This window comes from Antennarius striatus, chromosome 22 (assembly GCF_040054535.1).
Source record: "Antennarius striatus isolate MH-2024 chromosome 22, ASM4005453v1, whole genome shotgun sequence".
Classification (NCBI taxonomy): Eukaryota; Metazoa; Chordata; class Actinopteri; order Lophiiformes; family Antennariidae; genus Antennarius; species Antennarius striatus.
In genome coordinates this window covers 7,802,082-8,047,354 of record NC_090797.1, presented here as the reverse complement: position 1 = coordinate 8,047,354, position 245,273 = coordinate 7,802,082, and the positions used below count along the sequence as shown (strand labels likewise).

The following is a 245,273-nucleotide window of genomic DNA, read 5'->3' as shown; positions in this document are numbered from 1 at the left end:
CCAAAATAGTAGTGAGTGAGTACAAAAAGGCTGAAAAATTCCCAATCCTGGCAGTCGTATCTTTCCTTTCAATCCTTTCCAGCTTCTGATGGATGGAAGCCTTATTTCAGCCCCATGAAGTCATCAGTGTCGTGTGTTGCCCCGATGTGCATGACGAGTTTGGCCAAAACTTGGCTTCGCTCCAGCTGCTAGGCCGCTGTAGGAGGGACGAAGAAACTTAAGGGGGGGGAAAGGAAAGAGTCTACGACATCATCTCTCCAAGCCTTTTAAGGAGCTCTCCAGTGGAGGGCTAAGAGTGCTGGCCCATTTTCCCATCAGAGCTTCCCAGCCTTGTCTCCTCTCCCCCTGGGAGTTTGGAACACAGAATGACCGAGCACAGATTGAAAGACATACCAGGAAACACAATATGGATATAAAATACTCTAAAAACACAAGAAAATTCTCAAAAAGATTTAATATATACACCACGGCAGTCAACCAAGCTATAAAGAAAACACAGGACGCTGGCATAAGTGGACAATTGTTAGTCGTATATTTATTAGAGTAATAGACCCAGGTTCTACGATGTATTTTCGTTTTCAAGGTCATGATTAATCATCTTCTGAACATTTTAATGTGTGCAGGCACAGGGAGAGAACAGAGGGGATGCTAGTAACTGGCTGCAATCATATTCATCATTGTATTCCCAGATGTTGTCAAGAGCCGGAGCACCTCGTTCCACATCCCATCAGATAGAAATTCCGGAGAGGCGGGGGGAGAAACAAGAAAAATGAAAGAAGGCTTTTGCCATAGTGGTGACCTTCTCTATCACTTGAGATGTCAGCCAGACCCCACATAGCCCCGTTTTCACCCATTGCCACTGCCTCGTATGTGGACCCCAGCCAGAATCAACCCACGCATATGCACAGCCACACAAGAGAAAGTGTCAGATAGAGAGAAATAAGCAGCGGTAGAGCAAGAGGAGATGGAACAAGAGGAGGAGGGTGATGGAGCAGATCGTGTGGGCGAGCTGAGTGAGTGAGTGTGATTGATCGAGGGGAAGTACCGGCGCATGTGTGACAGCGCACACAAACGGTCGAATGAGAGGCTGTTAAGTTGGCAAATTTGGCGATGCTCCGCTGCCAGATCCGTTACACGGATTCGATGTTTCAAGTGCAGCTTTGAGACCCTTAACCTGCTCTAGAAACAATAAGGCCCAAAGAAATACACAATGGAATCATTTTGTTTTGTTGAACCCAATCCAAAGGTAGATTAATACTCAGTTCAAAGCAGGAGAAGCTGAAGTTAATATCCTGAACTCTGGTCATTTACAATCTTAAAAGCGGACATCTAATAAAGTCACTTTGTTCAAGCATCAGATATTTAAATTTTATTTTGCAAGCTCTCAATTGCTGGTCAGATGGGGTACATCATTTAATTTTAAATACAAAACAGATTTTCTTCGATAAAGTGATGCTATTATTCATATTTTAAAAGGTTTTGGATTGTTCTGAGAGAAATTTCCATGATTATATTAAAAAATAATCTAAATTCAGATGTGTTTACGGCTCATTTACGTGTTGTATTGTCAAAAAAAATTTTTGTATTTCATTGACTATTATAAATAAAAACCAAGTGTGGATAAAGAATAAGTCTTGCAGAGAAAAGTTCATGCTGAAAGACATTTTTTACCAATAATAAACATGATGACAAACAGAACAGCAGATAAGCGCAGGTATTATTCTTACTAATAACTCCAACAATGGTGCAGTTGCATTCTGGGAGTAGAGACAATTTGTCTGCTGTATTATTGAGCCCCTTCTGCATTATCCTGTGGCCCCGACTCCAAGGCCACATGGAAGTTGACAGGCCATGGGACAGCTGCAAGGCCCATTGCTATGTGGTAAATGCGTGCTGAAATAGCCAAATTAATGGAAAGGGCTCAAGTCCAAACCAGGGTTCAATACCCGGCTAAATTTTAGTGCTATGAGCTGTCATCCACTCAGACAGACATCAATATTTACTGCTGCCATGGCGCAGGCAAGACAGGAAGGGGTGGCAACAACATTTGGTACCTCTCACTTCCAGGGGTGACTTGATGGCAGGTTGAAGAAATCCCTTTTATGTGGCCCTCCTCCTTGGGAAGCTTTTTATTCAGAAAGGAGGTGGAAAGTAATACCGGGAGGAAATTAAGGTATAATGCTGAAATAATCATGTTTTTGTCCCCCTGAAAACTACACACATGCATCTGTCCGAATTCAAGATTCTTATGTTTTACTTTACTCTTTAAGACCGAAATCTGACTGGTCTGAATTGTACAGGTCTATCAGAAGGAATATTTTCCTTATATTCCCCACATTCATTTAAAAAAACTGTGAGTTTCAGATTGCTATTTAAGGATCCTCGCACAAGGATATAAAAGGTAAGACCTGTTGCCTTGAATCATATTTCTCCTGACTTGCAGATTCATGGGCCTCACAGCTGCTTCTCAGGGAAGACACTTCTCTGCCTCATGAGCCCAAATGAGTGTTCACCCGTTCCCATGGTGACTGTACTTCTGTATACCTCACAAAACCTTTTGCACCCCTCTCAGCCTCTCCGCCTACCGGGTTTAGCAGATCTTCTTCTTCTGCTCAGGGTAACTTCAATTACTGGCAACACTTTTTCAACCAACGCAAGGCCTATTATGGTCAAATGAGACTCTATGGCCGGCCAGGAACAGCATCTCCTCCCCTGTAAATCTGCGAGCGTTGTGTCATGCTCAGGGTGCTGTGACAAGACAAGGTCGAGGGGTCGAGCCTCCAGGTGATGTGTTTCCATAAGGCTGTGGAGAGGAACTGCACATATATGGTGTGTTCTTTATTTATTGCAGGCTCTTTTACTGGATGACTGCAGACTCTCTTTCTGTAGGCTCTGCACCTCTTCTACAGCGCTGAAACTTGTCATCTCCTTTAAAAAAAAGTGGGATTTAGGAGTCTTCTCCTTTCACAACATTCTGATTTTATTTGCTGCATGTCAAAAGCATGAGCTGTAGAATAACATTTTCCTGTTTCAATTCCCAGAAGCTGAAAATACAACAATTTACAGAATTTATCTGAGAGGATTTGTCTTTAAATGGCCAAGAGATCTGGACAATGTGAGGTGAACTTGACAACTAGCAACACAAAAGGATTGTGTGCCCCAGCGGGTGGCCGAACAGAGGTAATCAGGGACAATTCAGCAGCCTAAACATGTTTCCTATGCAGACAGTAACAGGGTGACCCTCACGACCCATAAAACAAACTCAGGTTTATCTGAAGGCATGTCCGCCCAGGATCCCCACACAGCGCTTCCTCCGTCTGCTTGACTCTCTTGTGGATATTGGCAACCTCGGTCTTTAGCTACAGCCGGCGCATTTATCTGTTGGCTAATAAACTCCTCAGGCTTGTCACGCATAAAGTGAAAGGGGAAGAACAAAAAAAAGAGTGTTGTACTGAAAACACCACACCGGGCCCTGGAATAAGTCTTTCATATTGCGACTCTTCAATGGAGTAGGCTTCATTTCTCACTTTAAGAGGTGCAGGGAAAACGTCCAAACACCAACTGTCTGTCTGTGTTTGTTTTCGGCTCAGACTTTTTCTAATTCTTCTGTTCCAAAGCTGCATTTAAAAATATTTTTAGATCAAAGGGGAATAAAATGGTCAAGTGGAAAAACAAAAGAGCTAACTTGTAGTGACAAACCGACACAGCATTAACAGTCAAAACAAAGCCTGGCAGAGCTTATTAGTATCTTTCTTTAATATTGTCTATCAGCTTGTTGCTTTCGTTTAAGACTCACTGGTTTCCATCAACCTTACACGCATGGAAAGTTGCTCTGTACTTGCCAAGATCTAATAACTTAGATCTGGAAACACAAGACTACTTTTCCTGACTTGACAGCTATTTAGTTTTGTTTTTTTCATACACATTTCAAGATATTGTCTCATATATCCAAAAATAGGATTATCTTGCTGCATGGTAGCATGTCTAACTTGTATTCAGTGTTACTGTACAATAATGTATATATCTTAGCTATTATTACAATTTTTAGTGGTTCAGTTGAAACAAATTTTAGGAGAAAAATCAGACTCTTTCCAGACATATAATAATTCTGTTACTTAGCTAAAGAGACATATAAATGTCCCTCAGGAACCAGTGGAAACAGAAGCAGAGCGACAAGAAGACTGAATATTTATTGGCTGCAGGCAGAAAAAAGAAACCAAATGCTGGATTTTTGTCCATATGCTGTATAGTTATCCATTACGTTGCAAACATGTTCACTATAATAACTTTATGAGGTGATGACATCTCAAAGTTGTCTTCAATACGGCTTGTTTGACTGCTGGGAAACATGCTGACATGAAACATGTTCTCCCTGTGTCTGCATCTCTTTGGTATTCCAACTTCCTCCCACAGTTCAAAAATATGCACAATCTCCTTGTGATGAACTGGAAGCCTCTCCAGGTAACACCTTAACTCACGTTCGATATCATCTGGATTTTGCCCCTTTCAAACGGCCCAAACCTGAATTTAAAGCATTGGAGGAAAGCCTTATATTTGTCATCTAACATAAAATTTTAAATCTGTGCTCTCAAACAAATGAAGCTCTATGCAAACTGCTGTGTTTGAATTTTAGAGTCTGAGATGCATTTAAGGCAAAACTGAAATAAGCAAAAATGATTATCAATGTAGTTCCATAGCCAACCCAGAGGGAAGTATGTTTTCCCTCTGACAATAAAAATAAGCCAGGTTCCTCTTCATTCGTGGTCGACACTATAAACACCAGTCCTGCGGTAGTAAATGTCAGGCATAGGTAGGTACTGCACATCGCACACATGACTCATGCTACTGTATACAAATTCCCAAGATGCTATCTATCGTCAGTCTTTCTCTGACCCAAGAATTGTTTATCTGCTTCCCTCCTTTAAGGGTAAGAAGGTGCCTTAAAGCTAACCCTTTTCTCTCATCTTTTCTACTGCTGGATGTCTGTCCTTGAGATTCTTGATGATTGTTTCTACTAAGTTTCGAGAGGAGAAGAAGGAGAAGAAGGAGAAGAAGGAGAAGAAGGAGAAGGAGACTGGCACAAGTTCAACCCTTGCTGAGCCAATCACCTGAAAGACAGCTTGTTACTGCAAATTTCACATCCGGGCTGAATCTTGAGATAACAGAGAGGAGACTGTTTGACACTAATTCCCCTCAACTGATTCTAGTTTGGTCATGTCTTATACTGGCCAAAGCTGTGATCTCACCAAAGACTAGCTCTTTTGACCATGGTGATTTGATGTTGCAGACAGTTCCCTTTTTCTCCTTTTCCCATGTCTTGTCCAATTCCCATATCCTGACCCTTTACCCCCTCAACCTTAAACAGTGTTGAGCTGCATAATCTCTGTGGTGTGGTTCACCTCAAAACTAAAACTAATGAATCCAAACTCAAATGAGACTGTGTGTTTGGATGTAAATTGTCATCTTGCAATGTTTGGGAAATTAATAGTCAGCAATGATCTCAACCATACAGAATGTGGACGATGACACAATCTTATCCCCAGCTGTGATAGCAACGTTTCACTTAAAATCGTGTTGTCACGCAAATAAACACACGGGGGCGCTGTTGGGTAGAGAATAAGAAAACTGAATTAATTTCGGAGTACGTACAAACTCAAATTAACAAGGAAATTTGGTGTTGTCTTTACACATCATACTGTATGGGGATCAATAATGAATATTTTCCGACTTTAAGGATTTAATTATTTATAGGTTTGACTACATATCTACAAATATCTTCATCTCATGATCTTTATTGACATTGTTTATGGTTGATATGGTGGATCTTGCCACAACTCTTGAAAGTATTTATGGAAAGAGGCAAAGACGTCACTTTCTTTTACTGCAGTGCCCCAGCTTCTTCTGGTTTTTGTTGTTTAGACAGTTACTTTACCTCCCATGATAACGCAATTTATCTTTGCAGTTAGTCTATAAATTAGACACAAACCCTTTCCCCCCACATGACATTTACCTTAAGCATGAGTTTTATGATTTACTTTGACAGGTTCTTTTCCTGTCGTAAAAGTGAGAGTCCCATCTAACATCACGTCTGTAAGACCAAAATAGCCATTTAACCATTGTATTTAAGGTGAAAACGAAGATTTGATGTGGAGTAAATCAATTTAGAAAATGTTGTCCATTCCGTTCCTTTGAAACACGGTCAGTATAAAAAAATAATTGAGAAGCGTCGAAAGGTGCACCCTGAACTCATCATCTGTACCTTTTATTGCCTAAAACGTTCTTGTTGTTTTCACAGGTATTTCTATAATTTAAAAAAATATCTAATTTCAAAATGTTTAACATTGCCCAAAACGTAATGTTACTATATTTTACTGCTAGAAATTAGTATCCCAATACCACATAAATTTGACTTCTTTCCAAAGTTTCTATTGTAGTTAAATTATTCTAAAAACTAATATTGTAGTGTATATTTAATAACATACAGTACTTCCAATGGCGATAAAACGACGGTAACTGTCGCAAATGTTATCGCAAAGTACGTCGGAACTGTCGTGATGTAGCCCCTGATCGTCGGCTGGAGAAACCCTGTCGTCCTCTCCGTACGGCACCCTAGCAGAAGACGGTATGTAATTCAACCCTATCCGCTAAAACAATGATTATTATAGTTATTTATTAGTTTATAAAGTAACTGATGCTCCCTGTGTGTTTCAGAAAGATGCCAGCTAAAGGCCCTTTGCAATCTGTCCAGGTGTTTGGACGTAAAGTGAGTAAAATATTGAAATTAATCCACGTGCGGTGCTGTAACTTCCCCGCTTTGCTAACACACGTTAGCCAAACAGCTCGCGTCAAATGGTGGCGTTGTCGCATTTGTATTTCAATATGTCAAGCAAATCAAACTGTTATTTGTGTCAACGACCCAATTAAAATGTACGTAAAGTCCACTTCGTCGTGAAAGATTGCCAAACGGTAAAGTATTGGTTTCCGAGTAGCCACTTACCCGGTTTGCTGTATCTTAGCTTCACTTGCTAGCCTAGTGGCTAGCGGTCGTGTGGCTTCTTTGAGTTGGTAGAGGATGATAACAAGCTATTTTTTGCCCATATACAGTATTTTCTCAAATACGCATAGGAGTTCGTTCCTTCCTTATCACAGTTCGCAAGACAATTTCCAATCCTTAAGCAGTAGGTTGTTGACATGGCCGAGCAATAACTGGTGTCAGTAATATACTGTATGTCTGAATGGATTATTGGCTTTCTTATAAGATTGCCATTAATGGTTTATACTTTAACAGAAATGGATTGTGATTAAACTTCTTTTAATTCTTGCTAACAGTTTCTTATGTTTCTGTTGTAGAAAACTGCCACCGCAGTTGCCCACTGCAAGAGGGGTAATGGCCTGATCAAGGTGAATGGCAGACCCCTGGAGATGGTGGAGCCTGCCACCCTCCAGTACAAGGTGAGTCTTCCTGTGAAAGGTGGTTTGAATCACTGTGCAAATGTCCCAGTACAGTGCCACCATCAGTGATGGAATGAACTGGGTAGCATGTGTAATCACTGCAATTCATATTTTAACATCACACACTTAAAGACAAAGTGTAGTTCAAGGACCTGTTTTAAAAACTAGGTAAGGTGGAGGATACTCAGGCTTGTTGAGATGTGTATTCTTTTTTATTGTCAGGTTTGTTGCATCAAGTGCTGATTAGTCTTGCTTTGTATAACTATCATCTTCAACAGAGGCACGAGAATATAGAAGCGGTTTTAGTTTTTATACTTCAGAATAAGTTTGCAGCTGTAAAAATATCAAATACGGTGCGCCCTCGCGCATTCCCACATCAACGCTCGCAACTTCACCTCATTGCAGATTTTTGGTAAGCAGTCACGTGACACCGTACACACGTTGTATTGGCTGATGGCATCCGGACGTGTGCTACGTTCTGTGAGTGTCTGACTTATGTGAGACACAAAAGTGCTTTAAACAGTCAATAAGAGTGTGGGGAAAAGTGATACAGATCGAAGGTGGTTTAATATCAGTATGGGGAGGGTTCCTAAACGTTTAAATTACCATAAGTGATAAGATAAATAGTTCATAGCTCTGTCGCGGAATTAGCCACATGTGGTTCCTGGAAGGCATTAACCACGAGGAACAAGGGTGCACTGTATATCCAAAATTTCCATACCCAATTTTAATACTAGTAGGGCGTTAGTAATTTGCGACGACATACGTCAGGATTCTGTAACACACATTAAAACCTGCAGATATCTGGTCACCATGATTGTTTGTAGTGATGATTTGGCAAGTGATTGACATCACTTTGCTCTGTTCTTAGCTCCTAGAGCCAGTGCTGTTGCTGGGCAAGGAGCGTTTCGCTGGAGTTGACATCAGAGTCAGAGTGAAGGGTGGTGGACATGTTGCACAGATCTACGGTAAGCATTACATACTCAGTAATGAGTGTGTTGCTCTACATTTGCCTGTTAGCTGTCATTGTGTCCGAGCATTTTTTCAATTGAAATTTGAATTTTCATGTCTACCAGCTATCCGCCAGGCCATCTCCAAAGCTCTAGTTGCCTACTACCAGAAGTGTGAGTATTAAATTTTGTTTGGTTCTCAAGTTGTCAATTATGAGTTAGAGTTTATGAAAGTGTTCATACAAAAGTTCCAGTCAAATGCACTTTGGAACTGTGACATGCTGTTAATTTTTTTTAAAGTGTATATTGATTTCCATAAGAAAATTATTTAATGTTTTTGTTTTTCCTAATTAGTTATGCATGTCTGAGGTTAAGGTCCGAAGATGGCTTGACATCAGTAAAATAAAGGCATGAATTAACATTATTCTGGAAACATTACAAGGTGTAGGCACGTTAATTAGATCAGCTCCTCTTAAACCATCAGATTTTTATGTGCCATGTTGGGGATTTCAGCTGTTTTCCAACTTTGAGTGTTGATGGTTGTGGATGGTCAAAATTGTATTAACTGCCAGTCCTGTGATTGCTCAATAGCACTACCTAAAATGCAAAAGTTACAAACATGCATGAGCTGTCTTTAACCCTCGGACAACACTTTAAAAAGAATGAGATGATCTCATCTGATGTTTTATCCATCTACCTACAACTGTAGTGATGGTGTCCCAAAGCACAACTCGTAACTCACTTTTTTTTTCATGTGCAGAAAAAAAATATGGACTGAGCGATTGTTTGTATCTGAAAAGAACTTGGATGAGTCGCTTGTATATCTGTGTACTACTGTAGTCATTTCTCAGTCTGGTGATTTGTTTCAGCTTAGCTTGAACAAAGGACAAAATCAAGTAATTTTTCCTCTGCCATGAAAGAACAGAGGAGGGGGATAGAAGAATGGGTTCCATCCATCACATTTTATTCCTGGAGTACAGTTAGAAAAGCTGTTCGTTATTTTATATAGCCCCGCTAAGAGTTTATTGGGTTGTCCTTGTCTGACCATATGCTGATCTGGACATCTTTTCATAAGAGATATCGACCACATCTCATAAACCACAGGACAAAATCTCAGGGAAATTTTATGCATGTTCTGCAAGAACCTTATCACTGTGTGTTCTGTTTGATTATATTTCCCTTTCAGACATTTGTGATTCAGTCACTAATATCTAATATCTGTTTTCATGGGTCAACTTGGGCCCAGTCTGAGGGTAATTTTTTTGCTGAATTGTACGTACTGTTAAAAATGTCAAAAATATCCGGGCTATAGAAACACTTCTACAGTTGTATAACAAAACAAACTGCAGATTACTGAGTCATGTTAAATGTTATTTTCATGTTGCAGATGTGGATGAGGCTTCCAAGAAAGAGATCAAGGACATCCTGATCCAGTACGACAGAACCCTGCTGGTTGCCGATCCTCGTCGCTGCGAGTCCAAGAAGTTCGGTGGACCTGGAGCTCGTGCCCGCTACCAAAAGTCCTACCGTTGATCCCCCTGTACATTTTCATAATAAATTGGAGGAACAAAAAAATACAAGTGCTGTTCTTTTATTTGTGAAGCTATAGAAGTGACATCACATCTTTTCATAGTGTGTACCTGAAATCACACGACTCTGGAAGTATAATAGACTTGAAATTCTTGGCTCCATAGCATAGCATCCGATCTAGAGTTTGACCTTTTCACCTCTGAAGGGAGACAGGGCAGCCCCAGACATGGCACTTCATATGAGAGGCTCAGTTATTGGTAATTCAACTCATGATGGCATCTCAGTGAGCAAAAACTGCATAATATAGGCAATAGCTGAGTTGAATTAAGTAATTTTATTTTTTCTAATTTTTTTATGCCTGAAATGTTGGAAGGTTGAGTTAACATTTTCTTGCCAGCAGAGGGAGCCAGAAGACAGCTACGAATAACTGAAGAATCATCCTAACAGCAGCAGCCATTTAGAAGTTGGCCTGCTGCCATTTCCCAAGTCTACAGATCAAGAACTGTATGATTAATGAATATATTAGACATTCTTTGACTCAGCACTGTTAACCTTTCTGTCAAAGCACCTTAAGGCGAGCCACATAAACCCTACTCGAATAAATAATTTGTAATGTCTACAAATGTTATCCAAGGCTCACCCTCTAATATCTCTGTGAAAGATGAGAAGCACAAGTGGTGCCATTGTTCCAGGCTTATGTCGGTATTAAAAATCTCATATTGTAACCTGCTGGCTCTGCTGCCACCTTTCTTATGTTGAGTTCTTTTTCGCTCAGCCACCTCCAGGTGGGTAAAAGCAAATAAAACTTGCTGCCAGAATTTCATTTTTAGCGATTGGTGACTTAAATACGTTTTTTCTGGCCTTTCCATGGGTAATATACACTTCACCTCTTAACACAAAAACAGCTTATCTCCCTAAGCTTCTGGACTGTGGTGATTTATATTTTTACATGAAATTGCAGCATCTTTTTTTTTTTTTTTTACCATGTTTTGCTTATCGCATGTTACTGCGGGTACTCCACCACAACACCAGCAGTATAATGAGGTGAGCTAAGCTGAGCTGAGGACCAGATGTTGTTGGCCTTTATGTAGGCAGCCAGCAAGCAGCCGTTCCCGCTCAGTGAACTCCTGGGAGGGGATCAGGCCTGTGTACAGCCCTCCAATAATCAACACAGCAGGGAAGCCCGCTCCCCACTGCTGCTGTTGTTTACTGCTGTTTATTTTATGCCCTTGTCTACCACCTCACCTCCAAAGGCTGTGACGCTACGCCGGGTGGAGATGGATGTTTTCACTGGAGAGGAATAAGGGCTGACAATAGAGATGAAACCACTGTGCAAAATGCGGGAAGCAAAACGAGCAACAAGCGGTCCAAATTGATGTTTGTGCCCGTATTTCTGAAAGACATGCCTAAAGTGTCTGTCACTGAGGCAGAATTCCATTTTACAGTCCCTGAGATGACATGGTGATGCATGTCTCAACCCCTTTACCTGAAAATACTGGAATTCTAAGTTTCATTTCAACTATTGAAGCACATTACCCTCAGACCAATAACAGGGAGACCTGCCTGCAGTCAAATTAGGTAGTAACAAATGTCTTATTACTATTTAAAAAGTCACTTAATATATACAGATTAGTTGCCAGTTTGTTTGTTTTTTGTTGTCAGGTTCTGAAGAAATCTGATGTTTGTCCAGCTTGACTCTGACTTAAATGTTTTAGCCCTAAAGTCCATGAGGAAGACATCTCTTAATGACCTCTGATCTAAAAAAGGGTCAGAGGTCCATTTTTTTTCATTCATACACCTGAAGACCCTAAAGATCAAATATCATTTAACATACTGTACCTTCATCCAGATTCTGGATTGTCAGGGTCTGGGAGGTCGATTGTCATTCCTCTGGTTCCATGACGTGTTTTTAGACACACTACTGTGGAATGGTGAACATTCACGACCCTTGTAACTCATTCGGTGGGCTGGCCAACCCCCATCATGCCAACAGCATGATCCCATCATGTAGACATTTTTGCACATCATTGTTTCCACGGATTCATGCAGTTTATTAGGAGTGGGTTCTTTGAACAAGGGAATGGTCATTTGGGAAAAAGCCATTGCTGCCTTCGGGGTGACCCTTAACAAAGTCTCTCCCCTCTCAGAAAGCCTGATTGGTGGCGTTGTCAGCTCATCTGGACTTGTGTTGAAAAGTCACTGTTGGGTGTGGATGTATTTAGTCTCTCTTAACCTTAAGTTTCTTTTACTGCTGTAAAACAAACTTTTAGTTGAAAACGTATGTGCATTCTGTCCTGCTATAACAACTTTGACTCAAGTTGTGACAGTATAGTCATCTTCAGATGGGTCACGGGGAGCCGGAGCCTATCTCGGCAGCATAGGGCGTGAGGCGGGGGACACTCCTGGCTCAACGCCAGCGCACCGCGGAGCCACACACAAAGACACACAACCATGCACACACACTCATTCCTACGGGCAATTTGGAACGGCCAATCAACCTGAAGCGCATGCTTTTGGAGGTGGGAGGAAGCCAGAGAACCCGGAGACACGAGCAGAGCATGCAGTCGGGACGCGACACAGAGCGGGACTCAAACCCGGGTCCGCCATGTTGTGAGGTGACAGCGGTAACCACTGCGCCACCGTGCCGCCCTGTGACAGTATATTATATATGTAACAGTATAGTATAGTATATATGTGACAGTAAATTTGTCTTTAAAAAAACCCTCAATACTGATCCATTGATCCATCAAGTGTGACCAGCCTTGGTGTTTTGGGAAAGATAAAAAAATAAATAAATAAAACAGACAAGAAGACCTAGCCTCCTATATGGATGTGCAATAAATTTCAAAATAGAGAGAAATGTGAATGTTGCAGTTTAAATTCTTTGAGGGTTGAGACATTGACAATGTTTGGTGATAGTTAGACAGGAATTAAACGCTTATTATCATGCACAGAAATAATGAATTAATGATACGGAACTACATCCAACTCAACAGTATTTATTTATGATTTGATTTTATGACTAAGTCCAGCGAGATCATCTAAAAGCGGTTTAATATGCTTTATAATGGCTCCGTAAAACATGCATAAAGGTTGAAATAGAAGAACGTAATAGCAGCTACTAGTTTATTTTTAAGACACATGAGAATTAACTGTAAAAAAAGAGAGTCCCTTTGATGCGTCGTGTGGTTTGATTTCATATGACGAATTTCGAATATCGTATGTAACCCATAAAAGGACATGTTGGCACCTGCGTTTGTTTCCCTCCCCCTTAACAAGCTGCTTCTTTCATTCTGTCTTCATGTGTATCTGCTTTTCTGGTGATTAAAAAAAAAATCATGGTAAATTAAACAAATTCTAGTCAAAACAGAAAGGTGTTTGAGAGAGATGATAGATAGATAGATAGATAGATAGATAGATAGATAGATAGATAGATAGATAGATAGATAGATAGATAGATAGATAGATAGATAGATAGATAGATAGATAGATAGATAGATAGATAGATAGATAGATAGATAGATAGATAGATAGATAGATAGATAGATAGATAGATAGATAGATAGGCAAACCGACCAACCGACCGACAGACATATATATAGATAGATGCTTTCCCAAGGGGAAATGAATCCGTTCATTAAGTGTACAGCATTTATTCCTTTGTGGCAGAGTGTCCACCAGCACACACACACACACACACACACACACACACACACACACACACACACACACACACACACACACACACACACCAAACCTAGCACCTGTCTTTCCTCCGTTAACACCTCTGCCTCTCAAATCACACAAACACTGAGGTGTTGGGCCAGGATGCATTTTGTCATCATTTGCACATCATCCAACACCCCCAACCCACCCCCCATGCTTCCATATGAGTGCATGCTCCGCACTTAAAAGCATAGAAATAAACACTCAAAGTGAGCTTCAAGCATGACCCAGAGCACATTTCAGCCGTCTTTCTGCAGGAGCATAAAGAGGGAGGCATATTTATTAACACGTATTGACCACTGCTCTCCTGCTTGTCCCTGCAGCAGTTGGCTCCTCGTCAAGCCTCATTGCCCTGAATGAGTAAACAACAATTGGTTGAGGGTGCCAGTGGCGGAGGATAAGGGGACAGTAGCAGACTGCAACAAATGTTAGCTTTTACTGCAGAGGAAATGTAGTCAGCCAAGCGACGCGCCGCTGTTTGGACCGAGAGTGATAATGAGGGGCTAGCTGCTTATCTGTTGTATTGTCCTTGAGGGGAAGCTATCACTATGACAGTATGTGGAGGAGGATGAAGAGGAGGAGGACTATCTCTGTTATGTGTAGAGATTCTTGTCTGCTGTGCTACTATGATTGAGTGATTAGTTTTAATACCAGGAGAATTTTATTTATAATTAAGCCAAGGTTTTTCCATGTTTTTTGCACAATGTCGAACTAATTCCTGTTTGATCATTTAAGATATAAAAAAAATTGAATTCATTTAGTCTAACTGTATAGTGTAATTTTGGGTTTTTCACTATTAATAAGACAAAATAAGCAATTTGAGTCATCGCTGCAGCCTGACTCTCAAAGGAATACTTTTAGGAAAATACCACCGGTGATACATGTGTAGATGTTAGCTGAGATTGGCATCAAGATTGGAAAAGACAGTTACTATATCCAGGACCCTGAAGTCTCTGATGAGTAATAGTCTGGCACATAATCCATGTAAAACAGTGAGTTGTTATTTAATGTCAATTTTTGAATAAGTGAACAAAGTGAGAAATAAAGAATGTCTTTAAAAATGCTGAAAGGTGAGGTTCTCCAGTCATTTTATCATGCTTTCCCTGTTTTCTCTGTGCTGCACTAAAACATCTCCAGCTACATATTTAATGTGTAAACAAGAAAATATTGTCAAACTTCTCATCTGTTTCTTTGCAGCCATGAAGCATATTTCTTGACCTTGAAAAACAACTAAAGGAAGTCAAGTCAGGAAATATATGACCAAAGAAGAAATAAATGCAAAAAATAAAGAAACTCTTGCTACCATTTGAAAGAGTATGTAAAAAGGTTTTGAATTTTGATTCATGAACCCAGTTATGAAAATAACTTTTCACTGTTCCTAAACAAAGCTCTGGCTCTGCACGACTCTTTTCTAACACCTAAAGCGATGTTGTTGAAATCAGAGAAGAGATGTTTAAAATAATGAGTAAAGGTTCAAAGTACAATTCTTATCATTTCTATTGACAGAGCACAGAGACTTTAAGATGCTCTCCTTCACCCTCAAGTGTTTCAGACAGCGAAGAACAAGCGCTCCTACTGTATACTGACATGTGTTTGTATGCATAAGGCAGCTTGTTCCAGGCAGCAGCTTAGAACGCTGTTCTCTGTGGTCTTTAGTATAACAGATAAAGCAGATGTCGAATTTGTCGGAGAGGATTGTTGGAGTCATGTAGGATAATACCCGCCGGGAACATTTCCTGACTCTCCTTTCCTTGCAGGATAATTTGCGGACAAGAAAAAGCAAATATATTGTTTTGCTTTTTATGGTTTCATTAAGTCTTTTATTTTTCCCCTCCATTCTTGCGAATTACTGCTTTGTGCAAATAGTTGTGTTTCTGTGAAAAAAGCTTTTATTACCAGCATTTACTGGTTGTGTGAAAGGACAACCAACTCAAATGTACAGCCGCCCGGATGTTTGAAATAAACATTTCAGATGTCTTTCACGAACGCCGATGACAACTTTCAGTCAGGTCTCTTTTCTTTATTCCACAATCCCACGCTCCACTCCGTTTCACACCAGCCTTTTCCCTTAAAGTATCCTTTGTTGCCGTTGAGGGTTGGGTGAGAATATGGAGCTGATGATGGATTCATTTGGTCTGTTTCTCTCTCTGCACAGAGAGGCCTCACTCGCTCTCCCCTCAGCCTGTTTTTGGTCTGAAAGCAGCCAGAAAAGGACTCCCTCTTACTGACCCACTGTGTTAGTCACACTCTACGTGGCCAGCATTGACTCATTCCTTGTGCATTTAGCCTGGACTTGAACTAAAGAGAAATTAGTCCCAGTGCGCTCGCATTGCAGAAATCCTGATCTCCCGTTAAAATCTAACCTTCCCTTTGCCTCTGCATGTTCAATCTCTCTTTTCCATCCTCCATCTTTTGGAGGTGGTGGCGTGGCACTGGACATGGAGGCCGAGCCGAGTCATGCAAGCCCAGCATGACCAGGCTCTCAAGGGTTTCCCCCTGAGAGCCTGGCTCTTACGCCCGAGCAAAATCGGAAGGTCATAGGCTACCTCACACACCCTCCAACCTTTAACCCCGAGCTCTTGGCTGCTCACTACTCTGATTCCCTGCAACAACCTGCAGAGGACCTGCATTGATCCCCCTCTTCAGGGGTCAGCCCAGCCAGCCAGGATCTATTTTAGTGAAAACACAGTTCGTGCAGGAGAACCTTACCTCCTGTGCAGCAGGGGTGATCAGATTATTGGGGCTCTGATTGCAGATGACTTTGAAGTGGTGAGGTTATCTTTCACTTGTGCCACATTTGTTGTTGTTTCTTTTAACATCATATTGAAAGGAAGAATCTGGATTGGTCAGTTTACAGATGAAGAGATAAAAATCTTTGCAACATTATTATCTGTGTGGACATTAACTACTATGGTGTTCCATTGGAAATGCTTATTAAAAGCTATATTTAGAAATAATTAATCACTAGTATTATATACACTTCATGCGAAAGGCAGCCTTTAATTATGTAGTATGATTACGTAAATGTAATGGAAGAGATTGACTCGCAGGTGATTATAATTTTCATTAAGGACAAGGTTTGCTGTGGTTTATTGAATTTGGTTTGATTTGATTCTTAAATATTAATCTAAAAAAGGTTGTGTGTGTGTGTGTGTGTGTGTCTGTGTGTGTGTTTTTGTGTGTGTATGTGTGTGTGAGCCAGAGAATGAATTCATAAAGGTTCAGTGAGGAAGGGTCGAAACATTCCTGACTTTGGTGATCCCTACATGAAGGAAAAAAAATAGATGAATTTGTCTCTTAGTGGAAGCTTCTTTCACACAGCCTGTTGAAATTGAGTTGGTCTCTCCCTCGTGATTTAAATGCAAAGAGCGATGGAATGGCATCGATATTCTACTTGGCAGGAGCATTTTACCTGACAAATGGCAGGAGCATTTTACCTGACAAATGGCAGGAGCATTTTACTGGAAAACATCTAGAAATGAACTTTGTCAAATAGGTGTTGTATGAAATTACTTGAATGTTCTTTAAATAGATGTAAAATGCCAACTCGGTTTCTAACTAAGACAAGATTATTATATTTTTGAGATCTACTCATAATGACTCTTAAGTTGCAAAGACATTTCACATCATTCCGTTGCACCATGTCATTTTTAACACTCGGTTATGTGCCTGGAGTCAACATCAGGAACAGACAACAGGTGAATTTTATTGGTGATGCTCTCATCATTTCAGGGGCCGAGTTGGCGAATCTCCCAAAAACCTGTTGTGCTCCTTTGAGGGATTTGACACCCTAGTCAGCTTCGTAAAGCACTGTGGAGTTCATGAGCTGGTTGAGTCGGAGCTGTCAGTAAGTGGTGTGAGGGATGTTACTGAAACAGAAGAGTGAGAATTGATTGCCCTCTGACTGCTGCCAAACTTTCCTCGGTGTACCATCCCGTCTTGAGCATACGAGCATGTCGAGCTCTTTTCTTGGCGTCTTTTTTGGCTGCTGATAGTCAACTATGATCTCATGAGGGTAAAGATATACAAGAGGAGAGTTTACATACTCCCACAATGACGTTATGTGGTTTTATCCCAATGATATCACCCAGATAGGGAAATAAAAAGTGAAAAAATAATTCAGAATTTAGATTTGAGTCTATTTTCCTGAAGTTTTTCCCAAAGTCAAATCTTTCTTTCCTTGAACTTCCAGCGAGTCACACGCCAAATTTGAAGAAACACGCAAATGATTCTCACGATAAGCAAATTATACACAGACAGATAGAGATTCACGGCACCTTAGTAAGACGTGTGTTGTAATACGTCCTATTTCCACTATGGAGATACGGGGACATGGGCAATTAAACGGAATAAAAGCTGTTGAAAAGAGCAGGATATTGCCAGCGTCAGACGACTTGACACCCATGTGTTCTTGTTTCGAGGAAGAGAGGGGGCAAGCGTGACAGAGCAGGAGGCCCAGGACGAAACCCCCCCACCCCCGCCTGACTGTCAGTGTTCAGTCACTTGGCGAGTGGGGAGAAGGAGGAGGAGGTGGTAAATGTAATGGAAGAGGGTAGTGTTAATATTAACTGCAATTCCAGACCACTTTTTCTCTCTTTTTTTCGTCTCTCCATTCCACAACTCTCCAGTCAGCGGAGAGCTCTAAACCCTAACACCCTATCCTACCACTACACACACACACACACACACACACATACACACACACACACACACACACACACACACACACACACACACACACACACAAACACACACAAAAATATACGCATGCACACATTCCAAAAAGAAAGGGATGGGAGCGTGACAATTGGGAAACAACGGCTGTTAGTTACAGAAAATGCATTACGGGCATGATCCTGAGCAGCCGAGCGAAGGAGAGGAAGTGATGGGATTATGTTGGGCTTGGACAAGGAGAGCGCAGGGCCATTTTCCTCCCCTCTCTGTAGTAAAGTGTCCAGATTTACAAGGCCTCCTGGGACACGAGTACCCCATCCTCGTCCCGTCAAATTTCGACAGCCCCTGATTTAAAAATAATCCTAAATCAGCACATGACAGTTGTCAGCAGGGCAGTAGGAGGTCAGAGGGGCCATCGACTGAGGAAAGAAGGGGAATCGCTTAAGGTGAGTGAATTCGTCAGATAAGAGATAAACCTCATGTGCACCGGATATTTCTATCAGACTCCTTAATTGTTGCAAGGTGGCCTGCAATTGACTGCAATACATCGCTTTGTGATCATGTCCCAGAGGAGGCTTCCCTTTAAAGTCACAATTTCTAAGCAATTGAGCTTTTAGATACAAGTTGCCTCTTCACGTGAGTGTCACTTACGCGAGTAAATGTCACGTTACTAAAGCTAGATGTATAATATCAATCAATCAACCTTTATTTACTATGAGACTGTAATAGTAAATCTTCTATGATGTGAAGTCAAAGCTCCAGATTTCTCTACATGTAAAAGTTTAACCAAAGACAAGCTGGAGGCCAGGAACTTGCTGCCCTTATCACCTGTGCCATCCTGTGTGCTGAAATGCCAAAACAGGACAGGACTTCTGAAGATGTGGACTGGTTTGGTGGCGTCAATTTCTTTGGAAACAGAATTGTAAATATGCTGGATACTTTTGATTGTGGAAGTTGCATATCGTGTACAAGAGCCTGCAAAGGCCGACCAAAATGTGTGACATGATTCGCTTGATCAAGCTACAGCGTACACCCCTGTACCCTGCAAGCTCAATGGGTGCGACTTTAAACCCCTTTCTAAATTGGGCTCAAAATTGGGCTCAAATTGTACATTCTATCTTCTACTACAAGCTGTACTTCCAAACTAAATTGGTTTAGATATTTTTTAATTGGTAACAACTTGCTGCATCATCTGTACCACTGTGCTTCCTGCACCACTGCACGGTAACGGCTCCAAACTCCCAGACCAGCAGTACCAGCAGATATAATCCATAGGAACAGCTAAATAAGACAGATTAAAAATAATAATTAGCCATTAAAAGGGTCAGAAGCCAGAAAGTTTGGGAGCTAGCACTTTAAAACTTCCCCCATCAAGCTGCATTTAGGCCCCAGGCTAACACTGCCTTGCCTCCACATCTGACAGAGAGAACATATTTCTCCCTGAAGCCCTCATAGCAGTAAATAATAGCATTTCACTATCTCCCTTCTCTCTTTTTTCAGCTACTGCTCCATTGATGTATGTTTTTTTCACTACAGCAGCATCACCTTAAACTGGATGCGCTCCGGCTGGCCGCCAGCTTCTCCTGTGATCACCGCAGGCCTCGGAAGACCACTTCAACAGAAACAGGAAGCAGTTCATAGCACAGGTCACGACCCTTCTCATTGAGCCCCATGAGTCAAACAGGGCCCACCACGGCGAAACACAGGAAAGTTCCGGTCCCATCAACAAGGTGTGGAAGGATATTCAGATGGGAGGAGGGTAAGGGAGACTTTACTCTCTTCCCCTTGACTCTCTCTCCATGCACATCTGTATACGTCTGTATGTGTGTGTGTGTGTGTGAGGCAGAGGGAGAGAGGTGCACATCTGTCAAGCAATACCCATGTAACATCATTACACACAAGGCCCAGAGCAGCACACCTAAACACAACTACAGCTGCATCTAGTCCAAAGATGGTTCCACAGGAGGAACCTACTGTGTGAGCTGATGTACATAAATTGAACAGTCTTTGGTCCCTTTGGGTTTCTGATCTAAAGCTCTGGACATCAAACAGTCTGTAACTAAAGACATGCATGCAGGTGTGATGTAAAACAGCCTTCCCCAAAATGTTGTCAGAATCCACTGCTATCTAATAGTGCAGTTAATCTGTTCTAGTATTTTTTATATCATCAAAGTACGACTTTTTTCAATCAAAAAACTTTATTGGAGCAACAAGATGACTTTTCGTATTTCCTTTGATGTGGTCCGAATACTCCGTCACACCCATTTGACTTGTTTAGATGTAATGAGTTTAATAGGAACTACCGGTAATTATTTGTAACGTGAGTTAATGTGAGTTAATGTGATGCCATGTTACGTGTGTGACGGCAGGTAATATGAAGTCCCACCTTAAACATGTTTACTCCCGAGTGGCAGGAGTACATGTGTCTGGGCTTGTCTGGAGGTTGAGAAAAAAACAAAATCACACTAGAAAGATGACAGGTTGTGCCCTGAAGAAAAATGCGTTACAGGTTATAGGTTACGCCACAGAATAAGCTAATTAGCTGCAGTAACATGAATGGAAATTTACACTGCTTTCCCACAAAATAAGTAGCTTGCTGAGTTGATGCTTTTGTGCCAAAGCTCAGGCTATTTGGCCAAAGCATGAAGATGATGTCATGAGAGCCCCGTTAATGTTCATGTTAGCCCACATCTGATATTTCACTTTAATGGAGGGGTGTTAATAGTGGAGGGAAAGCAGTAGGCTATGGGAGAGAGAAAGGAGAAATCATTTGGCTGAATGGGGAAGAGTTGCTCTGCCTCCGTCCAAGTAAATCCCACAGGCCTTTAGGTTTCCTCCTCAATCAGCCTCCAGTATTTCAGCTTCTTGGAGAATCGTCTCCCTCTCTGACTCTGATTAATTCAGCCTACACACACATCTTCTCTTGCAGGCTTCATAGTGTTGCGGATAAAAAAGCAGAATCTGTTGTTGTCTATTATCGAGTATATATTGATTAACTACTACATCAATATGTTGTGTAATTATCTATATAAATGTGTAATTTCCCAGAAAATCACTTGTAGATACAACCAATTTGCCATAACAAATGATTTTACCAGAGGAAAGATTCCTAATTTGTATACAGTGTGTGTCACACATGCATCATAATGATAACCTGTACTAGACTGATGAATAATGCAAGACAGGCATCGATCAGTTCTGAACAACAAAATAACACAGAAAAAATTATCATTTACTTTTGCTGAAACAAGGCTAAGCTCATCCCCCGCTTGCAAGGTAGCAGCCTTAAACTCTCTCCCCAGTTAGAAGTTATCTTCGCTTTATTTCCTTAACTTCATTCACACCTATCCATTAACACAGTCATCAATTTATCGTTTCCTTTGTTTGTATCTCAGAGGTGGAATAAACATGAATCCTCTTTCTACCACTCCTCTATAGGGAACAATCTCGCTCCTAACGGATTGTGTGAGTGGGACTTTGTGGAGACTGTGGAGATCTCTTGTTTTGTTTTTTTTTGGGTGGGGGGGTGGAGTAGTCACTCCTGAGAATTTATCAAGACTCTGCGGTGGCATCGGCCATCTTTTATTTAGTGGTCTAAGGGGGCAGTAGTATCTGAACTGCTGACAGGAAGAGAATGAAGAGGTTGTTCACCAATGTCCCCTTGACCCAGTGGAGGTGGAGGGTGAAAAGAGACGACTAGGCTATCATTCCTGATGGAGTAAATGGCCCACTCCATGCAGGACACTGACAGGACTGGGCGGCTCCTTCAGACTACCCCACTACCAGTGTGTGCAGGAGATATAGCATCAGCACCTCCTTCCTGCTTCTGTCAGACTTTACCATTGACACTGTTCTCTCCTGACTGCACATAATAAGGGAGACAATTCATTGCTGCCCTGCAGCGAATTGTGGTTTAGTGTCTCACTCAAGGACACATATAGGGAGAACACGCTCTGATTAGCGGGCAACCTCACCTAAATGATTCACTCAAGGCAGAGTGGATTTAACTTTTTCAGACAAGATAACTTCTAATATTTAGTTTGGATTTGTGATATGCAGATATATGATGTTTTGATCTGTTAAATTTATAATCTATAGTCTATATTTATTATTGTTCTTCAGTCACCATGTAGCAAGAACATATTTTCGTTTTTCTGACACTTCAAGTGCTACAATTCATAAACAGTTTAAGTCTTATTTATGTATAAGAATATCATTTTAAACACATGGTCTTGATTCTACTCTCGCTAAATTTATCTCTTGGCAATTCTGGCATTTGTCCTCCTACCAGCTGTTTTCTCTCCTGAGGTAAATCTCTATAAATCAATGGAAGTTAATCTGCTGAGAAGATTGTGTGCTCGCGGTGACTATGGGGGTACTCCATCTCCATTGGTTACAGAGCATCCATCAAGTCCTCAATGAAGGCTCAACAGTGCAGTGACATCCCCATCCCCTCTAACCCCATCACCCCAACCCACCCTGAAACTCTTCTTTCCACAGCTTCATATTCGTCTCCAGATAATTAGGCTCTAAAGATCAATTTATTCCAAAGAAATAAAACGCAACAGTTTAAGGAAATGTATTTTATCAGTTTTTATCTGGTGTTCAGCTTCAGATCCCATAGGTATTTATTCTTTATTATAATATCCTTTTCCTTTGAATGTGAAACACTTCCTCCTAGGCTGTCTCAAGGGCAGCAGTGCCTCGATGCAATTGAAAGGTGATCTGATTGCCCCGCCATTCATCATGTAACTTTAACTCTTGGGGGACAGTGAAGCACAGTGAAGACTTCTTTGCAGTGATATAATGCTGGGGCTGCGTGGTGCAAATCATCTTCATACTCATTGCAGGGGATATAGATTTTGAAATTCCATGCATTCTATCCAGAAGTGTCTCAGTGGAAATACCCACCTTGGCACAATGGTTTCAGTAACGCACGCACACATACACTATATAAGCACACAAAGAGCAATGAATTACTTTAACAGAAAAGCCTCACATTATATGTGAGTCAAGCCAGAAGAGGTAAAGGGAGAAACTGTGACGTTTGTGGTGATCAAAGAAAATTTGAGGCATTTGATGAATACAAGAAGAAGCAAAATAAGAGAGCGTAGGAATACAGAAGAGTGAGACCCTACTGTAGATTTGGTGTTTGAACCTTGGATGACCCTGCTGTGTTTATCCAGGTTGTCCTCAAGCTCCTCCCTTTCTACCCGCCATGCCAGACCTCCTTCTGAATCTCTGACCATCTCCCAAGTGAAGACCTTTGTTGACAAGAAAAATATTACCGAAACTAGATGACAAATGCTGAAATAATACACTAACGCTTTAACAATCAGCTTCTATTAAGTGATGTTAGAATCTCAAAGGTTAACACGTTTTCATCAAGTAAATAAAACTTCCTGCAAGAGCTTAATCAGTAAAGTTTCAGTGTGAAGAAGCTGCTAATTGTACACATACACCAGGGAGTTATGCTGTTGCTTGTGTCTGTGTAGCTGTTGATTCTTGCACGCACTATAATTAAGTGAGTGATTTTTACAAAACTTGAATGGGGAAATGGAAAATAAAAGACGTAAGATCCAATTATTTCTTTCAATATCCAAAAATTGGCTTTTTTGACTTTTTTTTTCACTGAAGCTAAAAAAAAAAAATGATTCGGTAATATAGTAATGTTAGATTTTTAGTTCTAAAAATATATTAATTACACAAAACATATTGCTTTTATGTTTAAACTTTTTTAAAAGAAAGCCATCAAGGAATCACAAACAGCAGGACATTGTGAGAACTTGAATGGGAAAATGAATCAGACACGCTACAACTGTATACAAGTTTATGTTTCGTTGGTGCAGGAGTGATTGCATGAATGGTTATTACTATTGATCTGAAGTAGTTAGCCTTTGGGTCTCTGGTCACCAATCAACAGGTTGGTGATTCAATCCCCTGCAATCTATTTGGCCTTTATGTGTGAATGGTTGAATGATTGCTTGTATTGTAAAGTGCTTTGGATGGTAAATTGTAATAAAAAAGGTCACAAGTACATTATGTTTTTACAATGACAGTTTCATTCTTTTATTGCGAGCTAAATATAGGAAATGTATGTTGAAATAAATATTATATTGTATTGTAAATATACAACGATATACTGTAAATATGCAGTAATTGACTGATTGAACTGTGAACATTATCAAATTGTAAATTTATGACAATGCAGTCATGAAGTGTAGGGGTATATATTTTATTAAAGTAGTTTAAAATAATTCAAACAATACATAAGGAAACTTTAAAAAAAGTAGTCAATTAAAAACTCAGCTGCCGTGTGGAGGGATCTTTGGTCTCTGGAGATGGTAGTTGAAAGGCCAGCAGAGACCACACGGGGAGAGAGAATCAAGGAAAACTTGTTCAGCAAACATAACCAATAGCCGTTGACGTCACCTTTCATCTATCTCCGATAGAGACAGAGACAACATCTCTAGAGGCATATGGGTCAGCTGAATAAACTGTTTCACAGGACTTAATATAGTCAATAATGATTAATCATGGTGCTAATCGGCCTCTGCTGAAGACAGAGATGTGCATTCCTTCACTAAGTGCTGTTAAGAATGGGTCATGTAGGTCAGTCTCGGACACTGGTGAGATCTGTCCACAGAAAAGCAGGGTGGAACCACTGGTCAAAGATGACTCCATTTCCTCCTTTTGTTCATCATCCCGTCTGTCTTTATTCCACTCGAGAAGCATGAAGTAAGAACCCAAAACTCAAACATCGCCCCGAGAAGCAACTCCTCACTCACAAAGAATGTGCAAATGAGTGTGAGCGTCTCATTTTCAAGCATTCTTATAAGAATGCTTGAAATCCTCCAAAGGGGTGAACACACAGATGAGGCAGGCTTGATTTTCAGCCAGCAGCGGAACTGGGCCGGTGGGAAACTGAAATAATGTATAATAGCAGTTTAAAGTTACAGTTTGTGTTTTGATAATTTGAATGGGAGCCAGAGGGTGGTTTAGTTTCTAATGGGATGGAGCCATTCTCTGTGATGGGCTCCGGTATGGTGATTAGCTGGGGGCTTACAGATGAACCCCAGGCAGCTCAAGGTTTCAGCTCCCCTCTGGCGTAAACTGTGGGTGGCAAGGAGATAAAACACAAGGCAGACCCGGTGTTGTTTATGCTGCCTGTTTGTGGCCCATGCAGGGGCGTGTGTGCAGCCCTTATGTCTCTCCATTGTAACACAGGGATGCTAAAACCTCCTACACAAAGAATGAGGTGTAATAACACAATTTCTATTTTGACAACACTTGTAGCTGAATTGTCCAGTTTCTGAAAAATAAAGCACAATCCAATGGAAAGAGACAAAAAAACTCAATCTGAATATTTCAATATTGAAATTATGTAACTAAAAACTTTCTGATTCTCCACCTGGTGCGACATTAGACGTGAGTTTTCTCTCGTGGAGGTCCATGATTAAGTATGGGGGGTCCTGCTCCACCTGTCCCTCTGCTTGGAGCAACCACTCACATTCACCAGAGAGGTGGTCCCACGTGGCCCCATCCACGTGGGACCACCCTATCATCCACCCTATCAATGCTAAACAGTGTGAAACGACACATTAACTAGCGGCCTGTCCAAATGTCAACCGGGACAAGCGCTTGCTTTAAAAAAGGACCACCACACATCCAGTAATCTAGCTGTGTGGTCTCTACGTAAAAATATGTTGTCAGATTTTTTTGCTGGTTTGTTGGTGTAACCTGTGTTACACTGTGTGCTGAATAACATCTGAATTATTGCCTGGTGATTCTTGGAGAGTAAAACCCATTACAAACCGAGATTGGTGAAAATTGTTGTTTCTTTTTCGTTTTCTGGATTGATGCTCATTTCTGCTAAAATCATTCAGATTCAGTTGGAAATGGAAACATTCATACCAGATTGGTAGTTATTATTTTACTCACTTTTTTGCAGGAATTGAGAAATGTAAGAAATGAAACTTGAACACAGGTTCAATTACTCTGCACACCCTGGCCATAATATTCTCCTATTTCCCTGTCATTCACATTTCTCAGTCATGACCTAACTCTCGCTTAGCTCTCGCGGCATCTTTCAGCAGACTCATCAACCGCCACTACCACCAGTGCCTGGACTGCAAGAGGGGTTATTTGTTGCTGCTGCTAAAAGTGGGGGCTCATTAATATCTTACCCAGAGACACTTCAATGTGCAACTAGAGCAGCGCCACAATAGATGGAATTACTCAACAATATATTCACTTTTAAATTAGCTCCACCTCGACCAGCTACAGCAGTGAAATTTGACTTCCACATTAATTAATGCCTTCAGTGGACTCTGACAGAATAACATTATTAACTCTCTAGTTGAGTGTTTCCCTTCGAGGACACTGAGATCTGCTGTTGGATCATTGGATGTTCCCAGAAGCAATCCAAATAATTCATGCGTGCAACTTAATTATGGCCCCAAACTACAGAACACACTAGATATCAGCGAAGCAGTTTGCTAATTATTTTTTTAAAGATACTTAAAAAATGTCTCACTTTAGCACTTGACTAACATTGTGAATGCAGTCTTGAAACTTCTTTTGCCCCTGACCTCACACTTCTACAATTCTGCACTACTTTAATGTGTTTTATAATTTTATAAATTCTCCTGTTTTGTTTTGATTTTTACTGATTGAACAATTTTACAGGACATCTTATTTTACATGGATTATTACATTTGATCCTTGTTATTTCTATATCTCATTGTTGCAAAGCACCTTAAGCAGGGTTACTTCCACAAAATGAAATGAACATTATTATAAACTAACATTAGTATGCGACAAGTGATTTTTATAATTGATAGCTCTTTTTCTATCACTGCAGTCTACTGAAGAAAAATTTGAATTTATGTTACCTTTGTGCAGAAAGTGACATAACTTATTCCTCCATTGGAAATGCATTCATTTTGATATTTATAATAAACACACAGACAGATCTATACCTGGGCATCTGCAGCTCTGCAAGTTCAATACTGCAGGGGATTGATATCGCAATATCTTTGTGGTATTGTGCAACCCAAGCCCTCACTACTGTTCCACACATAAATCTCTCAGACCGTGACTAACTTGGCGGTAACAGGAGCTAGGGCCCGGCGATCCCCACGGACCCTAGCCTCCATGTCAGTGTTTTAGACTGCTTGGCTCGAAGGACCAATCCCAGAACCTCCTTGGGGCCCCGGAGACCCACTGAAACCTAACAGTGAGGTCAGCTCTGGGCTCCTATCTCACAGAAAGGATTACACTCCCACAAACACACAAGCAAAACGCTGAGACTGCTCTTGGATTAAGTCATTAAGGGTAACCACCCCCTAGAATCTCAACCGGGGACTTCCTCTGGAAGAAGATATTTTCTTCTCAAAGCAATTGACTTTTTATCTCTCAGTCAATCCAGCAGGCATGCCTTGGCTTTTATTTGGATGGACGGTTATTTTACTACAGCAGATTAAGACTCATTATTCGCACCTTTCTCTGCAAACAAAAAACATCGTTAAATGACTTCCTGTTTATATCCCACCATACAACATTGAAATAAAATAGCTGTAAAGTGCCGAATGATGCTTCTCTATCAATAATATTACACCCATTTGACCATTGCCCTACGTGCACCTGCAGTACTATTGCATGCACACAGTGAAACTCTATCTCCAATAACTTCCACATCAGTAACACTAGATTTTTTATTGCATCAAACAGGTGGTGATGACCTTCAGATCCGGTGGCATGCACAACACACAGCTTGGTGTAAAATTGTTTGCGCCTGCATGTACGTGGACTCATGCTTGTGTGGCACCTCAGCAGGACAGTTGATCCTCATTTGTCAGTTCTTTCCTGCGGCACGTGAACAAAGAAAATGCTTTCAGCAATATTGTGATACCAAAATAACATGCTTTCCATGCCGGCAGCATTGCACATCCCATCCTCGGGCTTAACTGGCAAGAGTATACACACATACACACACACATACATAATCATCAATTGTCAATTACCCTCTCCTGTGTTTGGACAGTAATGCTAGTCCAGAGGGTTGTGGGTGAGGAGAGCAACCTGTTGAGAATAATTCACACGAATGTCAAAAGTGGGAATCTCAGGATTTTCTTACATTTTGTGGGCCACACACGTTTGTGTTCACACAGCCTTCAGCTCATTGGTTAACATAGAAGGGATCAATTGTAACTCAAATTTAATTTATAGCTTTCAGACAATAATACATTTTATATTGAGAAGGTTATTTTACATGAGCCTAAACAACTGAAAACATAAATCCTGGGAACAACTGCTATGCATTACCGATTTTTAAAAATTATACATACATACTAAATTCTGTGTTGTGGGACTCTGAAAACTGTGATTTTTCTTTAAAGGAACATTTGCATTACAATTCACACACAAATTTGAATTTTATTAAGACCAAAAGAGTCCATATAAAATTTGACTTAAAGTTCAGCATTTTCATGTTCGGAACTAACTGTTGTGGGAAAAAAAGCCTTCTTTTTTTTTTTTTTTTTTACCTAATTCAAAATAAGTAAGATGAACAAATGATGTTCCAATTACAATAAACAGATCATCGTTAAATAGTACTGCAAAGTACTTTGACTGTGTCATTTATCATCCACCTTCATCATATCTGAATTGCATGTAAACAATCCAATCTGGACTGGATTGTTTGCATGTCGCAATATTTAATCTTTTTGATGAGCAGTGTTGTAACACTGTAATTAAAATTAGGCCTTCTTCTAACGAGAGTGTGTGATTATTTTAATTAGTGGATCCATGTTTACTTTTCCAATGTCATAAACTAAAGCTGGTGTGTTTCAAACCTGAGACTATATTTAAGCTTATACCTGATAAATGTCAAAAACCATCAGTTTATCAAAATGTATTAGTGCATCAATTTAGCAACTAGGATGACACTGTGTTACACTCCGGAAAAAGGGGGGATTACAATCACCAACGAGCGATGCCGTTTTCTTAATCCAGGTGTATATTTTATTAATTTTTCATCCGTCGACACGATGCTCGCCAACTTCTTCGTCCATCTTATTTCTCCGCTCGTTGGCGGATAAATACAACATCAGCCAAGACTGAATCTCATTCTTTTCCAAATATTAGAGGATGGATACAACATAAGCTGAGACCTGGTCTCTTTCTTGTTTGCAGAGCAAAGGCGTAGGTCCTGTATTCTAGTGACTTTTGCATTTCTTTTCATACTTCATCATTGTTAACGTAACTTATATATACCGCAATTAATTACGCACCGTAAGAGTATGCCTGTCTTTTAGTTGATTAAAAAAACAAAAAACATCAGGACGCCACTGCTAGGTGGTGGAGGGTTACAACCTCAGCCAAGAGCACATTTTGTCATTATTTATTGGTCTCAGGGCTTTTTTTTTACCAGGTTGGAACTTTATATTAATCATTTTACTTATTTTAAATGGAGAAAATTTATTTTGAGTAGTTGAGCGGTAAACTCGTTACTACTGTCTACACACACACACGCGCACACGCACGCACGCACGCACGCACGCACGCACGCACGCACGCACGCACGCACGCACGCACGCACGCACACACACACACACACACACACTCACACACACACATACACACAGGGTAATAAATAGTTGTCCCTCTCTCCCAAAGTCATTTTTAGAAACCAATCCAATCAAATCAATCAACTGCAAAGAGAACCTACAGACAACATATTAGAGAAACTGAACTGAGTCCATGTTTAATGACTTTGCCTGTGGATGATACGCGTCAGGAGGATGGTTCACATCAGGAACATTTGTGAATCAACAGGATAACACATGGGTTTTGGGTAACAAAGGCTCCTCATGATGACTGAGCCAGACATGGCTGCATTCTTTACCCACACTGGCTTTATGGCTATCATGTTATTGCCTACGTACAGGCAAAGCCTCAGTATATTTGCTGTCTGTTATTTTAATGATAGACCCCATATAACCAATTATACAGCGCAGCAGTGGCCCTCCTCCCACTAGTCAACACTGACATTCATCAATATCCTATTAGTTTCTCTTGGAGCCAACCACTTCATTCCCCCCCCTCAAAAAATCCTTTTGTTGTTGTTATTTAAGAGTCCAATTTTCATTGTAAGAAAACACGCTTTGTTCTAGGCTCAGAGTCTTCAAGAAAAACTAATATTAGTGGATTATTGTCACCAACGTTGCCATGGCTACAGTCACAGTTGCTGATGATTGGATTCATTCTGTGTTATCGCAGGCTGCATCCCCGACTCCCAGAGGCAGTGATATTAATGATAGCGACAATCTGCTGTATCATTTACAGGCTGCGACGTCAAAGAAACATTGAAAGCTCTTCTTGAAAAATATCGCTCGTCTTTAGATTCCGATCTCTGAGCAATAAAACCGGCTTCTTAGAAGCATCAGTAATGATGCTCGCCTTTTCAGGCACTTCAAAATTACACGAACCTGAGCTGTAGTGGAACACAGACGGCCAGACTAGGGTCAACAGGGTCGGTTTCTGACCTCACTAGCCAGACGACAAGTCTCCTATCTTCTGCTGCGGGGTCAAGGCCAGTGCCCTCCTCAAGATCTGATCAGTGACTGTATCTGGTGACACCAAACACATACACACTGAGTGGCAAATAGGCCAACGTTATTTATCATTCACTTGCATGGGGACAGGGTCAATCAGGAGGGAACTTTGGATCACCATTGGCTGTCAGGTGGCAAGCTGCAGTTTGCCTGTTCGCTGTGGTTGTTCCAACAGCAACCCGTTGAAACAATGCTGAAAAATGGTATGTAAGCAGCTGTTAAAATCTGCTGGCTTGTTGATGGTACTTCCACTTCTCTCAATAGTAAACGTGAAGTTCTTTGCATCCATTTGCAGGAGCAACCCTTTAAGCCAGTCAATCAATACCAGTCCATTTGCTGGGGCTATTGACATTGTCTAACCAGTGTGCAACACTCTCAACATACCTCATAATGTAGCACTCTGAGGTCATAGAGAGTTAGCTGGCAAACAGGCGAGTTAGCGAGCTCTTTCCCTTGCTAATTGATGCACTTCAGCCGCTCGGCCTTTGAACTGAATCCCTGGGTCGTCTATTCGAGAAAAGGCAGATGCCATCAGCGTTGCCTCCCCTTTTGCCTTTGAAACCCAAGCCAGACGTCTAACCCGCAGCTCAGGGCACGAGTGAGGAGAGCCGTCTGTTAGCTTAGACCCAGAGACAGTCACTCCAGGCATTGCTTGAGTCTGGTCTGTGAGTTGGAAGGAGCCAGGCCAAAGAGATTAGCTTTGTTTTCAGTTGGAGATGCTATCATAATAGCAGCGACTATGTTGTCTGCCCATGTCAGTCTCAGAGGTTGGTTGGCCAAAGTTAGGGAGCCATGAAGGCAAAACATTCGCCCTGACTGGCATTGTTCCTGCCAAGTGCAGGAAGGCACTGAGGATTTCTATACATATATACATTTAGGCTTTTGTTCCCCCAATAACACAAGACAATAACACAAAAGCAGTTCCTTTACATTTCCTAACATAATGTTGGGCACATAAACTCCCACAGTGTGTTACTGTGGGAACAGTGTGCTGTATTGTCCTGGAATGGCTAAGATTTATGTGTTTGAATTCAAAAACATTATGCATGGAATTCTCCCACCTCCTGCAAGCTGAGAGAGAAATGCTCCTTGTCAGCTTTTCTCAAGATAACTCCTATGTGGTGCGGGTATGGAAGTGGAACGTCCACTTCCACATTATTGTCGTATTATCTCTTTTATGCTCATAATGTAAGGCAGCAGTTTAAGAAATAATATTGTGAAGACATGGGGGGTTATCTTGAATGAGTGTGAAGAGAAATAGAAGCACAAGAGACATTTTATTACTGACTGCTGATGGCAAAACAATCTCCTGAAAATACAAGATTTTACAGGATGACCTGTACTCTTGCTATGGAATATTATATCTATTATATAATATATATACTATATAAATATTATATTATTTATCTGAGATTAATATATAATTATTTACACCCGCCGGTTATTAAAAAAACAGCTAATTACTTAAGAGAGGAGAAATAATTAATGAAATTAAATTATTATTATTATTATTATTATTTTTACATCCAATGAGTGTTGGAGGAAGTAACGGGACGTAACACATTTGTTTTGTCTGCAAGATATGTCAAAAAGTTTTTTTTCTTTTTTTTTAATTTAAATTGTATCTTATGGTGACTCCAAATAACTGCTGATAAAATTTTATTTGGATCCATATTTTTTTTTATATACTGTATTGATCCCCTAGGGGAAATTAATAGCACAACCCAGTGTTAGTGTTGTGTCCTCAATGAAAATGAATCCCAGATCACCAGTTTGGCATGCAGATCTGAGTAAAGTAACATCACCATAGCAACATCACCATAGCTTGTTCTTTGCCCTGGGTCTAGTGAAAAGAAAGTACGTTTACCAGGAGGGTTCTGGCTAAAGTCTTATTTATTTAAAAAAAAAAAAAAAGTCCATTTCAGAAATAAACCAACGTCTCTTTAAAATGATGAGTTTTTAGAAGAAATTCTGGAGCGAGAACATGAAAAAAAAAAATTAAATGTTTGCTTATCTCACTTTGAGAATGCCAGCATGAGTAATACACCCTAGCAGGTACTATAAACACACTTATCTGTCACACATTGTGTTGTTTTGACAAGATTATTAGTTCCTAGACAGGTCAGAGTGAATTATTAAAAACTTTGCTTGAATAGTTTATGCAACTGTCTTATGAGTGACAGTTCTGTTCTTTCTACAACCTGAGAAAAAGTGAAAACAACAGTGAGGAGCCTGCAGTCAATATTTTGACACAAAATCCATAATTTTATTGAGATATAAGCCTTCATTTTATCATCCACCAGCCTCTTTTTGCAGTATGAGTTGGTGGGCAGGAGACCCTGAAGGTCGAAGGGTCCTGATCCCAGGTGAGGCATTGTCATCGGGCCCATGACCAGGGTACTTAACCCTTGATAGGCTAATTCATATCCCAGGTGTGGAGCCGGGTTATATACGGTGTGTCTGTCACGGTGATCAGAGTTTCCTCTAAAACAGTGCAATGAGTGTGTCTGAGGCAGGAGATCCAGTTAAGTAAGGGGTGGGGTGGGGGGGGGTGTGATGTGGGGTGGAGAGAAAGATGAGGTCCTACAGTTCACGTCCATTATCAGTTCTCTTTGTGACCCTTATGTCAGCACTGGTCTGAACCAGATCCCTCTTATAACACTTGGTGGAAAGAGAAAAGTCACATGGACACCAATCCTGCAGGAATTTTTTGTTTTGTTTGTTTTTGATACCGTTTAGAAATTTGAAGTGAGTGAAACAGAATACAGTGAAATCAGCCCCCCAAACAAAGTGGGGTATGATAAATCACATTGTTGCAGTCAATTACATAGAGGCTGCCTTAGTAGTAGTATTTCTAAAGTAAATCTGTGTAATTCAACCTAGTGATTATTTCACACAAAGTATTTTTGTCTTGATATAATTCATTTATGTAATTTAAATAATGTTCATGGACTTTTAAGCATCCTCTTTGCTTTTGTCAGACTTAATATTTCTTTTCATGAGATAAAAAACGTAACAAAGGAAGCATTTGGTAACCCCCCAAAAATCAGCACAATCAGGAGAAAATACTCCATGAATCTCTTTTTAAAAGTAATTACAATCAGTACAGTTAGCAGGACTCAGAAACACAGTGTGTTCTTATCTGTTTTCCACCTCCTAAAGCTCCTCATCAATCGTTCACTCAAGAAAATAAATGGTTGAAGCACTAGAAGAATTACTATCTTTCCCTGCTGACATCATGTCCTATTTTAATGCTGTAGAATTGAGGAGCTGCCAAAGTATTTTTATTCCTCATTAATTTATAAACTACCCAATAGCATGTTACACAGCAGGATAAAGATATCAGTTCTTCCTAGTCTTTATCAAGTCTAGTTGTTAGTTTTTATTAAATTATAAAAGCACATCAGATTTCTTAAGTTTTATTAATAGAAGTCTTGGTGAGCACATGAAGCACATCATTAAGAAATGGTTGTGCAGGGCATCTGCCTTCCCTTTCCTTCATGATAATTTAGATAATGTTACTAGCTTTCATATCATATTTAAAGTTATTTTTACAGAACAGTTGTTGTTGCAGAATAAAAAACACTAAGTATTATTGATTGTTGAACTGCAGAAGTACTGGTTACTGGAAATTGTTCCACCTGGACAGGGCAAAGCTGTCTGTTTTCTCCCATCTTACTTTGTGCTAATTTCACGATTGCTTCATACAGTAGTTAGGCTGCAGATATGAGGGTGGTATTAATCTTATTTAACAACTCTTCTAAAAGTATCTAAAAAAGAAAATCCTAAATTTTAACCTATTATGATTTTTAGATTTTAGCACATAAATTAGCATCCGACATCCTCTGGTGTAATTAGTACTGCTATGAGGTTTTCAATATTTATTATCAGAGCTAAGAGCCATCGACTCGAGTATCTTTGAATTCTAGATGGATTTACACTTTACCGAGGCCAAATCCTCCAGTATGACTTTCTACCCTGACTATCCCATGATTCTCCCTGACAGCTGAACCGTCAACCCCTTGACACCGACGGGAATTTATGGTTCGGTTCACGATGCACAGTAGACCTGGGAAGAGAAGACACGATTGTGGCACAGCAGGGACACAACTCCATTCATCTCCAGAGTGTACCTTTTATTTCCGCTCAGTGATCGAGGACAACCGGGGTCTGACACCAGGTTGAAATTGAAATCTATTATATTTAAGCCATTTAAAAGCAACAGTTCACCAAATAGATTTTTAATCACAGCTAAGACATTCTCATTTGTCATTTCTTTCCGTTTCTTGTTTATTTTTTAGAGTTTTTTTGTTTAGGTTTTTATGACAAATGTGGGATGCAAATGTATCTTAACTGGCAAAATACTAGCAACAATTGACACTTCTAAACACACCCACACACATGCACATACACACCAAAACACACATCCCACTCTCGATTATTTTACGAGCAAACATATGTGTTTAATATATGCAGTAATACACCCACACAGGTTGTCTGGTGTAACAACTGTTTAAGCTGCACTATGCAAATATACACTCTGAAAATGAAATTTATTTTTGGTGTCCTGCAACACGAACGGCAAGGAAACACCTTTGGGAGGGAAAAATCTTGTCTTTGGCATTACTAACAAGCAGAAGCAGAAAAAAAAGGCACATTTTGACATACTTGGGAATAATTTGATGACTTTAAATAGGGACATCCAGGGCAGGAGTGTATAAGATTTGGATCATTTATGTTGCGTCATTTGGCAGCTAACATACATTTCATACCACAGGAAAACTTGTGACTAACCAGTCAGCAACATTTGATTAAAAAATCGTCAAATCCATGAAATGAGGTGTCAAAATTGTGAATAAAATTTGCGGTGTTCAATCTCTCAAACCACGGGTTACTTGTCCATTGAAGGTGTCGCTACCCTCAGGTGTCAAATGCCTCCTACACCATAAAAATGGATGCTCCATGCTTTACCAGACCTGTGTAGCCATATGTTTTTGAGCCTCTAAAGCACATTTCTCAAACTCCAGGCCCGGGGGCCAAATGTGGCCCGCCATATAATTTTATGTGCCCCGCGATAGCATAAAAGGTCAGAGTGTCTAAAAATAAATACGTCAAAAGAATCTATTTTCCAAACAGAAGACATCCAATGATAAACCAGTGTGGAGCAAATTGCTATTTTTTTCTACAGTTGTTCAAAATAGAATTTCATCATAGTATGGTCTAGCCAGATAAAATTAGGCCATCAATAAATAAGTTATTCATGAATCAATCTTTATTTTTGAGACTCACAATTGACTCATTCACTTTCTCAAAAGAAAACATGCTCATTTCACTGCTTCAGGTTTGTTGAGTTTTTTTGATGCGATTATGATTATTTTATTTGATGTTCTAAATGTTCAAAAACTGAGCCAAAATAATATTATTGTGAGTAATGTTAAGTAATATTACTTTGATAAACCTTTGTACTACATCAACACAAGGTAAAAAGTGGTGAAACCTTCAAAATTAAAACAAAGACATCAAACCTTCTCTGAACATTAACCTCTTTTACTTGCAAATTATAATAGTGCTGTGAATTAAATACAATTTATCCAAACAGTAATAAATAAAAATGAGAGGTATTTGTACTTTACCAAAGTACATACTGTTGTAGTCTATACTAAACACACCCACATCCCAGAGGCAAATATTGGACATTCTACTTCATTATATGAATACTTTTGTTGTTTACAGTGTTCACACCATTCCCTTTACAACATGTCTACCTTTGAAAGATCTTGTGTTCCTTTCTGTGTTGGGAAAATTGTGACTTCTTCATTTAAATCAAAATCTAAAATAAATCTAATCAAAAAACTGTTGTTGTTGTTGTTGTTATTGTTGTTGTTGTTGTTATTGACTTTGAATAGATTCAGGACAGAGAAGCTGCAGATGTGCTGATGTCATAGAATATGATGAGTTACTGTTGACTATGCCACACATCACATCTAAAGGAAAAACCCCAGTTCAGCCTGAAATATATACTGTATAGCAGAAGTCATATGAATAAAGACAAATCAGGGACTTTTTTAACATCACCATCATCAGCAACGGCAATTGTTAATATAGCAATATGTTTGTTCTTATTAAAACCACATTTTAAAAGTATTTTTGAATAAATATAAACAACAAGATAAAATACAAAGTCAAGTATTCATTCATTTTCTCTAACCGCTTCATCCGCTTGTGTTGGTCATGGGAAGCTGGAGCCTATCCCAGCTGACTAAGGGCGTGAGGTGGGGCAAACTCCGGGCGAGACGCCAGTGCACCGCGGAGCCACACAGAGACAGAAAGCCACGCACACACACACACTCAGACCTCCCAAATAAAAGATAAATACAACTCAAATCTACTTTTGGTTAAAATTGCAAATAAACCACAAGGGTGATATAAAAACAACTCATAGAATAGCAGTTAACAGTGTTAATTTTGGATTTTACCTTCATGTCACACGTGGTGCTCATACAGTCATTATAATTCTACAATAATGGGAGTTTAGGAGGTATGAATACTGTTTTTCGCTCGAGTGCTCCTCACAACATTCTGTGTAATATCACATGATTGACACATAAAACACATATTTATTCAACTGCATGTCACTTATGTGGCTCAGAGGCAACATGTTGCAGCTAATAGTATTTGAGAGACCCTGACAAATGATGAAAGGCACCCGTGACTCTCAGCCTTACACAACATTGTAACAGAAGCTGGGAGTGAGGGGGCAGGGACATGAATGGGGCAAAAGTAAAACCCCACTACAACTGCATCATACAAAAATAGGAATCCTTTGCATTCCTGTGAAGTTTCCAATCGTAGACCTTTCAAGGTTGCGGTAAAAAAAAAAAATGCCACAGGCTATATACGACCTCCTCACGGGCTTTTATCTCTTTTATGAATCTGAGCTCAGTGAGCCATGTTTCTATTTATAACATGCATTTCTCAACACTGTTTTGACTCTGCACATTCCAGTCTATCTATATTGGGATTTTCAACGAGTTACAATCAGCCATATCATTACCACTGGATCGACAGACACAACACATCAGAAATGTGTAAAGGATTATGTGGCTTCAGGCATGATTGATATTATGCTCTCTCTGTGTGTTCAAAAACTTTTTGAGCTTAAAATTCAAAAAACAAAACAAAACATCACATAGAGTTCTGATATCTGTAAATTCCTTAAATGACTGATTTAACAAGGTGATGTTGGAATTTTCAAAGCAAATTTGTCAAAAAAGGATGAAAAAAACAATTTATCAGAAATTTTGTGTTACCGGATTGTAAAAAATGCATTCATTTTATGTCATCTAGAGCAACTTGAAGTCATGTTTAGGCAGCGTATCGATGTGTCAGGTCAACATGACGCTGACGTAACATTACCTTTTAATGGATATCCTGTTGATTAACAGTTCAGCAGTTCAATTTGTGAATATATTTGTTTCCCCGGTGAATGTTAAGGATGTAAAGGTCATAGTTGTCTTCTGGCTCCGTTTTAGTCTCCACCAACTTCTCTTCATCTGTGACATAATCCATATTCATGAGCTAGTTGCTAGTTCCTGCAAGTAGCTTTTGCACAAACACAGATAGAGTCTGAGGGATTACATGAGATCTTGAAATCTGCTTTTTTTTTTTCCTTGACTGCGTGCAAAGTGGCTAACATACTAATAAGAAAAGTTCCAACAGTGCAGGAACAGTGACTGAAAATGTAGCTGTCAGACCTACAACTCAGTCACAGCTGCCACCCAGGTCATCCTGGACACTTGTAAGTCTACATATGTTCCTGCCTTGTACTCATGTTGAGTACAATGTGTCTAGATGTGTTATGGATTATAAACTACAGTACTTTCTTAAAAAGATACATATCCATAATGCTCCAGATAAAAGACTATAAACATTTATGAAAACAAACTTGGTGACCTGATGAAGTATATAAATTCTACGCCTACTGCTGCAGATTTTTCATTAATAAATCTATTAATTACAAATTATAAAACTATTATAAATTGTTTCTCATATGAAACTGACACTGAAACTGTTGTTTTCTCAGTGGCTGCCTGAGAAATATTTCTGTGTTGCCATTTTGTCAGGATGCAGATATTTAAAGCACCTGTCGTGAAACCTGAGGTGACATTTCAATCGCTTGTAGAGGTCTTAATGTTCGTGCGTTTCCTCTACAAAGTCATAAGGTTCGAAAAAAAAAAAAAAAAGATGCTTGATGCAGTGTGACAGCCAAAGCAATGGATAGAGTTTCACATTCTATATTTAAGCCTGGTGACTTGTGTCCCTGCTGCACTGTTTAAATGCCAGAGTCCTACTGTCAAAACAGAGAGAGGGGCGCAACAATATGATGGACCTTTTTGAGACCAATCCTTATCTTTTCAATGATTTGCGCTATTTGGAAGAGGGGAATCATGGACCACTGCAGCACTTGGACATGGCGGGGGTGTCTCCTCTGTACAACGGCAATGACAGCCCGCTGTCTCCGGGCCAGGATAATATTCCGTCCGAAACCGGGGGGGAAAGCAGCGGGGAAGAGCACGTCCTTGCGCCACCGGGGCTTCGTGCGCACTGCGAGGGTCAGTGCCTCATGTGGGCATGCAAAATCTGCAAGAGAAAATCGGCGCCCACGGACAGACGCAAGGCCGCAACGCTCAGGGAGAGAAGGAGGCTCAAAAAGATCAACGAGGCCTTCGACGCGCTGAAGAGGAAGACCGTGGCCAACCCCAACCAGAGGCTCCCCAAGGTGGAGATTTTACGCAGCGCCATCAGCTACATTGAGCGACTACAGGACCTGCTGCAGACTCTGGACGAGCAGGAGAACGCGCAAAACGCGTCATCACATAAGTTTAACAACAGAGAACACAATGTAAGGCAGCACTGGATCATCACATGTACATAAGGAGACTTTCAGCTTGTTTGAGGCATTCAGATTTCCCTTTTAGGTTCTTATACTATGGACTGTATCACGGCCATACCCATAAAATCACAGCTTGAGAATCTGTGGCGCTTTCAATTACTTTTTGATGTGTTTACTGACTTGTTTGTAGTCCGTTTCAACATGGTATTTTATTCAACTTACGGTTGTAATGATAATTGTTAAATAACCACATGATCCTCCAATTCTTATTCATTTTCATAATTTTATTTGAACTTTTACACAACCGTCTGAAAATGTTAAGCTTACTTCTGGTTTATCATAGAAGTGTTTGCATTTATTTTTCAGTAAAGACTTTGTCTGGGTGTTTCTACAGGTGGCCAGTCACAATGAGTACCAGTGGAAAAAGGCTCCAGAAACCTGGTTGGCCTCTGCTGACCATTCCGCCACAACATTGATAAACCAGAGGGAAGGTATGAGTAAATAATAAATAAAATCATACATAAAGGAATTCTTAGATAAATAAATGAAAGTAATTTTCCTTTTTGTTCCAGGAACAAGTGAGTCTTCTGCATCTTCCAGTCTCCTGCGTCTGTCATCCATAGTGAACAGCATCACCAATGATGAGAAAATCACCTTCCGGGAGGACGAGTCAGAAAACTGAAATGTAAATCTGTGACCTTGATGTGACACAATTTTAATATATAGAAATTTCCATTATTTATCTATTAATTATTTCCACTCGATTCAGCCATTCTGACTTCTGTTTGTTTATGTAGCCTTCACTTGCACAGCAGAAGCAACAAATTTGTACATATTTTATAATAATGTGCTGTAAAGATTTTATTTATTTTATATTCAGAAGCACATAAACTCTTTAAGAAAATAAGTATTTGTACATAACTGACCAAGAAAATAAACTGATTCTTTTGCAATATCCTAAACCAAAGTATTCCTCTATCTTTAAGGACATGCCATAAAAGTATGAGAAGCAGATCATATATAATTGTGGACAGAAATATCAAAAATGACAATTGTCTCAAAAATATATTTTAACAGACACAAAGGAGGGATTAAATGTTGTCTGCAAATCCATCCCTGTATGTCTGAGTTTTATCTAAAAAAAACCGTGCCCACCACTAGTTCAAAATCTACCAGTTCCTCCACCGTTCACGGTTATTAGAAGTCCATAAAATCTGGCCCGGAATAGTTGTTGCCAGGCTGGCTCTCTTTGCTCCAACTGGTCTCCAGCAGGACTGATCCCAAAACAGTAACTTGAGTCCTTCTGTGAACACAGCGTGCCTCCCTTCTCCCTCCCAATCATATATTAGGGACATGGAAACTTAGGCAGGAGGCCTGAGCGAAAAGCCCATCGGGATAATGAAGCAAAAAGAGGTCTTAATTCATCATCACCTGCTATTAAAATCCCTGCTGTGATGCGGGGGAGTCCCCTGAGGCTTGTTCGCTGTGTATTAACGCGAGGTGAGGATGTTTGTTGGTGATGTCGGGTGTGCTGGTCTCCCTCAGATCTCTGCGGATGACACAATGCCCTGCTTGCCCTTTGCGACTCTGACTCATCTCTCAGGCCTGCAGACACACAACAAACACACGTGTGTGTGTCCGTGTAACGTGTCACACATGTTACAGGCTTATCAAAAGCTGGAGACAGAGGTGATACAAAGCTACAGTGTTTCAAAGATGTAAACGAAAGAGGAAAATGTGAAAGAATGGAAGAATGTGTACTTAAATTCTAGAGTGGCAAACAAATTTGAAGTACATTAAGTTCTTTGAATACTATTTCTTTTTTAAATTATTTCTTTCCCACCAAACCTTTTCTAATCCATGAGGAAAAACTAAAAAGTTCAAACCTTTCTCTATAACAGCTTTTTGGTGTTGAGTGACTGGTTGAAGATGCTGGGAAAGTCAACTGAACGGTTCAGAGGGCTTTTTGTGACAGCCATTAAAACATTTAAGTAACATCTAAGTAACACACGACACTAATGGATCACTTTTTGAATATGGTGGCTAATGAGGCTCTTGTGCAGCATTGCTATCTCCTTAGAGTGTGTATTACTGTATAATAATATTGTTACCACACTTGCAATTTCTGTATCCTCTGCAAGCTTTCTGACTTGTATCTGGCTCTTTATTTCTTTTTTCTAATTCTGCTCATCATCCTGTCGACTGGCACGTCATGTACCAGGACACCAGATCAAATGTACCTGTAGTTTTATACGGGTAAAAAAAAAAAAAAGAGCTTGTTCCATCCTCGAGCTGAAAAACATGAAGTGACCTTTTAGCTCTTTTTATCAGAGCTATACCAAATATCCTGTTTTCTGCAGGAACCGGACAGAAACACGATATCCCCGAACAGTAATCTGATTTTAATAGGCTCCTGCCAACTCCCGCCAACTCCCCCTCTCTGTGGTACTTCACTACATTTTGAGGCTCTGTGGGTATCGGTTAATTTAATGCCTGTTAGGTAATGACTTCACCAAGAAAAAAAACAGGGCTTGAAATCATTTGGCTCACTGTGGGCCTTAACATGCACATTGTGTAAATTGAAAACATTAATATAAGAACTCAATAAGAACTGTATTTTCTGTAAATACTCAATATCCAGCTGTGTTTTGTCCCCAGGTCTATTTTATCCATGCACTCCCCACAAAGAAGCAGAGCCCCTTGCTCTTTTCAAACTTAACAGGGTTTTCGGTGTTACTGATGACACCATATAATTCTCATTTGGCTGTGAAGGCAGTGTTTTAAAAGTCAGAGCCGATGAAAGGCGAGCTGAGAGGGGATAAGTCTGGAGTCTGAATGCTCTGATTTATCCAGACTTTCCTTGAATATCATGCAAGAAAAAGGAATTCACTTGCAGTGGGGCTGGCGGTGCACCTCTTTCTGCTCCCTGCCAAACAAATGGCGTTGCCACTCAAAATGTTTGGGGTTTTTTTTTTGCCTCTCTAATTCTTGTGGGAAATGTAAAACAGACTTGGGAGAGAAGACCCTATGAGTTTTTGAAAACAATGTGTTTTTTTTCTTTCTGTTTCTTATCCTTATTTTTTAAATTCACTCACTAACAGCATTTTGTATGTAAAATATGGGTTTCAGAAGGGTATCAATTTCTGCAGAGATAAGTGACATACTGCCTCAGGGTTGTTGCTTTGCGCCAAACGCGCCGCATTTTAAGTCAAAGGACGAAGCCGTTCAGAAGAAATAGGGTTTTCAGACGTGAGGAAGGAGGACATAAAAGATCAACCCCTGCCCTTCACTTAACTCTGTCTGTGACCCTTGAGAACAACAAAACAGCAAACTCAAAATTCCCAAGAGAGCGGCAGAGCGCACAGATCTCACGGCATCGCTCTGCGCGCAATGACAGCGCCACTTCAGCTGCAGTGCGTTCCCATCGGCGACATGAGCCGCACCAGTCTAACTCCGACCTCCATTAGCCATCGATTGATAGCAGGTTTTCTCGTTGTCGCCCTTGTTCTCAACCCCATCGGGCTTTGATCTTCTCAGCAGCTACAAGCGCAGTCGAGCCGATGTCTTCTTCAGCTGTGCCTAATCCAAACTCCACCGGCAATTCAGAGGCAGCAGGTACTGGTGTTTGTTTAGGTGCGCACAGCTCCCAGGGAAAGAGGGGGTCGCCAAACGTTTTGGCACATTGTGAGAAATATCGGTTTTGTATCCTTGTGAGCTGTCATCACCCAAACTCATCAGGAGTCGAACTCTAAAAGCCCTTTTAGTCTGAAAATCTGTCTTCTGGTGGAATCATATGCGGAATTTTTTCTCCCAATTTGAAAGAAAATGCCTGAAACATCTGAGATCATTTAGACTGTAGAAACGTTCATTCAACTTTTTTTAATGTCATACTTTCGTCATATTAAAAGTCATGCTGAAATTTCTGCTCTCTATCAACTTTGCATTACTTATAAGCCTCTAAAACCTTCCTTTATAACAACCATTTCACCATAATAGTTCCACGGCAGCCATCTGTTGTGTTGAATTGAAGTACTGGACTTGTGTCAGTACCTTTTAATGGTTAAAATTTGGTGCAAAGGATTGTGTTAATTGTGTAATTACTGTTTTAATGAGGTTTGCCAAACTGGAATCACCTCGTTCACAGCACTTTCAGTGACGGGCAGTAGGTGTTTAGAGAGAAGCTTACCGCTGTAATGCGAATTCACAAGGCTTGAAATGTTACACCTTCCCTTGCAGCTGGGCTGCATCTGCAACGCTGTTGTCTCCACCGTAAAAATTGGCCCGCATACCCCAACAAGTGATCCCCCTCTTTTTCTGCACAGTTTGACCAAACAAAACACATTCTCTTTAGTATTTATGTCTTCATAACTAACGTCACGCTCATCGTCAGCGAGGACCTGATGCCCAGAGGTCTGCCACAGATAAATCAACCAAAATGAACCACTTTTAAACCTTTGAAAAACAGGTCATGGGGTTGGTTTAAAGCTGCAAACGTTCACCTCACAACCGAAACATTCCCAAGCATTGTATCATCGTGGCCTTGGAGGAGAAAGGCCTTTGGAAGGAAACAGTGGTGATGAGTTGGAAAACACCAGTAAGTACAGATGTGGGAAACTCTGCAGGGTACTGGGGGGTGAGAGGTAGTGAGTTGGGATTGGGCAGGGTGGGAGTTAAGCTAACCCCAGTCTGCCTTCTGGCTGGACCAATGGGCCATGGTAATTAGATCTGGCCAATGTGGGCCTTAGGCTCTGTCCTGGGGGCATATAAGGGGGGCCCAGGCCAACAGACCCCTCATATCACTCAGAGGTCTTCTCTGTCACCCCACTTCTCTGCCCTCCTCTCTGGTCTCTACGCCCATCTCTCCATCCATTCAGGCCTGTTTCTTCAACAAACCATGGATGTCTTCTCCACGTCCCAGGTCTACTATGACAGAGCATGTGCTTCTTCTCCAGACAGCCTAGAGTTTGGCACCGGCATGGAACTCGCCGGCTCCGATGAAGATGAGCATGTCAGGGTCCCGGGAGCCCCTCACCAGCCGGGACACTGCCTCCAATGGGCCTGCAAGGCCTGCAAACGCAAGTCCAACTTTGTGGATCGCAGGAGGGCCGCCACCATGCGTGAGCGCCGGCGACTGAAGAAGGTGAATCATGCTTTTGAAGCCTTGAGGCGCTGCACCTCGGCTAACCCCAGTCAACGTCTGCCAAAGGTGGAGATCCTTCGCAATGCCATCCAGTACATTGAAAGCCTGCAGGACCTGCTACGAGAACAGGTGGAAAACTACTACGGCCTACCTGGAGAGAGCAGCTCAGAGCCTGGGAGCCCCCTGTCCAGCTGCTCTGACGGCATGGTAAGAGCTCTGAGCTACATATTTTACACATCTGGTTGTGTATAGCATGGCGGGAAAATCATAGCTTGACATAAAAAACCCAAACCCAACGCAGGACTTCCCCTTGCAGAAGCTTGACCTGAAAGGACCTTTGTATCTCCAATCGTACATTCAAGCTACATGACAAAATGAAGGACATCCTTTTAAAATTAAGGCTGGGTTTTCAATTTAGAATCAATCAAATTAGACCTGGAGTTCAATGCTTCTCTCTGCAAAACATGCTCTTTGATATGTACAGTATATCTATTCTTGTCTTACAAGTATATCTACATTTCTTTACAAGTCAGGATGATTAGTTATTCTTGACAACAGGTTGAAGGTGACAGTGTGTCAGTCAATATAAAAAAAAAACTTATAATGCTGGATGGAGAATTGACTTTCCCACCACCGGACACTTTATAGCCCTAATAAACCAAACTAAATCCACCTCACTGAAGTCTGGCAAGACAAACTGGGCGCTTTTCTGCATTCCATCCTGACTGCATGTTCTGCACCGCTGCCAGGATTTTCTGCAGATTTACTTGGAGAAAGTGTCATCTTGCACAAACTGGTGTTGCTTCCACTGATACAATCGATTTGCCACGCTCCGAGCCGGGAATAGGAAGGGAGTGCAGGCTGCCACTTTGGCTTTAAGGTGGATGTGAAATAAAGAAGCCCATAACTTTGGAATTCAGGATTTATTAGTCTGTCCAGAAAATCAGGAAGGGCATTGCCTGTGTCTGCTTCCTCTTAGTGTATCTATATATTTGTGCAAACAAAACACATCGCTGGCTGTTTTATTTGAGAATTCAAGGGTAAATTTGTCTTGTCTTTCCTTTGCAGGCTGACAGCAACAGTCCAGTGTGGCAACAGCTGAATGCAAACTACAGCAATAGCTATTCATATGGGAAAAATGGTAAGGTCTTCAGACATGAGCAGCATTTGTACTATCTTGTGTGTTTTATCGTGTCCCCTGGAATCCTGTATTGTTTGGATTTAAATAAGAACATATAACTGAATTTCTTTTTTGTAGTTCAAAATGAAATGTTTACCCTCTTACTCTGTTCAGGGAGTCTGGGTGATAAGACAGCTGGAGCCTCCAGTCTGGAATGCCTCTCCAGCATCGTGGACCGCCTGTCCTCAGCGGAGTCCAACTGTGGACCGGCGACTCTGAGAGACACGACCACCTTCTCCCCTGGCAGCTCCGACTCGCAGCCCTGCACGCCAGAGAGCCCTGGGTCCAGGCCCGTCTACCATGTCCTGTGAAGGAGGCGCTGATGTGGATGGATTGACACAAACGGGTGCCCTCCAGCTGCACTTGCATCAAGAGATAAGAACTAGCTCTAACTCTGAAGGAGACTCGGCTGTTCCTGAGGACCTGTGGCAAGCAGCTTTTGTATTGTATATGAGATTGTAAATATTGTAAATGCCCATTTATTCTATACATACTAATATACCCAATGAAACATATTTAATTATGGTGGTTATTATCATGTTGCTTTATTCCAACAGGAAGTTGTATTTAAGCAGTTTTAATTTCTTCCTTTCTATGTTGTTATGAAATTAAATTTCTCAGTTTTGTATGAAAGTTTGAGATTCTTGCATTTATTTCTTCAGGAACTCAATCTCATCATCATTCCTTAAGAGAGGTAATAGTAAACTATTACCGTAGGGTAGTTCTGTTCTAAACATGCAGATTCCATAAACATTTAATAGAAACATGAAAATTACACCTAAAGCTGTACCTCACATTTTTAGTCAGTTTTACAAGGTGGCTTTTTTTTTAATGGAATCAAACATTCAGAGAAACGTTATCCAACTAAAAAAGTGGATGATGTCATTTTGACACTGATTAGTCATCGTATGGGAAGTTTCTGCAGAGACAAAATACTGTACTTACAAAGACAAAATACTTTTAATACTGCAGCTAAGTGAATTAATTCAAGTGGCAGCATATTGTGCGATTTGCATGATGATGAACTCAATAAAGGTGGTTTTATCACAATAAGCTGGGAAGGTTTTTATTATGCGTCAGAACTGTCTAAACTGTCTCCAGCTAACAAGGTGCAGAGATCAGCATTAGAAAGTGATAGATGCCAGCTGATGCCGTTCATCATGTGACACTGCTGAGATCTCAGGGGGTAAACTGCTGCTGATAGGACATATGAGAAGACTGAACGAGCCCCCTTACTAGCACCCCCGTCAAATGGTTTATACACAAAAATATAAAGACTAAATAAGAGCACATTTAAATTTAAAAAATGGACACATTTTTTGACCAGGTTTTATGATCCCTTTGTGCTGTTGATGTGCCGGGGAGTGTGTTTAGTGTCCGTGGGTACCTCTTGGTTCCTTCCAAGTGTTAGTCATCACCAACACCATTGATTACACTGTCAACACCACAGAGGGGAACAAATGGCCTCTTATTGTGCATATTCTGTGACCTTGGAGAAACGGATTGAAATGAAGTTTTCTTCTCACAAATAAATCCAAATGATCTCCTTTTTGGATATTTTTTCTTTCTACCTCACTTATGGGACTCTCTTTATGATGGCACAGTATCATCAATTCTTTAGTCAAGTTTATAGGAACATTAAAGTCATCTAATTCTTTTGTGCAAACGTGAGTTTTTAAATTCGTCATTAATTACCTTACAGAATTATGCAGTCCTATGTAATTAAATTACTGATTGCTGTGAGAGCCTGATAAAATGCCTGAGTGTTTTTTTAAAAACATTTTTGTCATTTAATCTTTTATTGCAATGTGTAAAAAACATTTTATTGCCATTTTACTGTTGAGCTGGAGTCTAACCATTTAATTACCGTTGGTTTGCTGAAATATATATAATAGCAAGTAGAGTTCAATTTGAACACAACACTGTTGCACAAGTCAAAGGAGCGAAAAATTAAAAAAATTAAAAAATGAAGCTTTAAAAACTTATTTTTGACTGAATCAAGATGGTATAGTGTGAATGTTTTCAGGTGTAGTCTTACAGCACATACCACACACAAAGGGAGGCTGACATTTGGGTCTAGACTAGAAAAGCTAGTGTGAAAATAAAGATCTGGTGACGTCTGGTTCAAGTAACAACTTAACTCCGCTGTTCCTCAGCCTCAGCAGGCACCACAGAATATAAGGATACAGCAAACAATCCAGTAATGAACATGTGTCCAAGAATGTAGTCAGGAGTGGTAAGAACATGTGTTACGGATGCTGGGATGGGTGAGAGATCATCCTTACTCCTGCCTGTTAGGAACTCAGCTGCTACCTGCATAGAAGAGTCGCAGTGGTCCAAACAGGAAGTGATGAGATCATGAGTGAATAGAGTAATCGTAATAACAATGTATAGTGATATAAGTAAAGCTAATGCAATAAAGTTAAAATTAAGTCAAAATATGTATGTGACAGAGTAAAAAGTAGATATTTCTGAAGGGTTTTTTAGTTTCTTTTGGTATGTTAACATTGGTGCAAAATTATTTTAAATGGCAAAATTACTCTAATTTCCATTATTACTGGGTGGATTAAAACGTAACAATTTTTCAAAGGAAGTCATATTGTGACTGAAAAATATGGAGTGGAGTAAAACATGTTATCACATAAAGTCACATCAAATCAAAATACAAAACCGTTTTCATGATAATCAGTTGTTCATGTGCTCATATGTATTGGCCTTTGATTTGTTGCGATGGCTTCCTTAAAACCTTCGTTGTTCTTCTCTCTTTCAGCCCCTCCCTCCATCCGGCTGTCTGTTTATTGGGTTCAGGTCAGTGCTGCAACAGACCTTTAATTCATCATGAATAATGATAAAACCGTCCATTAGACAAATGAGCAGGAGTTACGCCTGCACGCATCAGCATTTTTGCATGATTAGTCTTAATCATTCTTGACGCCAACACCTCTCTAACAATATTTGCTTGTTTGCCATTATCAGAAATCTATTGCCATGGGTTAATCTGACCAAATTACAATTAAATCAGTATAATGATGCTCTGCAAAATTTGAGGCTTTAGTGTCATTTGCATGTCACTGGTTAACTTGAAGTTGCCTGTAGGCTCCATCTCTGTGAGGTCTCTCATATGGAAATAATAACAATAGAAATATAAAACCTTTAAATAATGTACCAAATTTCAGCACCATATTTGGTACAAGAAAAAACGCATGATGTATGTTGAGTTAATAATTAGACTGTGTCAGATGTTAAAATATTAACACATATTGAAATCACGCCGACGTTTTCTTGCTCTGTTTGAGGGCAGCTTTCTGTTTGATGCGACCCACAATGCACCCAAATGATGATGCATTAGCTTTCTTGTGGGAACAAAGAGCACCAATAGCTTTGATTGATGCTTTCAAAGGCAGAGTTAAAATGTGTTCTCTTATGCTGTCCCAAATTATCTGATTCCCAATATTTGTCCATTTCAGCTTACTGTACTAACAATATGCTTCAGTTATTACAGAAAAACACCATATTTTTTTCTTTTATTCACATCCATCTATCAACAGCACATCCTCTATGATAAAACACTCCCTATAGGTAAGTACCTGCAGTTCCATAGTGGCTCTTTCTCTCTGTAACGGTGCACCTTCTATTTCACCAACCTCTGTGTACAACACTCCAAATGTCAGCCATGCCCTTTTCCATGGCCGTGTTGTGGTGGTGATTCATGAAGCGCTCATTCACTCAGCCCTGAGTGTGAAACACAAAACACACACTGCAAGCTCACATCAAGGATGTCGAGCATGACATCAAGGGAAATGGAAGGAAGAGACAGAAATGGTTGATCTGATTTTCATTCACTCGTTATTTGCATTTTAGTCTGAACACTATTAATAAATGGTTTCATGGTTCAAAGACAAGCACAGTCATTGCGGTACTACTCGCTCAGACCACAGGGGGGAAGTGTTTCTGGTATATTTAGTGGTTAAATTTTAATGGTCACAAAAATGAGTAGGTTTTTAAACCCAGGGAACTATTTACAGTCTATTTTCAATAATCCTGTTTAAACATTTACTCATATTTGAGATGAATACTCATCTCATGATTAATGTTTAACTAGAGTGTTTAAGGAAATAAATCTGCCATTTGACAAAAATGATATTGTTCCACTGCCTTACATAGAAAAGATGCGGTAGCATCTTAACGTTTTACAGGACTCCAAAAAACACATTATTTATGCACTCTTAAGGTGTTGTTTTTCCACCTGGGTGTATTTGTTCACACAAAAGAACAAAAGCAGCACACCCATAAATAGCGCTAAAAGCTGCCTGACACCTCCTCAGGTTCAACACATTATCCTTTGCATGAGTACAATGTGTGATAGCTGATCATGTTGAAGCATCAATTTAAAATCTAAGAACTGTAAAGTTTCTCTGTGTTTACAATTCACTTGCATGTAGCTGAAGAATCCACTTGTCTGGAACACTATGACACTTTAAAGCATTCTATTCCTATATTCTGGTTGATGTACTGTACAGTCATATTGGTTGTGTGAACAGTTTATTTCTGTACATAAGGGCAGATGTGTAAGTGTTTACTTTACACCTTCCATATATGTAGTGTTAATTGGAACGACAGCGAAGAGTGTGAATATTATTTAATCACCAGAAATATAAGTCTGTTTGCATCACTGAACCTTTTGCCATGACCAAACACTAATGTGATCCTGAAGGTGTGACATTCAAGGTCTCTGCGATCCTTATTGGTCACAGGCGAGAGATTTGTCACCTGCACTGATGTCACCTACATTCTTGAGTCCTCTCACCTCATGCGTTTGTCATTTGCTGTGGATTTGAGATGGAGCTCTAAAAGAGATTTCATTGCACCATGTGTGATACACTGGCGGTGAAAAAGAGCCTCTCTTTTTTGCTTCTTCTTATTGTTCGTTTGAGTATAATACCTCCCGATTACAGGAGTCCCTTTATTAGATTCTGCTTATTGTATCAAGATCCCTGTCTTTGGGCTAAACCAGGACGGGCCTTCAGAGGAACATTTTGGTACATTAGGTTTAATTACTTCAGCTTCAGCAGCTGCACTAAAGCAATCACTGACAAGCTGTAAAATCAGTAACTTCTGTATCTTCAGTGGTTCTCCATTTATGATATATGCCACTATATTTTTCCCAGTGCTGTAATTATTAAGGTGTCTTGGTGTTAAATCAATGGGCTGTGGTGATTATGTAATCTCTCTGAAAGATTTATCAATTTGATTGCAGTTTGGATTCTACCATTAAAACCCTCACAAGCAATATCTAAAGGGATGATTCCAGTGTCCTTAAGATGCAGCATATTTAAATTTGACTCCTAATGTGTCCTTAAATAAATAGATTAAATAAAATTCTCCATCAGTTCCTTTCTTCCACAGAGGACATACACAGAACCCAATGACGTCTGGCCACAGACATTATCAGGGACTTGTCTTGCAGGACAAACACATTTTCACTCTGTTGCCGTCTGAAAGATGTTATAGGTCTATTGAGACACACTCTTCCACCATTTTGAACAATACTGTGCCATCAAAGAACTGAATTCAGTCATTAGTCAATGCAGCAGTATCTTATTGGAAGCAACAGTTCATGAGTCAGTGCAATAACATCCAGGGAATGAGCAATACTATCTTGACTAAGTGTGATAATAAAATAGAAATACTGCCTTCATGTTACTGATTAGACAATTTTTATGTAGATAATTTTAAAATATGTGTAGATCAATCTTTGGTAGCTCATTTTATTCCTATAAATAAGATGTGCTAACATCTGTTTGTTGTGTAATGACAGATATTTTATTCTAAATTTATTCTAACCTGTCTTTAATTTTTTGTCTAGAAATAAAAGACAGACTAATGTCATGGTGTCTATATATCTCTATTTACTTAACTCTTGTGTTGTTTACCTTTATTATTGCTCGCAACTCCCTGGCAATAAAAGTCCTTCCCTGTCATGGCAGTCGCTTCATTTTGTTTGGTATACTGTGCATTCCAACCTTCATTTGGTCCTTCATGGGACAAACCCTTTTTTAAAAAACAAAAATCGGTAGTTCTTCTGTCTCTTCCTATTAATTATTCATTAGACTGCTACGGCAATTCATAAGATATACACCAAATTCATTGATTTTATTACCACTTAATTTTCTTAACTGTTTTTCCACATGCAGTCATTGAACTATGCAGCTGAATAACTTCATCTTGAAAACTGGTCACCATGTCAACCATCTGCTCTACATACCACATCGTGTCGATGTTAGAAACATAGTTAATAAAACCATGCTGATCTTTTATCATTGTCACTTGTAGCGAGTTGATGAACGTGCATTTGACCTTTCTGCAGACATACTACACAAAGACCATTGTGTTGTTCTAGCCTTTTCATTTCAAAATCTAAACAGTATTTTTGCCACTAGATCTCTTTGGAGGTGGGAGGAAGCAGGAGAACCCAGAGAGAATCCATGCAGACACGGGGAGAGCATGTGAACTCCGCACAGAGTGGGACTCGAACCCGGAAGCGCCATGTTGTGAGGCGACAGCGCTACCCACTGCGCCACCGTGCCGCCCTTATCTTTTTCTTTATTCACTTGGACAGTTTGAGCCTTGATTGATGGAGTTATGTGGATTTCTTACCTGACAAATTAAAAGCATTTATGTTGTAACAGAGCAACAAGCAAACATTTTTTTCTGTTCAACTGTATGTTTGTAACATTAAAGAGTAGTTATATTTATTTTACATTACATCGAGTTGCATTTAGTTACATTTATACGTTACATCTGGCTCTTTGAGGACGGGTATTTTGAAGCAACCCTCGGTGAAAATGAGTTTGACACCCCTGATCTAAATACTGATGACATGGACAGGTAATGTGGGATATGAATGAGGGGTCAACGAGGCGTTCACTGTACACAAGCACATAGATTTATTTATACAAATATAGTATAACAATTGCATATCAACATTATTTTTTTTAAAACTCTTTTTAGGTAGGACCATCGACTTCAAAAATGTAATTTAATTACGAAAGTCACCTGTGACTTTGAGATACAAAAATGGATTGGTCGTATCAAGAGGTGCCATATCTTCTACAAAACTTAAGCACAGAGGGCTCCTCATGCTAAAGGCTCATCATTAAGGGACCTCGTGCTGACAGTTTATGCAGAAAAAAAATGGCAGCATGGTCTCTAACGCATGAAGACATTTGCTCTGCTGTCCTTTATATTTAACGTAGATCGGGAAACATTAAAGATGGAAATGATATAATCCCTTTCTTTCAAATACTCAGCAACATTTTCCCTTAACATGCAGCTGGATGTTTGGATGGTCTCTCCTCCTGGGGAAGAAGAAATCCTCTAGCACAGAGGAATCAATACTTTTTGGATTCTTTTGAGATAAACAGAAGAAGAAATAGCAAAAGCAGTACAGCCTGCACAGTTGAACAACAACAACAAAAAAGAGTGCAGAAAAAATGACAAAGTACAGAAAACAAAGATTTATAAGGACGACATCTCTTGGGAGGGCAGTGCAAACAAAATCCAACAATGAAGCACTTAGCACCAAAGATGGTGATGACAGACACGTAAACCTCTATAGCTGTGCTACTAGTTTGGTCGAGTGTAAAAGGCAGGTTTCCTTCACAAGAATTGGGATAAATGAAAAACAGCAATAAAAAGAACAGATCTACATTAACTAGTATACTATTCTTATACAGAAAACAATTAAAATAAATAATCTTAAAAAGTATAGATAATATTTAAAAGGAACCATAAACTTTATGTTAAATCTCTGACCTCTAAAACTATAAAATAGACATAACTCTAATATATTTTGATTTAATTCACACTCTATTCAAAATTGTTGACATTCTCTTTGCTTCCTCGGGGTCGATTGGTTATAATTTCTATTTTTCCAAAGACTTACAAATAAATCTCTGTTTGGATGGCTTACAAAGTCTACTAATAAATCAGTTACTGCACGTTAAATCTTCTTGTCATGTGTAAATCTCTTTAATGCATCAACGATAGATTTAGGGGGAAAAAAGCTGCCTTACTGTGTATTAAGACCTAGTTTTCTTTATGGTAATTTACATTTGCATCCTTATCACAAACTCTTCCTATTTGTATGTTTCTGGTCATGAATTTACTGGTGAAATGTAAAAACGGACCGATGTGTGTTATTGCTAAACCTACAAGATATAAAATCTTTCCTGCTACAATAGAAGTTAAAAAAGAGTTCACAATTATTCAAAACAGGACACAAAAAAGAAACGGATGATCCACACAAGCACCAGTTGAGGAATCAATAGAAACACCACTGTACACATGATACCGATGGCAGAATGGCAGTGAAGCCATGGTGCAAAGGATGTTGGTAAGCAATCAGAAGTGAGACGACTGTAAACGAAACAACACAAGGAGATCCAGTAAGAGTCACAACCGGGTTAGAAGGGATACAAATTAAAATGGATAAACTGAGTGCTCTCCTCATCCTTGTTTTACGAAGCACCGATTTCAGAACAAACATCTCCCTCTCTCTCTCTGCTTTTGCTCGATAATCGTTGGTACACTAGTCAGGAGAGAGTAAACAAAAGATCCTTCGACTTGTTGGTTTCCTCCCCGGGGGAGAGATTCCTTTGGGATCCTCAACGCAAACAGATGGTCTTTGAGATCCACGTTTTTTTTATCGCTCTCCTTCACTCTTTCTTCTTCTTTTGGAACAACCTGCAGATCATAAAAAAGAAGAAACAGACTGAGAGCAACTCCTCAGAGCTTGCCGACAGGCTGATGTCTTTTTTTAATGTCTTAAAGCTTTTAAATGTGCCTATAAGGCTGTCGACACTTCTGATTTTAAGGCTACCCAGAAGTCAAAGCAAATACAGGAAGCCTGCTAATGTATCCCTTCAATAAAAATATAAGTCAACAACATCAAGCTCTCTCCAACAGTAAGACACTAATCTAACAAACAGGTTCATCAATGTCTTTGATTGATCCATCAATTTAACGTTCTTATCTCTGATTTGCGGAAAAACCTGTCAGTGTAGTTTGTGGTTGACTTAATTTGCTACCCAACATTTTGGGTGGCAAATTTGGACTTTTATTTTGACAGGCACAAGCCATGTTTCTTACATTTTCTTTGAGCTGCCAGGATATTTTCATAGGTAAAACTACGCTTAAGGGATTTCATAATGTACCACTCATTTTCTGATCTAATTTGAGAAAACCCACTCTTGTAATGTAGCGTAGGATTTGTGATAGGTCATATGATTCAGAGTTTAGTCACGCCTGACTCATTTTTGTTAGTAATGATGAGTCTAAAAATAAATTTCAAGATATATAACCCTAGTGGCTGTATCCTTGTTCAATTGATCCATTACTATATCATACATTACTTGTCATTATATACTTTATGTTAGTGGTCTCTTGGCACTCCCATTTTTTGTGTCTGTGTGCAAATAAACTATTTCACTCAAGTGTAAAGCGAATGAATTTGACACTTCAACAGTTTTGAGCAAATATTTGACAAATTTTCTTGCCTAAATCAAGAGTCTGCTGTGGTGCAGAGACAATGGTGGCTGGAGTGGAGCCGATAGTGAAAGCTCAATTCATTAGTTATGCAGAATTATACTTATTTTAATAATGCAGCCAGTCATGTTGTGGTGGTGTGAGGTGGATGGGGAGGTGGTGACATTAACATGAATACCAGACAAACCAGTGGCTTATGCTGCATTCTCGTCTGCTCCTGCGTGTCACTCGGTCGGCAGCCTCTTGGCCACCAAACCGAATCTCTGTGGGCAGCATACCGGCATTGATAAAACACGAGCCCCCGCTCAGAGCCTCCATCTGCCGCTCCACCACAACATACTGTTACAAAATCCTATGTCGACGCTGCACCGTGTAAGTGAATGACAGGTGATGTGTTTGGGGGATTTAGAGGCAAAAAAGTTCGTCAACATGTCCCTCTCCAGTATGTCAGGGAGCTAAGACGTTTGCACCTTAATATGATTTAGCTAGTCTGATTAGTGTAAAAGTTAGAGTCTGCCTTACAGTAACTGGTGATTTTAGACTGAAAATAGTGTCAAAAAAGAACATATGTGTACTCTCCATCCAGGCTGAGCTTTCAAGCACCACCGTTGCGTCTACTTACCTGCAAAGCATGAGCCACAGATGTAATTGGTTTAAGCCTGAATAATTTACAGCTAGAAAAACAGAAGGGCTTGCACAATACAGCAGACGTGTTAATGTTTGCACAGTGTTTACCGGCAGCTACATTTGCAGATGCATCACAGATGTATGAGGCTTTTAAATGCCTGCTGTCTGCACATAAGAAGAAAAAAAAAAAGTGCACAGCGAAGCAGTACATGGAGAATAAAACCGAAAAGGAGCGCTAAGCCGCCTACCACTTCATCTATGCCCATCTAGGGGTTCTTTGCTGTGTGCAAAGTGCAATCCTTTTACCATTTCAGCTACACCCAAGAAACAGTTTTATACCAATGAGTAATAATCAAATAAAGCAAACCAGATAACATAAAATGAGTGAAAACAAAAAAAATACAATTTTATCCAACATAAAATGTTTTTTTTTACATTAAAACACAACTTTAAAAGCAGAAAACATTCAAAATAGTAGATGTTGTTATATATTGATAAATAACCCTAGTTAGCCCCGTTCAGGCTGATCAGTCCACAGTGAGGCTACATGATGTGTCCCAGGCCAATAAAATGTGTGACTGGCTAGTGCTTCACCTTTTGCCCCTGGTGCCCCCCCCCCCCGCACCCTTAAAGCAATGAAGCGCCTCACCTACGACATGTGGTTCTGCTGAGAGGTCATGTTCTGCTGTTGCTGCTGCTGCATGAGGAGCTGCTGCTGCTGACGCCGCCGGGCCGTGCGGAGCTTCTCAAAGCGAGCCTCCATCTCCTCCAGCACTTTGGGGGTGTAGCGAACAACCAGCTTCACGCTGTCCTTGGCTGCCTTCAGAAGCTCCACCGCTTTCTCATGGTGCTCGCCTTCTACGCTCTGCAGATAAAGAGAGTCGGATGACTTAAAGGAAGCTGATTTGAGTGCACTTTTTAAAAATAGCACCTACGCTGATTCCTTCATTTTTAATGCCCTGTGACATAACATGAAAATGAGCAGCTTTACAGTCGGCTTTATTCAAGTTTCTCCAGTGGATGTTAAAACTTTTCTACTCCTCACTCAAGTGAAAGTCTTTGACCTTAATATCTCCTGACTGTTCACTCACATATAGAACTAGAAATCTAACACTTCTTCCTCCAGTCCACAGGCGCAGCCTTTCTGTCCATGTGCCGCTTCAAAAAATGGAAGGCTGGTCAGACCTACCACACCGTTAACAGACAGGAGCTGATCCCCTCTCTTTAGGCCGCCTTGTCTCTCAGCTACCCCTCCAGGAATGATGCGGGAGATGTAGATAGGTGAGTTCTGCTCCTTGCCGCCCATCACGTTGAAGCCGAGCCCTTCTTCAGTCTTCGGTAGCTCCACCACCCGTGGGTGGGAGTGACCTTCGCTGGCTGCAAAGGCCGCAACTGTAGCCTGGAGGAGGAGTGAGATTGGACTTCATGAAAGAACACAATAATTATATTACTTGCTATGTACTAAGAACTCCAAAACACAAACTTAAACATCACAGGTTTGAGCTAAATGGGAAGCATTTCAGCAAAAAAAGGAGCAGAGCTTTATATGGTTGATTTCAACCCTGAGTAATGACTCTCTGGCTTCACATTAGCCGTCTCCATCTTTCAGATAAAGTGATAGAACAGGACCATGTATGTAGATCTAAATTTCATTCATTCATCCTCTTAAAGACAAAAACAATCGTAATTATCTTGTATGTAGCCACTTATCCCACACAGGTCACGAGTTATGGGGTGAGAGGCAGGGTACACCCCAGAAAAGACGCCATCTCATCGCAGGACCACATGAAAGACAGACAACTATTCTCACTCACGCTCACGACTCTGGACAAATTTATGAAGGTGGGAGGAAGCCTTCAGCTGGAGAGAATACAATTTTTCTCAAAAGGTTTATGGGAATTATGTAACATACAGGGCATCATGAAAAACACGACAAAGTTTAAACAAAATGTTATGGTGGAAGTTGGTTTTGCCACTTAGTTTGATTATTACAGGTGGAGGGGGCTGTAAAAGTGATTATTAAGGTGGACGGCCATAACAAAGCATTGGGAATTAGCCACTGTTGGGGATTTAGACTCCACATGAGAAGTTCTATGGCTCTGTAAGCACGAGGATTAACACATCTAAGTTCACGGTGCAGGAACAGACAGACAACTTTCACCCTCTGTAATTCTACCAGCTGGCGGATGTTGTTTGCTGGCTTTGGGCTTTCTTTGAACCCAGGCCAAGTTCCTTGTTCCTTGAACATTCAGAACAAAGCATCCAGGAACTGAATCTGGGAGAACTAATGGCAGATGAACACAGAAAGAGAGACTCTGTTCCCACTTTATCCACAGATGCATTGCCACAGGTGTCTTTCTGTCAAGTTGGAATCATCCATGAAACGTGAGAAAGATTGCAAGAGAAGAGGATAAGAGAGAGAGGAGGAGGGGATGTTCTGGCAGAAGCATTTGCAGATGTGAATCCAAACTTCCCAGAAGCAACAGAGAGGTATCCTGGTACTTTCAGGTCTTTGATGCTCCCCCCAGGCAGCATCCCCATCTCAGCTCTCTCCTCCATCATCCATATGCATCTTCATATTCAAATCCATTCATGTCTTCTCTCCCACTGTCGGTTTTAATCTACTTATTGACGTCTTCTAACATCCTCTCTCCCTCCCCTTTTCTGACTTCTTCTCTTCTTCCGCTCCACCCACCTTACATGCCCCATTGTGTAGATAAAAGACAACTCCTCAACATGCACAACATCGCCTCCCAGGCCAGACTCCATATTGACCTTCACAACTCTACCGGCTCTCTGTTAACAAAAACAATCTGGCAGATGGCTTCTCGAGTATAAGAGGCATTTGGAATGAAAAAGCAGCTTCCCAAGGATATTTATTTGGTAACTACACTGAAGAGTGGAAGAAAGATTTAATATCAGGCTTCATCATCAATGTTCATTATTTATAGTCCCAGTCTTCATTAAGATCAGTAAAATGGTCTTGAATCAGGAATAAAAACCTGAATTGATTTAATTACTGAAGCCATTGACGCTGAATCAAATGATTCAGGTGAAACAGAAAGCTCAGCTGTCAGGAGATATGCAGCTTCTCTAAATGAAATACTCGAGGCAGATGAAGTGTCTCTATGCTTCACATACTTCATTACCGTGCAGCCATTCACAGACACTTTATTCCATGTTTTCTTCCAACACACTCCATATGATGTATCCTGATTGAATGCAATTGGCTCTGTGACCTGACGGTGTGTCATTATCACCATTGCTCCAAATATAGAGCATCCCCACTGCTAAGCCATTAGCGTGTTTATTGTCCAGTAAATGGCAATTTCAATGCTGATATATGAGCAGTAATTTTTCAAAAGTTTGGGGCAAAGAAGGAAAAGTAGCAAAGAGTTTTAAAGCTGCTTAAATCCATTCTTTGTTGCTGCTCCAGGATTAAAAGAAAGACAGAAAAGCTTCTCTTCTTTCCAGCTTAACCGTTACGGATTCCTTGTAGAGTGAAAATGTTCTAAATTAGTTAGTAAGACTTAATTTTTCAGATATGGCAATGTTGCCCACCTAATGTGACAAATGTTGCAAATGCAGTAAAAAAATAATCGGATGGCGACATTTTCCGATTGCAAGAAAACATTTCTTAAAGAAAGCGTGTCATTCTTTGCTTTTTTGCAAAAGTGCAAAATTAGAATATTATCTGTGCCTGAAGTATACAATAGAATAGAGTTCCCTCTACTGTTATTACACCGGGATACAATCAGATTGGAGACTGTTTCCTTCCGGTGTCTGACGGTAGACCAGTAGGTGATAATTTACATTTACTAGCTATCTGCTAGCCTGGCTCTGTTCATTATCCAACAAGGTGATTAATTTGGCTTAATTAGGATGAAATATCTAGCCTGGTTCCCTTAAAACATCTTCTTGGAACTCTAAGCCTCAAATTACCATTTTTCTGCAGACTATCAAGCTTGTGATTTAAAAAGGAAAAGGAAAACTCTTGAAAGCAAGTTCCAGTGTCTATTAATTCCCTTCTATACACTCTGTTGTACACAAGGCCATGCTCAATAAAGGAGCCAAGTAAAGGTGAAAGATCTGATCAATTCAAGGCTAGCACAGTTTGTGCATACAAAAACAACTACACATACCTCTGAGGTTTTGTCATCCATTTCTATTCCCATCCTCCACTTACTCTGTGTGACATCCTGGAGAGGAGTGGACCCAGCTGTACCGTGTACCACAGAAGGAAAGGAAGGTACTCTCACCTCCTCTTCTCATCTCTTCTCATTCTCACCCTCCACACAAAATTATACAAACCAGCTCTATTCATTTTCTATCACAAAAGCTTATCTCTCTTCAGGCAAGGTGCTATTGAAAAGTCCTGTTCAACTGACCGGTGTAAGCTCATCTAGACTTTATGCATATTTTCATTTATTCCATTCATACTAGATCAGGTAATAGTCTCAGCTCTGATTTCATCCTTCACCTGTAACACAGATGTTTTCTAAACCACAAAGCAACAAAAACACCTGAGTTAATATTGTAAAGCTGAGTACAATTAGGACGAGCTTTTTCTATGACCAACATTTCCATGTATTGCAGCAATGAACAGATACTAGCTGTTATTGAAAAATCTACTAGAAGCAGAAAAAAGGAATTAACACTCAATGTCTACAAGATACAACTTGATTGGTTCGAAAGCAAAATGAAGGAAGCAACTTGATGTCATTCAGCCTTGTTGAAAGCAAATCAGAAACGCTATAATCATTAAACTTTTAAAGACAAATTCTTCATCAGTGTTGATAGCAAAATTAAAAAAAAAATTCTTACTGGAGCAAAACAGATTAAAGATAAAAACCTAGTGGCTACTAATCTGATTATTGTTATGATTTTGTGGAAGCAAAGAAAGATTTACATCTTAAATAGAAGACGTTTAGTAACTGAAGATTGTTGTAAGAAAGATGAAGACCTGGGAATTCTAGTGGGTCTCTATGGAGAGGGGTATTAAAGTATTAAACTTTAAGCACATTATGTAATATGCTGCCAGGCAGACTCTGATTTTCTGAGTTTCTTATGAGCAGTGATTCCACTTTTTTTTTTTAAGCTGTGGAATTTCCCTCAAGCATATTACCTGCTAACCTGAAGAAAATACCCTATGGACCGAAGCTGAGTTTAGAATCTGTTAAGCCTAAATACACAAGTTTCACAAATGCTTCAAGAACTAATAAGTGCTCCTGAATCAGTGCTGTGACCATATCAGATCTATGACTGCAGGTATACCTCCGCTTACTTCGCTGATTGGTTCAAGGAGACAACCTGACTTGTCTCCAGGCTGAACCAAAAATAACCATTTATAGTTCTGTTCTGTACTCTATTTATGACTGCACTTCAATAATGTTTGGATGATACAAATCTATTTTAAGCTTATAAATACACTTTATTTTTTAATATAGGAAAGAAAAAGTCGCCATCTCATCTTTAGCCACATTGTAGGTTACGGGGGTTGCTACAGACTAATAGTATTTGTTTTTGTTCTTATTTATTGTACACTAACAGGAAATTATGTACTTTTAACAGTTTACTAATGATTTTATGACATATATTTATGGCAGACAGATGTACGTCTTCCTCTGTTGCAGGTCGTGAGGTTGCTGGAGCCTATCTTAGCGGACCTGGGGTGAAACACAGGGTACACTCCGAGTTTCACGCTGGAACACCGCAAAGCCAAACGATAGACAGATTGGCTAATTCACCCCAAGGGCATGTTTATGGAGGTGGGAGAAAGTTGGAGAGAACCCACACAGACACAGGGAGAACACACAAACTCCGGACAGAACGGTAACCTGGAACCATCTTGCTGTGCCGTGACAGCGCTACCCACTGCGCTGTCTTGCTGCCTTGCTTTATACTGTAAGTCACTTTTATTTGTACAGCATATTCTTTGATTTATTTGGTGGTGAGAATAATTTAGAGACCCAAAGAGAAATGGGGACAAACCAGAAAATTCTCAGGTCTTCAGGTGGATCTGAACCTAACCCTCTTACACTTCTTATCACTTGCTCTCAGCTGGAATAGCCTGTAACCCGTGACCTGGATTCAGATAAGCGGCTGAAGAAGAGAAGATTACAATCATCTTGTCTTCAATGTTCTCATTAGTAACTAATATACAGAATCAGAATCAGAATCCTTCATTAATAAAGATCAGATCTGAAGCAGATCTTACCTTCGCTGTGGCCCTCGCCTGGTACTCTGGACAGCCATTCACTGTTATTGTTTCATGCATGTACTGGTAAACCTGTGTGAATGAAGAGCGACAAATATGTCATGGCCATGGTCAAATGATGCTGTTCCTTCATTGCTGGCTGTAAGGAAAAAAAAAACCTGCTTTATATGCTTGTTATAATTAAAGCTTCCAGACACATGCAGACAATATGTAGATACAAATGCACTTGCAGGTGTTTTGTTACATTCATAAAGACCTTGTAATTCAAAATCCCTTTTACGTGGGCAGACAGCAGTAAATCTGGTGAGAGGATGTCTCTCAGAGAAGACAGGCGAGTGTTCAAATAACTATATTAAGGGTGTTTTAGGTAAGGTGTGAGGTTACCCAGCCTTGAAGATTATATGTCAGGCTTTGCATAATTTAGTTCTGCATTTCTGCAGCACTTTGGGGTACATAAATGTCTTAGCAAATAAAAACCTTTATTCTTATCTTAGGACATTGTCCTAATCAACTCAGTAAATGTATTTTATCTTACCTAGAGAAAGCCAACTACAATTGCAAAATCAATGTTTTAATCAAGACTTAGCCATGCATGCATCAGTGTTCAGAGCATCTCGAGGACTGCCTGTATTTAGCCAATAAATTTCACTTGTCACTTAAAAGCTAGGTTACTGGATAAAAAAAAGAATGATCATTCAGTTTGAGCTCTAATGAGTCATTAATTGTGTTCATATGCTGTACAAGTTTGAGATGATCATTCACAGTCAAAAGTTTGATATACTGTAGCTGGGAGACCTCAATTGGAAGAAAAATGTTGGTTGATGAGAAGCACAACATACATTACAATTTGATTTTACATGAAATGCTGAGCGTATTAAATGGCTTTTTTTTTTTTTTTTGTTAAGTAAAATTGCCGGCACATATTTTCAAAAGTGACATTACAATTGTATTCTTTTCCAGTAAGTATGCTACACTGCTATAGTGTACAATTTAAAACAACCCTACACTGTTGAAATTCTGTTCATTACTATACAAGTAAATACAAATAATGTACACTACATTGTAGTACACTAACAAATATATGTGATCCAAGACACAGCATTCGTTTTTCCCACAGGTTAAGATTATTGTTAAGATCTCTTTATAGGCTAACATTCATGACAGCTCTAAAACAGTTAGAGTTTGAGTAGCCTTTCATAAAAAATCTTCTTCACTGTCATTTTCAGAGAGACTAGAAGTAGTGCTTCCATTATTAATATTATTACTTTTCAAAATTCTTAAACTTGGGCAATTCTGTAGTGTCTAGTTTCCTGATAAAGATAAGATAGATTTTCCTTGAATGCAATTGAATAATATTTTTCTGTAATAACAAAAATCTCAGGAATAATTCTAAACCTAGGAAATAGTATGTGATTCCTGGACTTTAAAAACAGGACATAAAAACCTCAGAATATGCAATCCTACTCTTGCAGAGCCCTGACAAGGTGCCAAGATATGAGCTGCTGTAATTCCAGTTGGGTGAAATCAGAACTTTCTCACTTATTTGCTGACGCACACAGGACCAATACGGACAACTGACCTTTCCAGTTAATATGAATCTTTTAATGATAATTTACAACTGAACTCTTTCAGAGCACAAGACAAAAGTCGACAAAGCCGGAGGAAGATTTATGGTTAATGTAGGTGTGCTGTGACATAAAAGTAGACATAAAAGTCCTCTAGAATGTAGCCATAGCACATCCCCAACAGAACAGACTCCGGTGCCATTTTGAGGTTTTATATCCCCACTATTGTACTATTATATCCCATTTAATGAACAGTGTAATACGAGGATGGAGATGCCAGTTGAGTGCAACTCACAGTACAAAGTACAAGAACTGCTCGTTCTGCTTCTGTACTTTATCTAGTCGTAATTGAGTAAATGAAAAATCTAACTGCATACTGTATATATCTCTGTAACATATATCAGACTAGATGACATATTAAGATGTTCAGAAATGAATTTTAATTAATGTGTCTGCATGTGATGTCTGTCGTCACAGCAAAGCAGCTTGCCTGGAGGCGAACATGCCTCAACGCTTTGGTGTACTAAGCCAGCACGTTGCTAAGGCTACAACGTCTTTGAATCATCAAAAGCCTCTCAATACACAAGGTACAAACCATGAGATAATTGCATGTAGACATCCCAGAAAAGAGAATGTATGTCCTTGAGAATCTCTTGTCTTGTTAACTTTAGAGTCTCAAAGATGAAATGAGTGCTCCTATTTTATAATGCATCAGTTTCTTTCTAGATGTATGGTGGTGGTGATTCTGAATAGTGGAGTCTGCAGTTGACACACAAACTCAACTCACAAATGACACCTTTTTCCAAGGATTTATTCCACCTTTGCACGAATTGAGGCTGAAAATGACATGAAAGGTTTTCCTTGCCTCTTAATGCCGAGTGTCAAACTTTCTCCCTGTCAGTCTTCTACACTGCAATTGCCAATTGCACCTATTATTCTACATTTAACGGTCTCTCTATCTCAATCCTTAAGACCTAGAATCTACTGGCTACATCTATCTGTTGAAGTAAGCTTTCAGGCCCTAAAAATTGGTACCTTTTTGAGTATATGCTCAATAATCTTTTCAGGTCCTTTTCCAAGTACTATACACTCATATGTGATGGTATTTAGTACCTAGTCGTTCCTAGGGAGCACAGCGGTGAGTTAAATAACAGATTTTCTAATGCTTCATCAGAGATCAATTTAATTTTGTTTTCTTATATCTGAAGTCTTTACTAACAACATTTGTGGCAACAGAGGGAGCTGCCTACTGCAGATTATCTAATATACTGTATTGTTGCAGACGTAACTCTTTGGAATGTATGAACCTGATGCCAATGCCTCATCGCAAAAAAGAAATAAAAACAGAAATGAAAAACAAGTAGCCCTAGCTAATTTTTCATACAGTGTGTAATACAGCATGATCTCTTTCATATCATGCCATGGCAATTGGCAATGATGCAACAACTTGGTGTTGTGATGGTTTATGCTGAGAAAACGAAGAAGCAGAAGGAATAAGGTAAATCTGCCGGGAGAGACTCAAGGGTGATGCTTTACCTTCCAGTTGTAGTATTTATTAATAGAGATATGCTTGATCACTTCAGCCTTAAGGCATTAAATATTTATTTTTGCCAAAGTATGCCTTTCATAGCCTATCCTGATCCCCATAGGGGAGAATTCATGCAGTCATCCACATTATAAAATGTTTAATAGGAAGTCTTGGAAGAGTCCCAGACCCAACATCCCTTACGGTTGGGTATAGCTCATTGTGAGCAACATTTTCACAAGCCTCTAGTCAATTTTATGTAGATATCAAGAGCCAGATACTGATATCTATTGCAGGTTTAAAACAATCTCAATTATAATACTTTTTAATGTACTGAACAGATCTAATCAAATGTACTACAAGAAAATGCAGGTTTATTCCTCTGCATTTTTAACCCGAGTGCAGTGCCCTGAATAACAACGCCATGACATGGAACTAATTGCTCCATGCTCTCAAATGTCAGTCTGCTCTTGTTGTGATTGTACTTTGCTCTAAAAAAAACTGTTTGGCCTGCAGGCTTCCTCTCAGTTCCCCTTCTGCTCTTCTTTATGTCATCACTGTTGTCAAGTGCTTCTCACTCTTATGAGCATTTAAACTGCAGTTCCCCACACTTGGAAGGGCACTTGTTTCAGAAGATTGGACTGAAATTCACTCAATGACCAGGAATAAAAGCATTGTTCAACTATTTCAACCTTACAGATTTTGGCCGCTTTTAACCTCCGTAAATTCAAACATCACAAATATCAAATTACCTTTAATTTAAATCTCCTTTAAAATGCATATTTTCAATTTAATTTTAATTTACCCAGCACTTTAATCACATGTCTTCGTCAATACATTAATACATTAACCCTAACCACATGATTAACCCACAGCACACTGCAAAACACAAAATGCACAAAATTTCTAAATGCTCACTGGCTCCTTCTCCCTTCTTTGAAACAAGGTTTAATTCTACAGTTTCTTCTTCCCACATCCAGACAATGCAACCATTCCTTCCCACAGCTCCCTCCTCACCGTTTTCTGTGTGAGTGTTTCCAGCTCCACTGAATGTCCGATCACCTCCACCTGTTGCACTCAATCTCCAGCCTTCTAGCTGGGAAACACACCCAGATCTGATACACCCAGGCAGAGGGGGCACGGCCTGCAGCACAGCGCAACAACCGTCCAACCCTGACACACCTTTAAACCACTCTTCTACTTCTGTTCTTATAGCCTGATTCAACACAGTGGATTATGGTGAAACAAACACACTACTTGTGGTGCGGTGCCACCTATTGTCCACCATAAAACTGGAAAATAGTGAGATGTCTTGAACCGTGGGTCAAAGTGACTTGACAACGATGCTTCCAACCATGGCTTCTTTCTTCCTTTCTTGAGTCAGAGATATTAAGACGATGGAGAGGGATGACATGTTATTTCAGGAAGCCAGCACAGAACTTAACAACGTACTTCTCCATGCTAATGCTACACAGAGGAAAAATATTGAGCTTGGATGCACCGACTTCCTGCACCTTCCATCCTTTAACTTAATGTGATGTGGGAGGCAGAGGCACCGAGATTGAATCAACACAAATCCTCTGCCCTCGCTTGCTTTTCCTTCTATAAATAAACCCGGTGAATTATAATGATTGAAAATCTCTGCTGAAGTGGAAAACTGCAGTGCTAAAGCTGATGAATCTCTACTTTCTGCATGCATTTTGCACTTCCTGTTTTAGTCAAGTGCGACTGTCCAACCCAATGTGCTGCAAATTCCCACTTTCCATCATTTCCAGCTGGTTAGCTATCCCAGTCATTTCAGCATGTGTCCTTCTTTTCCCATTTGAAAAGTTGATTGACCCTGACAACTCATTCAGGCTGATGCAGTGAGACCAACACACAGACCCAAAGCCCCTCCCTCCTCTGTCATTGACGTACGTGGCAGGGAAAGACAAGCCGCTCATCACACTCTCTCTAGTTGTCATTTAGTCCAGCACTGCTGATTAGACACTTTTCTCTGCTGCCATTCTTCATCCAGACAGACATCCTCAACAAGGCTGATTCATGCTTGGTAAAGTCAGCCCAAGTGGCTGTAGAGTACGATATCAGTTTAGGAAGTGGACTACACTTTACACTATACAGACAAGATTATTATGTCCATCATGCTAGAGCAGCAGACTGTGAAATGAAGTGCATCACATATTTGTGGAAGAGGGAATCAAAACACAAATTAACACAAAGCCTGGAATTGAGAAAAAGGTCATCTGCAATAATGAAATGTCACAGTGTGTGTGTGAGATCGAAATTAACATCAGGCGGATTGGAGAGGTTAACCTGTTTAATGGTTGTTTTACCACTGATGGATGACATACAGGGAAGAGAAAAGAGTGCGGTCGTAATAAATTAGACTTTGACTTTATAGCCAAGCTTGAAAAAACAAGAGGGAAAACTGTTCTACCACTTCTCCCAATTGAAAATTAAATAATTTTTTCAGACTGATGGACACATTTGTTTCTTTTCCAGATGGCTAAAGCATCCATATCAATGTGAAGTAAAATTTGAAGACTGGCATTCTATCCATCATTTTGTGTTGGAACCTTGAAAGTTGTGATTTTGAGTTTCTTTAAACAGATGAATGTTATTAATGTTGAAATCTGTTAACTTGATACTCAAGCACCTAAATAAACCTGAAGTGGAACTACTGGATTCCAAATAACACTGAATTCCAGATATCCCATCCCATTGCAGCACTAATCAGGTCCTCGTGGGAGATCTTGAGCCATTTTCCGTTCAAATGACTATGAAATCTCTCCAGTGAGTTCTGGGTCAGTTAGACGTGCCCGAAAAAAACCTCAAAAGGGGTTGGCCAAGGGTTATCCCCAACAGACGCCCAAACCACCACCTCTGTTGACCTCTTTGATGTGAAGGAGCAGCAGCTCTACTCTGATCTCCGGTTGGATTTCTGAGCTACTCACCCTATCTGTGAGGCTGAGCCCAGCCACCCAACCGAAGAAACTCATTTTCTCTTTGCAACCAGGAACTTAACACTATAGGTGAGGACTAGAACGTACACTGACTGGAAGATGGAGAGCTCTGCCTCTCGGCTCTGCCTCCTCTTCACAAACAATAATCTCATATGATGCCATTCTCGCTGATGACACTTCACTTTCCCATCAGTCATGAACAAGCCCCTGAAATACTTTTAACTCCTTTGCTTGAAGCATCCACTCATCTCCTACTCACAGGGACCAGTCCATGAAGTTCCAACGGAAAACCATGTAAATTTCAGTGAATGGGCTGAAAAAAACACACAATCCGATTTTTCATGGTGAAAACAATTCTTTCTTTTTTAAGACTTGATGTAAGTGAAATCTATGCTTGCGAATTCTCTCTTGAAATAACAAGACAGAAAATTCAAAAAGACTCTTGTAAATCAGGCCATTAAATCCAGTCTTTCTGTGGCTTTACCACTGAGAATACCTGTCTGATCTCGCTTTTTCTGTGCACCAGCATTGAGAACTGTGATATTCCAGCAACAGCTCCTTTGATTTTCTGCATAATAACAATGATAATTTACAGTATGTAATAGCCGGCACCTGTGCTCCAGCTGGCTCAGCACCACAGAGAGAAGCTATTGTATCATTGTCTCTCCCAAACCTGTAATTGACTTTAACCATAGTCCGCCTGCAGCACAACAAACCCAGAGCATCTCTGATGGTTTCCCTGGCGACTGTGTTTACGCTGCTCTTTCTGGGTGAAGTGGTCTGCATCTTTCATTTTGGCAGAGGGTAGCTGCTGCTGCTGAGGCCCTTTTAGGAGTTTTTTGAAGATCATTGTCATCTTACTTTAGTGACTGGCACTGAAATTGGTCAGCTTGTCTCCAAACATGCAGTTTGTGTCAGGCTGTGCCAAGCTTCCCTGTGGAGACAGAGCTGGACCCAGTCACCGGAGAAGACCAGTGCTTTCTTCCTCTGTCATGTCTCGATTGTAGTCTTTTTATTAATATATATGTTGTCAGAAAAGTTTATATATATATGTATATATAAAAAATAGCAATATATATATATATATATATATATATATATATATATATATATATATATATATATATATATATATATATATATATATATATATATATATAACAGCAATATATATATATACACTGCATATACATATATATACACACACACACACACACACATATATACACATATACACATATACACATACACACATACACACACACACACACACACACACATATATATTTTTATATATATATATATATATATATATATATATATATATATATATATATATATATAAACACACACACACACACTGCATTTAATGGTAATTTTGTGCTCTAAAGCAGTGAAACATAATTCATTACCCATTTAATTTACGACAAGATTCCCTCTATATAATAAAGTTGAGCTTCTCCACAACATGCTGATCAAATTGCATTAATTCCTGGGAAATCCTTAAGTTCGCTCTTTTAAACTAGCAAAAGTGACATCATTATGGCAACATCTGTTCCTCTACTCTTCAGACATACTTCATTTAACATTTATATGGATGTCGCTGGAAAACGCTTCACTGTATCAAAACACTGAATATATGAGATTTGTGCTTATCAGGATGTGTAGTGGTGTCATGTAGACTGAATACTCTTGTTTGTTTTGTCCCTGTCCTCCTGATGAATGGTGTTAAGATGATGGATCAGTGGGTGGCTGCATGCGTCTGTGAAAGCATAATCACAAGAGCACAAAAACGAGACAAACTCATGTTTATGAGTCATACTTTATGACATCCATAAAGGATCTGTAATTAAACCACTTTCTAATAGTATTTTGATTAATTAGAATTCAGCATAACACGCTTGTCCTTATGAAATTCTCATTGGGATTCTGACCATATGAAATCAGGCCCATCACCTTATTGTAATGAAAAGAATTTAAGCAATGTAATTGTGTCTACTTTATAGAAGTACGCTGATCCTAAACTTAATTCTCACTTATTTAGTTATCCATGCACTGAAAGCTAGCTTTATATTATTGCATATTTTTTTCAGCTGTTAATGTCCATAGTAGCAGCCCAACCACATATCCAAAACAAGAAATATTTTTCTAGAGGAAGGGTAAATTTATGAGTTGTGAAGCTCATTTCTCTGCAGAAGGGAGTCGAAGTGTCAAAGGAGGGCAAGTCATGACTGCGAAAGTCACCAAAGTATGTTGACTTTAGTCAAAAAGAAAAACAAAAACATGGACTATGTTCACAAAACTGACTGGCAAAGATGCCACAGCAGCAAAAATAAGATTTTGTGTGGCTGAGAAAGTACTCCAGTTTCAGACAAAATGCATGGATTGTTCTGTATCATTATGTACTAATTATTATGTTATTTTAACCTACACCAATAATAATACATTACAAAATGGCAATCACGTAAACAGATTCTACACATTTTTAAAGTCCTCCATTTACAACTGGCCCTCAAGAGGTGAAACAAAACCTTGTGATGGAGCCTTGAATTAAATGACAGCTCTAAATTAAATGTTTTAGATAAGGGTTGTCATATTTTCTGTGTAGCCAAAGACTTGTGCCTCTGAGTTTTGTGATTCAGCTCCTGCAGCAATGTGGCAACAGTCCAATAATAATAACACCCTCTAATTGTTTCATTATGCTGCAGTCTTTTTTGATCGATCTCAAATTACAGTAACATAAAGCATTGTATCAGATTTTTAATGACAACCAGTTGCATCAGATAATCAAGAGGGATGGGACAACAACATGTCATAGAAAGAATAAGTATTACCCCCTCCCCCCAAAAAAAAGGTGAACGGTATATATGGTCAATTTTAAAATTCCCTTTTCACTATTTTAGGCAAAAGACTGTACTTCGAGTTTGAGAGATGTTGAAGATAAAACAGGATTGCAGAAGAACAGACGGACAGAGTGACTATAAACCCCATCATTTTATGGTTGGAGTATATTAAATCTTCACTCTGAAGTAATCCATCAATAAAGGAGGTATTTCTATTCTAGTATCTATCGGTGCTAAGGGAGAATGGCTGGGCTTGTGGTACCTGCTGTCAGATATAATGTAATGTTCAATAACTTCCATGTAGTCTGAAAGCCACCTGAAATTAAAGTGTTGTAAATCTTAGAGTTTGATTTCATTGCAACAAACATGCATGTTGCATGTTCAGACTAAAATGCAGTTACTGTTGGCCAGTACTTTCAAAACAGAAATGGTTTTTTTTTTAAGTTGGAATGGACAATATAACCATTCATTTGTGTCAGTAGGATCAGCCACACAAAGCGCAAAGATTGATTACAGGAGGCTGCAGAAAGCGTGAAAACATGAGAAAAGGCTCTGTACAAAAGACTTTGGATTGAAGGAATGAAAAGGCATGAGTCACGTGTGTTCAAGGATCAGCGGTTCTCTCCCTTGACAGTGACTCACCTCTCTGATGGCTGTGCAGAACTCGCTCTGAAGGACTTTTTTCAGGGACTGGAGCTTGTGACCGGGAACGTCGCCCGATTCCTGCAGTTTCTCCAGCAGCTCGATAGCCCTGGCAACATCTGGCAGAAAGACGGAGGGGAAGTAGGTCTGAGTTCAATGTCCCATTCAATTACATTTACGGCAGCATTATTATCAATGTGCAGGATCATGCAAATATGCATATTCTAGGCCAACCTAGTCAAGAAAAATCATCCATGGATGGTTTGCCCTTGCTCAAGGAATTGGGGACAGAGAGAGAATAGGTGAGATAGTCACCTGCAGGCACAAAGTATTGACACGGAACCATGAGGCCCATTTTAGAACCTTAGTTCTCCTCTCATAATTAGCTTGAGCAGAATGAGTCCCAGAGCTTGACTGATTAATTTCTTGCCCTCTGAAACTGGCAGACCAAATAAAGATACATAACAGAAGAAGGGGAACGTGGCTTGGTGCTTGATCAGTGGACTTGGATTGTTGGGCCAATAACATGTTTTATTCAGCTCGTCTGTTGAAAGATCTGTGACCATACAAAGAGAATTGGAACATACAAAGTGGAGGGATAGAGTTTGCACGTAATAATTAGTACTGGAAATATGACTTTTCATAATAATCAGTCTTGATTGATTTAATAGTATCTAATTATGTTTATTTTATCCAGCACTTTATCATTTTGTCAATAGTGAGACAGCCAATCACAAGTATCCAGATAGAAAGAGAAAGCAAATTGTTCATTTTGTAAGAAAAACATATTAAAAAATAAAACACCATGAATAATTCTCCTCTACAAATGGAATAAATATGTTTATCTCTTGATTTTTTGTCACTTGTTGAATGTGTGGTAACCTGAAAACGGATTACTGATATATCCCCATATTCTGACAAAGCAATTTTTTTCAGCAAACAATTGCTAACTTAGTAACAATAGTATGCATTTTAAGATGTTGTGTTTCTGTCAGCCTGATGAATGTATGCAGAATAATTCATTTACTCTAAGACCCATGGGAAAATATCTGGCTCTTTAGCTTAGTTTTTTGTCTTTGCTGAAAACAATTGCCTGCAGTGTTAGAAATTGTTGAGTGCAGAGCCAAAATGTTAATGGTTGAGAAACAAAAATATGTACTGAGCTGAAGGAAACTGAAATGCTCCATAAAGCTACAAGAAAATGCAGGGAAGTCTCTACTGATATTACAAATAAATGTTTGCTGCAATGTTATTGTAAAATTATTGAACAACCTTAGTTCTCTGAAGGTGCCAACGGTTTAAATTTGTCACGCAGCGAAAGCATCTCTCCTTTAAGACCTTCCAGAGCTTTAATCATGCTTGGTTGCGTTGATCAATACAGAACAGGCACATACATTTTCTAGATTACTGTACATGTGTTCTACATCGACCACCCATCCCTGTGCACCATCTGTGTGCAAGAAAAATAGGATAGAGAACTAGAAATTGCTCGTTTTCCCCTACTGAATTTAAAAAAGAATCACAAATGGTGCTGAAACTAGTCCAAAATGAAAAAGTTAAAATCATGTGCCAAGCAAAACAGTTCCAACTTCTCTGTTATTTTTTTGTTTTATGTTACTATAGTTTGACATTTTTTTCTTGTTGTTTCCACTGTTGGTGAGTTTGGAGCATAGGTCAAGGCATTCATAGGCTTGATCTTGTGGGAGATTAAAAAGAAAATATTTGGTGGCTGCAGCGCCTATAACAGTTCATCCAAAGGCCCTTATGCTCTCAGCTAAGTCAATGAGCTGGATTAATCTGTTTTACAAGTACTGCTGCAACCCCACCCCCATCCCCCCCCCACCTGGTCACAGTCACTAACAGTCATGGCTCGTCATACAAACATCTGTGGCCTGAGCATGTCGGAGCTAAGCTGCTTGAATAATTGTATCTATTGTAGTCATGCTTCACATCATCACCAGTCATCAGCCCTCACGACCTTGCAAAGTCGAGAACCTACCAATTTCTATGGTCTGTTGTGTTTATTGCCACAGAATAGGCAAACCTCTCTGGCTAATAAGCACAACTGCAGGATAATGAGCTGCCTCTCTGTTATCAGGCTGACTCCTGCTACCAGCGGCTCTGTGAGAAGCTAACATTAATACCATTATATAAACTGAGACTGTAGTTATCGACACACTTTTTCTATAAACAAAACAAAAGTTCTGTTATTGACTGATAATTTTAGGTTATCTTATTATTCAAGCGCTCTTTGATATCTTTGTCTTCCCTCTTCAGTTAGATATCTCTTCTCATTGTGTTGCAGAATCATTTTTATTGCACTACATCTTTACAATGGGAGGAATATTCTTCCTGCTCTTACCATTTGAAAATCAAGTTTGTGTTTTCACAATGGAAAACACAAACTTTGTGTGGAAGCATGACAAAGCATACTCATAAACATACACAGTGAAAATGAAGTCTGGGAATATACGACAACTGAGACACCAGACATAGACTCTTTTCAGGTCGTTTGCAGACCTGTGGGAGACAAGAAGTAATCTCAAGTTCCAACTGTGTGAATTTAGTTGAAGGCCATAAAAAGGAAATGTGTGACATGAAGATTTTTTTTTTTTTGCATTTCACCTTTATGCTACTTATAGAAACAATGAACATGCCTCACAGAAATCCAATCGCTGCTTCTATTGGGAGCACTGTGTAATAAAGCACTGAGGATTATATTGATCAGCATGAAATTGCAGCCACATTTCACATCGGGACCAGTTACAACCACAGAACTTGTCTGTGGGGGCTGTATTGGCTGACTAAAGCTGGAAACAGTGCGAGTCTTCAGGGTAATGCTAATGATACGCTATTGATGCAACCCTTCAGAGTCTTCAGCAAAAATACGTTTATTCTGGACTACTGGGCCTGCCAGTCATTCTACTTCCTGTCCAGTGAGCAGCTTTCCTCAGTGCATTGCGTCACTTCTTGATCCCTAAACTTGCTTGTCTTTTTTTAAAAATTTGAATTCCTTCTAAATCCAAAGTTAGTGTCTTTCACTTCTTGCACAACAAGTAATTCACTATACAAAGAATTTGAGAAATTCAGTATGAGTCTTGATAACTGTTTAAAGGGGTCATTAACTCTGACAGGAGCAGACAAAGCAGCTGGGATTTTAATGTTTTCAGCTGACTGATTAGTGGGAAGTGAGAATCTAGTGATTCATAATGCTATTTCTGAAAGGCAGAAGATAAAGATTCATCTTCTATAAATAAAGAGCATCCTCATCTTTACCTGTTAACTACAAATAGAAAACAAAATGATTAAGGAGATGCACAGGGATGTCTTAGCTTTTCATAACTTCAAATCAGGGCTTTGAACCAGAATTTTTGTCTAATGGTTTGTTCCAAACAGAAACAATATTATAACGTTTCTGGTTTTACATTCCACCCAAGAATTGACGTTCCTGAACCGGTTGGAACAAAACATATAGTAAATATAGATAGGTGGGTAGCTTTAGTTTACATACTGTAGTAATGCCCCAGCAGTAAAGAGTACAACAGCATTCAAAGCTTCAAAACTTCTAAATTTCAAAGTATCAATGTTGCAAAGTTTCAGAGCAGGGTCCAGAAAACTCTGCATTGAGTGAATGACAGGAAGTGAAACATGAGGTCAGATATTTATTCCAAGAACAAAAAAACCCCCCGTTATTACAGTAATCCGTTACTATTATTTTGAATAATCGATTCTGTTCAGAACTGAAAACAATATGAAGCTTTTGGTTTTGTTTTCGTTCCTGGTGAAATACAAAAAGTTTCTGGTTTTCGTTCCATGAACTGGTTCAAAGCTTTGCTTCAAATAGTACTTTCTTAAAAGCTTTACTAAGCGCTTCCATGTACACTGACTTTCCTCATACTCTGGCAGATATTCAACATTTGCTGTTCTATTTTGTTTTAAAATTATCCCAAAAGCAGAACAGAAGTAGCTAATGATATATTTTTACGAGCTTAATGGTATTGATTTTTGAAAGTAAAAATGGTAAGACTCCCCAAAAGTATGACTTTATATACAGCTCCTCGCACATTGCAATTGCATATTAACAATATATCTAACTGTCTGTTGAGTGATCTAGATAGATACACAGATATACTTTATTTATCCCAAAATGGGAAATTTTATATAAATTTTCCCCTTTTTTATCTTTGCCGTCTTTAGATGTCCTCCTTTCTTAGACAGTACTGGTAGTTTATTGATTATCGTGACGATAATCAAGAAACTACCGGTACTGTCAATAATGATTGAATTCAAATGCTATAATGATTTGTTTAATTGACACAACATAGCTTCTCAGCAATTACACATTCAAACTCGGAACTGTGAAATAAAAACAAGTGTATCTCTGTGAAATTGAAATAAATGTGTCTTGATTCAAAATAGATTGGTGTCATCATTAGACCTTAACAATGAACGTTATTAAATATGAACATTCCAAAATGCTGTGATGGCTGACGGCCAGCTGCAGAACCTGCTGGTACAACGCCAAGGCGTTTTGCTTATGGCTCACAAACACTGATATTTCCCCCATTCAATACAGGTAACTTATGTTGAGGTGGGGGGGATATCACCAGTGATTAACTTCTTTACTTCTCTTGAACTTTTCAAGGCACTAAAGGCCCCGAAACCCAGCCTGGTTGGTCCAGTAAATAAGAGTAGATGAGAACTTCCTCCGCCTGGAGAGGAGCAAAGGGCCCTGCACACTAAAGGTGCTGAAATGTGACAGTGCAACCCTAACAGTCTATCAATGCTCACCATGGATAAATACCTCCATTGTAATCACAATCAACACAGGTGACGACATCACAAGTGGCCATAAGGCTAAACTGGATACTGTTACCTACTACAACAGAACCAAGGTTGGAGTAGATGCGCTTGATCAAATGGCGAGGAAATACTCAGTGAAATTATCCAAATTATATACAAATAATGTCCGAGCAGTCAAAATGACTGCCTTGGGAGTTGAAGTGTTAAATAAAAGTGCTATATATAAATTAGTTTATTTTCATAGTTTCATGGGAGAAAATTGAAAAGAGGAAATAGCTGACTCTTTCAGTACTAATTGGTTTGCATGTGTGTTTGGCAGCTGGGTTTTGCCTGCTGTGTGGTGCTTGGAAGATAGTTAAATAAGTTCCTTTCAAAAAACAACACTATTAAAGCAGTGAGAGTGAACCCACTGCATAAAGCTATAGATGTGACAGCTAAACAATAAGGTGGTAAGGTTTAAAACCTGCTTTCAAGTTCAGTGGCGCAGAGTGAAGCTGCAGAAAAGAAGCCACCTCAACTACTTCCATATGAAATATTAATCCACATGAAGTTTTAAGAGATGACATTCTGCTTCGTGTTTTCCTTTCTTTTTTTAATATCAAGGTGAACAGGTAGAGTTCTCCTCTCTATCTGAATATCAATAACACGGGATCTGAATAGCCTGTAATGAGACGTTGTATTTCCAAGCAGCAAGGGCGTCTGTGTAGGAGGTTTATGAGCATGTCTTTCTCATTAAACAAAGGTCAAGGGCCATCTGGGAAATATTTCTTTCTCACATGCTCATTAGCACCATTTTCTCTTATCCACATCAAAGATTTTGTAGGTGATTGGAAGCCGGCTTTAAAGATCAAATATAGCAGACCATTTTTGTGATGCTTTTATCTTGCTGATCAGAAGTGACAATTGCCCATTTCCTGATGCAAGCCTTCCCTGTCTCAAACCAGGGGGTGATTTTAAATTCAAGCAGCCTTCCATAAATGAACTGCACAGTTCAAATTTAATTAAATGATACTCGCGACCCCTTTCAACATATGTCACGTCCTCTGCAGCTTCATCCCAACCTAATAGCACATGGCTGCGAAAGAAGTGGTTACAAGGCAATGTGATTGCAGGTGTCCACCAAAGATGAGTCGTAATGAAATAGTTCTGGTTCACACTGAGAAGCCCAGAGGTAATGAAATGTTTTCTGGTGCTGTACCGGCAATTTTTTTTTTCCCTTAGTGCTTCCATATCTAATCTTGCACAGAAAATAAGTCAGTGAAGATTTTCTGCTTCACCATTCTTTGTATTCTTCATACTGACGTGCACATGATTGCTGAGTTATTTCAAGCACATAATATAGTGGCAGAAAATGTGAGTGTGTTTTTTGTCTATAACATAGAGATATCGAACGGATTTAAGCAAAAGCACGCCTTCAGTGTACCATGTTATCGCTGTTCTGCATGCCTGATGCTGAAGTAGGACATCAAATGAGCTGTGTGAATGATGTGATGGATGTGAGAACCCAAGGGAAGACGCATCAAAGACTGACTGTATTCCATGACAAAGCAGCTGGAAGGACTGCAGGGCGTCATGGTTACGTCAAATCAACGGCAGATGATTCCTAAATCAGATAGCGGAATGACATAATCCGTTACCTAACGCTGGAGCAGTGAGACAGAGACACAAGAGCACCTTGTTTGACCCTGTGGACCATAGTGACCTCAACATAGCACTGCTGAGAGTTTACACTCATCTCATGCCATTCCTTCAACTGGAAGAAATGAGCAAAACAGTCTGACAGAACAAATAAAGCACAGTCGAAAATGACCCCTAGTGTGTGTTCAACAGCTACATGTTGTGGATGTTATATGCATAGTCAGTCTATGAATAACATCAGCTAGAGGGAATGCAGAAAATGTGATCTCATCCATGATTTACCAACTCTGCTGTGCAATAGCATTTAAAAAGAGACTTAAAATATGTGATAAACAAAAATAATTTTAAGTCATGTATTCAATATTCAAGGTAGCCGAACAAAACAGAAAAAAAAACTTCACCAAATATAGAAATGCTTCATTATTCTGACAGCTATAGCCGCTGGTTACCTTTTAATTCAGCAGATCCAGATGTCTGCAACATCTGTACAAGTTTTTGCATATGCCTCATTGAAAACTAACCACTCAACCTCCAAGTTGACAAGTCTGCCAAATATAGCATATCTGTGAAGCAGACAGACTGTATGGAATTAGGTCATACTCACTGTGTAGTTGGACAGATTACTCACCAAAGGGGGAAAAAAAATCAGGGATCTGATTTGTTCTGATGTTTCTAAATGAGGATATTTTTCAAAAGAATGCTGATGCAAAAACATGGGGCCACTCCTTCCTATATTACAGAAAAAACTTATGTAAAAAAAGGTTGAGCAAGTCAGAATGACTTGTTTGCAGCCTAAATCAAACTATCTTCACAGTGTTTTGCACTGCAGCCATATTAGACAAGTAATGGCAGAGATCCTATTGGGAGTAAATTTCCTTCTGCTATGCTTAGTATGACATACATATCCTCATTAGAGATAACAAGTGATTACTCTAAATTAGTTAAGTTTACCACAAGTTTTTTAATTATCAAACAGTCTAGACTTTTCTACATCCTGTATCCATAACACAGTCACAACTGATAATTGCATCATTACAGAATCTCACAAAAACAATTTTAAAAAGTAGCATTACATTCCTTAATAAGCCTGTTTCTTTTCCAAATACTCAACAGATTTTACTGCTGACTCTTTGCTCCACTTTTATGCTCTCATACCATCAGTTCAAAGGTTTGTGCTTGAAACAGAATTAGAATACTAGTAAATGGACTGTTACTGCACTTTCTTTTTCAAATCAAAACGCAAAATGTGGGAAGTCTTTCAGGTTCTTTTTAAGTAATACTGTGTTTGCTGCTACTGCAACTAAAGTGGGCACTAGGGGGTGGAAAATCTGGTCTTTAAATTCAAGGAATTTGGTCAATAAATATACAATAAAATGTTTTTGATAATATGAAAACATTTTCAAAATGCGATTTTACACAATAAGTGCATTATATTTATTTATCAGTACACATATTGCACTTTAAAATATTACACTTCGAGTGCACTGTTGTTTATACATAGCTGGGAGTGCTATTTTGGAAAAATATTTCCTTGATGGGATGTCATATCTGGGGTCCAGCTTTTTAATGAGCTGTTTGAAGCCAGCTTTCTTCACCGTTTGGATTGGTACCATATCTTTCACCAAACAAATGGTGGCTACTTCGGTCATTTCTTTCCAGTGTGTGCTTTTGTTGTCACAGGGAGTAGATCTTGTCAAATATGTGGCAATGTCGTGTTGAACTATTGTGATTTATTTTATGTTGCGGTTAGCATTTGCCACCAAGCACGCAAACTTTTACATGGATCAATTTATTGTTGCTATCACCTCGCCCTACTGTTGAGAGGACTTAAACTGGTTGCATTCCAAACAGAGTGCTTGAGTTCTCATGTCCAGAATATGACCTCACTTTCAAGCAACATTCCTATGGCAATGGGATCAAACAAACAAACAAACAAAAAAAATGAGTAGGGGGAAAATTCAGGAGGAACGTGCTTCAAGAACTTATTTAAAAAGATTACAACACGGTTTCCGCACAACAGTTGAATGAACCTAAGATGAAACTACGTGTTTTATAATGTGTGTTCAATCAAAGGGAAGTACAGTGCGCCCTTGTTCTTTGCGGTTAATGTGTTCCAGGAACCATACGCGATTAACGAATTCCAGCAACAAACTATTTATGTTATTATTTACTGTAATTTAAACATTTATGACCCTCCATATACTGATATTAAACCACCTTCTATCTGTTTTACCTTTTCCTACACTCTTATCAACCGTTTAAAGCAGTTTTGTGTCTCATGTAAGTCACAGACTCACTTAACACAGCGCACTTCCGGATGCCAGCCAATAGAATGCCTGTACGGTATCATGTGACTACCTACCAAAAATCCACGATGAGGTGAGGTCGCGGGCGTTAATGCGCACTGTAGATGAAAAATTAAAGCAATCTATAATAAAGGACATGCACATGAATATAATACATCTGAATATGTTGCAATTAGTGAGCTCTTCTGAGCAAACATTCTGACCTAAAATTTTTGCAGCCAACACAAGAATTTATGAGGATAAAAAGAAACACAATAGTAGTTGATACCTCAAACAGCAAGAGCTGGTTCTTAAATGAACTCATTATTTCAGCAACAAGGTGAAATATTTTGGCGAGAAAAATACACCTCTAATCGACTAACGCTGCAAACCAGAATATAATGCAACTATAGCAAAGTACTGAGCTTGGTTCTTTTACTGGCGGTTGAAAGAGTTTCTTGACCAATTAAATTCAGAATAGACAATAGAGGGTGAGTTGATGCAAGAGAGAAAAGCATTCTTTGAAGGAATTAGAAGCCATATATCGATTATAATGGAAGATTTTTACTTTTTGTTTTGCAAGTATTTATATATCTTGGAAAAGGTCACATGTAGTTCTCTCCTGCTATGACTGGCTTTAGCAACCATGATAATCATGAACCATGATTGTCTGTTTGGCACTCAGGAAACTCATTTTCCCGAGCTCGTCTAACGTGAGGCTGGAGCTATAAAGGTCATCCTCATCATTTGCTGATTACAGAAAGGCACAGGGCTGAACAAAGCCACACTGACAAGTAATGAAGGCTTCAGCGCTCGACAGGGCTCTACAACATTATTGTGGAATGGATGTGTTCTCACTGGGCACTACTCCAGTTTTTTGGCATAATTAGTCAATTTTGAAGTGTCAGAGCAGAGTGTTATTCATGTTCAGCGCTTGGAAGTGTCATTTTGACAAAACAGCACTGAGGTAAATAAACAAGTTCATATTCCAAGGCTGAGCTTGACGCATTTTCAATGAATTCTCTAAAACCTGATGATCCTCTGGTTTTCATTATTGATTAATTGACTTCCCACCTTAACAGATGGCAGAAAAAACTAAAATGATCTTTTGTCTGACTCCTCATGTTGCGCATGTTCGAGTAAAATGCCTTGAAAAGGCTTTACCATCTGCCACCGCCGCTTTGACCTGGGTGTCATTGGCACCTTTGGCTATTCTGCTGCAAATTCCCAGCATAAACTGAAATGAATTTATGAATGAGAAATCTGGGGTGAAAGGCTTTTAAAAAACAAGTCCTGTCTCCATGCCAAGAGAATTAGCTCTAATTTGCCCTACTGTGATGACACCCACCCCAAAGCAAGACAAATAAATTACTCCTTGAGGGCTAATGGCTCCTGCAGGAGCCTGAGGTGAAAGAAGAGATCTGGAAAAATTGTGCTTATTGCCTCCTTCATCCTCTCAAATTAGCAGACAGCATCCCTCTATGACGAGTACCTTAAGAACCTTTATTTCTGTAATATACAGACTACGATTGAGATATAACCAACTCTGACTGATGCCGACCTGTCAGTGGTGTGTTAATCCTTCAAAATCGGTAGTGTGACTAGGAGCATGTGATCGGACTAAAGTCTGGCCAATTCAGTGAACCTGCTATGAACTCTCTGTGGAAAACAAGAATGGGAGCAGTGGAGTGCTGCAGTTATTGTTAAACTAACAAACGTTGCCACAAAGTGAAGAAAATCAGAAGGAGTAAACATGTTTCACGTATTTAGGTGATGTTTAACAACCTTACAGGGAGGAATGCAATGAAACCTCAACATCTGTAGACCAGATTGCAGTTGTGCAAAAACTTTTCTAAGGGCTGGAGTGGAGGAAAGTCTGACTGCACCCATTATCATTTTGCTACAGCAGAAAAAAAAAAAGTTTTGCCTTATTTGCATTCATTAAAACAACCATCGTAGACAGTGCAAAACCAAGGATGCAACAAGGGGGAACTTGTGTTTTTGCTGCATCAGTATGTGGTGAGGTGAGCCCAAATGTTAAAAAGGATAACAGATATTTTATTTTGGGTTTCACTGTCATTGTTTAGATTCATATTAGGCTTATTTGCTATGTCAGAGGCTGTTGCTTACTGAAACAGGGAGAATTCAGAAGATAATATTTTCACTGATTCTGTCTTGTCCTCTTGTCTCTTTCCCTGTCATTATCACAACAAGCCCACTAAATTAAGTTTCTCTACATCTGAACATTAACATAAATGTTTGGGACACTTCAACATAGGGAAAGTCATTTTTAGACATTTCAATGCATAAACATTACCTGGTAAATGGAAATGCAGGCAGGCAGGCATTTCCATTTAGCTCGAACTAATGAAGTAAATGGAACGGAGCTAAAATGAGTTCAATTGGTTTTCATCATCAAACCAGCGGAACTCATTTTGAACACGTTTCTAACTTCTTTGCCCAACTGAATTCACACACCGGCGGTGGCCTCTGCTCCGAAGACTTCATATCAAAAAGCATCTCATCTCAGGGTCACGCTGAGTTGAATTCCAGCTCCTCAGTGAAAGCAGGCCGGTTTGAATGAATCACTCAGGAGCCCATTGTTCTTGAAAGGATGCTGTTGCTGGCTTAACACAGTCATTTCCTCTGACAACAACAGGAAAGCCAGTGACGTCACATCCATTCATCCTGCTATGACCCACTGAGCCAAGTGGAAGCTCTGCAAATGAACATCAGTGTTGCCCCCCCCCACCTCACGTTTATTTGACATACGCAGCGAAGTCAGCAGCTAAAGCCTGACCCCCCCCCCCCCCACACACACACACACACACCCTCGATCATTCACAATCAGAGCATGTTCTTCAAAGTGGCAGCGGTTGAAGAAAGAGTGACCATGGTGCTCCCTCTCCATCCCTGTGTCAAACTATCATTAATATCACACGTGCCTTTACAGCTGCCGACTGCTGACTGGCCCCATTCACGCTTCAGCATGTGAATTTGAACCCCCCCCCTTCATACAGACTGAGGTTACGTCTGAGTCACCAGCCCAGTAAATAGCGAAGATCAGATAAGGCTAAACATTTTACCAAAATGGAAAACAGGCTCCAGTGTTTACAAGCCTGTTTATTAATATAGCTATAAGCCCACGGACAAGTGTCTGTTTGTCTGGTGCAATCTTATAGACTCATGTCATTAACTATGCACTGCACAGCACTTCTGCAGCCGGCAGATTGTTTATCGGTAAAGAATGGTCAGAAACACTGGACTTTAACACAGAGTAAATTGCAGTGGAGAACAGGAACTGAACACTTAACACCTTATTCTGTAGAAAACGTTTCAGTTGTGGCTCATTACCACAAAACAAGAAATGTCTGATGGATTCCTGCATGACGTCTGCACCCACTAAATAAAGTGTATTTATAGTCACCTCCTGTTGATTGGAAGGCACAGAGGAGCTGATGCTAGGTTTGCATGGCACAGAGGAACAGCTCAGTGTCTCCTGACTCAATATCTCACTGCATCCATTTCCTATGCAAGGCTTGTGCAATAGCATTACATATCACTAGGGATACGTATTTGATCTGAAAGCAATACTGGGCCACGAAAGAATATGGATTTAGAGTGAGTGTGTGCTTCCAATAATACACTGTTCCACAAAAATATATGAAATGTTATCAAAAGACATTTTCTTCAATGTCTTATTTTTCCTCAGGGTAGAGATTGTTTCCTATCAAGGACATAAATTAAACAAGCAGACAACTTTTCATCCAAGAGGCATTACCTGCTTGTCAATGAGGGCTGTGGAGACGCAAATGTGTGTTTAAGTCACGTGGCCTGCAATTCAACGCTATTTCAGCTCCTGGTAAACACACATTAGTAAAGTAGGGTGCATGATGTCGTCACAAAACATCATAAGACTTTAATTACAATTTGTTGACATCAGTGTTTCCACAACTCCAAAAAGACAACTGTAATCTGCTCACAGTGAGGACCGACCTGCCCGGACAGCACCTGCACAATTCTGATTCAAAAGTTTTCTCCTCACCAATGAAGTAGATTTCCATATCGGATTTCTGTTTGCAAATGAATTGATGAAAAACGGAGCTGTAATAGTAATAAATAAATACCGATGAGGTTACATAATATATAGGAATAAACGTTACGGACCGTAAACGATGTGAGGATGTCGAAGATGATGTAGCCATGAAGGGATAAAAAAATCAACAGCGCTCCATCCGTCTGGAGACGCACGCACAGAACGGATCGGCTTTTTTTTTTGGGAACATTTATTTTTAGCGCTCAGCGTATTGCATTGGAATTACGAGCAGCGAAGAGAACCGATGGGGGTAGGGGGGTAGGGGGGGGATCGGAACAAACACCTGGATCCAACCTGGGTTGCCAGTTCCATGGCGAAGTTTTCAAACAGAGAAGCCTGAAATTATAAAGGAAGAAATTGCGAAGCTCCGTGCGCCTTACCTCGATCCAGAGAGAGCGGTTGGACCACTGTCGCCATGACTGCTGTTTACTAGAGACTGGAGAGACTACGGGAGCTGCAGCATCACAGAGTGGGAGAGAGAGGGAGGGAGAGGGAGAGAGAGAGAGAGAGAGAGAGATGAGGGGGTGGGGGTGTTGGGAGTGGTAGGGAGGGGGATTAATTTACCTCCATCCTCCTGTTTTATCACCTGGCATTGATTGAACAGGAACGAACACCCCCCCGATTGGCTCTTTATCCAATGATTCACACATTAACTGAATATATTGTAATCAATTAATTCAAATGGTGCTGATGACACTGTGCCAGGGGTTGGGGACATAATTAGGATATAAATAGCCAAAAGTATATGGACATCCAGAGAAGATCAGGCGTTGTATCCATGTGTTCACCTGCTCCAATCCCAGGAGCCTTTCAGGGCTGCTTCTCTTCTGGTTTCAGCCCCCACCCTGTAAGATTTAATGCTTGATTTAATGCTTTTAAATTGAAATTAATTATTGGATACACGCCTTTTATGAGTCTGTTCCAGAGTATAATGAGTACTCCACTTCCATATGCCCGACCCAAGAGAACCCATCCAGTAGTCTGTGTGATTGTGTTAACAGATTAACAAAGGAAACAAAACCTGTTCAGCAGAGCTAACCAAGTCACTGTAGATGTTACCTTGTGAACAAAAGCACTGCAAAACTGTAGGTTCTGAGTGCTAAATTGTTTCCTTCAAGTTTTGAGTACACGATCCAAAATAACATTGTAATGGGTGGGACTAAAACTGGGATTTAGGCCAAAACACTGCACTAAAATGGGAAACCATGACGTCCACATTAGTGGACGGCCATATATGATCTATAAACCATTACTCAATAAATAAACGCGTCCGTCAGTGATCAGGCAGTCTTTCTGCACATGTTTCTGCACAAACAGGCTGAATTTCTGACTTGTGCAGAGTGTGTAGTTCTGGCTGCATACGTAAATGCTTAGCTGTGTACGATCCACTCATCCATTACACTTCAGAGATCAGCTGATTGCAACCATTGCCATTAAGCTTCATTGTGAAGCACTGAGCCATGCTGCCTGTTAGCTCCTCTCTTGACTGCACGCGTTGCATGATGCCTGATAAGGACTGAATGATTGCAGTCAGTGAACCTTTGTTGAAGGGCTTAAGGATTAATCCTCATTTTTACGAGAGTCAAACCACTGACTCTCCACATTTGTTGTAGATCTGCTGCCTAATGTTTCCTGCAGCATGGCTCATACATGGCCAGTCATTACAATTGACATAAACAGTGCTCAACCAAAACTAGCAGCAAATCCCTAGTTTGGGGGGAGGGGTGCGGTGTCAGCATGATGTCAGATGTTGCTCATGATATCACTGTGACAGATGCAGGCTGTAAACAGGAATGCATCATGAATAATAGTGATATTCAGACATTCAGACCAAAAATCTGGCAAATATGTCTCCTTTTAGCCTAAATGCATTTGGAAAGCACTTATCTCACTTCTGACCTCACTTTGCTTTAAATCTACTGCTACGGAAAAACATTTAAAAATGCTAATTTGATGAATTTTAATTTCCTCATTTTTTGAAGCATTTCAGGCAAAATTTTATTATCTACTTTATTTTTGATTGAAACTGTTTCCAAGTCTAATCGCAGAGCCCATATGTTCTGGTGAATTCCAGCTACCCACGGTCCCACCCAGCTGCATGCAGATGCAAACTGGTGGTAAGTGGTGGGCTGGAAGGAAGGATAGCAAGGGTGAGGGCTTAGAGAGCCCACAGAAAGAGGGCACAGGCAGATTACAGACTCTCATCTATATGGGCTGCAATACAGTTCTGCTTTTTTAAGAGGTGGGATTACTCTGCAGTGCTCTTAAAGCTCGTAAGCAGTGAGGGAATTGATTTCTCCCACAGAAGGAAATGCAAGAGGCGGTGTAAACAGAACAAACAGAGACAGCTGGATTTGTTTTAAATTAATACTCATCGCATTTGTTAGTGTTTAAGTCAAAGCCAGGAATCCCTATCAATATATAAAATAGATTTAAAAAGCACTGTTCTCGGTTGGAAATTTCACATTCTTGGAAAATGACATGCAAGCAAAAAAACCCCAAAACGATACCAGTCACAATCAAAGACAGAAGTTGCTTAGTTTAGGTTGCAGGAAGAGTAGAAAGTCATAAAAACAGCTAGCCTAGCATTATTCTAAACTAAAACTGGCTCGTGAGCACTTTTGAAACTCACTAAACAACCATGATATTACTTGTTTTTTCCAATCATGCTAAAATAAACCATCAAGGCTTTTTATGATGCTTGTTTTGGAACCAGTGATTCATAGAGTCTTTAAAACATGTAATACATTGGATTTCTCCCAGTGTACTATGCAGTCAATGCTCTGTGCTGAATCTGTACCTGAGGAGAGCAGAATACAGCCACTAGATGAACTCACATGTTCAGATGAAAATGGATCACCTACTTATTGAAAAGCAATGTTGAGTAATGCATTTTGACAACCAATGGCTATAATCCCTGTGCAGCATTAACTTTGATCTACTGACATGTCACACAGGATGAAAAAAGATGAAACCACATCTACAAAAACAGAAAAAAAGAAAAGAAAATGCATTTATGTAATGGTGTGTTGTGGTTTGATGTGGCCGCATGCTTTCCCACAGCTGCCCTCTTGTTTATTACCCAGCGCCATCAAACAGCTGCTGCACATAATGACTAGATCACCATGTAAACATTTTAGAGGTTTGCAGGATATGTCTTTAAGCAGTGTTATTGACAGGGCAAGATGACAAAAAAAATATATGAGAGAAGTAGTTTCCTGATCACAGCCTCTTATTTCACAAGCGCTGCACTTTGCTTTAGGGATTTGATGTAAATTTAATCCAATGTTGGGATTAAATATCTTTCTTAAGGCTCAGGGGTGAAGCTGCAATATTGATTTTCACATATCGTGCTTCAGCTGTGGCATTTTAACCTTGAGAACAAGTATTTTTTTCTTCTAACTATTAGACTGCTGACGCCCCCTTCAGGGAAACTGCTTCCACTCACGTTGTCAACTGGAAATGAGACACAACATGTAAGCATGCAGTCTCCACATTGACACATCTCCTGAGAGATCTCATCTCATTTCATTGGACGACTGCTGTGCTGTCATTATTTTTTACAGCATGAAATAGACATTTTATTGATGTGCTGCTGCTGTTTATTTGGCATTTTAGTTACTCAGAGGCTGACATCAAGACATATTAAGGTATCTATTGAACTACATATCCGAACCATGAAAAAGCTTATATCATTCTTGTATCTATCAGCTTCTTTTTATCTTTATCTCCTGCTTTTATTGGCATCAAATGAGGGAATAATCAGGGATGAAAACTGCTTCGACCCACACTTACATCAGCAATGTACTTTATGAAATGATATGATCTCCAGTGATGTGTTCCCTTTTAGGCAATTCAAAAAGCAAATTCACCCCACTGAATTAATCTGCGATGACGGATCGGTTATTAAACTGAGAAAAATGTTGACTGAAATCATTCTCGTGCTCCCTCTGCCGAATCCAAATTGTTAAATTGTTTCCTTCAAACTAATTTAATTAAAAATCCATTTTTAGATGCTCTGTGAGAAGATGAAAAACCAACACTCTGAGATTAATCATTTGTAGATAAACTCCGGTAATTTGGCTCCAACTGTTTCTGAGGAGTGAATTCAGCTTCCAAAGATCCAGACTCATCACAACCAATCAGAGGCGAGGGTAAGATGGAGCAGCTGTAATGAGCTATCTTGGACCTCCGTTAAGGTCTGATTGGCCTTTTCAAGCAGCCATTAGTTAATGATGTCTATGTTCTTGTCTCGTGCCAGGGGGGGTGCAACAATGATTCTGCCAATAGTGTCTCCCTTGTAATGAGAGTTATGGTATCGTCAGTGGGGGCATTAATTTAACCCATTTTGGGTGGGCAAATTAGTGCACGAGAGTGCTGGAAGGCATCACTCACAGTTTGATTACAGTTGCACTTGACCGCGGCTAGAATTATTTGCTGAAATGTCCTGAAATTCAAGTTTATTTTGTCATACAAGTTTCTCCTTTATTGTTTGGTTTTTACGTAAGCATTTGAACTCATCAAGTGGAACCAGTATGTATGTATCACATCCAGGAGGCTAAGGAGGAATCACGTGAGAATAATTCTTTATTCTAGACGTTACAGGATCCTCCTCAGTCATGTTTGATAAGCAGTAGGAGTCATGAGGACACCATAATACAAAATTTAACACAAAATTTGAGCAAATTATATTGCTAAATGTTACTTGAGTGTCTGCTGTCAGGATTCCTGGTATGACAAACTTTAAAAACCCCTGACTTTTACGCTCCAGTGAGTAAACTATCATCAGTGGAAAACTGAGGAGCAGATAGCAACCTGACGGAGCTGAACCAAGCTATGTCAGAAATATTCTCAGAATAAAAAAAAAAAGCCCCCTCAGAGCATTCCCAGAACACTTTAAGATAGGTATTTGTATTCCTAACAGGAGATGGGATATTTACTCCAGGAGGATTCTGAAAATTTAATGCGGTGTCTGGTAAACAAAGATTTGTGATGGAGAGAAGCTTCAAGAAAGATTTGTATTTTATGTGATAAAATACAGGCCATGGGCATAATTTATTCTTTAAAAAAAACATCCTGAGGAGTGTCTTGGGTTTGGAATTTTGATACAACGAGTTGTGCAGCCTCCCCAGATGAAAGTTTTAACAATGTATTTGCTTATTATCTTTTAATGGTCTTTTATTAACAATTGTATTCGTGTTATGTAATAGTGTTTCCTCACAGTTCCTCCTGCGCCAAGATTACATTGCTGGAGGGACTGAAGGAATTCTGTTGGAGGCTCCTCTCCCTTAACGTGGCCCCAGATGACGTCGGCTGAAGCATACTAACACCAGTGGGCCCTTCTGCAGAAAAAAAAGTCAGGAAGAAAGAGGCGCCAGTTAAGGTTTCAAATCTAAACAACAATGCAAACAATGCACATCCGAATTAAATATATTCTGCGCCCGTTTCGCTCCTGGTTGCTCCAGCGCAGATTGAGGACAGTTTCGGCCGCGCAACAACAACAACAACGTCCAGGAAGAGCTGCAGGAACTCAGGCATTCGCAGACGCAAAGACGCGTTCCACCCCGCTGAGCTACAGAAACTATGCGTCCGCCGCGGCGTACGGCCGAGCCTTCGCCGGGGCGAGGGACAACCCCGAGAAGTTCTGGGGTGAGGTGGGAGAGAACATACACTGGTTCCAACCGTGGAATAAAACTCTGCACGTTCAGGATCCAGTTTTCCCAAACTGGTAGGTGTTTAAAAAGTTTAGATTCTGGACTGTTTCCAAATGTTTGAAACATATTTAGTGCATTGCGTAAAAGGTATCACGTGCTTTGGAAACGTATATTTGGCCACAACGCACAAGTCTCCGTTGTGAATAGACAAGATGTTGTCCCCAATTCCTTGAAATCCTTGAAAGTTTGTGGAAGAAATATGAAATATGAGAGTTTTTATTTACCAAACAACTTTCAGAAAACCAACCCGCCACCTCAGCAGCCCCGTTTCCCCATTCCTGCATGTGATCACCTGGTAGATGACTTCTGGACCATAAACGTGGTGCTTCTCTTTACTGTATACATGCAACACCTTCCCACAAAATTGTCATTGTGATCCCTCTAGCAGTTTCTGTGTGATTGACTTAAACAGTCCCCAAAGCCCTGCTATAGAAAGCAGTTCATTCACCTCCCACCCATCTGGACCCACTGCAAAATAAATTTAACCCCCCCACCCCTTCACACAAATTCAATTCACACAAATTTGCATAGCCTTCCTGCAAAGTTTCATTCAGATTCATCAAGCAGTTTGGGTGAAATGCAGAGAGACAAATCCAAATAAAAACGTAACCCCAATGGAAACGGGTTAGGTGCACAGAACGCTCTTGAAAGAACATTATGTGCACCTTCCTGAGGTGGTTTTGAAAGCAAACATTATTAAAACACACATCACACATTGAGCTAAGAGTGACATGCATGTTTATTTGCTTGTTTTTGTTTGTTTTTATATTTCTATAATAGATGCGTGACTTTTACTGACGTCTAACTTTAAAGTAGGACCAAGAGCATGAAGGACACAGTTGCCCTTAGGATCAGCAGCGCCTACATTGTTGGTACTATATGGTTGACCTGCTTGCTGCTTTTCATCCATATGTGCAGCATCAGAGTTGAACCTATCACAAGTACATTAATTGTTTGCACAATATATTTAAAAGATCCTGTATTGAGATTTTTAAGTGCTAGAAGACCCTTTGATTGTGAAAGATTTTAGATTTTGAGGCAGATCCAGGCAATTTTTTTTTGGGCAAATTTGTCCACAAACTTTTTTGCCTGGATTGGATTTAAGTAATTTCTGTTTCTTTTTAGCCAAAACTGAAAGAATCCAACCAGCAAAAAAACAACAACAACTCATTCAGAACAGGATGTAGGCTCTACTATGTTTTTCTCTCTCAGGTTTGTTGGTGGGAAGACAAACATGTGTTACAACGCCGTGGACAGACATGTGGAAAGTGGCCGTGGAGAGCAGCCTGCCATCATTTACGACAGCCCGGTGACTGGAACTAAACAACTCATCACGTTCAGGGAACTTCAGTACCAGGTGAGTGTTACTGTCGCAGGCTGAAGTCACAGCTCTCAACCGAATAATGATCTGGATCAGTCAACTGATTACAGCAGGATTTGGACTGTGAGGCTGTGTGGTAAAAATGATTTGTTAAACGTGCCACCAACTTCTGAAATTATCATTTGTTAGTGCTGCCATGAGAGTGAAAATATTTTCCATCCTTTTGCTGGGACCTGAAAGATATGTAATTGGAAAAATTGGAAACCATTAAATGCTTTATTCGGATGCGTCAGTTCATTCGTGGCTCGAATACAGATACTGCACTAATAATGAGGTCTAAATGAAAACTATTTTACTTTGAAAGCAAAAAAGAAAAATTTCAATAACGTTTATTTCTTAAAATTTTCATTCGAATGTCAGTTTTCACCAATTTTCTTCACATATACTTTAAAAACTTATGAACAAAGTATATTTTTACTGCCAGGTTTATATAAAATATCTAAATAAATATATTAACATTTTTCAGAGTGCCTTCTTGGCCATCATGATGATGTTGTTACATTTTCTGTATCTTGCTCCAGGTGTCCAGGTTAGCAGGCGTCTTGGTAAAGAATGGGGTGAGGAAAGGAGATCTGGTGGTCATCTACATGCCCATGGTGCCTCAGGCCATGTTCACCATGTTGGCTTGTGCCCGAATCGGCGCCCCACACAGCCTCATCTTTGGTGGCTTCGCCTCTAAAGAGCTCTCTGTCCGCATCAACCACGCCAAGGTTAGAAAGTCTCTTGCTCACCTCATGTCTTCTTTTTTTTTCTTGAGTTACAAAAACACAATCGCATTTATTAATTCGACATCACTCTTTAGCGCCTGTGCCTGTCATTCAAAGCTAATTTGCTGACTTTTTATTCACTTACATGAGGCAGGGTTAAAATAGCAATAATAATAACCAATTGTCATGCACGTGAAAAGCTGAGAGCAAAAGTTGCCTGAGGCGTCTCTGTTTTTGCTAAGCCTACAATGAATCATTCACAATGGAAAGCACTTGGATTGCATTTTCTTTTCACAGTCATACAGTGATGAATGGATGAATGATATTGACTGCATTTTATAGACAAACATTGAATGTTATTTTGAACAGGGAGGACATTTTTTAATAAAGTATCCTCTGTTGAGTGACATTCATTAATTATTGAGTTTTGCTAACAGCTGTTTGCTAAACGCAATTCTAAGTTGAAATAATTCAATTACTTTGGTGAAGTATCAACAAAGATTGACTCAAACATTTTCATGGAAACGGATCACAATTTGCAGTCACGCAAGTGAACAACCTGTTTAGTGGATTTGGTAACACCTCGTGAGCCAACCACCACTGAGCTTGTCCAATGTAGTGTCCACCGTCTTCAAAGCTGAGGCATTCAAATCCATATTAATTAAAGCTTTTGACATCCTAATTTAACATGACACAACACCACTGTCACATTCAAATAGCTAATAATATACGTAGTGTCTATAGGTGCAGAAAAACAAGCATGATAGCCACTATAATCGAAATCTTTAAAGCTATAAAATTTATCGTAATTTTCAAATCTGTTTAATAAAACGTAATCCCAATCTCTCTGTCTCTCAGCCCAAACTCATGGTGACAGCTTCATTTGGTATCGAGCCGGGCAGAAAGGTTGAATACATCCCTCTAGTGGAGAAGGCCTTGGAGCTGAGCTCTCACAGGCCCTCAAAAGTCCTCATCTACAACCGGCCCCACATGGTAAGAAACCAAAGGCGTCACACTGTGGGTCAGTTTATATATCTGAAATGTGACAATCATGTCATCACTGTAATGTTGATGAACAAAAAACATTTCCTTGAAGTTAAGAGACAAAGTTATACCAACTTTTAGTTTATTACCTAGAATTTGTCAAAAATCTGCCATCGGAGATATCACATTAGGAATCCTGCCATTGAATCAAAACATGCATAACTGCTTGAAGTAGATAAGGAAGAGTAAAAACGTGTGAAGCATGTTTGCCCACCGGCAGGAGGTAGTGGCACGGCTCCATCTTTTAGGCAGGTTTAGTTGTGTCTAATGAGCGCACCGCACAGAAATATTTATTGATGTGGTGACAGGATTTTAGTCCAACAAAACAGAACCATTCTGACAATTGATTCCACAGCACTGCAAACATGCATCAGCATGATTTGTTTAATCTGGTTTGGATGCTATGCACCAGTCACTAACTGGTCTGATGATTTAAGAGATCGTTGTTTGGAAATATATGCGGTGACTATGACGCTGTTGTCAGAGATCTCAGTGAAATTGCTGACATTGAAATTGACCAGAAGCTCCTAAAATCCCGTGAAGCACCACCTCAAGGCTTGCATGGATCATCTGTTACCGCATTTGCTAAGTAAAAGGTTGCGGTTCTTCAAATGTGGCCTCGACTTGAAAGTAATACAGGGATGCAATTTTGAAACGTGGATTATTGTGATTTTGTGCGGTATTTAAAGGTGCCTCATTCTTGAGTACTGTAGTGTAGAATAAAGAATGTAATAGTCATAAACTTTCTTTATAATCTTGGGACGATAAAAAACATACAAACTATTGAATAAATTCACAAATTGGAGTTGGATGAGATGGATGCCCTGAAATCACCTCACCTACAAGAAATACTAGCTGTAAACAGAGGTGTCTTGTGAATAGAAATGATTTCCTTCAGGTTCATGTATTTATTTGACTTGCAGTGGTACCATATTGATTCATAACTCACATGGACACTTAAAGACAAATAACAAACTCCTTTTCTGGCAGGTTCATCAAAATCTTTACTTGCTCCTGATTTATCTGTGTTGTAGGATAAAGTGTCATTGAATCCGGAGTTGAGTCTCGACTGGGAGGAAGAGATGGCCACAGCTCAACCACACGATTGTGTTCCTGTTCCCTCCAACCATCCTCTTTATGTCCTCTATACGTCTGGGACCACAGGAACACCAAAGGTACCGACATTACAGTGGTACCTACAGATCACACAAATGGATACCCGATTCCCAGAGTCATAGAAGTTAAACAAACCAGTGGTGTCAGCAGACGAGTTAATGATTTTACCGTTTGTGGGAAAATACATGGTTCTGTATGAATCCACTGTTCTCTGTGAGCCATTCGCTCTTTGATTCTACATCACAATCCGGGCCCAGTCTATGCGCCGCCAATGCCGAGGAATAAATAAGAGAGTTTTCACTGCGGGAGGTCGGAGCTCATGCAGAAAGAACTGCCTGCAGGCAGTTTTAAAATGGAAAAATCTCAGCTCCTTTCAAATTATTTTGCTTTTGACCAACAGTTGATGTAAGATATCAACCTGCTGTGTCGTGCTTTGGTGTAATTGTGTTGTTATTCCAAACTTGTTTTTTTTCCTGCCGGTAGCTGTGACTTTCTCTGCTATCGCTGTTTGGAGACCATAACCGTGTAATTGTTGACATGAGGTGCAGCATTAACTCAAGAGTAACCCTATTAGGTAATTTGAAGCAGAATTGATCCTCTTCCATGCAGCAGGGCGACTGCATTCAGATTGATATTAAAGCCCTGCTTCTGCCCTCAGCACAATGCCTGTCACCAGTCTGATGTTTTCCTTATCTCGTCCCCCAGGGTGTAGTGCGAGACACTGCAGGCTACGCTGTGATGCTGAAATGGACCATGTCAAATATTTATGGACTCAGTCCCGGAGATGTAAGGCAATAGTGCATCATTTTCTCCCTTTTATTCATGCTGAAGAACAAAGAGCATACAATCAACAAAGATAAATTGTTCTGCACTGGTAGTATTCTATTTTGATATTTCTCTATTTATTCTCTATATTATTTCATTTGCAGAGTCTTTGCTTTCAAATATCACTTGATTAGTAGCTGTTATTTAGATGTTCTACACACACACACACACACACACACACACACACACACACACACACACACACACACACACACACACACACACACACACACACACACACACACACACACACACACACACACACATATATATGAGTATTTCATGTCTTTCAACCGGTTGTAGGTTTGGTGGGCAGCCTCAGACCTGGGCTGGGTGGTGGGTCATTCATATATCTGCTACGCTCCTCTGCTTCATGGTAACAGCACAATTCTCTATGAGGTACGTCCAAGTCAGTCAACTTTAATATCTGAAACTAACTGCAGTCGCATTACAAGCACTATCGAATGTCATGTGAATTGAACAACTTGTAACCTTGTCTGGTGTTAAGGTCAGTTTGTCCTCTGTTGCCTCTGCAAACCACCCCTCCCATATCTATTTAGTGGCTCAGATGAAGATGTCATTCGCCCTGTTGACTCTCGACTCCACCGACTTCAGCTTTTTTCTTTTCTAGTCTTTTGCACCATTTCATTTAAGGGTTTTAATTAAAGTACGAAAGGACAAATTGACAAAGTGTTTGCAGCACAACTGTAGCACTAAGCACTTGAAAAGATGAGAAGGTTAAATGAAAAAAAAAACAACTTTTAATAAAAATATTTTCTGCTTGAATGTGTGTTTTCAACAGCCTCTTGATGATAATGCTTTAAATTATTGCAGGTAATTTACCTTTGAGAGTCAGCTACCCACTGGCTTTGCACTCTGCTGATTGTGTTGAGCTTCAACACCATCTCTAGGCCAGTTCTGTGTGCCTGATCCTCATGCATCTTACAGTGTTTGGTTTGTGTTGAGGGACACTCATTGCATCTGATTTTCTTTCACCTGTTAGCAGCAGAACTGCCTCAGCAACAACTTAATTTGTCTTCACTCAATCAGTGTTGTACTCTGGCCACGTTAGTTGTCTCTCGTTGCTGTTATTCTAGCGAGTTCAGGCGAAATGCTGCCAATATTTGCTCCCATCTCTGCCCAATGCAGAGATGCAAATATTTATCAAGGGCCAAAATGACAGCAGGAGCTTGTCGACCGCTGTTTAATATTCTCATTCATCTGAGCTTGTTTCCTCACTGGAGGGACGGCCTGGTTCAAAATCAGAAACTGTATGGAAATTGTTAGAAGTACTTGCCTGCAGGCATCTGCATCTTTTATTCTACAAATAGAATAATATTTTCCAATCTATGGATTCCTGGGTTCATTTATCTGTCCTCTCCTGCTCTATGAATAATCATGGTTTGAAAGTTGGAGTGGCTCTTTGCTGCGGAACCTCGTAAGAATGTTGATTTGATGTTTATGAGCCTCTACATAATCCTATGTATCTGCTGTTTGTCCTGTGATTGGTTGTACTATTTGCTTACAGGGTAAGCCTGTGGGGACCCCAGACGCGGGGGCCTTCTTCCGTGTAATGTCTGAAAACGGCGTCTCTTCCATGTTCACGGCACCCACTGCCATCCGCGCCATTCGCCAGCAGGACCCCCATGCTGAATGTGGAACAAAGTACCCTCTGTCCAGGTAGATGCTTGGCACAGCTAGAGCAATCCTAAAATCATGACTAAACAAATAGAAATTTCTAATAATTTAAGATATATATTAGATTTTTTTGTGGTATTAAATTCTAAAATCTCTAGTTAGTAATAGGTCACTAAGTCAGCTTCTTTGAGGCCGATTTCTTTTTGATTGTTTTGACCTTCTTTGCAGAACATAGACAAGAGAGTCCAAGGAGCGCAAACGTTTGAGGGGAGGGGGGATTATCCTATGTTATGATAGACATTTACTCGACATACATCTAAATGTTACCTTTAGATGTATGCATTTAAGTCATGTTATACAACATGATTTAAACTTCCCAATCTGACAATGTTAAAGAATTATTATTTAATAAAAAGTACCATATCCAGGTCCTGATCAACACCAGAATGTAATCACCTGTAGGATTTGCTACAGGCAATAATTAAATTCAAATTTGTCTATTAGTATTTACGTAAGATACAGAAACTGAAGCAATCGATAAGACCTTTTTGGCAGAGGTGAGAGGCACTTGGAAATGTTTGGAAATGTTGTCACGGGCCTTGTAAACTTCTGATAGCATGATTGATGTTAGAATGGTCGACAGTCTTGCCCTAATGCTAATTAAAAAAGGCTTCACGCAATTTTGTTAGGCTTATCAATCTCTCAGATTAATTAAAAGTTTAATGAAGCACGGCTAGGTGAATCATGTGAAAATGTCTTGAGAGGTAAAAAAAAAGTAAATCAGGCCATAGTCGCTGGCCGGGAGGCTGAAAGGCATTTTATCAGTTAACCTCTCATGACTTAAGACTGTAATCCATGGAGTGATAAATATAAAAAAGGAATTTAATGCAACACCACAAAGGCTACATGTCCATGCCTTATCCTTTTGCTGTAGGTGGCAGGAGTTTTAAAATTTTAAGAAGTGTTAAAGCATCTCTCGGTTGAAACTCTTTAGCACAGCTGGCCCGGGCTGTCGTTCGTCTCCGGCCATCTGTTGACGTGGAGCCCATCTCCTCCCGTTAGTGCTCGTGAGTCGGTACCCAGAGCTCCTCGCTAGGGTGATAATCAAGATGGATGACAAGCAACGGCTGGTGGCTGGCGCCCACCTGTATTAAATCATACAGCATGAACTTATTTCTTATTTGCCTAGCCGCTGTGTCCCCCTTCAGGTCGTCTGCAGAGCGCTGCTGACACAATCTGTAGCGATAGAAGTTTACCTCAGAGAATCACGTAATTGCTGAAATTATCACAGTTGTTAATTATTTGTTGCAGTGCAGGAACCCCAACTCATGTTGTGGTGTCAATTCGGAGCTTTCATTCTGCCCAGTACTCTGAAAATACCTCTAAGCACACAATCATAAAGCAATTCTGAGAGTGGCTGACCTCTGGCCTCAGTGAATCATTCAGTAACTCCACTGCTGTGTGCTGAATTTGTCCATCTTGGGTTCTTTGCTATGCTGAATGCATGCAGCCTTTTTTAAAATGCTCGGCTGCAGGACAAAAGTTTTTTTTTTTTTTTTGGACAATATCTATGCTTCAACTATTAGTGTCGTTTATCATTCCAATTTCAACTCTGTCATAATAATTTTGCTAATTAAAGTGACTTGCTGTCCCTGTGCACACTTCCTTGTTCTTAATGTGTCTTTCCCCTTGAGGGAGGGAGGAAGGTGAGAGATTCAGCGCTGGAGAAAACATGTCGTGCTGAGGCAGGCAGCAATATAAAGGATGCAAACATAGATGTATTCTAACTGAGAGGCAGTTCAATATCTGGCTTGTGATTTACTTTATTTCAGTGTTGCAACAGGAGGCTTCATGCCAATAAAACATGGCATTTTGATGTTTAATATTCACATGGAATTTAAATGAATGATTTACTTAGTGCACCAGGCAGTTAATGATGATTTATGTGTCAGTTCTCACCTCTCTTGAATTTGCTGTGTGAATCTCAGAAATATATGGAATCTGCTCAGTCTATCAAAAGTGATGTAAATTAGGCTTGATGCCCCTATTTTATAAGATTTTCCTAATATAAAGTTTTAGATTAGTTTGGTTTAGTTTTTTTGAAAGAAAACATATGAAAGCCGTGACTGCAGTAGTCATATTCACTGTGTCACTTATGGATCTAATTATACTGAGAATGAGTTATTCTACTTTCTGCTGGTACCCAGATTAAATATTCATCAAATCACATGCTTTGAGACAATATTGGCAAACGGATCCACTTCCTATGGATCTGTGAATTTTGACATTTCTTATAAAGTTTGGAATGAATCATGTGTCAATATTGATAGTGCTGGTTCTAATTAAAAGAGTAATGATTGAAATAATAAAATCTTTTGGAAAACTCAGTTAGGTTAATGCCATGCACATAATTTCATGCTACAGAGGCATTGAACGATAAATTGATATTGCTCAAATACTGCAGCTTATCACCGCTGTCAGACTTTTACTCCCTCCACACTCGCCGCTCGGCTATAATTGCCCTGGACCCCAATGTGCTTGAGCCATATTACTTGTCATGGATGTGAGAATGTCTGTGTGAGAGTGGCTACGGGGCTGTCTAAAGCTGTGATGGAGTGGTGCTCTGCATAAATGCAGCATGTCAGACAGGGCAGAAGCACTGTCAGAAGTGTTTTATAGTAAAAGATAGGGAACTAACTCCGAGGTATGAGAGCCTCAGTCATAAATGCATGACCGATTGCATGAATCCAGTCCGTCATGATTTTTGTTGCACGTTATAACAGGTGTTGTTAAAAGCAGTACTGTAGTGATATTTTTTCAAAAAATTTTTAATACCTTTTTATTTCAGTAAACTCCTGGGACTTCAATTTTATATTCTCTTGTACGCCTCTCCCAAATACATTCTCGTTCCATTACTACGCAGTTGCAGCTATTTGCCCCCAAAGAGTCCTGCACACAGTCTGGTTTATATACTTCTACGGATGGGTATTGATTCACCTGAAAGGTTTGATCCTTGTTTCACTATCAACTTTGAAAAAAAATAATATTTTTTTTACTTAAATCAGAATATCTCTTTTATTCTTACATATTTTTCTGTCTCTGACTTTATATAATTAACTTCAAGCATATTAGCAATTGGTAGACTTTGGAAGGCTGTCATGTTTATAACCTCAACCACCAGTAATACGCTGTTTTCTGCTTTATTAGCCTATTTCAAGGTCACAGTGTACAGATATGTGTGGCCTTATCTTTGCAAACTACCCCACAAATAGTTGTTATCATTGTAACATGTCGTGGCTGCTGATTGGAAAGCGTCAGCGTCGTGGCATTGACTTCTTAATATTTTACTACCTTGTACTTCCCCTTGTACTGGTTTGAAATGGTTTGAAAGCAAGGGACAAGCTCCTTAATGCTCTGGAGGTATAATATGAAATAATTTTTACATTGCTGTCATTCAAGTTTTTATCCTTTTTATAGTCTTTAAGTTGCTTAGAATTAAATATTTTTCAATGAAAGCTGATCATGGATGTCAGTGAGCTCGGTCAACCAAATGAACAAGCTCAATTTGACTCCTTAGAAACTCTTGAGTCTGAACTCCCCTTGGAAAAGTAGAAGAATTCCAGTAGAAGCATAATGTTGTTAAGTGAGAACAGAAGGTCGGTGCCAGGTCAGCCAGTCAATCATTCATTTATTCCACACATAATTTTTCCTACTTCCTGCAGGGACTCATCTGACATCTGCTGTGTTAATCCAGAGGCTTCAGGATACCCTTGATGTATGTCTTTCATTTTTGATGACAGTCCTGGCTTTCATTTAGCCTCTAGCCATTAAGAATAAAAATAACCTTCAACTTTTTGATAACATCAAACATATTGTATTTGGTTCTAAATTTCTTTACAAGTTGTGCAGCTACACATTAAATATCCAATTATCCGACATAAAAGTCCTGTAAAATAATTTAAAAGTGTCAAGAATGAATCAAACAAAGGCATGATAATTAGAGCTGTCAGTTTAAATTATGTGTTGAGGGGTATGATCAACTAATCCCTAAAAAACCCCCTCATTAATGACTAATTTTGACCTCCATGTCATTGAGATGAGGTTTAACATATAATTACACAATAACATTACCTCCAGTATATTAAAATGTGAATAACCTGTTAGAAATGATTGCTGTTAACCAAAAAGTAAGTTTGTCACTTGTGTGCTGTGTCCTCCGTAATTGTCCTGAAAGTATACATAGAAGCAGTCAATCATAAACAGATTTAAAACTTACAGCCTGACATTATTAAGAAAATAACTGGCTGTAGGCATCCTTCACATTCGAGCTGGCTTGAAACGGAATATTTTGGATGTTGTTCAGCATTTTGCGAGGTGCAGTTCTTGTTACCCAATTACAGTGGGATGGAAAAACCACAGAAACTAGACTACGTTACATTCCAGGGAACGAAGAACAACTGAGCGAGAGAGCACTGCCTGAAAAAGAGAATCAAATATTTCCAAACCAGAAGGGAGGAGAAGATCAATTGTCTGTTATGGATGATAGGTTGTGTCTTGAGCCTTGATTCGACTTGGATCTGGGTGTGAGTTCCACATTTTCATGGGGAAATCTAGTACATCTATGCTTGCAATGTGGCCCGGACTTCAATGGGGTTCCAGATTTCACCACAGCCTTGGCGTGAGCAACCTGCTGTGCTGTGAATTAGATGTGAGCATCATGGAGGCCATTTGGGGGGGGGGGGTGACTTGTTAAGACAGAAACTGCAGTGATTTGGTTTCTTTTAGGGCATATAGGAAGGATTTCATGAAACCAGGGAATAGCTGATATCCTAACTAGGAAGAAAGTTGAACAAATATTACTTTAGTATTACTATTAGAAAATAGAAATGTTAAATATTTTTAAGTTTTTAATGAAAGACTTTTTAAATTGGAAGCCAAATGACTGAGCTCTCAGAGATTGCAGCAGAGGTGATGATCAGCATAGCAAGAGTTCACTTGCAGTGTCCTGATAAGTGAGACCATCAGAAGAAAAGCCACCATAGGCAGAGATGTCATCAGATAAAGTGTATAATAAGCACTGAGGACAAAGATGGATGAAATCCATTGTTTCTGAACACTAAATTTATTGTCTGATATGTAGTGCTTTTCCGTTTGCTGAATGCTCAATATTAAGTCATCAGAAGTCTGTAGTCAAGGACTTGGGGTCACTGAAACTCTGCAGACTTTCTTTATTTGATCGTTCCTATACGAGGACAGATAGGTTGTTTTCTCACATTTCTGACAGATGGACTCTGTCTTTGCAGGTTGCGGTCTTTATTTTTGGCAGGAGAGCGTTGTGACGTGGAAACGCTTGAGTGGACAAAGAAGAGCTTCGGGGTTCCTGTCCTGGATCACTGGTGGCAAACGGGTAGGAACAGTCTGACTTTCTGTCGACTCAAATATTTCAGTCTGAGTTTCCCAATTTTTTAACGAGGGAGATTGAATTTGAAGTTTTAATTGGAAAGTCTGTACTGTAATATGAATGAACTGCTCCTGTCTTTCACCAGCATTATGCTCTGTTCTCTTACATCTTACGTCTCTTTGATTCAAGGCCTCACACAACAGCGAGGCCAGCATACAGAGGGTGTAGTTAATGTCCCTGGATTTATGGAAGCAGACGTTAAAACGATAATATGTATCCCCTACCATATGCTATGTGTGAGTCAGCTTTAATGATGTCTTTGCCAGGCTGAGAAATTCTTTGCTTTCTTTAAAAAAGATTTTGTGATAGAGATACTGAAAACATTTCAAGGACTGCAAATATTTTATTATCTTAAATTGTGCATGATTTTTTTGATTAAACTTCATTTGTAAAATTCAGCCTTGTGTTAAACGACAAATGTAGTCTTTGCCTTGTTTTATGACTTCATTGACATTAACTTGGCCTTGAGCGGAAGCATAACTCTAGAAAATTGCTACTCCCTGAATGCTTGCTGCTATTGTGTGGAACATTTTTAACACAATGTCCTCTTTGATAAATCTGTGTTTTGTTTTGTATTATCGACCAGGGGATTTGGACACTTCTCCCAGAATAATTAAGATGTTAAAGATTCTTCATTTTGAATTTCCAAGTTTCTCAAGAAACTGATCATTAGACAAAGTTATATCATCATCCGGACAGGTTATCTGATCTCCAATCAGTCTGTGTTTTTCGAATATGTGCAAAATCGATTTGATTAACTTTGCCTTTCATTCAGTTCAATAATGTTTAGTTGACCCATATGACTGGCTGAGATGTCAGGACAAAGTCAGACTCAGCAAAGCCATGAAGGAAAGAACCTACCATGGATACCTTTTCTATAACTTCAAGGGAACTGAAATAAGTCATGATGTTAAACAAGATATTTCAAAAGAACAGCCTGCAAATCTTGATTTCCATTCTAAAACATGGTCACATTTAAAACACCATTACTCTATCAAGTTTTAAATCATTCTATACTGTATGGCGCAGTGATTTTCTTGTTAAAATGCAATGATAAGTTACAAACAGAACAGGTTTCTATAAGTTAGAAACAGGATGACTCATTTTGGCAGACAGATAACTCAGCTGTTCCTGGGAAAAGGCAATTCTCTTGAAAAGAATCAGAATTTGCTAGCTGCTTCTCTAAATCCAGGATTCATGTAGAATGGAGCGAGTGAAGCTCTTCCAGATTTTTGAAGAATACAATGTCAATATTGATGAATGTTTTTCACTGGTTTCTGATTTTGAAAGTGTGTGCCTTTCCTCACAGACAAAAAACAAATTGGACTAAAAAATATTGCTTTTATTTCTGGCATGAATCAGAATCATTTTAAGTTCCAGGTTCATTCATTAAACAAAGAAGAGCAAGGTTGTAGTTTTTTTGTAATCGCTTCACCTCACGTTTGACTTAATGAGGAACACACTTTACGAACCCGATTGCATCTCAGATCGAAGTCTTTAACCTCACCTTTTACTGCCATTCACCAAGAGTTGTAGTGAACCTGTGATAAATGTGCCAGTGGCAGAGAAAGACTACAGTTGTGTTTGTTTTGTAATATCCTTCCTGTAAAGATGGAGGATCGATGCTGGACCACATTCCTGTGTTAAAATACGGAATCAATGTTGTTGTTGGACCGTTTGCAGAGGCAGCACTATCTGATCAGATTAACAGATGTGGCTGATTGGTATGGTCAAGTTCCAGATATACCAGAAAACATCAGCAAAGTTTCTGTTTAGAAAACTCACCAATAACAAGCTATTTCCTACCTCACACCGATATATATATATATATATATATATATATATATATATATATATATATATATATAAAATAGACTTTTTTTTCCGGTATACAAAGCATGTGTTCTTTATTTAATAAAAATGTAGAAAGATTGATTATCTTGGCACACTCACCCATCGTGTTTGTGCGTTTGAGTGTCTGATTTAAAGCCATCTTTAACACCCAGGAATACAGTTAGGATATGTCAGTTGTTGAATGCAAGCTTTGCAAAGAAATGCGAAGAAAATAACCACCCCAAGCAGGGAAGATTTAAAGATTCAGTTCAGCTGTCCGGACAACATTTATAATTTGTTTTACAAGTTTAAGGGCACCTTTCCAGTGATTAACTTGAAACTTTTACACAAATGCATCCCTACGTCTAGTCTTTGAGACATGAGGTTGTGTGTAGGCTAACTGGGAACACACGACTATGGCGACTATCCTGTTTCTAATTGGCACACAGTTTCTACTAAATATTATCTCACGACACCCTCCAATTAGTGCTGTAACGACAGTGAATCCTCTCTCTGTGGTATTTTCTTGTGCAGTTGGAGTTTCATTACATTGATCTTTGATCACACGGGGATTTCGGATGACTGATGTTCACAGGCAAACACAAGATTGAATCTTTTCCAACCCTCTAGCACTGTGCGATTTGCTTACTCTTTAATGTTGAGTATATTTCATGCTGTCAAACAGAACCTCCCTCCTCCTGAGTCCGACCAGCAGTGCAGGTTGTTGGTCTTTTTTCACTCTGTCGGTTGTGAGAACAGAGCTGTTGATTTCCATCTTTGTCTCTGCAGCTTCCCGGTTTGTGACACAACGTTTCATTCCTCTCGAACACTGAGGTGTTTATTCCACAGTCAAGTTCCAATCTCTTCATTCTGCTGTACACACAAACTCAAACCCCTGGACAAAATCCTGTCACACTTTGTGGCTCGCCTTGCTTGGTAATTTATTGCGTTTGCATAAAAAACAAAACCTTTGGTGCCCTCTTGATGTCTGTCTAGATGTGCTAATCCCATTGGATTTTTTTTTTAACCTCCTGCTAAACTCAATAACTCAGCTGTTAGCCAGAGCTGCTTTTCGAACATGTTCATCCACTTTCACAGCATCCATTCCCTCCTTGCCTCGCTCACCTTCACCCCATTTTAACTTCAGACGGTGACGGAGGCGCCGCCACATTATTCAATGAGTCATCATTAGTTTCTGATGGAGCCAACTTGAGTTTTTGTCTCATGCTGTCTGAGCTCACTTGTGTTTTTTATTTAGTTTGTGCACACTGTGTGTTCTCGGAGCTTGTACAATAATTAATGGTGTGTTATTTCTTTACATCATTTGAAAAAGAAGAGCATTTTCTTAGTGTAACTTCTGGTTTAAGTTTCTTTTGGGGATTTTTTTATACTAAAAATTTTAATTCATTGTCATACACAAGGGCCGTTTGGCTTCCAAATACCTCATGCAATGTGACTCCATAATGCTGCTTAGATAAGCAGTTTGCTTTTTTAGTACATATATATTGACACCTAGCTATCAGTTGTGAATAAAAGATGAAGTTGTGCGTATAGAGCGTCCTTCTTCCTGTCACCTAGAATCACCCTATTTGGTGCGTCACAATTCACTGGTTCACACAATTCACATTGATCATGCAACTTTGAGCAACACTAGTCCCTTGGCAACTCCCTCACCTCCCATCACAGAGACGGGAAGCAACTTAATCACTGGATCTGTTTAGCATTCAAGGCTCATTTACCCATCACAGAATGGGATGTCAGACTCCTAACAATATGGTCAAAAGGGCGGAGATGCAGAGTTTGTTTCCTTGGGCATCCAATCAAGAATCAACACATTCCTCAACTGTGCAGCAGTTTTTTTAAGTCGCTCTCTGAACCATTTGGTTTCATATTAAATATTGATAGATCTATCCTTCCACTTGTAGAGGGCTTTGCTCTTTGTAGTCTCTGGATATAAATTGACTAAAATCAATCACCCACTGAAGTTGCTCATAAATCTTTCCAGCTGAACGCCTGTAATCCTCGAATGTAATATTCAGCAGCTGAAAGCTGTAATCGATGGCAAGAAAACCAGCACCATGAGCAATGATGGAAAGAGTAGAGAAACACACGGCGTCTTTGGAGTAGAATATTACTTTGGAGTTTTGGGTTACAGGTACATAACATACTGACATTTTTCTGATCTAGAAAAATCTTTGATAACACCCGGCTGTGCATGGAATATAGATTTAGCTTCTAATAGCTATAGGGAAACTTTTCTGTACCTTTGAAAAATCTTACACAGGTTTATTTTAAAATTTACTGCCTCGCTGTCGGAAGGAGTGGAAATAAATCGTTTCAGATATATAACGCAATAGTGTTGCTATTTTAGCTTTTACAGCTCTCTGATGGCGATTCAGTGTTTGTTTCACAGACAGCTGAAAAACATGCAGTTTGTATTCAGTTCACTTCAACTGGAAGGTTCCCAGGCAAATTAATAGTGAATAAAATACTTGTCACTTGGTTTTGTGTGTGTGTGTGTGTGTGTGTGTGTGTGCAGCTCCTCCGTGTAAATCTGCTATATGGTCACGAAAGGGTCTGATATTTATTAAACTGAGGGTGTCTCCAGATGCTGTTAAATGTTGCATCACCAAATTCGTTTGATATCTTTGATATCCTCTCCCAACGCTGGGTTAGGTTCATTGTCTGTGTTGAAAGGTTTAAACACACCTAAGCCCCCACCTAAGGCATCTATATGCCTTGGTGAGGGCTTCCCTTACCTTACAACCAGCTGTGCATCACTGAAGATAGATAAACAGTTAAACCATACACAGAGGTCCCAGCATTAATAGCAGAACGTTCAGCCTCCACAAACAGCCAGCTTGCTGCAGCGGTGCCTGTGGTGCAGTCGGAGTGATACAGCAGAGGGGTCCTTAAATTTAAAATGATTTTGCTGCCATTGTATACGGCCACAGAAAAAAATAGCTTTGCAAATTTCCCCTCCATGCTTCAGCGATTTGATGCTTTGCCAAACTTGCAAATTTTTAGCTGGAAATGTTTATTTGTGCTAACAAACCTGCAGATAGATTTTGACTAATTTGATCACTTTAACTTGCAGGCTAGTTTCCACACCAGATCGCTTCGCTGATGCAGGCGAGATTAGTTTTCTATTATGGAGTGGAAATGATTGGTGCTCTCGTTATTCCTATGTGCAGTGGACTCAATCATTTCTCAGCCTCCCACTGTCAACTGGTGCTGAATCATCCTGTCTGATCAGCCCAGACAGTTCACCACACAGCTTTTTATTTTGCTTTCTCCCATAGTCCCCCCTTTCCTGCCTTTACCCTCATTATATCTATGTATATATGCGTCTTTCTCATACACTCAGATCTACACATACATTTAACACAACTTGCTAAACACACACACTCACACACACCCAGGACCAACATTCATCTCTTAAGCCGACTGAAGTCACCAACAGCCTGGCTCACCTCCCTTTTTATGTGCATATGAGAAAATGTCTGCCATTTTGAAGTCTGATAATAATCTGTGTGCTATTTTAAGACCCAAGTGCCATTGGCAGGGGGTGGGGGTGGGGAGGTGCTGAAGGTTGCTGATGTCACTGGTGTTGCCTGGCAACAAATGTGTGTTTCCAGTTGGCAGGGTTTGGCTGCCTCACCAGTGACTAGTGGCGGAAGGACTTTGTGTTTTTAAGGTGTTCTTTTCTCAGACTATCAGACAGCAGACTCCTTTGTGCACAGACTGTAACTGTCTTCAGAAAGTGAGCTGGACTTCCTCACAGCAGCTGTCTTGTCAAATAAAATACAGACTTGACATCACCCCCCCTACCCCACCCCAGCCTTTGCCAAATGCAGTGCTGGCAGATGATTGTTTTCTGCACATCCTCCTCCTGGTGTCAAAGCGTCAGAAGGGCTGCAAATAGTATTTTTATAGCCTCCTTGAAAACACCATATTCCTGCTGAAGACAAACAGGCATCACATGCTGGATATCTGCATACAAGAACCCTTACAGTAGTAAGTTTATGGATGTAGCCCTTTTGTGCCAGGAGAACATGTGACCAATATGCATGAGGAAAGCTGCATTTTCCATGCTTCAAGTGGATGAAATCTTTTTCTTCATAGAAGACTAAGTAGCTGGGATAATTTTGTGTTTTAATACAGGAAAGTTAATTTCATACAGAATAACAGAATACAGAATAATATTGTTAACTGTTGCTCACTATTAGGTTGTTGAGTTATCTTAGGCCAAAGTTATTGATCACATAGCGATGGAGGTTGTGGTCTTGCAGCTGGCTAGAATGTGCCAGGATCACAATGTCAGGTCACTGCAGGACTCAGCCAGAAGGAGGCCAGTTTGATGATGGGGGGTGGGTGCAGCACAGAGATGATTTACAGTGGCTCAGACAAGGACTGTGGCTTCAGGGATGAGAGGAGACAGCAGGCTGGGGGAATGAGAGGTGAAAAGACAGAAGTGATGGAGAGAAAGTTGGGCATCATCAGTGGGTAAAAATGACCTGTAGGGCCAAAGGAGTTTCACATATTCCTGTATGATTTATTTTACCTACTGTTATTCCAATGAAAGAGAGAAAATACATGGTTGTATTCCTCTTACGAAGACACATTTCAGAATATATACTTTCAGGACAATTTTTCTATTTTTTTCTGAACTTATTTGACTCTGGTTTGTGAAAGTTGGCCTTGCATTCTACTTTCACCTCTGGAAAGTTGTATTATGAGACAGAGCAAGGCCAGTGTATTGGGATAAAAACTGACTTAAGTAGGTATCTGTGTACAACAATCCACTGATTTCGTTGACAGGATTTAAACATTTGTCTCCTAACTTTCTGTTGATAAATTGCTTAAAGTTTGCATCCATATCTTACAAACTGCGCTTAGAATTTTAAAAGAGGAGTCTGACAACCTTTCCCCTCATGTCATGTGATTAAGCACAAGCTGAGGATCAGGCGTCGCTGTCATCAGCACAAACTTGAGCATTCATCCGGTATTCACTCCAAAGCACCACAGCATTTGTCTGCTAAAGTTTGTAAGCCACCTGATGGGGGGGTCTTTCATTTGCAAGTTAAGTAGTGAATTTGTATGCATAAACTTGGCTCCAAGCAAATGAGCCGAGCTGCCTGAAAAATGATAAGGGAGTCAGTGTTTTAGTTGATGGAAGGAAATTATCCCTTCAAGAGTCCGAGTTGTAAATGACAGAGTGCATCAGATGCATGTGCATGAGTGTTTATGTGATTGCTCATCTCGAACATGGTGGGTGGTATCACCATCTAATTCTGTAACTGACTGATTCTTCACACAATACCCTCTTTTTCTTCTCTGTTAAAATGTCCTAATTTTTTTTCTTCACCGTAATGTTTAAACATTTGGCCCAGATATGGCAAACCAACCCTTTACTGTCATTTTTTCTTTTGGATTGATTTTGATTGATGTTCTTAGTTGGAGCTCCTCTATGCTATGTTATGTGGCGTCCAGAAAAACTAATCCCACTGGTGTGTAGTAAGGTTTGGTAATTGGCCATCTTGGATCAGTATCTCAAGACATAAACAAGGAAATTATATCGCATATATTGCATTGGTGAATGTTATACTTTGCTTTTACCCGTTTAATAAGACATCGTGGGATTTTTGTTTCTAAAGCAAATGTGATGAAATGGAGAAACAAAGTCGCTTTCAATATATTTTCTCTGTTTAGCATCCTCCTACTCCACATCAACCTTGGATCAACTATCTAGGTTAGCCCCCGGACAGAGTTACCCTAGCAACCGCACATCACCTGCAACCACTAGCAAAGCTGTGCATATGTAGGATGCGCAGAATGCAATATTTTGGCTATTTTTGGCAGGATTGTTCTTTTCACATTTCACACTATATCAAAAGTTGTTTTCAATTACAGTAAATGAAAAGTTCTGCACATGGAATGTTTTTCTATTGCTAAGCCCAATATCCCTTCTTGACCCTGTGCTCAAGAGTATTTTTTATAGAAGCAAAGGAAGGACAGAGGAAACACTTGAGGAGAAGACGGTCATTTCATCTGTTTCATGAAGCAGTGCTTGAGGAGCGATGGAGAAAACAGAGCGTGGGATCAAAGAGCCATCTTTGTTTTTCCTGAACAGCAGTTCCTATCTCAGCGGTAATGAGCATGGCTCAGTGGCAACTTCTCGTTTAAAAAGGCATCACGGCATCACCAGTACCGCTCTTTGAATGCATCCTCCAACAGCCCTCCCCCTCTCTCAACCCATTCATCACGTTCAAAATGCCTCTCACTGCCCAGGCTCATATCCAACAGGTCGAAGGAAGATTGATTTGTTTGTGTACATAGGAAAAGAGCGCATGAGAGAGGGAGAAGGAGCAAAACAATGGAGAAAAGATGGAGGTGAGAGTAGAGGAAGGTACATGCAAATGCCTGTATTTGGTTCAGTGGGAATCTTTCAGACAAGCATAAAGACAACCATACACATAAAGATTGTGCATCTGTGAGTGATTGACTTAAATCCGCAGCCATTGTCTCTCTTCAATCTCAGCTTGCACTTTTTATCCGACATATTGAATCTCCTTTCCAATGGGATCAGAATAGTAGTAGTGGTGTTTTTTCTGCTTCACTTTGAGCCTCGGTTGAAGGTTTTAATTTATTTTACTGGAGAGCTGATACTGAACCGACAAGTTTTGTATCATCAGTGAATATTGTCTGCTCTCTGAATCAATATTACAATGAGAGTTCACACACTGGCCGACATCAGTCATGTAGTCAGTAATATTTTGAAATCAGGAAATGATTTCTGGACCATAACAGATATGAACAGAATGGAATGGAAAGAACCAGACTGGAACAAATCAGACAGGACAAAATACAGTAAAAAGAAACAAACCAAAACACACCAAAGAAAATAAAACACCCTCCCCCAAAAAAAGGGAAACAGATAAAAACAAAACAGATCAACACTAAACAGACAAAAACAGACCAAAACAAAATACAACAGACCAAAATAGAGAAGAACAATAATAACAAACAAAAAAACAAACGACCAAAACAAAATAGACCAAAACACACCAAAGAAAACAAAAAAGACTCACCTCACAAAAAAACAAAAGATAAGAACAAAACAGAACAAAATGAACTGGACCAAAACAGACAAAAAAAACCCCATAACAAAATAAAAACAGAGCCAAACAGACAATACAATACATAACAAAACAAAACAGAACGAAACAAAATTGACAAAAACATAACAAAACAAAGCAAAACAGACCAAAACAAAGCAGACATCAGACCTTAACAAGTGGAAGTAGAACCAAGTATCTATTGTATCTTCATATTGTGGGCTAAGAACTTCACCAGTTCTTAAGGACAACCAAGAAACTGCAAATAAAATGTTTTTGTGATGCAGCAAATGATCATGTCGATATTCTGTCATCTGCAAATATCTGACAGTGACAGAACCTGTTCTCTGTATGCCTCATAAAATGTTGACATCCAATAACACTGTCTTACTTTTTTAATTTGGGTTTTTAATTTTCTTGCCAAACCTGAATTGCTAACAGAAACAGCTGATGGCTGCTTTTAAACAGAAGCTTCAACACACCACTAACTCTGACAAGGTCTAGTGGTTTTTGTTCCCCAATCAACATATCATTTAGTGGTGCTGGACACGTGCATCCAGGACATTTCACCCTACGAAATACTGATTTCCACCAGTCCTTGAACCCCACAAAGTGAATTATTGGTTTTTTAAAATTCCACAAACGTTACAGAATTGCCCTTTGCTCTGCGTCTATCCAGTGTACATACATACTTACGGTTGAAGCAAAGGGCATGATTGGTCAGCATGAGGCCTGTCATCTTCCTGTTGTGAACTTGCTCTCTGACCATGTGGGTAGGCCTTATTGGTCCTCCAGTGACACATATCTTTTTTTTTCTCTTATTTAATCGTCAGTCCTGAACAATGTCAACGCCGTCAATGATTGCCTTTGAAACCTGCAGGGAGTGGCTAACCTGTCACTGATGAATGAAACATGCGTGGTTGCCAGTTCAGAGGTGATGTGCTCAACTCAAGACACCCCTTTCTCTCTCACTTCATAGGATAACTTAATCCCTTCCTCAACCAACAGCAACCTCCTGCCCTCTGGCTCATGTCTTTGAAGCCTGCTGTGTTGAAGTCAGATGAAGGCCTTTAGCCTTTAGCACTTCTTTGATTAGTATTGGAGTGAAGAATCAGTGTAAATCCACTTTTGATTGATTGAACCACTGTTTAAACAAGAAACTGGAGAAAGTTGTAGACCTACAATCTTACTTTATAGGTGATTTGCAGTCATAACATTCGGTTCCTACTAATCCCTCGAGAACTCTATCAGGATTGGTGACCTAGGGAACTCATGGCACCAGGATGCACTATGGGGAGCGGGTGAAGACCACTTTTGAGAATATTCTGCTGGGAAATCTAGGATGGCAAGATCCATGTGGATGTCACAGGTAGCACCTGGTTAGCCATTGTTGCAGTCCATGTATTGTACACCTTTTCATGAAAATGGTGTTCCATGAAGACACTGGCCTCTTTCAGCAGGATAATTTGTCCTGCCACAAAGCAAAAAGTGTCAGAAATGTCACAAGAATGAGTTTGATGTGTTGACTTGGCCTTCAAGATTCCCCAAATCTGATCCACAGAGGCCCCACCTTACAAATTACAAGACTTAAATGATTTTCTGCTTATGTCTTGGTGCAAGATACCACAGCACACCTTTTGAGGTCAAATGGATTCCATGCCTCGACATCAGGACTGTTTTGGCAGCAACAGATTATTACGTTGTGGTCATAGTGTTATCACTGGTACCAAAATGTTGTCAGTGGATTTGGATGAAATTATGCATTGGGCTTTATTTTGGCCAATGTAGAGTCAATTTCATTTAGAAACACATCCACTGCCACCACTGTGTAGCTAAGATCATTCAATTCCAAGTGGGTTTGATAGAAAAGTTTTACCTCCACGGAAAATGATCGTTATCCGAAAACTCATATTTCTATTGATAACACTTAAACAATTGATGAAGAACACATGATTTCAAATGGAAGAGCTGTCTTTTTAGGATAATTAGGTTGTCATTTAAATGAAAACCACATCACCACAATTTGGACTGTGCAATGGGTTCAGCCAATGTTGATTTCTCACTATCACGAGCCATTTTTTTCCCCACTGAATTTTATATTGACGATTTACTGTTTGTTCTGGTCGTGGTGACAGTAGAATTGACGTCAGTGCATGATCCCTGAGGGCTTTCTAGTTTTTAATGAGGCACTGCTAGAGTCCCTCTTTGATCGATAGGTGACAGGAATGCACCAAGAATCGTGGATATGAAGAAAGCAGGTTTTCCATTTTCATTATGAGGTAACAAAAGCTGTCAGCATGTTTGTTTGGTGGGTTTGTATTAAAGGCATCTGTTAGTACTATAGTTTAATGGTACTTGCATTGACATAGATGGTCAGCTAACTTGACTGTCTTTCCCTTTCACTGGCCAGCAGTGCTGCATATTTTAGAACTACATGAAAGTCTAGGCAGAGTAGCCAATGTTGGTTTTAGTCTACCTTGCTGCATAAATTAGCATATTTACAGAGTAATGCCCTGACAGTCCTGGCAATTTAAGAGCAACTGGCGACAGAGTCGTATTTACATTGCATGCACTCCATCTGGGTTAGATAAGCTAATTACCCGTTTGTTACAAAAATGCATTTCTGTCAAGGAAAATGGAAGTGCGTCAGATAATGTAACTGCCTCTTGTCAGCAAACTGAATGTCAAAAACACCCACATGTTTTTGAATTGTGTTCTTAATTTTTAACAAGCCAGTGTTAAGGGCTCTTCAGGGCTCTTCAGTCTTTAAGGTCAATCTGCCATTTTTTTTTACAGATAGTAGAGAAAGACATTTACCAACACTCAGATATATCAGATTAGAAGAAGAAAGTAGAAATCAACTCTTTTACATCTACTCTAGTTGTTAGTTGTGTTAGTCACACGTGTGTGACTTCACCTCATCGCGGAGTTTTGGTAGGCAGTCATGTGATACCGTATGCGCATTCTATTGGCTGATGGCATCCAGAAATGCGCTCAGTTTCGTGAGTCTTGGACTTACGTGAGACACAAAAGTGCTTTAAACAGTCGATAACGGTGTGGGAAAAGGTTATAGAGATAGAAGGTGCTTTAATATCAGTAAGGGAAGGGTCATAAACTTGGTAAGCAGGAGAGGAATGCAGAAGGACAGATTGGTATCTAGGAGAGGAATGCAGAAGGACAGATTGGTATCCAGGAGAGGAATGCAGAAGGACAGATGGTAGTTGACTTTGCAAAAAGGATCGAAATGGCTATAGTGAATACTTTCTTCCAGAAGAGGCAGGAACATAGGGTGACCTATAAGAGTGGAGGTAGGAGCACACAGGTAGACTACATCTTGTGTAGACGGTGTAACCTGAAGAAGATCAGTGACTGCAAAGTAGTGGTAGGCGAGAGTGTAGCCAAACAGCATAGGATGGTGGTGTGTAGGATGACTCTGGTGGTGAGGAAGATCAAGAGGGCAAAGGCAGAGCAGAAGACGAAATGGTGGAAGCTGAAAAAGGAAGAGTGTTGCATGACTTTTAGGAAGGAGTTGAGACAGGCTCTGGGTGGTCAGATGACTGGACAACTACAGCTAATGTGATCAGGGAGACAGGTGGGAGAGTAGTTGGTGTGTCATCTGGAAGGAAAGTAGATAAGGAGACTTGGTGGTGGAATGAGGAGGTACAGGAGTGTATACAGAGAAAGAGGTTAGATAAGAAGAAGTGGGACACTGAGAGGACTGAGGAGAGTAGACAGGAGTACAGGGAGATGCAGCGTAAGGTGAAGGTAGAGGTAGCAAAGGCCAAGCAAGAAGCTTATAATGACTTGTATGCTAGGTTGGACAGTAAGGAGGGAGAGACTGATCTATACCGGTTGGCAAGACAGAGAGAGAGAGATGGGAAGGACGTGCAGCAGGTTAGGGTGATTAAGGATAGGGATGGAAGTCTATTGACAGGTGCCAGTAGTGTGATGGGAAGATGGAAAGAGTACTTTGAAGAGTTGATGAACGTGGAAAGTTTCAGTGTCTTCTGCATTCTCTTCTCTCACACCAACTACCTTCATGTCCTCCCTCATTACATCCATAAACACACACACACACACACACACACACACACACACACACACACACACACACACACACACACACACACACACACACACAAGGAGTCTGTAAGCATGCAGATAATGAGAGGTAGAGCGGCAGGCAGCTCTTTTGTGATGCATCCAACGAGCAACTTGTAGAAGGTTGGGGGGTGCCTTGCTCAAGAGCACCCCAGCAGTGCTCAGGAGGTGAACTGGCACCTCTCCACTGCCAGTTCACACTCTGAACTTTTTGTTCCACATGGTCCTTGAACTAGCCAACCTCCATTTCGTAGCCCAAGACCAAGTGGACTGAACTACAGCCTCCCCGATTATGTAAATATGAAGCAGAAGAAAACAAACAAAACAATGGAAAACATTATATTTCCATGCGTTCAGCTGCATGCTTATTTTTGCAATTACCATGAGAAATTGCCAAACACTCAGTAACTGTAAAGTGTTTCCTCACAGGCAGCATTTTCCTGCTGTCAGTGGAACATAAGCTGGTCTACTGCTGGGTGATTCCTGAGGTAATGTCTCTTACTGAGCTGGATCGATTCTGTTATTCCTTGTCTGGGTGGGCTACGTTAAGTAAACTATCATTGCTTTAAGTGGAGTACAGTAGGGAGGCAGGGTTGTGGGGCCCATAGGAGCTGTCATAGTTTTTGTACTGTTGTATTTAGGTTAATTATATTAACACCATTAGGAGGTAGAAAGTTTGCATAAAGCAGAAACGACAGGCACCTATGAGAGTTGAGTCAGAATTGTGGCTTTACCCAGAAATTCGGCTCTTGTGGGTTATGATGGGGGTAACTCACTGATCTGAGTCTTTTATGCTCCTCTCATCAGAAACGGGCTCTGCCATCACCTCCTCTTGTATCGGGCTGGGTAACTCACTGACGCCACCTGCAGGCCAGGCCGGAAAACCTGTTCCAGGTTACAACGGTACGAACTGCAGAGGAGACAAAACATCTCCCAGTTTTTAATTTATAACACATGAATTTAAGATTTTTCCATTTTATTTTACTTTTTACACAGATGTGAAAGCAGCTGCTTGTAATTGTAGTGAGATTGCTCCTCAGATTTGCCTTTGGGCACTACGCTGCCACTGAATATGAATTTACACATTCTCTTCCCTCTCCACCAGTTACGGTGATCGATGATGACATGCAGGAGGTGAAGCCGAGGATCCTGGGAAATATTGTGGTGAGGTAAGCAAAGTTATTGGGTTACCTTCTGCTGCTTGCACATACACACACCTGTGTGTTGACAACCCTTTGTACCACCTTACCTTCCGCCCTGCTACTATCTGTTACAGCCCTCATTTCATTTCCCTGTATATTGTGTAACTGCTGGCAATGACTCAGTCAAAACTGAGAGGGGTTTCCAAGTAACTCACATGTGCAGTATGTCCTGGAATGAGAAGTCCTGCAAACACAAGGGAGAGGCTGTGTGTCGGTACTTCATTTAGTGGCCTCTTTGTATATACATACAGTACCTTCATTAAACAAATGCAGAGTGAAGCTACGTTAGAACTCCTAAGCAATACCTTTATGTCTAATATATAAATCGATTATATATTTTTTCTTATAAATCTCAATAACATGTAGCTAAAAAGCTACTTTTTATATTCCAGAGATACAAAAGTAATATTTTTGATTAGAATATTCTACTTGTAGTGAATTAAATCCATGCAAAGTCATATTTAGGGTTCCAACTTGGGAATTTGGGTCATGCTAGGGGGTTTTGGGGTGGGGGATTACTAATGGGATCTGTCAAAACAAAATCTGAGAGTTCTTCTATAGACTCTGGCGAGGTTCAGTCTGGCAGTGTCTGGGTGTGTGTCTTGACTGTTTCAAATCGTCACACATCATCATGGCTTCCTGAGTATAATCCAATAAACTTCCTTTATGCTGATCGAATTCACAGTTACTGAAACCAAGTCAGACAAAATTAATTAAATTTTCTTGAATTTCTTCCCTCAGGCTTCCTTTACCACCTGGTGCGGCGTTGTCACTGTGGCAGAACCATGATCTGTTTAAAGAACTCTACTTCACCAAGTTCCCAGTAAGATGTCATCAAGATGTGCATTGCTGACTGATTCAGAGAAAAACACATCTTCAAAGCAATGAGAAAAAAAAATCTCTTTTTATGACACTTCATAAATTACTATATATTAGATGTGGTACTGATATGTATATGGTAAAATGTGGCCCTCTAGTGGTGAAAATTGTAATTACAGAACCACATCTTTGGAAATTTGACTGAAAAAGTAAAAGTAAAAAAATTGGAGTGAACCGTTCCCTTATGTTTTTTTTTTTTTTAAATGTTCAGGGTTACTATGATACCATGGATGCAGGTTTTGTGGATGAGGAGGGTTTCCTTTACATTATGTCCCGGTCTGATGACGTCATCAACGTTGCAGGCCACAGACTGTCTGCTGGAGCATTGGAAGAAGTAGGGAAATGAGTACAGATGGGGTGACATGAATCTTTTAATGTACTTACCATATATAATTTTTATTTCATTTGTTTAGGCAGTGCTGCTGCACCCTTCAGTGGGAGAGTGTGCAGTTGTGGGTCAAGAAGACAGCTTGAAGGGTGTTGTTCCACTAGCCTTGTGTGTACTCAAAAATGGTGAGGCATGACTGATGTATAAGCTGTGACTCCGTGATTATCGGACGAAAAAACTAGATTTAAAGATCTAGAGAGCATTTACTCACCCATGTGTGTTTGCAATCTTATGTTGTGTGTCGCAGGAGTGCACCAAAGCAAAGAAGAAATTGTAAGCGAGATGGTGAAGCTTGTGAGAGACAATATCGGACCGGTTGCTGCTTTCAGGAATGTGCTTTTCGTCCGAGCTTTGCCAAAGACGCGCTCCGGCAAGATTCCTCGCTCCTCTTTAGCCGACCTGGTCAACGGCAAGCCTTACAAAGTACGACACAGAAATTGTTGGTGAAATATTCCCATCACAAATGAAGTTTTTTTTTAAAGTTAAGTACAGCAAAAGAAAGTTGCTGAGGGGAATTGTTTTCCTCTACCCCGTGGAAGGAGTTCCAGCCGCTCAGAATTTAAGTAATGATGATGCATTTGCAGGCCCTGCATTCATTAACTAGAACAGAGGGCTCATTTTCAGTTTAATCTTTTCATAGCGACTGAGTCCGTTTTCTGTTGATTGGGTACAATAAACGGCGAGAGAGAAAACAACTCTTAATATACGTAGCTGTGTTTACACATGTACAAGGTTCCCATGGATTTACCCTCATTGTGTGTACTGTCAAATAAATGCAAGATATCCAATTGTATAATAATTTTATAAATGCTGTTTTTTCCCATTAGATCACTCCAACCATCGAGGACCCTGAGGTGTTCGTAGACATCGAGAAGAGGGTAGAAGAAGTTCGCAGGGGCGTAAGAGACTGAGAAAATTTAGGTTGGATTATGTGCTGCTATCACAGTGCTGGGATGAACTGAGAACTGGAAGTAAAACGAATGATTATTTTTTTTCTGACTCAAGCTGACGATTCAATTTTACCTAATTTCTTTTTACAGTATATGAATTGTGTCAAATCTGTACAGCAGAGTTCATCATTACATTTATAATAGTGAAGGAAAATTTGCTTTTAAATATTTTTATGTAAATAATAATGTAATGATATAAAACAACTGTACTGTACCTCGTATTTCCAGCTGGTGAAGAAACGTGAGCTGCGGAGCTTTAAACAATTCTGAATCAGGAAGTGAACACGACTCATTCACTGACAGTTTTTTTTATTGACAGTGAAATCTTGCTTGCTCACCACTGAGTTTAGACCAAAGTACAAGAATAAATTAAAAAAAAATGGACACAAAATAAAAATGATTCATTGTTCGTGCAAATCGAGGATGTAAAAACAAATGAAAAAGACTTGTTTGAGTCGTCCATCAGAAGTAACTAAAAGACGGTTAAAAAGGGCCGTACGATAGGCTGCCTTGTAAAAACTCCGACAGAAACAAAGACTCGACAGTTACACCAAGGTAAGTCACAGCAAGCAACGGGTTTTTGTCATTAAAAGTCACCTCACTTCAACATGGTCATATACACTCTACGCACACTATGAGCTAAAGCAGTCTGTCTTTCGGTTATTTCCTCTGCTCTGTCGATGTGGTGTCTGAGGGGTGGGGGGGAAAAGAAGGCCAACTTGGCTGAGTGTGTGTGTGTGTGTGTGTGTTTGTGTGTGTGTTGATGCATCGCCTGACAGAACATACAGTACAACATGTGACAGATTCTACGAAAGACGTCCCACTTCCTTTGTTCTCTGAGAAGTTTTTTTTGTGCAACGGCGTCTCTTGTTGTGTCCTTGGCTACCGAACAGTCCTGCTGAGTTGATGCAGTTGTATCAAAGTGCTTTGAAGTCATGTTGTCTCCATGAAATGCTTGTTTTTTTCTTGTTCTTTTTTTTTTCTCGTTTTTTTTATTTATTTTTTATGTCCATACGAAAAGATAATGAAGTCTGTTGGTGCCAGAAACAGGGCTCAGAGTGGTCTTTGTTCACCACTAGAGGACAGGTTTTAACGTAACATCCAGATTCCTCCTTTGTGGTGCAGCACTGTTTCATTATCATCGTCATCATCATCATCGTCATCATCATCAGCACAATGAAAAAAATAAAACCATAGGTACAAAATGATCTAGAGGGGTGGGGTCATATGGAGACAGTTTAAAGAGCAGCATATATTAATCTATGGTCCACTAAATGAGGTGGCAGGGACGTTTGTTTTACACAAACTCTGAATATCTTTTTTTATACATAGATGTGTGTATATATATATTTGTATTTTTTTTAAAAATGGCATATTTATATACATATAACCTACACATCTCCTGTAGAAGAAATACACAGTACATTATGTCTTGAGAAGTTACTGTACATGTAAAAGGTAGAAATGGTGATAACGGGGGGAAAGGGGGGGGGCAGCCTGCAGGACAGTTTAGCACCGGCATCTGGTGCCTACATTATGATGGGATTGGGGAGCAGGGGATTGAGAGCAAGGAAGGGGGAGATCGGGTCGGGGACCGAGAGAGGAGGGCAGGGCTTCTTGGCAGTGTGTGTTGTCAGAATGATTTATTCCTCGGCGGGTCGACCCATCCAGCAGCTCCCCCATGTTAATCTCCATTAGAACTGTACCTGAAGGGGGACAATCAGATTTTAATGAGGGTTGAGCTCAACATGAGGAGCTTTCTAATCATTCATCAGTCGGTTCAGTAACATGCTGGGTGATTCGCATACAAATAATTAGGATGAAGGATTGTTCTTTTCCCAGCTTGGGGTGTTCATGGTTTTGAAGTGTTTGGAACTATTTTTTGTAAATTAAACTGGCTTAAAAACACATCCCATTACATGATCCATGACTTTCATATTTCCATTAAAAAATGATCACATCAAAGATAAACAATTAGTGGTTATAAAGGCTCATTCAATTTCCCAATAAAATCTAACAGTAGTGACAGAATTATGATAGTCGTTCACTTGCTCAGTCTACAAAGTTAAAAAAAAATTTTCATAACAATTTCTCTTCTGTCTAAAAACCCAATGTCTTTTAATTTGTTATAATTGACGAGAAAAAAAGCAAAATCTCACATCAAAGATGTCTGAAGGTAAATATCTGTTATTTTTGGCTCAAAAAACTACAATTAGATTATCAAAATGGTCAGTCGGTTAGTACTATTGATCAACCGATCAATTTATCCAAAGTTTGAAATAATTTTAGCTTTTATTGGAACTATTTATAACATAGCTGATTTGACTTCTGAAGAACAACTTGAATCTTTGTGACATTACTATTCATCATTCCTCAACACGATGGATGATATTCTCAGAAAAGAAACATCAGTTAATAGTCTGTCTTAATGTTGCACATAGCAACACCCTTAAACCTTTGTAAGACATTAATGCCGTGCAGATTGTGTACGCTGATGATATTTTGAAGTCATCAGTCTTATGCATCTAACATAAAAGATTAGCATCAGTGTCGATCAGAGAAGCTGTCCACACCAGCTGTATAACTACTTGTACGGTGAAAGTTTTGGACTCATAATCTTAAAAAAAGATGAATCTGAAATACATAAATATGGGATGATGACAACAGCAGCTTAGGACTCTGCAGCAGATGGATCAATTAAATCAGTTTCTTATACACATGTACTGTAGCAGAGATCAATGTTTTGCACTCACTTCGCATTGTACTTCTTTTTTGTGCTGAGTGGGTGTGCTCATAAAATTAAGCTGAGGAAAGTATTAAACAGGCTGTGGGGTATTGCACAAGATGAGGAAATGTTTGGGAATCATAACATTATGAAGGTATAACTCCTACACTTTCCCCTCACTGAGTCAAACCCTCTGCTTTTACTTCCTTTTAATCTCCCCTAACCTCATTTATTTTCCTAACACTCATATGACAACCCCCAGTCACAGCACTTTATCATTATTATCTGTCTGCTGTGCCTCTAACCTTATTGCTTCGTGGAGGCTGGCGGTGATGCTGGAACAACAACATTTTCTGTTACACCTTTGTGTGGATACTGAGAGATGTGATTAGTGATAAGTAGGAGGAGATATTGAACCAGCTTTTTTTGCTGTTTAACGACAAAACATTTTGATGCTGAATCTGTCAGGTTTGGGATCTTGAGTCCTTTGGCCGACCTCTGACTTTATTCTCTGGACGGATATGAGGCTGATCTCATCATTTATTCAGTGTTACAAATAACTATATTAACATGGTATAAAGTGAATATTTAAAGTCATAAGACCAACAAATTCACATTCACAGCACATAATAGTAAAGCCTTTAGACATTTGAAAGATGCAAAACAGGCAAAGGATGTAATCAGAATTTGTCACTGCACTCCGCTGTGTAACTCTTACTTTGTAATCTGCAAAAGTCTCACAAAGACAATTTCTAGGAACCTTGGCCAATCATAATAGTGTTATAAATGTAATGTCTTCTATCACTTCATCACAGCTACCTGGCAACACCAAGCAGATGAGACCAATTTTTTCTCCCTCTTTTCTTTCATCCAGAAAAGTGCTTCCTTTGAAAGCTTAGTGTTTGACAGAGCGAGAATCTATTGTGTTACATACAGCGTACAGTTTAAGGTCCCTCTCTTCCTCCTCTCAGCAGGAGTAGGTTCTCACCGTGGAGCTGTCCAGCCGCTGCACCGCTGAGGGTCCAACTGTAGGGGGAGACAGCGAGATAGAGACATCTTTCAAAGCCGCTTCGTTATTAAATGAAACCAAAGTGAGGAGGCAACATTCCTCCACTTGTTCAACACCTCAACCACGTGCCACAAGATCAGCCAGATCACAAGCAAAACACTGTCCTTGTACAAGTACTGTCAAGTTGTCGTATCGTGCACTCAAAGGGCATTTGGATGTTTGAGTGGATCGACACCAGTGACGAGGTTTTTGGGTGTACTGTGGATGTCACAAACCAGGGAGTACAGTTAATAGACAGGGGGACACAGGGAGGCCATTTCAGCACCATCAGGAGCATCTTGTTAGAGGAGAACATTGACCGATGCACACGGATGATTTCCAGTCATGCATCACAACTTGGATGGAATAAGACGAAGCTGCCAATATGCTCTGCATCCTCTTAAAGGATAATTACTAGGATATTACAGCGTGGATATTTGGCTTCGCAGTTGATTCCTGGAAGCAAAAGTTCTGTCAATTTAAGGACCACATTTTCAGCTATTTGGTGCTTCTTTCTCTGTAGATTTAGGTAGCTCAGGGAGTTGAAGTAGTTCAGGTGACTTCATGTTCAGTGGAAACGAGGCTTAAAAATGCACAAGTTTGAACATGCAAACTAAATCTCTTAAAGACAGTTTCAAACAGGTGAAAGCCACATAACTAGTCAGTGAGTGAACATTTTGTCAGGTTCTGCCCATCGTTCCAATTACACCAATAACTTTGAAGGTGATTGCTGAGACCTGGGTGTGCACTAAAAGAAGGAACTGATTTAGACACATTATCACAAAGATTTTAAACCTGCAAAATAACATCTTAGTCTAAATGTCTAGTTGTAAAAATAGATTTTCCAAAGTTTTTAATGTGCTCTCTTTCTCCCCTACACAGAGTGTTATCTAAATGTGGTTTAATTGTTTGAGTTGTTGTTTGCCATGTTCGCAGATCTCATCAATCACATTGGGCACGTCGTTATCAGAATAAATTGAAAAGATGGCCTAAGGAAGTTGTAATGATCCAGAATTATCCTTTAATGAAAGCTTACTTCAGCCAGCGTCCTCCTTTAACAACAGAGGGATGAGTCATGACACAGATTAAATCTCTGAGACATCCAGGATGTCTAAACCTCCTCATTCAGACCGACTTATAAAGCACCACTCAGACACCTTTTTTTTTTGCTGCTTTATCACTGAAACTTCAAGGGTTGGACCAGCAAGCATGGGTCCTAATCCATAACTTGAGCACCTAGCATTTACCACCAGGGTGACTGAACATGACAATTTTGCAAATCTGCAAAACAACACCCTTGCAGTTGGGTATCAGAGAGAAACTCAAGAGTAACAGAGAGAGAGAGAGAGAGAGAGAGAGAGAGAGAGAGCACAAATAAAAGGAGGGATACAGAAGACAGGTCAACAGAGACCATGAGAAGAGGAGGAGGGAGAATATGTAGAATATTAATACATAATACATGATGGGCCAACAAGCCCAGGACCTTCAGAGGGACATATCTGACCTTGGAACCAATCCAAATACATGTCGTCAGGACTGTCATCCAGCGCCTCATAGAGGACTGCAGAGCAGCCGCCAGAAAGAACAAGAAAAATCATCACAACACAGCGAGGAGCAGCAACTCCTGCGCTCACTTGTGGTTGCTTTCATCTCATTTCTGGAAATCTGATGTACCATTCAAAATATCACCGAGTGGTATTGAAATAATCTGTGAGTGGGTGAACAGAAGCGACACACGGGCAATGAGGTGCAGTGACGTATGCTCACCCTCAGGGGGCAGTCTCCTGGAGTGACCGGACGTCGTGGTGAGACGGAATCCGGCAGGGAGCGTCTCTGCCGATCCGGGCATCATACTTATACCATGAACGTCTCGGGGTGGGAACTGTCTCCTCCACGATGGACCTCTGTAGTCTTTGTCGTCACACTGATGGACAGGAGACGGACAAAGATAGTTGAATGAACAGAAATAATTCCGGGAATTATAACTAATGATTTTAAGACACATAGTTTAGCATGGAAACTAAAGTACTTGCTATTAAACTAATTATGCTGAATATTAATATGAGTGGGCCGTCTGTTTTATTGGCAAGGGTTGAGCTCACCTCATCCAGTCTCCTGTCAGTGCCCAGCGCCAGGAGATTATTGTACTCTCGCTCCAGAATCTGACGTGCCTGAGGATAAAAAAAAAAAAACCCAAAGTGCAACACGTCCCGATTTGAATGAGGCCAGCTATTTTTAGCAGAATGACAACAGAGGCAGCTGACATATTACGTTATTTGCGCTGAATACCCATTTTGCCTGTTTATAGATGGGATGAAGAGTGGAAATTCACAGGGCAACCTGCCAGAGTGACAGTTGGCCGATCTGCATGTTCTGATTTAGAGTCGAGCAGCTTTTTGAAGGCTGTGATCAGCATACATTTACTTTTCAACTAGAGCTGCTGATAGATAATGTACTAGGCCCATATTGCGCTTTGAAATCTTTAAAGAAGACAAACGCGCTGACTTGCCTCTCATTTTTGGCAAACTTGGGTCTATCCTTAGTTCAAACTCAAAACCTTTTTCTTACTATCCAACACTTTTTTTCTGTTTTGGAAATTTGAAGAAGTTTTTGTTTTTATACCTGAGTGTTTTGGTTGGGGATCTGGAGGAGTAGCGCCAGGCTGCTGTAGTCAAAGTTGTCATCCAAGGCCACCAACGCTCCATGCACACCACTCTCCAGCAGGATATTAGCGTAGTCCCTGAGGCCTATGCTCTGCACCCAGCGGATGACCCGCTCATTACTCCACACCAGTACGTCTGCACACACCCACACCCACACCCACACCCACACACACACACACACACACACACACACACACACACACACACACACACACGTACGTACAGAATGTTTCATTCGCTGCATCTCGGATTTTTATGTTGATTGCTTCTATTTTTGGGTAAGCTTGCCTCTCATTTCATGCTGGCTGTGTTCCCTGCGTCTCTCCAGTTCCTTCCTGTCATAGTTGAGCTTCTTCAAACACATGATGCCATATTGTAAACTTGTTCTGGTGTCAGAAAATCACACAAGAAAAACCCTGAAATACTTTAACTTGCAGGCCCTAAGTCAAAATGACCGTCATTAGACGATGTAAATATAAATCACACAGGAATCTGAGGTAGTTACGTACCTGTGGAAGCTGTCTACCATCTTGAGGTGCACCCTCAGGTCCTTCTTTGTGAGGTGGTCCAGCATGCGGGCGTCCACCAAGCACTCCATGAAGTAGCTGCGGTACTGAGGTAGTCCTAGACTGGGCAGCCACTCATTTCCTATCCACTCATGGTTCATGTCGCCATAAGCTAGAGTCTGAGAGAGAAGATGTGAGAGGAAACCAATCTATTAGTGGATGCATTTCCATCCTCATTCTAAAATATAACCTGAGTTTCCTCTCACCTGTGCCCAGCTCCCCTCGTCAGACTGTGACTTCTGATTGAAACACAATTAAAAGGGAAAAAGAAGAAGATTCAGTAAATCCAGTGGCTGCAACCAGGTAAATGCACCAGGTAAGTAATGATAATCCATGCTTGATTTTAGTTTCAGGCTCACAGTCCAATAATTGTCACAAAGACATCCTGCTAAATGGGTTTCTTCTGCCAAAAGTTGTGTTTGGTTGTAAAGGAGTTGATGACATTTCTTCTTTCCAGCCTCTGCTACATTTCAACAGAGTAGCCTGAACTGAACAAACCCTTAAGCAAGGAATAAAAGGATTACCTGTGCAAGTTAAAAATGAATGAGATAACAAGTGATCCCAAGCAGTTCTCCAAGTATGGTACCTCCCTTGCATTATAACTACGTCAAGCAGAATAGTTTGATTCTTTGAAAAGTTGACAGTGGGTTCTTTTGAAATTGTGTGTGGTGATGGACAATTTGAAACGTATTCTGGTCTGGATGTAGAGTTTGGGTCGCTTTTTCAATTTTTTAGGGGAATTTTTTTTGTCCAAACATTTTGCCACTGTCGTGAACAAACTGGAAAAAATAACCTGAACCAAATTAGAATTATAGTCTAAATTGGGATTATAATCCAATCCAGAACATAAAATATATAATATTAACAAGAGGCACCAATATGTCATTAGGAAAATGCAGACTCTGTGTCTCATAAATAAATTCCATACATATGCATCAGAATGAGGAATATGGTAATATTACTTAATCTGGACATGAGGCTAATCAAAGTCAAAGAGACGTCATCATATTGACATCACCCTAGAGTTGAGCGATGCAACTACAGTAATTGTGGATCTCCTCGAGGTGATACTAAATTAATTGCATGTGTTGTGCCAAGGAGTACACTCTTGTCTTCTTTCAGAGACAAATTAAATAGCTGAAAGGGCTTTTAGCGCGAGGAAACTACTTTGCATTTGCACAGGTGTCACAGGCGTATGTGGTCTCTGAGTGATTTGAAATTATTCTCAGCAATGCCTTAGAATGGAGAAATTGGTGGTAAGTGCTGTCAAGTAAAAGCGACAACATGAACATGAATTTGTATTTCTGCAAGATAAAGATACTAATGAAGCTAATTTATAATACCAAATAAAATGTAGCGATGATGACTAATTAACTGTCCTTCATGACACATAATTAAATAAAAAAAACCTGTTAGAAACAGATTGACAAGGATTTAAGAGAATAAACATGGCTGCACATCAGAAGTGCTGCTTTGGAAATTCCAACTCAAGCTAACCTGAAGAAGCAAAATAGACTTTATTTATGGTGAGATCTGGTTTGTGGTAAGTTTTGTGTTGTTTTATACTCAGGCAGAAATAACATAGTAAGTCCGAACATGAACCCATGTGACCTTCAGACTAAATCTGCAGTATATAGGGTGTAAACATATAATAACAATCAGAATTACTTGATGAAGGCTCCTGTAACTTTTTAATTCCTAAGATGCTGACAGAACAGGAAAGGAGGTAAACGACACATGCCTTCTGAACCAGTCACCACCCAGATCTCTCATCCTGCAGCATCCACTCATACTAAAACACAGACGACTGACAGAAAAAGGAAAAGGAAGACGATGAAGAGAACACAAGTGAACTGACCGTCTTGGAAGGGGCTGCCATGGTCTCCATCTCCTCATGGGTCACCCATACATTGCCAGATGGCTACGAGGGGCAGAACCCAAGAGACAGAGCAGCAGCAGGGTGGGTAGTAGAGGTAGTCCGGAAGGAGGGGCAAGCAGTGTTAAAGAAGAAGAGCAGCACCACTGTAAGCCAATAGTGTTATAGCATCACAGTCAGATCATGAACTGGTCCCCCAAACCCACCAGGGGTCAAAGGGCGTATGAAGAGGACACAAACACAACACACGACATTCCAGTTTCAGCATACAGTACGGATGACACACACAACAAACAGCTAGCATGCAGAACAATGAGGACTGAATAAATTAGCACTGTTACCACACACAAACCCCACATTACTCATCCCTACCATTTTCAATGCTGAGGGATCTCCAAAACCATATTCCCATGAACACAAAAGGTGTTTACAACGCATCCAGGGCTGTGATTAATATTTACTTATTTTTTTAACAAATCTGGGATGATTTCCTCCAGTGATGCCTAAAAATAAACTTCATTTAAAGAATGCTGGCTTTTATTTTGAAACCTTGCTGTTACCTTAGCAGCAGTTCAAGTTGTCGTGAGCCAGAAAAAAAACAATCTGAATGGATTTCAGCAGCCATGCTGCTTCTGTCTTTCATGATAGGAAGACTCACCACATGCAGCCTGTGATATTCTCCCGTTACCCCTGTCTCTTTTTTTAAAAAATCAGATGTACTAGAGTTGTGTTAAGTTACAATTGGAGCAAACCGAACCTCCTCTGCATTTGCTGCAACCTGATAAAAGAAAAAAAACCCCTACAATTTACATTGTCATAAGACTGTACTCTCATTCTCCTTAATGACAGGGATATACCCAACACCTTTAATTCTACACTGACACCATGCTATCGGCGCTTAGCTGTTTACACATGGCTTTAAGTTCAACTTAATGGCTAAATGGAAATTCCTTCTCAGGCTCATTTAATGACTCTGAAGAGTGGACCGCTCCTATCCACCGCAAGGATAGAGGATATGATCGTAGCGGAAGACACAAAATAACCAATCTGTTAGCCTCTCAGTTTCCTTCATGTCATACACATTCCACCATTTTTAAAAGGTCTATTAATCCCCTCTGTTGAGTCGGAAAGTGTGACGACGGGCCCGTCACACTTGGTAGGAGTTTGTGATTGGACATGTTGAGTTGCATGCTCTGTAATGAAAGCTTCATGAGGTGTGGAAATGGAGCTAAGTGTTAGATGGCAGGGTGAGATAAAGAGGAATTAGGAGATAAAAGCGTAATGCTGGTGTTATTTTACAACAGATTGAAGAGAAAACGCATAGGAGGTACAATGATAGCACTGCTTAGATAGCACTGAGATGAAAAAACCCTAAATTTAATGAATATTCTCAGTTGGGTTTATGAAACAGTGCAAAACTTTTCATGTCTTTGTGATATATGACCTGTATTGTTTGTGCACCATCATCATAAAAGCTATTAGTCTTGTTCTGCGGTGTGAACAATCACTGTCGTTAAGGAACAGCAGAGTCTATGCAATTATTGTGACAGGAGGGAATTATGAAAGGGACTCGTCTAGAATAATTGCAGGGCTAAATAACAGGACACACGGGAGCAATGACTCCCGCTATAACATCCACTCATCATAAAGACAAAGATTTAAAATTGTCAAGATATTAATGACAGAAAAATGTATTCTGTCTGTATTCACCGAGCAACTATGTTTGCTAATCGCCAACACATGTATCACTCATATCCGCAGGCGTGCATGTTGGCAGAGAAGAAATTCAGTCATACAAACATTTGTCAGAATAGATCTGGAGGCTAGCATTTCTTATTTTTAAACAGTAATTCTGGCAAAATAAAAATAGATTGATGCAAACAAAAGGTCAAAGTGGTAGTTTTAATTGGAGATCAAGGTATCATTCTAGCCTTGCCAGACTTAATTTTTTGTGAAAGGAACTATTTCAACATTTTTGGCCAAATGGTTTCACTTTGTTCTATGAGAAAAGTGATGCCAATTTGAGAAAAAGCAACCCTGTTAGCTTCGCATAAAGGCAAATTAACCAATATAAATGAATATTTGTATGGGTTGGGTTGCTGGGCGGTTGATTCATTTCAAATTTCTAGAAGTGTGGCCAGGCCAGCTGTTTTCACCTCTTTTTCTGTCTTTGCAGTGAACTAAGCTAACAGGCTACAAGGACTTTTCTATTGAACAGACATCTGATTGTATTTCCCATCAATAAAATGACTAAAGAAATTTCCCAAAACCTCCTGATCAACTTTGGGGAGAAGTTAGTATGACTAAAATTCCAGTCTGCATTCACTATTTTCTTTACAACTCACAGTTCTTGAGGTGGGCGGGGCCGAGGGGCTGGTGAGGGAGACCATTTCCTGGATGGCCAGTCGGAGCTTTAACCGGTGCAGAGGGTTACTGATACCGATCTCCCTTTGGATCTCAGTGTCGGACAGGGCCGACATGATGGCTCCACTTTTCACATTGGCGCGGCACGCCGCTACATACCAGGCAGGCATTCCCAACCAGAGCTTGACCACGCAGAGAGGAAGAGACAAAGAAGGAAAGGATGTTGAGTTTGTTTAATTGATAGTTGTATTTTCATCTCCTTTCTGAATTTCGTTGTTTTATTAGCTATACTATTCCATTTGCCGAAACTTTTTTTTTTTTGTGTTTTAGCCAAATAAATTTTTTCCACTCACTTGTCTCTCATGGCTTTTTTAAGATATTTCATAGCAAAAATGGCATTTATGCTAACTTAAGTAATTATAAAAACGTAACTTTGACTGAGTAAAATGGAAATATGAGCAAGAATGGCAAAACTCTTGCACCTTGGTTAAGTGGAGTTCATTTGCAACAAAAAATCCACCAATAAAATCTCTTACCTCAAGCCAGGCTACGACTGTGGGACCATCCCATTGGGCGAAAGGTAAACCCTTTCTCCTGGCCTCCTCCAGTAGCTCGTGTCTGAGAGTTGAGGGACAGAGGATACCTTGAATGAACACATGTACTTAACATCATAAGAAACACAAACCTGCTTGCTCTGATGAAACATAACACCCTCTCTGATTCTTTCTCATCCTCACAAATCCCATAAATTATAAGGTGGACAGAACTGCATGTGTCTAGTTCAGTACTGCTCACATTTTATCTCCCAGACCAGTCTGTACACATCACTGAAAAGGTCCGTTTTATCATTCACGTCATTGTTGCCAGAAAGCACAACACACAACTGTAGCTAAACTCACAGACACACACTCACATACAAGCTTTGTATTCATGAGAGCATTCACTCACAACGTTCAGCACGTCCTTAATCCTGATATTAACATGTGTCCTTATCGCATGTTCTCTCAACTACATGATATATTTTATTATTTCGTGAAATTTAAGGCCATGAGTAAAACAATAAAACATATTTTAGATACATATTGCAGTCAGATTTTATTATAATTTTAATATTATGTAAACATTTAATACAATAACTAATTTAAACAATATTACAGGTATTATATGTGTACTTTTGGTTCAAATACAACACCGTGAGGGGACTGTGCTACAGTATCTTATGAATAAAGCTAATATAGGCACAATTATCCCCATCCAAGTTCAGCATTTCAGATCTTGTCCTGTTGAGAGAGCTGCAGCTCTCTCTGCTACTTTTCTGTTTACGCAGTTGTTTTTTTTCAAGTAACTTTGTCACTGTGTTCCATGTTTTATTTTGGTAACTTTAGAGAGGTGAGTGTTATTTTGCTTTGCCCCACTCTGAAAGCTGTTCGGAGTGGCGGTGCAGATTTACTCGGCGTGATGTAAATTGGCAAAAAGCTGGAAATGGAAGCTCCTGGCCTGCACAGAGCTATTTGTGCTGTGTTGTATCCTACCACACTCTGACACACACAGAGAACTCAAGCAGCCAGACAAACGAACACACTCGCTCTAGCATTCCAAAAATAATACAGTTTTAGTTTCGTGAAGACATTTCATAAAAAAAACAAAAAACAAAAAAGCAACCCATTCCCTGAGTATGCCATCAAAGAAGTTGACATATGGAAAGAGAGGGCTTGTAATAAATATGATTCATGTAACGCTCCCAGCGTTGAAGGCCTCAGTACATTGAAAGGGCACTTAAACACAGCATACATGACATACACAAGCCTAGATGGACAGAGGAAGTGTGTTCATCCAGACACAACCAGGTACAATAACTCTCTTATCTATCCAGCACATGGATACAGAACCCATGTTTTATGTTCAGGTCAGATCTAATTCATGAAGAAATACACCCACTGAACATAGCTGGGAAAGGGAAGTAAGGAAACAGTTATGACAAATCATACAAACAAAAATAACATTTGACATTCCCATAACCAGATGTTGAAGCTGGTTATTTCACACAGATAGAGACACATATACGGAGAGGAAGGTGTAATAAACAGGGCCCCGGTATTAGAAGAGGCACATTCTCTGTCCTGCCATGGATGCAGCTGCCATTTGAACTGTAAAAAGGGGGGTAAGAAACATTTTCAAATGGTAAATGAATAAAGAAAGAAAGTAAGAAAGAAAGAAAGAAAGCAGTGGTGTCATTAACAGCCATGAAGAATAGATAGATAAAAAAGATAAGAGACGTCAGGTTTGGCACTGGTCTTTTTCTTGGCAAGGACGGATGGGCGAACAGACAGGAGAGATGGCAGACAGGGCAATATGGCTGAGACAATGGTCATATCCAGGAGGTCAGTTATACATCCTCACAACTTACCCGCTTTTGTTAGAGTCAGAGGATGATGAGAGGGAGAGGAAGGGTAAGAGAAGAGAGAGTCAGAGAGCAAAGAGAGAGAGAGGGAGCGACGGGGAGACAAAAGTACACAAAATGTTAATGAGTTAATAGGCAATTAAACGGCTCTGAACAAAAACACATACACACACACACACACACACACACACACACACACACACACACACACACGCATGTCTCACAATGGGCACTCGTTTACGAAAGCATCTGTAGACCAGTCATCTACAAAACAGTCCTGACCAACATCTCGTGCAGCAGAGGAAATGAGAAAAGCACTGAAACACAGCAAGACTCTCTCCATGGGCTTACATTCATAATGCTCAGATACATTCAGAAATACTGTCGTTACCTCTCGAAGAAAAAGAAGAACAAACAAACAAAAAAACAAACAACAAAAAACAACACACGGACAATGAGACCACAGCGGTATTGATCGATCAAGATGCTGACATGGAATATAGTGCAGGCAGCTTAATGGCATGCAGCGTGGAAGAGGCGCCAAGATGCAAGGTGGTGGTGTGGCCGTAATCCCGGACACCGCTATGAAGAAGTCGGTGCAGTGGAGGAAGAAAACAACACATTTGTCAACATACCACGAACAATACTCTCTATTGACCGACTACATGGGAGGCAAAGTTATTGGTCATGGCAACTCGATGTGCACTTTGAGCAAATGACATTCATCATTTGGCACTGGAGCATGGCAAATGCGCGCACACACACACACACACACACACACACACATGGACACGCTCGCACGCACACACATAGTCTGTAACACTCCTGTTGAGAGATTTGATTTGGAACTTAATGTTCTGCAGGAGGGACACACACCCAGATCTGTCAGTGAGTGTGATCTATGGGGGGGGCGGGTTAGGAAACGGACATCTCTAGCTTTCAAACTGGCAAAGTAGCTTAACCGTTTTCTTCAGCCAGAATCAATAGTTTGAATTTGACGTTGCCTCTGGATAACTGAGGCTGATCTCTTCTCCAGGATAGTGATCCAGCTCCTACTATCTATCGACCGATGTGCGTTATACCACTACATACGCTACAGATGAGAGGAATAGAGATAAAGTAAATAACAGATGTGGACCCTCTGTCTTTGTGTCCAAGATCTGACCGGACTATCCTCTCTAAGATAGTGTTGAAATATATAAAAATAAAGCTGGGTGATTTCATAACATGCTGTTTCCCCTAAATATGATAAATAGCCATTATATTGAGGTGTAATAGATTTTTAATGGTGGCAATGGGTTTTGCTTACTTCTTTTTTAATCTGCGGTCCTTCTCAGCCTGAGTTCCCAGCTTGCCCCCGCCAATGTCCTGGCCAGCCATGTCTGAGTCCATCATGGTTGCTGGGATGGAAGGAGAAACAGAAATATTAATATAATCTGAATTGTGACAAAAACAAATGGAAAACTGTACCTCTTATTAACATATCTACTTCTACGCGTGGTTCCACATGAAATGAATTTAGGAGCCATCAAATATATTAAAACGCGCCAATTTTGATACACTAGCTGTTCAGGTTAATTGGCTGTTCTACATTTCCTGTAGGAGTGAGTGTGTGCGTGCAGGCTTGTCTGTGTCTCTGTGGTGAACTGACTGACTGACTGACTGACTGACTGACTGACTGACTGACTGACTGACTGACTGACTGACTGACTGACTGAATGAATGAATGAATGAATGAATGAATGAATGAATGAATGAATGAATAGCTGTAATGTCAGCATATTGCAGTTGATGTGAAACATATTTCAGGCACCCACCTTGTGGATCCACCATGACATGTCTATGTGCCAGATGTGCCAGTCTGCCTTTCTCCTTCTTGCCGAACAGACGTCCGATAGAGGATTTGATGCCCTTCTTTTTCGGCTGCTTGTGAAGGGAGTCTGAGCTGCTGGCTACACTACTCAGTGTGCCGGCCTCTGCCTCCAGAGAAGCCATGATCCTGAGGACACAAACAAGCACAAAAAATAAGATGAAATGTTTTAAATACATTTGAATTTCATGAAACTTTCCAAAAAAACCTTTCATTATCTTGGTATTCCTGGTAAAAGTGTTGTGTTTTCACCAACTTTTTGAAGCTTTTAACTTTTTTAATATTGTTACATCCTGTGGTTGAAGGTGTGTCTCATCATCAGAACCTTATTATACAGAATTAGTTGTGGAGCATTTACAAAATTTAAAGATTCTCATTCAATTGCATTTACAGCTAAATAAAAGGCTTATGCCCGTCCATCTTTAAGAAGCTTTTGCACAGCTAACACCTACCCTCGTGAGTCATTGTGCGAGGAGGCTGGCAGTGTGTGTGTCATTCGGACTGTGCGTGGCGTTGGAGGGGGGGACGTCTCACACTTGATGGTGGCCTTGTCCTCGCGGCCATCTTCGTCTACCGCTGCTATCTGTGTCATCAGGGCAGAAAACATGACATCAGATGTGAGAAATACAAACCAATCCCTTATTTATCCATTGTGTCAATATTACTGCTATCAAACTATGACTTTAGTGCTTTCATACTATCATGTTTAGAACACATAATAGTATTAATATACATACCTTTCTCCTGTGTTTCCTCAGATCGCTGGGCTGGTGAGGTAAAAAAAAAAGAAAATTATTGAAATCTATGTGGACAAAAAGGTTTCCATGTTGTTATAATGAAAAACTATTGGCTCATTCATATAAATATCATACACCATTAAATGCTCATAAGGTTTTCCTCAATAGCCAAGCATCAATTCCGAGATCAATACAGAGGAATCAATAAAGATGGATTAGCACACAGCTCATTTTTACAATCAATAAAATCAAAGACATGTTCATTTAAAGCCTCTGGGAATAAAAAACATTTCACTCTTGTTTTGTTCAGATTCATTCTGGAGGCAGGAGGTGTCTCTGTGATGGAGGGAGGATTTGGAGTATTTTAGCCTTGAGTTGATGGGATAGACCTTGATAGGAACCCAGATGTAAAATTTTATTGTCTCTTCTGAGGGATGCTACATCATCTTTTTGACATTGGGTCAGATGACTCAGTTATTCAGTTTAAGATACAAAGTTAGTTTGAAAGAATCTTTTCCTCTTTTATTCATGTATCCAAAAAAACAGCCATCAATTCCCGACTCAGCATAAGGTACACCGCCTTCTACACAAGTGAGCGAGATATATCAGACACTCTTTATCTCCCTTTACTAAGGAAAAGAGTACAAATTTAAAAAAAAAAAGTTCATACTGAGTTGCATACGTTGCATAGATAGTATTTGGATTCTGCTTGTGATACAGACAGAGTACATCTCTGAAGCATTGATAAGGAATTTCAGTCTGTCTTGACAGCCCTATAGGTTAGAAAGATGTCATTTTTATTTGACCTAGCATAGTTTGTGTTAACATGTACTTTAAATTTGTATTTCTGAATTGCATTGCTTGTTTTATTTTTTCAAACTTCTCCTTTAGCAGTTAGAGTGAAAGTTAGTGAAATTGTCGATGTGCCTTCCAGAGATCAGGATATATTTGTGGCGGTTGGTGATATTATTATCTTACCAGCGTCATCACCCCCATTCGCTCCATATCGCGAGTGGGGCTTCGAGGATCAAGTTTGGGGGTAGAGTGTCCGCTGGGTGGGGAGGAGGAGGCCAAGGAGGAGGCGGTGGCCGAGGCGGTGATGGAGGCTCCATGGTGGTGCATTCGAGCCAAGTTGAGGCCCTCCAGGCTGACACTGGCTACTCGGTTTTCAATCTCTTCTGCCCGTAGCTCCGTCGACTCCTTTTCCTCCTGGATCAGCCTGTAGGAGAAGAGAAAGGACATGACAGGGAAAGTCAGCCGTAGGTCTACACCTCCTACGGTCTTGAAGGTTTCTAGCCATGTGTGACAGTAAATGGAGTCAGTGACGATATCAGTATCACTGTTGCTGACTAAACCTTGTGTGGACTTTTGATGCTTAATAAATACTGTTAAATGATTTCAGTTTAAGGAAAACTAATTTAGGCCTCCGTAAGGCGATAAAAAGGCTAAAAGTCAGGTCATTAGCTTTAATACCCAGAATCTAACTTTTTAATTAGCAGACTGCTACACATCTACGATTTATGATCTTTATCCGTCAACAGATTTGAATTAAGTTCTCTAGCAAGAAATGTGGTACTGCTTCCGTTGATGAAGATGTAAATTAACAAGGAGCAAAAAGGCACACTGAGAGCTCTCGAAATAAAGAATTTAGGTTGCGCCTGGGGTTATGAATACAAATCAGCATAAGATAATTACAGCATTAACAAGCAAAAAGCAGATTGCCTTGCCAAAACCTTGTCTGCATAGAAGAAAAAGCTTTGGCTCACAGAGTACAAAAAAATCTTTACACCCAACACCTGAAAATGAGCTTGACTGATTCCAATAATTTTACCTGCCGTAGTAAAGAAACATATTTTTAGCACATCTGTGTAAAAATTACATTTATGTCAACTGTTAATAAGAGAGTGGATTTCAAAAGCTTTGCTGCGATCCTTTTATTTAAGTCTTTAGTTAGTGGCATGAATAGCTAACCTTTTCTCAATGTGCTGTGTTATTCGATGCTGAAATATTACTTTTAAATAAAATATGACTTCATAGGCCATGGATAGAGGTAGAGCTAGGGAGCACTCAAAAGCACACACATGTTCTCTGTCTTACTGCGGCTAACCTTCATTCCTCTCCTTTCAAGGACAAACCTCCACCTCTCTAGCTTCTCCCCCACCTGTTCCCTGCTCTCACTGCAGATCACAATGTCATCTGCAAACATCATAGTCCATGGAGATTCCTGTCTAACCTCGTCTGTCAGCCTGTCCATCACCATAGTGAACAAGAAGGGGCTCAGAGCTGATCCCTGATGCAGTCCCACCTCCACCTTGAACTCCTCTGTCACACCTACAGCACACCTCACCACTGTCTTACAGTCCTCATACATGTCCTGCACCGCTCTAACATACTTCTCTGCCACTCCAGACTTTCTCACACAATACCACAGTTCCTCTTCCATTTGTGTGGAAATGAAGCCTTTTCTATGGAATTAACATCCTGATGTGTTCCTTGTACCGGATTTCCTTGTTGATGGCGTCCAGCTGCTCCTGTAGCATCATGGCCAGTGTTTGTGCGTCGGAGTGGCCGCCAGGTGACAACAGGTCCATCGAGCTGAACATTGTTTCCCTGTCATCGTCGTCGATGTCCGACATCTCCGTGTCGCTCTCAAAATGATGGCCTCCCAGAGCTCCGAGCTGCTGTGAGCGCCATTCATGCTCCCCAAGTGATTTCGCCTGCAGAGATAAGGCTTATGAAGACAGAGCTACATATTTCAAGTCTTACCTTCGTGTGTTTCCAACCTGCTAGATCAGAAAAGGCATCCTCTGTGGCTCACCTTGGTTTCTCGCAGACCCATTCGACCTCTCCTTGGTCGTCGGACGACCTTGGCAGACCGGTAGTGGTCCGACTGGGTTTCAGCCAGAGATCCCAACGAGAATCGGAGCTCAGCTGATGTGTCCAGATGAGACCTGAGAAAGAACTTTAATCAGTAATATTACACCTCAGGTTGTCCCAATGCACTCTTACAATTAAACACGTGGCTCAAGCCATGAATCAGATTGTAAAAGACAAGATAGAACAGAGATGATGGATTGCAGATATGTGTGTCATTAAGTTTAATGTTTCTATGGCTATCATAAGAGTACCATTGTGGAAAATACACTTTGAAGATCAGGGCTCATCGCTCTTGGTTTGTCCATGAAGGATGTTACTGTATGTGCTACTATCAATGCATTAGTGCAGTAAAAATAAGAAGCTCATATGGCATGAAAGGAAAGTCAGAAAACATCCGTGGATAGATTTGATATGAGTTCAGTGATACAAGCATATCTAACAACAGCCCAGAGCAGAATTTCAGAATGATTCAATGTCAGATAAAATAGCATGAGTGCGTGACAGAGAATATCTAGGTAGGATTTTGTATAGCTGACCACATTTTGGCCTTTGATTAAATGTCTATGTGATCTTAGCTTAGATACCATCACAAAGTAATGGAGATGAATAAAAATGTGCAGTCTGCAGAACCTAAAGAAAGAAAGACAACTGAAGACAACCATTGCTTTGAGAATATCCATTTCTACTTCAGTCTGCTGCATGGCTTTGTAACAGTTGGCATTAAAACACTGACCGATGCTTGGACATGGAACAATCTTGTTTTTATGTATTCGCCTAATTGACTATGTGCTCCAGAATTGCGCTGAACTGAAACTAATTTTTATTTGAATCCTTTTATGAGAAGCACCAGACTGGCAAGTTTTATTACAAGAAGAGGCGCAGATAGCTTTATGTGATTCTCACAGTCTGCAAAACTCACAATAAAAGTATTTTCTGTCTAGTTTGCTTGTCAATTTAATGTCTAAAAGGCCACTAAAGTATTGCAGATTGTTTCAAAGTGGTTAAGAGCTGCTGCTTAAGACCAGGTGCTTATTCTTGCCCCATAAGGGGTCACCACCACAGCATGTCATCTTTTTCCATGTCAGCCTATCTTCTGCACCCTCCTCTCTTAACACTAACTGCCTCATGTCTTCCTCACTACATCCATACACCTTTTCTTTGGTCTTCCTCTTACCCTTTTTCCTGGTAGCTTCTTACTCGACACCATATTACCAATATATTCATGATCTCTCCTCTGGACGTGTCCAATTCGTCAAAGTCTGCTCTCTTTAACTTTGTCTACAAAAAACCTCACCTTGGCTGTTCCTCTGATGTTCCTCTGATCTTATCCAACCTGGTCACTCCTAGAGAGAACCAATACATCTTCATTTCCGCCACATCCAACGCAGCTACCTGTCTTCTTTTTAGCAGCACCATCTCTAATCTGTACATCATGGCTGACCTCCCCACTGTCTTATAAACTTTTCCCTTCATTCTAGCAGAAGTTCTTCTGTCACATAGGACACCTGACACCCGTTCCAGCCTGCTATGATCTGTTTCTTCACCTCCTTACAACACTTACTGTTGCTCTGGGCTATTTAAAGCCAGAAAAGACATATATTTATCCAGCTTGCTGGCTTACTACCAACAATGAAGACCATTTAAGAAAAGCAGTCAGCTTGTTACAAAGTTTTCAACCAAATAATGAAGGTAACTTTAGTCTAACTGTTCAATGCCAACAATGGCTTAAGATATCTTTTTTTTTTACTCATCTGACATCAAGAAATCAGAAATTGTTGTGTCAAAATAATGAATAAGGATTAGCCATTCGCAAGTTGTAACATCCAAATGGCATATGTGCCCTGCAAGAACAGAAAGCTTTATAAAGAGTGACAACATCTTAGGGTGCAGGGAAGGGGGAGAAGTCAACTTCAGTTCTGAACGGTTGTAATGGTCCAGTGCTCCATAGTCATATAGGGAGCAGAAACTCATGAACCATAAGTCAAACCTTAGTGCACCTACCGTGACAGGGTGGGTTCTGTGAGGGAGCCTGCCCTCAACCTGAATTGGTCGAGCTCTGATCTCAGTTTCTCAATCTCCTCTGCCAGCTGTGTCTGGATGAAACAATTTGATCAGAAGTGAAAGTGATTATTGTCGTATTGCTGAGAACTAAGTGACATAGTGATATAATAAATAATAATAACAAAGTTCTCTCTGAAGTTGTAATCATCATTTGATGACCTACTTTTTCTTGGATTGACTCTTCGTACTGTTTTCTGTAACCTTCTGAGTCCTGGATTAATAGATTCTGTAGCAAGAGAGAAAAAAAAAACCTCAAGCGTTCAAAGAACAGAAGTTAGAATGATGATTTCCCATCAAAGGGTGCCTGTCTTTAACCTTCTCCTCAAGAGCTGCCATTCTCTCCTTAAGGTGGAGCTGAAGACGTTCGTTGGACTCCGTCAGGAGTCTGTCCACTGTGTCTGAGAGTCGTTTGTTGTGCTCTTCATTCATCTTTTCCCTCTGTCGAGCCTGGAAGGGAAGGACACACAATAGAAGAGTTACATGTCAAGCTATCAAGGCCACATCTTTCTTAGAAACAGGCACAACCCTTTTGAGATATTCGCTGTGTGGTTTGTCTTGTGGACAATGAAAGTAAAGCAATGCTTACAAGTAACACCTCCTCAATAACATATTGATAGAAAATGTTTTTCACAAATTGTTTGTTTTTAAATCCCTTTTGTGTAATTTCTGAAAGAATAAACTCAAATAATTTCATTATTGGCATACAAATAAGCAAAAAACACATTCACCTATTTATGGTGTTAATACTGACACGTTTAAATTTTGCCCTTTTTTGTTGGGACAAATGTAAAATGCATACCAGTGGTTATAAAAGGAGGTGTTTAATCAGAGATAGTTAGAAAAAAAATGTGTTTTGCAGCGTCTAACTTTTGTAATTCATGGTTCAAATTGTTTTTGTGTGTTTTTAGTAAAATAAGAAAATAAAGATAATATTTTCCAAATCATAACTTACTAGTATATTTTTGCATCCCTGAGGATTCTACAATCCTGAATGTGTGAAACACTGATTTGCGCCATGTGTCATGTGTTATGTAGTGAAAATCAGACGTCTCAACAGCTGCAGTCGCATCAAGCTGTCATGCTTCTGCAGGAGTAGCAGCCTGGTTAACGACGACAAGCAGAAACAACGCCTCCACGGTGACTCACCCGAAGGAGCTCCTGGTTCTTCTCCTCCAGCTGGCATTCTAAGTGTCTCATTCGCTCCTCGATGCTCCCGTGACGCTCCTCCGCCTACACATGGATCACAGCATAGACAGGAAAAAAAGAGAGCAAGATGATCTGCCGATGATCTGTTTGGGCAGCTTAACGGGCAACAAAGAAAAGACGTGGCAACGACACAAGCCAAAGCCTCTATCCCAAACTCAAAGATGGATATCTATTGTGTTAAAGCATAACTGCGGACAGAGCTTGCTGAAACAAAGAGTGACAAGGAGAAAGATGGAGAACAAGGCCACCAAAAGATAGAATGAAAGAGGAAGAGAGCTCCTCCAGCACTGCCAAGTATGAGCTCCAGCCAGAAGTGCCATGCAGCTGTCCTATGGTGGTAGAACAGCCAGAGCAGAACCCCAGTAAACACACTCGCCACAAAACACTAAGGTAAATGAATGAAATCTGCTCTCTACGGGAGTTGGCAGTAGCTGTGATTCCCTGTGGGACTACCTTCCTAAGAATGGACTTCATGTCTTGGAGTTTAGCTTCCATAACAATGTGATAATCATCAGGGGAGGAAGAGGAGCTGGAGTCAGACTATGTGACCGAGGGAGAGGAAGAGGGACATGTTGAAACGTCATGACATGACACCACGTGGACACTTACACATAGATAGAGAAAAATCAAGAGACGAAGGCATCTGTGGGAATGTGTCAACAGTACGAGTGTTTAAATATGTGTTTGTGCGTATTTTTACCTTGGTGAGAGCTGCTATTCTTTGGGCCAGTTCAGCCTCCACCTCCGGCAGCGTCTCGGCCTTCCTCATCGTTTGCTGGAGCTTCTGCTCCGCGAGCTCCAGCCTCTCCTGCAGCTGTCGGTTCTTCTCCTCCATCTGATCACAGGAACATCAGAAACAATTCAATACCACAGTGTGCTATATGCTGCTTTGATTGAATACTTTTGGAAGTATGCTGCTACTAAACAAGTCACCTTTTGCTGTGCATTTATGACTTTTTAAATAATAAATACCATTTCCTTCAAAAAATGTCTGCTTAGGTAAGTAATGCAAGAAATATCTCTGTTCTTTTTTAGTGGCTTTTTGAAGGATTACAAGAAAACTGTAAAACAAAGTGAGTCATTTTCTTTACCTTTCAAGGTCTGGAAAAAGTTAGCTCAGATCTTATTGAATCCATTTGTCAATCAATCAGATTTTCCCCATTTCAATTATGTTTTCTGAGGTTTTTTTTAGTAATGCTGTCTGTGTTTGTGTAAGAGCTTTCTGCCACTCAGTGGATTTTACCACAGCAACATCCTCTATTTGTATTGTCTAGTGATTTTAGCGCCACAGAAATAAAGGTTGTATCACTGATAAGTGGCATCGTGCAGTATGTCAGATGTGTTTTAACAATGTCCAGCCCCTTTGGGAGATTAGAGTGAGGTCCAGTTTGCTCCAATAGTGTGTGTGCAGAGATCATTCTTTTCTCCCTTGGTCACCAGAGCAAATATGGGACCTATTTTCCACAAGAAAATGTGGATGAGACCGGCTAAATCACAGGGTAACATGATCTTTACTCATTACATAGTAATTACCTGTGTTAATATTAGTTCCTCCAGAATTCAGCTTGAGCATAGGATCATGAAAATATAATTCTATGCAATAAGCTGAGACTGATCACAAGGAATCATCAAGAGGAGAATAAATTTGTTCTTTTGATCTTATTTTACAGTATGTCATCAGTTATGACATAAACATCTAAGTAAAACCATCAAAATTCTTTCCCCTCAGTAATTTCCTCTGACATTATCTGACACAATGTCAAGAGGTTTCCTCATCTCCAGTCCTCTGAGAATCAGGTCTGTTGTATAACCAGCTGCATGCAAGTTGGATTCTATTCTAAGTCAACGTTTTTCTCTGAGAATTGTCGAGCATGTCCGATATCAGCGGCTCAATTTCATCAGCAACCTGGACTGACAGAACAAAACTACAGAACAACTACAACTGAATGTAAATGTATGTACGTGTCTCGCTGGATTTCAACTCACAAACATATCCTGCATTATACACACCTGCCTGAGGAAAGCCTCCTTATTGGCTAACTCATTCTCCAGTTTGTCATTGATGTCGTGCACTGAGGTGGACTCCCGCTGGGCGCTCAGGTAGCGTTTCTCCAAAGTTACAATCCGCTCTTCCATATCCTCCTTTTGACACATGGCCTGTATGTTAAAAAAAAAAAAATCAGAAACGAAGAAAAGAAGACATTATTTAGAATAAGAAACTTACATTTGTTTTAAATTTCAGCTGTTATGGTCGACGTCGTAACATTGCTTAGCAACTAATACACTTTTTTTTTGCAAATATTAACCTAGCATTTTCATTTTTACTCAGTATTTATTTATGTTGCGCCAGAATTTCATTATAAAAATCATAAAAATGTAAAGCACACATTTATAATAAAAATGCAATATGTGCTCATCACAGTACAAACTGCAATTCAGGAAGGGGCAGCTGCATGCTACTGATGCCAAAGCTATAACAAGGCAGTCAGAGACTGCAACATCCTGCGACTTACCCTGACCTACTTCCAGGGTAGGTCTTTGACCATAGCACTAGGTTTGATCTATGGTCTTACTCACACTGCCCTTGTCCCTCGTCTTTCTATCTTATCCGGTTCCTGAGTGTATAAAAGTTTAAATTTGACCTTGACCTAGTTTTCTCAAGGTGAAGGTCGTCATCTCATTTTCATCCCCTTTGCCATCCAAGTAAGACTGCGAGTAATGTGCTTTTTGTTTCATCTCTCTATTTGCAATAGTTGAGAAGATATTTGTTTGACATCCTAATAGACAAACGGACGAACACACCACAATTACAATACATCACCGCTTTAAAGCGGGATGTAATTATATCATGTCTAGAAACTCATATCTATAGCAAGACTCTGAAGATAGATAAAATCCAAATACCTTCATATATATCATGACCAGGGTATAACCTACACATGAAATAATTTTAAAAAATCACACACACAAAAAGACAACCAATAAAGCCTCTGTGATCTTGGATGTGGCTCTGCTGACATGAAACTGGCTTTTACTCTCATGAGGGTAGCATTATCTCTGAAGCTCCAAGAGCTAATTTTCTGCATGGAGAATCGTCGCAGATACAAACCCACGTGATCACATGTGGTTTCAAAAATAGTAGTAACACAGAGAGCTGAATGGGCTGCGGCCCACTGAGGAAGCAGCACAGGCTAATAACACATGGTGACTCAGATAAGGCCGCGTTTGCCGGACTGCAATCAGTGCATTGTTAGTTTACGGCAATTTCCACTAAGGGATGACAGGGATCAGCTCACATTCGTATTCAGTCCACTTCATTCATGCGGGCATGCATTAAATGGGTTTACGATTGCACTACTAATTGCCAATTTACGACAAAAACATTTATTGTTTATTTGAGAAACTTTACCAGCTGGTTTTGTATTTTGCATGTCAACACTTCAATGTAAATTAATGTATGAGGAACAAACATTGGCAGATGCAGAGACAGCTGGTTGTTTTTCTTGGAGGTTTTTTAGATTTAAGTGCAAAGTGTTGGTGTATGTCCCTGAGATGTGTCCATACAGCCTTTTCTTTATGAATGCCATAGTAGTATATTAATAGAATTCACCTGCTTGTATATTATGGTTTGATAAAGGGTTTTTAAACTCTTGGTGCTTGAACTAAAAAGTGTGGTTGCATGTGTTTGTATGTATGAGACACACACAGTCATACACAGGGAGGGGGATTGTGAGAGTGCATGCTAATAAAAGCTTTTTTTAGGCTGTCTTTGATGTCTCTCTCGCAACTGCTATTCCCTTGCAAATGTGTGCGCTGTAACCTCTTTGATGTCCCTCTGGTACTTGTTGTTCATTTCTTCCGACTTGATGAGGTCCTTGCGGGCCGTCTCCAGCTCCTGTTCGACCTCAGACACTCGGGACGAGAGGGACGACATGCGCTCCTTCATCTGGGCCAGCTCGTAGTTCTGCTTCTCCAGCAGGTCCTGCAGCTCCACCACCTGGCTCGCCTCATGGGCAGTCTCCAGAGAGCCGTTGGACAGACGCTGTGGTGAGAGATGAGCAAAGGAGAAATGGAAACTTTAGGTTCAGTCTGACAACACAGGTGAAATTTACCTGTCCTCTTAATTGACAGGAATGTGGATGAAAAGGGTTGACATAATCCCAGATCTGGGGATGAAATATCTGGCACAACTGATCTGAAGAAAAACACAAATCAATGGCTGCACCCTACTGAAGGAGAACAATCCAACAATCTGTGTAGCTTGCATGTCCCATGAGCTGCACTTCTACAATATGCCATTGAAATTGGTTCAGTATTTTTGGTTTAATTAGATTAAGTGACAAAAACCAAGACTGTGTACAGTATTTAGTTGTTTTTGTTTTTTTTTACGTCCGACGCTCAATTCTTCTACCGACTTTAGAGTAGCATATGAACAAAGAACCTCTTATTTTGCAGAGGATTAAAAATATTCAACAAAAGAAATATTTAGAGGTGATAGTGTGATGAAATAATGACAGAAAGTTATAAAGCAAAAATGTAAGCAGGATAGAAATAAAACCAGACAAAAATATCTTCCAGTTAGCTTCCTGCGGTGTGCTGAAGTGATGCTTGAGCAACCGCATTTTCACCCACTTCAGATACCAAATCTTCTTTTGAGTGTTACACACATTAACACTCCAATAATTTCAAGTTCGGGAGCACAGGGCTGTCGCGCTTTCCCTGCTTTCAATGATTTGGATGGTGACAAAGACTGAGTGAAAGAGAATCACTCCAGACTCCTTTAGAAAAATGGCTTTGACACAAATTCATAATATGATTATGTTTCACTCAGTGCAGCTCCATCGGTCTCTGCGTGATGTAGACTGAAAAGAATGTCACAAAGAGCCTAGAATAATGCATCAGAAAAAATTTCTAATATCAGAACACACCTCCTTTGATAACTATTATTACATTTTTAACTGCATCACAGGTGGAAGGGAAGACTGATAAAGTGACATCTTTATTGTCCACCTCTCTGCTGTATCCAACCCAGCTGCCCATCCTAATTGGGTCTCTCCACCTGCTGCCTGTGATCAATGGCTCACCTGAGTCGGCAACAGAACCACTAAATCACACCACTACTTTTAATACCGGTGCTCCGGCAGTGTGGCTCAGCTTAAAGGATTTAGCTGTAGTTTATTGCACAATGTCTCAAGACATTATGCATAGATGGATTATTCAACTGGAGCTGCTTTCTTGCAAATTATAAAGTTTTTATAACCTGTAACACATTAGAAAAAAAGTTTCTTGCACTTGTGCAGATATATTTAATGGAGCGGTTCAATCCAAAATCAAAAGATTTTTTTTAGGTTAAATCATTGCTAACCCTGCAGATTTTGTTTATGTCTGTCCAGGTCTTGAAATTTACGTGTATGTACATACAACTATGGTGTCAAAGAGTAAAGGGTTACTCATAGTTTTAGACATTTTTCATTCATTCATTCATTCATTCATTCATTCATTCATTGATTTGAAGATGAGAAATTTTAATAAAAGATAGGACAAATTATAATTCAGGACAACGTATAGAATAAAATATTGGATGGTACATGATCAAATTCCATCCATCCATCCATCAATCTATCTTCAACCGTTTATCCGGAGCCAGGTCGCGGGGGCATCAGTCTCATGAAGGATGCCTATACATTGCTCTCCCCAGACACCTCTTCCAGCTCCTCCTGGGGGATCCCGAGGTGTTCCCAGGCCAGCCGAGAGACATAGTCCCTCAAGCGTGTCCTATGTCTTCCTCAAGATCTACTCCCGGCAGGACATGCCTGGAACACCTCCCCAGGGAGGCGTCCAGGTGGCATTCGGAACAAATGCCCGAGCCCCATGCTGATGATTGCCACCCAATCGACACTGCACCCTACGGTTTCCTCAGTGGGTGTTGAGTCTACTGGAGGTTGGGCCCACATGGTCCTTTCAGGCTGAACCTGGCCGGGCCCCGTGGGCCTCTCGAGGCCTGGCCACCAGCAACTCGCATACGAGCCCCAACCAGGGTGGCTCCAGGGTGGGGCCCCGGTTGCGCTATACAGGGTGACATCACGGCCCTTGTTGTTTTACTTGTTATAGGGGTTTTGTTACTGCCTTTAGTCTGCCCGTCACCAAGGACCTGTTTGCCAAGGGAGACCCTAGCAGGAGCATAAAATCCCTGGTAACATAGCTCCTGGGATCAGTCGGGCAGCTCTCGGGGGAGAGATCAAATTCAAATATATGAAGCTCCTGACCAAGAGTCTCAACGGTGATTCCTGAACATTGTAATTGAATTGTTTTTAATGATGGGATGGGATCATATACAGCAAAAGTTGTGGTAGAATATAAATGATATGCACGCAACTTGGTGAGCAACTAGTGAACCTAAAAAAATACAACAATGAGATGCCAACACTTGCCTATTCTACTCCATACTTCTAGCATAACAGTGGCTGTATTCTTAACTTTACTTGAAGAAAAACAGAATTTCTCCTAACAACCAAACTAATTTAACAGCAGGTGAGACAACAATACCCTGACACATCTTTTAAAACTATAAATAAAGCAGAATAATAAAAAACAACCATCCATTCTACCTTTGACAGTAGAAGAAATGTGAAATTCATTATGGCACTAGTATAGAACAGCAGCAGAAAACTGGAGCTAATTATAGTTGCTGATAACTAGCATCTGACTTAATGTAATGCTAACTCTAAAATCAATACAGCGTTCATATACAATTCTACTCATCAGCAAAACCACTAAAAACATAAAATAACGTTCCCTGTATAAAACGTTCCCTGTTTTTGAATATAAAACGGTAACCCAGGTATAGAGTACAGTCTGAATTAAAAATTAAAGCAATGAATAAACAATCATTCTGTCAGACTGCATTAGTTGGTCATCTGGTAGATCCTGATAAGTAGAAATGCTTTGAGAGCACAGTGGATCAATGTGCACATCTTCCTCACTCCGCATCTTCCTCTCCCTTTTGCTAAGGTCTTTCCGCCTGTCACATTAATGACAAGCCAGGAGACACATGTGAATCAGGTGGGGGTGAATTGCAGTTCATATCCTGCATATCAAGATTGTCATTCCCCCTTCACACATCTGTCAGTCCCTATCAGTGGGGGAGAGTAACCCTTGCTCTCAGCTTAACGACAGGCTAACAGTAAATGTAAAGTATATGCAATTTATTTCATCAACACCAACAACCACTAAAACAAACCAGCAACATGTGCTTCTATACAGTCCTTTTATCTTCACAAAACAAGGCAGATGATAGCTGTCTCCTCATTATTCAACCCTACTGCACAACACGCTCTTCATCTTTTTACTGCTGACATCCCTCCTCCTCCTGCAGCAGACCAGGTAATAGCATCTTCATTGATCTACCCAGGTACCCTCTGTAAGATGTAGATGTTACTTTCTGCATGTTAAAAGGATTGTGCAGGCCTGCTTTGGTACCCAGGTCTGGTTGTTGGTTGTTTGGGCTTGGATGAAGGGTCTGTTCTGAAAGAGTAAATGTAGGTGCAGTTACAGATCTCTCTGATCAGAAGGTAATTTTTGTTTAGATATGCAGGTCCAAGTGTGTAGCAGGGCACAGTAAGAGACCTCACCCTGATGTGGGTCACCTCAAAAACAGATGCACATCTGATGTTTTCAAAAGTTTTCTCACACAACCACTTGTGTGATACAACCAAACCAGATATATCATCACCAGACATGCGATCACTACAGTGACTATGTAATTATTTGATATATGATGGCAGAATATACCGATCAAAACTTAAAGGACAACATTATTTTGTTTGTGTTTAATATTGTTTGGAAAAATAAAAAAAAACATGTAAAAAAAACCAGACATTTTATTTCAATATATTTTTATTATTATAATCACAAAGCAAGACCGACTTTCCCGCCATGTCACCCTTAATCAAGGTGTATTATATGGTGTTGCCGGGATATCTTGCAATATTTCTCATGTAAAGAAGTTCTGTTATGAACTTTACAGACAAAAAACCCCCCTCATTTCAATCCATTTGAAACTTGCACTTCTTATATATAGTAAAAAATTTGAAAAATCTATATAGCTTGAATATTTTATTAATCAGTATCAATAATGTTTAGTTTTCTAAAAGCAGATTCTTATATATTTTTCAGACTCTAGAAATTTTTAGACTAACAAAATGTAAAAGTGTAATTGTTTTCTATATATGTTCAGAGCAGTTTGAGTCATGTTATGTGACTCAAACTGTCCAGTACCGCTAACAGTCATCTTCCAATTTATAATTTTGCATGATCAGTGTAGATCAAAAGCAAACAAATCCATAAATAAATCCTAACATTACGGATGCTCACCTTTCCATGGACCTTCTGTTGAGCTTCACTGCCATCCAGGATGTCCTCTCCTCCCTCTCCTGAAGCCACTTTTCGCTGAATGTGAGCATTTTGTTCCCGTAAGGCCACGATCTGCAGGACGACAGAAACGCACACAAATTAGAGCCCAACACTTGTGAGAATACCTGCAGACACACAACAAAAAAGGTTTACGATAGAAGTCAGAAGCGCCAACATGAAACAAAATCAGACCTAATATGTTTTTGCTTTGATTTGGCATTGCACCACACACAGAAGCTGTTTCTCTCTCACACAGCACTTATAAACTGAAGCACGATCTTCTCTGCAAGAATTTATCCAGCATACTTTTAACTAACATGATACCTGAAGCAAGCACACTGATTCAATCACTATAATCATCATGTTTCGCAGAGTCTCATTTTACCACCTCAAGTTACCGTCCTGAACTCATAATCCTGTCAGACGGGTGACCGACAACAACAATTATGCTCCTCCTTGACATGACACCATGTGATTATTACTCTCCACACAAGGGGGGAGAGAAACAGTGCAAGTGTGCCTGGCTTCTATTTGTCTCTCACAACCGATCGAAAGTCATCGAGACTTGTGTTTCCTCTCTCCAAAACAAGAATCTCCAGCACCAGGAAATTTAAAGGCATGCAAGCTATTATGGATGATCGAACAAAATTGCTCCTCACAGATCACTCTGTTATCCCATCAGCCTTCCTGTTTCGCCAAGCCTTTCACTGTGAGAACAAGTAGGGTGGATTTGGAGTATCAGGAAGATTCATTTGACATAGACTGCCAAACTCACTGCTCTACACCAGCCAAGGTAATGATCCCATCACTCTCTTTCCCATTTTATGGGATTTTTAGTAATTATTAGGGCATTATTAAGTTAAAACTCCAGTTTTCTCTCCATACTTGATCTAAGTTGTGTCAAACATTATTCCTATTTATTATAATGGAAGTACAGAGTAAATGGTGAGACAGAGTCCTTACAGCATCATTTAAAACTCACAAGCTGTCAGATTTGGAGCCAAGAGGGCTACAAGGCAATTACAGAACTTATTTCCCAACAGGCAGGAACACTACATGCATATAAATATGGCAAGCATGACAAGTCAAATTAGACAGAGTAATCTGAAAGATGTTCACACCCGACAGTGATGAATATATTAAGTATTCAAAGAGGATAATCTATTGTCGTGTGATGATCAATGTGATCCATGTTCTTACTGAGTATTCAGGCAAAAGCATTCACCCAAACTGCTTTAGATGTGGTTTTTGAAAGGTGTCTTTGAGGTGAAGTAGCTGTGAAGGACAACCATGGACAGGACCGATTAACTGATCTCAGGTCTTAATTTACAGTTAGGAAAGAGGCTGACAAAAGGTTATTTCCGCACAGCCAGAGTTTATCCAATGTTAAACTCTGGCTAACAGAGTTTAAAGGTGAAGGTAAGTAATCTTACTTTCACCTTTACTGTCACAAACTGACTACAGAAAATCTCTATTTTAACTAGGGCATAACTATGCCTCCATATGCTTCTGTCACATTATTTCAAGATTATCTGTACTTTCTCTAGCTCAAAAATTTAAAGTTATCACAGCACATGATGCGCCTAGTGATGAATGGAATCCTGCAGATGTCTTTCAAGCTCATAAATTTCACAAAGAAGATATAAAATGAACAAGTTGCCTCCTATATCTTTTTGATGTTGCTGTACCTCTGGGGGGAAGAGGGAAGACGACATGGACAGAATTTTTTTTATCTTTAGGACTTCTGAACTGGATGAAGGGAATCCTTTGAGGTTATGAAGGAAATAGTAGACATGTCCGTCTGCCTGTCTGCCTGTATGTCTGTCCCTTTTGCATTTGCTGTTCAGAGACCACAGTTTTGATTACTGTATGTGGTTTGCTACATGCTACAATATAGCTCCATGCAACACAACACAATCTGGAATACAGTTTTTCCATAACACCAAACTGCAATCAAAGTGCATGTCTGCTTAAACACCTGCAACTGCATGAGGTCAAAGGGCATTTATATCATCAGGCATGGCAATGCTATCTGAAGCCCTGAAGGGAGGTGCGTGTGCCTGTGCGTGTGTGTGTGTGTGTGGGGGGGGGGGGATTCATAACAGACCTCCTTCACTAATCAATTACCAATTCACTGGCTTCTAACTCTGCCCACCTCCCTGGAGCCATGGACAATTCAATTTTGCAAACATGGTTCAACCATCCTGAAGTGCAATCCCTCATCTGTCCACTGTGCTGACAATCCTAGCGTTACTCATGTACAAAGTGCAACCTCACAAATGTACTGTACATATTTTGGAACATAACTTACATGTAAAAAAATGCATTTTAATCACTCATCCCTCTTTAAATGCTGTGACTCACTCTGCTCAGATCCCCCAATGTCTAGTCATGTATTCAGACCACAATCAACCTGATCATCACCTCTTTTGTCTGCATCCCTCAGATGGTCTTCACCCCAACACCCCTGATTAACATACCTACCATCTACACACTGCTCCTTACCTGCTATCTCTATTTCTGCTTTCTGTCTCTCAGCTCTCTTTGCATTTCCTCTCCCCTCCAACCTGCTCCGACAGCACGCCAGAATTCTTTCCCTCTTTCCTTCCTTATCTTTCTTCACTCACTTTTATTCATGGTCTGAGTGTCAGACTGGCATGTCTGACAGGCTTTGAAGTGCACAACCTGAGGGTTTCTTCTCAGCTGGAACAGGACCATCTGCAGCACAAGACCTGTCCTTTGCCCACCTGAGCCAGAAGGTTGAAAAGAAGTTTCCAAAAGTTGCCAGTCTTCTGTCAGACACACATATGCACTATATGATTTGGTGTGGTTCCCCATACAGATGAGGGGGAATGGCACCGGCGGATGTACTCCTGTTGCTTCTGAGTTGATAGCCGACTAGGAGAACATGCATTTCAGGATTAATCAGACCATGAATTTGATTTATATCCACATAAATAAGCAGCAAATAATACTGCACTCCTGTGTCTTTGCAGACTTTTATTTATTTCTTTGTCAGACCTGGTAACATTTTTTTAAAATGTGAAGCCTATACAAAATAACTAAATTAATAATTTTCTCTCATTTTTGGGGCCGCAGTAGCTTAGTCCACTGGGACCATTATTACTTTGGATTCTGTAATTCCTTTCTTCCATGTTTACATTGTCATGCATCTAAGGAGACAATTAACCAGCTGACAATGTACATTTGCATATCACTGATAAATGTCAGAATTTCTAAATTGAATTTGTTGAACGGGTTTGTAGTTTGGTTTCTACAATTAGTTTCACGACTGCTATTAGTGAAACTATGCCTAGTGACATAATCTCACGTTCCATCCATTCATCCATCCATGTATCCATGCATCCATCCATCCATCCATCTATCCATCCATCCCTTGCCAGGAGGACACAGTGTTGCACACAAGTAAAAGATGATTTAAGCACATACCTCCTGATTGGCTGCTGTAAGCTCCTCCTCCAAGGCGGAAACCCTCTCCAGTGACACTCGTAGTCTCTCCCGTACCTGAAAAAGAAAGAAAGATCTTGAAGATCTCCTTACACTACGTTTTTTCCTTTGACTATTGACAAGATCTACAGGGTTAACATAGCCTTGCAGCAGCAGCAGAAGGAGATGTCCTCATTCCCTCCCTTAGCCCCTCTATAACATTTTGCTGTGGCTTCAAAATAGCGTCACGGGGCTTTTGCTGCTTTTAAAGCAGCAGTTGCAGGGGTGAGATTGCGCTCCTAGACTCCTCTCTTCCTCTTTGACTCAGAGGAACTCTGAGCATCTTCTCCTTGGATCGCCCCAGCTGTGGTGGAGCAATTACATGTACTACTGTGACCCAAAAGGATGCCATATCTCAAAAGAGATCAACCCTGGATTAGAAGATAGCCAGGGTCGGAATCAGGACGGCTGCCCCGGCTGGCCAAAACAGCTTTTATTCCCTTGAACAGCATGCCACTGGATATGCTTTATAAATTATGGCTTTATAAAGGGGAGGGGGGAATGAATGGATTACAAGGATGGTGTGATATCACACAGGGGATAAGGTCACAGAGCAGCAGGGTTTAAGGAGGCAGGAGGCAGGAATTGTGTGTGGTTGTGGAGTTCAAGATCAGCAAACCACACAAATCATTTGACAAGACAGACACATTGGTTCCTGATGTTGCTGCATACGCATCTCAATCAGACACCTCTGAAATAAAACGATGTGCTAATTGAGACACACTTACCTTCTCGTCTAGGGCTTTATGGTGTTCAAATAGGGACTTGAGTGCTTTAAGGACCTCAACTTCACTAGACACTCCTGAGGGTGACTGAGCCTGCCGCTTGACCACCGTCATACGAAGCGACCGCTCATGTCTGGAAACCAGGCACTCCAGATGCTCCAACAGTAGCTGAAGAACAAGATAATAAAATAACTCAACTTTAGAACCACCAAATAAGAAACAACTGATTAATATGTGATTTATCAGGCACTAATCAACCAAATCCTGAAACTGGCCTATAAGATGTAGCATAATAGCTCTAGCAAAGGCAATCAATAGTACAACAAAAGCAATTTGACCAGTAATTTGCATTGCGTTCATTTTCATTTCTTTTAAATCTATCGCATATCATACAATCCAGAATAAAAGATCAACAGGAAATCCTAGAACTGTTCACAAACTGTATGATACTAATATGATCTGCTTGCTAGAAGGTCAGACAGAGAAGCAGAGCTCAGTGGCTGACTTCAGAAAAAGAAAACTACACAAACAGGATGAGACTGAGAGCCAGAATACTAGTTTGTCTGCATTGGAAAAACGTCATTCATGACTGTTTCTCACTCCTTTGTGAGATTAGACTACACGATCATCTGCTTTCATTTCCTTCTTGTTACCCATTGGCAAATTGCTGCAGTGGTATCAATGTAATGCACATTTCAACACCTCATTCCGTCTTGGAAGTTGTCCGAAGACATAATATAACATCCCCAGGATAAGGATCTGGTTCAAGAGCTAAGTTCCACCTTGAAATAATCTTCCAGAAATGCTTCATTGATCTGCTTCGTTCGTCTAAACCTCTACCACTGTGGGATGCCCAACAGGCCCAACAGGCTGATGTGGGCTTAGACGTGTTCTGTGTTAAACCACTGGTTGGGAAATCCCATTCCTACTTGGTATCAGCAGTTGTCTAAAATGTGCTGGATATTTACCAAAGCTCAACCAGGATTCTTGACACAAGCATGAAATAATTTAAATGCAGAGTTACAGTCTAGGACTCAAACACATCTGTAATTACTTAATATTTTTAACTGACATCTCTTTGTATGTTAGTAGATTACACAACTTGTCCATCCTTTATCTGTTGTTCTACTTAACTAGAGGCAGTGAATTCATATGCATGTCACTCGGGTGTGATCCTCATCTAAACAACAGGATAACATCTCTCCACTACCATGTCTCAGTCCACTGATTGCCTGTACATGTCATGATTTAATTATGGTCTGTAAAAAAAACAAAAAAAACAGTCAGTTACACAACCAAGCTTAATTAAAGTTGTGTTTGTGATTGCTCATCAGAAGATTGGAGGTGATAATAAAGTGAGAGAGTGAAAATGACTTCTTTCTGTCCCCGTTTCTTGCTTCTCACCTCTTTCATTTTTGTTCTTCTAGGCTGCTGTCGTGCTAAAATATTCTGCCTCCACCCAGAAAAAGATTGTGCAAGACTGTCAATCCACACTTAATCAGCAGTGGGCTGGAAAACAGTCTTATCTGTCAATAGCAGAGTGTGCTTACTGCTTCAGAGAGGAAATGTTTTTTATTGATGTGGGGCTTCAGCTCCACAAAATCATGATCCGCTAATATCTTAAGTTGTTGTTTTTTTTCTTCCACATTCTTTGACTTTGGCCGTGCAGGGCGTTGGTGCCAATTGGACTGAGTTTTGCTGTTGAGTGGCCATCCATGTGAAGTAAGTGGAAAAATGTTCCAGCAGAATAGGGAAGCTAATGAGGTGTGTCTGGGAATTGGAAATAGACATTGTACATGGTTGCTTCAGTACTTCTGCAGCCATAAAAGTGTGACCACCACATATCTTAAGCTTCATGTTGTCCATCACAGTGTGTAGCTTTTGCTTGTTTTCTGCAGCTGATGTGCTGCAAGTTGTGAAACTTCTGAGAAACTCATGGAATGTAGTTTCCAGAAATTTGCATAGGGAATAAAAAAAGTCCTCCTAACATTGGCAAAATAATAACTGCACAAATGTAAATAAAAAAAATCATACATAAATAAAATAATAAATCATAATAAATGCTTCAGAGAATTGCCAGGTTGTCATTGTCAGTGAGGAAAGTTTAGTAACTTACGTATCTTTAATAGTGCATGTACTCACCCTGGTGTTGTTCCTCTCAGCTTTGAGCTCGGAGATTTCCTCCTCTTTCTCCAGAAGCTGCTCCCTGCAGGCATTCAGCTCCTTCGTCAGTGCAGCAAACTCCTGAGTAACAAACATGAAAAAGATGGATGAGCATCACAGCCATGCATGTATGGTGACAGGTGGGGTAGATTTACACCTACAAGTAATGGGGAGGACTGGGAGGACAGTGCTTTGGATCGACTGAGGAATAGTACTACAAAAACACAGCTGAGGTGACAGACGGAGTGTGATGGAGCCGCATCAGGATGGCAGATTGTAGTTTTAGTCATAGCAATATTTGTCTGGGGAAGAAATAATGTCACAAATTAACCAGAACTTCAACAAGCAGATTAGATTGAGGAGCACAACATTGGGTATTTATTTACATAACAAAGTACCACTGATAACACAATGCTGCTACTAGTACTACTACTACTACTACTACTACTACTACTACTGTGACTACTATGACTAAGAGGACAAGGAGTACAAGAAAGAAGAAAAGAACAAGAAGAGAAAAGAAGACAAAAAGCAAAAGCAAAGGAAGGACACACTGAGAAGACAGTAAATGAAGAAGTAAAAGAGGAAGGCAATTGGAAAAGTGAAGAACAATGTGAAAAAGAAGAAAGGGGATGAAGAAAAAGCAAAACAGAGAAGCCAGAGAAGAGGAATCAGAAAAAAAAAAAAAAAAAAAAACCAAGACGGTAGAAAAGAAGGTAGATGGGAAAGAAGATGGGCATAAAGACAGGTAAAGAAGGAAAATGTAGAGAATCTAGAGGGAGAATCATTCCAAAAAAATGCAGACGAAAAGAAGGAGAACAAGAAATGTGAAGAGGGGAAAAGAAAAGTAGATGCATTTTAGCTCTCACGGCAAATCATCTCCGGGATGCTATTATGATCACTCAGGGTCAGAGCACCACTAAAAAGAAATGGTCTTCTTACATACAGTCTTCAAAATACCCACGAGCAACATGACAGCCAAGCTTTGACTCACTGAGTCTGAAATATAACAAGTGGTCATCAGGCTTCCCAGATCTCCTCTGACCATCAGCTTTGTTCTCAGCACCTTTATTGTTTCTGCACTGACACTGACAAAAGATTTTAAAAAGCATGAAAGCCATTTATACACCAATTACCCCTAAATAAGCCCAAAGATCCCCTTCAGACTCAAACCACAAACAGGAAATGATTTCCTGAACACAGATTGATTTGCTGCACGAAGCCGTGTACCTGTTACAAGAACTCCAGCAAACACCCATCAGAGCAGCAGAGACAGCCTGTCGCTTTGACTTTGCCTTTGTTGGCAAATTCTAAATTAATCACAGTTCAGACGTTTCTGCAGCAGGTCACGACAGGCGGGTACAAAGGAAACACACAACTGTGTTATGTGACTCCTGGTCAGTTGGTGGATGTGATGCAGACCCAGTTAACAGAATAAACAGCATTCTCAGTGTTTGATTTCAAGATCAAATGAGATTATGCATACATTTTTTGGTGTCATCTACATAGTATTGCAGGAATTGCTCCATATACTCCGTTTCTACATAATTTATTGTTGATGTTGATTGATTTAATTGAAAAATAAAGGCTCCAGGACTAAAAACAGAATCCATGTTGCAACACATTTCATCATTACAATACCAGGAATTCTACAACATTGTTTCATGTACGACTAGAAATTTCAATTAAAAAAAACCTCCCAAAAAGTCAGGATTTGCTGTTATATTTTCTTTCGTGTAAATATATATATATATATATATATATATATATATATATATATATATATATATATATATATATATATATATATATATATATATATTTAGCTTTGGATTGATCAGACAGAACGAGAAATTATCCACATTGGGATCACTGAAATTGTGAAAGTTCTCCAAGAGAATGCTCTCATACTTGCTCAGAACAAACATTTGGAAAGTAGAACAAAAATACATAAACTAATCCATGACAAAAAATGGAACAAATAATAATTAGTAGCTACTCTGTCATCATCAATTTCCAAAAGCTGTCAGATAAACACAACAAGTGATGTGTGTATTTGAGCACACATTGTAATTCAGAATGTGTGCACCATCTGCCCTTCAGGAGACAAGGACAATAACTCTGTGGCAGACTGTGGCAATATAGTGTCTCCTAGTAGCGTAACAAATCCTTATAGGCCTTATAGAGTGATAAATCCTCCACACACAGACACCACACACCTCGGAAATCCCCAAATTACACACAAACCCCTGTTCGTATGGTGGTGTGTAGGATCTGAAAAAGTCAAGTGGATTTACTGATGTGATTAAAGATTTTAGGTTACAACATGAAACACAGGTAGAGACAAGGGAGAGGAGCTTCTCTCTCCTTATGGAAACAATCTGCAGGATGAGAAGCTCCGGTGGCTTCCGAGTGGATTTCTGCCAGCTGCAACCTCTTTAATGTGGATGATCACAATATCATAATTGAATCAGATTGTGTTCTTCTGATTCTGAATTCATTATCTCATAATAAAATAATGGTAATGATGCCAGTTTATGTGATAAAACATGCAGAATTTCATTCATTCTAATAAAGAAATGTGTTTTAGTTGAATCTTTGAGGAGCATGATGACATTTAAGGGTTGTTCTCAGGCCTCTAGGGAGTAGTCATAGGTGTAGTCAGCTTGTATTGAATGGCTTCATCTCAAAAGTTTATGTAATATTTTGTCTGATTAGATGATTTGCTGTTATATTTTCATATTTCATTGTAACACTATTGACAGAAGCTTTGGCAGAAGTATGGAGAAACTTGTTGCTATCTGACTGCCAAAATGATCAAATCCTCTGCTGAATTGTTTATTACTCAATTTTTATTAAATCTCAGAAATAACCCTTAAGCTTCGGTGTCTTTGGAGACAACTGCAGTCTATTGTTTTTGTGACTACACTTTCCAAACTTGGTGTGCACACTAAGTCACATGCAAAAAAAGAAGCATAGAGCTGTGTCTAAATCATCCAAATCTGCATCGCAGTGGAATGAAGCTAATCACAGCCTCCTCTGAGGAGAAAACACTCATGTGCATCATCTGCCTTAATGCTTGTGAGATCCAACAGTTGCTTGCTCATGTTTACCAGTCCTAGTAAGCTGCAACTTCCTTAGGAGTACATGACACAATGCTGTCCTTTAACTGTCTGGGTAGCATTCTAAAATGGACCTTTTTAGTGTTTCAAGCAGAAAGATTCTTTAAAACAATTTTAATACTTCAATCAGAAATAAACACCCCTTTATCCAGCTACTGTGTTTAAGAAATCTGTGAAACTGCTAATATTAAAATATCTGCTTATTGAGACTTTATTTTCAGGAGTTCTATTTTTTTCAGACTAACCTTTCCTTGTAATTTGTGCTTTGGACAACTGCAGCTCCAGCAGATTTTGCTTCCAGCCTTGACACAGAGTTTGACAGCAGCTGCTCATGGCTGGTTAGCTTTGAATACCAGTTTGCTGTTCCTGCCGCACTGAGTGGTCATCAGTCTGTCATAGTGTCAGGGTGTCAATGTCTCCTTACTCAATCTAAGAGGGAAGCAGCAAGCAGAACTGCAGCAGTGTGCAGCTCCACTGTAATTAACTTGTCCAGAATCTGTCCGGTTGTCAGTGTCTGAAGTCGAATGTGCTTTACACACATATATACACATACATACAGATCTGAAAATAAAACCTAGACATGACACATTAAACATTTTTTACTGATTCACGTTGTAGTCATACAAGACGTGAATGTTTTTTCATTTTTATTTTTGGCAGACTAAACACAGCTGACTACTGAATTCATCTATCACCAGCAATCACTTATTTTTTAATGTGCCAAATGCAAAACTAGGTAATTAAAGATGCCAAATATCAGAGAGGCACAATTTCGAGGCTCATACAAATCAAATGTAGAACTTCAACCAGATTCTGTCTACTGATTTCTGAGGAGTTATGGATTGACCATACCCAGGGTGGATAAAGTGATTTTATGGTAGGGTTATAAAACAAAGGGGTAATATTGATGATTCTAGAATTTCACATCTATTACAACTGCACTTTAGTTGAACAATTTAGGGAAACAACCACTTTAAATCTAGAGCTACAGTAGATAGCCAGAGGATAATGAGCTTAACTCTGGAGTAACTAGCTGAGAGAAACAACCTGCATGCTCAGTTACTTTCATATGAATAAAATCAGCACTGTCAAACCTTTATACTTTTTATGCTTGCAAAGCTAATGGCCTTCTGGTAAAATATCCAGGATAAATCAGTTTGAATAGCATGGATAAAATTGTGGATCATATTCTACCATAGTCTTTTTTTGTTTGTTGCAAATTTAGAATTGTAGGATTGTAGTCCAATATTATTAGTTGTCACATATTAGACCACATTGGTCACAAAATACTGTATAATCCATATTAAGTGAGTAGCGCTTTTCATTTTAATAAATGCTTGTGCTTTGTTTTACTTTCATTTTTTAAAATTTTTATCACATCGTGTTTGTTTGAATTTCTACAAACACTAGCAAACACAACAACTCCAGGTGTAACGTATGCTTTACCCGAGTTGATAACAGTTTTTTGACCACCGGATAATTCACAACACTAAAAATGCAGCAAATGGAAGATTCGACAACATTTATTTTGTTCTCTTTCAAGGCAAACACAAACTGGTGAATCTCTATTCTCCCAGGAAATGCTACTTCCAGGCATTGCTCTCATAAATAACCTGAAAATAGGATGGTAGGATGGAAAGATAGGGCGAAGCGAGAGGCAGAATGCACTGCAGTGAAAATACAACTCCTAGTATATAAATAAAAAAGGTGAAGACGCACATGCTGGGGCTTGCGTGACAGTGCATCTTCAGCACATTGGTTCAGTGGACTTTCACCTCTGCTGCGGTATTTCATTGCGAATGATGTGCACATGTAAACTCACTCAGGTACCCAGTCACACACAGTCAGATGAAGTTCTCCGGGGACATTCAAGAACTCCCTCAGGGGAAACGATGACAGCTGTGCTGACTGCTACCCAGCTGTGAGCTCCTAACAAATGCAGAGCCGTGGTTTTGATTGCTGAGTCGACTGGTGAAATAGAGTCACTGGAAAGCCTTTTTTTTTTTTTTGGTCTGCACTTCCAAAATATTCTCCAAGGTCAGTGAATCCGTGGTCAGGTTTTATTCAGTGTTACAACTTTATTTTACAGTCAATTAAGAGAGCTGGGTAGTTTAAAATTCCACCTGGATGAGCCGAGGCTTTGCTCCAAACGTCTTTCTCACACAGCCCATGATTCGCCGTCCAGCTGCCTCCACCGACTCCCTCCTTTCCCCTCCTCTCATTATATGGCCAAACTGCCTAGCACTCCAGTATCTCAGTGTGTAGTATGTGCATGTGTGTATGTATGTGTGTGTGAGTCTGCCTTGAAGGTGAACTCTAAATTTGATGGTGGACAAGGCTTCCTCCCCAAGCGAGCCAACGGTCAGCCAAAATTACAGTTTTCTTTTTTTTTTAAATGGGGGAGCTCTTCTGCTGGAGTCATGCTTGCAGGATAAAAACAAGCCCTGGCAATTGTGTATCGCTCTCTCAAGAGAGACAAGGGTGTGCTGTTGTGATTGACAGCATGCTGATTCTTGAAACACGAAGAGCAGCTCAAAAAATAAATAAATATATAACAGATCTCTTGTGGCCAAGTGTCAGGAATCTTCGTGACGGAATTGATGGTTATCAATCACTTGTCATCTAAAAGCTTTAAGTGAGGCAAATGAGTTTGAAAATGAGTCAATAAGAGGGTTGAGTATAACCTTTAGACACTCTTCCAAAATACAAATCAGAAAAATGCCAACAACATTCATTGTAAGCGACACTAAAGCAGCAAAATAATCTCTTTTTAAATGTATTGTGACATTTGGTACCCTGAAAATCGTTCTAATAGCCAATGAGCAGAAACAGAGGCCTTGTTCTGCTCTCTCAATTACTACATGTTGTTTTCAGAGAACTCCACTATACTGCAGATCTTTAATATTTCATAAACAGTGTTATATTTACAGTGTGAGGCCAAAGGGAGGACAGGATGGAGGGTGATTATAAATAAAAGACAAGATGAGCCTCCTGCTAGCAATGCAAAAGCTGAACTTCCCACAGGTAGCAAATTTGCACACAATGGTGACGCTGTGTGAACATGAACCTGCATCACTGTATTTACACTTGAAGACAAGCCAGTCATGAGAAGGACATGTGAATGGCTCAAACTGCTGATGTAGTAGTTTGTCTCAAACTTGGCAAAAAATTCCAGAGAAAGCCAATAAAGCCAACATTTACAAAGCAACCGAGTGTAAGCAGATTATGTTTCACCCACATGGGTTTGTTGGTTTGTGTATTTGATTATTTGCTTGTTAGCAGGATTACCCAAAAACCACAAGATGGATTTTTATAAACATTTGTGGGAGACATGAACATAAAGCAGAGAAGAAGCAGATGCATTTTGAATTGGCTCCAGAAAAAATGGGGGGAAAAAATGGAACTTTCACTGATTCTATATAAAATACCTGATGAATGACAATTAAAATAGATTGAAGGGTGGAGTATGTGTCACTGAGGAAATTTAATTTATGGAGTGAGTCTGGCTTTAAAGGAAAATCCAGTAAAGTTTTTTTTTAAAATTATTATCATTTTATCTCAGATATAAGGGATTGTATTATACAGCAGTCCACTCTGGGCCCACACTGACTGGATTCTTGTCTTCTCTTCAGCTGTTAAAGAAGGATCGATGACAGAGACTCTGGGTCCGACACCGAGGAGCCAGAGAGACCTTTAGAAACAGCCCCAGAAGGTTTCAGCTCACTCTCATTTCCACAGCTCTGAATACTCGAGAAGATCTCTAATGCTGAGAGAGTACATCTTGTGCTTGGTGGTGATATGCAGGTAAAATTGCAAGAGCAGCGATGGAACCTCCTCAGGAACCATATAGTTAATATTAATATATGTGTCTGCCAAAAATAAGAGAAGTCACACCAGCCCTATGCATAATCATAGCACTTATCTCACAATTCTAGAACCAAAGGCAGATATTTTAGATTTTGCATTCCTACACCTGCTTTACACATAGAATGTACAGCACCATGATTATATACAGATTCAGGGAAGTTGCATTATAAAATCATGTTTGATTGGACTTATATTACTTTCTCTCAGAGTTTTCATGTTGTATGTGTTTATATGTGTCTTTCACCAAATACACTTTACAGATACAAATGCATAAACAACCATGTAGAATCATTTCTAATAAACTGTTACCTTGAAATGTGTCAGCCATAAATAAGAGGTCAGTTTAACATGTATTTATTCAGCGTTACTGCCTGGGGTTTTTGGGATTGTCAATAAGCTAAAAAACATAAAAGAGGCAAGAGTCAGCTCCTGAAATAGATAATGAATAGATGTCCTGAAGGGACTTTGCATGACAACATTTTGATGTTAGATCAGGGCAGCAGGGGATTGGTCTCTTCACTCATGCCCTTAATGGGAACCGAGGAAAACAACAGTGAAATGAAAAAAAACAGCTCTTGTAAGACAGGGAAGGATTATTTAATAGAAATTGCAGCATTTATGTACCACAGATCAGAAAGGGAAATGAAATGTCTGAGTGTTTGTGTGTACGGATGTGAGAGTGTGTGAGAGTCTAATGGTGGGATGGGGTTGAGGGGTTGTGATTTACTATAACCTTTAGCTGGGGAGGTAAGAGGGGTTGTGTGTGTGCTGTAATGGCCCCTCGCGGCCAAGTCATAAATCTGAGATTGGAAATTGCGGCATGGCAATTTACTGCCCTTCGAGTACCTAATAACTAATTTTGATCCCTTTGAACTCCCATACAATGACCCACCACACCTCCATCACCTCTCATCACATCATGAGTTGCAGCATCCAACCTCTAACCTCCAAAATAAATTAAAAAAAACAGGGGAAAAGAAGGAATAATCTCACTTTTAAAATGGCATTGTCATGGTTGATTCCTCAGAATGAAAGTTGACCGAGTAGATTGAAAACTGTAAATTCTTTGGTGAGGAGAAAAAAAGACTGTATAAAAAGTGACAAGTCATTTCCAACTTAAAATGTTGTTGCAAGTGGTGGCAAAGATTTCAGTTTATATGAGCATGACAAAGATTTGTGTTATGTCAAACTTTGAGTAAATATGAAGTCATTTCATCTGCTATGACACAAAGATCCATGTAAATTTTCTCCATCTCTGACACATCTCTTCTCTATGTTTACAGTAGCTATTTATGACAACAAGCAGACAGAAAAAGACACAGTGACAATGACGTTACTTAAACCCATGATGAAAATGCAAAAGCTACAAAGTTTTATCTTACATTATGTAAGGATTGTTGTTATTGTTGATATTGTTAAAATATGAAATCTGAAAATTATTCTGAAACTGTGTTACGCTTTTAGAAATATGCATGCAGAAATCAAACTGTTCAGTGTATTGTAAAATTAAAAAAGTTGCTGTACTGTAGAAATTTAGGAAAAATATAGCCTGGTTCTATTCAGCTAACAATTTGAACCTTATTTACCCTGGTTAGGCTAGGGTTAGGGTTATGGTTGCTTGTTGGGTTATGGTTATGGGTTAGGGTGCTGCAAAAAAGGTCTGGTTAGGTTACCACACGTCAAATATACTAATATTCTATATGTGTTTTATTGAAAACACTTTCATGTATTATCTCACTTGATTCAGATAATAACCATTCTAATCATTTTAGATATATTACAGTTAAATTTTTGTTCTTTAGGACATCAAAGCAATGAAAATAGCTATGACTATCAGTGGCATCAGTGGCAGTGGCATCAGACTGTCAAGATGACAGACTGATACCACTGCCACATCTTTCTGAAATTATGGTAATAAAGTCCAAGATGGGCAGAGTGCTTTATTAGTCAATGAGAAACCCTCCTCTGGTTTTCACGTGTAATGTTGTGTCACACCCTTCTCATTTTGTCCCAGTAACGTTAGGCACCCAAGCAGAGATAGACCTCCATATCACTGAGAAGCACCCAAGCAAGCCTGGTGGAAAAATGCCAGGCAATCCATCATCCATTACTTATGAAGAGCATGAGGGGCATGTCTTTCTTTCCTTTTGTTTCAACACAAAAGTCGTAGCGTTGCCACAAATGCTTATTTCGTTAGTCAACTAATGACCGATATTTTTTTTATTAGAAGACTAATCGGATCATATGTAAATTGAATGTAAAACATACACCTTGTCGCACCAGCATGAAGCTGCTCTTATATAACCATCATTAGTTTTCAGCTTGAAGTGTTTAAGATATACCAACTAAAAATAAAGACAACAAGAACCAAGGCAGTCAGAGACTGCAACATCCCGCGAAGGATAGGTCAACTTGTACACCCTAAGCTATGTTTTAGTTTTCAGTCCCTTTATTTCCACGCTGGTTTCTTCTCCGTGGTAACTACTGTAGATCTCCAGTGTTACTATTCTTTTTATGCTCAAAAATGCCCTTACTTGTAATGTGGCTATTGCTCCACATTGACGAAAATGTTTTATAAAAAAGACTAAACAAAGCTTTTGCTTTAAAATTTAGCACTGCGTGTTGCGTCATTACTTCTGCAATATGTACTACAATCGATATAGCTTAGTCATGTAAACTTAAAAAACTTAAACTTAGGTAAATCTTGAAAACTCCACAAATATGAAAAAACACAAAAATGGAGAAAGTAATCATTCTTCAAAAAGATTCTAATTAGTCTAATCGAAAACCAAAAATACACACCATCTTTTCTTGCTGATATAAAACTGTTAATTGTATTTCTTTTATGTATTTCTGGCAATTGTTTAAGGATTTCATTGACAAATTGTTTTGTCTTTCTGGTTCCTGTGTTCACAGGCTTGTTGGCCCAAGGTATAATTGGAGCCCAGACTGTGAACAGAGGTCTATTGAGCCACAGACACGTTCTACAGCACCAGGCTCCTGAAATGAGACAAACCCATTCAAAAGAAAACACATTGCAGCACCACTTCAGTGCCAGATGAATGGACACTGCAGAGATGAAAGTCACAGAACATGAGGTTCAGTTTTCCAGATAAGCGTGGCAATTTGGGTCAGCCTGATAACCAACTGAGCAACAGTCATTTGGTGCGAGTGTGATGTCCCCTTTGGAAAACTCATCAGACAATTGTCGGGCTTTGTCGTGATTACAGTAGAGAGAAAGGGTGGGCTTTGGAGCAATGGTAATTCAACCCCTGTCCATGCAGATAGGACCTGGTGCAGCAATGATAAACAAAACACACTTTGTGCAGGAAAAAAGAGCAACATCTGATGTTTGCCCCTTGCTGACATGAAATAGCATGTAAGATTAGAAAAAAACTGCACCTTTTCATCTGGCAATATTTACAGAGGACTACAAAATTTGAGTTTGAGGCTGTTTTTCAGGGACTAGACCAGAAACCAGAGAAATAATCTGCTCATGAGAATAGAGGTGGAGTTCCAAGTTTAGCTATTGATGAAAAATGATAAAGATAAATAACTGAAAAATGACCAAATGTGCTGTTATGACACCATGATTACTCTTCCTCCTTAGCTTTGCAACCTAAATGTTTTTGTGTAAAATGGTTCCTGTAATCCTCAGGAAATTCAAGGTACACCGACCTGAACCTCAGTCATTTATCACACACTGCTGAAGTGGAGGAACTCTGAAATGCCAACCCTTGAAGACCAGGCACAATAAGGTAGAAACAATAACTCAGGGACGGAACAACTTTCAGCTGATGTGGTATATTTTGCTCTCATAGGGTGTTTGTTTCTTATGTATACAAGTAAAGACTTTGCCATTAAAATTTACTACTGTTTGACGACGCTACTGGGACCACGACGCCATCAAATCACAACATGAACCATCAAGGTGACCATATATTCTGTACTGCAAGTTTATAGTCGGCTGTAAAACCTTGTATGTGATGTAGTTTTACTATCTAATTAGCCAGGGCAAAGTGTTAAAGTTAAAGGCTTGTAAATATTAAACAGTAATTACTGTCTCTGAACTGACAATGTACAGGGAGAGATTACAGCACAAGCTTATGAAAATAACTTTTATATGTATTAAATTCTACTGTTCAATTGTGATTGTTCCTTACAGACCATGCTGGGGGCAGAGATGACCCAATATGCTGAATGCTGTGTCTCTGGTAAACCAGACAGCTGCACTGTACACACTTAGTTTTTTAGGTTTATGAGAATAAAATGTATTTTTATGTTCATGGTGGCGGCATGTCAATGCCCTAATCTGCACTCAATACGAAAGAAATAAGTGCACAAAGGGGTACCCATAGAAGAACATGGGAGCCATTAATGTCTTATTCACTGTAGCATCAAACTGAGTAACAAGAATAACAGCAATTGACTATTTATCCATTTCATTTTTAACATTTTACACTTAAAATGTGACTAAACTGCAACACAGAAGATTAAGCCAAAACGTCCATCCTGATTTCCATGAGGCATGTGTTAAAGACCTCATAGGACTAGCTAATCCTGTGCAGAATGTCAGGGATCTTGGAGAGATAATGTTTAGATGCCTCAGGGAAGCCGGTGCCTTTAAGGTCATCATGAAACCATCAACCCCAAACTCATCTCGTTTTCTTGTCCTTTATCTCTCATCATCTGAATCATCTTTGTGCACGTAGCTTTATCTCTCTCCTCCAGTCCTCTCTCCTGCCTAGTTTTGTGGACATTTCACTTGGTGGCAGATCACAGGGATCTTACATGAATTATATGGTCCTGAATGAAAATAACAGTTGTGGATCATGAGGCGTGATGGCTTCCAAGGTGCCCCATGAGCTCTCGATGAGGCGAGGGCGACTGAAGGAGGTTCCAAAAACCAGAATCAGACAGAGTCAATCATATAATTGCCAAACCCTGCTGTATCATCCATGCTGATTTGTAGCAGCAGTGATGGCTTTTAAAGGTCAAACTTCTCAGGATAACACAGTTATCATGGTACATGGTTGGAAAAAAAGGCAATTATGTCTACTTGGATGGACATGTATACACATATTCAGTGAAGACAATAGTATCTATCCCTCCTTCGTCTCTGTAAGTTAAACTTAAGAATCAAATGGCCTCAAGTGCTGTTCAAAATGAATTAGTGTTGAAGGCTTGGCACACTGAATATCTGGCATTCTGTTAAAGGTCTTTTGTATGAAGGAGACCATCTGAGAGTTGGGTCAGGAGGGAACGTTCAGAGTGCACACGCTGATAAAAACAATCCCTTTTCTTGAATATACAATGAACAATCATTCAGTCCATTTTAGAGTTCACATGAGTGTAATAGAAAAATGCTGCTTTGAGACTTAACAGACTAAAACAATTCCCAGTTCCTCTGAAACAAGGAAATGCAGCAGCAGCAGAAGAACGACGAGCCAGGTAGGAATCTAACATTAACACAGACTGTGGCTGTCTGGATAATGATGCTGTCAGCTGGAAAGCAGGTCCTTTGATACAGAAACATGAACAAACTGACAGGAGCAAAAAAAAAAAGAGCAAAAAACAGCACAAAGTATTGCAGGTGATAAGCATGGAGTCCCGGTTCTGACTGTGCCGACTACAGGCATCAAGGTGTGAACGATCATTCAGCTGTGTTATCAGCTTGCTCGTAACAGCGGTTAAATGGTTCTGACTGATTTCGGAAGGTATTATGATATGATACAAAAAATGCTTAGAATTTCATGTGTTGCTCTTGATGAGGCAACTTCCCTTTTACCTTGTCTGAACTGATTATGGCTGCTGGAGAGAGATGATGAAGTAGTGAAGAAGTGATGAAGGGATGCAACACATGCACTCTGAACAGATGATGCGTTGGGGTGCGCAGAATAAGAGAACTGTCCTTGGGTGGCGAATGGCTCTGAGCTCCTCAGGGGCTCAGCAGCCAGATGTTTCGCTTTGACTGCTTGCCTGGGTTTCATTCCCAGCATCCCTCCACAAGCAGCACACAACATTCACATGACATGAGGCATAGCAACTGTCGCCAGGCAAAAGGTGGTGACAATAATAATCAAAATGGCAAACATGAATTAAAGTTGGGAGTTATAGAACATACAAACAGAAAGGCTTCAGGTGGAATTAACCACATGACCTTCTTCTGTGAAACAACAACAGTACCCACTGTATCAACCAAAAGGTTATTCTCTGACCCCAAAACTCTATTCTGGATGAAGGAGTCATTGCATGTCTTTATATTGATTTGCTTTAGTTAAATATAGGAATATACAGGGTTTAGTACCAGATGTAAGGAATCTTTGAACACGAAGAATACAGAAGACTGTCAGACCACTTGAATTTCTCTCTTCATAGTACTATCACTGTGAGACAAGTTTTAGAACATGCAGGGCTTAACAAACAAATCAAGATGTGGGGTTGAATCCACTTTACACACTGTAAAACTCATCCAAACATGCTCTGGTCAGTGTGTGACACCCTAGAGTTTTTGTTCACTGCAGCTCTGGCCAGGGTTCAAACATGGCTGTAGTGGTGCAGAAGGAAGGATTATCTCACAGCTTCCTCCCTCTCTCCCCCACCCCTCACCTGCACCACATGCCTACAGAGCGCAATTGCTCTCGGCTTTGGTCTGCATCACTGAACATCACAGGGCTGCAGACCTGAGTCACACATTCAGAAGGAAGCAGATAAAGGATCTACAGATTCAGTTATAAAGCCTGATCCATGAAATAATGGCTGGCAAAAATGATATGTTTTTGAAAGTGGTGTTTCTTGAAACTTCAGATAAAAAAAATATAAAATTGCATTTATTTTTTGGAAATGAATCTTTTTTACTACATGTGGTATTTTTGTTTATACAAAATGCAAATGCATGTGTCTCATTGGGTACATCAGGTTTCTCATCAAAAAAAAAATAAAAAAATCAAGCTTATGATGTAGAGGTCTCAAAAATCCATGAATCAAATATGATACACTTGCCATTACAGGGTTAATAATGTGACAATGCAGACTTTGGTGATGGTCTTTCAGTTATTGGTGCTCTTCAAAAGTATACAAACACATCTCCAGTTAGAACACCTGCATGGAGCTACATCTCACATATCACACAGAGGTGAGATCCCCAGGGAGATTTAGCTGTACGCCTGAGAGGTTTACTCCTGCTACGCACTACGCTGATATACTGCAGATATACGGTACTTCTAGTGTGATCTAACACCAGGATACAGAAAGCAACATGCACTACAGCATCCTTTCCCAGGATGCCGCCAATTGCAGAGACCCCCCAGTGGCATGTTAATCTGCCAAAGGGGTCACATGAAGGGTAAAGGAGGTATGCCGAAGTATGACAGAAAAGCAATCAAAACCTGTATTAATAATACATGAGGACATGGGAAAGGATCTATAAAAGAAGGTGAAAGGGCTTGGAAGATACTAAGTGACAAATCCAGCCGCATTCATTATATGAATTTACGCTACAAATGTAGAACACACACTTTGTTTGCTTTTAATAATATCTATATTATATGCTTTAATCAGTACTTATCATTGTATCATATTGTGTCCATAATAATGTGTAATTTGACTATTTATTACGTTTTCAATATTTTTCTCCTCCCTAGTAAAACAGTAATTTTAAATAATTAATTATATTTAATTTTTTAATTATTTTTTTTAGGATGACTTTGTAACATCTATTCAGGGACCACAGATCAAAAGCAGCCTATGGGTTAACCTAGGCCCATTTACAGAAATGTTAATCAATGTGTATTCTCCCTGTTTAATAAAATAATAAATAAGATTGAAGAACTTACGGAGAAAATTATTAATTCTAGTGAAATTATCTATCAATGCAATACAATATTTTATCTTAAAATAATATGGTTCCAGTCTAGAAACAAGAAGGTTAAATAAAGCCTTGTAAACCTTCCACATTTTCCATGGTTCATTATTTTACACAGATCCTTGCCCGCTCTGACTCTCTTTACACAACACGAACATCCTTAATATGAGTCTTAAAGGACTCATTAGATGATTACACACAGATTTATTCTTGATTATTTTCTCACTGAACCCTACATTAAATTATGGGTATCTGCAAGGAAATACATCTGTACTATTAAAGCTGACTTGGACAACATTCCTCATGATGAATACTGTAGTTATAGTTATTAATCAAGATTGATTTTCTCAGCGACTTAGTGAGAGTAACAGTAGTTATGTAACCTCTTAGACAGTGATCGTGCACAGGGTGAACTGTGAAAGTCTATCTGAATTGTTATGTTATCATACTGATTGTTAAGTACTCACTCAGGGGCCGCTTTCTTTTGACAGCTATCTTGTATAAATTCTAAAAGGCCAAACAAACAATAGCCAGAACTGGGCAATGCTGTCTCCCTGCAGTATTTAGAGGCTTTTGCTTTGCCTGCATTGTGAGTACCGGTGGAATGAGCTATTGCCAGATATGTGTCTGAAATACCATGGGCTACTGAGGTTGTCAGATGTGTGTCAGAAATTTCCAATGAGAGATGGATGCCAACTCTTCCTCAAACATCGATGGTCACCAGGCTGGCAGCTCTGTCTCCAACTGCACGTATTAAGGTTGCCAGAAATGCAGGACCATTTGATATTTAGTTATATCCCCCAATAGGTAAAATATCTGCTATGAAATATATAATAGTATCTGTAAGGGTTGCTCTAGTTACAACAAATAAGATTTGATTTGAGTTTCACAATTAATAATTTCAAGTTTGAGTTTGTACTGAGAGATGAGTTTGCGTAAGTATTCTTTGATTGCATTATTGCACTCATTACGAGCAGCATTAATTCATCTGTTTGTTATTTGTAAATAGATGGCTGATCATGCATAAAAAATTGAAATGGAAAGCAGGTAGAAGGTTTCGAAAGACTCACGGACTCAATGGATGTTGTAACAAGCACACATTAAGACCGGACAACGCTTGAAATTAATATTTCAATTATTTAATTCCAATCTTGATTGGAATTTATTTTATATCCAAAATGTTCTGCCTGCAAACTCCTCTGAAGAAAAGTCTGTGCTTTAAATGTGCTCCGCTATTAAAGCTGGGATATTTCTGTATCCAAATGATGGACAGAGCTTCCTTTTTAAGTGCAAGCCCCTGTGGTTGAGAGCTTGTTCAGTGGCTTGGAGTTTTGTGCCACTTTGGAAACACTTTCCCTGGAAGGATTTGATGGAAAAGTCACAGGACTATTTCTAAGGACAGCTGAACCTGCATTGACCGACATGAGCAGGATTAAATCAGGGCCATAGTGTGCAAACTTATTTAATTAAAAGTCCTAATTGTTATTTGTAAACACACCTCCGTTCTTAGTACAGACACACCAACACATTGTAAGACACACAAGCAATTACTGACAAGCCATGACAAGAAAAAAAAGTCCATTATTGAGATGGCTGACTTTGTAGTAGGATGGTTCGACCTTGAGTATCTGTGCTTTCCTTCCACTCCGAGAGTGAGATACAGAGCTGGACAGTGAATGCATGCATGTATTCTTTCAAAGCAATCCTCAACAGTGACCTAAAAATTACACACCCTGTCAGTCTGAAACACTTTAGCAAAGAAAAAAAAAAAGCATACAGCTCACACGGGAATATGGAACACACAAAAGCTCATCGTGGTGAGATGTGTAGGTGGGAAGCCCACCAGGGACTCTGCTGTCACTCACTGCTGCGCTCTTAATCCACCTCTGAATACTACTACGGTATAGATAGCAGGGGTCTCTGAGGGTCAAAGCTGCCTCATCTTCTTCGACTCATAGGGATCCGTCTGTTACAGGGGATGATTTCCTGTGAATACCTGGTCATGATGCTTCTGCTTCATAATCACTGTATGATAAACAAAAGATCTGATCTAAGTTTGGTTCATCTGGTCAATACATATAGTATATCAGGAGATATAGAAGCGAGCTTTGACAATGAAAGAATGAGTGAATGATCTGTTTAGAAGCAGGACAAATAACCTGAATTGAAGTTAGGTGCTTGAACCATCATGTTCAACTCCTTTACCACAAGAATAAAGCAAATACCTACAATAATAATATTATGTAAAGGAATACAAGCCAGTGGCTTTGTGTTTGCCCTGTGTTGTCAAGGTTGACTTGACATGCTTCTTCCTCATGTGAATTGTTTTTCTTAGTGCGTATTTCTCTACACTTTCATAAGCACACATATAATAGAGGTAAGCACTTTGCAACTGTGTTAGGGGAAGAAAAAACCTCAATACATGCTGTGTGTATCATCACAGAGGCACATCTGCATCCGTAGCCACGGGAGCGTGTTGATGCTAATCAGCTGATGTGATCTACTCTGAGCCTGGCTGCAACCCGACAGGGAATCCTAGCCTACAAAATCTGCTATTTATATCAAGCCCAAGTTCTTTCGCCGCCTGTCCCTTTTATTAAAGCTGGGGTTGGCTTCCCAGATAAAAGTCTTTAATTAAAAGTGGGGTCTTGGCAGTTAAGCAGGGCAGACATGTTAGGAGCTTTGGCGCCGCGTCAGCTGAAAGACCTCGGCATTGAGAGGGTTAAAGAGACGAAGGCTTTCTGAAATCAATTTGATAGCATCAATGATTCATTAACAGAGGAGTGTCAGCATACTGCATATGACAGCTTGTGTTTGCTTAATGGTTGACTCTTCTCTTAAGGTAAAGATATTTTCCTCATATGTAATCTTTAGGTTCTCTAGATGTTATTGACAAACAAAAGTGTTCTCTGACACAGATAATGATTTAAAATTCCTTTATTTTGCTCAATATTCACTTCATACACTCAGCCCTATTTCTCGGTATCGATGTGATTTCTGCAGAGTATATTCATCTCCTGTTCTCCTTCAGAGAGCTACAATAATATGATAATGTTGCAGATGACAGTACAGATTAAAGATGGACTTTTCAATCTGAAACACTTGAAAAACAGATTTCCACGAGAATGAGTATCGGGAGCGGAAAGCAACAATCAGTTGAGAAGAGGAGTAAGCAGCAAATGCTCCTAATGATGTGACTTGATGGAGCATGGTTTTTGAAAACAGAAACGCAAGAAGCATCTTCCAATCTTATCTGCTTACGTTGGTGACGAGGCCGAACACATCACCTTGGAAACAAATATTGTTCTCTGAGACCTCTGCAACAGTTTGTCTTCTGTATGCTGCAGAAGATAAAAGTGATTATTCTCTCCACTGATAACTGGATTGCAGCAAGGGCGCTGATGTTTGAATGCAATGACATTGTAATTGTTGACGAACTCTGCAGTACAACTGTAGATCCTTTTTATATCTTAACAGGTAAATTAGGGTTTTGGGTCCAAAAAAGTATATCTACAAATAAGGTAAAATCAAAATGTAACCCAATTTCATCAAATGCAAAATGAAATAAATCCGTGGAATAGTATCTAATACCAGAAAATACACAACACTTAGTATTATTACGGACACAAGTGGTTCTGCTCTCCTGATGGATATTCTGCATTAAAACACCGAGCATTGTTTGTTGCCTTGGAAACTGGTCTTTTCTTGTTTGACATACGGACTCTCCATTAGTAAAAAAAACAAAAAAAACAAAAAATAACCATTTTCAAAGTCCCTGATTTAGTCTCTGTATTTCACCATTTCATAATAAATGATATGAAGAAAAGAAGTCAGGCTCAAAACAACAACAACAACAACAACAAAATTCTTAAAAATCAGGATACAATTTGATTTTGATTTTATCGTGACTTTCAGATCGAACTCACAAAAGTGAAGGACCTTCATTATCGGTATGTATCTGTCAAGAAATAGGGTGATGCAAGAATTTTTGACAGCAGGTACAAGGAAAAGAATTGGATCACAAAAGACTTTCATCCGTCAAATGTGATAGATCTTGACATCCCATTTAAATTTTTCATGTCAGTATTATCTCAGAATAACTACGGTATGTTCTAAAACTGGCCATCCTATTGGACCTTTATCCTCCTTAAGAATGTTCTTACTCGGTTCTGTTGTCGAAAACAAGTTCCAATACAACTTTGATTGTTTTCTACAAAATTCTTTCATTCTTATAAGGATATAATATTTTTTATTGTAAGGCACTCAAAACAAATTACATGTAGATTGGTAATTTATATTTGTAGACAAACACCACTGTGGACAGGGTCACTGTATGTATTCATGACCTTGATCTTTATGTATTGTCAAATCCTTTGACTTGAAAAGGCCAGGTCGTCCTCGAGAATGACTAAAACACCCAATGATGGTCACCATATTAATATTAATTATATTAATTACACAATATTTCTGGGGTTTTTTAAGTGTTTACCGCTATTTAGATAATAGTGCCACTGAATCAACATTGTTTAACACACGGGCGTATAAAGCAGGACTTTAAAATAAAAATAATTGCAGCCTCAAGCAGTAGTGTGAGCAGCGACTCACGTCTTTTTCTGTCTTTCTTCAGTAAAGTAAAGGTCATGGTCAGCTTCAGGGCTCTTGCTGTACGAGGAAGGAGTTCAATACCGTGGAGACGTGAGAGAAGCTATGCATCAACTAGATGTTCGGTTCCACGGGGGGTGAAAAGTCTCTGTCAGCTGCTACTGCTGCTCAGCCACAGCTCCCCAGCAAAAATTGCTTTTATCCTTGTTAGCAGCACTGAAACAACGATGGTCAATAATGCAAAAACCTGAGATCCTGAACCCACAAATAGGACAGAAACACAGCTGTTATTTTCACCATAATCTAATAAGCATGTCTTTCAAATTCCCCTTTAAAATGATTTATAACTTACGCTACGAATACTTTTGGGATATTTGTTTTACAGCGAATGCACATGTTCCCCTTATTTGGTTTGGGACATGATATTTGCATATAGAGAAGTGCTGTTTCCTGTTAATGAAGTAAATACCTACATTTTGGACATTCATATCAAAATCAGCCTTCTTTCTTTCTTACAACATGAAGATAAAACATACTTGTAACAAAGTAATACAGTCTGTCATGTTTAGACAGAAAGCATTCACCTACGTGGAGTGTGCAGAGTCATGAAAATGTGCAATGCAATAAAACTGAACATAAAGTTGATAAAAACCTCTCCACATATGGGGTTTATCTGCTGTGATAGACCTGAGGTTTGTTTAACTGGGGGAGGGGGGGGGGGGTAATAAACTGCTAACTCAGCCTATCCCAGTCAATTGGGGGTGTGAGGCAGGATACACTCCGGTCGCGTCGTCAGTGCACCGCGGAGCCACGCAGACAATCACGCGCACACACCTACAGGTAATTTGAGACCTGCTGCTAACTCGGTGTTTGCCTGAAAAAAGACTGGTTGTTATGTCTCATGTGAATAAAAAGTAACTATAAAAGAACTTGTATGTCATATTTTAACCTTAAAGAATATGGTTTATATGTATGTGGTTACACATACATGAAATCAGAAAAAATCATTCGCACTTTACTTCTTACTACACAGAAGTAGGATGCTGCTATCAAGCATATGAGGGCTAGAGTTTTTAACTCTCGCTCAAAGGAAGGCTTGGTGCTCTGGATGAGAACACATATCTCTTGTTAGATCAAGATAAAAAAGATGTGACTCTGCAATTAATTTGATGACAACCATAACTAATATAGAAATCACAAGAATAAGGACACAGCAGTCAAGGCTCACAGACAAACAGACAGGTTCTGCAAAGCAGACACACAATCGAACTTCTCATAAAAAATACAGTATTTGGAAGTTTTGGAACTTTTCTCTAACGGCACTCTTGGAACTGTTGTACATAATGTTCTGCTGGAGCGTCTGAAAGCAGACACTACCTTTTCCTGTATATTTTCAAAAGGACCACGTCCTCAACACAAATAAAAGGCAACCAGCAGTGACTCACAGATACCGTATTATGGAAATGCGATTTACTTATTGAAATTCAAATTGCATTCTTTTATCCCTCTCATTTCTTTTTGCTCAACGCTGCATTTGATCCAAGCACAAGAGTGATGGTTCAAAGAAGAGTCTCATTATGAGGACCTTTACAGAAAAGCATGATCCTCTGGTCCTGGTGTTCATTGAGAAGTTCTCCCTTTTGGTAAATGCTAGCTGTATTTAAACAAAAATGAAATAGATAGTTTTGACTTGCTGACTGATACCGCTCTAAACTGTCACCTTTCACTGTTCCAGCACCCAACCGTACTGACCTCAAGGAAAGACCCAATCTGCTGTGTCATCAGTTTCCATCAATCCATGAGCTAAATGTTGAATCTCACACATGTAGCCTTGCTTAACTTTGAATGGCATGTTTATTAATGAGTATGACAAGCCACAGCCTATTATCTATTGACCAGCATGTCAAACTCCATCCAATAGTCCACTGAACAGACGTGAAATATGGATTTCATACACACTGGCAACATGTTCCTTGTCTGAAATCATTTAGTGCTAAAACGTGTTAGTGCACGATTGACATAAATCACTACAGTGGAGCTTTCACTGGAATATTTACAGCATCACAATATTAGCTTTAAATGATGATTTACAACACTGCTGCACTGCCAGACCTGATGTCCTAATATCACCAGCCAACCTCATCAATGATGCTGTGGCAAAAAGGAAACTAACATCGCAGTGAGGTTCCAAACATAGAACCCTGTCCAAGAGGAACGTAGACACTTTTGGAATGACCCCAGTTTAAAACGCAGACTCCCCCTCTCTCCCCATATGTTTTCCAAACACTTTGACTCTTCTTCACCCAAATCGTGCAAAGCGGAATGCTGCCCATGTCAATTTGGGATCTGTTGAAGTTTTCCTCCATGTTTTTGCTCATTCAGGATTGTCAGACTGTGAAAATGCAAACCAAAAGGTCTCTTAATAGTTTCCAGGTCAAGGCTATAAAATAGAAGCCACCTAGCTTTGGAAATAGGGCCAATCAACTGAACTTTTTAGAAGAATGATGTTGACATAGTTGTGGTCATGATGTTACTGATATGACTTCATACATTTGTAATGAGCTGCTTGGCTCAATTTGAAAAAAAATGGCAAAAAAAAAAAGCACACAGATGCAAAAAAAAGTGTGTAACCACAGATGATTTGCTCTGTCTCTGTGCCTCTGACACCCTGTGGCCCATAAGAGATGAGCTTACTGATGCCAGCAGCAGAACTTTCATGCTGCATCTCTTCTTTATGAAAGAAAACCATCCATCTAAAAGAGAATATAAAATGCATGAGGAAGCATCAATTGACTGAAGGCTTAAATAGTTAATTAAAAGAGGCTAGGACAGATAGGAGAGGTGCGTTTGAGTTAGTGATTTCCTCTGGAGATCAGCTTCACCAGTGTCAACGAAAAGTCACTTCAAACACTCACAAAAAAGTCTCTGAACATCACCACTGAAGCAGTGGAATCCTGTGACACCACCATTCTCAGCACTGATGTATTGCATTTCACTGAGTTTGAACTGGCGATGAAGGGTTCAAATGAAATTGAGTTGAAGTGGACTGTTAGTAGCAAGGGACTCTGCAAGAATTGGAAATAAAACATGCCTGATGGACAGGTCAATGTAATGCATGTACTGTTAAATGAGAGGGGATTCAGAGCACAGCGTGAACCTAAAAAGAGGTGTGAGACAGATCACAGAAAGGGGAAAGGCTGATGGAAAAAATAGTGAATGTTATTTCCTGTCTGTTTGATAGCATCATGTAGAAAAAACATAAAAATGAAACTATGAGGAAACGAATTACAGGCAGGTGCTCTGGTCGTATGCCACGCAATAACTTGTCCTACTTTCAGTTCCTTCTATCTCTACAGACATCAGAAGGCCACATCCATACCATCAGCATCTCCTCCTTCAGGGATGCATGGATCACTATACATTAAAGCTGTAAAAAGGAAGGGATGTTGCATTTATGAACAAGGAGGAACTAGTGCGGTTTAATTGGATCAGATCCTATGGACTACAGGCAGGCCTCTGCAATGTCCACTTATGATTAATCAAATTGACTCTGTGGTTCTGGATGGTTAAGAGACCCCCGACTGAACAGACCCCTGCCCCCACTGACCATCACCACTGTCTCCAGGGACTCAGTTGGTCAGGCTGCTAATGAGCATCAGAGAGACATAAAACAGAAAGATAGAAATACGGGTGGAAATCAAAATACTCAGATGAAAAGAGTCTTTCCTGCTCTGACTCAGCCTTAAGGGTGACTACGCATACAGGCTTTGAGATGAAAGTTTAATTTCGGTCTATATGAATCATTAGTTATGATACTACAGGGTAAATCTCTTTAAAATTCCGTCTGAATTAATTACTTGTCTGTTAAATGATTAGCTGATGGTCTTCATTCTTCGTCTGAATCAACAATAACGAAGAATACAGAAATAGTTCGTATTTACAACCCCCACACACACACACACACACACAAATACACACAAACATTCTCCTGATGAAAGCCCGTCAGTTTTACTTTTCACAAAATAATCAAGTCTCTAACCACATGTGAGTCAAGATAAAACCGTACACCAGCCTCCCTCTTCATTGATTAACATATTTGCAGCTGCAGTATCCCCCCACCCCTCCTCACGCCCACCTATTTTTGAACATTACAAGTTATTTATTGCAAAATCAAAGATACTGGAAGGTACTTTCAGGGATTTCCATCAAAATAATCCTAGAAAACTTGAGATAGAGAGGAACTGATTAAAAACAGAGTCCAATCTGAGAACTAGAGGCAAAGACATAAAAAAAACAGCAGATGCCCAGGGGGATGAGATACCGGATGGATGCTTTGTTGAATTGCTGATCAACACATTGGGACGTCAGAGTTACTTTGACCATTTAATTATAATAGCGTGGTATTTTATTTAATGACATTCTGAGAATCACTAGCTTTTTCTATAAATACTAATTAAATCACTTTAAATGAAATGAAGTGATCCAGTACACTTAATTTCTGTAGACTGAGGGCAGCAGCCAGAAATAGATTACACATCCAGTTGTGCTCCCACTTAATGAAGTTATTAAAGTGGAATTATGTAAACAAAGCAGCTTGTCTGTGAACCAGACAATGAGAGGATTGTGCAGGGTGAATAGAGCATCTGTGAACTTTCCATGACAGACTAACCTAATACTTTTAAAAATGTGTATAAAATGCCAGACAGCTAATCTAACCATCTGTACTTTTTAAGGTGGTGTTTTGATGAGAAAGGTGAACAAAAGTGCTTTCATGAAATAATGACACAACCTCCAAGGCAATGAGAAGCTGTGCTTGTGGGAGTCATAAACTGCATTGTTTTTGATTGGTGGGGAGCTTATTTCAGCCCATTAAAGGAACACAAAGTAATCCACTATTTCGTAAAAAAATAATTAAGTATGACCCGAATGTTTCCACTGAGCTTTAGCGCAATAACCCTTTTTTAAGTTTAAGTTTTCCATTTTATTCAGCTGCTTTTATTTTTTTCATCGTGGTAACTTATAGGGAAACAATAAAGGTGGTGTAAAAGTTGCAAAAAAACTCCACAATGAAGAACAAGAAACGGTACTTAAAATCCCTCAAATCAGTTATATTACTGAATGTGGAAGGCGTGCTAAATTTACTTTGAAACTGGGATTAGCTCAGTTTGCATGTCCTCATTGTAACATCTGCTTTTTAAATCCATGCATGGTGAGAAACTGGGCCAAACCCACAGAAATGTACTCTAGTAGGAGTGTTGGAATGACTTTTATACACGTGTGCACATTTCAGCATCCTTCTGCTACCATGCCAGTGCTATTATACAGTGAGTTTTACTGACATTTTACTGGCACAAGTGAAAATCGATTAGAAGTCAGTCAGTCAGAAGTCAGTTCTGGTCGCTCCATAAAGCAAAACCAAATGGGAAATGGAAAGATGAAAATTTTTTTTAAAAAGTACAAGTGTGAGGAAGTCAATCTGTTTGCTGAACTGTCAAGGCTAAATAAAACTGTTCTCTTCCTCCAAACCCTCAAAACTTCATGATTATTAAAATAAAAATAGTCAGAGTGTGAAAAAGCAATATTCTTTTGTTTCACCTGAGTATGAAGCTATTCAGTCTTGTAATCAAACTAATCTGATACCTTTCCACACATTCTATCCCACCAACTATTGAATAAAGATTAACAGAGAGCAAAACGATAATACATTGAAGGACTCCATCATGGCTTAAAAAAAAGAAGAAAAAAGCATGGTGCCTGAAAACTGGGTGCATCATCTGTGACAATGCAGATGAAATCAGAATTTCACAAAATAAAAGTACAGTAATCACTGCTGCCAAAACGATGTGAAATTTCTTCAAGGCAGCACAGCTTCCACATAGTGACCAGGTGAAAGAAACAGGAGTTCCATGATAGCAGACAGAAGTATCATTGAAATGTAGATGACAGACAACAGAACAGCATTTGGCTGGAGACTAAAATGCAACAAGAAGACAGAAACAGCCCCTCTACAGAAGGACAGCACCCCACAAGACTAAGACATAATCCTATTGACCTTCGTGACTCGTTTAATCTAGAACATGAAGTCTAAGCTGTCACAATAATGTAATTTCATTTTTGTTCAACTGAAATGTTTCGATGTCCAAGATGAAATTTCTATTTCAATCCATACAATCCGAATAAAACATATGATCGTCATGAAAGGGTGACACGGTGGCACAGTGGGTAGCGCTGTGGCCTGACAGCAAGGTTCTGGTTTCAATTTCTTTCTGTGAAGTCTATACGTTCTCCAGGTTCTCTCCAGTGTCGTGCCACCTTCAAAAACACATGTTTTTGGGGCTCTCGTGTGGCCCCGTAATGAGCAGGCATCTTATCCAGGGTGTCACCTGTAGCCAGCTGGGATAGAATCCACCTGACCCATGACCCGCAGGGCAGATGAGCTGCTATAGGTAAGATAATTGAGATTAGAAAATAGATGGATGAATGTACCTACTTGAAGATTAAACACTCGTTTTTTTCTTGACTAACTACTCCAACTTCCAGCTTATTATGTAATCGTGTCATATCGCCCTAAACAAACACAAATAAAAAAGTAATCCATCACTAACAGATTTTACTTCTAATTTAAGAGTTACATGACTAAATACTTTGTTGATAAAGTCAAGTATTAAAAGAGATGACGGATACCTGGGTGTAAATGGATATGATTCATTTGCAGTAAAAAATTTGATAATGAAGCAACATTGCATTTACAACACTATCATTTAAACAATACAACAGTGAATACATACAGTATCTACACCAAGTCAAAATGGCTCAAGTATTACAGGAGGAAATGAGGGAAGGCTTTGACTGGTGTGCTGGGATTTAAGGGTGAGAAAAAGGGACAAGGGATGAAAAACTAGAAAGAAGTGATGGATGGCTACACACAAAAACCCTGGAAACATTCTGCATTTGGACCAATTCCCATCTCACACAGTGGCTGGGTAGCCTGTCAATCAACTATTCAGCATCACTTCATGTCAGATGCAGAGCTCCTCCCTGGCCTCAGCCCACAGTCATCTCTTAACAAAAAAATATTGCATCTCACTCCCCCTTACTGCTCTTTCCACTGCTTTTTGACACACTTTCCTCCAACCGTACGACAGCATGGCGAAGTGTTCCCGGATGCGGAATCTATATACAGATACGTGGCCAATTATGGGGTTGAGCAATTCAAAATATATATCCCTATACACATTATTATATATCTGGTATATCTCCTATGTATGTGTGTGTGTGTGTGTGTGTGTGTGTGTGTGTGTGTGTGTGTGCGTGTGTGTGTGCGTGTGTTTTCCCCTAGTTTCAGGTTAGAAGTGAAGACGTTGGTATTTTTAATCTTGCAACGTGACTAAGCCCCTTTATTCAGATCCACTCTGAGATATTTCTGGGATTTTTTTGATAAATGTCACCCCTGCCACCAGATTTGATGAAAATCCATCACACAGTTTATATATAATAGATCAAAATCTCAAATTCAACTACTCCATTTTAGCAGCTTTATATAGCCGGTATATGAAGTCAATTATGAGTCCCTCCAGCAAATGTAGCATTATGGCTAAATCAGGCATCATTCCCTCAAAAAAATGAAAGGCCATAAGAGAGGTTAAGCACTTTGATGTTCATCATGTGAAAGTAGTACTCGATGCCAGAGACATATTTGAACTCTCACTTTTTCTCCCCAAGTCTGCTTTCCATCAAATATGCAAGAGCATTTGCTGCTGATGTACCATTATTCCACTTGCTGCCAATGTTTTGAAGAAAATGCAAATTATTGTGCAAGCATCAGCTTGAGATTGCTAGCAAAAACAACCATGTGAAAAAAATTCTGAGTTTCAGCCATTTTTAAAATAGATAAATGTCAAAGTTGTTTTTTTGTTTTTTTTTCAATTGTGCTCATGCCTTTCCTTGTAGACGCATCAAGTCACACACCACTTGATGGTCAGATATAGAACACTCACTGTTCCCATGGCACACTGAAAGCGTGGCCATTAATGTCTGCACAGTACATACATCATACACTTCAACCACCAGCTAACAGTAGATTTATGTGCACTGCTGCTACCGATGTTATTTCACCTCTTAAATGGGAGCACTTGTGTAAACATGGCCGAGAATAATCCATTAGATCCTGACAAACAACGTGTAAGAGGGACTCCTTCAGGTTCCTCATTAGTTGGGCTTTAACAAACTGGATGTGTCCTGTGGCAGAAATATCTCTTACACATGCAAATGTCTTCAGCTTGATCCAAATCCAAGGCAATATGTTTGTCTTATTGTGTGTCTGTGCACTCACACTTAAACATACATGTTTCTTATTATACTGATATCCATATAGGATATTTCACTTTTTCCTGCTGAAGAAATGATCAACCACTGATTGCAATTGAAATCAATTTTTTGTGTAATTGTTTTAGTTTTACATGTTTACCACAAAAATACCTGTCCGTGTCCTGTCTGCAGGTGATCTACCGTATATATGACAAAAAAGCATCCTTTCTGTTCTACATAGACCACATACAGTTATGTCAAAGTCAAGGCCCACAGGCCTGATTTTTGGGACTTCAGCGCCAAATATAAAATTGCTGATAAGAGGCCTTTTCAAGTATTTTTGAATTTGTGAGGCCACAACCAAGTAAATATAAGCTATAAAAATTATATATAAGCATATAAGAAAATTCCTTGTTATTAGAAAACCATGTGAATATTCCAGTATGTAGTTGAGGCAATTGCCATTCAGTGGATGGATTTGATGTATATGTCAATATAATGAAGTTGTATCTTGTCAAAAGACAAAAGAAGCATGGCAAAGATATGTGAGTGTTTTCCATTCTCTTTATATTCCTAACCCACAAAGTATTATCTATTTATAAAATATTACCATATGAGGACAAAACATATTGACCCAAGTGATGCTAAATTAAACATTTCCTTTGTAACTGTTCACCATGGGGCTGATCACATCACACTGAATGTGATACTACAAGGTTGTTCTACACAGACCTACAGGTTGAGTGCATGATCCATATGAATGCTAACTGGCTCAACTGCATTCATAATTCACAATATTCTTTTAAAATAACACAGGCTTTATATACTCTGTTGAATTATTCAAGGCTGTACAATAAAAGGGATATGTGTGCTGTGACATCACTATGCCATGTTAGCGCTCACAACATACTTTTACTATAACATTTCTTAATACCAGTTTACACTTTGCTGTCTGTCTGTCTGTCTGTCTGTCAGATGTGAACCTTGAATTCGATGACTAAAGATAAAATCTACCCTAGGCAATGTATTATGGCCTTAGTGCATTAAGACAAATCTGACGAACTATATACAGAGAAAAAAAGCATCATGGTTAGGCACCCATGTGACATTTTCATGCTAATGCTTTTCAGATGAATGTTAATAAATATAGTGTCATACTGCATGTTAAGTATTTTACCTTTTGTACATTGATTTATTTTTACATCTGGCTAAAACTACTGGCTCCACAGCCCTGGGGCTCATTTCTCCTCTACACAATCCCACATCCTGCCAGAGTGTATCTGGCACAGATTTTCTTGTAACACCTACATGTTGAGGAATCTTTTAGCAGAACATTATGTGTGTTTGAGAACTGCGTATTATAATTTGTACTATATTAAGTCAGTTTCCACACAAATTGATTTCAGTCATCACATTGTTAAATCTGTAATCAATATCCCCAATTTGCAAAAATGCACATGTTGTTCCAGAAGCACTTTTCAGGAGTCATGTCTTGACTCAGCTCAAGGTGAAAACAAGTTTCCCTTGTTTCCTCTGGTGTCTCATCAGGTGTGGAGAGTTGCCGCTCTTTTGCACTAATCTCCCAATTTTCCACTATTTCCACTTTTAAACTACTATTTAATTCCAGACACCTGCAAGTCAAGACGACCCACATTCACTATCTCCACGGCAACTGAGAGGGGATGCTGAGGTCTTTGCAAGGTGAATGGTGCCTCTTTCATGGGTTAAAATGATTACCATGTAGCAGGTGGTGTTTGCCTCTCCAGTGATGACTGCAATGGCCTGCAGAGTCAAAAGGGGGCCTGGCCAGGGCTGCACCAAGTTGGGCTAGCTGTCAGCTCACATTAGTGCAAGTTAATGCCAGTCAGTGGTCTGCTTTGGTTCTGCTTTAGGTTTCTTGTTGCAGAGACAGTGACAGGGGCATCTAATCCAGGAAGATGTTCTTGAAGTTAAGGGCGCACAATTTCATTAAGAAGCAAGAAGAGTTAGACATTCTTTAAATTATTTCCAAAAAATAAAACATTTTGCTTCAGATCAATGCAATGATAAAATTTTATGCACAAGCCACAGCATCTTAAATCTTAAATCTAACTATAGATAAACAATCCTTAGCTTCACCTGAGAGAAGTATAACAGAAAGATTTGAAAACCTGTAAGTTGTTTTTAAAGGTTTTACAATATTTTATACGATCCTGCTAAGTTCAAAACTTCAGTTTTATTTTTTTTGCTGTCTAAACATCCCATTACATGTCCTGATATATTCACTGCAGTGACTCATCCACAGAGCACTGCCAAAAGAAAAATACAAAAATCCAATGTACAATACAGAATTACACTGGTAAGCTTGCGCTGCTCCACAAAATGAAGGAATGAAGGTACAAATACTGACAAAGGCACTGAAATATTCATAACCTAAAAAAAGAATCCATCAGTGTGGATATGCTGATCAGGTTTTCCTCAAACTTGCAGTAGTTATTTACTAGTTTATTTTAGGCCCTTCCTTATGAGCTCAAGAGGATGGGAAGGCTCATAAGAATAATTGTTCTGCATGCGCTTACCAAATGCATGTGTTTGGATTTATGTGTGCAATTTTAAAGACTAATCACACTCTATCAGTCTTTTGCACCTTTTCTTTCAGTGAAGCTCATGCATTGTCCCCTTAAAGAAATAATACCCTTAAGCTTCAAATGCTGATTTGGTATTCCATTACCATGGCAACGGCTGAAAGTATGGAAACCTTTGGGTAAGCCTAGGCTATTCATAATTCACTATTCAATAATAAGAAACAAGAATCCCCTGGACAGAACTTCAGATTATAGTTCATGACATGTTTGAAAGGATTACTATATTAAACTCATGTTTTTTCTTTTATCCTGAGAATACAAACACCTGCTTGCACTCAACATGGATGATTTTAAAGCCTGTGACTCGAGTCTGGGAGCTGTACAACAGGTACTTGACCAACCACTTCACCTTTAGAGAGTGTTGAGTGTTTCAGCAGACACGCTACTCGCTTCTGTAAGGCAGGAACTCACTCTAACTTACAAAACTATTGTTAGAAATATTCAGGAGCTGGATCTTGAGTATGTAATCAATCTCTGACTATAAAAAGACTTTTTAATGGATGGAAAGAGATGCATGTTGTTCTTACTGAAGTTGCAGAAGGTTACATACCTCCAGTTCATTAGCGAGAAAAATATATGAGTAGCACGTAGGCTGGGTTTGTGTCTATTAGGTGGACTTCAAGCTAGTCAAAGACTGTGTTTGTATTAAAATGGTAAAATAAATACTGCTGCCTAGACTGATGTAATATCAAAATTAGCATTTTATTTACAAAAGCTGTGAGGCATGCTATAATGACTGAGTAACAGAGCATAACATGGTTTATTATCATAATATGGAAGTTGGAACTAGAATCAGGAATGACAATGTTAGAATGAACAGAAGAAAAATAAAGCCAAAAAGAGATAACTATCGTAGTTCGCATGATAATCCTCATGCCACTCATAATCTGATTCAGGACCTCCCTAGTGTCCTGCCTGTGTTCAGTCCTTGAGATGAAACACTTTCATTAAAAATCCTGATTCCGAGACACTCCAGGCTCACCTGCTGGGCTCTTGATGCAAATCACCCTCTCATAGAGAAGAAAAAAATAGTCTGAAAATGTTTTCTGCACTCATAGTTTGGATGTGAACATGATGCCAGAGAGATTAGATCCCCACTGTAGGTGTAAATGTTTCTACATGGAAGATGTTGGACCAGAAAGCTATGAAGATCTCAGATAATTAAGCTCTCTGTTGGCTCCGTGCTCACATATGCTTGCCTGTAGCCTCTGTTAACATGCCCTCATGGAAAAACATTAGGTGGTGGGGTGGTGTTGTCTCGGCTGGGATTGTCTGTGTCGTTGTTCAACGAACTGCTGTAGCTGAACTATGAGAGCCTGCATGTGATATATTGATTGGGTTTAAATTCAATACAATGTAGGAGGTGAGCGGCAACAGCAGAAATACAGACCTACTCACACTGCATTTTTATGCTTTGTCTAAGGTTTAAACATCAAATTGAATGATACTGAGTAAGTACAAAATGTGTAATGAGGATTAAGAACCATCAGATGAGAATATGAAGATGTACACAATCCAAGACCACAGACCCTTCATGACCTTGTAAACATTACAACCTTGTAGTTTTATGACCCACTTGGATTTGCCATTACAATCTGCTTCTACTTTGTGCTTAAGGCTATTAACCCATATCCCCTTCTTTTGGTGGGAAAACAGGGCTGACAGACACGCAAACAAAAACCCATTTTCTTTTGTTGACTTGATTATGGGCGCCAGGATCAGAGGGCACAGAGTGCGTAATAACCATACATTGACTTCCTTTCTTATGGAGAGGTTTCCCTGTCTTTGACTTGTCCTCCTTATTAAGAGCTCCAGCTCTCATTTGTCTATTGACTGCAAAAACATGTTTAAATCTATGGTAAAGGTCAAAACAGGGAGAGGCTGCAGAAGCCGAAAGGAAGTCGTCCCATTAGATATGCGAAAGCTGCAGTAAGAGTGAGGGAAGACTACATTTTAACAGGTTTGAAGACTCACAGTTTAATAGTGAAGTAAAGGAGGACAACATTAATGCTATTGGGTCTTTATAGCTTGGTCCTGAGATAATCCACACAGGCAAACAGAAGGGGAGCAGTAGTGAAAGGAGAGACAGCCGCAGCTGGTGTAATTGAACATAGCAAAAGATTTTATTGCCAGTGCATTATTCACAAAGGCCACTGCATACTCTATTGCTAAGTGAATGACTGTGGGGGAAGCATAATGCTGCACGGAGGCAATGTGGGTGAAAGAAAGACTGAGACCCACACAGCTGGCTATAGAAAGGCTTCAGATGAATTACCCTGATAGCAATTTGTAAACACCCGTGTCCAAATGGATCACGTTCTGCCCTTAATCAAACCAGTGACCTAAGTTACAATCAGAGAAAAGGAGCTGGAGCTGAGAGAGAAACCGATAGAGACGACAGATCAGTGGACGACTAGAGGCATTGCCCACTACTCCCAGTCACGTATGAAATGTAAAATTAATGGAGTGCTTTATGGGACGGATTCCAGTTCCAGCACCATGGAGACTGAAAACTGAGTACAACAAAACGATTCTAGAATATTAAAGATATTGTGAGAATAATATCCATACATATGTGGAAAAGGTTTGAGATGAAAGCAACAAAATAAGTGTGAGAATAAAAATGACATTTTCCCTGCTCCACCATGTCCACCCTTCAACTCTGATTATGATGAAGGCTTAAACTCATCATTAAACTGACAGCAGCAGTGATGTCTGGTCTCAGTCTACCCCATCTGAATATCATTAGACTTCCTCCTGAGTAGGACACTAACAGTAGAGCAAGAGCTTTGTTAGAATTACTGGGGGAAAACGTAACTTTCCACAATGGTGTAAAAAAAATCGCAATTCACAGGATTCAATTGCAAGAAGCCGTTAAATCAGTTCACAGTGTGCTCCCTCAGAGTGGTATTTTTAAAATCTAGGTTTTTTTAAGTAAATTCTTTTATTGTTATTTTTGCTCATTTTGATTGTTTTGATGATGTGAGGTGGGGGAACTGGATGAGACATACTGGGAGGGTAATCATAAGCCAAATGATTTAATAATAAGATTTAATAAGATTTAATAAACCTTATTGAGTGTAGCTGGGTTCAACAAATACTTGAAAACATCTCGAATTAAAGTCACCTCTTGTGTTGGGAAGTCTTGGTCTGTACTTCAGGATTATGGCATACCAGGATTGAATCATTACTAACAAAAGGTACAACTGAGTTCGGGATTTGGGATTGAAATCTCTTTTTGTTCATTTCCTTGGTCTGTAAATAAGTTAGTGCTCCAAGTGAAAAATCTTTTTCATAAGTGAGACAGAAAGCCCCTTAGAATCAAAAGGAATCTGCTGTTGGTGCAATCTCATTATGATGCCCCCTGGGTACCTCCTTTAGGAGTTTCCAAGCACATTCAACAAGGAGTAGAACCAAGGCTGACCCTGAGCAGGGATTATAGATCTCAACTGGCCCAGAAACACCTTGGGATCTTTCAAGAGCACAGAAAGGTAGCTGAGGAGATTGATGTCCTGATTCCCACAGTGCCTTTGCTTCCATGACCTAACCCCAGATAAGCAGAAGAAATAAAAGTCATTTTCCTACATAGCTAGACAAAAAATCCCATTCTAATGGTAAGAGATGTATTTGTGGCTGAAGGATCATTGGTTCAAACTCCCTGGATAAATCTTGGAAAGTTTAAGTGAAAATCAGCATTGTCAACTCCCTCATCACCATGATTAAAGAGGTATTCAGCAAGACCCTTGACGTGACTGTGTAACAGCAGTGACACATATGCTGATGGTGCATTTGTGGTGCAAGGATGTGACCCTGTGTCAAGATGCATTACAGGACAGTCAGATGATGGGAACACTGCATGTATGTGTCAGGGCAGGTGTGGGTGTCATAGAAACAAACGATTAAGAGATGGATGGAAATGGTCATTGCATTTCTCTACCGTGGCCGTACATCATTTGTAAAGGAATTGGTTATTGGGTCACTTGGTGTCAGAGCATTGAATCTGGGCAATATGACACAATGTCAATGACTGAATGAGTCTCTAGTGAGGTGATCAGTGGTGAGATAGGGTTAGTTTTATTGATAGCCATAATTCACTACACTGCTGTCTTCCTCTCTCTGCTTACTGACACCGAAATCAGCAAGTGTGACCATTTTTCAGTAAAGTGTCAAAATGTGCTATTTTCTGAAAAATATTCAACATTTTTGGAGGCTTTATCTGATCTTGTAGAATAAAACTTTGTCTTCAGGGGTCTGGATTGGTTAATTTTGTTACCAATGTGGACCCTCAAGGATTAATATCTGCAAAAGAAAACATTAATTTGACAAAATACATAATAATATTCCTTGATTTCACTCTGGAAATGGAAAAAAAAACAAAAAAAAAAAAACTGAAGTTCATAATTTTTATCCTGTTGAGCCCCAGAATAAAACTTTTTTTTTCTTTTTGTTGGATAAATGAAGTCAGGCAATAGGTCAGGTGAAGGGTTACACCAGAATTACATCAAGGAGAGGTTGCAAACACAATAGAGTCTATTGAAGTGAGCAGCTTGGCTCATGAAATTGTACTAACTAAATTATGCACTAGTTACAAATTTACTGTTTAGCTAACAGTGGCTGACATTGTATCAGGAGAATAAAGGATGATGTGTCATAAAAAGAGATAGAAATCTGACTCTTTCATTAAAGAATAAGGCTTGAAATATTACATGTTTTCAACAAATGCCATTAATTCACAACAGAAATGACTCATCTACCTTTTTGTTCCTTTAAAAGATATGATTCTTTGAAAATGGTTCACATGTAAAATTTTATTTTTACAAAATTTATACCAGAAACTTTTGTTTGCCTGTCACTGTTCATGGTTGGATGGTTACGCAGAATGAGACATTTATAGTGGAGTTGTCGATATTGCTGATCCTAATTTAAAGATCCTTCATCCGCTTGCGACTTGTGCAAGCGGATGAAGCGGGTTGAGAAAATGAATGAGTAAATGAAATGTCCGTTCTCAGTGAATGTCTGAAGACTGGAAACTTGGAGTTTCCCTATCCCACTTGTCTAAATAGAATTAGTACTCCAAGCTAGTTGAGATGCCATGTCTCCGGCTTGCAGGCCTGTACTTCAAAATTGGATTTTCAGTGAAAACATTCATCAGTAGATTAAAATCAGAACAGCCATCCAGTGGCACACTCGGGACACTCTGCACAGTGCAGAAACACAAGGATGAGAATAGCACATTGACTGAACTTTCTATTACCAACCACAACTTTAGAAAAGCCTCTGAAAAATGGCAATATTTTTGATGAACTGTTACAATATTTGAAATTGAAAATCAACAATAAAATAAAATAATTCAGTATCAGTGAAAATGAGCTTGTGAATTCTTTATTGATGGATATTTTTTCTCAGGAACTGACCCCATTTGAAATAATCTACAAGGCAACACTAGTGCTTCCTTTTGTTTTATCTATTGCTGCCAGAACGCTCTATTAAGCAGTGTCTTGATTTTAGGTGTTACAATAAAAATAGAGCCTGTGGGCACGTGCTGTGTGGGAAGACAAGCTTTAAAATTAAGCCATTTAATAGCAGTTAAAAGGAAGTTTTATTTGCGAGGTTGAATTAACCATTCTATGAAGATTTTTGTCTTAACTCTTACATATGTAAAATTACACTAATGGGCGACTTTAGAAATCAAACACAGGTTTAGCAGTGTCGTCTTTACATCACTGACGCACAAATACAGCCTATGATTCCCCCCGTCCCTCAATCACACACGTAAACACACCCAAACACACACACACACACACGTGCATGGGGGACTCTCGCTTTCGAAAGCGCACTCATCCTTTTAATCGGTGTGGAATCCATCAAAGTGGGTCAAACTCCCTTCCCCATCTGCCCGGGCCACATTTTAAATGCACGCGGGCTGATTAAAAAAAAAAAAAAGACCAAGAAAATAGGGCAAATGCCTGTGACACAAACCACACTGGAGATACAACAACAGGAATAGATACTGAGGTGAAGACGGCGTGTTCCAGTGTGTGTTGGCAATGGCGTTTGGTATCAATTACCATGTGCAACAAAGTAGAAGTCAGGCACTTCCACTTCAGTCTGTCAGCTGTGTATCAATTTGACATTTTTTGTACTCATTTGCATATGACCACCTTTCTTTGTTTCATCAGTTGTTCTTGCTCACATGATGCGAGGAACGCAGGGCGCCGAATGGATGCAGAAGTGTGTGCGACAAAACGATAGGAGAGACATCCGGGGGATAAGCTATTTCCCACAGCTGGTGTATCAACATGTGTGTTTGTGTGCATCTTTGTGTGCTTCCTCAGGCCTTGCTGTGAGTTTGTTTGTTTTCTTTCTTTACAGCCATGTGTGTTTTCATGTCAAAAATGACATGTTCCTGAGGATTAATCCGCACACATCCTAACATCTCCATTCAAGGCAGAACATAAAAAGCCGCACTAATCAGGCAGACGTGCAGCTCCAGATCAACCTGGTGCACGGCCCTGGTGACATGTGATGAGTAGAGGAACCACAGGCTGCTTTGACACATGTGCAGGGATCATCAGGGGGGGTAGAATGCTGCATTCAGCCTATCATCGAGCTGCACAGACGGGGATTTCCAAGATTAAGTCTTGACATGCAGTAGAGAGTAAGAGGTCACTTATACACAGGGTAGAGCAAAAAGGCATGAAAGGCAATAAAGTGTAACTATAGCTGCAACTAACAAATTATTGCTCTCTAAAATGTCTACTTCTAAAGCATTAACATCACATATTTATAAATTTTCATAGTCAACTCATTAGTCAAAAATCCAAAAGCATATTATCATTTAATTCCTCCTAATGTTAGGAGCTGAAAAGAAAGAATTTTTGATAATATACAAATGCAATTTGTTTCTTACCAAAACAATAATCAATCATTGACACCGGTTCCTGAGTGTACAAAAGTTGAAATTTGACCCTGACATAGTTTTCTAAAGGTCAAGGTCATCATCTCATTTTCATCCGCTTTGCCGCCCGAGTAATGTGTTTTTTGTTTCATCTTTCTATCTGCAATGGTTGAGAAAATATTTGGTGAACTAACGGACGAACACACGAACACTGACAAGTACAATACATCACCGCCTTGAAGCGCGATGTAATCAAAGCTTTGTAAGAAAAAATAAGAACCACAGGCAGTTTTCTTTGGTATCAACAGCAAAAGAATTTCCCATACAATGTTTTTCCATTCTTGATGTGACTATTGCCCACATGTGATGTTGTGATGTTGATGCAGAAATCTTGTACTGAACTGGGTGTTAAGTTGTCATTCAAACTGCTGTTTTCTTTGTCACCTGATGAGTCATACTGTCTCACAAAGCTTCCCTCCTGCAAGAAACTGACTGCAAAAATTGTCAAATGCTTCAAATTAGAGTTGATGTGTGTTTCCTTCACCTAGCTACAGTAACATACAAGACAAGATCAATCTGAACCTCAGTTTGAGTGTTCTCATGTGGAGGTAAGCACTCAGCTAAATGAGAAGCAGCAGTTTTTAACCACCAACTCAGCCATGTCATCCCTCGTCTCCATCAAACCCTAGATTTAAACCCTTCCGTGACAAAAAAAAGCATTGAACAAGGTGCTGCTTTGGTGGTTTGGTTAAACTGTGTTGTTCTGGGCTGTGGTCTTGCCTTCAAACAGAGGACAGATGCAGATTGATGATCCGGAAACTGAAGCCCAAAACTGCAGCTCTTTAGCTGAATTCCCCTATGCTGCCATAAACTCTCTGCAGAAGAGAGGATTACTCTCAGAGAGAGCAATGAGAACTAACTCAGCACCCCCAAAGGGACACTTTTGCCCCCAGAAAAGACAGGATGGAGCGAAACCTATCTGACAATCTCTGAAAAAGTTGTCCACTAACTTTGGCATGAGTTTTCCTCAACAATAAATAGATTTGGCAGTTTTACCCCATTTTTGTTTTTATCTCACCCAATAATAAAACACAAGAGAGCCTTTTACAGTATCTAGAGGTGACAGCCTGCATGTAAAAACCAATTCATTACAAATGAGCAAGCCTTTAGGGTAAAGACACTGCAGCCAAAGACAACGATCACATGCAGGGCTAATCTTACAAACGAGACAAAATACTGGGCAACATTACATCTCATGTGCTAGGTAGCTAGGTAGCCTTAACAAATAGTAAAGGGGAACAATGGGATATAACAAAAGCAGCTTATCGCCTCACAAAGGAACTAAACTGAATGTGTTCTTACATTCAATTAATGTCAATGTTTAAAAAGGGGAAAAGTATAAAAGATATAAAAGCGAGTACCCATCCGATTTTGTCTAAATTACAACACTCAGATTCAACACATTTAAACATTTACACTTATTTTTTTGCTCAAAGTGATTTCCGACCACAGACCAAAAAACATCCCCGGGAGCGGAAAGAAAGTGCTCGCTTTTTGCTACACCAGCTTGACAAAGATATTACTTGGTCTTTTCCTGTTCTTACAATGCTTCACTGGGGGATCCAACACACGTCTTGGTCAGAACAAAACCGATTGAAGAACAAGGAATGAGCTCAACTCTGCTGCAAACCCACTAATATGGTCCGGTGGGTTTGGAGCACTGGCATGTAAACCTCTCCTGTGGGAGACGTCTCACTGGGTGTCATTTCAACACAATCAAAGCCACAGACAAAAAACACTTAGAGGCATACAAGTATGCACCAACGCTTGCATCACTTCTCTTTCAAACAGCGCAGAAATTGCATGTTAAAAGAAGGAAGGAGAAAAATAGAAATCTACTCTCTGAACAGAATGGCAAATCACCCACTCCGTAACCTGATGGTAACCATACGCCCACTTTGTTTGTGCTAAATGAACATCCCTCAGACCATTTTGCAGGACCACGATTGCCGTATATAGCCCAACACATGTGATTGGTTTAAGGAGAAAAACTTGCCACTGTGTCTTTTCTCCTTTTCTAGAAAGATAAAGGGTATATTGGGATATACTGTATCTCCAAATTCACTTTGTAAGACAATTTTTAGTCATTTTCAAGCCTCAAGACTCCACTTTAGCACAATAGAAGCGCTATGATACCTCTGTTTCATCTAAATGCCACTGAGGAGATCAGCTGAGAGTTGGAGCAAGATGCAGAGAATGTAGACACAGCTGTGTGGCAGACTACTGAGCTCCCATACTAAGCAAACCGACACTTCTGGGTACATGTTTGTAGAGCCTGGCAGTGAATACTAAGGGACCTAAATAACTTCCTCACTCCAATGAAGCTGTCGAGACTTCAAAAGGTACCTACTTTGCAATTTTATTCAATTTGCCCCAGCTGACATATAAATGCAAACTAACAAGGATAATATGATAAAAAATGAACATCATTTGGAGTTGATAAACAATCTGATGGAAATAGCTGCAGTGAGAAAGCACTGATGTAGCCCAATGCAGTGATGCATGTTTTAACCTAACCAAGCATGATGGACCTTTCAACACCTCAAGGGTAAAAGAAAATAAGCTATGATTTATGTGCGTTGATGCAGCTCAATAGTTCCTTTCCTTTCTATTGGGGATTTCCAAAAAATAAAATACATGAGCCTTTGATTTTGAGATATCAGAGGAGCGTCTTCCAACAGGTATGAGCCTCCAGGGTTTCTGTTTCCGCTAATGATTTAACATGAAAGGGTAAAGGGAGCTTTATGACGCTACAGAAAAACAACCAAAAGGGAAAATCTTTAAATCTCAACATTTCAGTGACTCTGAAGGGCAGACAGGCTCGATGTGGAGTGAAGTGATTTAAAAGGCAACGACTCTGTGCATTCCTGGGTTTTTCCAGACAAAACAAAAATTAAATTAAAATTAAAAAAAACATCTAAAATTACACAGAAACAGATAAACAAAAGTGGAAAAAGACAACTTGATACTGTTGGCCCAGATTGTGATGTAGCACATATGGCAGGTGCTTTCCTACATCAGCTTTTCCTCCAAAAACTGAACTCCCATCAGCAGCCCCCAAAACCTCTTTTAACTTATCTTCAGTACAGCAGATCCTTCTAAAATCATCCAGACTGCATTTACACTCAACCCATTCACACACACACACACACACACACACACACACACACACACACACACACACACACACACACACACACACACACACACACACACACACACACACACACACACACAAAACGCACACAGAAGCCACAAATTTATGAAGAAGCTTTAAAAAAATGCATGAAATATCACCCATCCAAACATTTCCTTCCACTCTTCATTCCGCCCACAGTAAAAAACAGAAAGTGCTGGCTTGGTTACAACAGTCATGTGGAACACACTCGATCAATATCCACTGACACTGCTTTATTGCCATGCATTCGCTCTGGGCAGAGCTGAAATATGCATGGGTGGTCTACAGTAATCGATATAGGGCATTGTGCACATTTGTGCTTAATTCTTTTTAAAGGGGGATGTAACAGAACCTCCGCACAATACAAATATAGATGTACTAGGTGTGAGATACAGTTCTGTTAAGCATGAATAATTGAACATCCTTATACACTGTAGCTAGAAGATGAACTCTGAATTCCAGTTTCTCAGGATTTCATTCTCTAATGTTTTATTTAACAATCAAAGCGAGAACCCATCAAAAAATCTCCTGCTGCATTCTTTTAATCATCTATTGTTCCATTAGGATCTTAAAGTTGGATTATATATAACTGCTTCTCTTAACTCTGAGGCTCTATGATGCACATCTTCCACTTTGATCCACTTTACTACACTTACGGCTTAATTTCTATACACTGAAAATGCAAAGCACAAAAATATGCACACAGGAATATAAAGTGGTGGGAAATTAGTCTGGAGGAGTCAGTGTTACACAAGCAGGTAGGAAACACCCAGCACTCCCTGTTCTGCAGAACACATGGCAACATCTTTGCCACAATAGGTAAAGGAGGTACAGGGGAAGACAGAAGGTGACATCTGAGTGATGACACAAAGGCGTTAAGAGAGGAAATAAGGCGCTTGTAACTTGCCTGAAATGTGTAAAACCTCGTGCCATTCGGCGGATGCACCTTGGGGGAGTTGGTCCCCGCACTCATGTCTGAGAAAATCATAATCCTTTTGATGCGCAAACAATCCAGAGCTGGTCCTGGCTAAGACTGGTGTGCAGCGCAGAGGCGAGCACTCGGATCAACTCCTGACCCGATGCTGCGCTCCCGGCACCAGCTGGTAGAAAGATGCGCAACGCCCCAAGGGAACGAAAATCGTGATGACAGAAGTGAAATCAAGCCAAGTCTCTGGTCTTTCTGTGCACGTCTCTACACGCATGTAGATAATTGTTCTGTGGGTCTTTTTAACGAGTCGCTGGAGGAGTAAATTCCGCGGAGACGCTGCTGCTCCATGCTGCCCCGACGGCCGCAGGAAGCGCATCTGACAGCGGCAAGGACTGGTCCGTGTGCGCGGAGTCTCACCTCCCTCCTCCACCGACTTCACCAATAAGCAGCCAGAGAAGCGTCACGCCTCAACCAAGGACGCACTGGTGCCTCGACAACCAGGCGCACGTTCCCTGTGTTTTTACACTGTAAAAAAAAAACTGTGATGTGCCACTCAAAGAAATGTGAAGCCAGTGCTGTTACTTGAAAAATCAGAAAGTTAACAAATTCAATTGTTATTTGATTTTAATAAAGCATTAGTGGGCTAAAGTAAAAAAATCAAAAAATCAAAATCAAAATCTGATGTTTGATAGTGAAAGTATTGTTATGAAAAATTAGATTAAAAACCAAACAAAACATTTGATTAACAATTTCAATATTCAAACAAACATCCGTGGCAGGATATTGAACTTTCTTACCAGATTATCAATGTTTCCATATTTTGGCTGATAATATGCTTTTTTTTTTTGTAGCGGTTAGTACTGTCGCCTCACAGCAAGAAGGTCGTGGGTTCTAATCCACCTTGGGACCTTTCCGTGCAAAGTTTGCATGTCTGTGTGGGTTCTCTCCGGGTTCTCCGGCTTCCTCCCACCTCCAAAAACATGCACCATAGGTGAATTGGTCAGCCTAAATTGCCCATAGGTGTGAATGTGAGCGTGAATGTGGCCAGGGCTCTCTTGCAAAAGAGATCTCGAATCTCAATGGGACTCACCTGGTTGAATAAAGGTTAATAATTTTAACATTGAAATACAAATAATCCAATCATCAGATTAGAAGTGGATGGAATGGCTTAGCATGATCTGAGGAAGAGGTTTTCAAATATTGGAGTGGATCTGGAGGATGGACAGACTATCATCAAAAACTTTTCACTCTCGTCTCCGTTCTGTAATAGCAGGTACTTCTTCTGGGTTTAACCTTGCATGATAAGGTGAGATCCCACTGAATGCTTTTAAGGTAATAATGTATTAAAATCTTAAGGACAGTATCAGAAGAGGACATTTCAAGATACAAATTTCTCCTTTTATCTTGTCCATTATGAAGAATGCATGCTGGGAACTGGATGACACCCCCATCTAGTGTGGTGCCAGGCTAGAGTTTGGTAGAGATGCTCCAGATGGGGTCTGAAACCGATGCATCTAATTTCCTTCTAAAAATTGGGCTCAGCTATGTGGGAAGCATCCTGGGGGTGATACAGGCAAATCCAGTCTCGTCAGCAGACATGCCCGGCTCGGACTCTCAATTTAACAGCACGAGCACAACACACAAATACACAAACAACTGGAGTTCTTGGCAAATAAAGGATGGTCAGGCTAATGGGCAGACTTGTAGGTGAATATATTTATAGTTACATATAATAAAAAGGCAGACATTAATCACAGGTCTGAGGCCGAATATTATCAAAGGTCTCCTAAGTGATGGCTGGACTTGTGTCTCATAATGTCTCATTTATCCTATGTGTGTGAGTGTGAGTATGCGTGTGTGTGTGCGTGTGTGTGTGCGTGCATGCGCGTGTGTGTGTGTGTGTGTGTGGGTGTGTGTGTGAGTGTGTGTTTGCGCGTACGCACGCTGTCTCCAAAACATACTGCAAGCTTGTGGCAAAGCATTTTGTTTACGTCCTGTTTGCTCAAGCAATCACTTAAGCTGCAAATGAGCTGCAAAATAGTAAAAAAAAAAAAAAAAAGAGTGACATTTGGCACATACCTAATGAGAATCAGCTTATGTAGCTTCCTATTGCAGGGCGCTGCAACAAAGCTAGCATGTTTTGAAAAAAATGGAGATGGACCCTTGTTGACAGGTGCTTTTTTGAAAATATTTATTTTATGCATGGAAAAAAACAGTAATCATACTACATCAACACGTCATTGCTGAATCCAGGACTTTGAATATAAAAGAAAGCAGAGAAAAATGTTTTAATTAATTGGTTACATGAAATACTCATATATTGAGCATAGATTGAACAAATTAGATGACAGAAAGCAATTACTGACTGAATTGCTAGACTTTAAGAATCTTAGCTCGTCTGAAGTTAAAGGCCTTATAGAAGCAGGGATTAAAGTTGTTCATGTCAGGTAGTTAAAGCTGCTGTTATTAAATGACAATTAAAAAAATGTCAAAACAGGGAGAAAATACCAGAGTCAAAAGGAGAAAAACATTTAAAAAAAGAAACCTTCTATAAGTATTCCATCAATGTGTCCAAGTTGAGTCATGCTTGAGTCATTAGCAGCATCAAGCTTCCCCCAGTACAACATTCCCCACCCCAGCCGCCACCCAAAGTGTAGTGTCCACATGTTGGCGACGACACCTGTCTTTTCCGATTGTCAATGAATGCAGCATCAAACAATGCATCACAGTCGGTCACTGCACCAGTAGTTTCCATTGCCTACACAAACACAGAAGGGGGGAGAGAAACCACTGGGGAGTCTAGTAAACTGCTAAGTTGTTTTTTTATTTATTTCTGTAGCTATCTTGTGTATTTAGTGAATTGTTCATAGACATAGATGCGGTGTTACTTAGTTTATTTCCAATTTGATCTCAGCAGGTATCACAATGAACTGTTGTAGTTTTTTTTTTAGTCTGCAGTGTTTTGACAATTTTCAGATTTGAAAAAAGTCTGCCAAATTCAACATCTCCTCTTTCTTTATTGTAAAATTAAAGCAGGCGAGACACAGTGTGTGGGTGAAGATGTGACTGAAGCTGTTAAAAGTGAAATTGTCGCACAACGAGGATGTGAACATGCCGAAGCAGCATGAGACAGCAGTGAACAGAGGTAGGCAGCTTAACAATCAGGGCTCAGGACAGAGAAACACAATGAGTGATGATGGATTGACTAACTTGGGGCTTCAAGAAGAGCTAAGGCTTTAAATCTAGATTCTGGAGGTGCATAAAATGCATGTTTTTGGGAGGAAACCAGAGAACTCGGGCAGAACCTACACAGAAACCGAGAGAACATACAAACTCAACACAAAAAGGAATCAAACCCAGAACCTTCTTGTGCCACCATAAAGCCCTAAGTAAATCACAGATGCATGATGCAAATGCTTTTTAAATTATGTTAATTAATGTTTTGAGTGACAACTATTAAATTTTGAACTAAACAGATTCACCAAAAGTAGAAGTGATATTGCAAAAGTGATGGGAAATATGTTTAATGCATAGTTGCATATCCGGTAAAAGGTAGATCAATGCCACACATCAAATCAGAAGTGTTTTAATGACACAGTGCTGTCAACTCGAGCTACCAGAAGTTGGTGCAGCTGTAAATAGCACAGCTCCAGAGGCAGCTCTGCGCTGACTACCAGAGGCAATATCTAGCAAATGATAAATCACCATGAGGCTAGTGTTGGGTACACACTGGGGAGATGTGGCATGTTAGAATTAGCACACTCTTCTCTCACCATGCCTGACACACAGAGTTGTTCTTAACAATCTGACTAGAGACTTGGCCCTTTAAGGCGCTGAAACCATGTTGTCATGTACTTGCTGTGCCTACTGTGTTTCAAGTCTCCCCAAAGAGCTAAACTGTCAGCTGAAGCCAGCGGCAAATCAGTGCTCATCTTCTGGGTGTATAGTCAGATTACAGGAAATACTATATATAAGCATGAGGAAAAATATCTTCACTGTATCTCTAAATATTGTGAAAGATATGAAATACTTTTCAGGACAAAACTGAAGAATTTTTACTGATTTTCCTGGAAGTTTTGTGTGAAGAAAGCTCCTGGTTTTCTGTATGTGGCTTCCTCAGTGACGGCTCAGCCTCAGCCCCTACAGGCTCCACAGCTCTGCCACCTTCCATTATTAGACTTGTCACTCCCTAATTGGGCCTTTCCCTCCTGCCAGGCTCTGCATCTAATTCCAGTGGATGTTCTCAACATCCAGCACGTAATATTCTGCTGTTTGTTGCTTTTTCTACAAATCACTTCCATATAAACTAAATACTGCTTCATACTTGAGATCAGAATACTTGTTTCTTGAAGCTCTATTGGACAAACGAGCCTCTGAGTGTTATTGCAGATTTATTTTTGCAACTGCTTTTTCAAGCTTCGCACCTAATGCTGACAAAAGCCTTGACTGGCTTGTTTTAATTTCAACCGGAATAAACAGAGAGTCTTTGGTTTCTAAGTAACACTCTTCTGCTAGAATTGCAGGTGTCAGTAAAGGTTACGGGTCCCTCCCTGCTCAGAGGCTTCTTGGAAAATGAAGGTCTGAAGCAAAGCAGCAGCAGAGACATATTGATTGTGTCACCAGTCGTGTGGGCAGACAACCTAAATTGACATTGCCCTGGTCCTGTCACTGCTGAAATATTAGAAAAGATACTGTGTGTGTGTGTGTGTGTGTGTGTGTGTGTGTGTGTGTGTGTGTGTGTGTGTGTGTGTGTGTGTGTGTGTGTGTGTGTGTGTGTGTTGTGCTTGTGTGAACCAGAGGATGAGAATAAATATAACACATTTACATAACATTTCACAAGATAGTGAATTGTGAAAAAAAATCCATAAATTATTTTTGAGATGAACATTTCAATTGAATAAACTTTTATAAGTTCTTTTTTTTTATTTCAATTAATAGCCGATGTTATTGATATTCAAAATGTTCCCCAACATAAATGTACAAATATGAAAAAAGTCTGTTTTTCATACCTAAAAGCAGGGTGTAATTTTAAAGTCTATGTAAGTATATGGAAAAGCGAAATCCCTCAGAGTTACAGGATATTTTCTTTTGAAGGAACTTTGAAGAATGTTCCACCCTCAGGTCAAACGGCACATGGTGCTGTATTTAGTGGAGGTGGATGCTCACTTGGTTGAGGAGAAAAGCACAGCTTTTGCTTTGTGATGCACATACGGGTGTGTAAAACAACAACACAATAATTGCCAAAAAGATGCACTACAAATAAGAAAAAAGGGTTTGTTCAGTTAATTCCTTCCACTATTTATTTTATATGACTTTTTTTTAAGTATGTATAAGCTAAGTGATTTATTTTAAAAATTAAAAAAAACTTGTAAAAGGTGGGTCATGGGCCAGACAAGCTAAACATATGTGTAGGATTGTTTAGCCTTGCTTTGGGTATGCAGTCTATTGAGTAGCATAAAGTTGTCACACAAAATGAGCTGGAATGTATTTTCATTTGGAATTAAGGTGCAGTATTTTGCATAAACAATATGTGACCCTGACTATCTTAGTATTTAAAGCATTTTATCACTACTTTTCCCATTTACTCTCAATTGTGTTTTTTGTCTTTAATATTTGAGCTTTATTCATTCACTAATACAAGTTAGAGGTAGATATTAATTTAAAAGCAGCATGTAGTATCTAATCAGTAGTAGTCTTACAGAGTAATGTTTATATGTTACTTATTTTTGTTTAGTTCATTTTATTTTAAGTTTTTTTTACTTAGATCTTTTATTTCTTTATTAAGAAACAGGTACTGAAAACAATCTCAAACAATGACAACTAAATATAACTTCTCTCTAACTTTCTCCTAGGCAATCGTTGGATGATGAAATCCATGGGACCATTTTCCATTTTTGATCTCTAACATTTCAAAGCACGTTATGTTAGACATCTCGCTGCACATGATAAAAAGGATGAGATTCATAGATTGCTCATCGCCTTCTGGGGAATTCCAACTCCAACATCCAAATCGTCCTCACCAGAGATGTACAGGAGGCTCAAACAGCCTTTGACACAGTTTCCCTTGGAAGTTACTATGAAAGATGAGATTTTGTCAGCATGCTGTCATTTGAAATCAATTTTATTCTACAGCACAGCTAAGATTAAAAAAAAAAAAAACTTTCAAGGTGATGAGAAAATGTTGCTCCCAGGTCTGCTCTGCTCTGAGAGGCTTTCCCCCTCATGGCTGACAAACCTTTCTATCCACCTTTCATGTGGAAGAACTTGAAGTGCTGGCTCCAAAATCTGACAGATAATTCAAGTGGCAGAAGTAACACTAACCGTTACACAAAGCAAATGACCTTAATATTAAGGACTTAAAATTATCTTCCATGTTTTCATTGATAATATAGTTGAATTTATGTAAACCTCAGTGGAATCCTGTGAAGATCTGCTCATAATGTGAATCAAGGGGAAGGATTGAAGAGTCAGGACGGGTTAGGGATGGAGTGATGAGTTTCCATTTACAAGTATGGTGTTGTCTAATATGAGACTATGCACTGAAAAAAAAAACTATGGTATGAATGAATCCTTTTCCACAGAAACAAAAGATCACCAACAGAGAGAAACAGTTCTTATTTAATAAGGTGTCTCTTTTCCACTTGGCTCCTTCATGTTTGGTACTGTATATTTATCTCCTCTAGCAACACCACTACTGACAGTCGTTTGTTTATTCATACATGAAACAACACACACACAAACACACACACAGATAGCTGACTGCAGGAAGCACTTGAAGACACCATTGGGAAAGTAATCAAACCTGGAGCGAGAGAAGAAAGGAGAAGCATGTTTTCAATCATCCCTGAGCGAAGTACCGCCGTTTCACAAATACCTGGCTTTGGCCTGCCACCATCACATGCACTGTTGTGCAGAGCAGTTCTAACGAAAATGCTGTTTTGGTTATATGAGCTGTCAATCATAATCTGAAGCGTAGTCTTTCATGTGCATATACTGACTGGCAACATCCACAGTTTACCTCTGCTTCCGTTCTGCATCGAAATGGATGCTGACAAAATAAGTGGATTAAGACTGAAGTTTGATCGAAGCATCCTTGTCATTTACATGTCAAAAAATCAATGCCTCCATCGGTCCATGTTCCATTAGGACTATATATAACATCGTAAAGGTGTTGCAGCTAACTGCTAGCATCTCTGTCATGGACAACAGTGGTTATTAGGGCCTATGGTAATGCTAGAGAAGTGGAAAAACCTATGAAACCATCGAAAGGCTCTTATGAAAAATTTTAATAAACACTCCAGCCCTAAGCTGCTTTTGTGATGTTTATGTACTTTGACATCAGCCATAGTTTGAGCTTCCTATATTTACTATTTTTACTTTTTAAATGTTTCCATAGATGTACAAGAAACTATGTCAAAAGAAATATCCTGACAGCTGCAGATATTCAGAGTTATCAGTTAATATTTTTTAAATAAGTCATGCCATAAGTTTAAATGCTATTTAGTGCTTTTCAGTGTATTGCATTATTTGAGTGACTACTGCATGTATTCTAGTACCATTTTATTTACACACAATCATTGTCTTCGGAGTGTGAAATACAAAAAAAAAGAAAAAAAAAGAGAGTAATTCCCTGATCTTTCATCCAACAAAGACAACTTTTTTTATTCATACAAAATCCAAACTGAAATTATAGGAAACCTTGTTTGCCTTCAAATTAACTCAGTTTTTCAGGGCCACATACATGAAAGACACACAACCAATCACACAAAGACTGATCTTGTAATCGAGACAAACTAACCTCACCAGAACCAAAATGTCAGATTCCACAGCCTCCAGAGGATTCTGCTGGAGTTTGACAGGTGGGGATGACACTTTCTTAAATCAAGTCGGAACAGTGGACTCCCATATGATTGCTGGTGTTTCCTGAAAGGCTATGACAGCTGGCCATCCTCCACAGTAAAATGGAAGAATCAGTAAAATGTCCAGAAAGCTGCACCCTAACCCCATCAATATTCAAAATACTCTTCCTGCGGTGGCTCTGGGAACATCTAGTTATGTGGGTTGGCTGACATGTTAACAGGAGACATTCTGAAGGTGTAGTGAGCACTTGAACATGAAAACACACACACATATACACACTACTGTCAGTCTGAGCTCTGAGTGGGTGGCTGATGCCTCTTAAAAGGGATCCAGAGCAAAATTATTGGAGTGACTGTCATGCATCTGCATCCTCAGTATCCCAACTAATACTGGCTGAAACAGCAAGTAGCAGTCAAACAGTACCTTTTTGTGAACCTCCATGTCTTTAAAGTTGGTCCTTTATGCTCGTCTTATTCTTAGACAAGGTCAAGTTGCTCTAACAACGGATACATGGACTGAATTGCATCAGATCAATACAAAATGACACATCTATAGTGTGGAAAATCCAGTTGAAACCTCATTAAAGTTCTAAAGAGCTCTTTATTGCATTAACTGTTAAACAGTCCCATTGGTATTACAGTTGGATTGGAGTCCAATTCAATCACCATCAGAGTTTCCGTTCTATGGCTTAGGGCTGTGTGTGGAAGACGAAATCTAAGAGGAGATATACTGCACCATAGAAATGAGGCGAATATTGACACAATCAATCTTCCTGAAGAGCACGAACCCATCACTTTTTATTTGCCATGTGTGTGCCCGTGTGTGTCTTTCTCCTACCCACCCTCTATCCTGATTGTTTTTACTTTATTTGCAAGTTCAGCCTCATCAGTCTTTTAGTGTAGCACAAAGAACAATCTCATAACTTTCTCATTACTGTCCCCCAGCCCTGTGAAGAATACCACCACTGTTCCCAAAGCAACAAACGTTGCTTTTGGGACATTTTCTTTTATTTATTTTTCCCTAAAATTGAGACTTGTTAAATGAACCAATAATGAGACACAGCTAAAAAGGTTAAAGTAGTGATGATGAAAAATGCATCATATGAAAATATGTAATATTAACTGTGACTACTGGAAAGAAATACATATCAACAAGATGAGCAAAAAATAAATAAATACAACTTCTTCTTTTTTTAAATATAAGCCTGGAATGTTTGAATTTGTGAAATAAATATGCTGCATGCAAGAAAAACAACCTTTTAGTATCAACACAAGGTTGGTGTGCCACTGAATCCTTCTAAAGGTCATTAAAACAGAGACAGCTCACTTCTCTGAAGGCCTGATCATCACCTCAGAGGTGATGGATGGCAACCAAAGCAGTTTTACTGAGAGAGCACACATAGTCCCCAAACAGGCATCCATCCTCTGTGATCTGGACACATGAGCACTACATCTTCTAGCCCTGTCTCCAGCAAACTGTTGACCTCCACCTGATCACACTGTCTTCTGACAGTGCAAACACACAGAAACAGAAATACACATAACACAGGCAAACAAATGAAGCTTCAGAACATATGCTAGATAATGTCAAACGTTAGCATATAGCTCTTAAGTCAATGAGCTTCAGAGTACTACTTGCACCTTTTCAAAGAACAGTACCAAATAGGGAAACACTCAGCTGACCGATGGTGTAACTTTTAAGCTATATATATATATATATATATATATATATATATATATATATATATATATATATATATATATATATATATATATATATATATATATATATATATATATATATGGCATATATATATATGTATATATATATATATATATATATATATATATATATATATATATATATATATATATATATATATATATATATATATATATATAGTGGCTTTACACAGTGGCTTTATATACAAACAATTCACTCAGAAAATATATTGTAGTGTTTCCCCAGAAGGAAAAAAATCTGTTTTGGTCTGATCTGACGCCAGCTTTTAGCCCAATAAAGACCATAATGAGGCCTGAAGAAACTGACACTGATGTGATTTTGAGCTTTGATGCACTATTTGTTGGCAAGCCAATTCAAATTCCATCATCAGAAGCATGAAAAGAAATAGTCTCTGAAATAAATCACAGCTTCGATGTTGCTCTGTCAAGCTCAATGGATTGGATTGATAAATGTAGGAGAGATGTCAGAAGATACTAGAGGAGATGTATGAGCAAGTGAAGAGTTTGAGAAGATTCACTGTACTTCTTGTGGCAGAGCACCGCCTGCTGGGCAAACATATGTATTGCTCAAGAAATAGAACTGAGTTCATGAAAAGATCGAGGATTATCGAATAACCACACAAATGTCTGCCATCCACAACCCATATTGAATTTATTTATGATATGTGCCTGCAGGTATGAATATTATGATGACAAATATTAGCAATTTACAGCATTGTCCAAGGTTTGGACTCAATCACTCATTTATTTTCTATATTTGGACCAATTTTTATTTGTAGACAAAACTGAAAACAAAACAAAAGTTTTTCCATTACTAATCACTAATCAAGCTGATTGATCCCCTGTTTAATAGTAACTTGTACAATGACACTGAAATGGCAGACATATTGGATGGCAGCTAGTGGGGGACTCTTCCTGGTGTCCTTATTAATTGTGTTACCTGACTTAGCCACAAGATAGCAGAATCCCACAACAAGAGAATGAATGAAATGCAGCAGGTAACCAGACTGATGGAGACATAGACCATTCCTCTTGTTGCTGACTTGGGTGTATTATACTGTATTGAAATTCTTTATTATTGCAGGAAAACAGATACCTGGTCACACCATTTGGTGTTATTTTGTGAACCATATTGTTATATTGTCTGTTAATAATAAAAACACAATTCTTCGCGACGCTCAAAAGGATTCTTATTTCAACCTGGGCAAGTTCATTTCACTTCAGATACTCTCATATGCCTTTCCTTTCCCTTCTATATGTCTGTTGTCACAACTTTAATAAAAGAATTCATCAGAGATTCCAAGTGTATTCACCCCAGTGTATTTCACCAATGTATGTCCCTAACATTTTCTCCTTTAATTGCTGCTATCCATCATTTTTTGTGTCAGAGGACAGATGTGAGCTTTGCACTTCCCTTCACACAGGAAACGACGCTGTCCGCAAGCACCTACTGTAAAGCTCCTGCAATCGATAGACACTAAGCATCACAAAGGCCTTGTGTCAGCCCTCTGAATGATGCATCCTCCCACACTCACACACATAATCCATAAGAGACACTCTCAAGGAAGCAGCACTCTGTCGAGGCAGAAAAGTGCAGTAGCGACTGAAATACTTCACAACTTCTGATGGCATCTCAAACCAGGTCTACAAAAAATGAGCTACGGTAATGACCGACCATTCTCTCACTGAGAAGGGCTTATGACACTCTGGGGTTAGGGTTCTGGGAGGTACCTGACATTTGGAACACACTCTTAGACCTTTCACTGTAAATTTATAGCAACAGATTCACTGGCAAAGTCCTGTACTTTTTTTCCTTGCAATTTGTGACAGTACCTTGTTACTATCTGTCTATTATTATTATTATTATTATCATTTTATTTTATTATTATTATTATTTTATTACTATTATTATTATTATTATCATTAGTAGTAGTAGTAGTAGTAGTAGTAGTAGTAGTAGTAGTGGTAGTAGTAGTAGTAGTAGTAGTAGCAGTTATATCAGTAGTATTCGTATTAATTTAACTACAAAGATCCTGATGATGCCGTTCACAAATCTCTCATAGAATTTACAGAATGTAAACTGCATTTGAATCTAGAATACAAATTCTGTTTTTAATGCTAATAAAAGAATGTTGATGTGGTACTACAATATAAACGTTTACTTGTACATAGAGAAAACCATTCGCCCATCAGAAGAACTGATCATTAACACAGTAAGGAAGGGGCTTAAGGTCAAGCTGATGATTGCTTTACCTTCTGAGCCATAGTCACGCCTACTAAGTGATAAAACTACAACTAATTATAGTAATAAAATTGTACGTTTAAACACTAAATTGAGATACTGCTGGTTTTATATTTTTGGTTTTATTAAAAAATAATTTTAAATGATCTTTTCCATAAAACAAAAAAATCTCCTTCAGGATCAGACACACTGTACATTGTGTGCATGTGTATGGTTAAGTTAATTATGTATAATGACTTAAAAAAAAAGGTTTAAAGTAGTATTAATCCACTGATTCCATCACTATAACATAAGTGTGTGAACGTCTCCACCCTTACTCTCTCCTTAACAAACGGGACCTTTACAACACATTAACTACTGCTATAACTACCCCAGCCCTCAACATCCTTATCTCAAACTACCACTATCTTTGGCCTGCTGAAAACTGCAGTGTCGTCAGTTGCAACACAAGCATCGTTCAGTTTCCTTGGTTACTAATGAAGTAGGAAATAACCTTAGGCTCTCTGACATTTCACAGCTCCTGCTATTGTGTGGTGAAGGTTTTGGAAGGAGCTGCAGGTGCTGCTGTTGTGTAAACCTGTTTCTGTATAGAACAGCATCCTCATTTCAAGAAGTCTAATGCAGAATCGCATTCAATCGCACGTTTACCTGGGTGGGAATCTTAGCTCCTATATAAAATACAACATCAGTCTTGGTCAGTGAATTCAGACAGATGAGAAGATTGCATCTTAACCCGTGGTGTGATTTGTGAGTTGAGACTTTCTCTGAAAGACTTAAAAACAGCTCTGGGAAATGAAATAGCGGGATCTCCATCACCGCATCATCTTCTTGCGATATTGGCTACCATTACAGTCCACCTTTATTTACCGATGAAACACGCACAGCGTGAACAGGCCCTAGCTAATCCACTCACACAACTCTGTGGCCTTAAAAGGCTAAAGCTGCACTTGATATCGGGTGAGGAAGGGAAGCTTTGGATCCCACTACACTTCAAGCTAAGGCACTAATGAGATGCCAAGGCTGCTGCACTCAATTTTCTAAATTAAAATGTCTCCATGGGGCTCCTGTGGGTGAGTGGAAAGAATGACTGAGCATCCTGAAATATGTGAGCTTGAATAGATATTTTTCCAGGTGTAAATTGAGGAATGCCTGCTGTGTCTGTGTGGCGGTGTTTAAAGTGCTTATGATTCTTTACAGTAAACACCACGCTTTACATGCGTCCTACAACAAATACAAATTGCCGTTTCAGGTTTCATAAGATTGAACAACAGCGAGTGAAAGTGACAGATTCCTGTGTAACATCTTTACACTTGATAAAGATGAATGAAAGTTTAAAAAAAAAATATTTACCTGCGGCCCAAGTGTAGAGACAAGGTTGGATCCAAAAGAAGCAGTGAGAATGAACAGAGAGAGAGAGAGAGAGACAGAGAGAGAGCAAAGCACATTAGATCAAGTAGATATTTCAATCTTATTAAGAACTTAAGTAATGCAGGTAATTGAGGGAAATGACATGTATATAAAATTCACGTATAGAGCTGCTTTTAAAGTGTTCTCTGCTCCCCCTGTAGCCGTTCCGGCCTCTGATCATGGGACATCTTTATTCCTCTTTTCCGTCTGCATCTCCGTCTCTCCCTCTCCCTTCTCCCTCCTTTCTCCTTTAATGTCATGTGAATTCTCCTGAAAAATCCATTTCGCCATGGCAAAACTCTCTCATTCCACCGACGGCATGTCTGCAGCGCGGCAGGGATCAGCTGAGATGTTACCTCTTCCTCTCCGAATAACTCCTCTGAGGCTCTTGGATGTCAGACACATTGAAAAAAACTCACTTTTCGTAATTGTGTCCCACTTTTTCAGTCTATTTTTCCTGACATTTATATTGTCAGCTTCTTCTATTGCAGTAAACGTTGCTCTTTGTCTTCCAAACAGAGTTCCTCCTCACCCCTTTTCTTCCTCTTCGTCTTCTCCTGCAGGTTTGTGTTTTGTGAATTCTTGTATGTGATGGTGAACAAGAGTGGCCCAACCACAGGAGATGAAGGTGAAGATGTCTCATCTCATAGTGTGGCTGTTTTGGGAACTGGGGAAGCAGGTCCGTGACTAAATATTCTGAACGGCACTACAGAAAAAGTAATATAGTCATGTCTGCATATTTCGCCATTAAACCTGTCCCATGAGCGACAAAACACATGACAAATGTGTAGTTAAATGCTTGGAGAGAGTGTGGCGTTATGTCACCTCGACATTACATGCCTGACTTCCATTACTGATGACCTCTATGTCTACTGCTCGTCTGTCACATGACCTCCCACTCACTTACACACAAAGACATGGGCGTACACATCATGTCACATGCAAATGACACACAGTGTATTTGTTCACATGCTTGTGTAAAAATAATTTTAAAAAAACACATTCTCTTCTGCACGTCTATGTCTGTGCTGTACTGTCAGTTTATGTCCCATATGCTGCCACTCCTCACATCACCCTTCTTTTCCTCTTCCTCTCATTAGCTCCTCTTTCTTCCTCAGAAATGTCAACCTAGACAGGAACACATCTCTTCATTTACAGTACCCTGCACTGTTTGGCATTTAAATATCAGTGCTGAAGCAGAAGCCTGGTTCTGCTGAAGGTGCAGAATTTGGATGAAAAGGGTCAGAGTAAGTTGAAGTGGGTCATATGTAGGTTACAACACATTAAATATATGGAAGGATGAAGTAGACTCACAAACTCTAGACTCTATCTATCTGAATTTTCCCGCAAAACAAAACTCCATCCTTTCCAGGCTATACGTGGAAACTGATTCATGCTTTTTTTGCTGCTAGCTACTTCCAAAAGCTGCAATGAATATTTCCTAGAAAATAAAAGGACTTTATTTTAAAATGTGCAACCGCCATCTCTACAGTTCATTGTGCAATGCAGAACCATTCATCTTTTACATAATACTTTATTTTCTGTCATGCAAAAGGAAGTTGAAATGATAGAGAAGGGCCTTGGGGGTGGTACAGTGTCAAAACTGTGATGACATGTGCTTTAGAAATAATCACCATGGATTTACCATGATATACATTTGAGGAGAAAAACATGTATAGATGTGACAACATGGTTATCCAATGAGATCATAGTAGTACATTTAGCGACAAGCAGATTTAGCCAACATCTTACCGTTAACGCTGACTCAGGATTATAGCAAGAGGAGCGATCCCGCAGAAGCATCAATAAAAGCTACAGTAGATTTTAGCCTCTGCAACAACCCCCGTCCTGTCAGTTCAGCTTTAATGGCCCTGAATGACAGCAGTTGTTTAACACTGAAAACTTTACCTACCCACGCTATGCTGGCCGATCAAATCAGTGATCCACTCGCTGTGAGGTTGCCTGACCTCTCAGCTGCCGCTGCACCCTCAAGACTTTTGTTAGCAGCAGTTTGGGCAGCCTCACATTAGCCTGAGGGCATAACTGGAGAGCGACAAACGGAGCTATGTGGTTAAACATCACCGCAGTGAGAATAGATGTGAGGTGAAACATCACTAGTGGGACTCTGGCCAGTGTTTTTTACACATCAGCTTCCTCGAACACTCAGGTTCCTACCTGCGACAGCAGCGCTTCAATATATGTGTGTGTGTGACAGAGAATGAAAGGCAAAAGGGCTTTGTTCTTTGTCCTCACGGAAGAGAGAGACTAGTGTCTAAACAGGGAGGGTGACATCACTTCTTGGCAGGCAGCTCCAGGGAGACTGTGGTGCCCGGGCCGTAGACATGCTCTCGTCCAATCACAAGCTGAGTCACTGTATGTGTGTGCTGCACTGTGATCAGGTCAGTCAGCACATGCCTCCCCACAGCTAGAACAGGGGGAGGTCAACCCATTAAAAGGAATGGGAGTACAGTAATTCTGACAGGTCTAGGTGTGTGTGTGTGTGTGTGTGTGTGTGTGTGTGTGTGTGTGTGTGTGTGTGTGTGTGTGTGTGTTTTCTCTGCCTCTGCGATTTCTGTTTTTCTGACCTTTGACCTTGATGCTTACTTACACAAATAATGGCAAACTGGGGAACAGACATCCAAGGACACAGATGTGGCTGGCTACTGTAAAAAAATTCAACTTGTGCTGATGTAGAGAAAAATAATGAACATGAGCAAACTGAGCAAACTGACAGTTCAAACGTGACTGAAAATATTCAAATAAACAAAACTGATGAAGTCAATTACAAGATGGAAACCTTTCAGTCTCCTTCAAGTCTGTTCTGTTTCCAAATGTGGAGGCAGAGCTGTCTATAATGCTATATTGTACTTTAATGGAGAAATGAATCAACACGTACAAGTGTCACTTCTAGCTTCTGCTGTGTCTGTCTGTATAAACATATATAAGAGAAAAAAGTAAATGCACAAGACACGGCGAGGAAGAAAAACAGTTGAGAGATTTTAAGATGTGCACGTGTGTGTGTGTGTGTGAGAGAGAGAGAGAGAGAGAGAGAGAAGGAGAGAGAGACAGAGAGAGAGAGAGAGAGAGAGAGAGAGAGAGAGAGAGAGAGAGAGAGAGAGAGAGAGAGAGAGAGAGAGAGGCAGTGGTAGACAGAGATGGTTGACAGAGAGAGGAAATAGTGTGATGGAAAGAATGCCTGATGAGTGTGTGTGTGTGTATGTGTGCGTGTGTGTGGGGGTCCATTCGTGTGTGTGTGTGTGTGTGTGTGCATATATGTTTTTGTAAGAGTGAGTGATATAGTGCTGGTGGTAAAGTGAAAAGAATAAAGACAAAGCAGGGAGGAATAAAAGCATGGGGGGGGGGGGGTTAAAAGCAAGGGAGGAAGCCGGGTCATGCTCTGTTACACATTTACAGGTTGTTCGAGTAACAATTTTTTTTTTAGGTGGTCTTAAAAATATCACTGTTAACAACTGTTCGTTTTTGATTTACCTATCCTCTGGACTTTTACCCAAATTAAACATGAATTTTAGACACACACACACACACACATGCACGCACAGACACACGCATGCACGCACGCACACGCACACACACACACACACACACACACACACACACACAGACAGGTGGATCAGGATCAGGATCTTCCCTTTTTGCTGGAGACACGATAGAAAATCCATTAAAGCCATTAAAGAATTGAAAATATTTATTTAGACCTGTACACTTAGATTTAAAATAGTGCCATCAGACCAGAGGAGGAGTATACTACAGGGGCCTGTACACACTAATATACATGCGTGTGACTGACTATCTAACATACTAGAGTGTGCATTCTTAATTGCCCTTCGGGGATTATAACAGTATATTAAAAAAAAATTTAAATTAAAAAACAACATGAAAGACAAAAAATATGTAACTTAGTAGTGCATGTTTTGGGTGGTGGAAGAAAGCCAGAGAACCCAAAGACAACCAACACAGACACGGGTAGAACATACAGATTTCACACAGAAAGTCATGGAAGGATTTGAACTCAGCACCTCTTGCTGTAAGGTATAAATGTCACCTACTGCAACAGGTGGAAAAATATCATTTTATATGTAAATGTATCAGAAATGGTTCCCCTATATTAAATATTTACACATTCAGTCCAGTTGATGAAAAACATTACATCAAATGTGACTCTTCACATCTGACTTCATGTTTCTGTGGTAACTTTAAGGTGTTCTTAGATGTCCTGGATGGTCTCCTGAGGTAACTAAGAGCAAACAGAGCATGGAAATGAACACCAAGGGAATATACTAGAGAAATGAGACAAACAAGAAACTAGCCCCCCAAGACATTGCAATCAGACTAAAACTCTTTAAATATTAATACCATAAAGGCCAGAAAAACCCCCCCACAACACTCTTATTAATAGACTGTGATCGCACTTCTTTTGAGAGAGTGTGCAGAAATAGCATGAAAGCAGCATGTTTCATCAGAGAATGTCGTTTGCGAGGTCGGACTTGAGATAACAAAGCCTGTCAACAGTACCTCAAACGACCCCAGACGTCTCGCACCTTCAAAATAAAGTATTTCAAGACTTTCAAGCTCTGAGACATGAAATCACTTCAAAGAGGCTTATGTGTGCCAAATGGCTATTTTTAGATGATCCTCTAAAAAAGGATGTGTTAGATGAGAAACGTAAAAGAAGAGGGCTATTACCTGTGTTATTATTACAATGCACACTTACTGTGCACTCTTTCAATGCACACTTACAATCCACACTTACAATGCACTTCATTTACTTTATAAACACACACATACATCTTACATACGGAGAAACATTTATTATAATGCAGTACTTTGTGTTATTGTGTCCAACCCAGTTATATCCATAGGGATTGGCCAAATTACACACAGATGTATTTTTCCATGAATTTTCCCACACAGACATGGTTACTAGGACTGATCTCTTTCATCTCTTATTACTACCCAGCCTGTGTACTTGCTCCATGCAAAGAGGCCTCATGAGTACTGCCTCACTTAAACTTCAGACTCTTGTGACGGCTCTGTCTTCATGCTTCCTCTACTTCAACATCATGTTTTTTAAGCTTCTAGGATGAGACATGCAGCACGTAGAGGTCAAGAAGGGACAGAATGAGTCGACGATCTAGTTCAAATGTGGATTCATCATCAAGTTTCAACCACTTCCAAATCTAATGGCAGTTATTTAAGAGCATAATAAGTCTCTTCTGACAGGGTGGGATCTATGATGTCACTGTTAGGGAACTCATTAACCAATCATTTATAATGATGATGCAGATCAATACACTAAAATGCTCCAGCATCAGAGTTCACACTTGTCCAGCATCAGAGTTCACAACTGTTCACACCAGCATCAGATTGCCTTTATTGTTGGTCAAGTCAATCATTCTTCTTTGATATACCATTTCCTTCCCAGCGTCTTTCTATCAGCTACCAGGGGGCTGGCTGGTTGCGACCTACTTTCCAAACTGGAGCTGTCAGTAATACAGCTGTGTTTCACTTTGCCTCACCAGCTGCCGAGAGGATACTGCTGCCTCACCGCTGCACTGGAAGTACCCACTGCTGATGATATTTTCAGCCATTCTCCCTTCTGGCTCTCTTCAGCATCAACGAGGAACAAGGACTGGAACACTTTCCAAAAAAAAAAAAACTAGACACCATTACGTAATCCCTTCAGCGGGATGCTTGGCGATCATCATGTGCCTCAGAATAGGTAAAAGATGACTCAGGACACATACATGTCCAGTGGTTCCATTAGTCCAGGAAGGTGGCGTTTACATCCATTAGCCCAGAATAAATGGCAGCTGAATTATTGAGAGCACTGACTTGGTGAATGACTGCCAGCCCATTAACTAAACAGGGTCTGGCTGGCAAGTTTACATTTTTATTACCTACAGCTGCATTTTCATCAATGGATTCATTACTGTCTCTATCAAGGCACAAGTGGGCCAATGTTATGAATTCATGCTATTTTCGCATCAATCACTGCTTTTCTCGTATTAGCATCAAACTCCTCAAGACACAGACAAACCACAATGATGAAACGGAAGGATGATTGACAAAGAATGTAATGACATCACATATGACTGGAATATTACAGTAAACCTCTTAATGATAAGGTAGCAAATAAAAAACACAGGTAATAATACACAGTCTCAACTATAGATTCACTTATGAGTTACACTCCTGACATTCATCAAGCTGCTAATAAGACTTTTAAAAGAAAACAAGTTTATAAAGAGTGTTCACTGATGGAATAACTCTGGAAAGAGCAAAATAAGTCAACCTTGACATTCAAGTTCATAAGCATTATGAACTCGTACAGACGATTCCAAAAAGCTAAGCATGGCATTATCCCTGATTAAATTCAAGAGAGATAACGTTACTTTGTCACGGTTCCTTCTCTAGTCAACTTCATTTCCCGTTTGTGTCTATCGACAATCCAATAAAGCTGAAAATGTTCTGATGTTCTAATTTACCAGAAACAATAACAGTTAAAAATATCTACAATTCAACACAGAAAGTTTGATTCTAGGATCATGAAGGAGTCCTGATTGCTATCAGGGAAATCACTAGCCTGAGAAAAAAGAGTGTATAAGAGTGATGGCAGGCGTAATAACACTGTTGGTTGAATTTGTGGCTGCTTTATTCAGTGTGAATAAACAAAGGCGGTGTAGAGAAAGGTCTACTAGCAGTGTTAAGACAGGGCATGACAAGGTTTCAATGACTAAAAAACCCAACAGGTTTCCAAATACCTTGTTGTCGTGTTGCTTAGAGTGCAGTTTATCCTTTCTTTCCACTGCCAAATGATAGAACCTCAGCACTCAGGCTCAAAGCAGCAGCACAAAAGCGTAAAAAAAGACTTTTTCATGCCGATTACAAACCAAGTAAATGTTTACGTTTGAGTGATGAATCGTTGAGTGAGTTTTTGGCGTGTAGGAGTTTGTGCATGAATGCTGACCACTCTCATTGACTCGAACGTGTTGGGTGTGAAAAGGGATATGAGGAAGGAATGCTGGGAGAAAGCCGTTGGTTGCGTTATAGCCTGGATCTAATTGTGTCTAAAACCTGGGTCATAGAGGTGTTAAGATCACTCTTCTCTTTATTTGCTTTCCTTTCCGGCAAGTGAAATCGACTCCCCTTGCACAAACAAGTGGAAATGATCAATTAGCATCTCCACATTCGATGCCAGATATAGACAAACACCGCAGCAGCAAAGAAGCACCGCAACAGCTGCACATTGACAGGTGTTGATTCACACTAAGATGCTTCTAAGAGGCATCAGCTTCACGACCATGCAGCCCCATATAGATTCAGAGAAATTCACACTGTGTCCAGTGTGTGATATTACATCAGGTTAAACACTATATCATCTCCGCGCTTTGGTTGAAAACCCCTTGGAGTGATTGAGATCCCCATGTTGAGGCTCCTGCCATCGATTTATCAAGGTCTTTGATTGAAGTGTCAGATAGATTCACTGAATAAACTACATTTCCATGCGGCGATAAATTACTGCCCTGTATTCCCTTATTTCATAGAGGCAATGGTAGTTATAGACCCAATCAGAGTTTATTTTACCCCTGGTAGTTCTTAGTGGATAAATTTTACATTTGTGTCTCTTTCAGAAAACACATTGTAATCACATAGTTTCCACTAAACTGTCTGCTAACTACTACACCACTATCCGCAGATTCATCTATATTAGAGTGGAGCATATAGTGTCTTGAACAAGTGCTGCAGTGCTGCAGAAGCTGAAGTGATTCATACGGCACGCTGCTAACTGAATTACTCAGACAATCTCTGTGCATAGAATAACATCTTCATTGTCTCCAACAAAGTAGCATTTGACTGAAACCATTAGATTATAGTCTGACTGGGAGACATCTGCTGCACTGCTGCAGCATGTGAGGATCACAGGTCTCATGCTTTATGGATGTCCTTAAATGACTGATGACTTCGGGGAGCAGAGCGTCGGTTTTTATTGAACTTTTTTCCACAACTTTGTGTGCATTAATATTCCGTCCTCTAAAAAAATGCATGTAGAATATAGATTAGCAGCAGCTCATTTTGCATTACTGCCTTTGGCTCTGAATCACCACTGAAATTCCTAATGCAGCTAATTACCATCCTGAATGGCCAATATGAAGCAATCTTCCTCCATCTCTATAATATGCAGACGAATGCACGACTGATCAGGGATCTCCCCCCGGAGTTCAGATTAGTCTCCACGTATGTTCCATGTCAATCTGTTTTGTCTATATTATGAGTTCTGATTACCATGAACAGTACAGGCTTGATTATGGCAGCCTTGTGCCTTTGTGTTGGAATGTTTGTATTTTGTTTGACAGACACAGTCTGTTTTGTAATTATCTTTAAATGCAGGATGAATTGAGAAGTTCTGCGTCCTCTGTTTATATTCATTGGATTGGACAGCTGTTTCGTAGCAGTGCAACCATCTGACACGCATTTCTTTCTCACTGAATCAATACAGTCAGGACTCTCAAAAAACTTCAAGCTCAACAGTTAACTCGATTAGTTCAGCACTTTTTGGAGACAAAAATATTAAATGACCTCTGACCTGCCTTTGAAGGCAGCGAAAGCGTTTAATTTGTAGCCAAGAGTCCCATAATGAAGCCTGAAAGAGCCAAGGTTATTTACTTCACGTGACAAGAAAGCAATGAAATGGTCTTGGCACTCTGAGGCTTGTACAGTACAGTATGTGCAAAAGTAATATGATCTTTACTAAATGGTTATTAGGATGCTGGAGGGGTTTGATCCAGGGTATCATGTGGGTGAGTAGTGGGCGGGCGTGTTGCTAAATGCATATAAAGATTAGACTGTTTGAGGTTACTGTGCTCATGCTAATAATAGACGACACATGAAGGAAATGCACGTTTTTGGACCACCTGAAACTGGATATTTAGCCTAAATTCTGTCCAAGGCAACACTATTAGCTGAAGTATTCTAACAAACTTTTCTATATTGATTAAATAATTACGTGATGATGCTCTTATTAATATACACACTGGCTCTCTCTTTCCAAGAGTAGTTTAGTTGGAAATTGCAGAAAGATAAGTAGGAGGAATGTTTATATATGAGCTGTCAGAATAACATCTGAACTTAAATGCGAGCCAACAAGTATGTTTTAAAAAGAGATCAAATATGCTATAATAGCTTTTAAATCAAGCCTGTAAGTAAAAAATCCAACATACTGTGGCGTACGCTGCAATTTGAACTCATCAATTTGAACCCATGTCAGATACTCATGTTCAAAGTGTTAACTAGTTTTTACTAGCTAGATTAATGGGATCCCACCACATAAGTGATCTCATGCCTGTGCTTTCACAATCATTATCTTGCCTGCCGTGCCGTCATTTTCTCCCAGCCCCTGCTAGCACTGCTCCCCGATGCTAGTTAGAGCAGAAAAACGATTCACACACCACAATAGACATAGTTCACACCCATTTCATTACTCTGATGGCTTAAAGCTTTATTATCTGGACAAAGTTGACGAAGCACCGAGGCTATTTTATCGTTGAAAGCTTACACTGCAATCACACCTTCCCAGCTTACCCAGTATTTTACTGTTTAATTTGTTTGTTTGTTAGGGACAATCTCTGTTAATCCGTGGCAAATGAGCCAACCCTTGTTTCCAATCTGTCGTCACTAACAAGGTGTTAGAGGACACATTACAATAAATATTTCTCGCCAACTACAAAGAGAGGAGAAGTGAGTTTCTAATGTGCATGACTGAATTTGACTATGTATTCCCTTTATATTCCATAAGTTCTATAATGCTTTCTGGATGGTGTTGTTTATTACAGATGTGATGTATTCTCAGTTGATGGAGCCTTAAACTGGCAACATGCCGGGTCTGTTTCCTAACCCAAATAAATGCAACGGAAAGAACAGCACTTCTGGGTTTCATCTGGTTGATTACTTCAGTGGTGCTTGTGAGCAGTTGACAGAACCACGGTGGAACGAACATGGCCGTTATTTGCCCCATTGGATACCTGCGATAGAAGCTGGCCTGGCAGCAGCTGGCAACAGAAGGAGGTACCAGGTGACAGCTCTCAGTACTTGCAAGAACACAAGCATCTGAAAGAGAGGTGATTTAGCTGCATTCAAAGGAAGCCAGGCTATGATTATCAGTGCAGAACGGGGCTATGAGAAGCTGTTACCATAAACAGGCCAGCTAGCTAAGACTTGATACTAATCGAGCACCGTCACTTGCAGCTCACAGCTTGATGCTCATTTCACAGCCAAGGGAGCCTTCAGTTCATTCTGACAATGCCTTACATGATTTTATGTTCCTTTATGATGTAAATTTATCTTATTTTCATTTTTGTTCAGATATTCAGCCACACAAAATGTTTGAAGTAACAACGATTTTGCAGAAAGAGATATGCAAAGAAGTTGACAACAGAACAGCTGAGAGCAAAACAGCAAAAGTTAAAAAAAAAAAAAAAAAAAACACAAGAAAAAACTATGTAGGCATTTTGTAGTGTATAGCTGCACAGCTATAAAAAGGAGTATAAAATGCTTTGATTAAAAATTGACTGGGAGACAAACAGTGTAGTGCATAAGGTTTTATGAAACAGATTTCTAATTTACCAAGCAGTGCAATGTCACTGCTGCTTTGACTGAGTGCTGGTGCAAGTAAGTACATTTGGACTTAAAGCATAATCGCTATAAGAAAACATAAAAAACAGCAAATACTCTATACTATGGATGAATGGGCAGACAAGACGGGTTATAGTGCAGTGAATCCTCACCTGTAATCTGTGCTGGACACTTGTAAGTTTTCTTTGCATTAAACACATTTACTCAGACATTAATCAAAGTTCTAGAATGACAACTTTTTAAATATAGCTTATGAATGCTATTAAAGAAAATGTTTTTTAAATATTTCTGGGTGTAAAATCTATAATCATTCATGAAATCACTTGTAGTTGAATTAATCTCCAGTAATTCTCTGTCTAGCGAGCTCAGTTGTATGCATACCTCAACCAACAGCATACTGTTATATCTCTTGTTACCTTAGCTTTACATTTTACGGTCGGTATTCCATGTTTAAGCTTTTTTGTGTTTTACACCTTCATATAACATTATGCATTACTTCTGATTACAATTCATGAAATTCTGCACTGTAAGGTTTGCTGATTTGTATTTTAAGGTGAACAGTCACTGCCGGGTAGCAGCTCATTCACAACACCTTTATATCCATGCTGTGAACAAGAGCACTGGAGTAAAGTATGTGCTACCATTCCCAGTGTAGATATGATAGTAGAGCTCTGCCATCCAATAACACAAGTGTCCCATGAGAGCACAACAGTGAAATCGAATGGAAGAGTTCTATATTTATGTATTGAAGAGACTCTCTCCTTACTTGTCTATTTTGGTTCAAGATTCGATGAGCTGGGAAACCTGCAACTCTCAACTTGTATTTATATTGAACTGCAAATGATATGTATACATTTGCAGTTCAAATGTATACAGTGACAATAGAAAAAAACACAACAGTGGACACTTACTATGTCGAAAATGTTTTAAAATGCAATATTTATGTTGCACAGTGCATTTTGAAAGGTTCTCTATTGCGTTCTTCTGAGCGTCTTGTCACTTGTGCATTTCAACATTCTAAATAATAATAATAATAATAATAATAATAATAATATGATAATAATAATAAACCTTTATTGTCCCACAGTGGGGAAATTTGTGCAATCGTGGCAACAGGGGGGGGGGGGGTCAGACATAAATACTTAAGTAATATACATACATATTAACATTTGCAACATATGAAATTTTCATATTTACATATTGTAAATATGTTACGAATACGAATACAAATACAAACGCAGAATGATATGTCCATACATGTTTGACACAATTTTACCACTGAAAGTCATTTAAACACATCTAGCTTTGTGTAACTGTCACACTTTGCAATTACATTTAAATGTAATGCCTTTTTCATGAAGGAATGACAGAAACTTTCGGGGTTAAATGCCCTCTGTTCCTGCAGTTGCTTTCAAACACACTAAACAATATCATTACATGAAAGTGACACACCAAGCAATGGCCCAATTATATCAAGCCTCTCTCCTGTTCATTGACACTGTAATCCCCAACTCTGGAGATGTGATTAGGAGTGACATTACAAAGAGCGATGCTGTGATGCACCTGAGTCAGATCAGTGGGCTACATTGTGGGCTCTCTGCAGGGGAAAGATGGCAAGCTGCTAAATTTGCCACAGAGGGAAGGGAAGTCCAGACAATTGGGGAAGATGCAGTTATGGAGAAACACAGAGGATAGACTCCTTAGAGGGTGTGAGCAAGTCATTATATTTCACCTTCAAACCGAGCACTTCAGTTCTGTCCTTGTCACACAGTGCTTTTGGTGTAGAGAGAAGGTGATATTTAGGTCACTTTTGGTGCTAATAAAAGTTCTATTGTGCTGATGCTCATTTGAATTGGATGCATATGTGTGTCCTGGAAGCAGCCAGGGGCAGAGGGGTCCCTGATATAATGATCACAATACAGGAAATGTCAGAATTAAACAAGACGCACGGCTCAGAGCTCTGGCGCTGCAAGCTTGGTCCACAAATATAACTTTTGATAATTTTTTAATTTTTTGCAGACAGTTTTCTCTCTTATTTTGTTTATTCTCTAAAATGTCAAAAATTTGTGAAAAGTATCCATCACAAGTTCAAAAAGCCGGAGGTGGCATTTTTAAATGTCTTGTCTGATTCAGTTTAGACTCACAAAGTTAAAGCAAAATAAACATACTGGCAGAAACCAATTACTGGTAAAAATTGGTACCAAAGAAGTCTTTGATTAAAAATGACTAACTCACAAACATTTACCGTGTGAAAGGTTTACCTTTACAAACTTCTCCTTCACATTATTCTCAGAAAAACCCATGTTTTGTAGAATGAATATACAGTAATTACACGGCTGCACTTAAAATGGCTTCAAATCCAATTTCTTATCAAACTCGAACTTGTCAAAATTTTAAGCAGTTCTTCAAAGATTTTGCTTGTATCCTCAAAGGCACATCAGACACTTCTGCAGAGGTCATTGACCAACTTTTTACTGGGAGCAATGATGCAGGGGCACATGATGTGACCGGCTCTCTTAGGAGTCCTCAAGAAGGATTCTTGGCTGGCGCCGGCAGCCTGTGACATGTTCTATTTCCAACTTTCAAGTGGAGCATTCAGAAGCTAAGAGGTATCCATTAATGGGGACCAGCTGCATGATTGAAAAAAACAACAACAACAACAACAACCACCACCATCTGTCCCAGAGACCTGGTCTTAGGAGTTGATAGCAGCTGCCAACCCCTGAAAAATCAAATCACTGCTCATCTTTTTCTACATGGCTTCAGGACGTTTAGTCAGCACTGAGAAATGAGTATTGGTCTGATTCCACATCAGTCATGCTATATTTTGCTGTTACGGATAAATGATCATGTCTTCCTATTAAAACCCACTCAAGTCTTCCAGTGGGTGCATGAAACAAATGGTAAAAAGGAGAGGTAATACTAATCAGTGGTCAGTGAGAAACAAACAGATCCTTTGACCTTTGAGGGAGAATTACATTTCCAGGTCAGCACAGTAAGAAGCGCTAAATGTTGGGCATAACCTCATTTCACTATGCTCACTTAAGTGGCTCTCAAGGGAACAGTTCTGTAATTCATTCATGCAAAACCAATAAGCAGAGCGAGCATGTGTGTGTGTGTGTGTGTTAATGTGTGTTTGGGTCTGACATTTGAGAATTTATGGGTTTCTAGCCTCAGGGTGTGAATCATGCTGGAATTCTGCTTACAAAAATGAAAACTATGACGCAACTCCCCTCCTCCTCTGCTGCCATTTCTCCCACACAAACGCACGCTCACACAATTGCACTTCCGCTTGATGCGAGAGGTGACACCAAGGTGCTCAGAGAGTCAGCCTACGCACTGTCATATCCAAAATGCAAATGATTCAAATGTTTTAGGGACAGCTGAAACTGGAAACACCTGGAAATGCTGAGGTGTCTCTCGCCGCTTTCTGAGGAGTAGACAAGGGGATGTAAGCTAGTCAAGGGGCGGCAGTGGCTCAGTGGTAGAGCGGGGGGTAAAGCGGGTCGTCCAATGTTCCTAAGATCGACAATTCGATTCCCGCTCCCGGAGTGTGAGCTGACAGTGGGAGGTGTCAGCTCACCTCTGGAGCACTGCCGAGGCGCCCTTGAGTAAGGCGCCGTAGCTCTGAGCTAGGACATTATCGCACAATGCTACTGTAGCCTGAATGAACTCCCCCCTCTGGGATGGCCCTTGGGCATGTCAACCAATCAATATTGTCAATCAGTCTGTCCAATCACAGAGCAGATTTATGATGTCACAAATACAACTCCAGAAAAATCTGATTGTTTTGTTTTGGTCCGGATCATGAATTCCTAAAATTCCAAATATCTATTGACGCAGGAAGCATTTGTTTACCAGATTCTAGGAGTTGGTCGGGTTAGGGAGGACCACTATGTATATGTAGAGACCTGAAAATAGGACCCCTTTTAAAGGGGAAAGATTTTCAGACTTCTGTGGATACTCCACTCTTTGTTCCTAAAAAAACTGTGGAGAGAGCTTCTTGTTTCTTTTAATTAATGTGAAATATAAAGAACCCCTGATTAAAAATGAATACCTTGCAATTGCTAAGTGAAAACAAAAGCTTAGCAGCACCAAATATTTCATTCTACATCTGGTTCTGTCATGCTTGAGTGAGTAGCACTATTGTAGTTGTGTTTGTAAAGATTCAAACTGCCTGGATGATATGTGGTACGTTCAAGCTTATGTACTGTATATCTAATTCTGCTTTTAATGTCTCTCTCTCTCTCTCTCTCTCTCTCTCTGTCTCTCTCTCTGCCCCCCCCCCCTCTCTGAAAATAATCACTGTCAATGATGGCTATAGAAAATAAATAGAAATTGAACCTTTTATACTACAAAATAGCATGTCAAAATTATTGCAGTTTTAGTTTCATCAATAAATTCTCAAGGACTAATTCCAGATAATTAACCACTGAACCAGTCATATCAAAGCCAAACTTTTTGTGATGATTCTGGAAACTGGAAGCTAAGTTGAAATATTCCCAGAGGACAAGGTACACAACATCTTAAATTCCAAGACAGTTCTTATGGTTTTACATCTGCTCCATTCAAATGTCTATAATTTCAGTTCTTATTGTGATCTTTGAGTACACAGAGTGGATAGCTCACAAAAGGACTGTGTGCATGTGAACAGCTGCTGTCTCCTTGTTAGGGCTGATCTACTGTTCCTGCTACTTCCTGCCTTAACAGCACTCCCTACTGCGCTCTTCATTAAAGAGATAATTACATCTGTAGGAGATCCTCCTGCGCTGTCCTCGGTGTGTCTGATCAGAACCCCTGCCTCATTCCCTATGTCTGTTTCCTCACCAACCCACTGTCAGACAACAGTCAACCAGGATTCAGCATCCACCGTCGACACTCAGCAATGATTCATCCAAAGGAGGGCTCCATCTGTCTCTCTAATCAGACCCTAAACTTTCAAGGGTATTGATCAAGCATCACTGTCAGAGCCATTACAGACACTTGATGCATATGGTGCGTGCCAACGGTCCATCCCTGCTTCTGTCGATGTAGAAAGGATTAAAGGGAGAAAAGAATTAAGAGAAGAAAGGAAAAACAAGGCTTTGAGGGTAAATTGAGCAGAAAAAACCAGAGAGGCTGTCGTTTGCAAATCAATGCCTGCGAGACAGGAAAATTGGAAGTTAGGCTGCCACCATCTATCAGCATGTGAATCCATCAGGTAAAAGATAGCCTTGCTACAGATGGGTGTATGAACTATCACATTTTCCACTAAATCTAAAGATTATTTTCACATATTTTGCAGCTGAAAGGTTCTTAGGTTAAGCACAGGCTGTTAAACTTCTGCTTAACCAAGTCTCAATTGTCTTTGCAGGTTTCCTCCTCTCTTTTTGCTAAGCATCAGCCACACATGTAGCCTGCAGGCGGTGTGAACTAGGGCACAAACAATAACAGTAATCATGGAAATCATGTGCTGCTTTAGTGGAGCAGACCAGCTGACTGGCTGACTGCTGGAGCCCCGAGGGTCTCATGCACAAGCAACAGAGGAACAGGGAGGGAGTGGAAGGGGCGAGGCAATGAGGAGGCAAAAAAAAAAGCCAACAAAGCAAAGAAGATGAGGATTCACCTCAAATTCCCTCTTCTCTACAAACTTAGTCATCTTCCTTTCCAGATTCTGCCCTTGTCAGGGAGATTCGTCATCTCCCCTCCTCCCCTTGTGCTCACACCGCTGTGCCGCTGTCTCCATGAAATTCACCCCCACAAAAGTCCATATTATGGTACATTCCATGACTACTAACAGTCCTTTGGTGATATTGACTGAAGCTTTAAGAGCAATGGGAGGACACGGCCGTGTCCCGTGGCTGCATTCTTTGACAAATGGTCGTGTCATGTATGACTAATAAATGGTGGGGTGGAGGGGAGCATCATTGACAAAGAAATGTGCATAACGCTTACACCTCAGATAAATCAACTATCGCCCTATTAAATAATCTTTAGAGACTGTAATTGCTCTGTGAAATCAAAGTTAAGAAGCTCATTCACCCTTTTGTACAAAGGACAGACGTGGTTGTAATTTATGCTGAAGCCCAGATGATGGTCATGAATGAGTGAACCACAGATCAATGGGCAACTCTGTACAGTAATCTAGTGCAGTCTTAGCTTTCATTACAACATCAGTGTGTGAGTGATCAATCGGCTGGTATCTGATTACTGTCTGGCTGGGCAGAGAAAGCACTTGAATCAACGTCTGGGGCGCTCAGGCCGTGCTGAGTGGTACAGAATTTACATGTCTACCATGTAATGTACTTTTTCTTTCCTTTAAATAATTAAGAATCAAAATGACACTGACAATAAAAAGCTGTGTTATTGTTTAAGGTTAATTTTGATTTTTGCAATATATCATAATCCTATTTATGATAAATGAACCCTAACTATTCTCAAAACCAGCTCACATAAAAACCAAATGCACACACATGATGCACTCTCATGAAACAGTGCCCACTATCTACTATGTAAGTGTAAGGAAAAAATATAATCAACGGGACCTGTTTAAGGAAGACTCAGTCAATAGGTTTCTTCAGTTCTTACTGAGCGGTAGAGAGTGCAGATACTTAAACTCCTGTTGTTGCAGAATACTATAAATGACAAAAACCACCAAAACAATTTATTTTAACTCTTCTTGATTTACCCAGATCTAGGTGATTGAGAACCTCCACAGATATGTAAGCAGTCCTTGTTCCAACATGATGACCAATGAAAGCAAGACAAGAAACTTTCAATATTCAGTGGCGAGCCACCAACAAAGCTTAAAACAAAACCTGACAAACAAATCAATGCCTGCAGTGGCCAGTTGGATGTAAGCATGTAAGAAGGTAAGCGTCCATACAATCCCACATGCTTATGGGATTATATTCATGCACATGAAGCAGAAATACTTCAGATTTTCAAGTCATACTGTGGTTTGACATTAGGTGTGCATGACCATTTATTTGCGTGACTTGAAAGACTTTCAAACACCATACCATTTCACAGTGAGATTATATAGTTTCCTGTAAATATGCTTGTTTATCGATGACCATGGCAGCCATAGACAGCAGACACGTTTCTGAGATGTACACATGCCTTATTGACATTTTCCGCCATTTCCAAGTTGAATGTGTTCTCTCTGCAGAATTTCTACCCTAAAAAACATCTGTATGGACGACTGTAGCTTGGTGCAACTAACCAGGATTGCTGGGAGCAGGAAGCCACTGCTTATAACATCATTTGCATCAGCATTCATGAGACCATGTTTGGCCAACACTAAATACACAGCATGGGGAGAAGGCTGCCCCGAGCCTCAGGGCCCTCAAAGTACAGCAACACACAGCTGAGTGCTCCAGAGAACAGCCAGCATGCCTGCATGTGTGACGATACAGGGGGCTTTGGGGGATGGGAGAAGGGTCACAAGAGCTCTATGCTGAGGGCTTTGGGTTGTCTACATGTTTCACACATCTTTGCATCCAGTGGTGGGGAGGTGGTCGGGAGGTCATTCTGATTCTCAGCGGCAGAGGAGAAAGAAAGAACAAAGGCATTTGAGGTAAAATATACCAGGCTTTCAAATGAGTGTTGTGCTCCTTATTTCCCAGAGAGGTTTATAGTTGAATTGCAATACGCTCACCGTCTGCAAGGATATACATGTTGCATTAGCAGTGGAGGTGCAGTTAAAGGTAAATCTAATGCCTTTTTTTGATGGATTTCCCACAGGTTGTAGCATATCATTCACAGTTTGCATTACACTAAAGAGCGTTACACTAGTGGTGTGAAAGGAGACTAATGGACAAATGACATTTTTTTTAGAAAATACAGTTAATTCCTACAATATTTATAGAGTAATCAGTCAGTCTTTCTTTATCATAAATTCTCTAAAAATAAATTTCCCAAAGCCCAATGTGATGTCTGACCAACAGTCCAAATCTGGGGACATTCATTCATTCATTCATTCATTAAATTTGACATTTACAAGGAAGAAGGGGTTGATGGTGATGATGATTATGTTAATGATGATGATGATAATGATTATTATTATTCATCCATCCATCCATTTTCTGCCACTATATCAGCCGCTTTGAGCTCTATTTATTTTTATATTGTTAATTTAAATTCCTGACATCTAGAAAAAGATACTTCGTGGAACACCGCAACACTTTTTGAGTTGAATATTCAGCACTACAGTCTTGAGAATCTGCTCTGAGAAGTAGATTTAATCCATCACTAAATACACAACATGGTGTTAGGCTTCAGAACAACGAGGACACGATTTAGTTGAAAAATCAATGAGTGTTTAGGTTGTTCTCAACATCAGCAGGGGAGGAAAGGATGCTCAGAGGGGCGTATTGCTATATTTTGACGCTTGCCTGAATCAAAGCTGGCTGCCAGGGAAACCTGCTAACTTTACTGAGAAAACATTCCTTACAAATCATGTTAAAACCTGAAGCCCTTCAACATCAGTGTACATAAGACCTGTCAGGCGGTGATGGACATGTAAACAGCTGCAACTGCCATTCTTACACTCGGCAAATAAACATCCTGCTTAAATATGGAAGGAGAAGAAAAGGAACACGGGTATAGAAGGGAGGCATTTCAGGGAAGGGCGCAGGATTGCAGTGCATGTAAACGAGGATGCGTTGTTCCCTGGAAGCGTTGAGCGGGGACGGCAAATGTCACTCCGATCAGTCGAAAGTGTCACGACGAGCAGCAGAGCCATGACCTCGGCTGGAGAGGTGGAGGCAGAGGAGAGGAGGGAGACACAAGGGGAGGCATAGAATAACAGAAAAAAGCAGTGACAGCAGAAATGAGAGAGGGGAAAGGGGGAAGAAGAATGGAGTGAAGTTTATGGCAGGCCAATTCCTAATCCTGCCAGCACTCCAGGCTTTGGGAACAGAGGACCGATATCAGTAAAGACACATTCGCTGCTTTCCTATCGCCTAAATGAGGCCACTTCTGCTTTCAAAAACGAAGATGTTCACCACCTCCCCTGCAATCACACACACAGAGTGCAGACAGACCTGGAAGCTATCTATTGCCCTCTTTAAGGATCCCACTATATGATTATGAGAGCATTGTTACACACTGCCGACCTCCGAAAATTGCTGCAAAATTACATCTTTATTATAGAAGTGCTTTTGTAAAAGAAGTGTCGGGTGCAGCAAAATCATTACAGCCTAATCAGGAGAAAATATATCCATGGGACGCTAACACAAAGGTGATGACTAGTGCTGTGGAAGAAGCTCATTCTCATTGTCCACAGAGGCAGAAGCTGCAACTATTATCTGTTGCATATTAAACAGAGGGAAACCTATAATCACGAGGGTCTCACAAGCCTCTTCATAAACCATTACAGCAGAGTTTATATCAGGCCAATGAGACACCATTGAATTAATTAATCTAAGGTTTTGTGCCATGATTTTTTCCAAAGGATACCAATCACTGGGTCGACACTTAATTTAAGCCGGGTGCCAGGAGAGGCACGAGAACTGTATGTCCATTCTGTCATTACACAGCAACAGCCAATACATCATCACAGCACCACTGCATTGTCTGATAATCGAAATGTTATTTCACTTTAGCAGCCACGAGTGCTGCTATCCATAAAAATAAGGCGGGAATGCTTAGACGGGGAGGAAGATGCAAATTTGATATTCTGACATGAAAAAAGGAAAGACATGCAATCAAATACAAAACAAGAAAGGTATGATGACTTTTTTGAAATGCTGAACCTGACCATTTGAACATATCCAACAGCATTTTGTGGAGCTCTTCCATGTTTGCCTTTGCAATCGTAACTGTACATCCACTGTGTAAGTTCTGAGTAACACAAAAGCTTCAAGGCTAAACGATAATCCTGAAACCACATAACCCAGAGTTCACGCCTACAGTACAAATCCCAGATGAAGACAGAGCAAAGGCCGCTCCGCCGAAGGTGCATTCAAAACTCAACGATCTGCTCCTCACATGAAATATGTGCAGAGGGTTAATTCAAATTGTTCCTGAAGTCGAGAGTAGATAAAAAAGCATGTATTAAAAAGGTTTTTTAGCTAGATTAATTAAAAATAGCAAGTATTATCTCATCATTTCATTTCTAACTTCTTTTAAACTCTGAAAGTGAGATCACACCAAAACCGAATGCAGACATAGCGTATGTCTTTGTGTCTGAAACCATGTGGATTACTGTGCAATCGGTGGGCACCGCCTGCGAACAAAGACTTCCTCTCTCCAGCAAACTGAAGTTTCTTGGAAACAGAGCAGGGAGAGCTGTGACTACTTTGAGAAAGTGCTAATCTCTTTTTACTGGAGGAATTATTGCACAAGATTTGTTGTGAGGTTTTTTTTTTCTTCACATAGTGCTACAAAGATAAATAAACTGCAGCAAAATTTACAGCTCAATATTTTCCCTATGCTTCACTGATTTGACTGCAGTCTCAGGCTTCAATTTCACAAAACCAATATGGCTGAATGCACATTGAATGTGAATTATGCATAGTGATTTAAATACCAGGTGAAGCTCAGGTTTTGTTTGAGGGTGCCTGAAACATAGTGGTGCAATTAAACATGTTTACAGCAACAGCATAATACACAGATATACACAAAATATGTGCCAACACACTCGTATTCAGCATGCCTGATCCAAAAAGTTCATGAACCTTCATTATTTAATCCAGTGCTCTGGAATCCGACTGGTAATTGGATCCCAGAAGTCAGCACACATTCTCTCAACACACCAAAACTTTAAACTTTCTTGCATAATTTAATTTTCTTAAGTTGGGATGTCTTGTGGTTTTAACAGACATCACTGTGTTGGAAAATGTTCCAGAGTAATAAGAATGAAGACGAATGAAAAATGAGCATCCCTCCTGATACGGTTGCCCCTGCGACCCAGCGGTTGAAAACGGATGGATGGATGGATGGATGGATGGATGGATGGACAACCTTTTTTTTTTTTGGTAAACAGTGATTGGAGTTACATGAGAAATTACCTTGATATAAATGGTGATTTATATGATTGATAATTTCACATATATTAATTTTGCATGTTATCATATTTTTATATTGCCATCCTATTTAAAATTGGTTTTGAATTTGTGTTTCAAAAACTCTATTTATAGATCAGCTTTTTGAATGATTTTTTGAATGATTGATTGATTTGTATTTGCTGTAGTATTAATTGGCCTAAAGTCTCTTGAGTGATGATTGATCTCCAGGTTTAACTATTATTGACTGGGTAAAACCTTTACACAGCCAAACTTGGCTGAAATGCCAGCATATTTTTCCAAAGCACTTGTTGCCTCTCCGTCTCCACATCCACAAAAAAAACCTCAAAAAACAAAAACAAAGAATCAGTAGAAACAAAAGCCACACAAAGACACCCATAGAACATATGAAAAACCACATTTATTTGCTTACCTGTGGGAGTGCAGAGCTGAGCTGGCGCTGCAGAGAGTCACGGTCATATATGACATCCTGAAGGTGCTGCTGGGCCAGGCCGAGGCTCTCCTGGGTCTCTCTCAGTGTGTCCAGCAGCCGGTCTCTCTCATCCAACATGTTGACCATCAACTGCTCAAAGTGGGAGTCGGGATCTGAGGCGCTGCTCTGAGAGCCACGCTGGCTCAGCGCCGTGTCCTCACTGATGGTGGGCATCACCTCGCACATCATCTTGGTGCTGTAGGGGAGGAGGGCAATAAAACTAACATTATCAGAGTAACAAATAACCATTCAGCACTAAGAGTAAGACACAGCAACAAGAAGTACATGGCAACATTAATCCACATCTATTTCTTGGGGTCACACTTGAAGCTGTTCATCTAATTTAAGGAGGACCCTCTGAAGCTTGTTATCAAATGGCTCCATTAACAAGAACAGGAACCTTTTCAGAATACGTGCCATTTAACCCTGTAGTCAATCCAGTTAAAATGATCTGAACAGAAAGGTGTACCGGTTTGTATTTTGATAAATAGAAATGTTTCTTTAGAGACTTTACAAAAATACTCTCCTTCAGAGGTGCAGTGGGGTGCCCACATCCCATCATGCACGGGGGTTAATGGTTAGAACGTTTGCCAAAATACTGCAAGGTCAATAAACCAGGCTGAATTGATCATATTTCAGTCAATTTAACATGAAAGCAATTCCGTAGACCTACAATAAATCGGTCTCTGACTGATGTGTGATCATGTTTAGTCTGACAGGAATAAATTTTGGAGTTTATGAGGTATAACAAAGAGTGAAGATCATTTAGAACAAAAACAACAACAACAACAACAACAAGGTTAACGAATATGTATTCAGTATTATGATGTCTCTATAGCTGTGGCCATGCGACCGAAGTCTGACACCGTTGGATCTCGACTCAGCTTCACCTCTGTGGTTTAAAGCTGCAGAGACGTCTTCGGAGCCTGGGCGTTCTGCCCTAAATTTCACGCTTGTGCTGTTTAATGGGCCAGCCGTGATCGAATTGCATAATACACCATATCTATGCTATACTGCATATATGAAGCCATATTCCAGCATTCCTGAAGGACTTAAGAAAGCCTCAGGAGTCATCCTACGCTATGGCTGGTGGTTCATGAGCTAAAACTAGATTTGCATCATCCAATGTCTGCATCATGTGTTGAAAGGAGCTAAGATAAGCCTCAAAAATACAAAGAGGTGAATTAGGCATTAAGTATTGCAGGTACACTTAGGATGCACCATTAAAATTAAATTTTAGATTCTTTGCTGTCTTCCCATAATTTACGATCAATTTAGAAAATGTGAAAAATATATATACTTCTTATTTTTAATATGTTATTGCAATTATTACTATTATTTTTTTCACTCAGAGGCCTCAAAACTCAAAAGTGTTGAGAATAGCCATACGTGCTAATTTTCTCAAAGGATGCATCTGTTTCGTCTAATGTGGTTGTGATATCCACGTGAAATGCCTTTGCTGAGATTAAACTGATGTAAATCTAATGTCTGAATAAATGGATTTTCCACAACGTCAACAGCACACCCTCCTTACATCTGAAAGAAAAGATGTAAGAACCGTAAATACTTCAGAAACACACTTCCTTAATGGTAGATTGTGACTCAATTTGTTTATCTCCACCTATATCCCATTGCCCACTGAAGTCTCTACGGAGGGTTATAATGGCAGGCTTGTGTTTCAGCGTGTTCTGGCAGTGAGATGGGGTCTCCCATATCTTCTATGGGAACCCTTCCAGATTCCCACCAGTTCGCCATTCAGCTCCAATTCACTGCCGTTTAGACCTGAGAGACCGAGCCTGTGCGCTGCTTGGTTGGCTACTCTGCACGTGCCAACCTTCGCTTGGAGAGCAGACCAGCCTGTGGACAGACTGGGCACACCGGTGCTGCATTTTAACTAGTGGGTAATGATTTATTCCAGACTTTGGCTCTGTGCATGCCTCACAGAGAGAGGGGGGTGGTGGTTGTTGCATAAAAATCAATGTTAATATGGAATCGGGGAGTGTATCAAAACAAACTTGAGGCAACTAATATCGATGCTTAATGTAGATGTTTTTGTTGTTTGTGACAAAAGAAAAATGCACCTAAAGGTAATAAACAACTTCAAGTTGAAGTTTTAACTTCATTCCCAAACATAAAAATGGTAGGATGCTCTGTGGAACATGAATTAAACTGAATCAGGTATCTTTCATTTAATAGCTTTAGACTACCTAGCTATTAAATGTGTTGTTGTGACGCTTAAGATTTATTTGTTGTTGTCGGTTCGTTGTTGGTGGCTGATTCTCAAATTATTGGAATGAATGTTTTTTTCTCAAAAGTTACCTTAATGAACAATGAAATAATTATTTTACATGGTGCTAATTTGCCACTGATGCCACATATATTCTGCTATGCAGTGGACTAAATTAATTCAATTACTCTTTTTTTTTTCATTTGGTTGAAGTGAGGCTAGTTACGAGAGATTGCTTCACTTGTTTACCTTTTTTTGTACAACTATAAAGTGAACAAATCCATTATGCTAAGGCTGAACCCACTATGATGCCAGTCATTATTTGTAGTTGGGGAAAAAGACATTTCCGTCTGTTTGGAAATATTTAAATTTTTCTGTTGATTGTACTGTTATTACTTTCTTTACTGATGCTGTTGTTTAAGACTTTCCTCTCTTGCTTTCCAGGGAAACGTTAAATAGAGAAAATGTGGACCCTCAGTCTAACCTTGAAATTGGATTTACTGCAACATTTGTAACTTCAGTGGTCTGATTCCACTGAAGTCTCAACCAACAAACTAACAACAAAGCACATAGAAAAAAAACAGGCGCATTTTGTTATTCTATGGCGCATTAGTTTTCCTTTAAGCTACGCAGGAAAGCAAAGCGTACCGAGGATGTTTTTCTGCTCCATGGCACACGCAATGTACTTTGGTCCTGTCCCTGCACTTTATGCTTTGCTTTCACCGTGACTGCCCTTTAAATCATTCTCACTGTGTATGAAAAATCAATGAATATGGAGGTATATCGCACCACTGAACTTACTTTGTCTTTGCCCTCAAGAAACCCTAACTCCTGAAAACCGAAAGCAACACATATCAGTCAATGAAACACATACTGTATCTGCTTAACAATCTCATTCAGGGAGCCTGAAGGTTGTCCCCGAGGTAAAATTTGAGCTTCGGACAAAAGATGATATAGTAAAAGGCAGGAACAAATTACTGGGTTTTGGGGGGAAATCCTGCTCCTCTGTTGCTCAGTATTTTCCAAAGACAAATAATGGTGACAGATAAGAGCAATTGTAGACAGTTAAATAGTTAATCAACCAGAGTGGTCCGTGAAAAGAACATGCGTTCTCAGAACTGCTATAGCTAGCCGTTCAATACCACTTCCACACACATCTCATTTATTCATTCATCTTCCGAACCCCTTTTCTGCTTTCCTAGGTCACAGGGGTTGCTGGAGACTACAAAAGGTGGACATACGGGCATAAGGTGGGGGGATGCTCCGGACATGCTGTCAGTGCATTGTGGGAGTAACTACATTTAAGTAATTATTTGGTCTACAGATGCCCAGAAAACATAACTACTAATTTTATTTGCTCTGCAACACAGCCTCACGACACATTGAGATTATTCACCCCAGGAAACCTGCTCTCAAATTCTGCAAACGTGTCGCACTTTGGTCAAACATAAATGTATGTCTAGTAAAGACCATTTTATTCATCTGGATGATTGTGGAGAGATTTTTTTTTTTCACTTCTTGTAAGCAGACAAGGAACGTTGTTCAGACAAGACAAAGCTTAAGTGAGTGGATTTAATGCGGCTGGTTAAAGATGTTAAATGTGAGACTAGAATTACCCAAGCATCACAGTAGGGAGGAAAAGCAACATGCTCAATTGAACACATTCTGGGTTACAGATGCAATAAGAAAGCAAAAGACAGTCATGGATCATTGGCTTTCCTCTGCATGCCATATGCCAATCAATGAATTATTCAGGGAAGAAGAAGTGAGGTTTTCTTCCCAATCAACACAACAAATCCAGAATCTTATTTCTGCCCAGCAGCTCCATCCCATCTAAGATGCCAAGTTCCAGACTGGAGTACGAAGCTTCTGAGCAAGATCACAACCAATGAAGAAGAAACACAAAGGATGTAATTGCTGCAAAACTGCAATCAACAATTAAAGGTACTTAAAATATTTTTCAGGACTTTTGCAGCTCTATAAAATAACATCCCTATTGAACACTGGCTTGTCCATAAACCTTCTGTAACTTTAAACAAATGTTATAATCCCCTAAATCTTGCACAAAGTCTAACAGCCTTTGTAAGAAAGAAGGAAACCTACAGGAGCAGCAGCAATAGATTTAGTTCACAGTGTTGACTTGGCACACACCCCAGGAACTGTATTACTGCAATTAGTATAGGCCACAGCTTTCTGGCAATGCCCAACACACGATCACTGTACTTAAGACAGAAGAGAATAGACTTTATACAGGAAAACAGGCCATGGTCGCAGGCAGGATGTATCGTACAAGTAAGTTGTTAGTGTACGCAAACAGCTGCATTGACAGCAGAGACGGATGAAAAGCACGACTGAAACGCCTCCTCTATACAGAATTCTACAGTCTAGAAATGTAGGAAAATGTAATGCATCTGAAATGTCTAAGTCAAGGCTACAAAATACTGACATTTCACTTATTTTTTTTCTGACTAGCACCAATAGATATTTACTATCTTGGCTTTTATATTTAAAATTGTACTCTTTTTATGCTTTTGTTTTATATGCTCATTGGATTTTAGAATCAATGGAGTCCCACTTTTGAAGCATGACCTTCTTTGAAATTTCAGCTACAGCAACCATGAAGATTTATTTTAACTCAAAAAGAACTAGGTCATTCAAGTGACCAAATTTACCACATCTAAGGAAAAATGTGTTCATTACTTATAAAAAATCCTCACTTTGTGAAACTGTATATTAATTCGATTTTTTAACCTGCGGTCAGAAAACTCCAATCAGCCAATAAGGACCTTCTGTTAAGGCATACTAGTAGCATAATAGTTGCCACAGGTATTACAGCAAGCAAGAATTATAAAAATGTTACCACTGGACAGATAACCTATTTAAAGTTGACTGTTTCATAGACTAAAACCATTATTTTCTGATTATAGTGGTGACTGTTGTACTGAATTCTTTATCTCTGCAAAAGAATCTGCTTTACTTTATAAGGTTGTTTTTTTTCAGTCTATCAATTATTATATTTAAATCAAGTCTGGACAGCATGTGCAGACTTAACAGCATTAAGATGAGCTACACTTTGAGAACAACAATAGACAAATAGGTTAAAGATGGTAAAACAGGTACTTAAGGGTTTCCTCCAAGAAAAACTGAAGCACACAGTTTATCCAGGACAGATGTAATTTTTTTTTCACTTATGTGCATACACTCTGTTCTAGCAAGAGCAAATCAGCAACCTGCAGTTAATTCCTAAGTTAATCTCATTAATGGGAACAATTGTGTGAGTAGATAAGGAGCAGTAGACACAAAACAGCAATATGTTCCTGAGTAATGTATGGCCAAGTGAGGCAAATTCAGCACTATTCACCAACCGGGACACATCAAACGCCTCGTAGTGGAGCGAGCGAGTGCAGAACGAACAGAGGGCTGAATACGACTCTGTGACTTTGGAGATAAGCTTTGCTACTGTACACTCGTTCAGCTGACTTTGGAGACGCTAAAATGTAACTACCATTATTTAATAGTGTGTTTAAAGCTGGAGGATGTAGCATGAAGTGAGTTCTGCTTCCTGACATGGAGTAAAAAAAAAAAAATAGATGCTTGAAAATCAATTATAATCACATTCAGAATAGCCTTAATGTATTGTACTACACTGGGATGTTCCTGTATCTAGTCCTTTGGCTATATAATAGAGTCTTACTGGTTGCCATTCTATTACTACGTTCCATTCCAACTATCTTCCAGCGAACTAGATGACCTTAGGTTAGCAAGCTATCTGCAGCTGCCTTGTAATTCTCTAAACTAGCAGAAAAGAAGAATGTATGTTTGATTTTCCTGTGTCCTTCACATAAAAATTCATCCCCAAGCAAGGCAAAAATGGAAGTGAAGGAAGGTCATGTTACATAACAACCTGTGCATTCATTAGTCATTTAGAGAAATCAATGCCTGTGAAATGTTTCAAATTCTTATTCAGTAGAGTTAAGGCTTTTTATTTCAAGCATGCAATTCATGACTTTAAGGAATGCGATTGATGATAAGAAACAAGTTCTTAAAAAAGTCGATAAATAACCTAATCTTTAGTCTCTCCCCATTAGCTTAGCTTCAATCTGTCCTCATAACTTGAATATGACAGTTTGGAACAATTTTTTCTGATGACAATACACTCCACTTTGTACCAGAAGGCTGATCACACATGTTGCTTTATGATCACGGAAGCTGACTACAGGGAAACTCTGCTTTTAAATACCGTCTCAGTTTGAGTCTTTGGCTCACTGCTAACGCGAAGTGCATCTACAGACTGTATTGATCAGCACAAAAGATAATGTAAGAGCTGTTGCGCATTGCTGTTTCCCACTTTGGCATCCATATAAGACCGACAGGTGGGAAAAGAGTGACGCACCATTTTTGTGAATGGAATGGGCCAGATTGCATAGTACAGTCATAGTGTGGAGAAATTCCATTCATATGGCTCTCTGCGCCAGAGAGACTTCTGACAGGGAAGAGACATCCTGCCAAGAAAACAACAATTCATGCCTATTCAATTTAATTACTGCCACAAAAAACATACAATAGCACTCAAGCAAGAGGCTGCTGAATGGATGAAGCAAACTATTATTAACTCATCTCCAGTGCTGCAAAATTCCAAAATGATCTGTGGTATTCTGCAATATTGTGACATTCTGGGAGGATGCACTTGCAGACATAGACTAATGTTTACTGATTTTAAGTAAATATCATGGTCAGCACAACATAATGAAAGGCTGTATGACACCGGAAGAATAATAAAATGTTCACAGTAAAAAGAATCACTGCTTTCAGCGGCATTAACATGTGACTGTGCAGTAGCACAACTATGAAGTAGAATGTTGTGAATCCAACCATCCATCCATCCATCCATCCATCCATCCATCCATCCATCCATCCATCTATCTTCTGTTACCAGTTATAATTTACAGTAGTGGTCCACAACTTTTGTTAAGCCACAAACTGGTTTAACGTCAGACAATATTTTCACGCACCGGCCTTTAAGGTGCGTGAATGAAACAAATGAAACAAAATAAAATGATACCTCCAGCATAAAAAAGTGGTGTTTTGCAGCTTTCTTTATCTTTGAAGTCACGGGTTCTTCCCTGTGTCTCCTCACTGGTTCTTTTACCCTGCGCAAATAAACTTTCCAAGGATGTTTGTTTTTTTGTTTGTTTTTCTAGCTTGGGAATTTCAATTTAGTGTATTCTGTGTAACAGGCTGGAGCGACCCCTCTAGAAGTCGTGACCGAGGTAAACATCCTGACGTGTCAAGAGTGACTCATAGACAGATGTGGCAGAGAGAACCCGGTAATTTTCCAAAAACAAAACATCATTCAGAATAAGATAATACAGAAAACGGAAATAATGTAATTTGAGTTCTTTCTGCTCATTCACAGAATTGTAGGGGATCAGAGCCTACCTCTTCTGAGAGAAGGTTTGCCAGCTGATCACAGGCCTGACACATACAATACTCCGGACACACTATTATTCCTGGTCACACTCAGTACAAACAATTTAGGGTCACTTTTTCAATTTAGTTTCCAGAATGCTGGAAAAAACCTGCACATAGAAAACATGGAAACACCACTTGGAACGGTCTTACACCTGATATAAGACCAGCATCCTCTCCGCTGTGACCACTCCCCAATATCCCACCTGTTATAACAGGTTAACAAAGAAAAACCCTAACTTTCACCCCTAGCCTGTGTGTGTAACTGAAAAAAGCATCAGACCACATCCTGTGTTAAAACACCATATTTATTAAAGCAGCACAAATCAACATCCTGTATGATCAGTGGTCATAGCCTGAATCTGTACTGATTTCATCCAGTTCCATGCTCAGACAGGTTCACTGTGCTCTACCTTCCCAGTACTACACCATAGAGTCGGAAAAAACACCAAGTGAGCACAAAAGAGCGTTTAGCAGCTTGAGAGTCAGATCTTCCCCTCAGGAGTTGGTTCAGACCACAGAGAGAGAAGAGGAGTGGATATTGGGCACACACCTGCAGGTGGTGTCTTAAAACAAATACTAATGTTGCTTTGCTTCTGCTGGATCTGTAGCAACATTCACTGTTTCTACTTTATAATCTGAGCATTGGAGACTCTGACCACAAGAAGCAATAATAGGATAATATGTAAGAGGAAGAATGAGACAGTCAGTCATTTAAACACTGCAGAGGCCTCAATTTTTGAAACACAATGAAGCAACTGGGGAAAATGTACACATCATTAGAAATAGCTAATAAGGAATTTCACTGAAAAAGGACAGGATGGGATTTTATAGACAGGACTGACTTTGTTTACTGTTAGTGTGCACGATTCATATTTCTTGTAAAATGAATTTAATTAATTTAGTTTTTCTTGAACAGATTGATATCAAGTGGTCCTTACACTTCTTGGATATTCACTGAGAACCCATGTGAAGACCAGTTGGAAAAAAAAGTTTGATTATTTTTCCACTTTACCACAGATATGTTGTGAATAGGGTTGGGTTTGGGTTAGGGGATTAGGGTTAAGGTTAGGATTAGGGGTCAGCGTCAGGATAAGGGTTAGATCGACAAAGGAAGGGGAATAAGATAGGTGGTGAAGATGAAGATGAAGGTCAAGGTGAAGAGTTCCACCCAGTTCGATGCTATTAGGGAGAAGGAAGAAAAGGGAACTGAGGATGTGCATTAAGTGTGTGTGCGCCTCCATTTGTCAGTGTGACCTTTACCTTTTTACCTGTCTGAGACCATCTGTATGGGGGAGGAGGGTGTATTTCTCTACTGTGTGCATGAGGTCACAAGCTGCATGTTCAAATGAACACAACCCTGCATGCACATGAAAAGATGAAAGGGTGGCATTTATAGCCTTTAACACTGGCCACAAGCCCCTGCAGCAAGGTCAAGCAAGTCACTGATCGATCAAGATTGTATTGAGCACAGATAAATGTGAACAAAAAAGAGGATTGTAGTCAGGGTGTAGCCAGTTTTGCCTGTGCCACTGGCATTTCAGCTAGACTTCACATTCTGATATTCTCAAACCATAATTTTAGAGATGTTCAAGCTTTGGCCACAGGTAGCTGCATGGCAGTTCAAGGCACCACACTAGACATACTAGGAAGTGAAGGGTATTTGCACAGTTGAGGTGGATCACTGGAGAGTCACATACTTTCATGGATTCTATATACTATGTCAGCATCAAGCTTGGAAACAATGCAGGGCTCCAACTTCAGCAAAATACAGTATAATCCACATATTGTGGTGCTCCTTTATTGCCATGGCTGCAGTTGTTCATATTATTTGCAAGATCAGAGCAGACTCAGTTTTGCCTTCAGCGAAAAACCCTCTGGCATTAAATGAAGTCAGCTCATGCAAGTGAGAGAGCCTCCTTTTATTCATTCATCTTGAGCTGGAATAGTGTGTGTGTGTGTGTGTGTGTGTGTGTGTGTGTGTGTGTGTGTGTGTGTGTGTGTGTGTGTGTGTGTGTGTGTGTGTGTGTGTGTGTGTGTGTGTGTGTGTGTGTGTGTGTGTGTGTGCGTGCGTGCGTGTGTGTGTGTGTGTGTGAATGGATGACAGAGAGGCAGCTCGCGCACCCTCCCTCCATGCATCTCTATAATAGCCGGTAATAATATTGTTTATAGGAGGGGCAGCCGTTCTTCCTGTGACAGCTCCTCTTTTACTGTTATTAACCACACAGGCACACACACACACACACACACACACACACACACACACACACACACACACACACACACACACCTAAGCAGCCTGACTGCGGCGCTGATCGCGTCCGTAAAATCTCCTGATTCTCTGAAATGATAATTGGGGAGAATCCTTACCTATTGTCTCAAGTGCATGACATCATGCCAGCCTCTCAATCTGCATCCCGCCTCTCTCTAACTCCCTCGTCTGTCTCTTCACTATGGAAGCCGGCTGATTTTGTTTATTTATTTATTTATTTATTTATTTATTTTTACCCCCCCCCCCTTTTTTTTTTTTTTGTCTGCAGAGCCTCACAATGTCAGCAACACACGCGGCATACATGGGTAAAATACACCATCTGATCATTCACACCAGGAGCCCCCCCCCCCTAAAAAAATCATCCTAGAGTTGAGGATGTGAAGAGGGCACCGGTGAAAATCACCTTGAGCCTGCAGGATCAGTGTAATGTAGGTCACCGCAATAGCAATGGCAACAGTGTGCATACTCACATTTGATTCCTTTACTATCAGAGGAGGCTCTGGCAGCGGATCAATGACAACTGCAGTCTCTGTGAGCCAGACCCTCCAGCGGGCAATCCTAGGAAGCCTCTTCAGTACCAACCACAAGCGGAGCCGAGGATCGGATCGGAAGGGTGCAGCCGGACCCCACCGCTGGCATTGTCCAAAAAAACAAAAGAGTCGGAATAATCGCCAAATTAGCCACGTCAGATAATGACATTTGATTTCCGGGGCTGCACACAAACACACCAGTTAAGAAATTATGGCATGTTACAAATTCTGCTGTGACAAGCGGAGCTGGAAAAGACCATTGTGAGAGCTGACGAAGGGGAGGTGTGTGCAGTCTTAAAGTTGCAGCTGTGCAATTCTCCCCTCTGTGTGAAGACATGGACAGATAATAATAATAATAATAATAATAATAATAATAATAATAATAATAATAATAATAATAATAATAATAATAATAATAATAATAATAATAATAATAATAATAATAATAATAATAATAATAATAATCACGACAATAATAATTACAAATAAGTTTAAAAATAAGTTTTACTATACTATAATTGGGAAAAATACCTCACATTTAAGATATTTGCTATAAAAGATCTATTTTTTTTTCTTTTCCTGAAACATATGTAGTAAGTATAAAATTATTTACTTAAGACAGGCCATGACATCAATGTACTAAATATTCATTCATTCATTCATTCATTCATTCATTCATTCATTCATTTATGAGAGAAGAATGAGCTTTTTTATGTGATATCAAGTTTGTTCATGGGTAAGCATTTTTGTCTCAACAAAAAAAGAATTTGATCTGATGGAAGAGTCTTTTTTGCACAGGAGGCTGGATGTTATTATTTAGAATATTGATATCTGCATTTGTTGTAATATATTGATCATGGATGTGATTTCTGGTAGTTTTAAAATCTCACTTTGCTTGTTGCATTAGAGTAAATTACTGTATATTATGGTGGCTTCCTCTAGGAACCCCCTGAAACAGTGCCGTGGATTCATGATGTCTGTACAATGGTCCAATTTAGAAAACACAACGATAGAATGAGAAGGCAATAAATTAATTGTCACTATTTTATAAATAGATACATGCATGAATAACTGCCATCATCCGGTAGTGGGCATCTAATACCTGTAGCTTTCTATCCAAGAGAATTTAAGGACACAATATTTTACTCAATGAATAAATAAATTTAGTTTTACTTTCATATTTAAGACCATCTGCTCATGGTGGTATCTATAAAATAATGCAGTTCTGTCCTGTGTGGCCATGTCATTTCAGAAATAATACATTAGTGTATTATTAATTATTGATTAATGTACAAACCTTTATCTAGTGATTCCACCTGTATCAATGGTTTCTTTTTATTCTTAACTGCAATTATGTGTCATCTTTATGAAATGAATTTTTAATTATATATAATTTTGATGACTAATTCTGTTGGACACAGCCAAATTTCCCTCAAAAGCTAAGCTAGAATGTAACAAGGGCTGTACCATTGC

General features: G+C 39.8%; 6 protein-coding genes and 1 long non-coding RNA gene across 13 annotated transcripts; 4 read left to right on the top strand and 3 right to left on the bottom strand.

Moving 5' to 3' along the window:
• Positions 1–6,548: 6,548 nt before the first annotated feature.
• rps16 (ribosomal protein S16) lies at positions 6,549–9,982 on the top strand. 2 transcript variants are annotated; one of them, XM_068306811.1, is made up of 6 exons: positions 6,549–6,622; positions 6,712–6,763; positions 7,351–7,452; positions 8,324–8,420; positions 8,529–8,576; positions 9,790–9,982. In XM_068306811.1, the coding sequence occupies exons 2-6, from the start codon at positions 6,716–6,718 to the stop codon at positions 9,933–9,935; spliced, it is 441 nt and encodes a 146-aa protein (XP_068162912.1). In that variant the 5' UTR covers positions 6,549–6,622; positions 6,712–6,715; the 3' UTR covers positions 9,936–9,982. The 2 variants fall into 2 exon arrangements, with proteins under 2 accessions (XP_068162912.1, XP_068162913.1); XM_068306812.1 differs by having other exon boundaries at positions 6,561–6,622; positions 6,716–6,763.
• A 29,325-nt stretch (positions 9,983–39,307) lies between these two features.
• Positions 39,308–40,797, top strand: myf6 (myogenic factor 6). The gene is made up of 3 exons (XM_068306687.1): positions 39,308–39,851; positions 40,237–40,333; positions 40,415–40,797. Exons 1-3 carry the CDS (start codon positions 39,330–39,332, stop codon positions 40,522–40,524), a joined length of 729 nt encoding a protein of 242 aa, XP_068162788.1. The 5' UTR covers positions 39,308–39,329; the 3' UTR covers positions 40,525–40,797.
• Positions 40,798–43,281: 2,484 nt separating this feature from the next.
• Positions 43,282–47,399, top strand: myf5 (myogenic factor 5). The gene is made up of 5 exons (XM_068306686.1): positions 43,282–43,457; positions 44,308–44,436; positions 44,717–45,189; positions 46,051–46,123; positions 46,277–47,399. Exons 1-5 carry the CDS (start codon positions 43,403–43,405, stop codon positions 46,471–46,473), a joined length of 927 nt encoding a protein of 308 aa, XP_068162787.1. The 5' UTR covers positions 43,282–43,402; the 3' UTR covers positions 46,474–47,399.
• A 5,568-nt stretch (positions 47,400–52,967) lies between these two features.
• Positions 52,968–85,371, bottom strand: lin7a (lin-7 homolog A (C. elegans)). 2 transcript variants are annotated; one of them, XM_068306690.1, is made up of 6 exons: positions 85,293–85,371; positions 72,091–72,209; positions 62,553–62,624; positions 57,525–57,734; positions 56,985–57,200; positions 52,968–54,907 (listed from the first exon to the last, which is right to left on the bottom strand). In XM_068306690.1, exons 1-5 carry the CDS (start codon positions 85,327–85,329, stop codon positions 56,985–56,987), a joined length of 654 nt encoding a protein of 217 aa, XP_068162791.1. In that variant the 5' UTR covers positions 85,330–85,371; the 3' UTR covers positions 52,968–54,907. The 2 variants fall into 2 exon arrangements, with proteins under 2 accessions (XP_068162791.1, XP_068162790.1); XM_068306689.1 differs by having other exon boundaries at positions 56,989–57,200.
• A 4,807-nt stretch (positions 85,372–90,178) lies between these two features.
• acss3 (acyl-CoA synthetase short chain family member 3) lies at positions 90,179–119,311 on the top strand. Its single transcript, XM_068306656.1, has 16 exons — positions 90,179–90,640; positions 91,839–91,983; positions 92,529–92,717; positions 93,573–93,707; positions 94,793–94,933; positions 95,580–95,660; positions 96,003–96,098; positions 97,228–97,379; positions 102,641–102,744; positions 116,658–116,753; positions 116,956–117,019; positions 117,794–117,875; positions 118,143–118,265; positions 118,345–118,444; positions 118,567–118,742; positions 119,147–119,311. The coding sequence occupies exons 1-16, from the start codon at positions 90,315–90,317 to the stop codon at positions 119,228–119,230; spliced, it is 2,094 nt and encodes a 697-aa protein (XP_068162757.1). The 5' UTR covers positions 90,179–90,314; the 3' UTR covers positions 119,231–119,311.
• Positions 108,786–118,669, bottom strand: LOC137589139 (uncharacterized). The gene is made up of 5 exons (XR_011034150.1): positions 118,531–118,669; positions 118,157–118,248; positions 117,208–117,236; positions 116,627–116,760; positions 108,786–109,076 (listed from the first exon to the last, which is right to left on the bottom strand). It is a non-coding gene; the product is annotated as an uncharacterized lncRNA (long non-coding RNA).
• Positions 119,312–119,447: 136 nt separating the features above from the next.
• On the bottom strand, positions 119,448–243,976 carry ppfia2 (PTPRF interacting protein alpha 2). 5 transcript variants are annotated; one of them, XM_068306650.1, is made up of 33 exons: positions 243,741–243,976; positions 233,243–233,498; positions 156,450–156,551; positions 154,311–154,475; positions 153,526–153,600; positions 150,037–150,147; positions 145,484–145,705; positions 143,674–143,820; positions 142,364–142,498; positions 142,117–142,203; positions 141,604–141,687; positions 140,773–140,904; positions 140,621–140,683; positions 140,398–140,489; positions 138,338–138,470; positions 138,019–138,236; positions 136,498–136,738; positions 135,520–135,549; positions 135,235–135,365; positions 134,730–134,911; positions 134,222–134,312; positions 131,048–131,129; positions 130,493–130,693; positions 128,130–128,192; positions 126,478–126,510; positions 126,215–126,390; positions 125,994–126,091; positions 125,665–125,840; positions 125,145–125,213; positions 124,810–124,966; positions 124,547–124,603; positions 122,983–123,020; positions 119,448–120,975 (listed from the first exon to the last, which is right to left on the bottom strand). In XM_068306650.1, exons 2-33 carry the CDS (start codon positions 233,489–233,491, stop codon positions 120,964–120,966), a joined length of 3,852 nt encoding a protein of 1,283 aa, XP_068162751.1. In that variant the 5' UTR covers positions 233,492–233,498; positions 243,741–243,976; the 3' UTR covers positions 119,448–120,963. The 5 variants fall into 5 exon arrangements, with proteins under 5 accessions (XP_068162751.1, XP_068162752.1, XP_068162755.1 ...); XM_068306651.1 differs by lacking the exon at positions 142,117–142,203 and having other exon boundaries at positions 122,929–123,020; positions 243,741–243,974; XM_068306654.1 differs by lacking the exons at positions 124,547–124,603; positions 142,117–142,203 and having other exon boundaries at positions 122,929–123,020; positions 243,741–243,973.
• Positions 243,977–245,273: the final 1,297 nt, after the last annotated feature.

Excerpts from the sequence above, each read along its gene's own strand:
- acss3 (XM_068306656.1), top strand. The coding sequence starts at position 90,315 with ATGCAAACAATGCACATCCGAATTAAATATATTCTGCGCCCGTTTCGC. Across the intron at positions 97,380-102,640 it reads ACAAAGTACCCTCTGTCCAG|GTTGCGGTCTTTATTTTTGG; the intron begins GTAGATGCTTGG and ends CTGTCTTTGCAG. Across the intron at positions 117,876-118,142 it reads TCTACTTCACCAAGTTCCCA|GGTTACTATGATACCATGGA; the intron begins GTAAGATGTCAT and ends TTAAATGTTCAG.
- ppfia2 (XM_068306650.1), bottom strand. The coding sequence starts at position 233,491 with ATGATGTGCGAGGTGATGCCCACCATCAGTGAGGACACGGCGCTGAGC. Across the intron at positions 156,552-233,242 it reads TCAGCTCTGCACTCCCACAG|GAGTTTGCTGCACTGACGAA; the intron begins GTAAGCAAATAA and ends TTTGTTACTCAG. Across the intron at positions 125,841-125,993 it reads CAGCCAGCATGAAATGAGAG|ACGTACTGGTGTGGAGTAAT; the intron begins GCAAGCTTACCC and ends GGGTGTGTGCAG.
- myf6 (XM_068306687.1), top strand. The coding sequence starts at position 39,330 with ATGATGGACCTTTTTGAGACCAATCCTTATCTTTTCAATGATTTGCGC. Across the intron at positions 39,852-40,236 it reads TTAACAACAGAGAACACAAT|GTGGCCAGTCACAATGAGTA; the intron begins GTAAGGCAGCAC and ends GTGTTTCTACAG. Across the intron at positions 40,334-40,414 it reads ATTGATAAACCAGAGGGAAG|GAACAAGTGAGTCTTCTGCA; the intron begins GTATGAGTAAAT and ends TTTTTGTTCCAG.
- rps16 (XM_068306811.1), top strand. The coding sequence starts at position 6,716 with ATGCCAGCTAAAGGCCCTTTGCAATCTGTCCAGGTGTTTGGACGTAAA. Across the intron at positions 7,453-8,323 it reads CTGCCACCCTCCAGTACAAG|CTCCTAGAGCCAGTGCTGTT; the intron begins GTGAGTCTTCCT and ends CTCTGTTCTTAG. Across the intron at positions 8,421-8,528 it reads ACATGTTGCACAGATCTACG|CTATCCGCCAGGCCATCTCC; the intron begins GTAAGCATTACA and ends CATGTCTACCAG.
- myf5 (XM_068306686.1), top strand. The coding sequence starts at position 43,403 with ATGTCTTCTTCAGCTGTGCCTAATCCAAACTCCACCGGCAATTCAGAG. Across the intron at positions 44,437-44,716 it reads TGATGAGTTGGAAAACACCA|GCCTGTTTCTTCAACAAACC; the intron begins GTAAGTACAGAT and ends CCATCCATTCAG. Across the intron at positions 46,124-46,276 it reads CTATTCATATGGGAAAAATG|GGAGTCTGGGTGATAAGACA; the intron begins GTAAGGTCTTCA and ends TACTCTGTTCAG.
- lin7a (XM_068306689.1), bottom strand. The coding sequence starts at position 85,329 with ATGGCGACAGTGGTCCAACCGCTCTCTCTGGATCGAG. Across the intron at positions 57,201-57,524 it reads TCCTGTCTGTTAACGGTGTG|AGCGTAGAAGGCGAGCACCA; the intron begins GTAGGTCTGACC and ends CTTTATCTGCAG. Across the intron at positions 54,908-56,988 it reads TCTCAGCAGAACCACATGTC|GTTGTTCCAAAAGAAGAAGA; the intron begins GTAGGTGAGGCG and ends TATGATCTGCAG.